Here is a 242612-nt window from a genome sequence, read left to right on the forward strand (position 1 = left end):
CGGGGCTTTGGGCAACCTGGGCTAGTGGAAGGTGACTCTGCCTGTGGATCTCCGTTGCTCACCTGGCCACATCACCATCGATCCTTCCACCAAGTTTCAGCACATCCACAAGGCTACCTCCAGTTGTTTGGTATTTTTCCCCAGATCATTAATGAAGATGACAGTGAATCAGAGAGACCTTGAGGGGGAGCCCCAAGGAAACACTTCTGAAGGATGATGATTCCCAATTAAAATTAGTTCATCTATCAGTTAATGAGTTTTTAATCCATTTACAATGGATTAAACCAGACAATGCAGATTTGGTATGTTGTTCACTTGCTTTTAATCTGCATCATAGGGAGATAAGGCTTACAGAAAGCAACATATCATGGCGATAGTTACCTTTATCAAACAAACTCACAGTCTTTTAAAAATTGATAACGGGATTGTTTGACAAGACTTGCTATCCACAAAACTGTGAGACTTGACAGCAATTACAGCTTTTGGTAAAATCAGGGTCTATTATCCAGTCCTAATGATTTAAGCATATTTAAAAGTTTCCCCTTACAGCCTCCCCCTTACTGATGGAGTAGAAAGTATTTCACTTTCACTGAAATATTTGGCTACATTATCCTGATAGTTTTTAAATAAGGAACAGAAATATTTATTTAATGTCTGGCTTTTCTCAGTACTACGTTACAATTTTCTCCTAGCTCTTGCTACTACAAGTAGTATGTTTCTACTGGCAGCTTTCTAACATCGTTTATCAGTCATCTGCCCATGACAGCATCCGATATATCCTCAAAGCTCCCCAAAATCTCAATTTGTCTGTTTCTTGTATTTTTTAACCTTTTAATTTTATTTCCACTTCCTGACCACAGACACCCTATAAACCCCTTAGGCCTTCCAGGATGGTGGTGAGGACAGCAGTTCTGTTTTTAGGTTGGAAGGCAAAAGTAAAATAGCTGTAACCTGTTCCCCATCACTATTTGCATTTTTACAGCATGTTCTGCTCTCTGCTGTTTTCCACTTTGGGAAGCTCACAAACCCCCACCCAGCTACCACCTAACCTACTGGGGATGCCAGCTGGAAGTTGGATCGAGCCATTGGGAGTGCCAAAGAGCATCTGGTTAAAGGAACAACTTGTACAGGGTAAGGCCAGAGCCCCACAGAAGGTGTTTTCCTTCAATTTACCACCCCGATCACACAAGGAGCCCTGCAGCTCCACTGCGGCCTGGGAACGTCTGGGGACCTCACAGCATGGCTCCCTCTATCCCCTTAGGCCCTCTCCCTGGCTCACACCTGGTCCCACAGACCCTCAAAAGCTTTGAAACCTGTTCAACCACCTTCCCAGCCTCCCAGGATTCAGTGGAGCCATAATCAAAGCCCATCAAAGACTCAATCTGTTAAAGGACTGGAGCTTTAGCGAGCTGCCTCAGCCATGTCACGGGTACCTTCAGCTTTGTCCCTTTTCACTCATATTCCCTCTCCTCCTGGAAGGGGCTGTCACAGCCAAATATCCTCCCACCCCCAGAGCTGCTCACAGCTCTGGTGTCCAGAGCAAGCTGGCGTCTGCCCGACACTCTCCCTTTTTTTTTGAATGCCAGCTTTTCACAGGTTGGAAAGCAGCAGGGTGAACAGATGTCACTTATTTAAAGTTAAAACCCCACTTAAACCAAGCCTTCCCACAGCTCTGCTGTCACTCACAAGGGCTCTGATCTAATCCTCATCCTTTCATTTTGCCAGGAGCAGGGATTCCCAGGGCAAGCGGGTTCAAGCCTCTCAGAGTGAAGGCTGGGCAGAGTCCCCGGGTAGACAAACCCACTGCAAAACCTGCTTTCCAAGCCCGGCAGGACATCTGGCAGGACAGGGCAGAGCTCTGGGGATGGCAGGGGTTCAGAGAGGAAAGAAAGAGGGATGTCAGATGTATTTGGAAGGCTCTTTGGAGGCAAGGGAGCACAAAGCTTTTCCTCCGTGCAGCTGAGCCAGTCCCCAGGCATCCCCATCTCCTCCCGTCCTGCAAACTGCAGTGACACCTCGTGGTGAAGCCACCCGGCTCGGGGCCAAGCCACCTCCGGCCAGCGGGCCACCAGCTGGCCAGGACCCTCGGACTCACCTGGAAAGGTTTCAGGAATGTCTCCTCCATGGCCAGCCGGCCGTATTCGGTGAAAAGCTGGAAAAAGAAGCAGAGAACAACAGGACTGTTAGCTCATCAGGCTGCACGGCTGGACTGTGGGCCACACAGGCACACGCGGCACGGGGCAGTTGTTGACTCGGGGCTAACAGCACCATTTGAGGAGCTGGAGCAGAAACTGGCTGGCTGTGTGCTTTCAGCTCACATCTGAGAGGCACAGAGAGCTGTTACGGAGAACCATACTGAGCCCTCAGGTGAAAGATCTCAGCCTAGACTCTTTGGCTGCTAAATCTGTGAAAAATGGCTCAAGCCAGCTGCTTGCTGTTGCTCTCATACCAATCAGAAACTTCACGGGCTACAGGGGACTGCTGGAGCCCCGCTCTCTTTAAACACTCAGTAAGAAGCAGAATTCAGAAATAAGTCCTTTCCCTGCAAACCCCCACTGTGCAAAGACTGTAAGATCAACATACTACCAAGATTTGAAGGCTCTCCAGCCTCTTTGGACTGTAATTTCTAACTGAAGGCACAATAATGTATTTCACAGATGCCTAGAAACAGGTCAACATGTTAAACAATAATGACTTAAAATCCAAAGTGAAAGTTGCATTGGATAAGTTCAGTGTTAAAAAGGTATGATTGCTAAAAATATTTACTGACTGAAATGATACAGTCTTCAAATGCTGATTTTTCCAGCTGGACTTTTGTTTTTCTTTCCTTTTTCTTAAGCTCCTGGAAAAACCTACCTAACAAATCAATCAATTAATCACCTAAACAGAAGAGAAAGCCAGAGCTAATAACAGGAAATTGTCAGGACACCTGTGCCACAAAAATCCCATTAGTTGCTTGTCTCCAACAGTAATTACCCTTAGGGTGATCTGTATGGAGCCAGCACCAGCTGTCAATATCCAGGCTTATAAACCAGTTCCTAACTTCTTTGGGCTTCTCCTAACAATGCAAAGGTCCCATCCTACAGTGTGAACAGTGCAACTTCTGCCTTCAGCTTCCCTGTCCCTTCAGATGAGCACTTTTACTGCCCCTGCTCAGGGAGCAGCAGATGGATGCTCACAGCAGCAGGAGTACAGCCAAGACATGGGTAACTACCCTGGTTCCCTCCCTATTACCAGGAACTTTATCCCCCTTGCTGCAAGTCACTGCATGTTTCCAGCCCCATGGATCAGTCCTGGCCTCTGATGGGTCTCTGCTCCCCGAGGAACCCCAGTATAATCCCATGGAAGGGCACACAGGCTGCGAGCTGTAACCAAACTGTTCCTGGCAGACCTGTGACGGGTGCTCCACACCGAGATGGGCTGTGATGGGTACTCTACACCTGCCCTACACAAGTCTGTTTGGTATTTCTCTAACCTCACCATTAGAAAGTCAACTTAACTCTCTCTGACTGCAGCAGCACCCGTGACAACTTGTCCTTGCACTGTGGATTTAAGAAAAGTTAATGCTCTCCACATTGCAGCAGCCTCGTACACAGCTGGAGACAGTCACCACCTCCCCTCTCAGTCACTTTTGCCTCCTGACTTACCAGCCTTGGCTCTTTCAGCCTCTCTGTGCCCTCCAGCCACTCGCTGCAGCACAGGCGTGGGCCCTTTCCAGCTCCACAGGCTGTCAGCCTCAAGGAAGACACATGCCCCAGAGACAGGAACAGTCCTTCCTGGCAAGTGTCCCACTGCCTGCCCTGCCAAAGGACCCAGGCCCCCAGGAGCCATGCTACAAGAGCGTAGGTGAGACAGGTTTCAACCTAAATGACCGTTCCTCCCTGTCCGTGAACCAAAATGAGAGCAGGGAAACTGAAAAATATTTTGTGGCTACGAATGTGAAAGTGCCTTTCCAGAGCAATGCAGCTTGCAAGCACAGAGCATAATCCAGGCAGCTCAGTGACGAGGAGCAGCAGGGACAAGGGTCTTACCTGTAAGTGCTGCAGATCATCCTCCTGCACATTCTGGGACAAGTTGTAAACCTGCATTTAAAAACAAAAACTTCTGAGCATCTCAGAATGGCCCGTCCTTTGGGCCAATACATGGGTCAGTGTGGTTAGAGCCTACAACATTATCATGGGGACACAGCCAAAGTCCCAGCTGGTCCATGGTGCTGGTACAAGACAGGCTCCAAGCACAGCTGTACTGCTGGACAGACTCCCACTGACAGACAGACAGGCACTGCTCCTCTCTGCACAGCAAAACACTCCAGCACAGGAGCATCAAGCGCTGCCATCCACCAGCCTGGAAGCCTGTTAGTTCAAATAATGTTCCTTTTTCCCCATTTTTATGATGTGCTGAGCTCTGCACCAAGACACAGCTTCCATCCCTTTCACACTGCCCTCCAAGAGCAAAGGCTGGATGGGAGGAAGGGACGCCCAAGCAGGCTACATGGTTACTGGTTGTGGTGTTGTAATTCTCACCCCTCCTCGTTGGGCTGCTTGGTGCTAGGTGTGATTCCATCCACCTCCCCTGAGCTATACACCAATCTGTGGAGATAAGGACTGCTAATGCCCCCTTAACGAGCCTGGCTCCTGCCCTCCTGATTGCTCCAAAGGGTTATAACAGCCCATCATCTCCCAAGGGCCTGGCACACCTGTGCCTGGGATGTGGTCAAATGGGAAGAATAACAGAGTTGCACATTCATCAAGTTCTTGTGCAACTGCTGGAAGACACCAGAATACTTTGTTGTTCGAGCTGGGCGTGAGCAAAAGGTATCTGACAAAAGTCAATTACCTTGGACCCTATAAATTGTGACCACAAGGGAGACCCTTTGAGCTCGCCTGGATTGCAGCAGGCCTATGACCAGCATCTCCCCTGAGCTGGGACGCCTCTCAGGTATCAAAACCCTTAAGGTGTCATCTACTGCTAGAGCTGACGGAAGGCCAGGGCGAAGTCAAGCCCCTCGAGTCTCAATTATCGCCCGTTGAGGAATGCCAAGGCATTGTGAGTACTCTAAACTCGAGAGGAGGGAAATTTTACTTTGAGCTAGCTTCTTTCACCCACTCTTTCTCTGCTTACTGGTGTGTGTGGGTACATACTTCATTCTACTGGATCCAAATAATTTTGTCTCTGTGTGTGTTTGTACGTTCTGTGTTTGTGTATGCGCATGTACATAGGTATAGATTTAAGATACCATAAAGTAAATTAGTGTGAATCTTGTCATCTTAGAATCTGTAAACAAGTCGCTATTTTTTATAACATTTTCTGAATTATTTGGTAATGATCAAGTGCTGTTAGTTGTTAATAAATCTAGATTTCCTGTTAAATCATTACCATGTTAATACTATCATCTGCAACACTGGTGTGTGAAAACCTCCAGCCCAGAGGTTTCTCCAGCGGCGCCGAGACAAAAGCACACCCAGTTCCCCAGACCAAGGTCCTTTCCTCTTTGGTAGCTGAAAGCAAAGGGGTGCAGCAGCTGCTGCTCCTGCTCTTGGGGTGAGATGAGGCGAAGAGACTGTTCCCTGTGATGATGGAGGCATGTGTGAACCCTGCACTCAGTGCAGCAAACACACTGGCCTTTCTCTCCCACCAAAGGCCCTGCCTAGCTGCTGCGTTAGCCTGGTGCCAAGCTACTGGGTTTTTGTCATTGTCTTTTAGGAAGTGACTCCTGGAGACGTCCCCCTTCTTACCTGTATCGAGCTGATCATTGTGCTAAGGGCAAACACGGTGGCCGAATCCCGCAGGGTGGACTGGCTGTCAAAGGTCCCCTGCGTGTCCATCAGCAACACCGCAACCTGAGAGGCAGAAAGCTCCACGTCACCTTGGCTGCAACCATGCAGCATCTGCATCCAAGCAAAACCACTCTCAAATGCCAAAGGGGTTTGGGGGTGAACGTCAGCTGCATTATTGTGCTGGGAATCTCACTGCTCCTGCCTCTGACTTGGAACTGGTGGAGGACAAAGGAAAAGAGCATCCCCAGTCACTCCTGATGGCACAATGACTCCAGCAGGCAGCAAAATGAGGGGAGGGGACTGCTTTGCTCCTCAAATACTTGCTATCAGTGCAGATGGGTCTCTTCCCAAGTCTGCATTAGCTTCACATCACAGAAACCAAACATGGCAGCATATCACAGCTCCTTAACCCAAAACACATTCAGCCAGAATCAGAAATCACACCATGAATAATTCAGGGCCACTCCGGTGCTGGGCTCTTCATTAAAGAGGAGGTGAATACAAATATTCCTGGCTCTAAGTTGAATTTGCAGGATGCCCCAAAATCCAGTTTGCATTGTATTTTATCACCCTGAATGAAGACACTCCACCTTACCGCTATTGCTCTAGGAAAGAGGAGTAGTTAGCAAGGACCTCAGATTCAAGATTCCTGCAAATAGCAGAGAAATAAACTCTGGGATGCCCAGAGTTAAGAGGGACACCAAGACATCATATCAGGGACACCTAGACATCATATCAACTCATTACATTAAACCCATTCATGCTAAATTAGGAATATGGTATTGAAAACCTTCTCTAAACTTGCACAGGCATTTGGGTCACCTAAGACAAGGCAAGACAGTCTTACAAAAGCTGGGAAAGAAAAAATGAGCTGACCAGCAACAGACAGCTATGCAACAGAGAAGCACACACCTTTTTACCATCAGGCTTGTCCACCAGGAAAACCTCGCTCCATATCTGGATTCCAGTCGTCTCCCGCTCAGACCCTCCCCTCCAGGAGAAACCAGTCAGAGGCTCGTTGTAATCTCCAACCCAGTCCACTGCTTCCTGCGGGTAGGAACAGAAGTTGTTGCTGGAGTTCTCACCTCACTTTGGGTTTACATTTTTCCTCTGTGCGGCCTCCACCCCAGTGCTGGAGGGGGGCGGCCCCTATAAGAGAGGTTTTCTACAGGGCAGAAAATGTGAACATCTCTGCTCCAAAGTCAGGAGTCCACCAGAGACCCACTGGTGCACAGGGCTCTAGAAGGATCTTCTCTATTTTCTTCTCTATTCTCTATTTTATTTTAGGAAGCCCATGCTAATGAGAGGCTTGAGCATTCTTAGAGCACCAAGCCTAGAGCTCATCCCTGGGTGGTACATGGGAGCAAGGAGCAGCAGCAGCCTACCCCTGGGAAGAGCCACCTGAGCTGGAGCCATACCTTATTGTACATGTACCGCAGCATGAAGTCCATCAGGAATGATTTTCCTTTTCTAAAAGCTCCAGCAACGGACACAGCCACAACCTCTTTATCTCTGACAGCCTCTGAGAGGAGGATGCGGTTCAGTGCGGCTTCATCCAGTTCAAAGGAATGGTCATCTTTGACAATGAGGACTTGCACTGGTCCTGCCTTCCTCACGGACTCCTCCTCCTCTGAGCTCCACTCGTAAGTCTTCTCTGCAAAACTACCTGCGTAAACAAGTAAAACAAAAAAAATAGAGCTGTTAAGGTCCTTCTTCTGCAAAGCGCAGAATCACAGACAGCAGGGCTGGACAGGGTGGTAACAGGTCAGCTAGCCCAAATATCCATCCTAGAACAGCATCGTTCAGAGCAGATGTCTGTCAAACCTGTCCTCAGACATCTCCATGCAGACTCTAGGCTACTTTGGGGCCACCTGTCCACGTGCTCCCGGCAGGCAGAGAGTTCCCTGCCAGAATCTCCCTTGACAAAACACACCCATTACTTTTTGTCCTACAAGAGTTGACATGGAGAACATCTAGATCACTCTCTTCTTACCTGCAACAACTTCTTCCATGCACAAAGACTGCCATAACACCTCCATTTAGCCTTAACACAGGCCATAACACCTCCCTTAGCCTTCTCTTGACTAGACAAGAAAGGTCCAAGCCCCACAGTCACCCCTTGCTGCTCACATCATCTAGGCATCTGACTCCTCTCCTCTGGACCACCAGGTCCTTCCCGAAGGCTCTCTCAAAAACAGACGCAGCATTCATGCTGAGGTGTCTAAGTACCTCATGTTTCTATCAAAGGACACCGCCTTTACGCATCCTGTGTGAGGGCTGTTTCTGTAGCAACAGCAGAGTCCTGCTCCATCTGCAGACTGCACGAACGCTCGAAGCGTAATCTGCTGCTTCTGCCATCAACCTCATCAACGGCCTCCCCCGAGACAGCCCCAGCAGGAACCAGGCCACAAAGACACATGCCCATCCTGATAAAAGCCACCTCTTCACTCCCAAGTGGAAAGCAGACGTAAAGCACAGGCACTGCTCACTCTCTCACTTCTAAAGGGCAAGGTTCCCTGCGGAGCTGCTCCCCGGCGCAGAGGCGAGCGCTGCCCAGGCTGTGTAGAGTTCATACAGCTTTACAAGAGGGTCTCACCTCCGCGCCGGGACCGGGGAGAAGGGACAAGCACGACGCTGCCACGGGAGCCTTTGGAGGGGCCGGGCAGGGACCCAGCGTTCGGTCACTGCGGCCACACTTGGCAATGGCAGCGTGCCAGACAGATTCGTATCGCCCGTGTGATCCTCCAGGCCAGCGCAGCCGAGATGATTACAGCTTTTTACAGCTTTTAACGGCCTCACGGTCCGTTTGGGCTGCTCTGTGTACCTGCCACGATACAGGGGAAGGATGCGTTTTAAGGCCTGTCATCCACAGACAGCTCTGGGGTTTGCAAAGAACAGGCCAGCTCCAGTAATTTTCCTTTCGTTGTCTCCAAACTTCCCAGCACAGGGAAGAGATACCGAAAGTGATTAATTATGCCAGTCAGCTCACCTACAGCCACGTGACATCTCCTCGCCAGCAGGGAAGGAAGCGTGTGATGGAAAGTTCCCCCACATTTCTACAAAAACTTCTCGGTTTGTTGGCTCAGGCTGCAACTTTCCAAACACAGTAGCCTCAAGTTAAATCTCCCCAGTCTCTGTTTCAGACCCTGACCTCGGGAAATCAGTTTTCAGCCAGTCCACGTCTTTGAAAGCACAAGGACTATGTGTGCACATGCTAAAAGGCAAGCTATAAATACCAAGAGGAATAGGGTTTGCCCATTGTGGGCCTCTTTATAAAGAAGCTTCCAGAAGCAACTTTGTATTTTAAGTAACAGCAGTGCTTTTGTACGAGTTTCTGATTTCCTATGATCCTGCAACAAAATATCAGGATCATTAAGCCTGGTTGCTAGGGGATTTCTGGTGGCTCTCGGACATATACTACAAGCTTTCTTTGCTCACAGTTGAAAGACAAAGATCTTTTCTTCCCAATGCTTGGAGGTTTTTTAGCAAAACAAAAGTCCCAAACACTCTGAAAAGCTAGATTCTCCACCAGACTACAGCAGCCGGGGACCAGCAGCACCAAACTCCCTTCAAACACCAGCCCCTGCCCCGTGTCACTGCTTAGGGACCTCCAGGAAAAAAAACCTTCCCATTTCAAATACACGGACCCAGGATCCAGCCACACATCACCAAATAACTTGAAAAATGAAGGCCTCTGAGAGCAGTCAGTCCTCTTGCTGCACACACCAAACACCACTTCCAGCATTAAGATCTTCCCAGCACGTAAGTATGGACAAGTAATAAAGGGCCACAGGCCTGTGGGCTCTTTTTAAGCTCTGCCACGCTAAAAGTGCCACATAAAGTCCACGATAGGAAATACCTCCTCTCCCACGGTGTTTCCCAACACCCTGCTCAGCTGAGTCAAAACTTTTTTTCTTTTTACAGCTGCACAGAAAAGACAGTGGAGACATCCTTGTATAGGACGTGACTCGTGGCAGAAGCAGGAAAAAATCTGTAAATCAAATTAAATCTAAACATTTCTGACTCTAGCCAACCTAGGTGAAATAGCTGTGCCACCTCCCCAGCCCAGACGAGTCCCACCTCCGAGGGTGAAGGGCACCAGCATTTTACTCATCCCACATGAGCAGAAATGGGAGCTGAAGCCAGAGCACCCAGCTGGGTACCGAGGTGGGCACAAACCCTGCTGTCTGTGGGCTTCACGCAGAGGGAAAGGCAGCAGGGGTGCCCCAGTTCAGCCAGCTGAATGGACTGCCAGTCCTGGTCAAGGATCCGAGCACTGTGACAGGGGACAGAGGAGACTGTCCCATCCTGCTACAGTTGGTGCCAGATTCCTGCTGCTGTTGGTGCCTGGATGGGATCTCCCAGGTTTTCCTCTCCCTCCAGTTCAGTTGCTGGAAAGAGCGACAACCAGTGCAGAGGAGCAGAGATTGTGTTGTCCCTTCAAAACATCAGAATCTGTAAGGAACATATTTATTTTTTTAGCAGGTATTTATAAATTTTGGGAGAATGTCTCCAGACACGGGTAACAGTCCAAAGCGGCCATGGTTTCCATCACCTGAGCACCAGGAAAGCCAGACTGTTTGTACCACACGGGTAAAATACAAAGTATTACGAGCAGGATGTGTTGATTACCCATCACTGGAGATATCAGGAGAAAAGGCATTATATTAAGCAGGTGTGTGAACTAATTTCAGCCCTGTTATCTCTGCCATCTGCAGGCAAAACTATTTTTCATGTTTATTTCCATGTGATGAAACTTCCACGTTCTGTTTATTAGATTATCTGCCGCATTGGAGAGCCAGATTATTTTATAAAATGGCTGCGCATTACTGGAAATCAATTATCTTAATTGGTCTTTCTGGCATAAATTAGTTATTTGCTTTGAAGGAAGTTGTACGTGGTAATGGCAAAACATCATCTGGCCAGAAAGGAAAGGAAGGAGAGCTAAGCTTTCCTAAACACACTCTTGTTTTTACTCATTTTCTAACCTGACTCCTCCTTCCTGTCGGGTCTCTCCCGGCGCCTTGCAATTACGTCAATCCTCAAGCTGCTCATTCAGAAATTCCTTTTCCCCATTTCATAATAGCTCCTTTCCATGACTCTAAAGCCAGGTGGAATCTATGTCTCTTTTCCATATGGTGATTCAGAGTGGAAAGGTGAAGGAGATCAGAATTTGCATTCATACTGACTGGGCTGTCAGACAGCAGCAAGGAAACGGCCCAACTCACGCAGGCAGCCCCATAATACAGGACATAGAGCTCACTTTATTAGTGTCTAAGGAAAAAAGCATTCTTCGACTGCTCTAGGAGTTATTTTTGGTTAAAATTAAATAAATTAAAACAGTATATTTCACATTGCACCTGTGTACAGACCGACAGACGATGTCTGATGTATTTAAGCTCCTACAGAAGAATAAATTAGAGAAATTGCACGTCACTAATTATGCAACACACCTCTGGCGAGTGCTTTCTTAAGCCTGTTCTTCCTTAGCTATGGAAGAACAGATCACAGAAACGCCAACTGCTTTCCAGAGACCAACTAATAAAGTCAGCTTTTTCCTTAAACGAGTTTGCACAATAAATACATTTCACTCCAGAGAACAAAACGCAGCCGTGACCCATCATCTGTGCAAGCACAGGCTGCCTAACCAGACCCTGAGAAAGCCAATTTGCCAGCCTTTCCTGGACCCCAGGAGCCTTACCTATCCAAGCACTGGCCATGAAAAGTGGAGGCTGCAGCCTGGGTCCCGATCCCCCCTCCCCAAAATACACAGATGTCATGCGGTGCTGCTATTCTGAGGGTATTTGAACCAAGTTACTCTACGGCGTGGAAAAGCAGAAACTACCAAGGGGAGAAAACAGAGGCTTGATGGGAAGCTTTAACTTGTTATTTCTCTGGAAGGGAGCAAGCCTGTATCGAATGGGCTAGGTTGCTTACCAGCAGCCCTCTAGGGATTAATTCGATCAGCAGCGATAGCTGTGCGGATCCTTTTTGAAGCCGTGTTCACCCCAGCTGTTTACATTACAAACATATCACAGTGCCACCAACGACACCATGAGCCAAGCACTGAACAGACCTTACAGTCAGGCTTGATCCCTTCTACACGTTCTCCAGAGAGCTTCAGCTTCCAGGAAGCTTATCTGCCCTCCACAAACGGCACTGCCAAAGAAAGACATCTCTCTCCAAGCTGCAGTCTCCCTTGCACTTATCGCATTCAGCGCGGCTGCTGCTGTGACATGAGTTCTGCTCACTCTATTCATGCTGAACTACCTCTGCCGCACGACAACCAGCCAACAATCACCACCAAGGCTCTGAGGAGGCTGGGAAAGGCAGCATCGCTTTGAGCATGCACCAGACATCCCTCTCCTTCTCTCCCAGACGGGCTTGCGCAGAGCTCTGCATCTTATCCGGCTAACGACAGAGAAACGAGAAATAAAGCATTGAGGCAAAGCGTACATACTGCCCAGCCAGGGCAGAGGGGATGTTGTAGAGCAATAAGCGGCATCGGTCCTGCACAAAGGATCAGACAGAATCCTGCACAAAGGATGCACGGCCAGGCACAGCTGTGTCCCGAAGCGCTGAGACTGCCAGGGGAGCCTGGCCTGGCCAGCTATGAGTTAGCAAATTCCCTCGGCGCAGGGCTGCCATAAGGTGTCTAGACTGAGCTGCTCCTGGGAGACAGTGTCTTCAAGAGGACGAAGCAGGGTAAAGCCCTCTCTCCCACCCATCACGGCCCTGCAACCTTGCCTGCGCTGCGCTCTCAGAGGGTTCCTAGGTCAGAAAACCTCCCGAGCTGGGTTTAACACCACACGCACGTTCACCACCCCTTTCTATATCACAGAATCACAGAATCGTTCAGGTTGGAAAAGACCCTTGGGATCATCGAGTCCAACCATCAGCCCCACTCTACAAAGTTCTCCCCTACACCACATCCCCCAACACCTCATCTAAACGACCCTTAAACACATCCAGGGATGGTGACTCCACCCCCTCCCTGGGCAGCCTATTCCACTGTCTGACCACTCTTTCTGTGAAAAATTTTTCCTAATATCCTTCCTGCGTCTCCTACACCCAGGGCACAGCTGACCACACAGCCACACAACCCTCCCTCCCCCCTGCTCACACCTCTGCTGGGATTTCTGACACCCCTACGGAGTCAGAGGACCCCACACCCGGGGAGGGGAAATGCCAGGCACTAGCCATCAGTAGCACCCACTAACCAGAGCCACCGAGCTCCCCTGAAATCACTTGCACATCCCCAGGCTGGATGTACAGACGTAATCACAGCTCTGCCATGAATCACAGAATCATTCAGGTTGGAAAAGACCCTTGGGATCATCGAGTCCAACCATCAGCCCTACTCTACAAAGTTCTCCCCTACACCATATCCCCCAACATCTCATCCAGATGAAGCAAGGTGCCAGGCAGGCTCTTGATACCTGTGGAAATGATGGGTAAATGACACAGCCTGCGATGAACATCTCCACCCAGGGAGCTGCAGGGCATTGTTTAGACAAAGGTGAAGAGAACTGCCACGTAAAAAATTAGCCCTGTCCTTCGGTAAGCAAGTATGGCAGCTAAAAGGCCACATTCAGTAGTCATTGTTTTGTTTTGAAGTTATTCTCTCCAAAATTGGGGTGAACTCTTCTACCCCAGCCGCACGGCAGCATTAACACCTCTGCCCAACCTGCGCCCCCATGTGCTCCTGGCGAGCACCCCACTTCTCTGCACCCCAGGATGCTCGCAGTGGGGAGCTGAGAAGGGTGGCTACTGCTGCCGGGCTCAGTACTCATCCTTTGACTTTTTTTGGAGCAGTGGTAAGATGTAGAGTGCACCTTCTTCCCGCCAGCCCTGAGTCATCCAGCTGGCAGCACGGCCGCTTCAGCTAGAGCGTGGCCAGCTCAGCCCCTTCTCCCTTTGGCAGACGAAACAAGGAGATGAATGATTATGCCGATAACACGAGTGGTTTGGGACCTTCCTGCACAAAAGACTGCTGACAGAAACAAGAGCTTGGATGATTACTGGCCACCAAACCTGTCTGTTACAACAGGCACATCTCAAATGCCAAAATCCGATGTGAAACTTTTTAATGATGACAGCTACTACCACTTACATGGAGCTACAGTGCCTTGGCTGGCTCTGAAACAAGCAGCAATGCCTATCACTGCAAAATTCCCAGGCTGAGTTCTTTGTTAGCATGCTTCGGAGACACAGGCAGACAACTACCTTGGGAAGAAAACTGATCAGACTGAGGTTTTTCCAGAAGATTTTCAGGAAGTTTGAGGTCATGTTAGACAGTTACATGGCTATGTCCATGCCAGTTCACGTGCCGGGACGCATTGATTCAAAGGCAAGGTGGGCAACTCTCAAAAGGAAGCTGATTCCCTCCTGTGTTTGTCAAAAGACCGTCGTAAGAGAGCGTTACCAAAAGGCCATTATGTATTTCTCAGGTACAAACCCTGGGCCTGCTCACTTACGCGCATTTAAGCCTAGCCAGACTCAGGTGTGACACAATGACTGAAACACATCTTGCATGAATACATCTCCAAAACTCTTGCTTCACCCCCAGCACACATTTTCTGCATGGTCATCCAGTCTGTCAGCAACCAGCCTCCCTCCACCACCGTATTTGATTTAGTCATTTAGTTCATCACATGAAATTATTTTTACCCTTCTGTTGTTACAGTCGCCTGAAAATAAAGTTTGGTAAATGTGCCACCAAATCCTAGGATATAATATCAAAGGCAGTTACACTCTGGAGAAAATGTTTACGTATATAGAGCTCTTTAAATACATTTTACTGGCCTGGCAGAGTTCAGCACCTTCTCTGGAGCTTCTACCCCATTTGGGAAATTTGTGTTCAGTTACTTTATTGCTGTAACACTTAACCTTCCTTCAATTGATAGCAAAAGTGAGTGTTTCTGGCAGGAACAAAGGAGCTGGGGTCTCTCTACACTGAAGCGACTTTCAGAGATGATCCATGGGACATCTTACGCCTCCCAGAGCACGACGATACCCACACCAGATGCACTCCCCTGCTGGAGAAGGTTCCAACTGATGGCGCAGAGGAGTTAACACACAGCCCGCTGCCTATGAACATCACCTAGGCCCTAAACAATATTTATGTATGTTGTTTGTCACCCATGGGCTTAACAGAGAAAATGCAGCAAGATACAACCAACTCCATACGCTGCTTGCCCCTTCCATTAATCAGACAGGCAGCCAACGCCGAAGCCTCTCACAGCGTGGACACGACACGAAGCATGACGAGGGCACCATGTCACTGCTGCGAGGCAGGCTCAGGACATCTCGGTTCTTCCCCCAAAAGGGGAAAGGCAGGCTGATCTTGCTCCTGCTCATCCTGTAACAGATCAGACCGTGTTATTCAAATTCTTTGCACAATGCTGCTGCCTCAAAACCAAAGGCACAAAGACCAAGCATCATGTTTACCGATCTGGGTCTCCAGCTTGCAATGTCTTGTCTCTTCTTTCAAGTCCCAACACTTCATTTTCTTTTCTCGTTTACAAGCTAGTAATTTGGTTGTGAATCTTCTCCTACCTAGTAGCTTTTTGTGTAAAGGCCCACCTGTCTGAAACATCTCAGCTTTCACTTTTCAAGAGGATCCCAGCATGCAGAGTCACAAAGAAATGCCAGTAAGTGGAATCTGAAAATCCACCATAAAAGGTCAGAAACCAAATAACAAACAGAAAGGATGTTAGCGCTATTAGTTAAAAACAAAAAAAAGGTTAACTCACTGATGTGCCATCAAAGTGTGGCATTGATGATCTCAGCCTGGCCTGTGCTGGAGAAGAATCCCTTCTCCCCAAAAGAGTTGCTCAGCCCTCCCTGGCAATCAGGACCCTTTAAGACCTCTCACGAATCTCACGTCCAGTTTGAAAATCCTGACCAAGAAGGATTTATATATAACCTCTGTAATCCCTTTCATGGTTTTGAAACTGAATTCTTGATTAGTGGGTCATTCCGATTACAACATGGGCCAGGATGGGAAACATGAGAGATTTCACACAATTTGTTTCAGTCTGTGCTGTTTAAATAAGTGACCGGGAGCAGAGATGGCTTTACTCTAACAGGGGAGCAGGCTGCTGAGCATCTGCAACTGCCAAGCACAAAGAATTTCAAGAAAACATGGGTGTAACCTACTACAAGCCTTCACCGAGCTGGCTGGACTTCACTGTGCCACTCAGGACTTAGACCAACAATCTGTATATTGGGAAAAGCGGGGTCCCTTACTCTTACCAAAAAATTATACATCTGCAGCTCCCTCAGCCATTCATCCAGCAACTAGCAGCAGTTGTGAGGTCTATGCACCACTTAGCACGTTCAGTGAGAGAGCCTTAAATGATGCACAGCCTTAGGCTGACCTTCTGCCCAGGGCTAAATCCTACGCTTGATGCATTACACACCCCTGCACGAGCTCTCAGGGATGTACACATGTGACAGTAACCCAGCTTTGATAGCTGACCAGAGGCAATTTCTTCTGGGTGCCATACACTCGCTCACCTCAATTTGCTCTGCGAGCTTTAAAAAAGCAAATTATTTTTATGAAACAAAGGAGAAGGTTTGCACTAAGCAGTTGCCTGTTTTCAGGCCTGACTAACCAGGGAGTAACTAGGACAAAGTTTGATCTGTTTCAAAATAGCATAGTATTTTTAATGACCCATAAGCCCATTTTTAGAACACAGCGAGGACTTTCTGCCTTAGTTTAAGTAAAAGCCTGAGACTCCTCCTTTGCCAGCTAGGCTGAAAAACGTAGCAGTGGAATAGTCACCCCATGGACTGATGTCACCAGACAATGCTGCAGTCACTGGATGTAAACACATCTTTCAGGGGAAGGAGGTTCTGTTGTATAAATGCACACTTTTATTAAAGGGGGCTTTTTTTTTTTTCCCCTAGTAATTTATTACCTGAAATGTCAACCAGCCTGGCAAAGTGCCAAGAGATCATTCTCAGACTAGGTAAACCTCTGTGGAAGACAGTGTATGTTTTTGACCTGTGGATGGTTTGCAGCAGAAGGCGGCTGATCCCACAGAGCTCCACTTGGATCCATGGATGGTTCCAGATTCTTGCAAAACTGACAGAGAATCTAAGGAAGAGTTCGTCAAATCAGAGACACAGCACATTTCACTCAAGTATGGCTTAACAGCGTGTTTAGATTGAGGCATGTGCCTAATTGTCTTGCTGGACCAAGGCTATACTTTCCAAGATGATGTTTTCTCCATTTATACCCGTTTCGGCATCATTTGCATTTTCTTCTCATGCTATCAAGATCTGACAGGAAAGCACCAGCGCGTGGACGTGTGTGCCATACTCAACACACACAGCGATGGGACTGACAGCTCTGTGAGACAAAGCTGAGAATGTCAGCATATTCACCAGGAAGTTTTCCCACCAGTTTACCCAAGGGTCTAACGACCTTCATCAAGAGTCACAGTTAAAAACGGCACCAATCAAGCGAGGGTTGCTCATTTTCTCCCCGCTCTCTTGCAGAAAGACCACCATCCGCTCCATTTACTCAAATCACACACTCCGTTATCCAAACGCTTCCGCAAACGTGTCCCTCAAACTGTTAATCATTACCATGGGAAATACTACACTCATCTATACAAATTAGAATGTAATTTGTGTATCTAAACATCACAGCTCAGCTCACCTGCTCTGCCTGACGAGACGGGATACCGCAAGCACTGATGAGTGAGTTCACATGGGATACAACTCAGGGAAAACGACAAATTATGCTCCTCAGCAGCCTCAAGTAACAGCAAATGGCTGTATAAAACCTAATTTTCTACAAAACAGGCAGCGTGTCAGTGGAAGCTGGCAAAGTGACACATGGCTGAGCGCTGGCTGCTGCAGGCTCGGCCACAGCCCTGGTTGTACACCGAGTAAAAGGCAGCGGGAGCCCCTTTGCTCGCTCGGTGCAGCTCACCCGTGGGACCAGCTTTGGCTCCCCTGGGGAAGCAGCTGCCGGCGGCTCCAGGCGGCTCCGGAGAAGGGAAGTCTTGCAGGAAGACGCCACAGAACTTCCTCCTCCCCGTGACCCCGCTCCGCTCCCCGGTGATGCTGCTACCAGCTCCCCCGAGCTCAAGAGGGGTTTGTACAGGGATGGATTTAAAATGGCCCCTCTCTGGAGGGTCTGACCAACAAAGCCCTACAGCCTCCAGAAATGCAGGGGCAACCGGCCTGGGAAGGCCAGTGGCGATGGGGTGAGAGGGACTCCTGCGCCCCAGCTGAGGCAGGGTGGTGGCTGAGGTGACACCCCCAGTCTGCTTCGGGGCTGGGGGCAGGTGCTGTGGGGATGGCAATGATGGGGCGAGGGGCATCAGGGCAAGCCGGAGGAGAACTGGGGTGGCCAAAGGGCTCCCCACGGAGGTGGCCAGCCCTGAGGGGACATCAGGGCAGGCCAGAAGAGAGTTGGGGTGGCCTCTGGGCTCCCCACGGAGGTGGCCAGCCCTGAGGAGATGTCAGGGCAAGCCGGAGGAGAAGCGGGGTGGCCGGAGGGCTCCCCACAGAGGCAGCCGGCCCCGCGGGGGGTGCAGGGCCCCACGCAGACCAGGCCGAGGGCGGTGTCAAGCCAGGGGCGCCTCGCCCGCCCAACACCCCGGGGAGGAAGCCCCGGAGCAACGGGCACCCTCAGCCCAAACCCCCCCTCCCCGGCCACGCTGCCAGCAGGCAGCAACCGCAGGCAGCAGGGGAGGGGCAAGCCGGACACCCCCGGCTCCAAACCCCAGAAAGGATGAAGGGCGGGGGGGGAGTAAAAGATGCCCGTGTGGCCCCGCGGAGGGAGAGGCGAGCGGGCGGCCCTCCGCCCCACAGGCCCCTCAGCCCCCCCCGGGGCGGCCGAGCCCCTCGCCGCGGCCTCCCCCCCCCCTTCCCCTCCGCCGCCCCGCCCCGCCCCGCCGCGGCGGGGCCCAGGCCCAGGCGGGGCCGGGCGCGCCCCCCCCCCCCCCCTCCCCTCCTCCGCCGCGGCGGGGCTCTGGCCGCCGCAGGCCCGGCATTGTTCGCGACCGCCCCGCCCGGGCTCGCTCGGCCATTCCACCCCCCCCACACACTCCGTCCCCCACCGCCTACCCCAGCTGCTTCTCTCCCGGCGGTTCCGGGCCATGGCGGGGCTGCGGGAGGCTCCGTGCGCGCTCCGAGCCGCGCTGCGTCTGCGGCGGCGGCGGCGGCAGCGCGGGGCGGGCGGCGAAAGGGGTGGGGGGGGGAGCCGGCGGCGGCAGCATCCCCGCCCGCCGCTACGGCGTGGCACGGCACGGCACGGCGCGGCACGGCGGCCCCTGGGGCACCCACGCGTGGGGCATCAGGCATCAGATCCAGCGGCACCCACTTCCTTGGGTAGCTGCACCCAGGGGTGCCCCCACAGCAACGGCGCGGGGGGGGGAGGGGTGTGCGAGGGGGGGACCCAGCACGGCCAGGATGCACCGATATCCAGGTGACACCCCCCGCCCAGGGTACTGGGCTCACTGGGGGGATGCTAAGCACGCTTATGGGCACCCACGCCCCGGGGCACCCCCGTGGGTGCGCAGCTCCCCACTCAGCCTGCCCAGCATGGGACAGGCTTGGGGATTATGCACACGCACCCCCCCACACCTTCCCGAGTGGGTACACGCACAAATACCCACTCGGCTGGGATTGCCTGCATGCACAAAGCACCCCCAAACCCCCCCAAAATGGAGCCACACACCACGGCTCGTGCACACAGAGCTCGAACACGCTTCCCGGGGCGCACGGCGAGCACAAAGAAATCACTGGAGGGATCCTGCCCTGGGGTGGGGGTCAGCCAGCTCCCGCTCCCCCAGTTCTGCCCGTGTGGGCAGCAGGAGATACGTGCTGTACATGGGCATATGCAGCTCGAGGGCCAGGGCTTGGGCAACCCCTGGGCAAGATTTAGCTGTGGTGTGATTAATAACATGCACCTTCCCTCCAGATTTTCCTCCAACAGCAAACATTTGTCCCCTCGTATTTGGGATTGATTCAGTGCTCTGCCACATGAGACTGTGACTCAGCCCGAGCGTACTGAAACGCTCAGGCACAAAATTTTGGCAGGGGAGCAGCGGCCCTGGCCGCCCCAAGGTGCCCCTTGCACCCTCAGACAAAACATCCCACCTGGAGGGACACAGGGAGCACGTTCCGATTTTTTTTTCTTTGCCTTCCCACATGCTCCTGCCAGCTGCAGCCTCCCAGGCCTGTGTTTATTGTCCAAACCCAGGAAAAGCGTTGAAGCCCTTGGCGATGCCGGCTGCAGAGAGCTCGCCCACTCCCACCCGCACACCGCAGATTGCCACGCTCATCCTCAGCGTGCCAGGCTCACGCTTGTCCATACTTTTGGTGCCAACAAACTGCTGGTCGATTCGTCTGAAGCCGCAGCCCTGTGCTGCTCTTCGGAAGAAGCATGGCACAGTGCTCAAGGCATAATCTCTAAACTGGAAATGTGGCATTCACCAGAGGATTGTGGGGGCCAAAATCTGGAAGGATGAGAGAGGAACTGAGCCCCAGACTGCATCGGCAAGAGGAGATTTTGGGAGAGTGCTGCTCATTTCTGCATGCTGGCCTCCAGTGGTTGGGGAAAGCCAATGACCCTCCAGCTTTGTTGGATGCACAGGAACTGGCAGGATCCGCTCTTCATTTTTGAAGGCGGGAAAAACATTCAAAAGGGAAACAATTTTCTGTTCTAGGCAGCTCATCCCTGCCAAAGCCATGTGTTGTTGCGCTTCCATTGATATGCTGATACTTAATTTGTAAGTGCCTTCTCCAGTACTCGGTGCCTGCCTCCCGTTGGCTTCCTCCCCGTGTTTACAGCATCAGAGCGAAACATATAATTTCAGCTAGCTGAAGTGCCGGCTCACGTGGCAGGCAGCTGAATCCTCCTGCCCACGGCTGCTGGGCACCGCGGCTGCGAGGAGCTCAGCCGCTCGAGGCCTTGGCAGAAGGTCCCTTATGATTTTTATAAATAATCCCTAAAGTTCCGTGTGCCTGTTGCTTCTTCAAAGCAGCAGAGAAGTGACCAGTGTTGTGAGGGGCGATTTCTTACGCTGGAGACTGTCAGAGGGGTTCAGATAGGTTGAAAGAGGAGATTAAAAGAAAAGCAGCTGGGAAACGCAGAGGAAAATAAAAAGAGAATGGAAAAGGAGATCTGTTAATTTGAAAGTCTTAAGTAAACTGAGATGGGCTCAGGTCCTGTTTTCCTTGCTACCTTTGAGAACTGCTGCTCAGGTCAAGCTTGTACCACCCCGTTTACTGCCATTTTTTCCCTTTCTCTTTCCATTATGGCACGTGGTATCACAGTGAAAGAGGAGTGGAGAGGTTTGGTCCTGTGCTGTGTGAACTCCTAAGGCTTTTTCCTGCATTATTTCCTATGATCCCAAGTGAGGGGGTTTTGCAGATGATTTCATTTCCAGGGGGTGATTCAGCATTTGTTCATTTTCACCCACTGTCCATCGATTCATCCTTCCTTCATTTTTCCAGTTGCAAACAGCCCTTCCTAGGAAGTACCTTTATGTCCTTGCTGCCTGAGTTGCCAGATCACAAAGAGCTAATTTCACCGCAGACGCACTGAACAGGCACGCATTGGAAGAATTCTTGAGGAAAAACGATGCTAAATGGGGAAAAGGCAAAGAGAGAAAATAGCCCGCAGAGAGAGCTTGCAGTCAGGGGCCCCCAAGCTGGTGTGCCAGGAGATACAGTGCTGAAAAGGCCCCAGAATTAGGAGAAAACCTGGATTTAAATCCATCATGTGTACCGCTGACACAGCTTGCAGGGGCAGTTTCATAATTCACCTTGATTCGACTGGCCCACTTACCAGGCAGCATTTACAGTTGCTTTTCATATCCCCAGCCCTTCGCAAACAGAAACCAGCCGCATTGTGCAACATTTATGTAAGAGGTGGGAAAGGGACGCTACAAAATCTCTGCTCTTTCTCAGGTGCCACCAACTGCTCGTCAGGGCTTGTGTTGAGAGAAACCGTGCCATCCAGATGAGTTTTCTTTGCCATGACACAGACAAGGCGCTGTCTTAACCTCAAGTGACAGATCTGTTCTTACAGTGGTTATACAAGCTTCTGGAATATGTTTGCTTCTTCCCCACAGTTATTATTATCATCACTTCTGCCTCCTCAGTCTTCACCCTTTCACTGCTTCTGCTTAATTGCATGGGAAAGCGAAAGGAATGTAGATCTCAACTGTGTTTGAAGAGCATTGCAAGGGGACTGTTCCCAAGCAGTTACACTCTGTGGCAGTGATTTGTCATCACTGTTTTAATTTCTGTACCCTTATTCTTGGGTTAAGAGGTCACAATTCCTAGCAACTATCAAAAAGTGATAAAACAGAATCAGCTTTTTCCCCACTCTTCTTGAAAGCTGAAGCCTTCCTAACATCTTTCAGTTTTTTTCTTACTGAAATATTTTTAAGTGAAGCAGATCTTTGTTGCTTAGGAAATCCTTCTATTTCTGCTGTTCCTATTTCTCACCCCAAATAGTGTTATGACCGCCTACATATACATGGGGTTTGCAGCCAGAAGAATTATCTTTACTTCTTCTGTAAACATGATTGCACACTACACCTGTAACAGAGCCATCATATTTCACTCATAGAAGAGACAGGATTTCAGCAATTAATTAAATGCCTTGTTTAATCAGTCTGTGCAAAGGTCCTTCCTTCTGGAAGATACTCTGTAAACTGAAGGAACTACTTAAGAATATAAAAAGCCATGCAGATAAAGAGCCATCAGCCTAAAACTTCAACCAAACCAACCCCAGCATGTGTTCAGAGACAGGCCTGGTTTTTACCTCGGGGGCTGCCTTGGCACCGTCTGGGGCTTCTCAGTGCTGAGCGCCGAAATGATGAGATACTGCAGAAGTCCAGCAATAAACAAACACAACATCTGAGTTAAGACTATCAGGCCAGTTTCCAGTAGGTTCCTCACCCCAAACAGCATCCTCAGGACTCTTGCAAGGTTTTGCTGGATTTAAATAAAATGTCCCACTCTCAGCTGTGGGTTCAGACAATATTGCAGACGTGTTTGTGTATGCCTCAGTGCCTCATGGCCCCAGGTGACTCCTGGCACACCAACATTGTAGGACTAACTACAACCTTCCGAGATTTCTCTTCCTTCCTCTTATCTCTCTTTAGAGCTCAGTAAGATCTCTTCTAAGCCCAACTTCCCATCTACACTGGAACAGTGGCACAGGTTGCCCAGAGAAGCTGTGGCTGCCCCCTCCCTGGAAGGGTTCAGGGCCAGGTTGGACGGGGCTTTGGGCAACCTGGGCTAGTGGAAGGTGTCCCTGCCCAGGGCAGGGGGGTTGGAACTAGATGATCTTTAAGGTCCCTTCCAACCCAAACCATTCTACAATCCTATGATTCTACTTCAAATACCGTTTTTAACTTGTTCTTTCTCTCCTGCGCTGACAGGCAGATGGACGCTATATTCAAAACATCCTTCCTCACCAGTCTGTTTTTTTTGCAATGTGGCTTTAGTAAGTCCGAGCCAAAATCTGTGCGTGCCAAGTTTGTTTCTAGGATTTCCCCCTGAAGATACACCTCGTCCAGGGAAAGGGTTCCAGCTCCTCTTACATCTTGGCAGAAACAATCAAATCCACCTGTCCGCATGATTCAGCAAGATATTCGCAATATGTTCCAGCCAGGTTTGTGCACCTGGAAACAGGGGGAGCAGCCGGGTTTCCAGGCAGTGCTCTGCAGTCCCCTGGTTAATGCTGCTTTTAATTGAATGGTCACATTTTCCTGCATCCTCGGACCGAGCAGTTACTGTCAGCGGAGCTGCCTGCTTCACCTCTGCCCTCCCGCACATGCACATGGGAGGGAAGGGCATCCAGCTGGTTTCCTTCCTCTGAATGCAAACAGTACAATCAGCTGCAAATTCTCCTGAGATACATCTACGTAAACAGGGTGACACAAAAATAATGTATAGCTGCTAGCGCTCCTGTTCCTTCTGTGAAAAACAAATCCTTGCACAAGGGCCTCAGTTAAAACTGGTGTGAGTCTAAGCTATGTCTTAGTTTATTCTCCTGCTCCTGCAAGGGATACAAGTCTTCTGACAGCCTGAAAAGGCTTTGCTCTCCCTTAGTGTCTTTTCTCTCTTCCCAGAGCATCTCAGCAACAACCCCTGGAGACATCCTTAGCCTATGGGAGACTGGTGCTTTCTTGAGCAAATGAATTCCCACGCTGGACATAAGAAGCATTTAACAGGCCTGGATGCCATCTCCTCCTTCTATTCTTGCCCAAAGCTACTCCCTCAGCTGTGTTCCTTCCATCCGTCTCGCCAAGGCCTCTACCTCTTTCTGCTCTTGCAACAGAATTAGTATGGTCCTTTCAGAGCCCCTTTACCCAAGCTCTTTATTTTTTTCCAGGCATCTTTTGTACATGTCATCATGTGCTCACAGCAACTGCCATCCCAGCTGCCCCAAAGGGCCGTTCCAGCAGCGAGAGACCGTTGTGGACCCTGTGAAATCTGCCCTGTCCCTCTGATTCTGGGTCCAACTAGCAGAATCAGCAGACAGATAAAGCGGCAGTAGCAGCACTGAGACCTGCCGAGGTGATGCCGAGAAGCTTTAGCAGGTTCAGCATCCTGCCTGTCGCAGGCAGAACTGGACTTGGTGGCGGGAAGCTGCCCGCAGAGAACCTGGAAATAGGGAAATAGCTCCTCTGCAGGCCCCTCGCTCGTGGCCGCAGGGAGACAGGGCGTAGCAACAGTGCATGTTTCATCGGGGAAGAAAACCAGCCTGAAAAACCCAAACCACAAACTTAGAAAAAAAAAGCTACATCTCAAATCATAGGGAAGATGCTGCAGCATTTCTTAGGAGCCTACTCGCTCTCCGCAACAATGAAGTTTGACGTAAAATATAGTGTATTGCAGGAATCAATGAGTGGGAAAAGCTGCAGGCCCTCGTGTTGATTCATGAGTCTTCAGCCTCGGCATTGCTGTGCGGCTGATCTATTTTACTATTCAAACACACCACAAACATGAAGCAATCCCACAGAATAGTTTTGAATACCTTCCGCGTGAGACTGTTAGACTGTGTGAAATTAAAGACATTTTAGCAGTCTGATAAAAACTAGGGCTGAGGTATTTTTTATTCGTGCTGCTGTTTCATAGCTCAGAGTTTCTAATTTGACAGCGAACATGCATTCACACGCACGGCACATTCCGCTGCTTTTTAAAACCACCTTTATTACATTGTTCAATTAGAAATTTCTACAGTTTTGCATCTACCGTTACCAGATGAATCTTGATGTCTCACTAAAATAACCTTGGCTCTTCTTCCTCTTAAGACTACAATGCAAACAGATCACATTCTCTAATCCTACGTAATGCCTTATGTAAAACCACTTAACATTCCTTTTAAGGCTGGGACCCATCCAGACGAAAGATGCTGCATAAAAGCACATTCCTTAACACGCTTGACCAGAAAAACAACGTGGTCTAGGGTGGAAAATACAGAGTGGGAATCAGCGTGTGTTCAAGAGTACCTGCCTGGCAGTGTATAGCCACATGTCTTGCACAAAACACTTCGTACAACTCATTTATTTCCACTTTTCTAATCGTGAAACGGCAGTAGTAACACAGTCCTGGTGCTGCTATTATTTATGTACACTTCCCAGTAGTGCTTCCAGCAGGGACCGAGACCCAGCTGGGGAAGGTGGGCTGAAGCTCAGATCATCTTCACCACCAGCAGTATGGGATGGGAAACTACACCTCCAGGTGGGAAGTGAAATTTAACCCAACAAGGACAAAAAAGTGGTCAGTGCAGGAGCCTTTGCATTAAATTGCAGTTGTCAGACAGCCCTTGGATCTGTAAGATGTTCTAGGAGGCCAAGTCTCAACGCACCATCTGCTACTGGAAAATGAAATGGCCTCTTTCCTGTGCTGTCATCTGATGGTTTGTCAAGAGCAACAAATCAGTAGAGTGAAAAGCAGCGTTTGAACCCTCAGCTGAGGAAGAGAAAAGAAAAAGGACGCAAACAGCTTGCTATCAGGAGTGCAGGAAGCTAATTTACGGGGGGAGAGGTAATTGTTTTGTTGAAAATCGCTTGAGGAAATACAGCTCCCTAAATGGTAAATAGTTTCTTCTTTATTTGCTGGGTGTTCAGGAAAACTTACGTATTTATGTTGGAGAGAATATACAGGATGTAGAAGGCTTTCAGAGTACGAGGGGAAATTAAATGCAAATCTCTTTAAGTTAGCAGTCCTGTGCTCCCCTGTCTCTCTGGAAGCAGGACAGTTTACATTTTGGAGCCTGCTTCTGACGAACACGGTTTCAAATGAGCCCATAAATAAAACCCCAATAAAATCAGATGCCACTATGCAATTCCCAAGAGTCTGCATACGTTGTGTTTGAGTTTAACCTAAAGCAACACGCCGATCCTAATGAGTTATGCTACAGAGCCAGTGTTTTGAAGCTTATGCAATCAGCACCGCTGTTTCAGGTACTTGCACGTGGGATTTCTAAATGTGCTGGAGTAAGCTTAAAACCCAGACTCCATTTTAAACTGAGAATCAGTACCCAGCTACTTTGTCGATAGACTATATTGGGTCTGCGTGGGCTGTCTGACTGCCAAAGAGGCAGAATCTGTTCTTAAAGAACCAATCCAGACTCCTGAACACCAAAGAGACTTGTACATCTGGCATCAATTTAATTTTTTTTCTACCTAACTTTTGCCAATGTATTTCCTGCGTTGCGTATGTGGTATTTTTTGTGTCTAGAAAAATCACACCTCCTTTTAGGCCTTAATGATTTTACGTGCAGCAAATATTACTGCTAATTCCAGCATTCCTCGACTCTGTATCCCTGCTTTTGGGTTTCTTACATTGTTTAGCACTCATTTCAGAAACCATAGGTCAGTTTTGCTCAGAATTTCAGCTGCCTCGCTGAAAATAATCGTTCTCCAAAGAGGGAAAGGCAGATGCAGAATGCTTTCCATCTTGCAGTTTCAAAGAAGCTTTTTTGACTTTAGGAGCCTGAGGAGACAAGTCCCAACAAGCCCGAGTTAATTCTTGTGTGACTATCATTACACTGGCTGCCCACAAAGCTAAATACCGTGGTGCTTGATTAGCCCACGAAAAGGATTACGTGATGCAGCTGCGAGGTTGCAATCCAGATTGCAAAGGATGAGACTCACTGACCCAGGGAGTCCTACCCTGTCTGCATCCCCATTCCCCCCAGCTGGTACATTCTCCTCCTCTTCCTCCTTCTCCTCCTCCTCGTACCTCAGAGCCTCTCTGGAAGCAGGTCAGCCTCCGGCGCTCAGCTCAGAGGGGGGTTTTGTCATGGCAGCTGTGATAATCCCTGTCAGGATGTACACAAAGGAACAGCTCTGGTGTCAGAGATGGAAATTGGCATTTGGCAGAAGCATACATACAGATATGAATATATATAACATATATGTGGTGTAGGCAAGCTGGGGGCTTTCCTCCTGCCTCAAACCAAGGCCCAAAGCCATGCCTGCCCCCACACTTGTCTCTCCACAGCGAAGACACAGACCTGCTCGAGCGGGGCCAGAGGAGGCCACGAAGATGCTCGGGGGGCTGGAGCAGCTCCCCTGTGAGGACAGGCTGAGAGAGTTGGGGGGGGGTTCAGCTGGAGAAGGCACCAGAGAGACCTTAGAGCGTCTTTTCAATACTTAAAGGGGGCTTGTAAGAAAGATGGGGACAGACATCAGGGGCCTGTTTCAGCAGGGCCTGTTGCGATAGGACAGGGATAATGGTTTTTCACTAAAAGAGGGTAGATTCGGATTAGATATAAGGAAAAAATTTACAGTGAGGGTGGTGAAACACTGGAGCAGGTTGGCCAGAGGGGTGGTAAATGCCTCATCCCTGGAAGGGCTCAAGGCCAGGTTGGACGGGGCTTTGGGCAACCTGGGCTAGTGGAAGGTGTCCCTGCCTGTGGTGGTGGTGGGTGGAACTGGATGATCTTTAAGGTCCCTTCCAACCCAAACCGTTCCATGATTCTACGAGCTCCGTGAAGTGGCAGCCCCAAGCTCGCCCCTGATAGCCATGGTAGCCACCATGACCCTTCACGGTGATCGGCCCCAGGGCGGGCAGTCGGGCCTTCAGCCCCGCCGGGGCCCCCCGGCTCTGCGTCCCCCGGGGCACAGACACCCCCAGCGCCGCGGGGACGCCGGGGCAGAGCGGGCCCAGCTGAGGGCCGGCGGGAGGGCGGCGGTCCCGGCAGCAGCCATGGTGACAGAGGCTTTCCTGAGGCCGAGGGGCGGCCCGGGGCGGGGAGGGAAAGAGGAGGAGGAGGAGGGAAGGGCCGAGCCGGGCCGCGGCGGTACCGGCGGCCGCGCCGTGGCGCTGCGGCCTCGCGGAGGCCCGTTGCCGTCTCGAACCGACCCGACCCGGCTTGGCTCGGCCGGAGGAGGAGGAGAAGGAGGAGGAGGAGGCGGAGGCGGCAGCGCTCCCTCGCCGGCGGGACAAAGGGTCTGTGGGCGCGCAGGTAGGAGCCGGCCCGGCCTGGCGGCGGGGCCTGGCGGCGGGCGGGCGGGCGGTTGTCCCGGCCGGCCGGGGGCGGGCGGGCCGCGGCGCCTCCTCAGCGCCGACGGGACGGGATCTCCCTCCCCACAGCGGCCGGGGCGGTTGTTCCTCCGGCCGGCTTCCTCGTTCCCTTCCGGGGAGCCACCGCGGGCTCTGCCCCCACGGCCGGGCCGCCAACGGCCGCGGTAACCGCCGGCTGCCTGCCTTTGTCTCGGCAGCCGCGGCCCAGAGCCCGCCCCGGGAGCCCCCCCCTTCCTCCCTCCCTCCCTCCCTCCCTCAGCAAGCGCTTTCCGCCGCAGGAGCCATGGGCCGGCTGCCGCGTTAAGGAGCATCCCCGGCCGGAGGGGCGAGGAGGAAAGCGGCCGCTGCCCTCCCTTCCCCGGGGGCTGGAGATGGAGCCGGCGGCGCGGCCGAGCGGGGATATCCTGAGGCGGAACCCGCAGCAGGACTACGAGCTGATCCAGCGGGTGGGGAGCGGCACCTACGGCGATGTCTATAAGGTGAGAGGACCGGGGGGGGGGGCCGGCGGGGTCCGCTCCGGGGGTCCCGTCGTAGCGGGGCCGGGCTGAGGGGCTGGGACCGAGCGGGTCCGGAAAAACCCGCGGACAAGGGGCATCCCTGACAAAGCGTGAGGTTTCTTTCCCTGTCTAACACTTATTTAAAAGGATTGACTTCTGCTTGGAGCACTGGAGAGGGTCCGGTTTACCCGTCGCCTCACTGATTTCTTGAGAGGTTTGAATTGGTGAATATTTCATCTGATGCTTTCCACGTTACTGCTAAAGAAGGTAGAGGGTATCTATTTGCCGTGCCCATTTCCAGAACGCGTCAGTTAAAGCACCCGATTAAAAGTGTGGAAGTTTATCCCTGGGGTTAATAATAGCAGGCAAAAGGCAGAAGCAGCTTAAAGCTCCTCAGAAGCAGCAGCGGAGTTACGGCTGGCGGAAGAGTTAGCGCCACAAATCCCAGTAGATGCTCTTGAAACAGTGCGTGTTCATCGCCGGAGCCACGGCCTTGGGAAACGAAGGTGTAGGCATGGCGTGTTCCTCTGCCCGCTCCTCTGGGAGCTACGAGCCCCTTCCCCCAAACGCCAGGGATGCTCAGCAGCTTTAAGGCTTGGGTTGCTTATAAAGAAAACCTTAAAATTCCCAGCCTGCGTTTTCACCTACATGGGAAGAGCGGCTGTGATGTTTTACTTTGTAATGCCGTTGAGTGTGTTTAAAATAGACCTGACACAACCAACCGTACAAGAAAAGGTGTGTTACGCTGCCACATGAAAGGCAGAGGTAATTGCTCATGCTGGGGGAGGGCTCTTCCCTAATGTTCAAATTGAACTTTTATAGATGGATCTTGTTCCCACCACCCCTTTGAAATGGTTACTTATGGCCTCGGGGAGTTAATTTTAAAAGTTTTCATGGTGCATATTTACCTTCCTTTTTACTTTTTTTTTTTTTCCTTCTAGAGTGCTGTGCACAGATCAGGCAATGTCTTTGCTAGGGAATCTAGCACTAAATCCTTTAAAAGGATATTTCAGGTTTCATAAATCCGAAACTCAGCATACCTTGAGCAACTTTGTTTGGGTATGCCTGCATAGTACAGGGCAGCACGGTGACAAAAAACTAGTTGCGTTGTAGAGAAGTATTTTTGTGTCATCTCTTTGCGGAAAAAGAAATATTCTGCTTCTCATTATCCTGGTAATTAGTGGAGAGCTGTGCTGACATGTCATACAGCTTCCGGTTCTGGAGCTGGTTTGAATGCATGGCTCTGCTCTGTGCCATGTAGACATATCCCCTTTAAAAAAAAAAAAAAAAAACCAACCAAAAATCAACAAAGCCACAACCCTCCCCCCCTGCCTTCATTCTTTGAGTTATGAAAAATGTGCCTTCTATTCCTGAAGCAGTTTCAGATAGGAATAAACCCAAACCTTCTCATAGTGCAACCTGGCAAATTTAAACCAAATTCTTTGGCAGTCTTTTTAGATGTTGTTATGAGTCTAAAACAAGTATAAAGTTAATGAGTTTAAAGTAGTTTGAGAGCCTACATTTGTTTCTAGGTCATTGGTTTGCTCTTTGTTTTTATAAAGCCCTGCAAACAGGGAGGAACTGTATCAAGGGAATGCCGAGTTGGATGGCACTGGCTGTTATGACAAATATGCAAAGCAAACTTATTTTTAAAAGTCATTGATGTTATGTTAATTTTAAAAGTAACTAAGGTAAACCTCTTTTCCTGAAAGGACTTAACGTATAAACATTGCACTTTTATTTTTCTTAGCCCATGGTAAGTCTCTTAGCACAGATGGCACATCTTGTGCTTGCAGAGGGCTGTCAGTCGTGTTTCTAAAATGCATTTCTTGGTGAATATCGATCGTTGTTATGTTGCAGAGCTCGGTCAAGGTTTGCTAGAGAGCGCTCTTAAATTAAAATGGAATTTTCCTCTCACCTCTTCAAGTGGTTTCTCTGCTCCATCACAACTAATGAGTCACCAGCGTCTCCAGCACAGTTGTTTTTAGGATGTCTAAATGAGGCAGCCTTTCTGATTGTGGGAGATCTGCCTCTTCCTCAGATGTTTTTTGGTGGTGGTGGTTCATGCTTCAAATTCTTCTTGGGGCATTTGGTAGCTTTTAGAGTAATTGGTTCTTTTTTGGATGTTGGAGGCGGAGGTTAAGCAAATATTTGTGTTCACTATTAGGTTACAGAAGAATATTTAAGGCCTTTCTAAAAATCTCCTACCCACTTTGCTTTTCATTACTACTATGGAAGCTTAAAACTAAAATGTGTTTTCTTAGTGTTTGTGGGTTTTTTTCCTCTTGTATGTCACATGGCACACAATAGTTGATTGTAGAGTTGCTCGTAAGTACTGGATTGTTGATCTTGTTTTAATGTTGTTTTTTTTCCCCAAAATGCATGTCAGGGTGAGGTAGAAACCATCCATAAATAAATTATTTTCTTATCTATTCACAGAGTGTGTAAGTAGGTCCAAGTTTGGGTCTACCAGTCTTGGAAGTACAATTTCCATTACAATCCTAATGTGTTAGTTGTCTCATCTGGGTTGGGAAAGCTTTTTTTTCTTTTTAGTAGAGGATATTACTGTTAAGCCCATTCTAATCCATTGGAATAATTTATCTCTCAAAGCATTGTATCAAGCTATCTTGAATTGCTGACTTCTGAAAGAGGCTGTAATAACGAAGATTGGGTACTCACTGGAACTTAATAATATGCTGACAGTATTTTTTTTCTTTGTGCCCACTCTCTGTCAAATGGTTCACATCCTCAGCATCGTATCCCTTAACACTGCAAAGGCGAGGTTTTAATTTGGCTTTCCTGGCCAGATTTCTGTTTGCCCTCCTTGGTCATATACATGAAAGTCTCAAAGCAGTATTTAAAGATGATATAAGTTTGTTCATGCATGTGCATGGTCATGCTGAAACAGACTTTGTGTGTGTGTGGTTAATGCAGAAGCATCCAGTTGACCAGTGTGTTAGAGCAGAAGATTAAAAAAGCTGCTAGAAACCATAAATGGAATTTAATCTCCAGCAGTAGGAAGTGGCCCATCGGATCCCATCCCAGGTAAACTCCCCTAGCGTGGTTAGATGTTTCCCAGGATGGGTTTTCATGCCAGCATGACCTGTCAGTGAACCTGCAGCTTTTCAGCAGGGCCTTGGAGTCTAATTTGTATAAGGCTGGTTTTGATAACAAGTTCACATCAGCAGCTCTATAAGCGTGTGTTTCTGCAGTCTGTGATATTTTCGGGAAGTACTTGGAATAGGGTAAAGCGGCCTGTTTTGGTTAGCTTGCGGGATTTGGTTGCATCAGAACATCAAGTCGTTAGGTAGTCGTATGTACTTGTAGACGTTGGTGTCCTGGAGGGACTTAGAAAACAAGCACTGTATTAGGGTGATAATTTACTTTAGCTGTATTTTACTGGGATTTCCTGCATGGAGTTTTTATTTGACTGTTTTTTTATTTTTATATTTGTTTTTATTTGACAGGGAACTGGAGGGGTTTAGTGTGGAGAAGAGGAGGCTGAGGGGAGACCTCATGGCCCTCTACAACTCCCTGAAAGGAGGGTGCAGAGAGGGGGGATGAGTCTCTTGAGCCAAGGAACAAGTACCAGGACAAGAGGGAATGGCCTCAAGCTGCGCCAGGGCAGGGTCAGACTGGCTCTTAGGAAGTATTTCTTTGCAGAAGGGGTTGTTGGGCGTTGGAATGGGCTGCCCAGGGCAGGGGGGGAGTCCCCATCCCTGGAGGGGTTGAAGAGTCGGGTTGACCCAGCGCTGAGGGATCTGGTGGAGTTGAGAACGGTCAGTGTGAGGTTCATGGTTGGACTGGAGGATCTTCAGGGGCTTTTCCAACCGAGATGATTCTGTGATTCTGTTTATTACTGACTTGGAATAGGTTTGGTGGAGGGTTTAGGGGAAAGAATATCCTGTGTCGTGGTGAGAGGTGCAGGGTCACCTCCCCTTGCGCGTAAAAAGGAATTTAAAGTCTTCTACATGTGTGTGTGCCTTCACCAACAGCCTGTTGACTCTGCTGGGGAACAAAAGACTTCTACTCACTACTACCTCCTCTGTCTCCTTCTTCCCCAACTACACAGGGATTGGCTTTTTGTCCTTTTTAATGCAAGTGCCCCAAACAGAGTTTTAACTAATCTTCGATTTTGGAGAAGGGGAACAAAAGGATGGTTTATGCAGACTGTCTCTTTGAATGCTCTTGTTTGGCAACTGAGCTGAAAGATCATGTATTTGCTCAGCCCAGCACCCCTTGCAGGCTGCTATTGCGGGATGAATAGCTGGATGTCTGTCCTCACGGAGCGGCGATGATCAAATATGATCTTATGGAGCAGTTCTAAAGCTGTCTTGTTTTGATTTTTCCAAGCAGGATTGTGAACAGTGCTACAGTAGCTTTCTTTAAAAGTAAGCACAGGAGATGAGAAATGTACCAAATTAATAGCACAAACTACCTGTAAACAAGAGATGCATTTTTATTGAATATCTTGGAAATTTCATTCCTTCTTGAGTCACCTGCTCAGTCTCCCTTCTTCTCCTGGGATTTTTTTTTTTTTAAATCTCCTCCACCAGATAAAGGCATTAACTTAGAAGAAACTTTGTTGATTCCTCTAAGAAGAATCAGTGGTTTGCCACTGATCACTGCTGCAGGAAAATAGTGAGCAGCGAAATTGGATCAGGGCAGACAGAGACTCTCTTGCTCAAATACAGTTTAAAAAAAAGATTTTTTTTTTTTTAAAGGTTGCTGTAAAAGTGGGACTCTGTCCAGTTTGAGTCAGATTTCCGCCCTGTTTGTGTGGTCAGTGCCTTATTCTTAGAGCTCTGCAGTATGATTCCTGGTCATAGGAAAGTTTCAAGGCTGTTGAGAACCTATATTTGATATTTTGAAAATAATTCTTAATGTCAATCTAGTTTCACAGATTGTGAGAACTTACTAGTTAAAGTGTTCTGCTACTTAGTCAACAGGTTAGGAATGGAGTGTTAAGGCTTTGTTAATACCAGAGTACAGTTGTGGCTGTGAGAGTTTTTAGTCCCATATTCCCAACTTTGCACTTTTTGGCAGCTGCAGACCAATTGGATTGGCCATCCCTGATTCAGCACTTCTGTCCCTGGTGAATATACATTGCTTACACATAGAAATTACCATAAAACATCTGTCACATCGGGGGATTCCACTCTTCTTCTCCAGATCAAAGCCTTCTGGTTAGCAGTGTTTGTGGTAGCCATGCCTGAACTCTGCGTACTCTTGTTTTTCCATATGAAGGGTGTTTAGAATGGCATCGAACCAGCGCTGTTGAGTTTCTTCTTGTTGCTGTGGAGTTTCTCTTCTGGGAAATTGCACACTTTTCTTTCAGGGTGCAGTCAGTATGATATATATATATATATTTCTGAGAACTAAGATGCTCAGTGGCATATTGACACCCTCTGTTAGGATATTCAGGAGTTAGAGGGAAGCCCTTGCTTTTCCATTTAGTATCTTTGTACATTTTTTGTCTTATTCATCTTTGTTGTGGAACATTCAAAGCTGTTTGGCTTTAAATATTACCTCCTGTTGCTCATGTTTTCTGTTGATGGTAGGTTATGTGGTGGGAATAGAGTATTTCTCCCTATGTCTGTTTCTCCCCGTCTCTTACTTTCAAAAGCAGGTGGTCTCTGAAATCTTAAAAATAAGGTTTGATTTTTTTTCCCCAGCTCTTCTGAAGAGAGTTGTCCTCCCGGGTTAGGTCCTCAGGGGAACCAAAGAAGGAAGCAACTTTTTGGTGTGCTTCCATCAGCTAGTACCAAGGCTGTACCCAGCGTCTCTTAAGCCAAGGAGGAACTGAGAGTCTGTTCTGTTGAGTTTAATGCCCTGCTGGTACCAGCCTTGTCTCTGATGTAGTCTGCAGTTGCAGTATTACTCAGTCTAGTACTCATCCTTCAGGAGACATTCTGCTGGGTAGATGATTTTGTTATTCCTCATTTATTCGTGGTACAGTGAGGGAGACTGAGGTGTCCTGCAGACTTGCAGAGGAAGGAGTTAACCAGACCAGGTTCTTTTGTTCCCTGCGTGTTTTACACATTTTTGGAGACCAGTCTCAAGCGCCAGAGGTGTGCCTTTTCTGCCTTCCACCCCAGAGCTCCCTTTCAACGTGAGATATCCATACAGAGGAAGTGAATAGCGCAGTTCATCCGTCCCCTTTGAAACACACACACTACCCGCCCCCCCGCAACAGCAGAGGAAATCTCTGAGAAGGAAGAACAGATCAAAGATCAGAACATTTGCACACCAGTATCTGCTTCATCTTTGTTTCCAGAAGATGCAGTGGTCATTTTCATTACCAGTGCGTTTGGGTACATTTGAATGCGTCCGAGATTTATAGCATGAGGTGTCTGAGTGATTCCCAGTTCCATCAGCAGAGGTGTGTGGTAGAAGTACAGAGATGATCCATGTCAGAGAAAACAGCTCTTCCTGTTAGCAAGGCCAAAATGGAGTTTGCCAACATATTTCGCTGACACCAGCAACTGTCCGTCCGCTCTGCAGCTGGGAAAACAAATATGCTTGCTACCTTTATTCATATTTGGCACCTGGCTTCTTGGTTACGGCTGTGAATGGAAAGAAGAGGCAGCATCAACCCAAGGTGATGCCGTTTGAGAACAATGCAAAATGGGTAGATCTCCATATTCATAAAAGTTGTTCTTCAACTCAAGGCAGCCTCGATGCGTTGCGTTTTAGATTGCCAAGACTTTCTCGCACTTTGCCATTTTGTTAGGATTTCAGATTTTATATTTCTTCAAGAAGTTATAATAGTTCTTTCCCAATTCTGAAGGATTCTTAGCAATAAGAGTGCTCAGCAAGGTTTGGTGGATACAGCAGCCTTTGATTTGTGGTTTATGGCAATTTTGGTGGTCCTGAGTGCGTTCTGGGATTCCAGTAAAAAGTCAATGAGAAGGGCAGGGGTTTTTGTTCAACATTTTGCATTTGTGATCTACATGCTACCTTTCTTTTAATGGGAGTAGGTAAATAAGGCAGACCTGACTCTGACAGTAGTTGAAAAATAGCAAAAGACAATTTACTCCACCAGGCCTTCCCCAAATCTCCTTGCAGAGCGTACGTATGGAAGAGATTTTCAGAGATCATTTATCTGAACTTCCCATTTGGCCTCACCAAGTAGCGTAATCTTTCCGACAGATTAACTCAATCCGTCTAATTATAAAGAAGGGGTCTCAATATTATGTACCACCACGTTCTTCTCCAAGCTGTGTTTTGCTAGACTGGAGAGCATGTTTACACAGGCAGCATCATACAGCGCTACTTGTTGTGCATCTCCCATCCCCTTTCCCTTTTCTTGTTTAGGGAATCTGTTCAAGAGTGGCTTGTTTGAAAAATTGGAGTCCCTTCTGTTTATCAAAATAGCAGAGTGGCTCCACTGAGAGTGAAACACCTTTTAACTCTTTTCCCACCTAACCAGCTCTGCAAAATCTGTATCTTCATCTGTTGGATAATACTTAGCCTGTTGGCATCATTTTGAGACCCAAATCTGCCTGCTCATGTGTTCCCCTGGCCTGCGGGAAATGTCTCCATCATGTGAAGGTCTGAGCTGTCAGGAGCTCCTCGCGTACAGAGGCTGGATAAACTGCTTTTCCTTCCTAGATTGTTTAGGGGAAAATTTCAGCATTTGATACAGAGAGGTTTCCATTCTGCTCTTCAGCTTTCTAGATTCCTTCACCCAAGCATTAGAGCGATTAATTTTCTCCAGCACAGTGGATAGTGTCTGCAAGGACTATCTCAGCTGCTCAAAGAGCCGAAGCTTACCTTCCTCCGTGGCAGATGGAAAATGCTGTGCTGAGAAGCCGCAGCTTGACTGCATCTCTGGAGCTCTCCTGCTCTTTTGGTGAGAAGAGCACATGGGAGGGTGAGCAAAGGAATCGCTTCCTGGCTTCTCCTTCAGTTGGGACTGGACGTCAGGAGCAAATCTGTTTTGTGGGTGCTGCGTCTGTCAAATCCCAAGGAAAGGGATTCAAGAGGGGACTGGCTTACATGGAAACATTAGGAAAGGGGGGGGGGGGGGGGGCATTAGGGAAAGGACTAACATCTTATCTCAGAGTCAGCGACCACTGACAGAGCTGTCGGACGCAGGACAGCAGAGGTATCAAATTATGGGACTAGTGCATCTAGCATCACAGATCTCTCAAAGTTGCTCACTGTTTAGGCTGTGGGATGCTATGATATGGTTTGAGCAGACACTGGTCAGTACACCATGAGCAGGCAGTTAAAAAATCTGAAATTTGTTGCAACAGAGGGAGAATAAGAAGTGCCAGGTCTTTTGTTCCAAAGCCTTAGCCTCTTCTGGTACTTTTCCATAGTCTGTTATCCTTTGTGTTGCTTTATGTGTTTCTACTGACTTCTCTGCTCCTGAAGATACTAAAAAGATCATGCAAAATGTGGTCAGGGATACCCCTCAGAGCTTTGAGCTGATCCACAGGCCTGGTGGCCAGAACTGCTGCATTTACTGAACTGATCCATCAAAACAGCATCTTTAATGCCATATTTGATGTGTTGGAATTACTTTTCTCCCAAGTGTATTTTTGTGTCTTCCACATGAGTATAGTGTATAGAAGGTTCATGTTTTCATAGAGATGAGGAAGATTTGGCTGGACGTTTCCAGAAAGCTGAATGAAACATGTTTTCAGGTTAGTGTGAACAGCTGGATTTGTAGCCTGTTGAAATGTGAATTTTGAGACTATTTCAGAAAGGCAGGTGCTGTTTCTCGTCACAGAGTGAAGAGGTCATTGCAAGGGGACACTGTTGGCTTATTGGTAAGAAATCATTCTTGAGCTTTCTTTGTGTAGCTCATTGCTGTGCAGCATTGCAGGCATCTCACATTTAATGTGATGATCCACCCCAAGAAGCTGTATTTTTGTTCTCTTCTGTGCTCCAAGTATAGCTGTTTGCTGATCATTGCTATTGAAGCAATACAGAATTGTGTTACATTTGTCTTAACTCGCTGTTTAATGTACAGACATGCAAGTTAATAGTTGAATTATAATCATTAGACTCACAAAGATGTTTGGGAGATTTAGTCATTAATCTTAAGGGAAGATAAGTGGTAAAGTGTCTTGCACTGGCACAGAAATGTAAACATGGTAGGTAGAAAGAATAAAGGTGGGGCCATACCTTCTTTTATAGATGTACTTTATCTTGATAAAACTTAAAAGAATTAAGATTTGACAGGAAGCAATGCCTAGTGAGTGTTTGTTGCTCTCCAGTGATTAACAGCCTCAGGTATTTGTGTCGTATTTACGAGGGGTTTGAAAACAGCAGCAGCTGAAATTTTTCTTTCGATGCACTTGGTCTACAGGGGGGTAAGGGAGAGTATTTGATGCATCACTTGCAGGTATTCACAGTTTTATTGTCTGTCGGAACAGGGTTAATTTAAATATAATGATAGATTCTCTTAAACAGCTGAGATCTCTTGTCATTTAAAACTGTTTTTCTGAAAGAAGCGTTGCCATTTTAAATGCCCACTGTCTTGAGAGGAAAATTCTGTTGCTGGGGAGGATAACGGGAAGATACATGGAGGGAGGGATCTGAGCTAGCTCGGCTCTGTGGGCATCGCTTTTGTAGTGTTAGCAGCTCACGAGGGGTGAGGGTTTCTGAGGCTGGACGGCGTGTATCTGCATAGTCAAAATACCTTCACCAGCATGATATTTAGGAGGAGTTTGGGTCAGTAATTGGATGGGATAAGCAGTTTCTGATAATGCTGTTTCGTTTTGTCACAGAATCACAGAATTGTCTAGGTTGGAAAAGACCTTGAAGATCATCCAGTCCAACCATTGTCAGGCATGTCTGCATTTAAATTTAGTTAAAGTAGTGTTTGACTTCTGATCCTCTGCTTCTTGGTTAATTATGAAGAGACATGACTAACTTTTTGATTAACATAGTGCCTTTAAAACTTCACCAAACAGTTCCCATCTAGAGAGTCTGTTTTAAAATTTGGCTGACAATATCAAACTAGTGATGAAAGGACTTACGAGGGTGGGTAGGGAGATCTTGAGAACCTTTTATGATTTGCCATCGCTTCAGCAGTCACAACTGACTGCCTGTTTAGGGTACGCGAACATAAAATTATTCTTTTTTTCTCATTTTGTGGGTGTCGAGGTTTGTCTAAATCCTGCAGCGGGATGTCTTGAGTACGGACTGACTGTGCTGGCTCGAGCAGCAGAATTAGCTCCTGTAGGGGTGGAGGAGGAGGACAGGCAGATTGTGGCTTTTCTCCATAAAAGCATGGTACGATGAAATTCTCAAAGAGGTGAAGCAGTTGTAGCCTCTATTTCTCGGAGCCTCGGTGCTTCAGGCAGTGTGTGGAAAGTGTGTGTGAGACACTGCCTGCCAACCAGGCTGGCTGTGCTTGGTTTGCCCTAGCAGAGGTGTGGTGCCAGGCTGTTTCCTTATCAGCTTTATCTTTCCCGGGGATGCAGTCTCACTGGACGTTGAGTTCCTCTTGACGTTATGGCTTTGACCCTCCTACTCTCTCATGGTTTCTGCTTTCATTGCTTCATCCATGTGTATCACTTTATTTAGTTACAGGAAGCTTTCCGAAGCTTGAAGTGGAATTTGCATGTGATCCCTGTGTGGTTGCCCTTTGATTATGTGAGTTCAGTCTCTGCTGTTTGTGTGCAGGGAGGGGCAGTAACAATAGTTTAAGCTTCCTGCAGGTGGAATATACTTGCAGGATATATCATGTCTTGCAGAGACCTTATAGTACATGTAATATTACATATGACCAGCTTACGGTTTCTACTTAAAGATGTGGCTATAATCTATTTTGATTTACAGGACTGCTTTTTCATTCGTTCTCTGCATTTTGGCTGCTGTCTTACGTAGAAAAAAAAAAACCCACAGGTCGGTGTTTTGTTTCTCAAAGGTCCTGTGGCTTGCTCCGTTCTGCTAAGCGGGTGTCTAGGTCATCAGACCTCCAATATAGCAGTTCTTAGGACAAGGATGCTGAGGACTGAATGCATGGGGCAGCTGAACTAGCCCTTAGGTATTATAGCTTCATGCTAAGAGGAAATCTTCTGTGTTTAAAGAAGTAACCTTCCCCGTGCACTCTGTTGTGCTTTCTAGAGCAGAGGGTGCTTGCGAGCTGAGGGGTAGTTTTGGGAGCGGGGAAGCAGCCAGACTGCACAGTCCCTATCGTGATTTCCTCCGGCTTTCTCAAACACATTCCTTAGTGGTGTCTGGCTCAGGGAGGCTGGTCCATGGAAAATCCACACAGCTGCTGAAGGGAGAGGATTACATTTATGGGGGGAGGGAGCTGCAGGCTTTTGCAGAGTTGGAGAGCGGATTGTCAGGCTGAGCAGCTTCCTGGGATGGAGGGGCATTGCCTAAATAGCCTCTGGGACCCACTGGGGATCAAGCAAAGGCCAGTTTAAAAACATTTAAAAACAAAGAGGGATAAGGCAGGATGGAAGATGTTCTCTAGTATATTAAAATTGAAAAGAAAAAAACTATTTCTTTAAAATTTCAGTTAAATCATCAAGCCTAATTTAATAATACAATTTCTGTAGCATGCATATTATTTGAGCAGCATGCTTCTGGTCTATGTTTTAAAGAAAGTTGAACCAGTAAAGTGAGGAAGTCACTGGCCAAGTGCTTGAAACCAGGCTACTGAAGTGAAACCAGTGTTTGACAACTATAGATTAAGTTGTAGAAAAAAAAATGGCTTCTTATTTTCAAGTTATATCATTTAAATGAGTGGATCAGTCAAAATTGAAAAAACAATTAAAAAAAATCAAAACAGTTTCTTTTCTCTCCTCCATTCTGGCTAAAAATAAGGTGTGAGAGGTTAAGATAGCTGTAAAATCGTGAAAGGTATAATCTGTAATGAAATGGCAGCATATTTCCTCTCTTAATCAGCATAAGTGCAAAACATACTTTATACTTAACCTTTTTCATGTATCTAGCACATTTTAAAGTTCTAATTTTCCTCATTTAAAAAGTTACTTAAAATGTCATTTCTGTTTATTTCAACAGAATCCCAGGCTGTGATTTTGAATTGCCTGCTGAATTAGAAATGTTGCTGATCCCTATTTCATCATCATAAGATACTAAGATTGTTAAGTAAATGTTGGGTTTTATTCTAGTAGAAACAGCTGAGTAGTGGTACCGTCCCAGTAGTCAGAAAGGAGGAGGAGGCACCTGTAGGAAGTATACACATGTACACAAATGAAATTGAGAGGAAATCAGTATGTCTTACCCATCTTCCACCCCAAGAAGGTGGCAATTGATACAGTACAGGTGCAAACCAAAGCTTAATCTTGGGACAGAAAAAGAATCTCCCTACTCCTATTTTTAGCTAATTTTCTTTAAACTTCTTTGATTTACACAGCTGCTTTTTTATTAATTCTTTCTGTTCTGGTCGCTGTTTTATTTAACAATAACAACAACAAAGAACAAAACACCCAGACCCATTTTCTTCATAAAGACAACTTTATGGCTTGTTCCTTTTAGTTTTGTAACTGTGAGTTCATCTCTGAGGAATTGAAATTTTAAGGAGGCAATTACTGAACAGCTTTGTTGGAGTTTGAATTTTTTTCTACTTAAATCTACATTTTTCACCTGCACCTCTCTAGATTCTATCAAATAAATTGCAGTAAGGAAAGGGAGTCGATGTAGATTTGTACCCTGGGTTTGGAAGGCTTGGTATTCCCAAAGAGCCTGTGTGTGACGTGAAAAGCTAGAGGGGTTTGCCCAAACACTCTGTAGTTCCAAATGAACTCAGTTACAGCATGGAGTACTGCAATTCTAGGCAAAATAGCTTCAATAAAACAAACAAAAACCCCAGAAAAATGCATACACTTGGATATTTTGTTCTGACTAATCTGAAAGTATGTCCAGAAGTGTTTCTGGTGGTTTAGGAAGTTGCATGCAGATAGTGATGGTATAAGAGTTGGACTCTCGGAATTGCAGTTTCTTCTCCTCTTTAAAATGCCAGCAGTGGTTCCTCAGTTCTGACTTTCTGAAGAAACACATCTTATTGTGTGTTAGCTCGTGGTTACAAAACAAAGCAGTAAAAAATTTCTCTTTTTTTTGTATCAAAAAAGTAAAATGATGGTCTTAAATTCTTTAATGCAACACAGGTGGCTTCATTTTATTTATTTATTTTTTTTAAAAAAAAGAGGGTAATCCATTGCCTTTTCCTTCAGAAACTTGTTTTCTCCCTGCCTAGAAAGTGAGATTCTTTGTTGTGATGGGAAAGCACAGTCCCGTGCTTTGGACCCAGTCATGGATTTCCTGTAAGACTGTGACATGTTGCTCGATGGTTCTATCCTTGTTATGTACAAATAATCATAAGTTCTTCATAGCTTCCCTGAAATAAAAAATGTTAGTGTCTTCCTTTTGCATGGAGTGGGGTTCGTAGTGCTGTCCTGACTTGGTAAGGATGTTTGGAGACTTATATCTGATTGACTCACTGATTTATATTTTTATTTAGTGAAAAGAAGAGACGTAGATACTTTTCTTCAAATATTTTGGTTGACACATCTCTTAGTTCTTTCCTCTCTAAGGAATAAATAAATTCCCCTACAGCTGGTAAAATATGTAAACCTTTAATGTTACTTGAATTTGTACTCCATGATAGTGTGGGGGTTTTTCCTGTGGCGTGGCCTATGCATTCAACATAGAAATAAAATAAATTTTTTGTACCTTTATTTTTCCTAACTTCTGGGGAATAAAAGCTTTTAAAATCCATCTTGGTTTGTAGTTTGATGGTATCTCTTTTTAATTTTTTTTTCTTTCCCTATTTTATATCCTGGCCGGTAAAGCTGTTAGGCATCTGCTCAGTTTTAAGTATATTAGCAGCTTCATGGGCTTTCTTTGATTTGTATGATCTCATGTTATGTTCAAAAAAATACATATGTTATCAGGAAAGTGAGCTATTTCTAGCAGCATATCAAAACAATCTAATTCACATAGCTGTAACTTGAACAGCTTCTTTTCTGTTTTGGTTTTTGCCAGTGGTCTGCTCCAAGTGAGTCAAAATTGGGCCAAATTTTTTTTTTCTCTTTTTCCTTTTCCCCTCATGTGGTATTTGTTTGTATCTTTTGTGCTGCATTAGTTGCTAAATAGTACTTTTGTGGTCAGGGTCTGTTTCTAGCTTTAGCTTTTCAATTTTGGAAGGGTCATGCCAAATATTTTGCAAAGGCTGATCTGCCAAGAGAATTTCATAGGAGAATAACCAACCTCTACTTGGAAGCATATAGCTGACTACTTTTGTTATTTTCTTTCCCTAAATAAATGTTGTTAAGATGTGTACTGATCTTTGTCTTTGTTGTTGTTAGCCTTATTGCCATAGGTCTTTGTCCTTCAGTAGTTATTGCTAGGAATGAGAATTAAGTGTTTTAGTGGCTGCTGAGATCTGTAAAGCCACTTTGCTTATACAAATCCTTAGTCTGGTTTTCTGTGATGGAATAAAAGCAGTTTGCCTAACATCATTAATGAGCTTTTAATCCCTTATTACTTGAGTTAATTGGCCTTGAGTGAGAAAGTGTCTGAAGTCTGTGAGTGAAAGGCAGATTCCCCTCCTCCCAGTTTTCTCTGCAAGAGATACACTATCTAAATTTCACCAACTGCCAGTAAAAGTAAATATATTTAAGCCTTATTTGCATTATAGCTGTGTTTAGGAGTGCCCGTTGCAGATCTTACTGCATTGGGTTTCAGGTTTTAATGTGGAATTTATTTAAACCCTGGTACTTCTGTGTATTCTGGATTCTGCTCCTTCAATAAGGGAAACTGCAAGTGCTGTAAATGTGGAAATAGGGAGTGACAGCTGTAAAGTTTGCCTCCTGCTTTGTACTGATGCATGTTCCTTGTCTGAAGGACGAGGAGTGGCAGCGTCCACCTGGAGAGCACCCACAAAATCAATATTTGTCTTTGTACGATATTCGGCTCTGATATCCAAAGTGGTGGGTCTTTAGTAGTGCCACTGCAGTATATACGAGCTGACAGAAGAAATTCAGGAATACATATAAAAAGCAAAATTAGCATGTGAATCTTTATTTGTGGTTTATCCTGCATAGTAGTTGGTTGTAAGAGTCGGTTCTCTTTTAGTGTATTGAATCTATAAAGCCTCTGTTAGAGAAATGGCTTCTGAAAGCCTCTGTGCCTTTCGCTATAAAGGAGCCTGGTACTGCTCTCCATCTCAGAAATCCAGCTGGAAGATTACAGGGTGAACAATCGCCTCTGGGTCTTTCTGCCTCCTAAAAGAGAAACAGCCCTGAAAATTAGAAATTGTTGTTAGCTATCTTTTTTCCAGCAGCAAAGACTAGCAAGACATCTGCTTCACATGTGAGCTGCCCTGGCACACCTCAGGTGATGAACTCAGAATGGGAGGGACAGTTGTTTCTGTCTGGCACAAACCTCAGCCCATTCAGTAAGATTTGCATTAATATTTGACAGAGTCATCCAGTCATCCCACCTTTTTTTTTTTTTTTTTTTTTTAGCTACCCTCTTTTATTCTTTCTACATTTTTAATCTGTCCCTAGACATACCCGCATGAAGGAGAATAATGTGTTCAGCATCTGTTATGGAGATGCTCTCAGCACCGAGCAGGAGGGCCTTTATTTAGTCCAGTACTCTTGTTTAGATTTTCTTAGAATGGGGCTGTGGAGAATTTTGGCTCGGTTTTCCTTATTTTGTTTTATATTTAAAAAAAAAAAAAAAGAGGTGGGGGGAAACCCCCACAGAACTGCAGTAACTGCACCCGTATGGGTTTGGCACATGGATCCACCTAGGAGGTAAGATACAGGGGAATGCAGGAAAAAAATTATGAGTCATATACTGCTTCTGTGAGTCTTCTGAGGGTGCTTGTAGGGTGTGCTGCCTGTTACTGGGATGAGAACCAGCATGCTCTCTACTCAGTCTAAAACTGGAAAGCAGTAGTGGGAGCTACTGGTTTTGGCTGGAGCCCAGGCAGAGGAGCTCTGCAGCCGCTCTGCGGCCTGGACAGGCGGTTCTGCCGCTTGTGCACCGTCCTGGCACCAAGGTCTGGATCTGCTCTGAGCAAATGGCAGCCTTTTCCTCTCTTACTCGGAGCAGGGGGCTGATGAGATGAACGTTTCAGGAGATCGTATTCAGAGGTGAGCCATCAGAACCAGCCTCTCTGCTTGGGTTAAGCTGCAAATTTTCAAGGAATTTTTTTCTCAGCTTTCAGAGAGTTTGGTTTCTTTTACAAAAGTGCTTTCCTAATGTACGGGACTGCAAAAGGTTTGCAGTATCCTTCTCTTGTGAAGGATAGCAATTCTAGACTCACACAATAGGGATTAACTCTTGCTGCTTTTAAGCTGGGTTTCCTGAGAAGCTTTCTGGCTACATACTAACGTTTTGTGAATCCCCAGCTCTACAGTGTTCAACTCGGCTTGGTAGAGAGAGTCTACTTTTTAAGCCTGATAGTTTTCCAGCTCTGTTTACAAAACATTTTTTAAAACTGACAGACTGATTTATGTAAATCATAAGAGTAAGCAAAATTATATAGTTAATTATGATAAACACTAGGAACACTTATTTGAACTTTTACATTAGGACGTAATTGAAATTCTGGTACAGACCAGCAGGTCACCATCCACCAAGGTCAAATTCTTCTCTAACACGTCACTTGCTGCTGGGATAAATGGTAAACTGGTCAGATCAGAAACCTAATCCAGTCTGGCAGTTTCTGTCAGAATTCTCAATTGCTTCTTGGGTACTGATTTTTATGGATGTTTGTTTGCGTGTTCACAAAGGATGAAACCCATCAAACGTACTGTTCTGTTAGAGTTACCAAGGCCCCCTGAGGACTTGCTGTCCTTCATGGCAAGTCTCTGTCACGGCTGTAGTGTAGCAGGAGACCTCAGGACCCCAGAGTTTGACTTGAGGGTTTCTCCTTGTGTGCTGGGAACAAGTGAGGAATTGGGGGCCTCATCTTGAGAAATAAGTCCTTCCTTTGCAGAAATGTTTCATCTCTTTTATCTGTGACTAGTTCAAGCACAGGATAAAAAATTGAAGCGGGATTACATGCAAGAATATGTCACATTCATGGGAGCTTTGTATCCTATGGGAGAGGGATACAATACTACGAAGTGAAAAACTTAAATCCTCATGTAGAAAAGTTCATGGCTGAGGTGTTGCTGAAGGGTCTGGTGGTTGTGCCAAGCTGTGGCAGCTGCTTGATGAAGTTTTACTCCACAGGTGGGCTGGTTGTGGTGGCATCTTCAACAGCCATCAGCTGTTTCAAGGTCTCTGTGCCCCTGCCTTCTGGTACATATGTGCAGTAGTGTTGGTTTGTTTGGGTGTCCTGTATCAGGTGTCTTTTTTATTCCTTTGATGCCTGTAATATTTTTGATTCTCTTTTTTAATCTCAACTGAAATACCTACTGTGCTTCCTGTGTGTAAGGAAGGAATCTGTTTTCGTGAATTTAGAGACATTTCTTTGGGTCCCCTTAGTTGGCAGTGGTAGATGTGAATTCAGAGATGTAGGTGAGTTCAAGGGCCTGTTTGATGATACCGTGAGATACGGGAAGAACAACACAGCATAATGGGAATTGCAAAACCGCACAGAGCAGGTTAAGAGCTACAAAGTGTAAGAGGTCAGAAGTTTCTCATCTGGTTTCTAGTTTCTATTTCAGTCGCTGGGCAAGAGGTCAGGGCACCTTTTGAAGGTATACACAGTAACTGAGGAGAAGCAGGCAGCACTTGAGACAGCAAAACATCACGGTCACTGGTGAGTGAAGCTTGGCAAGGAATGAATAAGATGGGGATGCATGGGAGGGTTGCCACAAGAGCTGCAATTATGATTAGATTAAATGAAGACACGGTCGAACAAACGGCTCTTCTGGTGAATTGGGCTGTTGATCCAAGGCTGGAGATCAGATGACGACATTTGGGCAAGGAGGGGATTTCAATGGAATTTGAAAATACTAATTTGGAGTCTGTGAGAGTGATATTGCTGTCTGAATCTTCCCCTTCTCTTCCTCAGTGCTGAAGGAGAAAGTGGCTGGACAAGGAGACTGAGCACAAAAGCTTGCATTCAGATGTCCAAATGAAATGATTCTCCAAATTTTGACCATCTTATATGGCTTAGTACTGTGGACCCCCTAGGGTGGAATTGTTTGGCTCGCACTCTTAAAAATAAATAAAACAAAACTGCGGAGTGCATAACTGGTTCTGAAACTAGTTTTCTGTGTTATTTCTGGTCATTAACTACAGAAAGTGTCCTACCCAAAATGTGTTTTCTCCTGTGCATTGTTTGGGTGTGAAGTGGGAAGCATCATACACTGGGATTGCCACGAGTGACACGCTGGGTTCCGCTGTCCCCCAACAGCTTTTTGATGCAGTTCTGAGAAGAAAATTAAGTCTTGGTGGGAAAACCCAGTGATTTTTTTTTTTTGTGTGTAATATCATAAAACTCTGCCAGCTCCCCAAAACCCTAGTCCTACTGTCAGCACACCTCTCATTTTTGAGTGTGGCATTGGGACACGCCACCGACGTTGTGCCTAGGTTGGAAGAACGCGTGTTGCTCCTGGACTGAGAGCCTAACGCAGGTTCTCTCTGCAGCTACTCCTGGTTGCAGCAGGCACCGTGCAGATCCCAATTCAGTTGCTGGGAGAGTGCCTCAGGAAAGTGCCACCATTTGCTTGTTCAGCTCTTAAGCACTTTCTGAAGTTGTTTGAGACAGGACTATGGGTTTAAAGGAAGTTTTAATCTGTGTGTAGGCTTGAGGGAATCTGAGTTGCGTTGGCTGGTGCTGACATATGCTGGGGAAAAAAGTGTAATGATTATTGTGCTGTCACATTGAACTAGTGACATGTAGTCTCCTAGGTTGCTACAACTATGCAATGGGATGTTCAGAAAAAGAGGAATACTTGTGGGTTTTTTTATTTTGAACGCAGACTGGGTGATGTTCTGTAGTATTAGTACTTAGCTATTAAAATATTCTGGAAGAGCTGTGCTCACTGGGATGCTGTCGCTCACCCTAAATCAGGCTGTAGGACAACTTAAGAAGAGGTGACCAAAAGACTACTACCTAGCTCTTCTTTCTCAGTAAATATACTCTGTATATGACATTGAGCAAAATAAATCTGACTGTGTGGCTCACCTCATTCAAATACACCCTTGTTCTGGTCCCATTCTTGTGTAGGTCAGGTTTTCTGTTGGAGCTTTGCAATCCTTCTGCCAAAGTCCTATAGTTTCAATTTTCATTCCGAGTAACGTGGAACATAATTTTCAGGTTTGAGTCTCATTAAATAAAATTAAGATCAGTACTAACAGATAGGAAAAGCTCTGTCTTCCTCTCGGGGAAAGTCTTGCAGCAAGTCCCCGGATCCGTCCGGGAAGTTGAGCTCCACTTCTGTCACGTGGGGACCGGACCACGTTGCTGGTGGGGTTGTGAGCTCCAGCACAGGAAGGAGCTGTGCAAATGCTGAGCTTTAGTCTTTTAGCCTTTAGTGTCAAGATGAGTTTTTAGGAGACTTCCTTACATATTGAAGGAGTCAAGGCCAGTGGAATTAAAGACAATAAGAAATCTAACAGGTTTCATCTTCCATTAGGCTGAAATATTAGAAATGTCAGAATTCAAAGAGATCATCAAAGTTCATGACATATGTCATCTTTATGTGATAAATGCATATAAATGATAACTTGTTATGTCAATAATAGCTCATGAGATGCTGAACAGCAGCTATACTTGTTAATTGGCAGGTCTGGATTACTTGGCATGCAGGAGAGAACAGCTCCCCTGGCCTCTGGGTGGTTTCAGCTAATTCTGAATTAAGACTTGAAATACTGAGAAAATTTCAGGGGACAGGAAGGACACAGATATTTTTCTGTTGGGCTTTAAAAATGTAAATAAGATGACTAGCAGAACTATAATTTCTTAGCTTTACTTCAATTTCCCCTCTCCACTGAAGAAGTATATGCATAAGACAAATTGATAGATCATTAACTAATCCTTCACATCAGGGAAATTATGGAGAACTTACATTTTTGTCAAATACAATTTGTAGTAAAGTGCATTCCTGCCTGTGACTTCCTTGATGCTACACAATCCTTTTTTAAAAGCTAGAATGGTGCAAACTGTAGTCACCCATAGGAAATTAGTTGAGAATTACTTTAACTAACAGGTCTCAAAATTATTTGAAGAATCCTTATTTGACAGTTTTTTATATCTAGGTGTGTACCATGGAGAACCAGATTTTAGCCCTTGCCTTCTTACATTTTTAATGATGTGCAAGATAACAGTAATTCATTATTGATCAAGTTTTCAGCTGACAGGTGTGGAAGAGAAAAGATTAAAAAACAAGAGTGACAGCAGAGAGAGATGTGTATACCAGTGTAAAGCTGATGCAATCCAAGATGAAGGAACAAAAACCATCAGTCGTGTTTGTGGACAGGTGACGTCTCTTGGGAAGCAGTTTGGGTAATTTGCTACGTGCTTGCAGTACGACTGTCTAGACTGAAGATCTAATACAGTTCCTGTATCTGTGAGCATCCAAACAAGGCTATTGAGGATCAGGGAATACTCAGCATTTTTGCCTTTGATGCTGGCACAGTAGGAGATAAGTAGTGTGTGTGGTCCTGGTGTCATCAACTCAAGAATGTGTCTGGTTGGAAGATTAAACTGTAGGACCAGAAAACTGGTCTTAGGGCGAGTGGCTCAGATAACTCAATGCGTTTAGTTCATAAATACCAACCCGGTGAAGAGCTTTCCATTCCAGCAGACAAAGTTTGATGGTTGAAACCCAAAATAGTCTATGTCCAGGCTATAGATTATATGCAAAAATGTAATGGTAATATTGGATAGCAGCAGGGCACAATTTGGTGAAGCTCTGTGGCCTGTCGTGTGTGAGAGTTGAGAGCCAGTAATTGCAGTGATCTCCTTCGGCCTGAACCTTCGAGTCCCTGCCAAGCAGTCTGCGTACCAAAGACCTTTGGCAGACTACATCCATTCCTTCAGGCTTCAGCACAACAGTAGCAGTGGCAGTTATTGCTTATATGGAAAAGCAATATCTGTAAGGAATACGATCTTTTTGGTACTTCAGAAACGAAGCTGATCTTCTGAAAACGGTGCAATCTCCTTTATTGGAACAGCTTTTGCTGCTTGTGGGTAGAAGCGCAGATAGCGGAGGTTCCCTGGCTTCACCAAGATGGAGTGGGTGCTTGGTCTCTTATGGGAACATCTGTTTCATAACAGTATTGTTAGGTGTAACAGTACCAGGGAGGTCCTAATCCTTTGTCCATGCTTGGATGTGAGCTTCTTCTGGATGTTGAAGGACAGCAATGATTTTGCTGACCTCTTAAAAACACCTCTAGTAGGAAGGTACTTTAAGAAGTGGTAAAGGTTTCCTTTGTGGTTAACAGATAGCTATCTGTTTCTGTGTTCACTGATTTGGTCTGTTGGCTTCAGATGTTTGGTTCTGTTGTACAGTTCGGATTTTCTTTGACTTCACTTGAGTCATATTTTGACACCCATCTCTTGGCTGAGCACTACAGGACTTTGAAAGGCCAGTTACTATTCGTTGTATTAGGTGTTTTCCTGGCTGGAAAGCCTTTCCTGCTTTGGAAGCTTGACTAAGTGTTGACAAAACTGAGGGGTTCATCTTTCAAGTTCTTGCTTTACATGTTGTTAAATTAAGACGACTTCTTGTCCACAGGCAAGAGAAGAGTGTTTTGTTCTGTAGTGGCTTCCTTCAGTTCAGTCCACAGGGGCAAATTTGCTTTGCATCCTCATCTTAAGTAACTGCCCAAATTGATTTCACCTAACCAAATTTTCCTTCAATTTTCTATAATTTACCTCTTAACCAGATTGCCTGTGTTCAGAAGACTCTGCATGTTTGTTAGCATAATGCAACAGTTGGATTTGGACTCCTGTAACTTTTGGATGATCAGCAAAAGGGGAATGCCACAGTGCCTAATTGGATCAGGTTGTTTGTCAAAAATAATATAGTTTAGCTCTGGTGGTGGTGCCTGAGTGATTTAGAGCTCATTTTACTAGAGTTAAAAGTGTTAATGAAATCCCCTCTTAAAACTTTCTATATCTGAGGTTCCTGTACCATTTTTCTCCAGCACTGAATTCTCAAGTGTGAAGTTTACTATGTACCAGAGAGGACAGTCCTGTAAAGGCTTAATTGGAGCTCCCTAGCCCTTCTTCTTCTCCAGCATCATGGGGACCACTCGCCTCTGTCAGGGTCCGCAGGAGGGAGTTTGTTTTCAGTTAAGTTGTTCGCAGGGAGCTGTGACTCATCCGTGCTGCATCTGCAGTGCTTCTCCCTGCCCCTCCACCTCTCAGTTCCACTTTCAGAGCACACCGAGGTTTAGCACCAGGAGCGGGGTGGTTGAGCACTGCACTCTCCGTGCTCTGACAGTCCCCGTTGCAGCACAGTGCTTTTGTACCACCCCAGCGAGCACGGATGGCAGAAACTTCTCAGTTTCAGCAACCCTTAAAAATGGTGTTTGAGAGGCACGAACTCTCATTTGCTGGCAGATAGCTGGGATTTTTGAAAGTCTTCGAGAGGAACTGCCAGTAATGCTTCACAGCTCCAACTAGGTCGATGCTGTGCTGATACCAAAACCAGATAATCCTCACCCAGGTTGCTCTCAGCTAATTGCATTGTGCCATATCTGTAAGACATGACATCATAGCATATCTTTTCACAGTTTGCAAGACTGCATGAGGTGCCTTTGCTGTATAATTAAATATGTCTTAACTCTCTTATTTCAGGCTAGAAATCTTCATACAGGAGAACTGGCTGCTGTAAAAATAATCAAGTTAGAGCCTGGTAAGTTTTACATTCTTTTCTGTATTTTTGAATTGCGTTTTCATTTCTTCCATATGTTTATTTTCACACGGCTCTGAAGCTCGAGACAAAAGAAGTGTTGGGGGTTGTTGTAGTTAGAGTGGTTAGAGTGGTTAGATGACAGGAAGCACTGCAGGATGTACCATTACTTTTGGCTATGTCCTGCTCACTATTTCCTTGTGTGTGCTTATCTGCCTTATTGATTGTTGCATAAAAAGGTGTTGCAGTTACAGTGCATTGTTAGTACAAAGATAAGATTAAGGACAGATAGTAAACTGTGAGCTCTGAGACAGTAAGGAGCTGGTAGGCGGTGTGAGTTGAAAGGGGGAAGGGACCAGGCGATGATGCCCAACAAAGGTGCACTGTGAAAAAACAGATCCCTGTGCTTTTTTAATGTGTCGTCTTCTATCTAACCTGTGCTGAGGGAGGAGGATGGCTCGAACTATCATTTCTCCATGCATTTTCCACCACTCCTCCTTTTAAAAGCAGGAAATGCAGGAGAAGCTCACTTGTTCCCCAAGAGATTTGCTGAGCTGAAGCCTAAACGGCATAGAGAGTTGAAATCAGAAATTGTGTCCTGAGTGGAAATGAGGAGAGGAGCTTTTTATCTCCTCAGGCATAACTCAGTCCCACCTGAGAATCTTGTATTTGTTTGAAGAAGTAATCTCTCATTACTTGGTGTACCTTTCAGATCTCTCCTTAGCATAGTCCTCTTCTGCATCTCTGCCATGTTAGTCTCCCTGGGGTTGCGGTTTGCCTGAACTGCTGTGCTGTGTCTGTTCAGGGCCTGGCTCTCTGGGAGAGGGGCTGAGGGAGGCTCCTCCTCTGAATGTGTGCTTGCCCAGTGCTCGTGGACTGACACCTGTAGCCTATGAAACAATTAAGGGACAATTAAGGAAGCAGTAGGGTTTATGAAGGCATGGTGAGATAGAGTCCATGACTGGAGTGCTGCAGGGAATAAATACAGACTCTTCAGGCAGGAAAAATGGAGGAAAATCTGAAAATCTATACAATGTAGGAGAGGCTGACAGAACTGAGTGGATTTTAGTCTGGGAACAAGAAGGCTGAAGAGAGATCTAACCACTGTCCTCCACGGTGGACTGGCAGTGGAGCTGGAGCCAGGCTCTTGTCAGGAGTGTCCAGCGGAGGGGTGAGAACCAGCCGGCACAGTCTGCACCAAGGGAGGGTCCAGCTGGATGTGGGGAAGAGTCTTTGCAGGACGGTGTTTGTGCTCTGGGGCAGGGCCCAGGGAGGTGGTGGGATCTCCGGCCTTGAAGATTTTCTGAAGTTGGCTGGGCAAGTCCTTGAGCAATGTGACCTGACTGCAGTTAGCCCTGCTTGGAGCAGAAGGCTGGACCAGAGACCTCTGGAGGTCCCTGCCAACCTGTCTTCTGTGATTCAGGGTTTTGGTGACCAGCGTTGAAACGTCTTCAGTCCCTGAACACCAGCACCTATTCATGACCATATGTGTTAAAAGACTGTAATTTTGATGGGGAGCTCACAGTGTCAGTACACTGCTAGCAAGTGAGGGATGTGCTATCTTCTTCTTTCTGGCTTAGGAAAATACATTGTCTCATTTGCTTATCCTTGCTTGGTTCTGTTCAGGCACTCGGGTCGAGAGGCATCATGGATTCTTAAACACAAAGGGTTTGCTAATGTCTGTAGGTCTTTGATAAGCGGAAAGGCTGCTCTCTCTCCTCCTGGTCTCTCCAGATGTACATCTTCGAGGAGCTGAGCCCTGAGAGATGGCTCTGCCCATCCTGCTGTTGTATTTTGTAGATCCTCCAGCTTTCTATTAAATCCAGCCTAGCAGAACTTTTCAAATTCTGTGGTGCTTACACAAGACATCTGACCAGCTCCTCTGCTGCTGAGGACTCTGTGACCACTGGTATATATATAGTGATTGGAGAGCTGGTCTTAGAAACTGAATGTTTTAAAATTTTTATTTTAGCCGTATGAATAAAGATTCAGAGAAGAAAAATAACAGTAAGTATGTTCATTTTTCATCAAAGTTTAGTATTGTCCAGCTGACTTCTAGGACAGCTAAATCTTTCCACTGTGTCTGTTACCCTTGAATAATAATTTTCAACCCTTTGACAGGAGGATCAACGCTTAATGCCATGTGCTTCACCCCATATTTCTTTGTTGTGAAATCCCAGAGGAAAACTGAGGAAAGAGTGGTAGTGTCTTTACAGTTGGGTTTTTTGTCTTCCAAAAAATTCTTAATATTTGTTAAGATAATGATTTTGCATGGAATTTCTCAATTTTATTTTATTTTTTCTTATTTCAGCCATTTTTAAAATGGTCAAGCAACTATGCATGAGTTTGGGTTAACTCACCAAAGTAGTTTTTACCAAAATAAAAATGGGGTGTGGTGGGAAAATGGTTGGGAACGTTTCTAAATTGAGTGCTTTGGTAGCTTCACCCCACCACTTGTTTTCTTCCTCTCGAGCTAGATTATCAGGGAGACTGAAGTGCTGGTTATAAAGTGGGAGAGGAAGTCAGTGGGAGTCCCCACCTATCACATGGTTAGAGAATGTAGGGGAAGAGGAGTTCAGACCCATCTTTGTCTTATTTACAGTGAAGACCCGGAGTTGCGTCTCCCTCCTCATGGGGTGTTGGTTTCCATACTGACTTGTAAGGCATTGCAAAGTAGTTTCAAGGATTTCTGATGAAACTGTTCATATACTTTTTACGTTTAGTATAAATGGAACGTAATTGATTTAGACAGCACACGAGAGTGACTCTGTTGCCTGGTGTTCAGGGTGATGGCTAGTCTCTTTTGTAAAGTGATCACAGAAAAATTGGGGTTTCCCACATGCAAGAAAAGTATGCCACCCTCCGGATTGCTTGATGGATGATTTCCCATGAGCCTAGCTGTTCATTTCCAAGTGGTTTTTTAATTTCTTTTTTTTTTTTAACAGTTAAAGTTCCTGAAATCTAAACATCTTTTTCAGTTGAAAAAATTCCAGTGAATAAATTAAAAGAAAGGCTCAGCTTGATTCTTTAGCTCTTCTTTTCCTTCTTTCCTGAAGTGTTCAGTGAAGTGTACCAGTGCAGATAAACAAGCAAAGAGCTGCCAGGCCATGCTGGTGGTGCCACTGCTTCTGTTGCAGCTCCCATCTTCCAGAGTCAGCAAGGTCTTCTGCAAATCCAGCTTCATGCACACCACACAGTTCAGATGTCATTGGCTGTGGTTCAGTCCCTATTAGATAAATGTCTTGAATTTCTGAACCTGCCTCCTCGCACCAGAATTAATGATCGTATGACCTAGAGAGTGGTGGTTAGTGGGCAGAACCTCAGGCATGGCCTTAACTCCCACCAGCATGACCTCTGCAAGCTGTTTTGACTCCTTCAGTGGTCCTTTCAGTCCTCAGCCGTTTGATCTCGTTAGGTGGTAATCTCTTTGGAGCAGAACTGCCTGTTGGCCTGTGATTATTTGATGTGGTGCACAGCATGGGTTTTCCTCTTGTTTGGGGATTGCTTTTCTGAACTGAAAGGCAGTACACAGCAATGGGCAGGATAGTTCTCTTGGCCCTGGGTGCTTCATCCCATCCCCGTGCTACTGCGTCCCTTGTACCAGGGTGTGTATTTAGGTGAAAGCAGAGGAGGGGACTGAGCTGGCAGCGGGTGCAGCGAGCGGATGGCAGGCTCTGAGCAGCAAGGAAATGTGGTTTTCTCTGCATGATCTGTGAAACTCCTCATTGTATTAAGTTGTGTTTACATAGGTGCAAAAAGCAACTGTACAGATTTATGTGAGAAAAAAATACATGAAAGACTGTTAAATACAAAGATCCTATCTGTGACTGGGAGGTTTTTCTGAGCCATAAATCTCTCTGGAGGTGGGGAGGGTGTTTGGGGGAAGCTTCCCTGTGTGGTCTGAGTTAAATACTTCCTTGACATCCTCTGTTGGAGATGGGATGCAGGACTGAAGGGCCTCAAACCTGACTTGGTGCAGGGTTAATTTTTAATTCAGATTGGTTCTGCGATCCACTTCACTGTGCAGCCAAAGAGATGGTTTTGAAGGCTGAAGGTAGAAGAAGCATGCGGAGGCTCAGGGGAGAAGCTAAAGCCACTGCCCTTGGGTGACTGTGACTGCTAACCTTTCCCTAGCAAACCAGGGCTGCTCTTGTGTACATGAGTTGCAGCGATCAGGCTAATTGGGCAATGTTAAACGCAGTGGAAACCACAGTGGGGATCCCTCAGCCCCTGCTCAGCAGCCTGTGAAACTCTGTGGCCAGTGTTCTGGGCAGTGGTGCTGGGGAGAGCAAACCACGACCGGGTTTATCTCCCAGCAGGTCTACAACAGGGCAGAGCAATGCTTTCATGACAGAAAAAGGAGAATATTAACTTATTGCTAATGTAGTGAGAGACTTCCTCGAGTGTTCATGTTGCTGCACCTAATCCAGATGGAGTAGATCTGTTTTTATTATGAATTTGAAGAACTGCTTTGAAAACTGAACTGAAGCAGAGGCCAAATCCTCTGCCGTTAGAGCTGAGGGAAGAGTGAGAACCATTGGAGGCTGAGCAGCCCCTGCCTTTGCTTCGTGCTGCTTAAGCACTACAGTGAGAAGTGCAAGGCTCTGGCCCAAAGTCACCACTGCTGAGAACCCCATTTTAATTGTCTTATATATTTCATTATGTCATTGGTCTGACTTGCCACAGGGAAGTGATTTCTTCTAGTTTGTTTGGTTGTTTGTTGTTGTTTGTTTTTTTTAATGTATCTTCTTTTAAACGTTACCAACCTGATCTCCATCCATAACATGTACACCCACAGCCTCTTGGCAGAGATCTTGTTGAGGGGTTGTTTTGTTTTAAAGGAGGGTTCACAGCATTTGTTTACTTATTTATTTATTTTTAGTTCTCTGGGATGTCTGCTGCCTCTGCAGGGTGGCTGGAGTGTGCAGCAGCTTACTGTCTTTGCAGGAAGACATGACTGTTCAAAATCTTCCAGATCTAAAAAAAAAACCAAAACAAAACCAAAAAAAAAATCAGCTGCTTCCTGCTTCAATGTTCTGACTAATTTGAAGGATTTTGAATAGCTTTGTAGGACTGTACTTGCAGAGCACCATCAATTCCAAGACTGGGCCAGTGTCAGAAGCTGTTGCAGCTAGCTGTGGTGATCCCCCGAGGAGGACAGCCCCTCCGAGCACCAGCACGAGCTCCTGTCAGACCATAGGGCACACCTAGAAGATTGATGATAAATTTTGTAAGTTAGTCACCAGAGAAATAGGCTTGTGAGTTATATACAACATCTTCTGGAAAGGGGGAGGAGGTGGCTCATAGATGGGAGTTAATTAGCAGATGGAAAAGTAAGAGCTCCAAACTCAACACTTGATTATACATAGGCAGGGGAATTGGAAGTGAAAGACAAAAGATGCTGAAGCGAAGAGTGCCCCAGAGAAGGTGAGGAATGCGTTGAGTTAAAGCTGCAAGAAGCTGCACAGAATAAGATGGCAGTGTTTTGGGAGATCTAGCAAAACTGCTGACATGGCGGGCAGGGAGGAATTGTGGTTTGCTCGTGTTACTCCCTCATCTACTGCAGGTAGCGAGTGAGTTGCTAAGCAAAGAGACTCCAGCTTACAGCCGAGACCCCAGCATGAAAGTGTATTTTATTTCATCCACTATTACCTTCCTTTGTCTCTTCCACAGACAAAGGAAATAAACTCTCTGCTTAGAAGGTTACTGTCATTAATTTATTTGAATTTTCGGGCAGTATGCTAGATCTGCTACCACAGCTACTTAAGCTGTGCTGCTAGAATCAAAATAGACAGTGTTTTTCACTTTTTTTGGCATAGACTTTGGAGAGCATTAGGCAAAAGTATTATGGCACGCTAATGACATTTCCCAGCATTCACCGAGTACAAATGCTTCAAATAATTTGGGAGCCAATTCTATTTCAGAAACTAATCCAACTGTACTCAGCAGCATAGAAGCCAAAACCATCTGAAACACTAAAGCCACTTCCTTCTATGGGTTTAGCAGATGAATCGAGAGGGGACTCAATACAAAGAGGTAACTATTTGCCAGTGTAGTTTTCTGCCACAGAACTTTCTCCCTGGGAAAATGTAATAAACAAAATATTTTCAAATATAGTAATGTCCATTTTAAATACTGCTGTAATGATAAATAGTGCCCTTGGAGACCTTTGATGCTCGGAGGGCTGGCAGTAATCTGTCATGCTCTGTACCTTTTGCAAGGTTACAGAAGAATTTCATTGCTGGTTTTAGTTTGATCCAATGTTTGTGGTTTCCATCTGAGGTACTTTGAAGGCCAGAAGTAGCCAGTTACCTATTTCAGGTTGGATCTTAAACCTGAGGTGGAACTGTTCAAGGGGTTTTGTACGAAGGCAAATAGTCATCCAAAGGTGTGTAGTATTGTGCTCAATACATTCAAAGCTGCGTCTGGTTCGTTACGTTTGGTTTGTGTCTCATGGTTCGGATGCAGAGGTTCATATTCCACGCAGGAACGCAGCTGCAGGACTGAGCCGGGCTGCCATGGGGGTCTGTCCCCTCTGGACTGGAGCTGCGCAGCCTGTCCAGGGCGTTCTGGGGACTGAAGAAGGGTACTGCAGCAATGCAGCCTTATTCTCTTATAATAGATTCCCTAGAGGTGATACGAGCTGTGGAGAAGAACAAGCCTGAGGCTTATTTAAACTAAGCCTGCAGGGGTTGAACCGTTGTTGGCAGCATCTGGGGTTGAAGAAATATGAAAATAACTTCTCGGTATTGCTTGTACCTTCACTGCCTTGTGGTGAGTAAACTGGTCGGGTTTGGGATCCTGTCTCTTGTGCATGACAGTTTAAGTAGACGCAGGCTTTACGCACTGAGCAGTGGCTGGTCAGGCACTACCAGAAGCCCTCACTCCTGATTCCTTGACTCCTTTGCTGGCTGTCACCTCCTGCGGCATTGGACTGGCATCACTGTAACCCCAGGGGACACCGACACCTTTTTCGTGGGAGAGGCGGGTGTGCAGCTCATTACACCGCTGCTGCATCTGTCTCGGTGTTACCTAGGGCTGAACACCTGAGTTTCCAAGTGTGCCAAAGCCGTTGAAGCCTGGACATCGCCTGCTCGTGCCGTGCCATGTCCTGAGTGGTACTGCCACAGACTCACACAGCTGCTCAGCCCGCCTTTGGAGCGTACACAAAGCAAAACAGAGGCAGCGTGGTCTTCTAATGTAGACTGCCCAGCATTTTAATTATATTTAACTTCTTGAAAGCTGGTCTGATTTTACTTTGTGTACTTATAATGCATTTATAATCTGCTGTTCTTTCAGAAATGTGTGTATCCAGAACAGGTGAGCTCATGTTTCCGTGTAGTGTAAGCTTTCACTTACAACACAGAGTTTCTTGGATGAAGAAGGTCAGCAGAAGAGGTTGTGGTGGGGGAAGGAATAGGAAAGAAGCTGAAACATCACACATTTTAGTTGGAAGGTAATGCAGAGTGTGACGCTCAGGGTGAAGGCAGGTTGTGAAGGGGTGAATTAGGAGGATACACCACTGGACAAAATACACGAAGAAAAATAGCAATAGTGAGACGGCAGTGGTGGGAAGGGAGAGTAAAGATGGGATCATGAAAGGCTGAGATGTACAACAAGTAGATAAGTCAAGGAGGGAGGAAAAGAGATAAAAGTGTTAAGGAATAGGAATATAGATTATATGTTGACATGACTTCTCATAAATAGGATCCAAGCAGGACGGAAGAGAACATACACAGGGAAATTGTTTCTGGTGTTGGAGCAGTCACTTGTGTGCTACTTACTGCAGAGCTCGTGCTGCTGTGGCAGCGCGTCGCCATCAGTAATATTTTATATCAGTGGGGAGATAATCAGTACCATCAGTGGTTAGCAGTTTGCAGCTAGATGCCTGGCAGTAGAATGTGCTGGTGGAAACGTCATTGTTTCCAAATAGCTGTTTCCTGCTTGGAATCAAGTTTCTGAGCTTCAAGTTTGGGAAATTTAAATTCTTTCTGTCAGACTGCAGGTTTCCTTGAATCCTAAGAAAAGAGGTATGGATAGAACAGCTCAGATGCTTGACTGCGGTTTAAATTATTCCCCTTCTTAAAGATGTGAAACTTTAAAAGGATTGCTTTCGGTTTTCAAAGTGGTTGGTAGAGAGCGATGCAGGTCTGCAGGGTGGTGAAGAGAGCAGGAGTTTCTGTGTCAGAGCTACAGGATAGGATGCTACGATAACGCTTTGCCTCCTGTCAGTCATATTGTGTGTCAAGCTATCTAAGTGGGGATTGGAAAATATCTTGGGAATTAAACTTAATGAAGGTAATGGAGAAAGACTGGCAGCAAAACTCCCAGTCATAGCAAAAGCCTGCATATTGGGGAAAGCCATCCCTTTCATCAGCAGAGATTGAACCCTCACGAGGTTCAGGAAAGTGGTTTGGAGTGAGCGACTTTTACTCAGCCCTGGTGAGGCCGCACCTCGATTCCTGGGTTCAGTTTTGGGCCCCTCACTCCAAAAAGGCCATTGAATGACTCGAGCGTGTCCAGAGAAGGGCAACGGAGCTGGTGCAGGGTCTGGAGCACAGGTCTGATGGGGAGCGGCTGAGGGAACTGGGGGGGTTTAGTCTGGAGAAGAGGAGGCTGAGGGGAGACCTCATGGCCCTCTCCAACTCCCTGAAAGGAGGGTGCAGAGAGGGGGGATGAGTCTCTTGAGCCAAGGAACAAGGGCCAGGACAAGAGGGAATGGCCTCAAGCTGCGCCAGGGCAGGGTCAGACTGGCTCTTAGGAAGTATTTCTTTGCAGAAGGGGTTGTTGGGCGTTGGAATGGGCTGCCCAGGGCAGGGGGGGAGTCCCCATCCCTGGAGGGGTTGAAGAGTCGGGTTGACCCAGCGCTGAGGGATCTGGTGGAGTTGAGAACAGTCAGTGTGAGGTTCATGGTTGGACTGGAGGATCTTCAAGGTCTTTTCCAACCGAGATGGTTCTGTGATTCTGTTCTGCGTTTCTGTGACTGAGAACTGGTGAGCGTGGGGATGGCTGGAAGTCAATGCAGAGGAGCTGATCACCTGTGGATATTGCTTGGCTGGGGAGTTTGCATGCTGAGGTGAATAGTTTCTGCAAATTTGTCACTCCCATGGGGCTTTCTCTCCGTGTTCAGGTTGTTGAAATAAAAAGCGTTTGAGGAATGGTCCCAGGAGAGGTAATAGTTGCTTCTGCTAACTCAGGAGGCGGGTGTCTTTCAGGCGAGTTGTACGAATACAGTGAGAGCGTTTGGGCTCATCAGCGATGGTGTGACCCTGCTCTTCATCCTTCACTGTCCTGTACAGCAGCGTCCACCCGGTCCTGTTGCTAAACAGCATCTCGCTTCTAAATAACAAGTATTAATTGTAGTGTTAAAAATCCCAGGCCTGCAAAGTATCTCCTGTCAGCGAGGCTTGGAGCATTGGCTTCGGAGCGCATGTCACACCTCCTGCCAGGCAGCCTGACGTGTCCATCTAGCATGTTGAGGCCCGTGAGGACTGCGTGTTGAGGGCGCTAGCTCGGGGCAGGAGTGCTGGCAGGCTGGCTGGCACCTTGAAAATCTGACTTCTTAGTAAGTGCTTCTGTCCCACCCTTTGGTGACACCGTTCATGTCTCTGAATGCCGTCAGTTCCCTCCTCCCAGTTGCGTGCAAGCCCTGGACACTGCCTGCCCATCCCTCCTCTGTTCCCGCACAGCATCAGCCCTGTGATGCAGCACTGAAGTAATGCAGAATAAACCAATTTAAAACAGGAACTATGAATTTCTTCCCTGAGAAGCCTTCTGGATAATAAAGGGACTCACAGCTGACCCAGGAGGAGTTGTGAGAAGTGACCCTGCATCTTTTTGCAGGATGGGACCACTCAAAGCAGTCAGCGGAGCACACGAAAATATGACAAGGGGTAAACTTGCTTAAAAACCATCAAGGTCGGGCATGTTCAGAAGACCTAATAGCACCATGGGGTAGGCACTAGAGCCATCAGGTCCTTCCCACACTGCGAAGCAGGATATGTGAATCCAGCATAGACATCTAGGACAACTTGGCAGGACATCTATACGTGCCAGTTCCATGTAGGTGCGAAGCAGCGTCTGCAAATAGAATAATTTGCTAGTGTTAATGGGCTGTCAGTTTTCTTGACGATCTCCTGTTTAAATATGATTTTATTTTGAATTTACCAGGCCTTACTTTGCTTAGCTTCTGAAATCTGATCCGATCTCATCACACGCTGGTATGGCCGCAAGTTTCAGCAGTCTTCTCCCTGCCAGCTGTGCTGGAGAACAAGCAGCTGGTTGTGCCAAGCAGAGCAGCCTCGACTGCAGGCTGTGATCGGAGGAGAATATTCCATTGTAACGCTCTGTTGTGTCCTGTGTGTCTTGCTGCAGAGGTAAAATTACATAATAGTAGCAAGCTGCAGTGACTCACCACGCTGCTCGTGTGATTTACAGCAGCTCCCTAAACGATGTTTTTGCTCAGCATGCCACATAACCCATAATTGCAAACATGTGAGTAGACAAGAAGTACATTTTTCCAATTCCGTGTTATTTAGTATCAAGCAATCTCTGATGACTAAAACAGATGGAAATCTCTTGGTATGGATATATTGTCACCTTTGATCTAATTCTTTTTATCTTGCTGTCTCCCTCTCGATGAAGTATTTTTCTACAAATTCTTTGTCTTAACAGTCTTCGTTTTTCTTCATGCTATCCAAGGATATTTAATTTTTGCCCTATTCCAGTGTCTCTTGCCAAGATTAATACTCCAGCTGCCTGGAAACTCTGAATTCCTTTGTTTTGAATTCATTCCTGTCATCTTTGAATGACTATACATTCTCCTATCTCTGTGTCTGATCTTTCAGAATCATTTTCTACATATTTTAGCCAAACTTTTCTCATGGATACTTCTCCTCTCCATCTGTTTGCTGCTTTTCTATCAGCTCCCTGTCTGTATTCAGCCTACACCCCCCTTTACAAATCCCTTTTTTTTCCCCCCCTTTTTCTATAGGTGACCCCATTTCATGCATAGATTCTTCATTTATTAATTGCAGATCAAGAGGTCACCTCTTCTGTCTTCCTCTGCTACAGGCAGGATCAGCCTAAGTTACTCCTGAGGGTACTTCAGTGTTTTCTTCATTTTCTTTCACTGGTGGGAAATGTCACAGCTTCCCATCCCTCTGAGTTCAGGGTTGCAATGTTCCCCCAGTGGGAGAAAAAAAAAAAAAGCTTTTCATTTGCACAGGGGATGTAGGTTAAGGTAATTTAAGCCCGTTGCTAATTGTCCTATCATAAAACTGGAGAACAGATTATCCCTTCTCCCTGCTTCCCTGATAGCTTTTATGTGAATGAAGGTAGTTACCTTTTCTACTGTCAGTCTTTTTCTAGCCCAAATCACCGTATTTCCTTCAATTTTCCCCCCATTAGTCACGGTTTCTAGAACTGACATTGCTGTTGCTCCACACTAGGCAGCCCAATCGATGTGCTAGCGACGGGCAAGTCTGGCTGCTGCCTGCAAGTTTGTGCTGTTACTGGGATGCTTCTTGATCATTATTTTCCCACGTGAGAGTATTCAGCTGTTCTGAAATGCTGCTTCTTTGATTTGAAGATGACAGTTTAAGAAGAGGACACGACTATTTGGCATTTGATACTCTGAACTCATCGACAGCTAGTAAGATTAGAGACAGACAGTACCTTCTCTGGTGTGGGCTGGGAGGCTTTTGCCTTTAAACTTGTTTAGATTTGACTTTTTTAAAAAAACTTGTGTAGTTTTAAAATGCTCTAGTTTGTTATTAGTGAGCATTCACCAATTTCCCTTAGGAAGTTTGTCAGAGAAATGGGAGGAATGAATCCATCTGATTCAAACTCAAAAATCCTTTGTTCATAGTAATCATTTATAGGCAGAGTGCATGAATTCAAGCGAAGTTGTAGTTGAAAGGTAACCCATAAAGCAAGCACAGTGTGAAACCTGTGGTAAATTTATGGAAATCGTGTTGCCTTTTCTTTTTTATATTATTAAAAAAAATACTACTTGTGTTTAAAAAAAGACTCTTGACATTTGAAACTCTTCTATTAATGTTTTCCTGCCCCGGTGAAGTGTTTCTCTGTATAATTCAACTTCAGGAAGCCCTTGAGTATTTACTGAAATCAGTCAGGGATGTGTTCATAAAAGTGTGTTCCCTCCTACCTTTGTATTTCCTAGTTATTTTCTTAAGTAAAAGTCGGGTAATCATCGAGATGTAAAGGTTGTGATTGTATGGAAATCGTTATACCAAATTGGCACTTCTTTTGCTTTATCTTTAAACATCTACTACATACAGGTGTGTGTATGGAGAGCTGGGATTTCCAGAGGGGTTGTGAATGCTGTGGGGCCGTACATCAGTGCTGGCGGCTGTGTGTCCCGCGGGCGCCAGTGACACCATCGCTCAGGGAAGTTGCTTCAAAGCACTGCAAATGAAAACATCTATTTTTTAAGAGGTTATTAAAAATATTAGCTACACTGTGACTTTAAATAAACACGTGAAGAATCCAAAAAAAATTTACAGCAGTGCTTGAGACCTCTTGGGCTTGTCAAAATCCTATGAATTAAGGAGAGCAGTACAAAGCAGTATGTGTTTTCTGGGTTGCACATCCATGACTTTGATAGTAGGAGATAACTTTTACTAGCAAAAATTTAAACAAAAATAAACATACACAGCAGTTTTTTCTTTGAGAGAACATGGCAGCTACCATACTGTCCGGAGCAGCATTTTATCTAAAACCTAAAACCTTTATCTAAATTCTAGTCTTTCATGTCTTGGAAGCTGTTACATTTCTGTTCATGCCAAAGGAAGAATAAAGGTAATAACATATAAAATATATCTGTGTGTGATCACAAAGCAGACACGTGTCTAGGATTGTCTAATAGGCTGATTTTTGCAGTGTTGCTCTTCAGAGGGAGGCTGTCCAGCAGTGCTGATGTTATTTGATGTGTCACTGCTGGTGTTCAGGCTGATCCGTGCCTCCGAGGAGCCCCAGCGCTGGGCTGGGTGTAAGGAGCTGCAGGGAGGCAGAGCGGCGGTGTTTGAGCTCTAAATTCTGGGGAGAACATCCTCTGTTTGGAAATTCCCTCAGTGGGATTTAATACAAGTCTACCAGTTCTTTTCCTAGCTTTCAAATATTTTAGTTGCTTCATTGCATCTATACAATTTTGATTTTTTTTTTTTTAACTTATGACAGCTTTTACCCTTTAAAGTGGCAGAAGCATGCTAGGCTATTGCTTTGGTCATAATATATTTGATATAATATATATTTTCCAGCAGAATTTTTTTCTTTTTTGCAAAGGGTATTTAGGATGTGCAAATGTATTTATGTACATTATGTACTTATGTAGCTGTCCTCGTCCAAAAACGTACTTATGACGAGGCAGTCTGTGTTGAGGACTCTCTGCTCCTCTTCTGAGTCAGCGGTGACTGAGTGGGTGTGCAGGCCGTATGCTCTACCAGAGTCATTTTGAAATGAAATACTTTTAATAAAGAGCCTATGGTATGTGATCTCTTCTGGTTTTAGGCAAGGGACTCTGGAATTAGCTTGCAGCAATCTTTCCTTTGTTGCTGGGACCCTCGTGCTGTGAGCACCATGTCCTGGTAAAGCTACCTCAGCTCCAGCTGGGGCTGCCCGATGGCTGTAGGGGGGCTGCCCGATGGCTGTAGGGGGGCTGCCCGATGGCTGTAGGGGGGCTGCTCTGGAGTTTCCTTCTGTGCTCCCATCCCTTCGTGGGATCCCTTCGCCGCTTTTTCAGAGCGCTCTGGGTGCACACTGAGCTGTCTTAACTGATGGATTGTGTTTAGGCCACCAGGTCAGCCCTTTTCTGTTGGCCTTCAAGAAATATTTGTGTCTCATGCAAAGGATGTCATAAAGAATGCAAACTGAAAGGGTGATGTGTGTAGATAACTCCTGCTGAACAGGCTGGCGTGCTGGAAAGCCCTCATGGAGGGCTTAGCAATTACCTGGGCCTGTGTCTTGTTTTTATGAGTTACGTGCACGCTTTCAGATCTCTTTGAATTGTTCAGTTTTGTGTGATGTAACTGTGGCTGCTTCCTGTTTTTCAGGAGATGACTTTTCATTGATACAGCAAGAAATATATATGGTTAAAGAGTGCAAACATTGCAACATAGTCGCCTATTTTGGGAGCTATCTCAGGTAAACCCCACTCTTAGACCTGCATTTCTGCTGGTTCTTTCCTAAGACAATGCTCAGTCTTGTTTAGTACTTATATCTTCTCAGTGTTCTTCTCTAGCTTGAATTCCCTTTGGTTCCCAGTTGGCTTTAAAAAAAAAAAAAGTGACTAATACTTTGTTTTCTCTGCTGGCCAAAAGGCTGGAATATTTTTATCACTAGGAACAGAAAGAAACTCTTCCCCTAGAGACTCTTGCAACATATCCAATCCTACTCACTTGTGGGGCAGATCTTAAAGCTTTACCACTTCTAACATAAAACAAGCTCGTTATTTATCTAAAAGCAATTCTGCTCAAGATATTTTATTTAATGGTAGTCTTGTGTGCTGTGGAAGTATAGCCAGCGAGTTGTAAGAGCAAAACACTAAAAGTGAGCTGCTGTTAATAATATTTTTCATAATTCTGGTGTAACAGATGTGACATACTGAGAGGCAGAAACAAGGTGATGCCAGCTGGCTGCATCTTCAGGTGAACACATTAAATGTTATACAGAAATCTGGGGAATATTTTCCATTTCTGTGGAGCTCTGCCATTTATCAGTTGACTCTGTGGGAATATATATCACCACTTTGCCTGTTTGGCCTTTTTCTATGAGGCATCATCTTTAGATATCTAATCTTGGAGGCCTGCGTTTTTTGAGTAATCTGTCCAGCCCAAATGGACTTCAACTGGGACAAAATGGCTAAATTTTTAAATCCCCAGTACCCCTTTTGGAGGCCATGAAGAGGTTTTTAGATATAATCAGATAATTTCAATTTAAGAATGAACCTGCGAGTTTAGTGTGTTATCTAATCTTGCTGATAGCAGATAAACTGCAGGTGTTTCTTTTGCATGTTCTTTATTGCATTTAGGAGGTCAGAGTTAAAGCAACACCTTTTAGGTCTGATAACATTTAAAGACTTCTCAGTGACTTTGGCATAAAATTTTCTTGTTGATAGGTGAGAATTTATAATGAGATTATTAATAAAATGTAAAATGTGTAACTGCTTGTCATGTATCAGAATGTGTATTTTTAGCAACAAATGATCAAGACCAATAGACACTACTTTAAATAATCATTATTAACTCTGTTCTGTATACAGATCAATCAGCTTCTGATGCCTGTGTTTTAACTTTCTTTTGATAGCCGTGAGAAGCTGTGGATATGCATGGAATACTGTGGTGGGGGATCCCTCCAAGATATTTACCATGGTACTTTGAAACTTATTTTAACATTTGTACCTTTTGGAAGCTTTCTGCAAAGAAGAAAAATAAACAATAAGCTAACGGGGAACGGTTGGTACTGGCCAGGCACTGCCCATGTATTTTCTTAGGGCATGAACAGTGGTTTTTAGCTACAGTCAACCCATTTTGTTGAGAGCACTTTTCATAGAATCACAGAATCATTCAGGTTGGAAAAGACCCTTGGGATCATCGAGTCCAACCCTCAGCCCTGCTCTTCAAATACAGTGACTGTCATTTTGGGCTAATACCCTGTCATTCTAGGGCAGAACATGCCTTATTTTTTAAGCATCACACTTTATTTTTCTCCACAACGCTTAGGGGGCTGACCTGACAAGTTTGAGCTACTCCAGAGCTCTTCAGTAACTACAGTTGCTCTGCATCGGGAGCTCACCTGCCTCTTGGCTTCTCCCAGCCCATGTCTCTGAGTACCATATGCAGAAGCAGGTTATCTGTTTTCTGAAGGGGTGGAAAAAGGACCTCTAAAAAGTTCACAACCAGAAATCACTCTAACTGGATACGGAGACTGTACATGGTGTGGGAAATCTCAAAATTTGATCTTTAAAGGGTAAAAATTACTCATTCCCACTCCTGTGCGAAACCGTACCACTCTTTTATTATTATTTTCCCCTCTGAGGTTTCATCCAGAGTTGCTGATTCTGTAGAAGAATTTATTGGAGTTGCTGGAAAACCAGTCTGGGGACTTGCTCTGCCTTTAAATGATAACATGGAGTTTTTGAATACCAGAGCTCTTTCTGCTTTATTTTTCAGCCAGTTAGTACAAATAGCTTTAAAAGAATTCTAAGCCCCATAGGCCTCTAGTATAGAATATTGCCATTTCTAATATTAAAAAATTAGCAGAAGACACTTCTATTGTTTTTTACCTTTTTCAGAATACAGCATATTACATTACTACGAAGACACTTGTAAAATGATAATTAGATTTCTGTCAAAGCAGGTTTTCTCGCTGCGGGTATTGTCTTCTGTTATAGTGCTGCTTCTTTTACAGAAAGCCTTTCTGTAAAACAAGCAAACAAAACCCTCTTCTCAGCTCACTGTAAAATACAGTTCATGTAAAATCAGTCTGTAAATTTTGCATGGAGATACAACTTTTTGGTGCTTCACAATGTTATTTATGTGTTGTATATTGTAGACTTACACACTTTTTAATCTTTATTTTCAGTAACAGGACCTCTGTCAGAGTTACAAATTGCATATGTATGCAGAGAAACTTTACAGGTACTGTACTTCTGCAGGTATACAATAAGGTGTTTGTTCCATGTAGAGAAAGTAGATACAGAAGATGATTTCAGAAAGCGCTGCGGTACCATCACATTTGTAAGCACTGGGAATCCTGCTGAAACCAATTAACAGGGTTAATCTATTAGTTTCCATATTGTAAATAAAAATTAGCAAGAAACTCCAGTAATGCACTTCAAATATTTGCTTAAAATCATTGTCAGAGCACTGCTGCTTCTGTGCTGTAATTTGCAAAGGGGTTTACACAAGAGCAGGCGTCTCTGTGGCTCTCACTACGGGACCAAAATACTAAAACTCAGTCCTGCTCCTGTTTCTTTGGTGACCCTCTTGGTTTCAGGAAGACAGTGGAGGAAAGGTCTTCGCAGGCTGTGACCACAATGTTGTCTGGGCTATTTTCATCCATGTTCTAACACAGTGATTTAGAGCAGCAGTTGTTTGGGACAAATTTTTGAATCTTGTTGCAGAAAACAGCTAATACCTAGTAAGTGAGGGTAAGTAGCTTAGTAATGGAAAAAAAAAGCACATTTGAAACTGCCTGCTTGATCTGTGTCAGTAAATTCTAATAATTTGTAGAGGAAAAAGACTGCAACCAGATGATGAAAATTCTGTTTTGTTTTGTGATTGCTAATAGCTGTAGAAATGCAAGATGAGGTGATGCCGGCAGCTTGTTTTTTAAAAGAACTTTTCTTTCCCCGGCTTTTTGTATCCATGAATAATTACCTGAGAGAATCACGGGGATGCACACCTTTCCCTGAAGCGGTGGCTGAACTGGTCACTGCCAGAGGCAGGGGTGTAGACCCGTGAACTAATAATCTGCTTGGCACTTCTGCTCCTCATCTCTTCTTACTGCAGGGACTTGTCTTGCTGGAAGGGCAGCTTAAAGGTAGACACCTGCTTGTTAAAACCTTCGGGACTTCAAAAATATAGTTAATTTTAATAAAGGGAAAAGGTGATGTATCTTGAGGTTTGTTTTGAAAATACACGCAGATATATGTAAAATGTTACACCGTGGCTGGTTTAAACAAGTCTTCACAAGTATTGGCTGGAGCTGGGAGAGATGAGGAACAGAATCCAGCATGCCTCTTACCTGCAAATCTCAAATTTCTCCACTTTCAAATAAAATACATTGAGTAATTTAAATTTATTAAATGGGACTGGCTTTGTAGTGTTAACAAACAGCAAAATGATGCGTTGTGTCTCTCTTATTTCCAGGGTCTTGCTTATTTGCATATGAAGGGCAAAATGCATAGAGATATAAAGGTAACTTGGAACTTAGAGAAACTTATCTTAAACTTTCTAGTGCAGAAAAATATTCCTGATAAACTTTTGTAACTTCCTATTTATTATGTTTTAGGGTGCAAATATTCTACTAACAGACCATGGAGATGTCAAATTAGGTAAGTTGCCTGAATTTAATAATAAAACAGAAGACAAATGGGAATATTTTCATTTGATTGGTCAAAAGCTACAGTACCAGCTGGGATACATTGACTTAGCAAGTTGCCTTTTACTTTTATCATTCCATTAAGACAAAAATATAACTAGAATGTAGAAACCATGCCTCCAAAGAAGAATATTCAGCTTCTGCAAGGCTTTGTTTTGTGTTGAACAGCACATGCATGACAAAGATTGAGCTTGCTACAAATGATAAAGCATAATACAGCAGATCTCCTGTATGGTTGCAGTCAGTTTTTTTAGATATAGTTGTCTGTGGCATCAACATTTTGGTGTTCCACTGTAGGATGTTCTTGTTCTTATTTGGGGCAATAGTTGACGATAGAAAGTGCGTATCCATGGGCTGGTGTACGTATGAGACGAGAAGTTTTGCATTCTATCAGGAAGTTGCAGATACTTTCTTTTTTCAACCACCAAGCCTTGAAGCCTCCCAGGTTTGCCTGGAATTTACCAGGAGGGGTTACCTGGGTATCAACGTGTTTGTTCCTGACCAGAATGGCAGTCGTCCCTCAGAGCCTCCAAGCATCTACTGTGTGAGGCAGCATCTCCTGAGCCTGGCAGCCTGTGGGGTCTGATCCTGGCTGTGCCTCTAGCCCAGTGTTTGACGTTGGGCATTTCCACGCAGGTGTGGAAGTGGAAGCTCTCCTCCTTTGCAAGCACTGAGGTCTACAGATGAAAACTCAGACGAGATCTGTATGACTGGCTTCCTCCGGTGACACTTTGCATTGAGTGCAGCACAAACAGGCTGAATCTCTTGTGATCTGAGTGTGCTGCCTTCAAAACCCTTATCTGCTTGTCTGATGCCTTGCTTCACAGGAGTCTACGTGTAGTTAGGGCTCTGCAGGAAGCAGGGAGCCGACATCCCGGGCGAAAAAATGGGATGCTCGTCATCTTACTGTGTCCAGTGTCGGAATCAGGGTGGTTGTGCATTAGCTGCATCACTGCTCTTCAGAAAATCTGTGTAGTTCAACATGTTTACTCCCCTGTGGTGAACCAGGAGTGCTGTGCTAGGAAAGTACAGCTTTTTAAAGAAGGGAAAATTTTGGAAAAAAAAAAAAAGAAAGGTCTTGAAACTGATAGGAGATTCCACTAACTACATTAAACTTGGGTCACGCACTGATACTTTCCTTTAGCCTGCTAAGATAGTTAGATTTGCCCACAGTTATCCTCCAGCTATCATACTATAAATGCAATAAAAATAAAAAGAACTTAAATGATTTTTGGCTCTGCAAGACCACCTGATTATCTGCAGCTCTGAGAGCAAGGGATTATTGTCCCCTAGACAGTCTCCAGAAATGAAAACAGATGGCCCCCCACAGTTCCTCCATAAGTAACACAGGAATAGTACCATTTCCAAAGCATGATGCTTTTTTTCCTCTTGGATATTAAATTGAATATCCACTAAATTTTCTGAGGTTGCTTGGTTGCTGTATTGTGAGATGGAAAAATAGCTAGGAAAGGAACGGGCTCGTGAGTGAGCTGTGTGTAGAAACTAAACTTTCCAATTTGAAGTCATGTCTGAAGACATGAGCTGATCTCATTATTAATCTTTTAACTGTTGAAGCTTAATGAATTTTTAATTTGGATGACAAACATGATTGTTCTTTCATAATGTGTTACTTCCTAGAGTAGAATTGGGGTCTTAAAATGAGATTTCTAAGTCTATGATAACTTTATTTTCCAGCTGACTTCGGTGTAGCAGCAAAAATAACAGCCACCATTGCGAAGAGGAAATCGTTTATTGGTACCCCTTACTGGTAATAAACTGGTTTGATTGCTACGATTGTATGCAAAGCTAAGTCTGTATTTATGCCAGGAATTCTAAAATACACGCACTGAAGTATACACACGCATTTTTAAATATACATAACAGTTGCATAAATTCCCTTTCTTCCAAGTAAAATTCCCAAAGGGTAAAAACCTGGGAAGCACTGATTGTAGCTGATGTCTTGCTGTTACACAAGCTACCCGATACTTGAGGCAGGATTGCTGTTTCTCACACGTTTATTAATGCAGAATATTCTCCCCTTTTTCTGGATGCCTAATGGTCATTTAGTTTCTCAGTAACTCCTTACACTTTTAGTGAATAAACTAAACAATGTCTTTGATTTCTGTGCAGAAAGAGTTGTGAAGGAAAACAGATTTTAAACTATCTTGTGAACATCTCTACTGATTAATGTCTGTACAAGACAGCATTTTATATGCAAATATATCATTGTAAATCTTGAGCTGGATTATATATGCAAATTTAACTGCTGTTGGTTTCTGGCATTACTGTGATGCAGTTGAGGTGCCTAGGGCAGTATTCCTGGTATAGGCTGAACACCTATGTACAGCTTAATCCAGACAATGGCTTTTAATTGTTTGCTGTTCTCTTTATCCTGTTGGAGAAGGAGGACTGAGGGCAGGAAGATTATCTGGTCATTAAAGCATTTCACCAGGAATCCTGAGACTGGTTCTATTCCTAGCGCTGCTGTCCAGCCTGTGCCCTTGGGCAAAACACCTCACCTGTGTGTGCTTCTGCGCTCCCCTAACGTCGGCCGAGGGGAGGGGGGACATCAGGCTTTTCCCTGACTTATGCTCTTTGGGGGGGGTTTCTGCTCTAGGGTTATGTGAAGAGCTTTGTGCCTCCTGCGTGCGGGCGCTGATTCGGAAGCGGCTGGTGCTCTCATTGAATGATGCCTTTGCTTTTAAAGGATGGCCCCAGAAGTTGCAGCGGTGGAAAAGAACGGTGGATATAACCAGCTCTGCGATATCTGGGCGGTTGGCATCACAGCGATTGAACTTGCAGAGCTTCAGCCGCCCATGTTTGATCTTCACCCGATGAGGTCTGCTGGCTGGGGAGCTTGCTTGTCTCCAGGGTCCCCTTCAGTCCCAGTAGATAGGGTTTAACCTTCTCCATAGCTCAGACCTAAGAAAATCACACTTGGATTCCTTCCTCAAACATCGGCTTTGTGCGTGAGCTGTGTCTGCTTTTAAGACATCAGTCTGAAGCTACAGACTTAAATTTAGAATTGACATGATCATTGAAATTTTTAATTTTAAAAAAAACCCCACAACTTCGTAGTGTCAACAACAATGTGATAAAGAACAGGTGTAGTAGATCACTGGAGAAGCTGTAGCCTTATGTTTAACAGGATTATGCATGACGATAAGAAGATTTTATTTAAAGATAAGACAATCAACAGCTTTACTGTGTCTGTCCTCTAACACAGTATAGACTATAGTCCAGTTTCACCAGTATGACTCTTACCGTACAGTATTAATTCAAAGTGTTTAGATATTGGAATGAAATTAATTATTTTTTGTACCATATAAGAACATTATTCTTCCTTTATTTTTAGGGCCTTGTTTTTAATGTCAAAAAGTAATTTTCAACCACCAAAGCTAAAGGAAAAAGCAAAATGGTAGGTTAAACTCTCTCCTTTGTTCAATATTTTGTAGATAATGTGAAAAAACTATTTGTCATTATTGAAGAAGGGAGGCACTGAAAAATAGCGTGTGCTAGTTTTAAACTTGGGAACCTGAGGGGTGATTTCACTTACAGGAGGTTCCACTGAGAAACAACTAGTTGTTTTCTGTAGGTGTCTGAAAGCAAACGAGAGGGTTCAGGTCCAGCAGCAGACATTTTCAGACATGACAGAAAACCAGGAGTATGGGACAGGACAGCCCTGCTTACATAAATCGATCCCTGCCAGTGATCCAGAGGGAAATGAGATCTCCCTTCTTCAGTCCTTGTATGTTCTAGGAAGAAAAATTACTTTATCCTTTTCCCTTAATTCCTATTATAGGGCATTTGCCACTCTCAAGGGGACAGGTAATTGTTTAATCCTTTCATGATTTCTGTAACATGTGGTGCCTTCCTAGTGCCTGCAGGATTTTGTACCACACTTACTAACATTTTATTTATGAGACTCAAACCAATTCTGGTATGCAGGATTTTTTGCTCATCATGCTGCTGTACAGTCTTTTTACCTTGAGGTGTTTGGGTGGCCAGATGGAGAGGAAGGGAGAAAACATTTCTAAGTGCATGTTTCCTGTATTGAAACTGCTCAGTGTAACCCCAGCCAATGCACTTTACTCCTCCAGTGCTGCCTTCTCAGATGTTGAGACTAGAAGAGGAAATGTCTTTTGTAACATGACTTGAAAGCAAGCAGACTTGGGCTAATATTGTCCCCAGAGAGGCATAGTAATACAAATGTAATTGTGAGAAAAATGCTTGAAAAAATTGTAGGTCCGGTCATAACCCAGATCTAAAAAGAGGTGATATGACACAGACACCTAAGTTGTTCTGAAAATAGCAACAAAGCATTTTAAAGAGTAAGTTGAATCTCTGTCTAGAATTTTGTATTTTATTTTCCTACCTGTAGCCAAGAACAGTGAAATTTGTAGGTTTGCCTAGATTTTGAGGGTTTACTGGGTATATCATTCATCATTTTTATTTCTGATCCCTAATTCTGTAACAGTTGAAACTGGAAAAAGTTGAAATAACACCATACAGGTTTGGTTTATTTTCTGTACCAGAATTTTTCCGTGCAAGTTCCATGAATTGAATGGGGTTTTTCCTACTTCGTTAACTTGAAACTGTAATTATTCAGTGAGGTACCTGGATGACATTCTAATTTAGCACATCCTTTTGTAATTTGTGTAGTAACTGTGTTAAAATCAAAAATATCTTCTTGGAAAATTAAACATAAAACCTCATTTTTCTTTAAGGTCATCAACATTCCATAATTTTGTCAAAATAGCACTTACAAAAAATCCAAAGAAGAGACCGACAGCAGACAGACTCCTTTCTGTAAGTAACTTGGAACATTTAATGGCATCAGTAAGAAATCTCTTGCTTCAAAGTGATCAACAGATCAATAGGAAAGCAAACTGGAACAATTTTCTTTCTCTGATTGTACAACACGGGTGGTGAAATCTGAAGGAAAGGCATTGGTCAATTGTAGGAAGTATCAAGATTTTGTTGAGTATCAAGACTTTTATACAATTTTTGGTAGGAAGAATTACAGAAATTTGCTTTGTGTTCTGTCTTCAGCCTTGTCCTTTCTGCAGGTGGGGCGTCAGCCTCTTAAATATAGCTGCATAGATGTTGACCCTTCCTGTCACCCAAATAGAAAAAAAATGTATTTAGCAGTTGTTTATGTATCTATTGCTGCCTTCCTAAACTTGACTGAACTACTGCTGTAAAAAAATGGAAGTTAACGTGTAATTGTTTGACTCAGTGTTTAATTTCCAATTTACAAGTGGCCAAAATTATAGTGTTTCCATGCTTATGGAGGGGTTAGAAAGTCTAGCCATTAGGGAGTCATTAAACAAATACTCAAGCCCCTAGCAAGCAGGCAAAATTCAGTAACATTCTATATTGGATGTTTTTTAATGGAAGTTACACATCATTTGCATATTATAACTTGTTCTTTTCTGTGGTTCTAGCATAGCTTTGTAGGGCAGCCTGGTCTTTCAAGATCTTTAGCAGTTGAGCTGTTGGACAAAGTTAATAATCCTGACAACCATACACACTACAGTGAAGTTGACGATGATGATTTTGAGGTGAGGACATCTTTTATTTTTTGTCTTTAGGTAAAACTACGGTATAAATATCTTGCTTTGCTTTGGGAATATTGCAGCTTGACAGGGGCACTACCCTGACATTTTTAGAGCTCTATTTGTAGGGTTACCATGCAGGAGAAGCCAGGAAATACTGCCACAACACTTGTCACACTTAGCTGTGGGTGTATAGAAGGATCCTGTGACGGGCTGTGCAAGGCTTGGACAAAGGCAGGGCATGTTGCAGTATGTGACTGCAGCAGCTATTCTTTCTTCTTGTTGGTTTGATTGTTGATTGAGATCCAACAGAAAGCCACACAACTTTTCTCAGCTTTTCTGTTTATAACCCTTGCAGCCTCACTCCGTTATCCGCCATACGATTCGTTCTACGAACAGGAACATTAGGGCAGAAAGAACAGCATCAGAGATAAACTGTAAGTTCCTGGTGTGCTTTGCCCATTTTGTGGTGGTGGTTTGTTTCTACCAATGGAGGATGTCAGTGTCATTCTTCTGTTGTGTTCCTTGGAAAGTCTCTTATGCTGTTGGTACATTTGAGAAACAAAACTAGAAGAAAAGAGCACATATGTGTGAATCTTCAATCGTATTTTTCCAAAACCAAAATTAAAACTTGCATATTTTTCTGTAGTTTCATTCCATCTCATTGCTGCATCGTAATGTTTATGTGGAAACCTTGCATGACCAGCATGGCCTTTCAGTTCTGATTTCTGTCAGACCCTACAAACTTACTTAAAACAGCAAAACCACTAATAACACACAAACATCAGAAAACGAGTGTGAGTTGATAATTAGGAGGGCATCTTTTCACACGAGTACGTTGAGTGTCATGGTGTGATGAGAAAATACAGAAAAAACCGTAGCATTTCGTGTTTGTCTGCACATTGTTTCAAGTTCCTAAATGAAACCTTTTCTTGACCCTGATGGAGCATTTGTGATGGCAATTGTCCTGACCAGGGTGCATGTTAACATAATGCATTTTCCTTTAATATAACCTTTTCTTTTAAAAACAATATTAATACACTACTCAGATCTAAGTTGAAATTTTGAGGGTAGAAATGATCCTTCTTCAGGTTTGGATCTTTTGTAGTGTAAACGCTCTCCGCTCCTCTGCATCACGTACATCACACTTTTAGGAAGCTTGCTGTTAAAAAGCCTCTTTCTTCTCTTTCACATGCATTGAAAGTAACATGTGGTTACCTAGTTACGTTTTGGTGTACTTTCATATAATGACTTGGTATTTACTTTTGGTCTGTTTCTTTCTTGTGGGTTTCATATTTGCAAATTTAAGCATTTAGACAATAACACTGATACTTAAGTGATGGTCATATTTTATAGGCAAATAGGGGGTTGTGTACGTAACATTTAGATCTGTTACAACACACATTTCACTGTAGTAAGCATTGAAAGGGCCTAGTATAATGTATGTATTAAATGTGAAAATGTAATTTTTTTGTAGTTGATAAGCTGCAGTTTGAGCCCCCTCTACGGAAAGAAACAGAAGCTCGGGATGAAATAGTAAGGACAAATTTATTTATTTTTTCCTTCATTTATTAAAATCATAGTGTCTTCATTGTTTTGTGGTCCAACTCTAAGTAATATGTCTCTGAAGTATAAAGTAATGAGAAGACAACTCTTTGTCCCCAGACAATTGCCACATTTTTAAGAAAATTAATTGCCCTCTGTGTGTTGTGCAGAGAGTCATGCTCAGATGAAAAAAAAATGACATGTGCCAATTAATTTGATAAAGTGAAGAGGCCCTTCTGCATTTGGGTCCCTGATCTTCCCATCATCAGGGTTTATTTGCTGCTTGTTTCCTGGAAGGCGGCCAGCTTGCCTGCAGCCGGTTTTGCCCCTTGTGAGCTGCTGCTGTTTGTTCCAGCCCTCTGCAGTTTACTGCAGATCAGCTAATTAATGTTCTTTGGGCTTGCTATGTGCCTGTGCACACAAGGGCTTCATTTTTTAATAAGTGTTGTGAATAGCAACAGCTGCCGTTAATTTGGATTTGGAGACGTTAGTGCTCAGCACTCCAGAGAAACCCCATTCCTGTTTTTTACAGCTGTACTCCAGTTCACCAGGTAGGTATGAGTTCATCTTTTTTTGAATGTGACTGATTCGATTTATACCTGTTGTTACCAGTGGGGTCCCCTCAGTGCCATGTCTAGTGACAGGAATGATCCCAGCCTCTGCTGATGGCATCTCAGATGAGTTTGGAGGTGGCTGCAGCATGTTCTCTTGCTGGAAGAGTGTCTTGGAAGTGCCTTCTGTGAAAAATCCTTGCTGAGTTTTCACCATGAAATTTTCATGTTACTTATTGCCACTCGATACTGGCATTATACCATTTCCAGATGCTGCTTTTAAGTCTGAGTCTGAAGTAGATAGCTTTTCAATAGACGCTTTATAATTAGATTGTAAAACATTATTCCACTTTGGAATTTTAATTTGCTGCTTATGGGTCATTCTGCAGGGCTTGGGAATCTCTCAGGCCTCTTCGTGTGCTGTGGATAAGGTACTTCAGTTTGACAGGGGGGAAAAAAAATGAAAATTTCTGTATATTCAGGTTGTGGCAGCTGGCACTGACTTTGCTTCGCATTGGAATCCTTTTGTTGATGGTGGGAGCAGCAAGTAAGTACCGAGTTTAAAAACATCTTTTATTTCTGTGACTTAATATGAAAATACGCTCTGAAAGAAAAATTGAGCTATGGTGGAAAAAAAGTCAAACCATAAGCCCTAATCCACTTTAATATTCATAGAGTTAAAGGAGATTTTGCCCAGTATACAGTTCTCCTTCTGCAGTTGGTTCATCATTCTCTTGGGGAATGGGTTTTAATCTCTTTTAACCGCAAACGGTAGTTTGTTTTAAATCTGTTGTGGGTCCCCAGCTGTAGATGGAAAGTGAAGTGTAAATGTATGGCCAGCACACTGAAATAACACAGCCAAAGTCAATTTTCTGAAGCAAAGCTGGTAACCTTGCAAGGGCTGAGTTCAGGATCCTGCGCTGGCCGTGGCTGTGGTTGTGACATCCTGTGGCAAAGCATGTTTGCAGCCCAGAAGTCTGGTCCTTGCAAGAAAGGGAAGGAGAAACCAGTTCTGAAGATTTAGTTTTACCAAGTTCAGTATGACGGCGCGACTGCTTCTGCTGTGGGTGTGATGAGTGCATTCTGTAATACAGTCAGGTAGTGCTCTGGGGTGAAATGTTTTAGGTAAAGAAATGCTATAACTGATTTCTCCTGGGATAAAGCAGCCCTGAAGTAAGGGAGCACAACTCTGTACTGGTTAGGCCTGAATTTATAAGGTATATGGCTTCCTTTTGCTGAAAATTACTGGATTCTGCCTTAAAAGGCAATCTTTGAATTTGCAGTGAAAAATATGGAAGTTCAGTAACACTGACTGATGCACATATGTAGGGAAAGGTGGTATTTCAGTTAAAATAATTGCTCAGCTAGAAGAGCCTGTTTCCCATCTTTATTTGGAACTGAGTAGCAGACAGTGAATTTCTTTGGCTTTTTTGCAGATAAAGTCTTGCATAAGCTGTCAGCTGACATTACAGCCCCCTGGAAAGCTGGCCGTGTCACGGAGATTGCCAGTGTTTGGGTCTTTTTAAGTTCAACCTGTTTTCTGTTCTCACTCTCACCGTAGTAAAACTTTGGGGTGGCTCTCTAGGCCCTGCCTCTCCTTGTCCAGTAATGACAGCTACTGCTTTCCTTCCTCTCTCGGTTTGTTTGTGTGACCCCGATGAGCTGCAGATTGAAAGTCTTTCTCGTGAGTGCTGGTTTTTCTGCAGACAGCTGGAATCTGCAGGGTTGAGGAGCAGGGAGGGAGGGAAGGTCCTCCCAGCAAAACAACTTATTGATTTGACTCTGGTTCTGGAGCATTATTGTCTATACCAGGCTGTATTAAAAGCCTGAATGTAGCTGTAGCAAACGTTGCTAGGGCTATAAATTGGTAAATAGATAAAGATTTAGTATTGCAAGGAGGACAGGCAGAAAGTTTCTGGATAGTGAATCCGTGCTGCTTACTTGGAAACCACTTCCAGTTTGAAAAGATAAACAGGAAATGCATAGCTCCTCTGTCCCAGCAATTCTGAGTAATACCAGGGATGTACAGAGAGGATGTGTGCTGGGGGGTCCTTGCTTTTCATGCCCTTTGGCTTTGGTCAGAGTGAGTGCTGATTGATATCTTCAGTTCAGGAATTACTTGACTGGAAAGATTAATACCACAAAGTATACCTAGGGATTTGAACTTATTTCTTGTTTTTTCTCATCCTTATTGTAGCATTTTAAAATAATTTTTTTATAAATTTTCTGTATTATGAAGGTGGTTTTTGTTGATGGTTAGACTTTTAAAAATTTTTCATTAGTTCCAAATAGTTCGAGTTGGCAACTGTCTGCTGCTTTCCCTTCAGAAGTAACTTGCAGGGAAATTTTACATTCATCCAAATTTAGTTTTTCTGTAATATGCTTTTGCTTTCCTGTTCGTTACCCCTGTGGTCATCCCTCAGTGAGTGATGTGGAGCGTTGTGGAACGTGGAAGGAGGTGTGAGTTGCTGGGGTGCGGGGGTGTCTGCTCTGCATGCAGAGGCTGGGACTGTGCCGGGCTGCTGCAGCCTGAAGAAGCACAAGGCAGCAGCTTCTCTTCCACCTCACGATTCCTAAATGCAGAAGCCTAGACTTCACAACATCACAACAACATATTAAGGAATGCTTTTTATTGGGTTTAGATTTATGGTTTAGATTTTTTTTGATTTAATGCTGTTCATGGGTTTTTTGAAGACAGAGCTTGACAATTGCCATTTTGCAAAATTTTATCAGTTTTTGTTTTTTTCAGGATTGTATTTTCAGTGCTGCTTTGATCCTCTAGTCACAATTTCTTTTTTGACCCTGGGGTAGCTTTGAAACAAAAAAATCCCACTGTAATGGGAAACACTCTGTGTCTTTGGTGTATAATACTAAAGGAGGAAACCTGCCTTTGTAAAGACTTTTCTCCATTTGTCTCCCAGTAACTTCCTCTGTTCTCATCTTTTTCTTTTTTTTTCTTTTATACTGTTATTAGGCATTTCAGAAGTACTTAAAATACCAGGCAGGGAATGAAAGACGAGTTGATGGTATCTGGTATGGAAGAGAGCTGCAATGATTACTGGCGGGGTGAGGGGAAGGAAAGGACCATACTAAATGAAAAAGGGCTTAATGCAGTGAATAAGAGAGATACTGTTTTGAAAAGGACTGGGAGATGCTTGTTATGAAACTAAATGACGTCACCCATCAGTTTAATTGCATGTGTCGACCTTAGAGCAGAGCTCTTAATTTTATAAACATTTTACCTAGGGGACTGCTTACAAAATTTGGCGATGGGAGTGAAGATGTTGAAGAGTGAGTGGACCTCCTTCACGTACAGTTGTGTTTACCCCTTGTGGCTCTCGCTAAAGCAGGCAGCGTTCTGGCAAAACCTCTTTCCTTTAAAATGCTGCAGGCAGCTTTGCCACTCACAAATAAGTGAGGGCTGGTTGCTCTCAAAGGTCTAACGCACGCTTGACTGTTTATCTGATTGTCAGGAGAATGTCTGCAAAGCAATGCTTTCTTCCCTCGCTCTCCTTCCTCAGGTTATCTTAGAGTGCCTATGGAAGTGCCTAATACTTTAAAGGAGATTTTGTGTTGATGAATCCATCAATCATGAGCCAGGCCTGGTAGTGACAGGACATGCAGATATTCCTGCAGAGCTCTGGTGGGGTATGTGCAGCTCGTCTGGTGCCCACACATTTGTCTGATCCAGAGCAAAAGCTGCAAACTTCACCAAACTAGTCCCCGAACGAATATTTATTTGCTAATTTCAAATACCCTTCAGCGCAGAACGCTCTATAACATTGGCATTTATGAAAGAACGTGAGTTTATCAAAAAACAACACTTCTAACAAGATTAACGTGCTTTTTTCGCTCTCTTGGACTTCTAGTTTAACCCCATTCGTGCAATGCTGTGATCCGTCTTTTCTATGCACCTAGCTGGTCTTATTTACAGTCTGTGTTCTCAAGTAATTCTGTTGTTGGTTTGACTAAGACAACTACTGCGCCTTTTTGTTGTAGATCAACACTAAAGCGAGCAGGGCCACCTCCGCTACCTCCTAAGGTAAGACATGATGGTTTTTAAGAGTTTTCGGTGGCAAGCGCCACTTGTGCAGCCTCTGCAGTGCTTCTGTCCGATGCTCTCAGTAGGTTATAAAGTCTTATCAAATACCATTTGCTAGCAGACTTTGTGCAGCCTCCTATTTTATGCTGACTTGCAGTCTGTACAGTCTCGACCTCTGGCAACTCCTGGCCTTGACTGCTGCCCTAGACAAAGTGACTTGTAGGTACAGCGTGCTGCGTGGGATGTGTTCTTGTTCAGCATTCTGCTTGCTGCTGTGATTCTTCCATCAGAGACAGAATACTTCTAAGATTATTCTGCTGTCAAATGCCTTTGTTTGTTTGATTGTGTAGAAGCAGTCTGACTCGAATTAAACTTGTCTGAAGTTTGTCCTTCCAGGTGCCGTTTCCCAGGTAACCTTCACCTCTTTGGTTCGTTGCAGCCAAGAATAAACAGTTATCCTGAGGAAAACCTCCCAGATGATGAGAAATGTCAGACAATAAAACATTTCCCAGACTCGCAGAACAGAGCCCCACCAGCTCACAGGAGACAAAGTATCCCTGTGTGTGGGTCTCAGAATGATTCTTCCCCCGTTGGTATGACCAGCAGCATCAGCAGCCCTGGATTGCTCACGGCTAGATACAGCGACGTAGGTAAATGCGTTACATTTCCTAAAGGTGACTTGCATCCTGTAAAAAGAAATCGGTTCTAGAATCAGCTATTTAATTTTTTTAATACGAGGTGCAGCTTTTCTTTTATGGCTGTGCCGGTTCTTATTAGACCCACGGAAGGGTTAAACCCTTGGAAGGGTTCGGCTACCTGAGATGTGTATATGGAAGTTTCAGAGCTCACTTCTCCACTAGACACAGGGGAGAGGAGAGAATAGGGCAACAAAATATTTTCTATTTCACTGTCAAGTGAGCTACAAAATGTGTCTGGGCTTCTTTTCAGGAAATGGGGATGGCATGCTGAAACTCATTGAAGAAAACGCAGAAGGGTCTGGACAAATCCCTCAACTGCCACGTAAAAAAGAGAAAAGAGATTTTCCTGTAAGTATGGTGACTCTCAGTCTGATTTCACTGTCATATTAGCTAGCTAGCTTTACATCAGTGCGTGGGAGGTATTTTATGATCTTTCTTTCTTCCCACAGAAGCCAGCAATCAATGGTTTACCACCAACACCGAAGGTGCTGGTAAGAAATCTCATTTGCAGTAGGACTTATTGGAAGCCTGAAGTCCTGGCATCTCTTTAGTGTCAGAATATGCTAGAATAAGCCACCAGCTCCTCTGTGGTGATTTTCTGTATCTCATAGCCAGATACTTTTCATGTACTGAATCCACAATATTTGTTTCCTTTTCTTAAAAACTTCCTTTCACCATTCAATCTGGATGTGAAGGGTTGGAGATTTCACTGACTCTGTGAGTTGTGATCCCTTACTGGCAGTTCCTGCTTAGCGAAGAGAAAAGGGGAGAGGTGGTAGTGGTGTGAGAAGGTGTTATTACTTCAACATTTCTGCTTGTTTTCCCTTCGTTATGGCATTTATATAAACACTCAATCTCGTTCTTACCCAGTAGGTACTTAAAATTGTTCATATCGTTCTGATCCGACTTTGTGTTTCTTAATGTGTACAAAGTCTACAAAAAGGTTTGGAAGGTACCGTTGTAGCTTTGGGGAAGATAAAAATGCTTTGCATCAAGGCATATTAGAGTAAGTTTGTGTCTGAAAAAAGAGAGCAACAGTGTGCACAGGTGTGTACTAAGCGGCCAAGTGCCAGAAGATAAACACTTTATGCTGTAAACTTGTTTCAGGTTTCAGTTTCGGTGTTTTTCAGATGGGAGCGTGTTTTTCCAAAGTCTTTGATGGTTGTCCTTTGAAGATTAATTGTGCGACATCATGGATACATCCAGATACTAAAGGTAAAGTTATTTTAGGTTTGTATTTTAAACCTGCCTGTTGCCAAAGTGGTAATGATCTTGTGAAATAATCAATTTGTCTTCAATTTTTAGATCAGTACATTATCTTTGGCACGGAAGAAGGTATCTATACTTTGAATTTGAATGAACTTCACGAAGCAACAATGGAACAGGTGATTTTGGGGGATATTAAGAAGCAAGGAAGTTTGGTATTAGAGGGGATAGATGGGATACCAGGCTTTGTGGCATAAACTGGTTCACATTAAAGCCAGCAATGGAATTCCAAAAATTAATAGTTCCACTACCTCCCTGAATTTTTTGTTGCTGCTTGTGTAACACTGCTTTCAAAGGAGTGCTCTACTAAAACATTTCTTCTCCTTGGAGACAACTGATTACCTGCCCATTCTCTCTCCATTTCATCGCCACTAGATGGCATATTGCTTCTCCACTACCAAAGCCCTCAGCCATTTAATTTAACTGACGTTGTTACGACCAATAAATACGCATTTGCTTTTGTTTTCTTGGGCTCTCTAACCTTTTCCAAAGCCACTTCATGCAATCATGGTATTGTTGCATTTGCTTTTTTAGAGTCAGGAGTAGCAGAGTATTCTGGAAGGGATGAGTTGATTGATACTGATAGTAAGATTTATACCTGTAGGTTTCTAAAGCTGTTCACAAAGGCACTTCAGGCCTCTAAAGAGTGTGAAATTCAGTCAAAACATGGCACAGGTCAGCAAGCAGAGTTGGCAGAGTGGGTGTATCTATGAGTAATAGCGAGAGAAGGGTGATTTCACAGAAAGGGCGCTGCACAGAGATCTGTGCTTAGGAGGAGAAAGTCTGCTGCTTCTGGGAACATCGTGCTGGAGGACAAAACTTGAGAGGGACAAAAGAAAAGGTTCAGCAAGGTCATGAAGGGGGTAGTTTTGCACAGACAAAAGCGAGAGATTATAAAGGGCTTGATGGTGAGAATTGGGAATTTGAATTCAGTACGATGAGAAAATCCTTTCAAGAGAACAGAGGGTGCACCTGAATGCAGTAGAATAGTGTTGAATATGAAGTTGTTTATCTCTTTGTAGCCTCAGTAGACGTGGGGAACAACTACTTACTTTTATAATAAATGTCTAAAAATTGTGGTGGCAGCTGTTGGAGACCCCCTGGCCTTTTTACCTCAATTTTCTCTTTACTCTGTTAGTCAAAGCAATCTCTTTCCTTGTACATTTTCTTCCACATGGTTTTTTATCCTATTGAAAGGTTAGATATGCCAGTCGTAGGTAGAGAGAACATTCAGTGCACCCCAAAATGAAAGTTTCTTTTTCTGTGAGAGCATTCTCAGTTGGCAGAGGTCGGGTGGGATCCACTTCAAACCTCAGAGCTTTACTGCAGCGCTTCTGCCGTGCCACTTGTTTCCTTATTTGCTTTTATTCATTTTCTGATTTCTCCCCACCAAATGCACATTTTTAACTGTTTCTCCAACTTCTAGTTCTGATCACATCTTCCAAAGTGCTCGCTGTCTCTCCAAGGTTAATATGTCCCAATTTCAGAGTATACTTTTATTCCCTTGTTAGTTTTTCAGTGAAAAGACTGAATAGAACCAGACCAGAGAAGACACTATGTATCTACAGGCTGCTTTTTCCTTCTGTTAAATAGCAAACCTTCTGTTTTATGTCCAACCAGTTGTATATTTTCTTTCTGCAATTTCTTCTACCCCATTTTTTCTTACTTTGCATGTGGAAATGGCATGCAGGACAAGATCCTTCACATATGTTTCACATTGTACTGTTTCACTGCCCCCAGCAGGGCAGTTATTCTGTTAAAGAAGGAAATTCAGATGTTCAGATACAGCCTGTTCTGCACAAGTCTACACTAGCTGCTCTTGTTATCCCTTGGTAATTAAAAAGTATGTGGCTTGTTCCTGTGCTACTCTGGATATCCAGTCAGTCAGACTATTTTGCAATTCCCACCGCCCTTTTTATTTGGCATAGGTAGTGTGTTTGTCCTTCTTGAGGTCCTTGTTCATCCTCCACCAGATCTTGACAATAATCATTACTGAGACCTTGGGGTTTGAGCCAGTTCTTAAGTACTGTAAAGTAAACTTGATTGGGAGCTGCCGACATGAGTGTATCTAGATGAAATAAAATGTAATGTGTTCTTCTTCTGCTTCTAGAACAAGTTTCTACCCTGTTGCTATTAACTGTAAATCATGTAGTCTTTCTTTCCTGTCAAGCAGTGGGCCTAGCCTTCTTTTCCTAGTCACCACGTTTATCGACTTCTCTTATATTGGTAATTTGATTTGCATCTTAACCTTTCTTATGTTTCTTCCTTCAGGCTTATCTTGTGATTGTCTCTTCATCCTTAGCATTGCATCCTTGCTTCCACTTTCTGTATGATATACTTGTGACACTTAAGGCATGGGGGGGATATGAGAAATATGTACCCATCTTGAGGTGGCTTGGAGATAGTTCTTAGGGAACAACTATTTCCCTTCTCTTCCAATGGGGACATTAAGTGAATTGAAAATAAACAGTGAGTAACTGGCTTGGAACTTTTTGCTATGGGGAGCTGCAAACATGAGTTTTCTACTTTTCTACTCTGCAAACTCAGAGTTATCTGAGTTCAGAGGGGAGACTGGACAAATTTATGGAGGATTAATCTGTTGAAGCTCACTAAATACGTAAAGCCCATATCTGATTCAGCAGGTTTCTGAGATGAAGAACTTGGTACCTGGCAGAGTATTAGCTGCAGTATTACATGCATTTTTTTTCCATGTTTTCACCATTTTTAGGAGAATTTACATCACTTTATGGTGTCTGTTGGAAACAAATATTAGGTTAGATGGGCATTTGCATGAAGCAGTACAATCATTCTTTTGTAGAGCCTGGATTCAAGCATCTTCTGTTCTGTTTTGCAACAGCTTCCCTCAGTGGACCAGTCTGCTGTTGTCTTTTTTTAATATTCTCCTTTAGAAATAGCTTAATACTTTGAACTCCTTTTTTTCTTATTGGAAATTTTTCCTTGAGGAGGACCTTACCTATGAATATTGTTCAATAAATTTAGTCTTTTTTGTTTTTTTAAAAAAAAAAAAAAATCCCTGTCCTTATTCTGTTGTCTTTATCCATAACTTCTTTTGTTGAGACTCCCGAATGCTGTCACTTGCCATCGCTTTTACCAAAATACCCTTCAGGTTGTCAAAAGGTTCTTAACTTTAAAATCTTCTCAAATCTAGACTAGCTGCCCCACAAATAACTTCTTCCCTCTGAAACAAAAATAAGTCCCAATGCCTTCCATGAACTGTCTCTTTACAAAGCATCGTGCTAACGCAAATAGCCAGGCAGGTGTGTCCCACAAAATACAGGATTTTGTGGTAATTCAAGTTGGTCAGAAAATAATAATGCCTTATTTCCTCTCTCTTCTGACTTTTGTGAGGTTTAGTAGGTTTCTGTAGTAACGTTATCTTTCTTTCTCTGTCTCATTCCTGAGCAAGCTGTATCTTTATATCTATGGTATTCCAGTCTTGCCAGTTGTCCCACTTTGGTTCTGTGCTGCTAATTAAAAAATAAAGAAAAACTGAATTTTGAAAACTTCAAGGGTAGAAGAGGGAAGGAATGAAAACTTTCAGACAGAGAAAAGGGCTAAGCAAGGGTCCAAAAGAGCAAATTAAAGGGGAAACTGTAGTTGCAGCTGGGACCTTTTCCAGTGTCGATCCCTGCAGGAATAGTGGCAGAGGTGGAGCAGACAGTGGAGACCACGGTTGGAAATTCCTGTATGTTTTTATTAATGGAAATATTTTCTTTCTTCAGTTATTTCCCCGGAAGTGCACCTGGCTGTATGTTATCAATAACACCTTAATGTCCTTGTCAGGTATGTATAAATAGAGGGAAAATTAATAAAATTATAAATAAAGAGAAACATTTAAAGTCATAATTCAGTAAAATGTATTTTGACTGTACTGAAGTAGAAGACTACACATTGTTTCTTGTGTTTGTAGAGGAAGTTTTGCTTCAAGAGTCTTTAAATGTGAAAGACTTCCAGTGATAAAAGTGGATGTATACAAGTAGTGGAGCCAGTTGTCTGCAGTGTCCCACCATATTCTTTTACTTATTTATTTATTTTTAGTTAGCTTGGAAAAGCTCAGCACTTGGTATTTATTTGTCAAACGAGAGTCGCCTCTGCCAAGGCTGCAATTTGGCTGAAAGTGCCTAGAGAATTTAAAGAGTGTCCTCTTCTTTGGTCCCTGAGCTAGGAGAGTCAGAATAAGCATGGCTTTCATGTGTCAGAACAAAATTAGGAGAGGATTAACATAGGCTCATTATCAAAATGTAGCTGAGATCACTCTGTGTATTGTAGGCCTGGCAGCATCTTTGGTATGAACCAGATCCAGAAGAAAAATCCACCCTAAAACAACACCAGTTTCAATCTGAAGGAGATCGAGGTGGCTGTGAAATAATGCTAATCCAGGAGATTGATTCTTGAAAAAATAATTTTTTTTTTTTTTTTAATCGGTTGTCCTGGAATAGGACATTGTGGATAGGAAACAGAGGCAGTGTGCCATGCAGACAAATTGTAGGAATGTGCCTTTAAACATGCAGGGGTTTGTGTAACACCACTTCTAGAAAATGTCCTGGAACAATTAATTGTTGTTGTATAATTACAGCCTTCTAAAAATGTTTACATAAAAGTAACTTTCAGAGCTGCTTTAGTGTTACTGAAAGGAACTTTGAGTTGAATGCCATGTCTTCTCTATATGCATTATTATTGTTGTCTTCTTTTATTTTTCTTCATAACCGGACTTGAAATATCTGACACGCGTGGTCCATTTTTCTAGAAGGTAATTTTCTATACATACATTTTTCTAAAATGTGCAGTTCTCTGCTGGAGGCATGGGTGCGATGTCAATTGTGCTTTTCTCTCTCGCAGGGAAAACGTTCCAGCTCTACTCCCATAATTTAATAGCTTTGTTTGAACAAGCCAAAAAAACAGGATTAGCTGCTCATATTCAAACCCATAGGTTTCCTGACAAAATATTACCAAGGTACAAATCTTTCACTTATAGACAATTCTTAACAAGTGAAAATTCCCATAAATACTGATTGTAAATTGGCACTGATGTTAAATTGGTAGCATGAAGAGCCTTCAACATCTCTTGTTGATGCAATTTTTTCATAATTGTTATTCCAGGAAGTTTGCCTTAACGACAAAGATCCCTGATACAAAAGGATGCCACAAATGCTGTATAGGTGAGTAGCCATTCAGTTCTGCAGGTTTTTTTCCTGGCCTTTGTCGTTGGGCATGGCATGTCTTAAACTCATTTCTTTTTAATAAACTTATAGTTAATTCATTGTTCAGAAAACAGTATGACTGCATTATTTCTTAAGGCTGTGCCTAAGTGGTGCATAGCTTTCCTTTTAACTAACGTGGGGGTCTTTATGCTGTTCAGTGGGAAAATGTTTTTCATATCAGCTCTTCACTTAGAAATGCTGCTGTCTAGGGCAAGGTCCAAAAGGAAACTCGGGGGATTGCCAGCAGCATGCAGCTGAGGGGTGTTGCTGCTGAAGCTCTCGGTGACAAAGTCAATGTTTGGGGTCACTGGCTTCAGGCTGCCACCTGAGCCAACTAGTCACTGTGCCACGCAGCCTGCCTGCGAGTGCAGGGCTTGTTACAGAATCCCAGACTTGTTGCACATACACAAATACCCTTTCTGCTTTGTTGACCTAGATCCAACTTTTAGCAAGGCTAACTTGAAAAGAATATTTTCCACAAAAAAAGGGCTGGGCATGAATAAAAATTATGTCAACCTGGGGAGGAGTGAAGCCATCGTTCAAGTTCTAAGTGTACGCAAAAGACTTAAAGCTTGTGAAGTTACAGATTTCTCTTTGGCTTTACTGACTTTCAAAAAGGCTTGGGCTTTCTACAGAATGCATGTCCTTTTGAGAACTGGCCCTAGTACCGTGTGAACTTGTACCTTTACACTTGTAAAAATGCTTAAGCAGAGCATAAAGTGCCTAGTTGCAAGCTTTGGATATCCTGTTTAGCTCATAGAAAGTGCCTACACCAGGCATATTTACAAATGATTCCTGAAGTCAGGCTGGTCTTGTATCCAACAGAGCTTAAAAAACAATAAACCCCAAACCTGTTAACATATTATTCCATTAGTTGTCAAAGCTCACAAGAAGTTATGGACCATCTTCACTGCTTGGGAATTTTTTTTTTTTTTATTTAAATCACAACTTGACCCAGACCTTTCACTCCCCCTGCTCATACAGCCCCAGGAAAAAGGTGTTACAGCTTTTCTGGCCAGTCAGCATGTGGCCTCTTTACTGGGACTCAAAGAATGCTAGTGGTTATTAATTAGGAGTATAATTTAATTTATCTGGAATGTAGCACAATATTAATCACTGTGGATATTTGACTGGCAAGCCAGAAGGCAATTAGTGTGAAATTGATGCTGTTTCTTAAATTATTTGCAAAGATAGCTGTAGGGTTTTTTTCAAGTATGCATTGAATGCAGAATTTTTAAAAAGGGTTGTTTTCTGGAGTTTTTTGTTTGTTTATTTTATACAGTACGAAATCCCTACACAGGACATAAATACCTGTGTGGTGCATTGCAGTCTGGAATTGTTCTACTACAGTGGTATGAGCCAATGCAGAAATTCATGTTAATAAAGGTAAGTATTTCATTTTAATTTAGAACATTTAATCTTAATCATTATACAGTTGTTGAAATAGCCTTTCCAGAATTTGTAATGGAAAGTACATCCCAGTCTAATCCCGTTTGTGGGTTCTGAGCACTTGAAAATCTGGCTTGACACATTTTGACTAAGAAAATCTTGTGGCTGAAGTCAGTCAAGCGTTGGCTCGAGCTCAGTCCTAGCAATAACAGTCTAGCCTGTACCTCTGCACGGTGTAATATTGCTCGCAGCTCACGCTGTCTTAAAAAAGCACTCTTAGTAGCAGTGAAAAATTCTTCTACATCTTTCATACTTTGTGCATGTTATTTTAGGCTTCTTATTTCCAAAAGGGAACTTTACAAACGCCTTACTCTTCTTTTTTCCAGCACTTTGATTTTCCTTTGCCAAGCCCCTTGAATGTGTTTGAAATGCTAGTGATCCCAGAGCAGGAGTACCCGATGGTCTGCGTAGCTATCAGCAAGGGCACTGAACCCAATCAGGTAGTTCAGTTTGAGACAATCAACTTGAACTCTGCTTCTTCGTGGTTTACAGAAATCGGTGCAGGTAAGACTGTTGGTCCATCTTGCGGCCTTTTTGTTGTCTGGTAACGGTTGGATATTTCTCCCTCAGAAGTCATTTGGAAACCCTTTAGGCTAGACAGAATGATGCAGCTTCTCTCCCTAAAGCATATTGAAGCTGATCCCAGGTTCTTCTCCTGCCAACTGCAGTATAAACAATTTTTCTTAAACGACTTCAGTTTTAGACACATCTTTTATTTTATAAATTTCCTTAAGTACTAATGCAGCCCCTGCTGATTGGGTTCTCATTTGTGGTTGCATACTTCTTCCTGGGATCAGTCTTACTCCTCTTTCCCCTTCTTTCCCGTGTAAAGACTCACATAATTGCATTCTTGTCTGTCCTCCAGCCCTTGGGGGAGGCTTGTCATCTTCAGCTGGCTATTAATAACTAGAAGGTTTTGTTTTATCTTCAAAAGCTAGCTGATACCTTGCAGATGCTTTTCTCTGCTGCCTGCTCTGGATATACGTCTTTGCATTTAAATACTGCTTTTTAGCAGCTTTACCAAGAACTTCATTAATAAAAACTAGGAAAACTATTAAATCTAGTTTTATATTGGCACAATAAGCTTTCCAGATGTGGATTTATGGGAAAAGAGCATTTTTTTAGGAGCGAAGATTCCCTTGATGATTCCTTTTGTTCATTATTATGCCTCTTCATGAAGGAAGCTGACTTGCTGTGCTGAACTGTAACATAAAATGTATTTTATGCCAATAAACAGTAGTGCTTTCATATTAAATACCTGCTTTGAACTGATGGGTTTGTCCCTAGGCCCTGTACTCCCCCAGAACATTTTGGGATCATATAGCCTTAAAAATATTTAAGACTAACAAATACTGTAAGTTGCTAAAGATTTGTAGCATACTGAAAAGGCTGTAGCAAATTGTTAAGAGGTTGAGGGGAGGGGAGGCTGAGATGAGTCTTATGATGTGATATAAAATAATCTATTTTCTTTTTCACAAGGCAATCAGCAGTTAGATGCCATTCATGTAACACAGCTGGAAAGAGACACTGTCCTAGTCTGCCTGGACAGTAAGTAACACATCTCTGTTGGGCAACTTCCTACATCTTGTGCACAACTCGTTTTGCCACACTTGTTGATTTTAACTCTACCACAAGTTAATTTTTCTCCCTTTGTTACTAATTTGGGTTGTAATATTTTGGAAAAGATGCAGTTCAGATAAGTGGGTTTTCATTTTGACTCTTGTGATTCCACTTTTCATGTGTGAATCATTCTTGTTTCTTTTGAAATGAAATGTAATGCAGCCTTACAGGGCAGAATTCAAATCTATGCCAATCAGGAATTTTCAAAATTTACATGGAAAAAGTGACATCTGCCTGTTGCATATCTAGCAGGACAAATAGCTACTGCTCTGTCATACACAGTGATTATAGCCATATCTTTCATGCATTAGAGGTTAATACCTCAATGGGAACTTTGCAATGTCATAGTCTGCCTAAATTTCCTAAATTATGTTGAATTCACATTTCTGCACTGTGTGTTATTTGCAGGAAGGCTGTCAGTAGAGTCTAAACACATACGAAGTGACTAAGAAGGTTTTCTATATTTATTTTGAGAGAAGGATGCTCTTGAATTCATTTTAGGCAAATACTGTAGATGTTAGGTTTGGGCATTTCTTTGTGCCTGAAAGATGAAACTAATATTTCATACTTAAAGCCATCAGTAATCCTTTTCAGCAGTGGGGTTTAATACTTGTTTTTCTGTTTTTCTTGAGAATTTGTGAAAATTGTGAATTTACAAGGGAAATTGAAGTCAAGCAAGAAATTGGCCTCCGAGCTGAGCTTTGATTTCTGCATTGAGTCAGTGGGTAAGTGATTTGCTTCTCTGTTGTCTCTCAAGGACTTAAGAACTTAAGAGGGATGAGTGTTGAAGGGTTTTTAATAATCTAGACTGGTCTAGTGCACCCAGTGGAGCCTGACACTAAAAATTGCCTGTGTCAGGGTACTCTGTGCTGTCTCTTTGTCTGTACTGACGTGCTGAAGAAAGTAAGGCAGTTGCCAGATCGTGTGCTTGTTTCCATCTGGTGTCATTTCTGTTTTATAAGATGTATCATGATTTAGTTAAAAATAAGGCTGAATAATTTCTGGTCATTTCCATAACACTGAGAAAAACCTTTGGGGAGGCAAAAATGGTTCAGTAATACAAAAATTTCTGTTAGTCCTCTAAAAGCTAAGATTTTATTTAAAGTGATAGCACATCCATTTTTTAACAGTCAGGGTAGTAGCAGTTTAGTCTAATTCTTAGAGGACAGGCTGCTGTCTTGAGACTACTAGAGCACAGCAGCCTTGCTTCTAAAATTTGAATTGCAATTGTCAAGCAAGTATTTCCGATGTAATAAGCTCTCAGAAGTATCTAATTACCGTTAGTTTAATAATTTTGTATCTTAGAAACTGAACTTGTTTCTGGAATCAAAAGCGGTAGAGACACAACTTGCTTTTATGAGCAGTTCTGTACAACTTGCATTTCTGGGTTCTTCAGGCATCTTCCCTTTAGAATGAGATTCTTGACATAGCTATTGTGTATTTTAATAGCAGTTGGTAAAGCAGTGCACATTCTTGTATACAGCATCTCTATTTAGATACGCCAGACCTGTCCTGAAGGAAGATATTTTAAATTAAGCCTATGATTCTTCCCTAAATTCTGACACATTCTAATTAACTGCTGTACTTGTATCATACAATATCTCCTGCTGACACATGCGTAACGTGACTCGAGCATTGCCTTTTCTTTGAACTCTGGAGGAATTCATAGACAGAAGCATTTATCCTGAAGTCTTGCACTTACTCGCTGACATTGGATAACGTGAGCAGTTCTTTACACTCCAAGCGGTCTCTTGGGAATTCAGGGTATTAACTCTTCATTCTCTGATTGCAGGGTGGAGTGGGGAGTAGCAGGTGAAGATTAGTCTAAGGCTGTTGTGACAAATATTGCTCTTAGGATTCTGCTGACTGCCTTTGTTCTGTGTATTTAGGACATGGCTAATACTGAGCAGATACAAACTGTAACTTGAAGGAATAGTAAAGGAAAACAAGTAGAATTTAGGAAAATAAAACGCGGTGTAAAATATGTTCCGCCTAAAGAACACCAAGCTCTTCGTCCATTATTTTCAGCAGTCTGGTAATTAAATCATGCAGAGCTGGTAGCTTTCTCTGTTCTCTCTTTGGCCCTGAATGGAAGACTCCTATTTTTCATGCTTGCATCTATTTTGAAGTAAATATAGTAAGTCAAATGATCTGTAATTTCCAGCAACCCACAGCGTTTTGGTTGGCAGCATGTTTATACATTTCCTGGTGTTTTCTCCAGAATCATTAGGAAAACAAAGATCTAGAGAGTAGAAGTGAAAGGGAGAAAAGGAAAAACCAGAGATGCCTATCTTGACTTGGCAAACATGGAATGTCTGAGTGGTATCTTTTGAATTGCACTTTAAAAAGTTACGTGCGTCTCGGATCCAAACAGTCATTTCAATCCAGTTTTTCTCCAGTGATTTTGGAGTTTGGCTCTACCAGGAGTCCAGGTCTCACCACGTACTTTCTCCACATGCTTCCTCTTATCACTGCTGGTGAGAAACCCAGGTTTCTGTAGTTCAGATAAGCCACGCTCAGGTCTTATTTTGTGTTTCACCTTTGCAGTGTGCCTTCAAGACAGTGTGCTGGCCTTCTGGAAACACGGCATGCAGGGCAAAAGCTTTAAGTCGGATGAAGTAAGTCTCTCCAGGTTTAATTTCTTCCTGTTTCTTACTTACCACTTGATCCTTAGGCCCCTTTAGCTGCTTCCCTAGTGATAATGCTTGTGCTCCGTGTTGTCATTGCTTCAGCTTGCTGGTTGCTTTCTCTGACCTGCCTGCATATGTTGCTCTTGGTAAAGCTCATGCACATGCTTTAGCCAATTCTGTTTCCAAGAATATCAGTCAGAGACTCCTGAACTTCTGCACAGAGCCAGTACAGATCTGGCGTAAGCAGCATTTGGTTTTCTTGGATTAAAAGCTCAAGTTGGCAGCATCCTTTTTAAAAAAAAAACACCTTTTTTTTTTTAAAGTGTCTCTTACCAAAAAAGTGTCCTTTTTTCAAAAAGAACACTCTCCTTTTTGATGGCATCCTCTGAATATACAAGCAAAGCTAGTCAGTCTCTGCTGACAAAGATTGGATCAACATACTCCATCTGTGCCACCAAGTCATCTAGACTGATAACAGTCTACAATAAAGTTATTTAAAATAAGTTGTATTTTATGAAATTTAAAACTCTTTTTTGCTTAGCGTCGATTTATCCGATTCAGTCCTGTAATTTGCACTAAATTGTATTTGAATTTTTGAAGAGACTGATCTTTTTCCCCCCAACTCAGCCCCATAAATTTAATTTTGCCACTGAAATGGACTTAAATGTCTCTATTTTTCTACAGGTTACCCAAGAGATATCAGATGAAACCAGGGTCTTCCGCTTACTGGGATCAGACAGGTAATCACCTTGAAGAAACATAAACCTTTTCTTTTATTTAAACCAGCTTTCTAGCTTCAAGCTGGAACTGTCTTCCAGCCCACCAGAGATCTATCTGTAGGCAGTCCTGGGGGAGGCACTTAACACTGTTTCTGCCTGTAATAGCCAAAAATTTAATTAGTGACTGCATCTGTGTCCAAAATTATTACTAAGAGCTCCTGTGACACACCCCCCCTTTCCACTGCGGTGAACACAAACATAAGTGCAAAGATACAGTGTGAGGGAGAGATGAGAAGCTGCTTTTGGCCTGTGGTAAGCAGGGTGCCCAGCGCACTTCTGGCTTGGATTTTCCTGGTGAACTGGTGAATTATTTTGGCAGCTAGTTACTTAAAAATAATCTTCGCTGCTCTGGGCCTTGAGGTCTGGAAATAGCAGAGCAAACTAGATCGCATACAGGTTTTAATGCACAGTGGTCTAAATTCAGCCATTATCCACGACATCCGGATGAGTCCTTTCAGCTACAGAGGTTGGGGAGAAGTGCAGGTTTGAAACCTCAGCAGAAATGGCTCCGGTCTCTGGATTTGGACGTGTGTACTTGTGGTTTCTCAGATAGCCAGAGCGCTAAATGTAGAAGTAGATAGTAAAGAGTCAAGAAACCAGTTCTAATCCCTGATCTTCTGCTCCCTCATTTGGCCTTTGGGAAATTCTGACTCACTCCCTGTAAGTAATCCATAATTTTGGGTACTTATGCTCTCAGATCCCCAGTCCAGAGAGAGAGTGAGAGCATGCTAGCTCATTTGAAAAGGGGCAGCTTATCCAAGAGACAGCTGAAGTCTTTGCTTTGCACCTGACTCATCGAGGACCCACTGTACTTGATCACAGAGTTGGAATTGAGGATCCCTGCCACTGCTGACCCTGAGCTCTCAAAAACACAAACACCGTGTGAGGTCTGACAATGCCTACTCTGCCTGTTCTGTCTGTTATCCCCCTTGTGCGGACAGGCAGTGGTAATTCCCTTCCCTGTTACTCCTAGCAGAGCGAGGGGCACTGCAAGAAGGAGCTTATGGAAATTTTTCTTGCGTGCTGGAATTGGTACCTTTCAGTGGCTCATATTTCCATGTTGGGCTGGCGAACACAGGAGCATCCTAAACACACAGAGGGATGGGGAGCAGCGTCTCATCAGGTTCAGCTTGCACTTTTATAGAAGACATGCATGTCTGAATAACAACTTAGTGCAAAGCTCTTTTGGGGGTTGGAGATAAGGTTGAAGTCCTGCTGTGTCCAGTTTTGCAGAGAAGCCATTTTCTTTCATTCTGATTTCACTGAACTGCCAAATCTTTTGTTTTGTATTTTGCCATCTCTGTACATACGGAGCAGGACTCTTTTCTACCACTCAGGTGAATGAGATGTGGTAGCACCTTTTTGTCTTGGATTGCTTAAGAACTACCAAGTTGCAGAAGTGAAGAGCAGGGACAGAGGCTGTTAAGAGTGAGACTTCATTTGAAAACTTTGTGGAATGTGACATGGGAGGGGAGTGTGTGTGCAATGCCAACCCTGAGACAGGCTCCCTTTGAGAAATCTAACTCGGAGTTCAAGCGACACATTTGGCTTATTTGATACACAGGTAGAAAACAAAAAGCAGAGAAAAAAGTTTAATCTTAAAAATGACAGGAGAGGGACATTAAAAATGGCAGGGAGGGACAGGTTTTCCAGAGGAGCCTACAGGAACATGATCCAGCAGGACAAAGGCTGAGATGGGGCTGAGTGTTCCCAATGAACCCATCGGCTGATAAATATTTAGAAGGGAGGAGAACTGTTTAGGTTAGTGGCTGATGCTTATCGCAAGATGTAGGAGGTATAAACGTAATCGGGGTGCAGATGCCAGGAGGGTTGTGTCTCCTCACAACACTCTGGCTCTGAAATAACTTCCTGATAGAAGCAGAGGACACAGCTTATTTCAAGGTGGAGGATGTCTGTTTGGAAGAGGTTTGTAACACACTGCATGTGCCTTGTGGTTGAGAGGGGGCAGATTCGGGTTCAAGAAGCTGCTTCTAGTCCTCTGTTCCTTCTATATTCCACTTCAAGTGTTTTTATCAGAAGTGACGCTGGAAAATGAGGGAACTGATGTAAAGAATAAAACACCCGAGGTAATTTAAGAGAACCTAAATCCCTCCAATCTGTAGAAACCTGGGAGTTCCTTCTCGGCAGTTACACCGTGCACTTCGTATTTTGCCACTAACCTTTTTGGACTGTGTTTGTGTTTGATTGCAGGGTGGTAGTGTTAGAAAGCAGGCCAACAGAAAATCCGACTGCACACAGCAATCTCTACATCTTGGCTGGACATGAAAATAGTTACTAAGCAACAGTAACCTAACGCAAATAACAGAGTGAATTTGCCACACAAGGAATAAAGAAGCATTAGGAAACTCAGTACAAGCGGGACTGTGACTTACTGTTTCTTTTCTGGATGCCTAAATGATGTTTTAGGGTGGAAATCAATACATTTTTGCAGCTGGGAACAGCTGGTTCTGTCTCTTGCCACTGTGTGGTTGGTTATATCGAGTTTGCTTAATAAAAGCTATGAGAGAAGTAGCCCTTTACTCATTAGTTATAGGGAAACAGAGCCTTTAAAAAATGTTATGCAGTAAAGGTGCCATAAACTGTTAAATATTTTACTTCCCTTGGATTTTCCTTACATTCTGTAGATATAGATATAGTGCTGGCTGTTTCCCTGTTTTATACTGAATCTTATTCTTAATAAAAAAGATTTGTGTAGGAAGTGGAAGTATCTGCAAAGCTTTTTGGTTTTAAATCTGCCATTCAGTATGGCTTTGTATAATAGACTATTTAATCCTTATTTATTAATCTGCTGCTAGAATGGTGTAATGTATCTAACTTTTAGCAAAGGAAGGTTGCAGAGCAGCTTTTTTTTTTTTTTTTACAATTGTATAAAGATTTGATTATTCTTTTTTTCTTGTAGGGATGTAGTGCATTATTGAGGGGTATGTTACAATGTCGGTTGATCTTGTAAAAATGCAGTTTTGTACAACAAAGTATTTTGTATTGATTTTTTTTTTTTGCCTGCAGAATTGCTATAAAAGGGATTTTCTTATTTACTACTAGATGTAGGGTGTGTACACAAAATATAATATTGATATCGGACATGTTGCTCCTGGGTGGGTGTGTACAATATACGTGTGTGTGTGTGTGTGCATGTGCGCATGTGTGTTAAGTTGACCGGCAGTGTGTATTTTTTTTATATATATATATATTTATATATATATAAAAATGTACAAAATATATATGCTTTATTTTCATAAATTAGGGATAAGCCTTGTGACGTGAAATGGAAATTGTACCTGGTCATCATCCTTAATGAATGAAAGTATCATGTATCGAACTGCCCATGACGTATAGTTTATTTATACTATTCCAGAGGGGAGCCGATAGCGATAACCGACCTTAGGAGCTTTTTTATTTGTACAGCCATCCAGCTGCTGTCATCAGACAGTCGTTTGGAAATGGTTATTTCCCCGGCTGTGTAGTATAAATAAATATGATAAGAACCAGTATTCTATGTTAAAGCTTTTGATCACTTTTTCCCTTCCCCTGTTTTGTCACCTGCGTTTTTCTTTCGCTTTTTATTTCTCCATTAAAGAGTCACATCGGTTCCTTTTGTCTTCCTCATTAATTAAAATTCTTGAGGTACCATTAAATATAAATATAGACTGACTACAGGACAGCATCTGGTTTTACTACCTCACATTAACCTGCTAGCTTTGATGTAAGTAAACACGGTCCCTAGGCAGATACAGTAGCAGTTCATAAACATTTAAATTGAGGGTTTTTTTAATTAATTCCTGCAGCACACTGCCGTATTGGGTTTCTGTGATCTGCTACCCCAGGAAAGGCAGGTTAGAAGCTTGACACATCATTTTAATAAAGCAGTAAAGGTAAGTGTGTTACGAGGGCTTGGCCTGGCTGACGGCTCTGCTGACGCCGCGGAGCCGGAGCGGTTTGATCTTTAAGTCACCACCTGAGGAATGGGGCGCTGGGTTGTCTGCTTAGGCATGGGGCTGCGTGATTCATAATTTACCACTCAGCGCACGTGATGACTCAGTAATGGCTGTTTGTTACTAGGTACAGCTGGAGTTTTATGTCGTTCTGAAGGTCTGGGAGGAAAAATAGACCCGCACACAATTTAGCATTTTATCCACTTAGCATTGTCATTCAAAACTAATTCTTGTTGTTGACTTGATAGTTAAGTCAAGCTTTTCAGTTCTGAAACTCTGTCAAAGTTTAATAAATAGTAAGGGTACAGCTAAAACTTAAAAATCAGTCCACGAACAATGTATTGAAAATGTGGTCAGCTGTAACTGGAACAGCAGTATTGAAAGTAGGACATGTAATTCTTGTGTTTTAAAGAAATCGAGTTCTCTAGTACTGAAATTACTTCTCCATAGGTAAAGTGATTGGTGATTAACCCTCAAATGGTATAACTCCTGTCTACAAAGACTTTAAAATGAAAATTAAGACAAAGTGAAGCACCAGCTGTAGATACTGTAGAGCAAATGCTTTCACTTAACTTACCTCATTCACTGCAAACATAATTTTGGCATCATCTTTGAAAACACTTAAAGAAGATCTCTAAAAGACTAGAGAAATCTGTAAATAAAGTATGAATATTTATGGGGAGTAACTGGAGTAAATAACTATTAGGTCATGACACTGTCATGCAAAAGTAATCAACTGAAAGTGTTTTTCTTTGAATGACATGAATGACTGGTGATTTGCTGAATCATAAAAAACGAATCTAGAAAAGTCCTCATTTAATCAAACCTCCTTTTTTTAGCTGTTAAAGCATTTCTAATGGCATATTCTGAAATGCTTGGTCTGGTCTGGTTTTATAGACAGTGGCATTTTTGGCATGATCTGCAAGATACCGTTCCCTAGCGTAAAACCTCACTCGTTACTCTTAGCGGAGTACAGCACAGCGGATTTGCATGTTTTATAGCTGAACCAGCCAGTCTCAGTGACTCCGACTGGTGTAATTTGTATTTGTTAGACTGTTTAAGTTGTCTGTATCTTTGTATGTTTTTGTGACATTTCAACCAGGGTTGAGAAAGCCTAGTGTGTGGTTTTGGAGTTAATAAAGCAAAAGCTTGCTCACCCCCTCGTTACTCTTTTTGACAGCTATCAAAGTATTAGTTATTTGATGCATAAGGTTCATGTATTCAACTTGAAAGCCTTAAAACAGGCTCCCAGTGCTCTTTGAAGTACAAACAGTATTTGAAGAGCAGCCTGTAGATTAGTCTGTTTTGATTTCCTAACCAAATTCATTGTAACTGAAATATGCAACTGTAATGGTGATGACATCTCTCTAAAAGATGAAAGGTACAACACATCAGCAAGCCACTCTCTCTCTGAAGGAAAAGGAGAAGACCGGGAGACTTTGAGATGTACTTTTTACCTTGTTTAGTCATTAGATTGTAACTGAGACTCTAACTGCACTCGTTCCAGTTGGTGTAACTAGGCTTTGTTCCACATAAATTTCTGTTGCAGTCATTTCAGTCTATGCCAAATAAACTATGCTTTATTGGATACCTAAATGTGGTGTGGTAGACTTGCTGGCAACCTTATTGGACGTATCTGGAAAGAAGCTGCTCTCCAGGTTTCATGGCAGTCAGGGGGAAGGGCCTTGTCCAGGCCTGGCCACTCTTCTCAGTCCTACAGACTGTCTGGGAACCCCACGACATCTCCTACCTATAGCGGATCGACTGGAGGAAAGGGAGGGCTGGGGATAGCACAGAAATGAGAAATCAGAACAGCAGTGGCAAACTCTTTCCAGATTCCTACTAGCCAGCCCTCTGCTCCGGCAGAGCCCTGCTGCCAGTCGCCTGGAGTCACCACGTGAGCACACGTGAGTTGTTTGGCTTGAAAACCAGAGGCTGGCTACCTTGTGCCTGGCTCATCGGGAAGAGAGCGAGGTGGCCACTGGGCTCTGGAGGGTTGCTTAGAATAAGAAAACTGGAACATGAGCATTTGACAGTCCACCCTGGACACGGCAGGATCTAGGGCGGTTTATACAAGCCTCGCCCTCGCACGTTGGCCACCGGTGTAATGCGAGTGGTTCAGCCCTCGTCCATCTGTACCCCAGATCCTCAGGGATGTGCTGAGGTAGAGAGAAAAGGGGGTTTGTGAATGTGCCTTTGGACAACACAGCCACCAGTTACTGGTAAATAAATAAATATATACGGATAAATACTCCTCCTCTGCAGAAGATTGTTCCCACTGTGGGTGAATCTCAGCATCAGGCTCTAAGTGTTATCTGGGAAAGCAATTTAGATTGTGGACTGACCTGCCATCTGACTTCTCATCTGAGGAGCTTCCTCAGCAGCGTAGTCCTTGGACCTCTCTGAGGCAGCTCTGCGGGTCTCGGGGATCAGACGCTGCATCGGAAGCCTTCCTTGGAAACGCTGTTGAGAGTTGAGTTGGCTCACGGTGTTGGTCAGGTACTTTCATTAGAAGTCTTGATAGAGCTGGGAAAAATTTCAATGGCAGGATAGTTCTGCCAAAAAACACATTAGTCATATTATGCAGCCTCTCATTTTTAAAGCGTGCAGAGAAAGAACCAAAAAGAGAGGGCATGTGCGGCAGCTAGGGCAGGAGGAAACTGCTCATCCCCAAGGCTTAGGAAGAAAAAGAAAGGGTGGATCTTTTGTGCTGAGTAGAATTAGGAAGCACCCCAGGAAAGGATGGGGGACGGAGGAGGCATGAGGTGGAGTAGGGTGTTCTACACAGATCTCCAAATCTACTACTGGGAGTAACTGCCACCATAAAAAGCCCTCTTTAGGGTATGAGGAAATGGCTGAGGAGCCAAGGACCTAAACGGATGCATGAGGAAAGATCCTGTGAAGATAAGAAATGGAAACACTCACTGAAAGGGTCCAGCTCCTGGTGGAAGCTCATCAGGTGGCAGACAGACACTTGAGGTGCTTCAAGTGTAGAATGAGGAGATGTTTGAGGGAAATGCACCGTTTCTCAGGCCCCACACCAACGCCGGAGCAGGAGGGGCTGGCTGTGTGTCAGCCATCGAAGCTACGCCCGTGCCTGGGCTTCCCAAATCTGCCACCCCTGGGGAACGGCCTCCCTCGTGCTGTGGGCTCTGGTTGAAGCTCGCAGACGCTGGGGGAAATGTTCCCTCTTCCTCCCACCCCTGCAAGGAAATTTGAGTAAAAAACCAGAGTTCCCCCGAGAAAAAGCAGAGCGCTGGGGGTAAAGACAAAATGGTGCTGTGGGACACAAAGCCCTGAGGGAGGCTTGGCGGGGGCTCAGCGCCCTGAGGGGTGCGTGTGGCCCCGTGAGAGGCCATGGGGACTCCCCCTCCCGCCCCGGCTGGTTTTGGGGTCCCCCGGGGTGGAGGAACCGCCTCGGGGAAGGCGCTCCCCTCGGCCTGGCACCAGCCGTTCCCCGCCGGGGAGACCCCCCCCCGCCCCGAGGGCCCGCCCCGGCCCCGCCGGAGCTGCGGAGGGCGGGCGCGGTCGCTCCGCCGCCGCGGGGGTAACTGCGGGCGCGGGGGGGCCGCGGCCGCTGCTGTGGCGCTCTGAGGCGAGGGAGCTGCGCTGGGGCGGCCCCGCTGCCCGCCCCCCGCCATGGAGCGGTACGAGAAGCTGGGAAAGGTCGGGGAGGGCTCCTATGGCGTCGTCTTCAAGTGCCGCAAGAAGGACACGGGGCAGATCGTGGCCATTAAGAAGTTCCTGGAGTCCGAGGAAGACCCGGTGATCAGGAAGATCGCCCTGCGGGAGATCCGCATGCTGAAGGTGGGTGGCGGGCGGGCGCCCGGCCCCGCTGGCTCCTCGTCCGCCGCCTCCGGGGCGCCCGGGCCGAGGGGGCTCCGCCACTCCCGGTACCGCTCCCGGCGCGGCGGCTGTGGCGGCTGCGGACTGTGGGCCGCCATTGCGAGCCCGGCGCCGCGGCCAGAGAGCCCTGAGGGAGCTGCCGGGGGAGGGGGTGTGAGGGAAGGAAGAAGGCGTCGTGAAGAGTCTGGGCGTGAGGGCAGCCATGAGGGGATGGGGTGTCGTGAGGGGGAAGTGAGGAGACGGGACATGAGGGCAGCTATGGGCAGATGGGGCGTCGTGAGGTGGGAGGCGAGGAGATGGGGTGTCGTGAGGGGGAAGCGAGGAGATGGGGTGTCGTGAGGGGGAAGCGAGGAGATGGGGTGTGAGGGCAGCCAGGGCAGCCATGAGGAGATGGGGCGTGGGGGCAGCCATGAGGAGATGGGGCATGGGGGCAGCCATGAGGAGATGCGCTGTCGGAGCAGTGAAGAGAAGGGGCCTGAGGGAGCGGTGCATAAAGTGCCCAGGTCAGTCAGCTTCTGTGAGAGAAAGCTGGTGCCAGTGCCAGTCCGACCCGTTTGGCCAGGGATGGACATGCCTCGGGACGGAGGTGATCCTCCTCAGCCCAGGCTCTCATGCATCAAAGAGCATTGGTGCAGGTGGGAGCTGAGACCCCGCAAAGAGCAAGCTGCCGGGTGCCTGTAGACTTCTGCATGGGTAGTGCAGTAGCATCAACAAAGTCCTCGCTGTGCCCTTTAGAGAGGGATTGACCCAGACTCTGTCCCCCATCAGCGATGTCCTGGCCGGTACAGGCACAGCTCTGCCCTTAACCAGCACCACCTGTAACAAGCCAGCCGGCAGCAGGCCCTGTCTGTGTCCAGGAGATTCCCCCCAGAGACAAGGGCTGTTGGAACTGGTGTAAAGCTCATGAGCAAAAAGTGATCCTAGGTAGCATGAGGTGGGAGACAGCTGTGGGGCGCAGCTCTCGTAGCTCCCTGCTTAATAAATCTGCCCCAGTTCCTCCTTAAAACGCCCTTTCTGAGCCCCTGGTTGTGGGGGGTTGCAGTGTTGGAGGGTGAGGTGCAGGGCTGTGTAGGCTCCGAGGTATTCACACGTGGGAGCGTCTGCAGAGCAGGCACCTGTGAACCATGGCAGCACCTTGTTTTTGCTGGTCCTTTCTGGACTTCTGTGTGAGGGCTTATCCTCACATAGAAATGGGTCACTCATTCAGCCTCTGTGTTTATTTTCCTGGTGAAATAAAAGCACGGGAACATTTGCAGTGAGTCACGCCCCAGGTCCATCAAGCATGCAGAAATGAGGAGAAACCCAGCAGAAAGAGGGAGATGGGGTAAGGTTTTCTTTCACACACCCAACTTCTGGGCAAAGTTTCTGGAGCCAGAGGTTGTACCCTTTGCTCCATGCTTAGCAGACATTCATAGACTGTTGGGAGTTTGTCCCATTTCTTTTTGAAGTGGTATTCATCTGGACTCCACAGTTTCCTGAGGCAGTGAGTGCCACTTTAGGAATGCGTTGTGTGAAAAAGTATTTCCGTTCATGTGTTACGAACTTGCTGCTGGGTGGTGGCATACAGTACCCTCAGGTGTGTGCTCCGAGAAGTGGAGGGTGTTGTTCCCTTTTCGCTTTCTCCGAGGTACTCACGATCTCAGACACCTCCATCATCTCCCCATCTCCAGCTTTCTCTTTTCCATGCAGAAGAGCCATAGCTTTAAAACACTGAACTGATTAAAGAACCATGTGAACAGCATGTTGGTTTATGATAAATTTTAAAATAATGACTTCCAATAGGACTCCTTTTTACAAGAAACATGCCGTTCAGATCCGACACAATGCATTCTTGTAGACAGTCAGTGATTTAGGATTTGGGACAAAACCCTACAGAAATCCACAGAGAAAGATGTTCCATTTTATTTAAAACTTCTTTCCCAAAACTCATAGCCCCTTGGTCTCTGATTTCTTCATGCTGTTCCCAGACTTCACTGCCTGTGGGTATTTGCGTAGCAGCGGTTGATACTCATTGCACTCAATGTTCCCTTCCATCGAGTTAGCTTAATTTGCTTGCTGGGAATCAATTAACTTTCAGATTTGCAATTAAGTGCAAGATTTCAGCAGGTTACAGTATTTCTGGTATTTCTTTTCCCAAAATCTCTTTGTGCTATTGGCTTGTCTTCTATTGAGCATTTATATATAAAGAAGTGGGTGTTTATTGTCAAAGGAATATGAAGGCCTGATTCTCTACCCGCTGCAAAAAGAGGCAAGATAAGCCTGGATGCCATCCTGAAAGAGCCATCATCTAGGAAAAAAGCATATTTATTTTTCAGTTAGATTTTGGGGAGAAGCAACCTAAGTTTTTCTCCTGTCTGAAGCAAATAGATGACATGTAGCTGTATCGTTTTAGTAAACAATGCTGGAGATGCATTAAGATTTAAATGATATTAAAAATCCAAAAGGAAAATTATCATTGCAGAAGTCACTTGTAATGGAGATGGTAACTGCATCGTCTTTAAGGGTCCAAAGCTGACAGCACTGCAGCTAGCCACGGCAGGATCTGTGTCGGGGCGCTGTTGATTTTAACAAGTGCAGACCTGCTTGACTATCTTTTCAACTTTTTCTCTGTAAATAGCAACAGTTTGTTTGTTTGTTTGTTGAGGTATTTCCTGGCTTAGGCAGAACTAAGTGTTTGTCAAAGATGTGGTGAGATTGTTTCATCAGTAAAAAATGTAGGGCCTGATAAATTATTATTCTGTACAGCAAATACCTTGTAGACAAAGGGCTTTTGATGGCCAAGAGCCATGGGAGGTGGGGTGGGAGAGCGGAGCAGTATGCAGAGTCCTCAAACACCTTGTGTGATCCCGATTCCATAGGGAAGGCTGGAAATACGTGAAAACAGAGCGAGTCTGGGTATCAACCCATCAGAGCCTGCTGTTTCCAGAAGGATGTTGTCTCCCCAGCCCTCGCATGGAGGCTGAGACAGTTTTTAGCTCTGACATTGCAAAGAAGATGAGAGAAAATACAATGCAAAACTGGGTTCATATACGAAATAGAAAATAATCCCTATCATTTTAGCACAGGAGCATTTATAACTTTGGGGGAAGGCCCGTGCAGGACATCTGGCCTGTGCGCAGAAGGCGACACATGGCCTTGTCACCCAAGCAGGGCGCAGGGAGGGGAAAGCCCATCCTGGTGCTGCCAGCAACTGGCCAACCGGCAGCATTGGTAGCCTTAGTAACTGCTCTCTGAAACGCTGTGCCGCCAGACGGGGATGTTGTTAGGGACACTGGCAGATTTACGGTGGCTTTGTGCGCACGTCTGCCTGCACAAGAGACGTTTAGAGTCAGCCCGGTGACACCGACTGCCTGGAGAGCCCCAGGCATGGAGCAGGGCACAGGGAGATGCTCCCTGATTAAGCCACTCCTGTGTGTGCGAGAGCTTGTTCTTACAGCTGTGTCCCCTTGCAGTGTCCCCAGCTCAGCCAGACCTCGTGCTCCCAAGCCCAAGCTCGCTCTCTCCAGAAATTCCGGCTCCACACGCACGTGAGGATGGCCAGGACAGAGTGTCCCCAGGCATGGCCTGCCCCTGTGAAAGGCCGACTCCTACAACCAGCCTGTAACTGCCACTGGTTTTCCAAACAATCTATTATCGTCGATTTAACTTTCTTCTTGCTTTACAGTCAGTTGGCCGTTATTTCGTCCTGAGCTGTCTCTAAAAGTGGAATCAAAGCGCTGCAGAGATTGTCTCACCTGCCTCCTCCCCGCTGACAGGCTTGGCCGTGCCCAGCAGTTTGTCCATGTTGGTGGGCAGATCCGAAAGCAACAGAGGAATTGGGCACCCATTACCCAGCGTCGTTGCTGGAGGCCCAGCTTATCTCTGATATCTCAGATACCTCTGTTGTTGCTGATCTCTGGGAAGATAACATGTCGACACATGGAGTGCGTGGAAAGGGAGGGATCCACTTCACACGGTCTATCGGGAGCTGCTTGACTGGTGAAGGAAGGGGCCGTACCAGAGCCACGGCAGCTGCCTGACTTTTGTGGTGGGGTCTAAACTGGATGACTGGGCTTTGTCTAACGTGCACGTGGCAAGTAGGTACTTTGCTCGATGTGGATATGCTTAACAGGCTGGGTGGCACGGTACGCACACAGTTCCCAGGAGAGTCGTGATCGTTGCTGGGATTGTCAGCAGCCTTGCAGGGCGTGCTCTGTATCTGATCATCTTTTACAGAGTGGATAAGGAAATGAGGAGAATGGAGATACCACTAGATAAATACCAAGCTCGAGAGGAGTTACAGGCCTCCTCCCTTGTGGTTTAATGCTTTCACTAGCAGCCCTGCCGGGAGGAACGTGAGGGTGTGCAGAGGAAGCCCATCTGTCGTGCGAGGTCAGGAGGCATGGCCAGGGCAGAGAAGGTTACACTGACAGTCAGGCCCTGCTGACGCTGTCGGGTACCTTGTGCTGGACAGGGAGGGCGCTTGGCGCACAAATACTCACCGTGGAGGACTGAGGAAGTGGTCAGATCTTGGTTTGATCCAGATGGGCGCAAAGATCTTTGATGCTGGCAGATGGTTTACACGGTGTTGGCAGGAGTGAAGGAACAAGCCCTGTGTGCAGTAAGAGATGCTGTTTAGAAACATCAGCTCCTTGCTGCCAGTTTGCAGGACGGGAATAGGCACCTTCTGCACACCGACAGGGACCCTGCGTGTTGGCATATGGGCTCAGTACAGTCTGGGTTCAGTACAATGTCCCCCAGAGGCAGTGAGGTCCCTGGAAGGTCTCTCTTTACAAGGAGCTTTTGCAGTGACACGCCTGAATAAAATTACGTTTTCACAGCATGCCCATCAGAGCACTGAAATGGCCCCTGCCGTGTCCCTCCTGCTCGTGAGGTATGGTGGGGGTCTTCTACTGACCTGCTCTTTTACTGAAGTTCACTGGTTAACCCCAGGATTCAAGTCGTGGATTTTGGTGATTTTTCACCTCGGGGCTAAGTGGACACTTCCCCAAACAGCTGCATTCCTCAGTTGAGGCCCCTCACAGTTTTCTCTATTCTTGACTCTGCTTCCTTCTCCTTTACAGGCTTTCCCAGATAACTCAGAGGCACATTAGAAGCCGAGGTTGGCGTAACTCCTTGGCAATGCCCTTTCCAGCCTCCTTGCTTAGAAATGTGTTTGCTGTAAAGCCTTGGCCAGGCAAAGCCCTCGTGGCTACAGGTCCCTGCGAGCAGAGGGGATGGTGCCATGAGTCATCTGAAAAGAAATAACATTCCTAAGTTGGGGTTGGCTTTTCTTTGTTTCCTTTTCTGAAGGCTGTGTTGTGCCCCTTGGTTCAAGCCCTCTCCAAGCCCTCTCCCAAAATGCGGGCAAAGGAATAGGAAGTGAAGAGCTCCAGTGGAGCCCACCCTCACCTCTTGTGAGGTGCATTTGAATAACCCTGCTGTGCTCAGGCTTCATGTGTGGTAAGAAGCTGAGCTCCCCAGGAGAGGAAGCCCTCGTTTGAGCACATGAAGTGGATTGAGAGGAAGAGGAAGAAGCAGCAATAAAAACGCTACTAATTATCCTCTCCACATTCTGACAAGAAGTTGGTGAAGCTGAGACCACGTGCTTTACTTATGCTTATCTGAGGAGCTCTTGGTTTCTCCTGAACGTGTGTTTGCCTGCTGCAGGCTCGTACCGTGTGGGATTTCCCAAGCTGTTCTCCAGGGCCAGCTGCTTTTCACTGTGGGGCAGTCAAACACTGGATACCTACAATGAAAGGCGCTGCTGGGATAGCTGTGGGCACCATGATGAATTCTTTATCTATGAGCATCTTTTCTAAGAGGCACTCGCTGAAGCCAAGCTGACTTGTCAGTTCCTAAAATAACTACACCCTGGGCTGAGCTGTAGCTGAGCTGCTGCTTCGCGTCGTGCTGCGCTTGTGTAAAAGGTTTCAGCTCGAGGAATTGAGACCCTTGTGGGTAAAAGCACTGTGTGTCCCCCCCTCCTTTACCCTGCTCCCCCATGCAGTAACTAACCAGCCCATCCACTGTGTGTTACAGCAACTGAAACACCCCAACCTGGTGAACCTGCTGGAGGTGTTCAGGAGGAAGCGGAGGCTGCATCTGGTCTTCGAATACTGCGACCACACAGTTCTCCACGAGCTGGACAAGCACCCCCGGGGGTGAGTGGCCTGTCTCTCACGGGGAAGCTTTGAGCAAAGGACTTGGGGGTGTCTATGTCGTTGCTGCTCTGCAGAGTTTTCAGAGGAGTTTAGTTACCAGAGAGGTTTCTCAGTTCTGTGCCCAGGTCTTGCTCCGTTCCTGTGGTTTAGCAATGACGTCCAAAAGAATTGCCTCTCAGCCTGCGTGCACTCCTGCCCAGCACCGCTCACCAAGGAGACGGGGGCGCTGATCCTGCGTGGTTGGGTGATCTTGGGCTGGCTTGGCACCGGCAAACCCCAAGCCAGGTGGCTTGGGGGAGTCTTGTGTCTCGCTGCAAAGAGGTCAGGGCTGCTGGGGGAGACGGGCTGGGGGCACACAACCCTTCTTCCTCCTGCTCCCCAGCTGTGGGTGCACGTCACTGGGGGAGGCTGTGCACACCCATGCTGTAAGCACCCAAACCATACACAGTCTGTCGTGATGTCAGTGATGACCCGTATGATAGAGCAGTGACTTCCAGCCCTCTGGCATGCTGCAGTGCTGAGGAGTAGGTGTTGGCTGGCAGGAGTTACCAGGAGCTCTGCCTGCGCCTCTCTGCACACCCTCAGGTCAGATACCCTCTTCTTTAAACGGGTGCTTGCACAAAGCGTGAGCTATGCGGGCAGAAGGAACGTTCTCCAGGACAGGGTTTGTTCTTTTGACACATTCTAAATGTCACTCTGGCTAAATACATTGTCCCTAATTATTCACAGTGACTTGGTGCTGTGGAAATGCTAAGCAGAAGTGCATAAATCATTTTACAGGCCTGGAGCTAAATGAATTGCCTGCAGGAGACTAATTGGGGATTGAGTAAACAAGCCTGTTATTCTCTTTCTCCCTGATGTGGAACTCTCGAAGGAGAATGGAGCATGCTGATAGCAGATAGCTTGGTGAGCAGCTTTCACCCCAGTTTGAACCTATTCCCCTAGAATCTGTAGAGAGGGTGGATAACCCTCTTTGAAGAAAACCCTTCACATTTGCCTTCTGTTCATCAGAACAGCTCCAGTGTGAACGAATGTGTAATGCCTGGTTGCATACATCGCTTTTGATCTTTGCTACAGCAGATGGTCAAGTCCTTTGTGGTCAGGATGAAGATGGGTGGGCACACGCCTCTTTGCACCATGTTTCCAGGTCATTTGACCAAGTTCATCCCCTTGTCAGGCTGTCAGTGCATCACTCCCATGATCTAGGATGTTTCTGGGTGCCTTAAAGAAAAAGCCAGCCTTTCTGCATATTGTTTTGATTTAGTTTTTTGTTGGTTTTTTTTCTTTATGATGAATCAGAAGCTTTTCAGCATTAAAGACATGAAATAAAATTGGATTTGAGCTTGAAAGTGCCAAGACTGTCACCTCTGCCTTCTCTGGGGTTGTTGAAGACCGTTAGACAGCCAAGGAGGTTTAAGAACTGTCGCACAGGAGAGGAGGCTGGATCTTTAACAGAGTTTTTCTTTCTCTGAAGTGTTAGCCAGCCATTGGAGGGAAGGAGAGGAGATGCAAACCAAGGCAGAGCTTTATGCTCTTGTGGGAACATCCTTCCCCATCCCATTTTGGTTACACCTCTGCTCCGGCCAGTCAGTGACCTGACAGCATTGCAACTCAAAGCGTACATCCACACCGCGGATACCCCACCGCCTCCGACGCCCCGAGCGGTTGCAGGGTGTTTTGCTGATTAAGGATATCAATTAAACTCAGACACCAGAGTGAAAAGAGTAGGCATATTTTACTGGGGATAACTAAATAATGTAACAGAATACAGAATACATGCAGTAAGACAGAATAATGCACTTAAAGCAAACAAATAGGAAAATACAGGGTAATGCATCAAATCATTACTACAGGAGAGAGAGAATAGTGGTTAAGAAAGACCCATCACCACTTGGACCCGTTACCATCACCCAGACCCGCAGGCGCTGGGCAGCCCCGGTTGCAGCGAGGATTTGGAGAGCCTGTCCCGGCATTGGGAAGTCCTACGTGGTGCGTCCACCCGTAGGTGAGGCTTCCAAAGTCACTGTGAGCGGGTCTAGCCTTATATACCAAAAATCAGCAAGCCAGAATAACTGACATCTTTGTTTTGAGTGGAAATATCTGGGTTCATCCTCCTGTTGGATTCCACCCAAAGCCTGGCCAGGGCTCAGCAGGGAGAACCAAGGGAATTTCTAACAAGGCTGAACACTTGGGTTCTCAGCCTTGAACAAGGATGAGAAAGGAAAGTTGGATATATTCTCTCAGCATTTCATCCTCACTACTGATTATATTCTGTCTAAGCTGCATCTTTCACTAGTGAACATACATACTTTGTTAATGACTACATGCTAAGTTAGCAGCTTCAGCTCGGGGCCTGTTGTTCAGGCTTCAGTACTTCCAACACTTTAGCACTTTTTACATCAGCACAGGTGGTTTGTTATAACCTAGCACAATACCTGCTAGCACAATGGTTATCAGTTATAAAATATACAGGATTCATCTATAGGTCAACTCTGGCTTGGGCCTGTTGTCCAAGCCTTAGCACCTCCCAGAGGCAGAAGTGCCTGCTGGAATTTCAGGAGTGTTGCCAGGAAGCCTGGATGCTAAGCACAGCCACGAGACAGGATCCAGCCCGGACTTGCAGGCCCTGAGGTGTAGTCACCAGCCATCAGGCCTCGTGCTGGCTGTGACAGTGGTGCCAGACACTCTGGTGTGCTCTTAGCTGCCATGAATCCTCAGAGCTTGTTGCACCGACTGGATTTGGAAGCGGATTTGACGTTCCTTTTGATGCTTCTGCGATGCTCGGAGGGTAACAAAGCGTTGCTTCATGCAGGGAGGTGCAGGCAGAGCTCAGCCTCGGCTCTGAAACATGGGAGGAGGGACAGGAGCCTCCACCATCAGCAGCCCAGCGTGACTGGTTTCCTGCATTGATCATCTGATCAATGCACTGAAGGTTATTATGTATTTCTTGTAACTTATTTATAGCAAGAAAATGCAGCTAGTGGGTTTTTTTCTGAGTTTTTTGGCTTGTCCCTGACCGGGTTTTGCTCAGAGATCCCTGTACAATGTCAGCATTCAAAGGCCTCCCCTCCCTTTTCCTGTGATAGTGAAGTTATTTTTAATAGCCAATATAAAAATGTGCTTTTTTAAAACAGGGTGCCGGAGCATCTAGTGAAGAGCATAACCTGGCAGACCCTCCAAGCTGTGAACTTCTGCCATAAACACAATGTAAGTCCCCTAAACGGCACTAACGATAGCTGTAACACGGCTTTGGAGGGGAAGGAGATTCTCTTGCCATTTTTCTGATTACAGAACTTTCATGGGACGAAATCAGGTGAAATTTGATGTTTTCAGCAGGAAACATACATCTGAATTATTATTGAATACCCAAAAGAATTGCATTTACTATCACACAGGTCCCTTGGGTTTGCTCTCGAGGAATGCTTTGCACTAATGACCCTAAGGTCATTAGAGAAGCTTTCAGGCTGAACAACATTAGAACTGATGTTTAGAAAACTGGCTTAACATCTCAACAGCTGAGACCTGAGCAAAGTGCTACTGATTCCCCACAAAGTCCTTCTGTTGATAGTTGTAGGCATTGAATCACGTTACCAGTTAAAAGGTTTCAAAAATTAGATACAGTAAACCAGTTTTACAACCCTTCCTCTGCTTTCTGGAGGGAAATGTGCACGGCAAGTATTTTGTAGAAAGCAGGGGGGATGCTTTAAAAAGCCAGGAAGGAAAGAAGCCTTTTGGAGAAGTTTTTTAGGCAAACTTAGCTGTAATTGTCTTTGGTTTTGTTTATCTGCCAATACTTGAGATTTAAGAGTCGGGCAGGAGATCACTGTGGAATGGGTGTTTTGTCTTTGCTGGGAGAATTATGTCCAGTTGAGCCACAGGAACTTGGCCATAGGTCTGTACTGCTTCCAGGATTTGTTGTTTTTCTTCTTTTTTCTGTTCCTGCACTCAGTATGAAAGATTTCATGGAGTTTTAAAGCCAAGGGAACAATGAGATGTGGCAGTCTGACCTGCTGTAGATCACAGGTAATGAGGTTTTATGCAGCTGCCCTTTTTGGAACTCCATGGCACTGATTTAACAAGCAGCATTTCAGTCCTCAGGAGGAGACATGATAATTTACCGCCAGCTTAGCTAGGAAAAGTCCGAGGTGTTTGTGCTGAGGTGATGGTAGGGGAGGGACAATGTGAGCCAGACCCTGGTGATTTCAGTAGAGCACACCTTCCACACATAGGCAGAAGAAATGAAGGTCTCTGTTAGTGTGATCAGCAGAAACTCTTTCCCAAGCCCAAATCCAATCGCTGTGGGCTTTCAGCAGGCAGGGCGACTTCTCAAGAATTGCAGAATTGCTGATGTTGGAAGGGACCTCTGGAGATCATCTAGTCCAGCCCTCCCACTCAGGCTGGGTCAGCTAGAGCGGGCCGCTCAGAAACTTTGCCAGTCAGGGTTTGAATATGTCCAAGGATGGGAGGCTCCACAGGCTCTCTGGACAACCCGTTTGGGTGTTTAGCCACCCTTACAGTAAAAAAAAATAAAATAAATGCTCATGTTTAAATGGAATGTATTCCGTTTGTGCCCACTGCCTCTTGTCCTTTCTCTGGACACCGCCAAGGAGAACCTGGCTCAGTCTTCTTCACCTCTTCCCACCATGTATTTATGCACATTGATAAGATCCCCCTGAGCTGTCTCTTCTCCAGGTTGAATGATGGTCCCAGCTCCCTCATCCTCTCCTTGGATGTCAGATACCCTAATCCCATAATCATTTTAGTGGCCCTTCACTGGGCTCACTCCAGTTCACCCACATCTTCCTTCTGCTGAGGATCCCAGGGCCGGACACAGAACTCCGGATGTGTCTCAGCTGCGCTGCGCAGAGGGAATACCAGGCTCTCTCTGGCATCTACAGGGATAGATAAAGTCCCACAGCTAAACCAGAGCTTTCATCTCATCCGTGAGCTTTGCCAGCAAAATCATTTGCTTGTCTATCAGTAAATACAGCTCAGAGACTTCATCCAAGAACTGAGCCCAGAGGACCTACGCGCCTCTCGTTAGGATCTCCCCACATAATTGTGGAATGGAGTCCCTTATTAGGAGTGTGTTACACAGAGCTGCCTCAGGTGAGCTGCGTTTGCAGAGAGCCAGGTTGACCACAACCCTCGCTCCTCCCGCTAGCAGATTCCCAGCTGGTTCTGGGGAGCTGATGCGCTGTTGTCCAAGCGATATGGAGCTATGCAGCTGACACGGGGAGCCTGCACGGCGTCTTATCCCAGAGGTGGGGTGTAGGCAAGGTAATTGTCCTGCCTAGCAGGACGTGGCTTTAGCTGCTGCGAAGAAATCCTTTCATCTTCTCTTTCAGCAGGAAGCCTGGCACAACGTGCAAGGGGTATGTGGCCGAACTAAGAGGTTCTTTATCCGAGGGCCAAGTTAAATACTTGCTTCTAACCTTGGTCTTTTTCTGTTTCCAGTGCATCCACCGAGATGTAAAGCCAGAAAACATCCTGATAACAAAACACTCGGTCATCAAACTTTGTGACTTTGGATTTGCTCGCATACTGAGTGAGTGCCCACTTGCTACTTACCCGGATTGTTAACACATGAAAGCTCAAATGACGCGTAGGATCAGGCTTTCAAACACCAGCAAAGACTCACTTGTCTTTGTCTGATGCACGTGTAAATCATCCTATATAAAGGCTGGCATGTTTTCACAGAAAAAGGCTGGGTAGAGATCCCCAAAGCAGCTCAAAGGGAGCTAGCTCAGACACCGCAGTGCCAAGTGCCTCCGTAAACAAACTCTTTCTGAGCTCCCCGCTGCTGCCACTGAACCACTGGTGGTGCTGGCGCTGGTGGATAGAAGTCGGCCTTGGGCATCTCAGAGCTGCCCAGCCCTTATGCAATGCTGGAGACACAGCTGGAGTTCCCTGGCAGGAGGAGCCCCTCTGACAGAAGGCGCTGTCTCTGCAGACAATGGCTTCACATTTTCCATTGTAAATAAACCCCCTAATCTGTTTTTTTTAGCTCTTGTTCGGACAAATCACGTGAGCTTTGAGAACTGGCCACTGGCTGGTGCAGGGCCCTGCTGTGGAGCTCTGCATATTTGCGTTTGGAGAAAAACATGGTCTTAATTTTTGCCAAATCTGAAGCATTTCCAAAGTTGGGTTCTGCTAGTGGCCAGTGACTCACCCTGTTTCTGTAGCTATTGCCTGCCCAGGAGGTGCCCCAACAACAGATGGTGGCTCGTCTGCATCGTTCTGATCCCCCACTCCTGTTTGTTTCTCTCCTTCCTAGCTGGTCCCAGTGATTATTACACCGACTACGTGGCTACCAGGTGGTACCGCTCTCCAGAGTTACTTGTGGGGGACACCCAGTACGGCCCTCCCGTGGACGTGTGGGCGATAGGCTGTGTCTTTGCGGAGCTGCTCTCCGGGGTCCCTCTCTGGCCTGGCAAGTCTGATGTTGACCAGCTGTACCTCATCCGGAGAACCCTGGGTAAGTGTCCTCGCTGCTCCGGCCAGAGCCTGCGTCTTCTTGATGCCTCAGGCAAGACTAGAGCTTGCCTGGGAGGATTTGCCTCTGTGGTGGGAATTGGGATTAGCTGGGAGGTGAATTTACCCAGTGGATCTCTCCCTTTAGTAGGTGCTGGCTTATTTGAGGTGCTGTTTGAGGTTTTCCTGGCATGACTAACGCACATCTCGTTAGGAGATTGTTTAGTTGGAGGAACAGATATTGCTGCAGGGCCTGGCAGGATCTGGAGAAGCAAAGTTGGCATCCACATGGGCAGTGACTGTTCTCCAGAACAAGATCTGTGGGGTGGAATTGCTTTTGGCTTGTACGAGCCTGCGGTGCCGGGCCGAGGGCTCGCCATGGACAGGGCTGCATAAGCAGGGTCACTGCCTGCAAACTGCCTGAAACCCTCCTTCTGCTCTCTTCAGCACTCGTCGCCTCTGGGAAGCTGGGTCTGGTGCTGGGCAGTTTCAGAAAGATGTGGGATGTGTTAGGTGGCCACCGGATGCCCCTCCTGGTCCTTTGGGCTGGCTCGGTGACTACTGGGGGGTGTGGGGAGCACAGGGCCAGCCCCACGGCAGGCACAAAAACACCTGCCTCTGCTGCTGGCCTTTCCACATCCTCGGCTGTCTCCACACAGACAGAAAAAGGAGATGCCTGTAGCAGACAAAACCAGGAATGTTCTGCATAAAGGTTTGAAAGATCCAGGTACTTTTTAGGGTTTGGTACCAAGCAAAGGGGTCCCTGCCTCTAGATAATGAGTTCATCGGTTCATCACAGCTTTGGAGGCCCCACAAACATTGCTGGTGCCTGTTGATGGCTTGGGAAAGAGAGTATGAACATTCAAGTTGTTTGTCTGTTCCATTTCTTTGTCTTTATTCACCAAGGAATTTCAGGAGCCGCTTCGCATTTGGAACAGAGGTTAAATCAAAGAGCCATTATCCCTGTAACACTTAAATTAATCCAGTCTCATTAGTTCTATTTGATCTTGGTGTGTGACATCTGATTTCTGGGGTGGAAAGGAACAACCCCTCACTTTTAATTGCAATTTGTTGGAATGAACTGAGAATTGGAATTTTTACTGAGCAGCTTATAAAACTATAAGGGTGACTAATGGCTTTAAACAGATACACTCCTTAGCTAGAGAAATAGTTCAACGTCGACTGCGTCATCCTCCAGAATACATTTATGCCAGTGTTAGGTGAGCTAGAACTTATTTTTAATGATAGGGTTTTGGCCAGAAGAAGTTCCCTTTTGATGCAGGTGCTGGACTGAGGCAGTGTTTGCAGAGAAAAGCTCCTTGGTCGAAGCTGTGTAATTGTGGTGGTTTGGCTGTTGTCCTGGCTCTTTTGTTACGGATTTGATTTTAACCTTTGGCTTGCTCTGAGCTGCTCTAAGCATCAAGAAAGGGCCGTGAAGCTGCACTGGGGAAAAGCTACAGCACGTTCCTGTTGGTGCTGCATCTCAGCTCTTTTCTACACAGCATCCTCAGGCATGTACAAAAAGAATTTCACCCAGTGTGAGTTAAATTTTAATGAAGCTGGAACGCTTGTGGTTTAGCCTGATCCAGTGGTCGGAGAAGACATGACTGTTTATGCAGACAGGCTGTCTCTTGGGAAGCCTTTTCCTTTGAAAATGCTGAAACACTCCGCAGCAGTGCGGAGAGCAGGCCAGGAGAGCCCACAAAGCCAACAAAGCATGCCCACGCTGCCGTGCAGCCCCCTCCGGCTCCGGCCGGTCACTCCTCAGAGCCCAGGGCCGGTCGGTGATGTCTGATGTGAGCAGGAGACTTGGCTGCTGCCCTGATCTCCCTTAACTCCCTGATCTCCCTTTTAGTCTGGAGAAGAGGAGGCTGAGGGGAGACCTCATGGCCCTCTCCAACTCCCTGAAAGGAGGGTGCAGAGAGGGGGGATGAGTCTCTTGACCCAAGGAACAAGCGCCAGCACAAGAGGGAATGGCCTCAAGCTGCGCCAGGGCAGGGTCAGACTGGCTCTTAGGAAGGATTTCTTTGCAGAAGGGGTTGTTGGGCGTTGGAATGGGCTGCCCAGGGCAGGGGGGGAGTCCCCATCCCTGGAGGGGTTGAAGAGTCGGGTTGACCCAGCGCTGAGGGATCTGGTGGAGTTGAGAACGGTCAGTGTGAGGTTCATGGTTGGACTGGAGGATCTTCAAGGGTTTTCCCAACCGAGATGATTCTGTGATTCTAACACTCTGGGCAGGCTTGCAGGGCTGTGGCTCTGGAGTGCCAGACCCCAGGGTGGGTATTGGCCCAGCACCCTCTGGCTCTGATGCTGGAGGTGTTACCCCGCTCCCGACGCACAGACCTTCCCTTGGGCCAGCGCTCCATGGTGCTGGCGCAGAGCGGACGTTTCTGTGAAACTTTCTGCCTTGCCCAGCTCATTCCCTGGTGTTCTACCGAGGGGCCTTTTTTGCTAGTGCAAAGCCAAATTTGCAGTTTCCCAAATAACGCAGCGATAGGATCTAGGCGCTTGGCATGAGGAGATATAGAGAAATACATATTTTTCAAGGCCCTCAGCTGTAGTGGCCGCTCTGCTGCCTCTCTGCTGCACCGCGCAGGAACTCAGAGCCTGGAAGATGCACCAAAACTGGGGACTCCTGCTCCAAAAACTGCTCCCACCAGCTGAATTTCTTTGAGCTATTTACAGCTGGAGGCCCTGGGTGGTTGTGCCTCCTGTGCACTCACCCAGCTGTGTGGTCACTCATGTCCTAGGTGGACATTAGTTTTCAAAAAAGAACATTTTGTCGGCTCACTTGATGGTACGACATCTCTTTAGATGTTCTCTTGGATGGTGTCAGCCTTGTTAGAGGATATAAGCTTGTTCAATGCTGTAAAAACAGCAAATTAACCCAACTTGTTTTTTTTTTTTTTATTTCTTGGCCAAAGGGGATCTCATTCCCAGGCACCAGCAAGTGTTCAGCACCAACCAGTTCTTCAGTGGGGTACGAATTCCAGACCCGGAGAGCATGGTAAGAGCTCCCTCCAGACACGCTTCCCTTGAGCCTAGTGCTACCCAGCAACCTCCCTGCAGTGCTAAAGAGATGTGGTGTTCGCCCAGAGAAATGTTCCTGCTTCTTTTTACCCAGAGTACCCATGCTGTCTGCTCGGGAAGCAGAGATGGAAGAGCCTCACTTGCTCAGCTCAACCAGTCCTTTGCTGCGCAGTGCTTTTTCCCCTTTCCAGAAGTTTTGCCCTCTACTTTGCCAGTAAAATATTATTTGGGGGTGGCTGAACCACTCTCATGACATTTTAACCGATACCCTGTGTAAAAGCAGTCAGACAAATCCTTAATCTCTGCTCCTTCTCGCCCCTTCTGCTGTCACAGCAGCCAACCTACCCATCCTCAGCAACACCAGGCAGCTCCCCCCCAGGCACAGGCAGCAGCAGAGGCATTTTGTGAGGTACAGGTTGTGTTGCTATGGAAAACTGACTCTCTGTACCCTGATGAATGAAGAGCTTGCTAATATGAGTACACTCACTGGGGTTTTTTTCCCTCCAGGAGCCATTAGAAATGAAATTCCCTAACATTTCATACTCTGCTTTAACTCTCATGAAGGTAAGAAAACTACAGCTGGTGGAGCAGCTCTGTGCTGAGCCTTGGTAAATGCAGTTCTGGTTTGCTTATCTGCTGGGGAATGGTTTGAGAGTTGGCCTCTGAATTATCAAGAGATTCATTGTAAAACAGAGCTGGAGGGCATTTGGAGAGGATTTTTAATCCACTCTAATCCACTCATCTTTGCCATGGAGATGGAAAACATGATTCCCTTGTAAAGATGCAGTGAATGGAAACTGTGAGGATGGAGACATTAAAAGGAAGGTGCAGCTGTGGGTAGTATTAGCTACGCTAAACACCGGAACAACACAGCCAGTGCCACAGTGGGTTCCCCTAAGAAAGTTGTTCTAGTTCAAATGAAAGTCATGGGATTAACTGGTTTTTGGAGGCTACACCGTACAACTGTAACTGTCCTGCTGGCTGCGATTTCTCTTTCTGCCTCGTGGTAATTGTTCAGTATTAGCTGCTTTGCAAGCTTCATGCTGACTCTGAAAAGCCACTCTTAGGAAAAAAAAAAATAAAAAAAATTAATGCACATATCTGTGCGAATACTCGCTGGCTGTGGAGAGGAACTGGAATTGGGCAGACCCCTTTAATGAGTGGTTTGTGTTGATCCTTTATTTCATCTTTTCTAAGGGTTGCCTTCGTCTGGACCCTGTGGAGAGGCAGACGTGTGAGCAGCTGCTGCAGCATCCCTATTTTGACAGCATTAGGGAGGTGGCGGATCTGGGGAAAGAACATGAAAAAACGGCTCGGAAACCAGCCAGGCTGGCTCGGAAGCACGTGCCAGGGGTAACATTTCATAGTAGTATTTAATAGTCTGTGCCCGAGGAGGGGCTGGGTCTCTTGGGTTGGCTCATGCTGGCAGTTAATGGTGAGCGAAAGCTCCTGCATTGAACCGATCTTAATTTTAGCCTGAGGAGAAAAATGAACCTCCTGGCTAATGAGGAACTTGGTGCAAAGTGAATTCTGCATCGCAGCTCCACTGCAGCACCGGGGGAGATGGGGTTTACCCAGGACCGGGCGCTCCTGACACAGAACAGGATGGGCTTGCACGACTGGTTTCATTCGGAGTTCTCTGGGATCTTTTCAGTGCTTTTAAATCCCAAATTCCAGAGATGGCAAAAATACCCCGTTCCGTTTGTAAGCGCTGACGGGATGCGATCCCTCACTCGGTTCCAGACGTTGCTGGGTGTTTCTGCTGCTGGAGTTGCCAAGCGAGTGTCTCCCTGCCCTGTCAGTCTTTCCAGACTCCGGCCCAAGTCTCCCAGCCCGGCCTGGGGATGAGAATCATTCAGCAGCTCCTTCCTCCCGTCAGCCATGTTCCCCGCGGCAGCTCTCAGAGCTGGGAACGTGCGGGGAAGTTGGGAGGTGCAGGATGGAGAACTGCTGCGGGATCAAACCGCCTCGCCTCTTCCGTTTCTGCAACATAACAGTATTTTTCTTGTCCTGGATGACTGGAAGAAATACCGTTATGAGCTGTTCTGGTTGCAGTCCAGTTGTAGAACACCAGATCCGTGACTCTTAGTTGGAAAAATACGGGGTTACAGCACGAGTAGTTTTATAGCTTATATTCCATTTGACGAACAAAATGCTTTGTTCTCATTTCAAACAAATAACACACGCTCTGTAACTTCCTTTCGTTACAGCACCTGCCTCAGTTAACCAGCTGTAACGTTCTGCCAGCTCTGGACAGCAAGAAGTACTGCTGCAAAACAAGGAAATTGAGCTACCATTTCCCCAACATCTAACCGGTTGGCAGATTAAAAACTATTTATTGCTCAAAGTTCAAGTCATGCAGAATTTATAAAAGGAGGGTACAGGGTGGGAAACTAAATTAATACCTGTTATGACAGATACAAAAGTGGTCTGTGAAGTAACGTACTTCAGGGATGGAAGGAAAGCGATGCACTGAGAACTCCCCAGTTTGTGTTAGTGTTCTGTGTACAAAGGAAAATACATGTGGTTTGCTTTAATTTGTGATTGTATATTGGTTCAGGATTACTGCAACCCCATGTTGACAGTGTGAATTTAAAAACTCTCGCCCATCTCTCACCTGTATTTCAGACTTGGCAGAAGAACTGCAACCTTGCCAAACAAATCAGGGGCTCGCTGTGTCCAAACAGGAGCAGCACTTTAGGCTGGGGCTAAGTCACTGATCCTGCATAGTGCTGGTGCAAGTAGCAGGCAGACAGATGTGCATGTTTGTGGAGCGGAGCCTGATGAGAGGCCGCCTAATTGCTCCCATTAGTTAAAAACCTGCTGAAACGGCGCTGCGTTAAGGATCCGTCTGCCTTTATAGCTCACCCAGTATTAAAAGTCCCAGTAATGACCTAATGGAAGGCTCAGCAGGCAGTTACCAGGAGAACGTTTTAATAATAAAACCTGGTCTTTAGGCTTTTCAGCTCTCCTGCCTGTTTCTTCCTTGCATTGTGATTTTTATTTGCTGTTTCTGTCTCTAGCGAAGTCACTTGCCTGTAGTGTTACAAAAATTGGTTTTATCAGAAGTAAGTCATTAATAGAATTTATAACATTGGCCAGACACAGGCAGGAGTTCTACCTAAGCATATGTATTAGACTAATTCTTGGGGTTTGTGTAATCTCAGGATGTAATATTGTGTTGATTTGGAATAAAAGAAATGTAGCTCATTTTTCCAATTTACTGGATGTGTTTTAAAGTTTTCCTCCTGGGTAAGGAACATCCTCTTTCTACCTAAAACCTAGAGCACAAACATTTTCTTTCCCAGTGCTGTTCTGTGTTCAACAACAGCAATTTCAGCGGGACAGGTGACATATCCTCACAGCATACCTCTGTCTACCTTTTATTTCCCATTATAATTGAATATATTTCATCCCCAGCACAGAGTCCATAGGTAGTTTTGGTTATGCTCAGACAGCTTTGAAGTTTGCCCAAGGGCCATTTCAGGCCCCTAATGCTGCGTAGGTGCTGCAGCTCCGGATGCAGGAGGGAGCCAGGCAGGGAATTCCAATTCTGGACGCCATCCCTGCCCACTCTCTGTGAGGAAATACCACGAAGAATCAGCCCCACGCTGCAGCTACGTTATCCCTTCAGTGCCCAGCGGCGCTTCCTGCAGAGGACGAGCCAGCCGTCAGGGACAAGAGAGGAGACTCTATTATGCAGCGGTAGCTGCATCTGAGACATGACTCCAAAATCTGCTTTCAGGGAGCCACTGCCTACTGCCTTCCTCTCCCCTGTGCCTCAAGCTAGGAATCTGACTAAAAATGCCATATTCTTCCTGAGGATGAATCACTCTCTTATTTAGGAGTGATGCGGCCGCACCCAAAGAGGTGCACAGAACTAATTCAGCCCGTGCCAGCGTACAGCAAAAACATGCACAAGGGCCCATCTAAGAGACCAGCTTCTCCACAACCCGAGCAATGCTCAGCTCCTCGGCTCAGTGCTTACAGAGCTCAGGCTGCCTGTGGACGGCTCCACTGAAAGAAGAACAGAAAAAAAGCCCACAAGTTATTTTATTAAATCATCACCCACCGACTGGGCGAGATCCTCGGAGCGCGAACAGCTCTCGCTGCCACAGCGTCAACGACGTGCGATACAAGAGTACAGCACCGCTGGGTCACAACACCGACACTCCTCCCGCTGTCGTGTTGCACAAGCATTTCCGTGCAATAAGATATTTGAAAACTTCTAACTGATGTGTTAACAGCTTCCTATAAAAACAGGAAAAAAAAGACTACGCACAGAAGCCTACCCTCTCTGTTGTTGATTCATCATATAGTTGAAGCTTAATAAAACTGAATCGCATACGAGTTTGCATCCAGCTTTTAAGGCTGGATTGGGAAATCCGGGCTTATTTCCATACCTGGAAATACAGTGGCGTCTGCAACTTAACTTGATATGAAATCAAATACATCTCAGTTACGTGCAGTTGTGTTTATTCTAGATCCAGCTCCAGCTCCAGGTTTGGCAGTGCCTGCTGAAGGACACGAACAGTCATTTCCTTCTCTCTTATTCCGGGAAGGTCACTCAGATACAAATATTCAAGGTTCCTATAAATATTTAAAAAAGAAAAGTCAGCAACTCCTATTAAACTGTTGACACAGGAATTAGACAAAGGATTACTCTACCATAGTTATTTTATTTTAAAAGGTTACTGGTCCTAATGGAAGTTTTTTTCTGAAGTGGGCACTTAAAGCTTTTAGCTCACCGTAAGCTCAATCCTACACAGCTCAAAGAGATCCTGGACCCCCCGCATTGTGCAGCTTCCTTTATATTGAATAGTATGTAATAACAGCAATTCAGCAGCAGTTAGCGTAATGTAAATAACAGACTAATATAGAAATTCCTGAGTAGTAACTTTCTGTAGGGTGAAACCTGCATCACCCGTCTGTAGACGTCGGTAACTCCGTGTAACACCCAACAGTTCACCAAAGCGCCTGCGGACGGTGCCCAGACCTGCCCCAAGAGCCTTCAGGCCACGGCGATGGTGCAACAGGACAATAAAAGTTAAGAGGCTCCCATCAAATCCTGTCCTGAGAAGCAGCTGCAGCAGGGCAGGAGCAGAAACCAAAGTGATCGTTGCTTGTTCTCAAGCAAAACCCTATCGTGTGCCAGCGTGAAAGAAAGCTGCCCACGTTCAGCCCTCTTGCAGCGGTTGTGCATGGGCAGGGAGCATGCATCCTCCTCTGATTTGTGCAGCCGTCGACGCTGCAGTGGTGTAATTCCTCCCCCCCACCCTCTCCTTGATGGTGCTGGGTGAGGTTCTAACCCCCTCCAGGGCCACACACCCCTGGACCTGGGGAGAGAAGGACCGTTAATGGCAGCTAACGGAGCACCAAGGCACCCCTTGGAGAGCCTGGCTCTGCCCTCCCTGGCAGCGGAGAACGGGAACAGAATCACACCCCCATCAGTTGTTGTGCAACTGGCGGAAGACACCAGAATGCCCCGTTGTTGGAGCTGGACCGGAGTGAAAATTACCCGAGGAATGTCAGTTATCTTGGACCTTATAAACAGCGGCACCAAGTTGGACCCTCGGAGCTCTCCTGGACCGCAGCGGCCTGGGACCAGCATCTCCCCCGTGCTGGGACCCTCTCAGGTACCAACTCCTTGAGGTACCATCTGCCGACAGGGCCAATGGGAGCCTGGGGCCAAGTCAACCCTCTCGAGTCTCAGTTATTGCCCGTGAGGAATGCCGAGGCGTTGTGAGTATTTAACCTTGGGGAAAGGGAAATTTTAACTTGGAGCTGGCTTCTCTTTCACCCCCCTCTCTGCTTACCGATGTGTTTGGGTGTACACAGTTACTTTCACGAGTGTGGGGACACACGTATTTCACTGGATCCAAATACTTTCGTCTGTCTTTGCGTTTGTACGTCTTGTGTTTATGAATATACACATATATGTATATTGATTTAGGATACTTTATAGTAAGTTAGTGTGAATCTTCACAGAATCACAGAATCATCAAGGTTGGAAAAGTCCTTGAAGATCATCCAGTCCAACCATGAACCTCACACTGACCGCTCTCAATCTTGTCATTTTCAAATCTGTAGTTAAGTTGCTACTTTAACATCTTTTACCGAATTATTTTGTAAATCTTTAAATTGATTAATGATTAAGTGCTGCTAGTCATTAATAGATCGTCACTTAATAGATCTGTCACTAAACCATTACCATGTTACTATTTTCACCCGTAACAAACGCCGCACAAGTTCCTTCAGAGATGCTGTGCTCGGCGCTGAAGGCGGAAGCACAGCTATGGATGCCCATACCACAGCAGATATTCCGGCCTTCTCAGCTCCCAGCTCCCTGACACCAGCCTTAAAAGGTGTTAATCTTCTTTTCAGAGCTACCCACAAGCGTCTTCAACCACACCTGAAGAAACATTTCCTGCAGTGGCAGTGCCACCCCTGCCAGGCTGCCATTCAGGTCAGCCCCCCAAACCCAGCCATCCCACAGCCCCACACGCCTCGGAAACAGCCCAGAAACATTCAGCCTTCAGCCCTTCCACTCAGCGTAACCCCAAAACTGCGGGCGGGAAGCAAGGAGAGCTCAGCAGCTCACGTACGTCAGCCTGTGAAGCGCGATGATGCCTTTATCTGTGACGTTCCCACAGGAAATGATCCGCAGCTGGAGGAGACTCTTTTGCAGATTCTTCGTCTCGCTGAGCCTCTGCAGACACTCGTCCTGTATGTAAATACACTTCTGCAGCTTGATTTCTGTAACATGTTCGAGACCATCTGCAAAGACAAAAATGAGTATTTGCTTCAGAATACCAGAACAACCTGTACTGGTTGTCAAGTTCTCCAAGTAGTAATTGCCTCCAAAACCACGCAGCAACACGCTCCTTTAGACAGTGGGGCCGCAACACACAATGAACCTCCAAAGTCCCTTCGTGGTACTTCAAATATGTGAAAACCCCAGGGTTTGGATCCTTTTGGTAAGATTCTAAGACATGGGCAAGTAACAAAAAAACTCTACAAGTTTGGGTGATAAACAATGACTCTGATTTAGGAACGTACCAATGCATGAAATTCAAGGTCCCCTGCCAATGAAAAAATAACATGGTCTGTTCCCCATTTTGGTTTTGGCTACTTAAAGGAGACCTGAAACACTTTTTTAATCTCTTTTTTTGTCAGAAACTGACAGCTTACTTTCTTTTGGTCTTTGAAGACATCATAAATGCCTGGAGAACAAGTAGTACTATGACTTCACAGACACCAAAAACATCACTTGATTTAGAAGAAAAAGAATATTTAAAGCAGTGCTTTTTGCTACCAACTATGAACTCAACGAGAGAGCAAATTTCTGTTGCACTTCCTTAGTGCTACAGTCACTTCAGGTAAGGGCTGATGAAGTTCTCAATATCCTTCCACTTCACCCCACACCTCCAGCAAAACCTTAGGAACTGCTGAATATTTGTAGAGTGATTTTAAGGGGAAAAAATATTTCATTTCTCTGTATCTTACTAAGGAACGAGAAAACGACCTGATTGTTCATATTTTGATGCAACTGAACTAAGACCATTCCGTATAATCTTTGCACAGCTGTGTCTACATTACCCAAATAGTCAAATCCTCTGTACATGATGCAGGATTCAGTGGCGTTAATCGCTTCAATCTTGTATTTCCCCAAGGGCCCCGTTGGGAGACCGTTGTAGTCCTGCTGCCATTTCTGATAGCCTCGATAGCGCACCAGCGCACCGCAGCGCAACAGCCACTCTGAAGCCGCCCTGTCAGGGCCAACGGCTTCTATACGTTCGTAGTCCACTCTGCCAGGACAGAAAGAGCATTCACACACGTTCTGTAAGGTGGCAGATTTATTGTCTCGATGACAGTAACACTGTGCAACAAATACTTGGTTATGTGCATGGTAAGATGTCAGAAATAAGAATATGATTTACTGGAATTATTTGGATCGTGCTGGTTCTTAATCAGTCTGGCATGAGGGTTTTTTTAACTTGTTCTGTATGGCAGATGCTTTTGCTAAAAAAAGAATACAAATGCAGCTTGACTTAACCCTTATGATTGTTTCATTCCATGTCTGTAGGGAGAGATAAAAAACGCCTTTCTCTACCCAGAAGAAGCCTTTACAACAATTTGTCTCCCAAACATATTTTGCTTATATAAAAACTTCTTATTGCCTGTCACATGTATGTCATTCCTGAAGCCTTTTTTCCTCAGCAATTACAATTTTTCAAAAAGGCACACTTCAGCAATTAGCTAAAATCCTCGGGTCCATTCAGGAAATCGGTATCTTTCTTAGCCTGGTGAGGAATGCTGAAAACAGAAGGAGAGACTTGGAAGAGACTCCTGGAAGAGTCTGGCTGAGCATCCTGCCCTGTTACAGCTACACCATGCAACCCTTTCCCCAGAGCTAGAAGACATAAATAAAACTATTACTGGCAAAAGTTATGGGCAGAGAAAGAGTCTCAGAGAAAGGCTTTATCCTTATAAAAGTAAATGTGAAACCCTCGTGCGGCTGGATCATGTTGTAAACGATGGGTTGGTTAGATGCTTTTCTCAACCAAGGGGGCATGGTTGTGCTAGTGGTTGAAATGCATTTAGGGGTCAAATTTAGGGACCAGCATTTAGGGAAAGAATCCACACTGCTGGCTTCCCCAGCCACCCCGGGGAGGGGAGCAAAGCACACGAAGGCCATGGCTTTGTACCTAGGAACTGGTAAGGAACAACCCCAAGATACAATCTGGGGGAAAAGAAGAGCACTGGTAACAGCAGATGTTCTCTGCAGCCCTGGGACTGAATGCTCCCCGCTTCCCAAACCGCTCAGGGGGTCCATGGGCCCCGTCAGTCGACTTGTGCCCACCCCATCCCTCTTACTTGTTGAACACGGCATTCAGCCATCCCCAGAAGTGCCTGCAGGCGCCCGGCGGCGGCAGCTTGCTTAGGCGGCACGCCGGCCGCACAACTTTTCCCAAAAGCATCGTGTTCTTGAAGAAAAGGAGAGAGGGGGAAGCGGAGACGTTATTTGTTCCCGAGGCAGCAGGACGGGCGGCCCGTCCCAAGGCCTAACCCAGCCCTGTCAGCCCAGCAGGAACGGCGGCTGCAGGGGAAACCGCGGGCATCAGCGCCCTGAGGGGAGGCCCCGCCGCCGCCTGAGGGGAGCCGCCGCCTCAGGGCTCGCCCCTCCGCCCTCCCGGGATCCCCTCCCGCCGGGCTGTCCCCAAGGGCCAAGGGGACGAACCGTGCGCGGAGGCCGGCCTGGCCCAGCCCTCCCTCACCGCCGCCACCGCCGAGGAGGAGCCCGGCGCGGTGGGTATCGCCGCCCCTAAGATGGCGGCGGCGGGGCTGCTGCTGCGGCAGCGGGCGGGCGGCGGGGCCGCGGCGCTGTGGCGGGCCCAGCGCCGCCAGCGCAGGTGAGGCCGCGGAGCGGGAGCGGGGGGAAGGCCCTGCCTGAGCCCCGCTGCCTCTTCCTCCTCCTCCTCGGCGGGGCCGCCTCGGGCCCTGCCCGCGCCCCCCACTCCTCAGCGCTTCCCTCACGGCGGGAGGGCGGCCATGAGCGGCCGGGGCGGGCGGGCGGGCGGGGAAAGGCGCTGCCCGGGGTGAGCTGACGGCCCGTGTCTGTCTCTGTGCAGCACTTTCGACGTGGCGGTGGTGGGCGCGGGAATCGTGGGGCTGGCCTCGGCCCGGGAGCTCGTCCGGCGGCACCCCTCGCTCGCCTTCGCCGTGCTGGAGAAGGAGAAAGAGCTAGGTATGGTGCTGGGGTGTCTTCCTCCCCCGTGTGTCTGGGGTTAAGCGGTGTCTATCAGAAAGCTTTCCTCAAGCACACATTCGCCAAAACTTCAGTATTTCATGAACATACACGTGAAGGGAAGCTCTGCTTTTGGGTGGGCGAGCGGCAGTGGAAGAGAATCTGCCCTTGTCGCTGAAGTGGGTGATGGATTCCACCCCAGAGAGAGCATCTTCATTTCCAGGCACTGCTCACTTAGCCCTGACGGGGAATTTCTTCCTCCCTTCGCCCAAGAAAACATCCTTCAGTGGAGAAGCTGAGTTATCATTAGTCTGTGCTTCTCTGCTGGGACTTCAAGTTAGGACCAAGCTAAGAAAGACTGAACGTTGCCGCTTCATCCTTTGAAAGCGACATGTTACTGACGCAGGGCTCCAGCAGCAGCAGGGATTTTGGGGAACGGGACAAGGAGGGGGCACGGCTCAAGGAAGGAGCAGTGCAGGTTGCAGAGGGGCAAGGACAGGTCCTGTTCGGTGCTGCATGAGCGGGAGGCAGAGAGGGTGAGGGGAGAAATGGCGCCGGGACGGCTTTTTGGTGGGGCACGAGGAGAAGAGTGAAAATCAAACAGTGAGGGTTGGTGGGGAGAGAGAGAGGGTCAGGAAGTAGAGCTGCTTAAAAACGTCTGGGTGCTGCTGGTTTGGGCAAAGTCTACACCTGCCTGTTAACTGCCAGAACTGTAAACCACAGTCATTTGCCCCGTCTTTGGGGATATCCCTGTACATGCTGTGGGAGGTGCTGTCCTTTGCGTGGGAGGTCGAAAGCAAAGAACTAACACAGGGATAACGGGGAAGGTATCGCTAGTTCCTGACCCGTCATTAGCCGGAGAGAAATGGCACAGCTCCCAGCGTGGCCTGCTTACACAGGAAATCTGGAGGCACTCTGCACCTGGGCATCTGCCCTGGCTTTGAAATAAGGAAGAGTGAGCCCTGTTGCTTCACTGAAAGTTTTTCTGGCTCACTCAGGTACGAGTTCATCGTGAGCAGACTTTTCACACCAAGTGCTTACGCAGATATGCAGTCACTCAGTGTAGGTGGGAGCAACCCCAAGGGATCAGGTCAGTGGCTAACTCAGAATGAGACCTGTGAGCCCAAGCTCTTTAAATAACTCCATCTGCCAGGCCATACATTGCTCTTGAGATGTTACATGTATGATACAAAGTGGCTTTTTATCCCCAAGATGGGACACCATGAAGTTCTTAACAGTTGTGTGAGTGTGAAGCAGGAATGACCTTTGGCAGTCAACCTTAAGAGGGAGAACCAGCCCAAATTACTTCAGTAAAAATGTTTGTAATATTTTTCACCTCTATTTTACTTAGTTACACAGGGGAAATAGTCACCTAATCCAGTTCACACATACTTGAAAAGTCTACCAGGCACACCCAAAGAAACTGAGGATTGCACAGACACTGTGTTAGATGTGGCCTTTAAGGATGCATTTCATTTTAAAAACTGAATTTCTTAAAACTAGTTTTGACATGTAGAAAATTTGAATTGATTGGCCTGCCTTTATAGCTCTTGGAGGAAAAACTTGTGATTTTTTTTTTTAATCGTGTTGATTCAGCACATTGCAAGCTGTGATGGTTTATTATTAACTAGGTCTTGCTGTGTCAGTATTTTTCTGGCCTTTTGAGACCAAGGGAGGAATCATGTTTGCTGTGCACTTATCTTGTTTGAGCATCTCTTGTAATGCTGCTTTAGGGCAGGACCTCAAATTGCTCGCTCTTCTGACAGCTGAAGTAATGAAGGTATGAACCAATCACGGGAATGTGTATTTTAATAACGTATTTTTCTTTCTATTTAGCTCATCACCAGAGTGGACATAACAGTGGTGTGATTCACAGCGGAATTTACTACAAACCTGGTTCTCTGAAAGCTAAGCTGTGTGTGCAGGGTGCAGCCCTCTGCTACGAGTACTGTGACCAGAAGGGAATACCGTATAAACGGTGTGGGAAGGTAGAGGAACTGCTCTGTGGTCTTACTTTACCTTTGGAAACAGACTGTATAATGTATGTTGTAATGTATAGCGTAGGTCTGGTTGTGGTGTTTCTCCCAGAATCACAGAACCATCTTGGTTGGAAAAGCCCTTGAAGATCCTCCAGTCCAACCATGAACCTCACACTGACCGTTCCCAACTCCACCAGATCCCTCAGCGCTGGGTCAACCCGACTCTTCAACCCCTCCAGGGATGGGGACTCCCCCCCTGCCCTGGGCAGCCCATTCCAACGCCCAACAACCCCTTCTGCAAAGAAATCCTTCCTAAGAGCCAGTCTGACCCTGCCCTGGCGCAGCTTGAGGCCATTCCCTCTTGTCCTGGCGCTTGTTCCTTGGGTCAAGAGACTCATCCCCCCCTCCCTGCACCCTCCTTTCAGGGAGTTGTAGAGGGCCATGAGGTCTCCCCTCAGCCTCCTCTTCTCCAGACTAAACCCCCCCAGTTCCCTCCAGACCCTGCACCAGCTCCGTTGCCCTTCTCTGGACACGCTCGAGTCATTCAATGGCCTTTTTGGAGTGAGGGGCCCAAAACTGAAACCAGGAATTGAGGTGCAGCCTCACCAGTGCCGAATTTCGGGGTAAGATCCCTTCCCTGTCCCTGCTGGAATCGCCTCATCCCAAGAGATGAGTTTCTGCAACACTGCCTTCAGGATGAACGTGCCTTTTTGTCTTCATCTTTCCGGCAACTCAAATCGGTTTCTTTTCTGGGCCTAAATAATAATCCTCCTTAGCTGTGAGCTGAGCTGAAATATCCCAGGTAGTGGTGGAAGCCAGGCCCAGTGGAGGGGCACCTGTGTAGTTCCAAGGAACGCTCTCGGTACATGCACACCTTGCTTCTTGGCATAGCGGGCTCTGAAGAGACACGGTGACTTGAAAACAGCTCCAGATGTGACCCGGCTACATGGATTTATGCCGTGTTACCTCCACTAACAGAACCTGAAATGCTGGGGACAGGGGAGTGGCTGTACTGATTCAGCCTGGGGTCTACCCAACCCTGTGTCCTGTTTCTGGAAGTGTCTTTAAACAGAGACCCAGGAAGGAATGAGAACAGGACAAGCAAATGATTAATTCTTCCAGCTTCCAATTATTTTCAGCTCAATTATTTTCTGAGCCTGATCGGTTTTGTCTGTGGTGACTCTCAGTGGATTTCTCTTCCAAGCGTTTTTCAATTAAAAGCTTTTGCATCAGAGTATACTCTGATGAGCAGTTCCAGAGATCAACAACTCACTGCATGAAGTTACATCGTTTTCAAACTGCCTCCTACAAGCTTCATCCGATGGCCCCTAGCTCCTGTCTTGGAAGAGGTGGTGACAGTTGATCTGTGCTCACGCTCTCCAAGTTGCACATAATTGTATTGTATCCCCTCCTCCCCCAAAGTGGTCCCTTCCAGCTGGTGAGTCTTAAGTTCTGCTTAGTCATTCCTCTTTGAGAAGCTTTTTCATGACTCTCTCCACCCTGACTTCGTTCTCTGAGAACCATTTCTAGTTTAATTCATCTCTGATACAAGGACCACGACTGCGCCCAGCATTCAAGGTGTGGTCAGACCCTGGATTTCTGCAGTGAAGTAGTAGAGTTCCCTTTGTGTCCTTTTCCGAGTTGTTCCTAACATTCAATTTAGAGCTTTTCAGCTGTCACTAGGCATTGAGCCAATGTTTCCATAGGATCATCTATCCTAACCCCAAAATCTTGGTCCTGAGTGATAAATTTGGACTTGGGTTCCATCATTTTGTACGTGAGGCCGGGAGTGCTTTTTCTATGATCATCATTTCATGTTCATCTGCGCTGAATTTCATCTGTCATTTTGTTAGTTGCTCATTCACCCAAAGGTCCCTCTGCAGTTCTTTACACTCAACTCCTGTCTGAACCACTTTGGGTCACTTTAAACCATCACCCGACTTTCTCACTGCCCCAGTGAGAAACACCTTGGACAGCACAAGCCTTTCTCTTAAAAGTGACCCATTCTGATGTGACAAGCGCCCCTTCCAGGCCCGCTGGCAGCTGGGTGCGGGTCTGCGCCAGCTCGGGGGTGCAGAGCGGAGATCCCTGGCTGGGGCAGCGTTGGTGGGTGCTCCTTGTCCTGGCCCGGCTGGGCTCCCTCCGCTGCAGCACTGGTCACAAGATGGCACTGTGGATTTGTGCAGCAGTACACCTGCCTTGACGAGCCTCCTCTCGACAAAAAGCACCAAGACAGCTCTGTAGGAGTCGGTTTTGAGCTTGACCCAGCAGCATCGTTGGTCCTTTGCTGACACTGAATTTGTCTCGTTCTGTGTCACCTTCCCCAGCCGTGTTTATTCCAAGGGAAGATGATGATGAGGCTTTACAGCTCATTTTACATAAAGAAGCCCCGGGCTTGGAGAACTGAGTGTCTCTGTGTTGCCAGTCCTGAGCTAGGCCTGGAAGTAGCATGGTCTGTGCAAACCTGGCACAGGTAATTCATAGCCTGGATAAATCTCTTGTGATAGTTGTGAGCTGACTACGTGGTCAAATGAAGCGAAGCTGGCACAATTTGGTTTAGATACCACGTCAGAACACGTCCTTACTGAGACTGTTTGAGATTTGTACATCTTGGGTTAAGTTCAGTTTTATTTTTGGAAGCATCCCAGTGGCTCTTTAAAATCATATTCTCTTTTTTTCACATTCAGGTTTGTAGTCTCATGGTACTTTTAGCAAATACTCTCCATTGATAGTAACTTACACTACAGTTTAACATTTGTTTTTCACTCTCCTTAGTAGATTAGTGCTTTCTCAGTAATAACAGGTATTTATAGAACCTTGTGCAACTAATGGCACAAACCACATTTTCCCCCCCTTGAATATAATTCGCTGTTCACTAATTCACTATTGCTTGCTTGTTACCTTGCACTTGACGCCAAACCTGAACTGGCTTTGTCTGCTTTGCTCACTGGTCTGCCTTGTTATCTTTTCTGAAGCTAATTGTAGCCGTTGAACAAGATGAAATTCCAAGACTCAAAGCTCTGTATGAAAGGGGGCTGCAGAACAACGTTCAAGATCTGAAACTGATTGGAGCAAAAGAAATAAAAGCGAAAGAACCCTTCTGCAGGGTAAGGGATTTGCTTACTTTTATTTGGCGTATAAGATCTCAGGTTCTCAGGTGACATTATATTTTAATTTCACATAAATATGTTTCTGGCCTTGAGGTAATTTGCATGGGTGACAAGTTCAAAAGAGCCTGAAAACCCAGAAGTATAATTGTCAACAAAAATAAATGTGTCCATTTATTTCTGGAACTTTTTAGCTCAGCCCAATCCTTCACATGCATTTGCCATTACATATAGCTCAGACCAGGTGTAACACAACATAAGGTGACCCTGCAGAATCTTTCCTGGTGACACTAACTTCACCCCAGGTTTCTGCTGCTGCCCCGTTCTCCTCCTCTTGCTCCTCAGTTCATAGTTCATCCATTCTCCGTGTGCTGAAGCTGGAAAGAGCTGCTGCTGCGCTAATTGTACGTGAGGTGCTGGCTGTTCGTAGGGGCCAGCATTCACTAATTAGAGAGCAGGTAATCCATTTCACTTGCAGCCTACAAAAGGGATCAGTTATGTGAGCTGAAGTAGGAGACTCTATAGTCCCTTAGTCCCCCTGTGCGGGACTGAATTTATAGGCAAATGGACAGAGCCTAGAAATTGTTCAAACTTCAACCTTTTCCCAGCTTTACACAGCCCTGTCCTCCCCGATGTATATGCTCAGAAACAAAAAAAACCCAGTTCTCTCACCAATGACAATGAGTGATTTTATTTTTTTTTTAATCTTTAATTATTTCCTCTTCTCCTTGCAGGTGCTTGCTTGTATGTTTTTGTGGTTGATGGGCAGCTTTTCCTTTGCCCAGGTTAGAGCTGCTATATCTGAGTTTATGCTGAGATGATTCCGCTCCTGCCCACTAAAATTATTTAACTTAACAGTAAAGCTTGATAGTGCAGCAATGAAAATTCCTTCCCATCTGTAAGTGTGGATTTAGATCAAGCCAATTTCAATCCGCTTGCTTCCTACACATGTGATTGTTATGTAGCACTTCTCAACTTGTTTATTTTCACAGCAGGAGAAATGTGAGTAGTTTATGGAATACAGATTTGTTGTTGTTTAGTATATCTTTGATTGAAAGGAAAAACTGGGTATAAATTCCCCAAACGGTTTCATCTGGCAGCTTGCTATTGCTGTGGCTACGTGACTCATTGCCTATGAGTTGTAGGTACAGACAAAAATTTTCTGGAGAGGAATCTTTTTGATCTTTTTTTCCTCATAAACATTTTGTATCCGGTCCTTCAAACATTCTTTGCCTGTTCAAGATCCAGCTGAGTGTTTACTTCTGCAAATTAGTAGATTCAGATGGGTCTTACTTCATTTGCTTTGGCTTCCTGAACTGAGTCCTCTCCTCGTAAGCAAAGGGAACTTGAATGGTGTTATCAACATTGCATGGTGTATCAGGTGGAGAGAAAGGGTTTGTGTAAAAAAACAGTTTTACCAACCATTCTGGCTGTCCTGGTCCTGTAAATGGTCCCTGTTGTGGTATCTGAGTGGCTGACAGTCTTTTAGTGTAGTTACACTTGCAGCATCTCTCTGAGATAAAGCAGTCCTACTATCCTTATTTTATAGCCAGAACTAGGAAAATGTTGTGATGCCATCTAGCATGATAAAAATTATGTGAGAAACTGAGCCTTTTTGGTATAAAGATAGTAAAACATCTCTGAGAAAGATTAAAATTTCTAGCTACGCACTGGACTTGAACCTTGCTTTCTGCTGGGACAAGTTTGGGCTGTTGTCTTATTCAGAAGAGACTTTTCTCTCTGCCGTGCCATGCAGGAGGTGTTGAGACGGCGCCTTTCGGCCTCGCAGGAGGCGTTGGCAGCAGCCGCGCGTCGGGTAGAGCTCCCAAGTGACCGCTGGAAGGTGGAATTGCATAGTGAAAAATAAGGACAACTTAGCTAAAGCCAAGGTTAGGTAACCTCTTTTATCGTTAAGCGCTCTGTCAGGAAGACTCATTTATGCTGTAGTTACACGATTACTTAATCCACCGTAAGTAGTTTTTGCCATATTAGTCATCAGCAAACGTGAAAGCTGGAGCTGGCACGTGGAGAGGCGAGGAGCAAGCAGCCAGGGATGGGGAGACAGTGGTACTCCCTTCTCAACAGCAAGGCACGTTATTCCAGGTGAAATATTCTCTGTATTGAAGAGCAAAGCCCACAGACAGCCTTCACTGTTCCCCTGTATCTTAATACAGGGTCTGATGGCCCTTGATTCTCCACATACCGGCATTGTGAATTATAAACAAGTGGCCCAGTCCTACGCTGAAGACTTCCGGGAAGCAGGTGGGACCATCTTGACTGATTTTGAAGTGACAAACATGGAGATGGCTAAAGAAAGTTCTTCAGAAAGTGAAGATGGTAAGGCAGTTTTTTTACCCTCCATTTTCTACAGTCCTGCCAAAGATTTTGGTCAAAACACGTTTGCTTTAACTGAAATGACATTTCTGAACCTTTCTGTCTCAGAGGGATGAGACAAAACACAAAATTATGTTAGTGAGACTATTAAGCAAGCTCACTGTTTTTTTGTTTTTGCAGGAAGGTCACCCTTCAGCTGCAACATTTAAAGCTGATGGAAGAAAGTGATAGTAAAATTGAGGAAGAAGGTTGTTCTCTCCTGTTAAAATCAGATTTAGCGGAATATTGTATGTGTATTCTTGTGGTAGTGCTTTTTCTTTATCCTGGAAGGCAGGTTGGATCTGTGCTGGTACACATATGGAAGAATAAAAACCCGCTGTTAATTCATAAATACAGTTATGTCTGACAACATCAGTTCTGTCCAACAGTAGTTCCTCCACAGCTTGAAGATACTCATGTGGAAAAATCCTTCATCATGACAAGCTGCTCATTCTGTCAGTTTTCTGTTACGTGTTCTATTAATTCCTTCTCTTGTCTAATTCTATCACAGGACTAAAGTACCCGGTCATTGTTAGGAACTCAAAGGTAAGAACTAAGCTGAAGATTTAATTGCTTAATAGGAAGCTGTTTCTCCTTTTGTTAAGAATTTTTAAGTTCTGGTGGATTAATCAGCTCTCTAAAAAAAAGTTAAAAAGCTGCTGTTTAGTAACATGGTCACTGTCATCTAGGACTGCTTTTATAAAACAACTGCAATCAATTTTAACAATGAGCATGTTCAGATTTTGCTGTGTACTGGGAGTAATAATTAAAAAATAACTTTCTGCTGCCTAACTTAGGTTTGACTATGTATGTCCCTTATCTTCTTTATTTGCACATTCTTATGCTTGTTGGTCCCAAGGACTCCTTTAATGACTTACTTATTTGGTGAGAAACACCTATTTTCATGTTTGCTTTTGGTCTCTGGCATCTATAAAAATGATAAGGAGGCATTTAAAATCATTTTGTCATCAGAAAGCAACAAGATAATTTAGTAAAATGGGTTCATATACTGATGTTGTTCCTGCAAGTCAGTTAATGCTGGACAGGCACTGTAGTTGTAACCTTTTCACCTTCAGGAGAGACTACCTGTACTCATCTTTGGGAGGGGGGAAAAAAAGACAAACAAACAAAAAAACCCAACCTCACTCCCCCCCAGTAGTTTTTAAAGTTAGTGCTGCTGCTTTCTTGTTCTATTTCTGCTCTTTCATTAAAAAGTAGCTTCCAAAATCTGTTAGATTCTCTCACCAAATACTGATTTTTGAAAAAAAAAAAATATTCTTTTTACGAAAACATTTTTAGTTGAAGAAAAACCCCATAGTATTTGAAAACAAATACTGTGAGCTATATAGTTTGCTAGATAATAGTTTGTGATTGTATTTATTTATTTAGATGGTAAAGTTTTTTTTATTGAGATGCTGAGGTTTATTTATTTAGGTGGTGAGGTTTATTTATTTAGATGGTAATGTTTTTTATTTAGATGGTAAGGTATTTAACAAGCTCTCTGTAACCGTGTGCTACGAACTTGCATAGCGTTCTGGATAAGCTACCCTTCAGTAGGATGACCGCTGCCGGTGCGTGGGGCGAAATCTGTGAACAGCTTTATTTAACGGAACGCGTTGCGGTGCTGTTGCTACCCCACGGAGCACGCACCCGCCGCAGCCCTGGCCAGGGAGACGCTTGGTTTCCTTGGAGGGGCAGAGTCTTTGATGTTGATGCGTTAGGCCTCTGCCCTGGACAATAAGCTTAAAGGTAGTCTGAGAATCGATAACACGGGGGTTTTTTAATTCTGGTTTTTTCTTCCCCTCCCTGTCCCTTTTCTAGAAAGATTCTTCCGCTCCTACCTGCCCAATGAATTGCCATTTTAGGACAGTTCTCCTCCAGGGAGTAAAGGAGAATAGTCTAAAGAATTAAATGAAACAATTCTGCCTCCTTTTGAAAATGTGGTTTTCTGGTCTTGACTCTTTTTTTTTCCCAAGGCTTGTAGGTGATGGGTGGTTTTTCAGTAGATCTGTTGACTTTTTGTGTCGTTTTGGTTTGGTTTTTGCTTCCACAGGGTGAGGAAATCTACTGTCAGCACATTGTGACCTGTGCAGGACTTTACTCAGACCGCCTGTCCGAGATCAGTGGCTGCAGCCCTGAACCACGTATTGTACCCTTCCGTGGAGACTATTTGGTGCTAAAACCAGAAAAGTGCTATATGGTTAAAGGAAATATTTATCCGGTATGTACTCTTTTGTTTGTCTTTCATAGTGTACTCTAAGAACTGCTGAAACTACAGAAATAAGGGCAATATTACATGGTTATTTTTGTTAGCCTGCAGATAGTGATGTACAACATGCGGACGTAGATTCAGTTGCTTTCTGACAGGACAGCTTGTTTTTGTTATTTCTTGAGGAACAGGTAGAAGTACCATGTGGGAAGTTATTGCCAGTTGGGTTTTTTTGTTTGTGTTTTGGTTTTGTTGGTTTTTGGGGTTTTTTTTTAATAGGGAAGGAATGAAACATTTAGCATGATAGCCACATGCCCACAAAAGCCTGACTTCTTTCTTTATGTTATAAAATCCTAGGCAGGATTCAGAGGTCAATGAGGAACAACAGTAAATAATTAATTGCTTAGGTGTAGGGTTTAATCTTGTGTGCTAATACCCAAAGCTCAGATTTAGATATTTGCCTCTCAACCTCATCTTTGAATTAGCTTTACTTTGTATGACAAAAAATAGACATGGGAGGAAAAGGACAAGGTTCCTACCATCTAATATAGACAAATGATGAAGAGGAGCAATGCCAGACCGAAAGTGAAGCGAGCAAGCAAGGAGAGAGAATTCCTAGGCCAGCATAGGCCAGTTAATTAATGAAATTACCTGCCCTGAATGACAAATTTATTGAAATACTGCTTTTCTGAATATGAACCTGGATTTGCCTGCTGAGCAGGTCGCCCTCGGGAAACTGTGGAAACCTGGGCATTGGGTGTTTGACCTCTTCCCACCTGGGAATGATTCAGGATCCTGTCTTGGGTTGGGAGGGAGGAACTGGCTGGGATGGGAGGGCACCTTCCAGCCTTGTTTCATAGCTTTGTACACTTTGAAATTTTTTGTTATGGCCAAATGTGGTAATAAGATTAGAAAATTGTGCGACTCTTAGTGGTACGTTACCAGAAATGAAATGTAGTTTGTGAACTGGTTGCACTAATCTTTGAAAATATTAAAAGCATATTTTTCACAGGAAAAACAGTGCACTGAATATAGAAAATGAACATATCTTGAAGCAATTTTTAGTCATAACAATACTTGTTGAGAAATGCCCAATACTTGCTTATTTTCCAACTAGAACAGTCACCTCTGTAGTCACCTTTTGTAAATAGCTAAAGATGTTGAAGTGGCAGCTCGTGAAGAGGTGTGCTTGTTTAATATTTGTATCTGTGTATAGACAGCTTGTTTCTGTTTCAGCCTTTGCACACAATTACACTGTATCCCATTCGCAAACAAAGAAACTGCAGATACTTATTGTTAGCATTAATCAGGTTTGCTAACTAACTGCATGTTGTTTTGAGCAATACAGGAATGATGAGGTTTTCCTAATATTTTATAACCTATTTTATTGCAGTATAATTACTACTGGTGAATAGCATTAGTGTGTCGTTGGTTTTGTTGTGGGTTGATTTATATCCTGAGAAATCACGTGTACTTTTTTTTTTCTGTTGTTTGTTTTGCTTTTACCTAAGATGCAGTCTTACTTGGCCCCGCTCTGTTCCTACGTGTTTTAAATTAGTTAGGTGCTTTAACTGCGCAATTAACAAGCAGAAAAATCAGTGCGGGAGCCAATTGTATGGTTATATGACTCAAATTTTGTAGCAGTGATTGGAAATAAAATGGCAGATTTACTTCCTTTTTCACTTGTTCATTTAAAAATAGTTATTTCCATTCATTGGGAGGACATCTCCTTTACTGTGTTTTAGTTTGTTTTATTCCCTCTCTCACACAATAAACTGTGAATGTCTGTACTTTTCTCCTCACAGATGTTTTCCATGTTTCCTTGATTGACTTGAGTGGTTGCGTGGCTGTTTCTCTGATCTGCTTTGTAACAGTTGTAATAACTGTCATATCCTGCTTTAGGTTCCCAATCCTCGGTTCCCTTTTCTGGGATTTCATTTCACACCCAGAATGGATGGCAGTGTCTGGCTTGGTCCTAATGCAGTACTGGCCTTTAAGCGAGAGGGCTACAGATTGTTTGACTTCAGCACTGGAGACTTTTTAGATGCTGTAACATACAGGTAATATCTTGCCTTTTTGTCTGCTGAACGCAGTTATTTAAATATCAGCTTGTGACTCCACGGAAGCAAGTTCTTGTCAAAAAGCCTGCCTTTGCCAAGTTTTTGGTGTGTTTAAAGACAGTTGTGCTGATAAGGGTGGACTTCTCCAAGACATTTGACTTCATGTGATCTAATATTTGAATTTTCATAAACTACCAAGACATGTCTCAGCTGGTCTGAGAATGTGGCTGCTCATCGGAAGGTTCTGGTGAGCCATGTTGTTGCTAGTGGAGCTCTTCCAGGGTTGGTTCTGGTCCAGCGCAGTGTAATATTTTAATCAACCTAGACAGTGTGATTAAAATACCTGCAGAGGATGCTTAGAAGAGAGAACACAGAGTGGTTTGAATTGCTGCGTTAAACTTTGTCAGACCATCAATACACATTTAAAGAATGTCCAAGTGCTAGGAAATACATTAAGGGCCATGAATGCAGCTGGGAAACTGAGAAAGCATGAGAGGAACTGGGAATCATTGCTAAAATGGCAAACATAAATGAACAAAATATCTGTAGAAGTTGAGAGAAAGCTTGCTTCTCTCTGAGGGGCTGGACAGACCGCTACCAAGTGCTCAATTTTAGAAATTAGACTTGAAAAAGAATGTGACAATATTGGGGAGAATCCCAGGAAAGGCTAAAAGACAGGTCAGCGAACTGGAAAATAGCTTTTTGGCAAGCAGCTCAACTTAATGCAGTTTATTAAAGTAAAGTTTAGAGGTGAAAGCCTCTTGATCATTTATAGATTTTTATACTGGAAGACTTGGGGAAAGCAAAACAAGCAAACAAGATTTGCAAAGACATAGCAAGATTCATTGATTGAAAGCTGAGGGGTTTAGGAGTGTGGTGATCTTTTCAGAATGATTGTGGAAAAAAGTCTGTCTTCCCTCCTGCATGTGGGTTGACATTTGACTGGACCAGAGAAAAGCCCTGGGCATAGGAAGGACTGGAGTTCAGAGTTAATTCTCAGAGAAAGAATTAAGTGCAACGCGACAGCTCTGTAAACAAGGTTTGTTGCAGCAGGGAAGGCCAAACGTATTTCTCAAGTAGGAAGCATTGATCAGGTCACTGATGTTGGGAATGGGAACTTTTGCCATGCAGTTGCATTTGCTGCCTTCTTAGCACTCGTTTGACATGGCTGCATTTATTGTGCAAGATGTGGTCTTACTTTTTTTCTCACCACAGTGGGTTATGGAAGCTCGTGCTGAGAAACTTGTCCTACGGACTGAGTGAAATGTACAGAGCGTGTTTCCTTAGCGCACAGGTGAAGCAGCTTCAGAAGTTCATCCCCGAGGTCACCATCAATGATGTACTCAGGTAAAGAAAACTTTTCTTGTTCGTAACACCCAGGGGCTTGTTAAATCTCTTATTTTTAACAGCAGCAAATGTAGCTACTCCCTTCCTCTACCAAAGCATAGAAGCATTTCAGTACTTTCTGCAGGAAGGTCTTTTATTTTGTGTTTGCTTGTGTATAGGCAAGTTTGATGGAGCGATGGGCTAAGGCCAACTGTAGGAGTTTCAATAAGGCCAAATGCCGGGTGCTGCACTTGGGTCACAACAACCCCCAGCAGCGCTACAGGCTTGGGGAGGAGTGGCTGGAGAGCTGCCAGTCAGGGAGGGACCTGGGGGGGTTGAGTGACAGCCGGCTGAACAGGAGCCAGCAGTGTGCCCAGGTGGCCAAGAAGGCCAATGGCATCCTGGCTTGTATCAGAAATAGCGTGGCCAGCAGGGACAGGGAAGGGATCTTACCCCTGGACTCGGCACTGGTGAGGCCGCACCTCGATTCCTGGGTTCAGTTTTGGGCCCCTCACTACAAAAAGGCCATTGAATGACTCGAGTGTGTCCAGAGAAGGGCAACGGAGCTGGTGCAGGGTCTGGAGCACAGGTCTGATGGGGAGCGGCTGAGGGAACTGGGGGGGTTTAGTCTGGAGAAGAGGAGGCTGAGGGGAGACCTCATCCCCCTCTACAACTCCCTGAAAGGAGGTTGCAGAGAGCTGGGGATGAGCCTCTTTAACCAAGTAATAAGCGATAGGACAAGAGGGAATGGCCTCAAGCTGCGCCAGGGAAGGTTTAGACTAGATGTCAGGAAGTATTTCTTTACAGAACGGGTTATTAGGCAGTGGAATGGATTGCCCAGGGAGGTGGTAGAGTCCCCATCCCTGGAGGTGTTTAAGAGTAGGGTCGACATAGCGCTGAGGGATATGGTGTAGATGGGAACTGGCAGTGCTAGGTTAATGGTTGGACTAGATGATCTTCAAGGTCCTTTCCAACCTAGTTGATTCTGTGATTCTGTATTTGTGTGACTTTCTACGCTCTCCGTAGGCTGAAATTCACAGTTGTGACATATTCACAAAAAAGAAGAAGTCCCGTTATCCTAGTGACACGTACAGTAGCCTGAACATAATCTGAGTTCACAAAGCAAGCGAACCACTAATGAAATTCAGAGGAGAAGCCAGACTGCGAGTTGCTAGTGAGTGAATATTGACTTAGTTTAATCGTCTCAATAAAACTGTATTCAACTTTTTACTGTGTGGAGAGAGAAACTAATTCAAAGGAGTTCAGAAACACTAAGGAACTGAAGAGACTTGTGAGGAAAGATGAGGCATTTAGGTACATGGAGGTGGGTTTAACTGTCCAAACATTTGCAGGGAGGAAATCCAGAATTAAGAAAAGCTTGAGCGTGGTAAAAGGGAGTTTACTGCCAGCTCAGGCAGTATACCATTGGCATGAAATTCATGTTTGACAAGGCTTGCTATTTCAGAACAAAGGGTTTCCTTTTTGAAAAGAGAAGGCATGTTTGTGTGTGTGGGGAGGAGAGTAACTTCACAACCAGGAAAGATGCAGGAGATTCTCTGCTTGGCTACCTGCCCTCGTTTTACCGTAACGACTGCGAGACATCTCCCACTCTGACTCACAAGTGCTAAACTTCCCTGTGCTCCCCCAAAAAAGCCTGTCTGGGCTTTGACTCCACAGCTTGCCTTCCTTACTGTTTCCCTGGGCAACTCCACAAGGTCGGAACAGAATTGGTTTTCTGATTTCAGAAAACATTTTGTTTCTAATGGTGAGTTCCTCCTTTATTTTGCAGGGGTCCATCTGGAGTGAGAGCTCAAGCACTGGACACTGACGGAAATTTGGTAGATGACTTTGTATTTGATGGAGGCAGTGGAGATATTGGAAGCAGAGTTCTTCACGTCAGAAATGCCCCTTCTCCTGCCGCTACCTCCTCCCTTGCCATCGCAAAAATGATTGCAGATGAAGCGAAGCGAAGATTTGAATTGTGAACAATTGACGTGTGGTGCAGGTTTACCCCTCTCGTCTGTGTAGCAGCTTGTCTGCATTGAATGAACTCTGCAGCCTTTAATGACAAAGATAAAACAGGCAACGTGTTGCTTGCGAGATCAGCGCTGGTAGAGCAGCGCAGTGCAAAACCAGCAGTTGAAATGTTTGGCTTTGCCAGCCCACAACTTCCCAGCTTCAGGAATAAAGGAGTTACTGTGCCAGGGAAGACCTGGGGCAGTACAGCTGTTTGCAAGAAAGAAGCAAACAGCCCCGTTGGCAGGAAAGGTTTGTCCACCCGAGCAGGAACAGCCGGCCGAGGGGCTGGCGCCCAGCACAACGGGAGGGTCTCTCCGACCATAGCAGCCTTTAGGTGGAGCAGGAAGAGCCTCTGTGGTGGGGTTGCCCACACAGACTTCCCACGCCTCCGGGTTAAACGCTGTCTCCTCCTCGCACTCTGGAGAGGCTGTCGGTCCTCTGAAAATCTGCAAGCGTGGGGTGGTTCTCTGTGTGCTTTGTCTCAGACTCCCTTGAAATCCGTTTGGAGTCTACAGCCCCCTAGCTTACATTAAAGTAATGGAGATAGAAGGATAAGCCCGGCTTAAGGGTTCTGCTGATATGGAATTAAGGGCTTTGTCAGAGACTGAAAACAATATTCAGAGCCTTCTGCATGAATGTAGAGTATTTCACAGAAAAATAAGCCTAACAAGGGATTACCAACTCCAAGTCAATTTAGATATGCCATTCAGATATGCTGTCTATCTGATTGCTGTCTCTATTTTTTTTATACAGCGGAAATTAAAATGTATACATAACCAGTCATTTTTCATTTAACTTAAATCTTGGAAGTCTGCACTGATCAGAAACGACTTCAGTGGTTTTGTGTTTTGTTTTTTTTCTTTTGAATACTGGTAGTGCAAAAGGAGCTTATCTCTGCACAGCATGTTGAGCAATCCAGTGGAAATGGTCGCTGTAAAAGCAAATGTGAAAGGAGGGAAGCTACAGAAACCTGTCTTAATTGAGTCATGTTGCACACTGCTTCCCTTGGAGCCCAAACAGCAATGAGTCAGGAAGGCTTCCCACTTCCCCCACGGCTGGCAAGAGGGGAGCTTAGAAAGTGCTGGTTACGCTTCTAAACCCTTACTGACATTTGAAGTTTTTGATATTGGAAGAGAGTCTGTGTGGAGAGCGTGTTTTAAACTAGAGAGAGATGTTAAACAAGTTTAGTACTGAGCTAACTGAGAATCTCGGTGTGTTCTGCATAATTGCTACAAAAAAGAATTATGTGGCCCCAGGGAGAAAGTACTTGAGAATACTTTTAAAGCAGATGTTCACAGGATGTTGGGTAATACAGATAATTGTGGGTAGTTTGCTACCAGGCAATTTGCCATACACATCTTGTTTTTAAAGTTACTTTCTCTACTCCTCTCCACATGCATGAAGGGAGTGTGTTAGCATAGGAGGTCAGGCGTGCTAGCTGATGTTTTTACTGTACAGAGCTGAGCTGCTTTTGAGAGAGAAAGGGCTTAACCTTTTTTTTTTTTTTCTTTTTTTTTTTGCCCTGGTGACATCTACTTTACCAGAAGAGTGACTCCCGTATAAGCACAAACTGGAAATTCAAATAATAAGCCCTTCAGAGATAAGCTTTGGTCATTCTTAGCCACAATAGACAGCGACTCAGATATTCCAAATGCTAAAATGCCATACGGCTGTGTACAAGTTGTATCTTCACAATGGAACAATCATATCTTCACTCCCCACCAGAAGTGTTGCCTATCAACAGTAAATACTACAAAAGGATTGCAAAAGCAACTTCCTCCCACACGAGGTGTGGCCCTAACATGTATTAACAGAATAAAGAACATTAAAATGTAAAGCAGTCGTATACTACGGTGAATCTTAAGTCAGAACATTTAACTGTGCAGCCTGCTGTGCTTCTTACTCTCAGGAGATGATTATTTTGGGGTGGAGGTTAACTGAAGATTTTAAATTATAAACCTTTATGTAGCATTCTGTGAAATATTTATATTTTTAGAGATAAAATTATAAACATTTTTTAAAGGAATAACTTCAGAGAACTATGATAATGGGTTTCAAACATACATCTTGTTGCCCATGAAGTGTGAAAATGTATGAATAAATTTTCCAAAAGGGTCTAATTCACTTGGATAGCTTAATAACTGTGTGTTCTCTATTATGTTTAAAATAGCGTGATGGGGTTTTCTAATTGCTGTAAAGCCTGTGTATTTCTCCTGACTTGCAGAAAAGTTTCACTGGTATTTGCTAATTCTCATCTGAATTAGGCAGGATATAGCTCTGTGTAATAGGAATTACTTTATTTTGTGGGGGACACATGTGACCAAATTTGTCTTCCTAAAGTACCTGTATTTTATCAATTCTTACCACACTTCACAGCTTTTTCTCACACCGGTATGTGTGCAGTAGACAGAACCAGTCTTAATTAAGCCTGACCTGGACCTGTAATGGCAGGTGGAATGGTAATTCTTGACATTCTGAATAAATGCATTAGGACAGCTTTGGACAAACACGCTTTTTTTGCCCAAAGTGTCCTGTAAATCCTAAACTGTAAGTGTCAGTCCTAAACTCCGGGGAGAGTATGGCATATTATATCTTTTTTTTTTTAAAATGTTGTGAAGAAATGATATAGTGCAGCATGCCATGGACTTACTGGATGGTCGCTCTTGGGAAAACCAGCTCCTTCAGGGCCCTTCATTGTGTCCGGTCACCGCTGCCACACCTTGGAGCAGTTCAGGCTGTCTGGAGAAGAGAGGGATGTCACATCCTGGAGAACACGGGCGTTCTGGGGCTGTGAGGAGAGGGTGGAGCGCTGGCTGAGGAGCTCACCCAACCTGGAACATCACGCCAGGCATCCTGGCTGTCCAGACTGCAGGTTCGTGGATCTCACTACAGTTACTCTGAAGTTGCACTTGGGGATTACCTTTTTCTTTTTGCTCACATTTTGGGTTTGAGGAACAAGTGTCTTCCCACAGAAATAAATATTTTGTTGGAAACTGCTCTGATGCGGCTGGAGAGTTAAGGCCACAGAGCAAAAGCTGTCGCTGCCTTTGCAAGCGCCTGTCTCCTCTGGGAAACCTGTCATAAGATCACACTTGTGCTGGCAGAAAGGCACTTTTTTTCTGATTTATCCACTCCCTTTGTAGACAAGTCTTGAAAGGGATCGGGGGAATATATAAGGTGTGAGATTTGAATATGTTGCCATTGGAAGGGAAAGGAGGGAAAGTTTGGCTGGAGTGGTTGTTCAGGGGGTGGACAGAACAGTGACAGCCAGCGTTTGCTGGGCGAGGGAGGAAAACTGCCTGTGGGGAGGGAGGAAAACGTCTTGTGGAGGAAAACAGCCTGTGGGGAGGAAAGAAAATAGCCTGTGGGGAGGGAAGAAAACTGCCTGGAGGTAGGAAGGCTGCTGCTGGCAGGTTCCTGAGCACCTCAGCTGATGCCTTCTCCCACGACGGTGGTTGTGGTTGAGGCTGTTTCCAGGAAGGCGGGAAGGCATGAGGGAGCCAGAGGCCCCGCACAGCAGCCGTCAGCAGTAGCAGGGTGAGTCGCTCTACGCCTTGGCAGCCTCACAGGCAGGAGAGGGCGATGCTGTGGCAGGGTAGTGCCCATCACCGAGCGCTGGGGGGTCCCACAGCCCTGCCCGTCCCCGGAGAACCGGGCTGGCCGGGGGCGGTGGGCGGCCCGCGGCCCTGAGGGCTCTTCCCGCGCCGTGCCCGGCAGGGGGCGCCGCGGCAGCGGGCGGGGAGGGGCAGCATGGTGGCGGCCGCGCATGCGCACGGAGGGCGGCGGCGGCGGTAGCGGCCCGCAGCGAGCGGGGCCGAGGGCGCCTCACCCGCCGCCCCGTCAGCGCACGGCGGAGCGGCCCCGCAGCCCGGCCCCTCCCGCGCCGGATGTGATGGCCGCCCGGGCGGGGGGGTGAGGAGCGAGCCAGCGGCGGCCGACAGCCCCAGCGCGGCCCGGCCCTGACGAGCGCCGGCTTCTCCTTCCCCTCAGCGCCCCCTCCTCTTCCCCCCCCCCGCGCCACTCCATGCCCCGGGCGCCGTAGCCGGCGGGGAGCGGCGAAGCGGGTGGCCCCGATGCGGAGGAGCCGCCGGCGGGCGCCATGCAGCCGCCGCCGCAGCCGTACGAGTTTTTCGGCGAGGAGAACGGCCCGAAATGGCGGGGGCTCTTCGTGCCCGCCCTGCGCAAGGTCAGTCCGCCGCCGGCGGTGGGGGGGGTGGGGGGCGCCGGGCGGCACCTGCGCCTCAGGCCGTTCTGCGGCCTCCGGTACCCCCGGCAGCATTCCCGGGTGGTCTGGCCGCTCGCTCGCGCGGTGCCCCTGCCCTGCCTGGTTCCTGAGGGACCTCCTCCGTCCCGTCCCTTCCCCTGCCGTCTGCTCGCCCGTCCCGCCGGGGGATGAGGTTGGAAGGGGCCTCCGGGGATCCTCTTGCCGACCCCCCCCCCCTTGCCCGGGCCCACGTCCAGACGGTGCCCGTGGTCCTGTCCTGCCCTCGGCGCCGCTTTGTGCGGAGATGCTGCCAGGTGACGGTGTGTGCTTAGCAGACTCTCCTCCTCCTGTCAGAGGCTGCTTCTCCTCCTTCACCCCATCACCACTACTCGCCAAAAAAGTCCCGTCTCTGCCGCCTTAATTGGGCCGCTCGCTTCGAGGCCGCTGATAATATTACTAGTTTGGTGCTGAGAGGTGCTCTGGAAGGGCAATTTTCCATCCCTTTCCCACGGCGTTTCTGCAGGCAGCTCCTCCAGGCCCCTTCCCCGAAGCAGACCTTCCCCTTGCCGACCCCCCCGCTGAGGTGTTTCTGACACGCTGGCTGTTGTATGTCGGTTTGATTTCTGCGAGAGTCAACAGCTGTGGCACAGGGAAAGTCAGCCTGTGTTTTCTTAAGAGAAAGAAACAACTGCCCGCTGCATAAACGAGATAAACTCTGTGGGAAACCTCTCAGCCTGTCATGGGAGAGGAATTTATCCTTTTATGATGTGTTTTGCATAGCAGGGTAGTCCCCAGCCCATCAGCACCCCTAATAGCGGAGGGAGTGGGTTAAATTGAGGCTGGTGGGGCATGGAGGGAGCGATGTTGGCCTGCTGTGTGTTACCATTGCGAAGGTTGAGGACCGTTCTATACCATTATATAGTTGTTAACATAATGGCCTGCTGGTCGGGATCTCTGGTGCTGGGCAGTACTGTGATACAAGTAATGCCAGCACTCATGTGAGTGGTGTTCTGTCTTTTTTTTTTTCCAATAATACATATAGTGATGGTGTGGGGTAATAATTTTCTCTCCTTTTTTTTAATTAAAAAAAAAGGATCAAAGATTTGAATTTGGTTTGGGTCCCTGTGTCACTTGTATTAAAAGCCGCCAAAGGCAGCTAAGTAGTCTTGTGGCTGGCATAAAAACCACTAATCGCCGTCTGAAGGATCCTGGATTTTCTATTCTTTACTCTTGAATCTCCTCCTCCTTATAGTAGTTGCTTTCTAGTGTGTCTCGGGAAGCTTAGAGAATGCCAAGAGCTGCTCTTTTCCTGGTCACTGGAGGGTGACATAAAACAGCACCTTGACACCAACCAGCATCCACCCAAACGTGAGGTATAGCTGTATCAGTTTGACCGAAAAGATTTCTTTAAAACTTTAAAGGTGTTTTCATCATTCTAAGATACAAATAGAGTAAGAGTTGACCAACTCTTCATGCCGCTCTTACCAATTCTTACTGTCTGTGCGTTTGGTTTTGGTGAAAAGAAATGGAGCAGGAACTTAGACTTTCTAAGCCAGAGGAAATGAAGTCTTGATGCCAGTGACTGCTTGTAAAAATTTGTGGCTGCTTATAGACAGGTTTTTTTCTTCCTGGGAAAGTTCCTTGTCTGCAGTACCCACCCTTGAGCATGAAGCAATCCTACTGTAATGTGCATTTCTTTTATGAACACGCAGTATCAGTGAGTCAAAACAAAATTGTATCATTGTTCCAGTTATTGCAGTCAGGCTATTAGAGAGACGCTGTCAGTTTTAATATATTCTTTAAAAGATCAAATGCCCTAGTATGAACACTGGGGATTTTTAGACCAGAACATTTTAGAAAATTTATGGGTTGTTTTGTTTACATCTTGCATTTTCACTTTGATAATGAGATGAGAGCATTTCCGTTATTTATAGGAGAGCTGAAAAGCGTGGCACTGAATCCAAAGCGTGCACCAAAGCATCAGATTTTGTGTTAGTTTCAGAATTTATAAAAAGTTGTCACAGTTTTCAAATAGTTCTAATAGTTTTAAACCTCTTTGTTCTGAAGAGGTTTAAAAGTCCACTTGTCGGCCAGCTTTGACACGGTCTTTCCAAGCAGGTTGCTTTTGAGGTGAAAATTTAAAGGTAAGTCTGAGCTTCAGAAACTTTTTAGTTAAATGCCTGGAATAGAGTTTTCTGAACTTCTAAACTGGGTTTTCATACAGTAGCCTACGCTGCAAGTGCAGAGATAGTATTCTGTTTCCCATTCTTGAAAGCTTTTCCTTTTAATGAACGCTTCTTGAAGAAGAGAAGATGGTAGTAGAAAAAGAGGAAAGTTTTTGATTTTCCTTGTGTGTGTTAAGGTGTGAGTAATCTTAATTCTGAAATAGAGAAAGATGTGGAGCTGGATATAACGAGCCGGTACAGGTCACTAATAACAGATGGTATTTCCTCACTTCTTGAACTTTAAGTCCATAAAGTGCTTTGAAGAGCTCCAGTCTCTTTCATTATGCATTCAGCAAGTTTAAGGTCACTTCTTTGTATCAAAGCACTTTTAAACCCTTCCATTTACTTTAATTCTCTGCAGTTGACACTTAAGAAATCATGAGTGGGGGAGAAAATGGTAAAATATATCAGTTCTTAATTTAAAATGTGAAAAAAAGATGAGAATCTGTGTTTTGAACAATATTCTTTATGCATTTAAGTGGTCATACATCTTTAAGATGAATAGAGGGTGCTAGATGGTACCTACCAGTGTGAGTCTTTTTAGGAAATAAACAAAGCTAAACAGCAAGACATCACACACCAGATTTTTTTAAAATAATTTTGTTTATATATTTATATCGCCATACCCACTGGCACCTTGGAATCTAGTAAGTTGAAAATATTTTAAAGCAGTTTCATGTATTGCCTCTCTTCCAGCTGTTAGATTTACAAGTGTGTCCTTACTCTAAAACATTTAACTTTCTTCTGTTGCTGTGCTGGAAACCAAAGTAGGAAGTGAGTATAATGAAACTCGTTATAAAAGTCCTGTCAAAGTAAATCAGAAGAAAACTACTTTTATCTAGTCGCTGAGGTTATAGTTACTTGAACTGCTGTTTGTAGCAAGTAAATCACTTCAAACAGTCTAAGCTTTATAAAGGCTTTAAATCTGGGAGCTGACTTTATTAAAGGATCACAATGTCTCTTTGAATAATTCTCAAAGCACGCAGGCGGCCGTTCCAGCAGAAATCACATGCATTTCAAACGCCCCGCTGGCGCGGCTGGTTGCGTTTGAATCCTTGGGATGTTGATACTGGCAGCGTCATGAAAGCTGGTGCTCGACGGGGCAGTGCTGTCCTGGAGGGCTGTGAGCGAGGGGCTTTTCTGCTCCCCCTCTCCACGTCTGGCCAGATCCTTCTCTGATGAAACCAGGACCCTCCGCGAAGGGGGATTTTCTCCTGCGGCGGGCGGGTGGGTGCTGGAGGGGAAGGTGGTGTTGGGGAGTTTGTTCTCTTCCCCCTTTTTCCATTTCTCCAGGTGTTTGTTTGGGTTTGTTTTGGTTTGGTTGGTTTTGAGCTGTTCCTGGCCCAATTGCCTTTGTGGGGAAAGATGTCAAATTATGAAATCTGTTTCTAAAGCTGGCGTTTGAATTTTGTAACCAGGCTTCCTAGCACAGATCCCGTGCCAAAGCTTGTTCTTGCTGACTGGCAACTTTCTTCCAGATGAAACTGTCCAGAACTGAATTGATTCTGCAGGTTGATAGCAATCCTTTGATGTCATATCTATTAATCTTAGACTGGCATTAGAGGGGAGCCTAAGAAGATCATGCATGAATCTCGGTGGTAGCAGCTGAGTGTGGAACTCCCAGCAACCCCCTGAAGGTCCCAGTTTTAATGTACTGGGTAGGCATTGTATGAAAGCTTTTTTAGAATTGTAACTGAAAGCATCATGAATGCCAAACATCTTTCCTTGCTACCTGGAATGAACCTCTATCCCAATTATTTGGAACAGGTTTTCAAAATGAAATAGGTGACTCCATAGAACTAGTGTATATTTTTGAAAATAATGCATAATGTGTTGTTGGACATAACTATATATGAATTTATTTGCCCTAAAATATTCCTGCGTGTTCTTAGTGTGCATTATCATTTGTGTGTGCTCTTACAAATCCACCGGCAAATTAAAAATATATTTCTGTAAACAGGAGCTGTGTATACAGTTGCTTTGTTCTTTGATTTTTCTAAATTAAATTCACAAGCATCTCATAGGTATTATTTTGATTTTTGCCATTATCTGCAAATAGAGACCATCAAACAGTTAATACTCCCATTTCTGCAGGCGCTACACATGTCGGTGTAATCATAGCACTGTACACTATTTGCATTTTCTAAAACAATTCCCCTATTGCTCCGGACTACTCATCAAATTTCTAGAGCATGACTAAAGGGTTTATTCTTAGCAAATGTTGCATACAGAAATATAAAAGACCGTTTTGAGGACATTTTTGACGTTTACGTTAATTCAGTGCTTCTCTGTATTTTAAAACGGACGGGAGTTAATGTGTAATGACACAGCCCTTGCGTGGTTAGGGTTTGGGTAATTAACAGGGTATGTGGAGGGGCTGCCCCATTTTCTTCATCGCTCTGTCAGGGACAGTTTGCCTGCACGTTTTCCATTGCAGGATCAGGCCCCCTTGGGTTAGAATTTAGTGCATTACAGTGTCATTATAATGGATTATTATTTAATGCATTCTAATTTCATTAGCATGCATTACTACTGAAAGCATTGTAACTTCAACTGTAAAGTTGCTTGTTGTGATGTTTTAAAATAGTTATATTTAATTTTTGAAATCTATTAGGTCATTTAGCTTCGACTAAATACACTTATTTGAGCTCTGAAGACCTTTGCAGATCTGCGGTCGCTGCAAACACGAATGGCTGGGTTGGGAGAATGGGAAATAAGGGAAGTGCTGGTGATACTTAATTACCTGTGAAATAGGTAGATCCAGACAAATTTGAAGCACAGATCCGGTTGTTGCCTCACAACACAGTGCTCAAATTGAGAGGTGGCTTGGAAGTGTGGAAGGGAACAGCAAGTCCCTGGGAAGTGGATGCAACCAAGCCTTCTGTAAACAGTAGACTAATTCCTCCAGACCTTTTTTATTCCCAGGTTGGGTATTGTTACAGGTCGGGTTTAGTCCCTTACTAAAGGGGACTTGCTTTAGACCAGTACGTAGGCTGGCTTTTTTTGTTCTTGCATAAATATTCACTGTCATAAATAAAATTTGGGACCAAAGGGGACTGGTCCTCTTACTTAAATCCTAATTTTTTCATCCCCCCCCCCCCCCTTTTTTTTACACTGTTTAACTTAAGTACTGTCAGTGGAACCTGCAGTTGGCAAGTGGTAATAGAGCTTTCTCAGCCACTGGCGTGAAATGAAGGTAGTTTTTAGATCTGAGGTGTTTAAAAGGAGTAGGAACGGTGTAATTTCATTTGGCAGCAGTAGCAGAAGAAACACTTCCTACCTGTGTGGTGAAAAGGGAACATGGAAATTAGCATTTGCGTTGGCTTAAAGGCTTGCCAGCGTAACTAGTCACAAGGAGAAAAAACAAACTGAGCCGATTCACCTCGCTCTTGGGCCTTTATCCCCCTCGGTGTGGTTGTCGTGCCTCTGTGCGTGCCACCTGAGCTGGGCACTGTGGGCTTCTCTCATTTTCTCATCCCATTTCACACATCATCTTCTCCCACCCGAACCACCTCACCTCTGGCAGGATTTCTTTGTCTCCTCTCCACCACCTCTCCTGCTCTCCCTGCTTTTTCACCTCTCTTTCCCTCTTTGCACAGTACAAGCGTTATCTGATCTCCTCCCGAGAAGCTGTTGAGTCTGTTATTTGCTTTTATAATTACTTCCCCAATTCCCTTTCTGCCAGGCTTTTCAGATGAGTGGTGTGCTACCATTCCTTGAGTCATGAAAAAATGTGCTGAGGACATCTTTCTTTCCCATATTTATGGCCTTTTTACGCTCCCTAATTTTTTAATGTCATTTCAATGACCATCTGGTTCACAAAGAAATGACTCCGACAGTCTTCACTGTCTCCAAATTTAAGGTTTGGCCTTTTTCTTTCTTTCAAGTAGTATGTATCTTTGCTTTTTGTCGTTTATTCTTATTGTATCTCCACGTCTGTTCACTTAAAATATAATCTCAAAACTTGCTCTGCTGGCCTGTGTCACTCATGAATTAATTTTTATTTCTAAATCTTCTGAAGACTTAATTGAAAAATTACTGGCCTGTTTGAATACTTCTGACATCGCACCTTTCCAAGAACCGCTGCTCGCTCAGGTAGGCTGAAGTGGGGCGAGGGAGCCTGTGGGTGCTGGGTTCAGAGCCCAGAGCAGCTCTCAGCTTTGCGAAGTGACGTGTTAAAGAGTTGGGGAAGAATTAGAAGCTGTTAGTGTTAAAATAAGACGTGTGCACAGCGATCTCTCCACCAGCCATGGTGTTTTCCTTCTATATCGCAGGGCAAAGGCTGTGCCTAGCTCATTCAGGGTTTATCTCAATTTAAACAGGGCATTTTATATGGATGGATAAAATCATAATACTTAATTTTCCATCCATTTTTAAGATTAAAATATAGGTGTTTGTGTACCTGTGAACATACACACATTTGAGTTTCTCCTTGACTCTGTATAAAAGGAAGCAATTAACTGGAGAAAGGACATTTTGTTTGTTTGTGTAGAAAAGCAGAGACTGTGAAGATGTTGGAGAAACAAAATATGAAATGTAGGTGAGAGTAGATACTGCAGAAGAGAGGCATGGTGAGGAAATGCCAGCAGGAGAAATCGCCGCCGGGCGGCTCTGAGGAACCCCCTCAGTGCAGTAATTAGCAGAAGCCTGCAATCAGTCCACCAGTCCCTTCCACCATGTGCCATCGAGGTGCGTTACATGCTACAGCTGATTGCAGAAAATGCTGGGAGGGATGGTGGTCTGCGTTTGGTTTGCGATTTATCGACCAACTGTGCATCAGCTCAGCAGCATTTGTGTCCGTTATCGATGTGTTTTTTCTGTCTGCGCCAAGCAGACTTGCCAGTAGATCTTCGGACTGTCTTCGATGCTGTTTCAGAATGCAGATCCCTGTCTGCACCACCCATTGCCAATCTCCTTTAATTCCCCCTCCCCTCAACTAGAATATACTAGAGGAGAATAGTAGTTAAATAGCTAAAGATGGAAAAAAATGATATTTACACTAAAATGGGGGTGTAAAATGACTGTTTGATCACCCCTGTACACGGTCAGCGATCGGTGTTTCTGAGGTCAGACCAGCTGACGGATGATCTGCACCTGAGATGCTTTTCACAGCTCAGTTACTGTGTTATGAGAATACTTTATTTTGCCAACCATGCATCAAAATGTTTAGAATTGCAGTGAAAAGCTAAAGTGCTGTATGTAGGTAAATTGTGAAGTTCCATTTTGCTTAAGAGGTGACTTCATACTGTTCCTCTGTGATCATTTATTCATTTAAAAAGGACAGGCCATCCAGAAGTTGCTGTACTGGAAATAAAGTTAGAAATTAGTGCAGTTATTTTTAAAAATAAGTTGACAGTGCCTTTTTATTTGGGATATCTCTTTAAGTATCTAAATCTTTGTGGTTCTTTCTAAAGAATTATGCTGTAATTATACTTGAAAATTGGGAATATCAATGCTGTCATCTTTCACTGAATAAGAGCATCACAGGCCTTTAAGTTGCTACATCAGGTTTCCCTCTTCCCCTGGAGCATCATCCAGATGAGGGATTAAAAATGCCTTCGGAGCAGATATTTTTTGTTTCTAATGGGTAGTGTTATCTTTAGAAAAGGTAAGAAGGAATAAAAACCCAACGTACAACCAGACATTTGTCAGATTAATTTTTTTCTTCTTCATGGTTTTCAGTATCTTGGTACGGGGCAAGCCTGCTGCTGCTTTCTTTGCCAGTGATGTATTTTCATCACCTTGAACACAGTGTATGGAAATACTGACAAGTGTTGGCAGGACTGTAACCAGCCCGTGATAGTAAATATTTAACTTCTATGTTCTAATTATTTTTCTTGCTCCCAAATTTATATGCTTTGTTCCTCAAGTAAACAAACAGCCTTGCACAGATTTATTTGTCCGCTGATGTCCTATAGCTGTATTTTTACAAGGCAAGTAAAATATAAATCCTTTCCAAGTTGAAATCAGTCTCTGTGGGAAAGGGAGAATGGGTAGTTTCTGTTACAAACAGCTTACAAATTCAACATGCAATTTATTAAGCTATCCTGTTAGCAAAGTAAGCCTAGAAATATTCTATTATCATGCTAGCAGATTTTGTGGTGGCATTTTTTAAACTGGAAACTTCTTGTTCTGAAATCTCAAGTAATATTGCAATTCTGTTTTCTGAAAATGTTGTTTTGAAGGTAAGTAGAGAAATGGGATATTGTCAAGTCTTTCAGGAATATGAGTTTATATGTTTGTGATGGTATATGCTGTCTGGAGACTGTGTGTGTCATGGGTTTGGGGTTTTTCTGTTGGTTGTGGGGTTTGTTTGTTTTTGTTTTGTTTTTTAATGAACAATCTCTTGTTTTGCACATGTGCTTACCATGGAACAACTAGAGCTTTCTGAATGTGTTTTTACTACCAAAATACATGTATTATGTAAAAATATATTTAGGCAGTATAGCCAGATTGCTGGTTTGTCTCATTAGAACAGGCTAGAAAGAAGTTACTTGCAGTTTTGACTCTAGTGATTTTTTTCCTTAGCTTTTTGTTGGCCCTTTGGCCATTCCTTTTATACTCATGACTTCTGAATTTCCCCAAGTCCAGATATTATTAGACTTCATGCCAGATCTCCTGTGGTTCAAAATTAAGCTTGCCCTTATATTAGTTCCAAAAAATAAGATCAGTTTGTTTCTAGTCCTAATACTGTTTATGTTCTTGAAAAGTTTTCATCCTCATCTCGTCTTAACAGACTTCTTCCCAGGGGCCTGTAAGGACTATTAACCGCTTGCTGAGAAGAAATTTTGAGCTTGACTTCATCTCTGCAGCCGCCTGTTTTCTCTAGAAGCTTTTGTGGCTGGTGCAGGACCTGCCTCTCTGAAGGAACTAGGGGGATGGTCTCAATTTACCTTGAAGGGGTTTTTCAGTCTCCTCTTAAGCAGTCGAGCTCTTGGAGAACCCTGCCAAATCTGCTGAAGGCTGCAGCCATAGGAAGGAGAGGCCCCTGTGAAGCTGCCGCTAGATGTTCATCAAATGTTGGAGGGGTGGAAGAACAGGGAGAAGTAAAGAGGAGCAAGGGAAGGAGCAGCTTAGGAACTCCCATGTGAAATAAAAGCACGTCCCTCAGAAGGGCCTTGAGGCTATAATTAAATGCCATGCTTATGGGATTCATACCTGTTAGTTCATTTCTGTTCCTTGGAACGGCTCCTGAAGGGATAATCTTATGTGAATGGCAGTAAAAAAATAGTTAGTCCTGCTAATCTTAAATCTCCCTCAACTCAAGGGACTCCGCTTGGGTGGTTTTGGAGATAAAATAGGTTAAAAAAATCTGGTTTCTCTGATACCTTCTGCTCAGAGTTCTTGCAGTGGAGCTCTTGCTGTTTAGTGCGACATGTTGTGGATTTAAGTGTTTTAACCCTTAAAGGAGTAGTTACAAGTCAGATCAAAATTTAGCCCTGTGTTAGTTACGGTTATTCCACGCCAGCTGATACAACTGTGCTCAAATATTTCAGTCTGAACCTGAAATAGGTGAATGTACCTTCTGTAAGAAACATGTCCTCAGTAATTCCTCCTGCTTTTTTTTCTGTACATCCAGTGTTTTATCAGTCTGTCCTTGCTTTTCCAGTCCTTTCAGTCAGGGTTTAGGTGAGTACTGTAAAGAGTAAGTATTCTGTCCTTGATACGGCAGCATCTGATTTGATCAGCCCGTGCGCAGCTTTTATAACTGTCTTTTTGCTGTGAGAAACAGTGTCTAGCTATGAAATTGTTTTTTCTCGGTAACGGCACTTATGTCAAAATACCTTCTCTTAAAACTAAGCTGTGCATGAGGTACCTCTGGGACCTTTCTGCAGTGCTGCAGGCAGCATCATTTCAAATGGAAGCCGATTTCTAAATCCTCTGGGAAGAGTTGTCTCAACCAAGAAGTGTTGGGCTTTGTTGTCGGTTTTGCTTCTTTCGAAGCAAAATTGACCCCAGTGCTTATGTTTATGTTCATTGTGTGAAGCTGAGATTCTCTGCCAGTGTTTGAAGAGGGCTGCGTGCTCCTCAGCTTGCCCTCAACCTTGTTAGACAGCCACGTGCTCTTGAGAAAGCTGAGGAGGGTATGGCATGAGCTGTTTAGACCTGTGAACTGAAGTTAGTTAACAAGTGAAGTAATTTTCTTTGTGGCAGTGATGTCTGTGTTTAAAGTGAGCGAGTGAACGGCTGTGATCCGATACAGTAAACAGGAGTTCCCCATCTTGTCTCAAAGGGAGCACCGCTTCCCTTTCTGATCTTACAGCTCCTTGTCATTTCTGCAGAGCACCATTAGGGGTTCATTGGGAGGAAAATATAATTTCATCTTATTTCCTAGTTAGCTAGCTAGTGCTTTTGCTGTAGTAGCACTCGTAGAAGAGATACGTAGCGGGACCTTAACTCGACGCTTCCTGGTTTTCCATTGTTTTGTGAATTAAACTCTCACGTTCAGGAAGAACGTGAAATGCACTGACTATTGTTGAAAACCTGCAGTCTTAAGTAAGTGTTTTCAAGGAGTGGTTTTGGTTTTCTTGAGGGTTTTTTGTTGTTGTTTTGTTCAGTAGTACACGATCTTGTATACGTGTCAGCTGTGTTATATGAAGCAGAGATGTGAGGTGCAGAAAACTAAATGACACAGGGCTATACAAAAACTCAAGAACAAAACTGGACAGCTGGATTAGAAGCAGAATGTGTATTCCCTTCTCTCTTAGTGTACAACAGCTTTATTAAGGTGTTTCTTCACCTGTGCTTTTCGAGGAAGGGTGCCAGTGCAGAATTAAGCACTGGAAATGGGTGTTGTTGCCTGAGAGGGTGTCTCTCCCTGGGGATCTCATAGGAGCCCCCGGTCTCTCTTCACCACCACCTTAATTATCAACTCCAAACCAGTCAGCACCAGTGTATATTTTCACATTTTCAGCGTGTGTCCCCCCTCCTGCTCCCCTGAGACATTTGGATTCCCATTTGTTGGTCTGTGTAGTCCCTGTCTGTGACAAAGACGGGGGGGTCTTTGAGCAGTGCGTTGGTAGACTTCTCCATCCAAGTCATCACCTCTGCTTCTAGGATGTTGAACATACACAGCAGCAGCCCCTTCTAGTGGTCCCTTCCATGGATCTTCACTTTTTCTCCCTACCTGTTGGTCGTCATGGCTCTTCCTCTCTCCTCATGTGGAGGTGGGGGGGGCAAAGCGCAGCCTTGTTCCCCCATTTCTGTCACGCTATGGGGCAGCAGGAGGTGGAGCAGCAGTTCCTTGTGGTGGCTCTGGCTCCTGGGCACCTCTGCCCACCTTCCTCTGCGGCTGGTGGGGAAGGAAGCCAGCCAGACACCTTACTTCCTCGTTGGGCTTGTTTTTGCACGACTTATAAAAGCCTGCAGGGCTGCAAATTGAGTGCCCCCAAGGTATTGCTATGAAATTATTAGTTACTTAATTCAGAGGAAGCCCCCCGGTGTTTGCGGACTCACCCGTTGTCTTTGGAGGGAGAACTGCTGGTATTTCAGAGGGTCAGAATTTGACCCAAAGATGTTATTGTCTTCCCTCGAGAAACTACTCATCCATTTGTCTTTTGTTTGAAACCACGTACAGAAGGCCAATGTAAGTATCTAAGATTACCTTTTTGAGGTGATTAACATATAATTTGTATGGGGAGAGTAGGGAATTTCCCTGGCTCGTACTACTTGTGAATCTTTTGGCTATAGTTGAAGATCTAGTTAGTGCTTTCCTGATTGAGAGGTTGCCAGGGAAAAACTGAGTATATAGACTTAACTCTTTTTTTTTTTTTAAGGTGGGGTGGTTGTTTGGTTTGGGGGGATTTTTAGTATGAAAATAGCCACATTGGACCAGGGCAAATTAGTTGTGGCCCTTTAGCTTGTGTGGGCACATGCTGAGGTTGCCTGTTTCAGGTTGTCCGGGCTAGCTTAGCCTTGGAAACAAAAGCTGTGATTAATCTCTGTGAAACAAGATAAAAGGCGTGATCCTGCCTTGCGTTAGAGGGAGGTGGAAGTCAGCTTTTCTCACAGCGCGTTTCCTAGTCTTGACACTCCTGAATTTTGACTCATGCTTTTCCTTAGGTCTCCCTCTCTGTTGTAAGTATTCCACATCTCTCTTTCTCATGCCTCAGACAGCTTTTCATGTTCTAGTTAGTTTTCAGTTCTGAGGCATCTCAAAGAGTTGTTCCTGCCCTTCCCCTGTGTCATGGCCGTGGATTTTTATTGCCACAGGTTTTGACAGCGCATTAATTCAGTTCTCTGCCAGACTGGTTAGTTCTTTTATCCTGATGTCCTTGCTTATTAAGTCTTTTCCTCTGGTGGGTCTGTGCTCCTTCTCTGCTCACAGTCGCTCAGTACTCATTAGTAGCGTTAGTAACATAACTGTGTGTTACTCATTCTGTGGATGAATAACTGCAGAATTACCAACAGTGATTGTTTTCACTGCATCATTGGCAGAAATCTGCTTTGGCTTGAAATTTCTTCCCAGCCATAAAGGCTAAACACTTAGTTTTTAATTGAATAGAGATGCCAACTTTGCAGGAGTAAGAATTGCCATCGTAACTACATAGGAAAATTTGTGGGAAATTACTGGAAGGGTGCAAATTTGCACACAGTACAGAAATACTCTGCCTTTTCCTGATTCTGTACAGCTTTAAATGGGAAAAAAAACCTAATTCTTTTAATTCTTTTGGACAGGTTCAGCAACAGGTTCACCCAAACCTTTCAGCAAAAGAAGATTCCCTCTATTACATTGAAGAGTTGATACTTCAGCTGCTAAACAAACTATGCATTGCTCAGCCACGGACTGTCCAAGATGTAGAGGTAAGGCTAGATACTGGAAAACCAAGTGCTTGCTTGCAGAATCGCTGAGATGAACAAAGAGATTTTGAGCAGTGCAGGTTGAAGTTAAAGCAAGGTGAATCTGAAGAGCAGAGCCTGACAATGCTAAGAGATTATATGGTATTCCGGTTTCTCAGAGCAAGCTTAATTGGAAACTCATTTTCCTATACAGGGCCTCAGAATAGAAATGGTGGGAATTTCTTCTTTCAGCATTATTTTTATAAATGCAGAATACTTTGTTTTCTGCTGCTCAGATACACCTTGGACTTAAGAATGTAAGGATGTTGCAAGTTTTCCTACTCTTTGACATAAATATGCAGGGAAAAAAAGTAAATATTGGAATGAAAGGTTACTGTTGTTAGGCCTGGATTGTGCAGCTGAGGGAATAGAGTTGTATGTTCCTGGAACTTTATTGAACTCACTGAGGCTCTTGTATTATTGCAGCTGTCTGCTTTTGTGTCATCGGTTACAAAATGAGGGCTTTAATGCAGTGCGCTTCACTATAGAGTCTAGAGGGAGAAAGTGCTTTCGTGTAGCTGTGACCCATTATAGCTTTGTAGAATATTAATTTTACATCAATCTCTGTCTAGGATTTTCAGCCTAAACCAAAATGAAGTTCTTATCTAATATTTCATATGTGTGTCATGGAAATTAAAAAAAATAAATAAATTTACAAAATAATTGCCTGTTTTAGATTCTTGTTAGAGACAGCAATCACCCTTTACTCAACATTGATTAATTATTAATTTTGGTTTATGATTAATGTATTTTGTAATACTGATGCATAAAGACTATAGTATGACTAAATAAAAGCAAAACTTAATAGTCCCTTAATAGCTCTCAGGATTGTTACTACCTTGAATCTGGATTTGAACTTTAGCTGTGGAGCCGAGAACTCCATGTTCTTTCTCCAGTTCCCAGCTGATTGAACCCTTCAGCACACAGGACAGTTTTTGAGATAGCACTGATTGTTCTACACGCCAGCTCTGTGCTTTTCTGCCTGAGTCATGAGATGATAAAATCACCCTGTGTACATATGAATTAAAAATTTTCATTGGGTATGTGTATGCTCCACAAATTACTGTGTGCGAAACTGCACACAATACAGACATCCTGCTGAGATAACTGACAACTCCCTGAATCGTGGTTATGAATATCACAGCAAACACTAAATCCTGTATATTGTATTTGAAATGTACCTGGCATTTTAAAGCTGTGAATAATAAAACATTGTTGCACTTGGCAGTATAACAGTTACTTTATTTAAAAACACAGGGCTAGGTCTAAATAGTGGTAATCGGTTCCTCAAACGTTATTGTTCTGTAGGTCAGTAAGTTCAGACTCTTCCAGAGCAGGGACAGTAGAATTCAGATGTGTGTTATGGGTTGTTGGTGAGATTGCGCTGCCAGCAGGCATCCGAGATCCAGGAATGAAGGCTTTTGGCTCTGCTCCTCAGCTGTTTTTAGCTGTTCAGAGAAAACATGAGAGCTGTGATCTCTTGAAGTTTATCGTGCAGATATTTACATAACAGCCTGGAGTTAATGGAGCTATTTGCACATAATGTTATCCTTAAGTATTTGCAAGATCAAGGTCTAAAATCTCAAATTATAAAGGTTTTATAAATAGGAAAAGCCCTTCAAATTCTTCCCAAGAAAACCCTGGGAACCAGTACAGTCCGAGCACAAAAGGCGTGCGTTACTCATGAAGCGCACTGTTGAGTTCAAGGTCTCCATTACGACGTCTGTTTTGCGGGTGATCTCCTGGTAGAATCTCACAGAAAGTTCATTTTGGTTAAGCAGTGCAGAGCTTTCGGCTGCTGTCCAAGAGGAAAGGTCACCGGGTGTTTACCTGGCACAGACAGCTGACGCAGAAAGTTGAGTGTTAAATGGCCACATGCAAATATTTAAAAGCTGCCTCTAAGAAGAGCTCAGGCCTCCTGTTAAATTTCAGAGTATATGCCAAAATCTTTTAATCAAAGGGCTGTATAGATTTCACCTTTTTTTTCAGCTCATCTATAAAATCTCTCCTCTAAGAGCTACCACCCATGCAGGCCTCATTGTGGCCAGGTCATGGGTCCAGCACAGAGGTTGTGTCCGGCACCGCACTGGGCCTGCTGGGCAGCGCCAGCTGGAGTACGGGCATGGTCGTGGGCCTTTTCTCCCCCCTGAGCTGTCCAACCCTAAAAAACCTGTTTTTCCAAAGTCTCTGAAGCTGTCCTCAGCGTTCAGTCTAGACTCCTTCTTTCAGCATTTAATTCCCGAACTCCCAGGGGCTGTGGCAGGAAGCCGGGATCGCTTCATGGGAAGCGGGGCTGGGGTCTTGCCACATATGTAACTGGGGGCTGCTGAAACGTGGGACTGCTCCCCAAAAGCAGTTTGTTCTGGTGTGGGGCTCATCTCGGCTGTTCCTATAGCAGCTGTTGAAATGTGAATTTTTATAAAAGTAACCTGAAATTGCCTACAGTTTACCATGGTAGTGGGGGTTGTAAACCGTAGCTACTGTGACTGGCAGTGCAGCGGGGAAGATGCTCCTGTGCGGGCCTGAGGAGTCCGTAGTGTTATAGCCAGCCTTCTTCATGAATCACAGCCCTTCTCCTGGTTAGATCATGCACTTCTTTCTCATTTCTGACATAAACTTGATCTGATGTAGGGCAGGTTACGCTCTTCTACAAAACAGGAACAATACTGACTTGTTTTTTACATTTAGACTGTAAACTGCTTAGTACTTCCTGATGTTGTTTATATTTTGGGCTCCTGGTCTCAGCTGAGGTTTCTTGCTGCTCTTGTGAGGTAAAGATCACAGAGCAGGAGTTGTTTTAGGAGATTTGAAGGAGTTCTTGGTGCTTCAGGAAGGGAGGTTGTTTGGGATTACTGAAAAGAGTGAAGCTGAGTTGGGTAAGGAGGAGAGAACAGTTAGGAAAATGTGTTGCAAACACTGAGGAGGAGGATAATTGTCTATACTACAGGGGAAGTAATTTGCTGTTTTGTTTTTTTTAAACTTCTCTTTGATTACTGTGGTTAATCTAAGTGCACTCTTTATGTTTGGACAGGAGCGCGTTCAAAAGACATTTCCTCATCCAATAGACAAGTGGGCGATCGCTGATGCGCAGTCTGCTATAGAGAAACGAAAAAGAAGAAACCCTCTCCTGCTACCTGTGGACAAAATACATCCTTTATTAAAGGTACTTTAAACCAACAACCTGATGGCTGCTGCTTCTGCCCACCACACACCCCCAGCTGTATTATTGCCCTCCAGCATAACCTTTTAAGTATTTCTTTAATTTGTGTGAAATCAGGGAAGTTTCTCATACTGGCTGAAAGAGTAAAGAGTCACCATAGAACAGGATGAATATATTGTAGCGTGTAAGAAAAGTAGATCCCTAAATTCATCATGTTGTAGACATCGATGTGTTAATGTATTACTCTACTTTGAAATATGACTAGTTGGTTTTTAACATAAATAAAACTCAAACTCAAATACCTTACCTACTTCAGTAGCACTGTTTTGACACCTTTATTTGTTTCAAAATGCTGCAGAAGCCAAAATAGAAGAAGAGAGAACGAGTAGATCCTGTTCCTTGTATACTGTCAACTAAGATGTGTATCAGTGTCCTTTCAGTTACTGCTGAATGTCACTGATGCCTTGGTTTTAAAATCAATAGATCTGCAAAGGTGTAACAAGAGACCAAATACAGACTTTGTCGGTGGGTTTGAGGAGGAGAGTGGCCCTCTCGGTTCTTAGATGTCACGTTACTTATAACAGGTATAGAGCTCCTTGCTTACCCTCAGGATTTAGCATCGCATGGTAAGCGTGCATGTATACTGTGCCCCTGGAGAGGGTTTTTTTAGTGATAAAAGAGCACTCTGATTTTTAGATCCGTGTTAAATCACTTTTATATCAGTGCTGAATCAGTAGATTTGGGCTGATTCAAACACTGCTCTTTCTTGGCATTTCTTTTTTCTATTGATTTTGCTTTTAGTTCATAGCTTAAAAAATGCTTTTCTCCAGTGGTGGCATTGTTGCACCAGAGTTTCCAGCTGCGTTGAGAAAACATTACTCAAGCACAAGCAGAAATTAAAGCACTTTTTCAGGTGTAATCACTGTGTTGTTACATGCAATGTCCCAGTTTGTGACTTAATGAGAGGGGAAGAGATGTTTGGATAGAAAACAGCATTAAATAAGATCTTCCTAGACAACACTGGCTTTCTTTTTTGAAGTCTGGTTTAGAAATGTGTGGACATAGGCAGAGAATCTGATTTTTAGAAGATGCATCAAAATACGATCAGAACAAGACTGCCTTGTTCAAATGCATGAACTTACCTGTACTTACTCCTGATGGTGCTGTCACAAGTAAGAGCCCATGTGGTGTATGCTCTGGAACACGAAGCATATATCACAAGAAGAACATGCAATGATCATCCTGGGTTTTTTTCTGTTCAGACTTTTAATTATTTAAAATTCTAATTGTTATATGTAATGCAAAGATGCAGATAGCTTAGTTGTTCAGCCACATGTAAAGGATGGACTAAAATGGATCACAGTATGTAACAGGTTGAACATACAGTCTGTAGTTTCATGGAATTCAAAATGAAGCATGCTCTTTTCTGCAGAGTCCAGACTAAGGCCAGAGGCCTGCAGTAAGCACAGACATAGACTAAAATTTAAGTACAAGAGTTGTTCCAGTGAAGTCCCTTCGTTGAAGGAACCCTATTTTTAGTACTGTCATTTTTAGAGGAAGGATTGTTGAAAGTTCTGTAGCTTTTCATCTGTCAGTATATAGCAAAATAGCACAAGACAGTATTTGGAAGCATTTCCTTTGAGGCAGCTGATCAAATTTCCATTTGATGTCCTTTGCCCTGCCTATTACATTACTGTAAATTATTAACACAGACAAGATCACTTTCAGTAGAAAACTCAATGTGTTAGTTGTCATTCCGAAGGAATTTCTGGAATAAATAGTTGGGTTTTTTTTCTCTTGTTTTCGATTTACAGGAGGTCCTAGGTTATAAAGTAGATTACCATGTCTCTCTGTATATTGTGGCTGTCTTAGAATACATCTCAGCTGACATTTTAAAGCTGGCTGGAAACTATGTTTTCAATATACGACACTTTGAGATCTCCCAGCAGGACATTAAAGTATCAATGTGCGCTGATAAGGTAAGGAGTTGAGATTAAAGCGGTCTTTTGGACAGATAGAAAGGTAGATACTAGAGGTGTTTTTTCTTTTTTTTTCTTTTTTTATAAAATATATCCAAAGTAGGATAGGAGGGAGAGACTGGTTTTACACAAATGCAGAGGCTTCTCTCCTTGTTCATGTGACAGTAAAGACTTAAGTTTAAGTTAAGCCTGTTAAGTTTTAGAACAGTAGTAGTACTTACAAAACAATGCAAGGACAGAAAATGTTGTCCTTTATTTCTCAGCTGTGTTACTGTCCTCCTGATGTCGCTTTGTCATGACAGCTCTTTCCTTCTTTATGATACAGAAACGACATTCAGTTTTCATCCTCATAAAAATGAGAAACATTTTTGTTTAATTTTATCTTTATCAGGAGGGTTTTGTCAAAGGCTTATGCAAGATGCCTTGTTTTCAAAGTTGGTTCTGCATGAATTGTAACTTGTTTTCTAGGTCGTACTAACTTATAAAGGGGAAAATGGCTTTGGCAACCGATCCAGCCTTCTGCTGCCAAAGTTTAAATATTACTCCCTTGTGAAAGTGATCACAGAAAGTATTGTATTAAAAACTCAAAGGATTTCTCTGAACACATTGAAATAGCTGAGCTTGAGCCAAGTGTAAAAATCAGGCTTGCATGTAATTTTTAAAATTTCTTTGCTAGGTTTTGATGGATATGTTTGATCAGGATGACATTGGTTTGGTTTCTCTCTGTGAAGACGAGCCCTCTTCTTCTGGGGAACTCAACTACTATGACCTAGTGAGAAACGAAATTGCAGAAGAAAGGCAATATCTGCGGGAGTTGAATCTGATAATAAAAGTATTTCGGGAAGCTTTCCTATCAAACAGAAAGTTGTTCACACCTAATGTAAGTCCTTTAATAGCTTATTGACGTGTAATGCTAGTTGCTCCATTAGCAGCCATAACGTATCAATATTACATTCACTGCGTTGGAGGTAAAATTCAATTTGATTTATTGTATGTCAGTGCATAATGAGTGTTGACTGTATATGAAATAAAATGGAGGAATTGCCATTAATAGTATGAAGAGTGCTGCTCTCAGAGCGAAGCTTAATGGACATGATTCCCTCTCAGATGCCAGCAGTAGCTGGAGTCCTTTGGTCATGGAGGTAATAGTTAGTTTTGCTTAACACAAAAATTAACAGGTATCTACCTGCCCCTATCTGCAGAAACTACAAGTAAAACAGCCCTTGGCTCTGGATTCTCTAGCGTGTGACTGACTGTGAAGGGAATCTCTATTTGATAAGTGATTGAAATATTGGATTGAAATTGTATGTGTGGCAAATTCTGGTTTCAGGATGCTGAGGTCTAAAAAGGAAGTGCAGTTCTTGTAAGAGAAGTAATAATGAGAGATGAGTGAATCCTTCCTGTGGGAGGAAGAAGGGCAGCAGAACCTGAACTGGGATTTTTAGATGATACCAGCAGGTTAAAAAGAGAGGCAGCAGGAGACATTCCCATTACAGCTGGGTGTGGAGGTTCCTCGGTAGCTGATAGGGTATCAGAGAATTGTGCAAATGTGGGGACAGAATTCAAACGAAAATGATGGGAGGAGAAGGGAGTGATATTTTGGAGCTGAGGAATATTCTTTTGTTATACGGGAATGGGTATGAGAAATTTTGAGATTGCTTGTTCCCACGAAGAGCTTGCCATGGTCTTGGCTCTGGCAGGAGGTCAAGCAAGCTCCGCAGTGTTGGGTTGGGGCAGAGAGGGCTTCCGAGAAGTGTGTTTCAGAGGGGTCAGAGGAAGAATGCGGGTCATTGGAAGGGGCTGCCTAGTTGGGTGAGTTTGCAATGTGGGGATTTGAAGACTCTAAAAGTAGAATTTGGAAAAGGAAGCTGCCAGTTCCTCCTCTGTACCCGGGTAGTATTCTGCTAAAGTAGCCAAGTAACTGCTTTAGTTTTACCTGTGGTTTAGAGGATCTGACCTTGGAGCCGCTTTAAATAACTCCTGGTGTGTTCTGAGAGACAAGAGTCGGCAGAGGGGAAAATAACAGCTGTGAATTGTGGCTGAAAGGGCCAGGCGTTTCTGGCCAAAGCCCTGAACAGCCTGTACCAGGACTGCTGCTGCTCCAGCCTGGGAAGGATGGTGTTCTCGCTTTCGCTGGGGTGAGAATTGTGCAAGGCTGGATGTGCCCAGGCAAGCCTGCAGGGCTGGGAAGACCACGTAATTTAACTTTCTTCCTAGCTTTTTGTTGGCTCTTCTCCATTTACCTCTTGGTTCAGGCTTCATGGAAAATGCTCCAATATTTACATAAGCAAAATAAATTATTCTAAACACTACTAAGATATGTTTTATGTTTGCAGGATATCGATGTGATATTTAGCAACATTTCAGATATACATGAGTTGACAGTGAAGCTTTTAGGATTGATTGAGGATACTGTTGAAATGACTGATGAAAGTAGTCCTCATCCTCTGGCTGGCAGCTGCTTTGAGGATCTTGCAGAGGTACAGTGTTTTGTTGGGGGGTTTTTTGTTTGTTTTCTTAAAATTACTGATTGCTTTATTTTCTTAGTAAACTTTTGGTCATGACTGATATCTCTGATAAATTTGTTGTTATAAAATGTCCTTTTAATAAGCTCTGGACAGAGATCTTCTCCCCCCATTCTTTAGTAGGTAAGCTAAAGTGTGTTTTTCTACCTGTCACAGAAGCGATATCAAGCAGGTAAGCACAAAACTAAAATCTTATTTTGGAGTGGGAATTAATTGCTACGATCCTGCAGGGATGTGGATTTGAAAAGTAACTCTCTGGGATTGCTTTCTGAAAGAAAGTGGTGTTTTGATTTTTGTAGGCATTGGTCTCAGGCCCAGGGCAACCCAAAAATCATAGCAGTTGGACGTAGATCTGCGAGATGAGTGACTTGCATGACTCTGGACAGTGAACTAACTCAAACAAAATGTGTTCTTCAGGCAAATGTGTTGTTATACATCTGGAATGGGAAACGTCTCTGCAAAGCAATGACTCTGGGAAGGAATGAAGTATCAAAACAGATGTGCAACTGAACAGAAGCTTACTGTTCAGTATTGTGGCAAAAGTGCTGTTGATACCCCTTGACCTAGAAAGTAGGAATATTGGAGTATAATAGGAATATTAGAGTAGGAATAGGGGAAGACACTGCACATGGATTTGGTGTGGCTTGTACTGGAACATTAATAACAATTATTTTGTCAGGTTGGGGTTTTTTTTAAATGGTCATTGAAATACTGGAAGGACTAAAGAAGAGAGTCACAAAGCTAAAGTTTTCAAGAAAGTGCTTTACAGTGAGATAGAGTTCAGTTTAGATAAAATAGGATGGGGTATACAGGTACTTTCATAACCTGAGAATAGAGTACAAAATTACTCTGGAATTCAGCAGAGAGGTGCACAGCAAAAAAGCAGTATCTGAAAAAGCTTAGAAATCCAGCACACCTTTTTAACTGTCAGGGAAAGTAACTCTTGGAACAAATTACCGAGGTAGGTCTTTGGACATGGAGTCTACTTTTTCTTGAGAGGTGCAGAGCCCAGTTTTTTGAACCAAAATGTAAGGGTGATCATGTAAACCACATCGACTGTATTACAGAAAAAGTCAAATGAGGTGTTCTGCCCCGAGAGGGAAAGTCTCTTGGATGAACCACATGGTGAATGTGAAGTTTGTGGGTTTTATCTTTAAATTATGATGTTTATAAAGAAAATGACAACCAATAAAAGTTCCACTTCACTTCTACGTATGTTCAGTTTTTAAAATCTGAGAACTGCATGAATACACCGGTACCATTTCAAAAATGATCACATTTTTGTGGGGGTGAAGAATGCGGGTCCTTCAGCCCGTGTGCCACTCACTTTTGAATATACCATGAGATGAAGTTTTCCTGACATCAGTAAACCACTCGTGGTGTATCATACAAAAGTCCAGTTGAGTAGGTCTCAGCTCTTCAGTTGTTAGAGCATAATTGCTCATATAATGGTAAGGAGAAGCATTTGAACAATGAAATAAAGTAAGTAGCTATTAAAATTGAAAAAAGATTTAAAATTTGGAATAGTACAGCACTATCCTGGAAAATGTACATATCTCAGTTTATTGCAGTAGTTAATCTTAGGCATCCTGTGCTTTAAGGGAAACAAATCCTTTTCAATTAGTAAAAATCTCGCCTGATTTTTATTAACTGAAAAACTTAATTAGGAAATGAAGAACATTATTCTTCAAACCTTTTTATGAAGGTAGTAAGTTTGAATTTAATAATTCAGTTAATACGAAGCAAGGCCTACTTAACTGGGCTGCTTGTTTGATCATCTCACATGTTGAAATCCTCTTTCTGTGAGTATTTGCAAAAGGGATCATTAAAGAGATACGAAAGTGAAGTGTTTATTTGCTCTGCCTATCTTACTGCCTGGCTTGTTCATGTAGTGTTTCCATTATAAAGGTCCTTCAACTTATTTGGAAAGATAATTAAAAACAAACAACCCTGGCAAGCTGGAATCTTCCTGCTTTGTGTGTTTTTCTGCATCAGTTCTCTGGAAGGTTTAAATATAAATATTGTAGTGTTTTTGAGATAAGGAAGTATGGGGAAAATAAAACATTTTTTTCCTGGTGTGGAGGAAATTCAAAAACTTGACACCTGACACATCTGTGTGGGAGATGGATATTTGTTTATATGCTGGTAAAAAAAAATGTACTTGGTGTGGTAGTTTTTACAATTTTAACTACTACAGTGTGTTTTAATGATTGCCTGAGATAATCTCAGATGTTCAGCTGGTGGTGGGAGAGCCTCAGAACCGAGGGCAGAGGGTCTTTGTGCCTACTCTGAAGCGGGCTCCAGAAGGCAGCTAATAAAGCAAGGTTACCAGTAGGTTGTAAGTTTGTTATGCTGGTATTTGCGTTTCTGTAGGAGAAGTTTTAGGAACCCACAAAGCAAAAAAAAAGATGGAAACCGATGTACTGCAGCAAAAGGGGCAGAAACACCGATCCAGAACTACATGCTGCATTAATTTATATGGGCATCAAGTTAACGTCTCCATATTTCAGAGACTTTTGCAACATCGCAAGTGTAAAACCCCCTCCCCCCCTTTTTTTTTTTTAATTAGTCTCTTGGGGATGATACCTAATGCAGTTTGTTTCAATCTTGTGTTCAAAAAAAAAAAAAAAAAAAAAAACCCAAACCAAAAACCTCGAAATACTGATTAAAGGCTGAGCGGAAGAAACTGAAAACACTTTACAATGCAGTAAAAAATTTAAAAAGACAGCACAGAATAAGTATATATTAGTCTGGCTCCCCCAGTAGATTTGCATGCAAGACTGCTGCAGCCATCTGGCCATTCCTGCTTACTACCTCAGGATGCAGGTGACCCTCTACCCCATGGCTGATTTACTGCTTCTGCAGAGGTTTAAGTTTTTTTTTTGTTTGTGTGGTTTTTTGTGGGGTTTTTTTTTTTTTTTTTGGCTAGTATGGCAAAGAGAAATTGTATATTCAATGTTACTGTCCCCTGTCTTTATTTTGGGTGTTATTTTAAGATAAGATCCCCATGTTGTAAGTAGTGGGCAGGCGTGGAGTAAACAAAAAAAATCCCCACAAAACCGAATCCAGATTCTGTTTAAGAAAACCAGCCTGTTCGGTTAGAGAGTGTCTAACCTTTTCAGGTGCTGCTGAAGTGCCAAACCTTCCCCCCCCACCTTCCTTCCCCCTCCCAGATACAATCTAATGCGAATGGACAGTGATGATTAGAGGAGAATTGAGAGCGATGATTATAATTTACACGTGAAAAGAGAGTGCATTCTGTGCCTCTCCTCCCCACAAAGAGTTTAATTGCAGCTGCCCCATGAGTAAGGTAGGAAATCCCCTGAACCCTCTGTAAATGGAAGACTTGAGACTTTTCAAATGAGCCTTGGAGGTGGTTGGTACTCCCGAATTCTGCAGCCTCTATTCTGCCAAGCGGTGCTGCATTAAGGTGAAAAGAGGTATGTGCTTGTTCTGGGCACGGCGCCATCAGCACCGGATAACCCGGTGATTCATGAGTGATTCAGCCCAGTGAATCTGCAGAGACTCGGCAGCAGCCTGACAGGCTCTGGAGCAGGTGATCTGTGAGCAGGCATAAATCCTTCCTGCAGAGATTCATGTACAGTCAGGTTTTCATCCCATCCTGCTGTAGTTGAGCTTACAGAATCACAGCCAGACCCTCCATCCACAGTCATAATTTTTGCACCTGAAACTCTTGGTTGTCATTAGAGGATTTTCCTCTGAGACTCAGACTAGCTGCTTTGTCTCAGAGTGAGATCTTTTCCCAGCCTTCCAACAGGGCCAGAAAAGCGTGCAGAAGTCCAGTGCTTATGGCTGAGCATTCTTATGTGATGTACCCTGAAGTGGTGGTGGTACAACAATCCCTTCTTGTGACAGTCTCCAAAGTTCATCTTTACCTGCACTTCTTCCCCAGGTGTCATTCTTTATTGACAGAGAGGAGTTAAATTGCCATTCTGTGTAAAATGTGAGTGGGCTGAAAGCCCAAAGTTTGTGTTAAGTGATAAATACGGTGAGATTGAGGAGTGCTGAGAAAATGTGTGCGTTTAAAATTTTGGAAGTGAAAAAGGGTTGCGGTTTACTGAATATTTGTTTTGCAAAATCGACCTTTGCTTGAAAAGTTCCACATGTGTATCAGCAAGGAATTCGTTGTACCAGCTGGGACAGAAATACCTTGCATCCTTCATGTATGTATATAATTCTCTGTTTTTATTTAGGAACAAGCCTTTGATCCATATGAAACCTTGTCCCAGGATATTCTCTCTCCACAATTTCACGAGCATTTTAATAACTTAATGGCAAAACCTGCTGTTGCTCTCCACTTTCAGGTGAGTGCAAATGAGAAATACTGAATTGCCTTAGTTCTCGTATTTCAAAGGTTTGAGTTTTGTCAGTAATTCTTTACTTCCTTCCAAGGAAAAGATCCTCTAGGTTCTGGCCTTTCTTCAGTGTAAGGTATTTGGACTCTGCCTCTTCCTGTAAAAACTGGACATAGCTCTGACCCATCCATGAGTCTTTTGCAGGTTTTTTTTGTCCTCACATCAGACTTGCTTGAGAATAGAGAGCAACTTCTCATACCTGCCACTTCTGTTTCTCTTTTGCCTTTTAATGCCAAACACAGGCACCCAGACACAATATTTTCATTTTCTTCCATACATATCCCAGGCCCCTTTGTTCAGCATTGAGGCTGTGACCGGCAGTTTTTCTTGAACCATTTCTTTAATAGGACTATCCAGCAAGGTGATTTTTATTATTATTTTTTATTACTTCCTTCTGCCAACGTGGCACATCTGTTAAAGACTACTGTTCAGAAGACTGAGCTTGTGTTCAGAAATGCACTTAGAGAAGCTGCTGAGCAAGTGTTTGGTCAGTGATGCTCCCAGCTAAACCCATTATAATACCGCTTAGGTTCACTGGGACCCATGTCTCTGCAAGCTGAGATTCCTCTGAGCCATTCCTTCAGGGTGAGTGTTTTCTCTTCGGCTTTGAGCGCTTGGTAAGCTGGATCATCTCACTCTTAAATACTCCTTCGTGAATGAAGTAAGGTCTTTTACCTGCCTCCTTGGCAAATTTAAAGCCCAAAGCCCTGTTCCAGATTAAATTGGTAATGGAGTCATTTGGCAGTGAACCTCGTCTTCCTTCTGACTCCTCACCATGGAAAGGTTTGGGCTCTCCTAGGGATGTTCCTTCACATTTATTCTCCAAGCTCTGGGCCATGGACATATATGAGCTGTCTCTGGCAATTGCGGAGCAATGCAGCCAAAAGTCTTAAACAGGAGGGAGAGATCAGTTCCAAAAAGGAGATCAGGTAATTCAGTTTCTATTCAATACTTATCTTGATACGGAAGATGGCAGGGATTCCTCTGTCCTTTGGAAAACCTCTCCTCATCTTACAACCTGAATTACTGTGTTAGTTAACTGCTGAGAATGGGAAAAGATTTCTGACTCATTTTCTAAGTCATGATCTTGTGATTCTTAGTTTCTGATGGAGAGGAAATACTAAGTTCTTCAGTACTTGACAGGACCTCCATATTTCTGTGGTGTGTTGGATGTAAATTGAAGACAGCCTACATAATTGGGAGGAGAGGACGTTAGAGGGAAGTTGGTGACAAGTCTAGTAGATTGTATGGGAGTCCTGGCTGGTCTTTAACATTCCAGTGTGTTCTTTAAATTCTGAGCAAACTGTGGCTGGGGATAAAATGTGTTATTTTGGAAATGGGCATAAGATTTTTTCAAAAGATACTCAAGCATGTTCTGTGTTCTGGGATGTGGCTGTTGACTGGGGAATAAGGCTTGCAGCTTAGCCATCAACAGTGCATTATTTTTAGGTGTTGTCATCTTGAACTAATGCTATTAATTGAGTTCTGCAGACTGATGAAATACAAGGGTCCAAGGGATTGTGATATGAGCACCTCTACTTGAATTAGAGGATGCTTATAAAATGACTTGTGGGTAACTTGGTCCTCTAGCTTTTTATACTTGATTTTCTACTTCTGGCAAAAATAGGGGCTATCCAACTGGTTACCATTTTAAGGAGGCAGATTGTGCCAGCATTTGTTGTGGGGTTTAAGGGTGTTTTCAGAGTGATGGGTTCACTAGTGAGTATGCGTTAAAATCCACCTGAAGCTGTTGCTGCAAAAGGGTGCTTGCAGTGCCTGGAAGAGGGGTTTCACAGCTTCTGTTTATTGGTTGTCAGAGCATTTATGTGTCTCTGAATCTTACAAAGAGTCTTATTTGACAAAAATGTTTTTGCAAACTTTGTCTTCCTTACTACTAGATGTAAGCACAGAGTAATGTAGATCAGAAGGGACGCCCTGGATGTGTCTAGCACAACCATCTTGCTCAAAGCAGTGCTAACTTCAGGGCCTTGTCCAGTCATGTCTTGAGTATTTCAGTGTAAATAATCCTGTTAATTTTTCCTTTTCAGTCTATTGCTGACGGGTTTAAAGAAGCTGTACGATACGTCCTCCCACGACTCATGCTTATCCCAGTCTATCATTGTTTGCACTACTTTGAGTTACTACAGGTAAATGAAACCACACTCTTGTTTCCTGCTAAAAGCATTTCTTAATGTGGAGAATCTGAGCTTTTAAATAGGCGATTAGATTTTATTTACTGCCTCTAAAAATTGAAAGATATGAACACATTAATTTGACACCAGTTAGTATATGGAAAGTAAAATCTTGTAAAAACAAAACAGAACAAAAAAAACCTTTCAAAAGCATCTGTTGCTCTGATAGGAACATTTGAAATACCTATATTTTAATAAACCTTAAACCTTGCAGCTCAGCTGATCTTATTTTGGGCATTGGGGAGTCACTTCCTTTCAGTGGAGTCAGAATAATCTGTTCTTAATGTTCAACCATTTGTCCTGAGTCCTAAATGAAAGAGATACATTTTTCATAGCATACCACTTTTCCTCCAGCTTGAGGAGGAACGAAAATAAGCACTACTATTTTCTGCTTTTCTGTCTTCTAAGAAATGACATTGATGAAGTGTCAGGCTTTATGGAATTCTGATCAGATGATTAAAAGTTATTCCTGTAGGACATATTTCAGGGGTCTTACCATACAAGTTGTTTAGGTTGGCATCTAGTCCGTATTTGTGAGCAATTCTGCCTATTGAGGCATTACTTATTTTAGAACAGCCTCTATTGGTTTGACCACAGATCACTTGCACATATTTTATTCTGATGTGCGCTAGCAAGGTGGTTCACATCAGTAGATATTTCCCTGGAGTATAACAGCTAAAAGCCAAAAAGTAACTAAGCATGTATCTTTTTGCTTACAAGCAAATGTTTTTTGCTGTGAGTTACGAGAAGAGAGGGCAGCAGTCAGCAGAAATTTAACATCTGAGATCTATAATAATCATTCTTGAATAAGAAAAAAATCATATTGCTGTAGAAAATGCATTATCTTGAAAAATACTTGGATTGGAGCTTTTTTTAAGTAGTTGAGAGTAATGTTAAAGTCTCTCTTTGCTTGCCTCATCGTGTTGGGAAAGTTTGTAATGCTTCTAAGGGTAAGTGAATTATTAACTAACTGGGATATACTTAAATTAAACAGGTGAAATATCCTGTGGCTATAGCTGACATTTTGAAACAGCAACAGAACTTATACTTTTTAAGTTCTCAATGTAAAAAGTGATACTGATGGGGTTGTACAGATAGATGTGTTATAGGGTCTTCCTTTGTATTTCAAAGGATTTACTTGTTTGAAGGAGGAAAAGGAAACTTTGCAACATAGAACTTGTGTATAATACAATATAAAATTTTCTCAAAAGAATCTCAAGCCAAAAAATAGGAATTGTTTTAAGACTAGGTTTGTAGTTAATGTCTGGCAAGTAGTACTTTTTTTAAGTTCAGTCTTGTTTTCATTATGTCTGCTGAGATTTTTTTTGCGTATCCTGATTTAGATAAGTAAAAATAAGGAGGATTTATTTTGACCCATGAACCACACGTCTCCCAATATATGGATTACTAATATTTTGTAGAAAGGTTTAAATGCAAGTGGTCTCAATAAATTTTAAACCTTTAAGCATTTCTATTGATAGTTTAGAAAACAGTTAGCAATGCTTAAAAAAACCCAAATCAACCCTAGGTCACTGAACTTTTCTCTAGATTACTGCGCTATCTCTACTGAGAACAGAAACTTTACGTTGCCATAGTTTTAATACTTGCCTTCATAAAGTTTACGTTTCTCTAAGGACATCTTCCAAAAGAAAATAAACTGATGAAAGAACTCAAGGATGAGGGCAGAAGCATGGCATGGTTCTGCCAGCCTTGCTGTGAAGTGAGCGCTGATAGCTTCAAAATAGTATAACTTCCCTTTCCATAAGGGTCAGTTGAATACAATAATTCTCTGGAACTTCTTAAAATGTTCTTCTTTCACTTTTAGATTAGATTAGTGACCTGTATTATGCTGAAGGTCAGGCTAATTAGTGACCCATTGTGTCTTAAAGCTGGGAAATGGAGTGCATTAGTATGAAATTAAAGAATGAAATAATAGGCCGCAGCTTTGGGAGAATCTAAACATTTAACTGATTTTTACAAGCTGCGTAGTGTTTGTCTGCTTTTTAGGGAAATGCTAACATATATGCCTTATTGAGCAGAGTTTTGTGTGTTTTCAGAACTTAATCTTAAATGCTTTGCATGCAAATTTGGTAGTTTTGTCTTCAGTGACAGGAAAGGGTGGTTGCTATTTATGTTTTAAACCATGGCACAGAGAAGACAATTTGGTTTTGACAGCGTGTCTTAAATCTGTAATGCTGCAAGAGTTTTCTTGGGGGCTCAGAGTCTGCTCGTAACTCCCGTTAATATTGATAGGATCAGGTTATACATGCACATTCTTAAATTTCCTCATATCTTCGAAGAATCAAGTCTGGCAGATAGTGCAAAAACTTGTTTCTTTTATTTGTTTTTAACTTGGGTAATAACAGCAGGATGCTGCATGGAAGATAATATTAGGCAATGCCTTTTTTAACTAGGGAATTTTATCAGTGAAAAGGATTAAATTTGACCTTTATCCACAGTATACAAGATTTCTGAATAGAATTAGAATTCAGCTGCAGAGGCTGACACTTGGCTGTCTCTAACCTTTCTAACCTGGTGAGCACAGAGCAGAGCAGAAATCTTAAATACCATTCTGTAGTGAATAATGGTAAATACAGAGTCTTTTGTTGTGATCACTTTAGTTGGAGGCTTAAAATTTGAATTTTATATTGTAGTTAAAAAACATCCTAAATTTACAGCAGTGATTTCTAAAAAGCAGAGTGTTTTTCGGGATAAAGTACTTATTCAACAATATATGCATATATTACAAACTGTTGGTATTGCTTCTCTGTTACCATTGTATTTGTCTCAAGGAACCTTGGTTGAAAAAGACATAGCAAAAATGGAAGCAGAAAAGCAACAGAATACTCATACTTTCATGGCTTCAGCAGGGAAAGAAGCTAAGATTGAGACTGTTAGTCCTAAATAAAGTTACCAAAAAAACCCCGACTGAACTGGGAGGTAAATAAAATAATGAATGATATACAAAAGCGCAGGTCTCCATGTTTGCTCTTTTGCAAAACAGCAAAACCAAAATGAATAAAATTAAACTGTGAAAAGCTTGAAAATTCTTGTCAAAATTTTTTCCTTCTGCAAAAACCTGTTTGTGCAGCCTCTGATGCAGGATCTGCATCAGAGACTCCTATTTCTTTGCCTAAGCAAGAGACATAAGGGTCGGATGTCGGTTGGAGAGCCCCATGTTGAATTTGTTTGGTTTGGCAGCTTTTGGTTAGCAGCCGTATAGAGGTCACCAGCAAACAGCCATCGGACACCCTGAGTCAGAGGGCAGGCCCTGATGTCACTTGAATGTTGATTGCTTGTTCAAGTATTGACAGAAGATGAACCTGCCGTAGGTTGTATCGAAATGAACGGTGATAGCGAAGGTTGAAGGAAGTCACACCAAAGAAATAAAACTGTCTTGAAGGAAAAGAGTGGTAGTGATCAAAAGTTGTTAGATCTTGCAAACAGGTAATCCAAATCTATTCTGATTGTCATATTTTTAATTGATTCTCAGAGTACTTGGGTTTAAAATGCTATGCTTGACATATCCAAGCATGGACACCTTAATGCTGGCAGTGTAGAGGAGAGCTTAATGTTTCCTCAGACTTTCAAGCTCCAGGTATGCTTTCATAAACGTGTCTGGTGATACCAGAGTTCCAGGAAACATTATTCATTGAACGCACTGCAAAGAACTCAAGGAGTCGTAAAATCCATCCAAATCCTGAGCAAGATGTCAGTTAGGTGTATCGTTAAAATCCTGAAGGTAAGCAGAGGCCTGTTCAAGTCTCTGTTCAAGTCCAAGAAGGCTTTTCTCTGTTGAATAGAGAGTATATCCTTCTTCTCATGTGACTTGTGGGCAGAAGATCATCCCTAGTTCTTGCATGTGACTCGCTATTTCGTTATCAAGCAACCCAAAACATAGGAAATTCTGCCTTTTGATCTTTTCCGCTGTTACCTAATCGTTGACTGACAGAGAAGCCCTGGTCAGTATTCTACAGGATCACTGTGGTATAATTTAAGTGAACAGTATTCTTCATTACTATTTTTTGACAATTTTATGTACAATAAATTGAATAGTTACTATTCTCAGTTTATTATCACTGGTATTTTAGATACATCTGGCACAGGCAGAACCCCCTTTTCCAAAGATTTACGTATTTTCTCTGTCTAGCGAGCATGTTGTGCTTTTGCATTTGCTGTTTTAATCAGAAAGACACTTGTTAAGAACTGGAGTTTGGAAAAGCAGATGTTAGTCCAGTGATGACAGAATGAGATATGCTTCGGGTGATCTGCCTGATCTTCAGGAATCTATGCATTAAGGTGTAGAAATGGAGTAGATTACTTCCAAATGTGTAATTTTTATACAAAAAAGAAAAACATGCCATTTGATGTCTGTTAACTGCCAAACTGCCATCCCCCTTTGGAAAGGGGATGCAAGAAATTCTGCTCAGCATATGTGAGGAGAAAAAGTATTTTATCAGACTTGGTAGCTTTTCCCACCTTTAGGATTTCACATTTGTCATCTTTTCACACCATTTTAATGTTCTTTGCATTTCTGTGCCTGATAGTAAGGAAAAGAAGGGTTTGCACAGAGGTAGACATCTTATTTTTCCCTTCCCTGTACTGTTCCTCAGCTCATAAACTTCCCAGAAATTTTTGGCCGAGAGACTTACATTTCTCTAATATGCAAGATGGAGGTTGTTTGGGCATGTTAAAAATAAAAATTTACATGAAGAGAGTGGACCAATCTGGTCAAATCCTGTTCTCTCAATTACTTTTAGAGGAAGCTACATATCCTTGCTGAGGGAACATAGTGGGGAAAGGAAAAGAAGGCTTCTGCCATGCTGAGTGATTGTAAGTAAGATTTCTCTTAAAGTACGTAGGTAAACCAGAGTTTATCCCAAACTGCGTGGCGTATTGTCTTGATTTTGCCCAGCAATCTATTTGCTTGAATTTTCTTTAAAAAAAAAAAAAAATTTATCTTGAACATGAAAGAGGTTAAAAAGAAAAATCTTTTTTATTTGTATCAGTGGTATTTTAGGAGTGATCACCTTAAAGAATCAAAAAAGAGGAATTCTGTGAATAGGCTTTGCTCAAAGCATATTACTACCAAGTGTATGGAGATGATATGAAAGCCTGTTGAATTTCCAAATTCAAGACGTTTCTGCCTAGTGATGGAGACAGATCTAGTCTTTATAAAAAAAAATAAGCTGATTCCCACTGTCTCTTACATTTTGCTATTAGTAGCAAATCTTGGATTTCAGACTTTTTTACTATGTTAGTTTGCACCATGTAAAAGTGACATTTCTTCTTGAAATAGATGAGCTTGCTGAAGATGGCAGAATTTAGAATGGTAAGAAGCAGAGAGAAACAGAGTCATTCTGTCTTTCAACATTTCAGAGCAAATTTAAGATTAATTGACTCACTGGAGGAATACTACACATAGTTACATAAAGCAGCATTTAATTCTGACTATTTCAAACCTCCAAACTATTTAATAAAATCAGTGTGAAACAGGACATTGTTGAAAAGATAACAGGAAAAACGGTGTCTGACAATTAGCATTGGCTGGCAGTAAAAGGGTAAAGGCTTATCTTTCTAAACTCCCTCCTGCTCTCTCCTCTTGAGTATTGACTGACTTTTCCTGAATATCTGACAAATGGTTTTAGTTACATGCATAGCTAGTTTTGAGTGTGCTTCTGGTAATAACTATCTCATTGACTTGAAGTCACTGGCTTCAGCGAGTACTGTAGCTAACACTAAGCACGTTTGTCAGTCTTCCTACCCTTCTACAAACGAGACAAATCTGAAAGAAAAATGTTTATTATGTCACAGCAATTGCAGGAATGCAGTGAAGATGAAGAGGATCGGGAGTGCTTAAAACAAGCCATTACTGCTCTTCTGAATCTGCAGTGCAGCATGGAGCGCATCTACAGCAAACACTCCCCGAGACGTCGGCCTGGGTAATAATCCACAAAACTACCTTGGGTTCCCAAAGTTGGCAGAGAAGGAGAACTGTAATATTTTTCTTGTTAGATAATCTGTGTATTTCCTTTTCAAGGCATGTCTTTATGCCAGTTTTCATTGCAAATGGAGTAGCAGCCCAAAACCTTCACGGTCCACTTCTATGAATAATGTCGGTATCTTACTCCTTCCCTGGCCAAAGCAGTGCATGTGGCTTATTTGGAACGGTAAACTTGGCTAGGGCATATTTAGGGCAAAGAAATAATGATATAAACAGTTAATTTAGTTGATTTTTTTGGTCTCTTGGGATGGCAAATGTGGAATGTGCCTGTCATGACTTTTTCTTTTATTCGTTCAAGGGAGCCTGTCTGTCGCTTCTATAACCGACAAATAAGAAGCAAGCACTTGGCCATCAAGAAAATGAATGAAATCCAGAAAAATATTGATGGCTGGGAAGGCAAAGATATTGGGCAGTGCTGTAATGAATTCATAATGGAAGGTGGCTTGACAAAAATAGGCGCCAAACACGAACGCCACATCTTTCTCTTTGATGGTTTAATGATCAGCTGTAAAACTAATCACGGTCAATCACGGCTTCCCGGTTACAGCAATGCGGAGTATAGGCTGAAGGAAAAAATCATCATGAGGAAAATACAGATTATTGATAAAGATGACACATCTGAATATAAACATGCTTTTGAACTGGTGTCTAAAGATGAAAACAGTATACTGTTTGCTGCCAAGTCTGCTGAAGAGAAGAGTAATTGGATGGCTGCTCTCATTTCCCTCCAGTATCGCAGTACTCTGGATAGGATGCTTGATTCAGTGCTACTGCAAGAAGAAAATGAGCAGCCGCTGAGGTTGCCCAGCCCAAACGTGTATCGTTTTGTAGTGGAGGACTCTGAAGATAACATTGTTTTTGAGGACAACTTGCAAAGCAGGAATGGCATTCCTATCATCAAAGGAGGAACGGTTGTGAAATTAATTGAAAGGTTAACGTACCATATGTATGCAGGTATCCTGTACATTTGTTATATTTATGTTTTTTAAGGTCATGTTTGTATGGGTGATGAAATGAATCCTTTTATCTTTTGTTTGTTTGGGGTTTTTTCTGTGTATAGGTAAATGCAAAGCAAGATTTGCAGGAAAAAAAAAACAGTATCTATTATTAAATCAGCTGGCTTTGCTGACAAAGCTGTATGAAAATTTGGATATGCAAGGTTTTCCCCTCCCCACCAAAAAAAAAATTAGTATCAGTGATCTAATGGAAGCCACTAGCATGTTTCCTGAGACCATTGTGGCTAAAGCAGTGGTGCTGTTACAGGCTGTGTGACTGTGGAGGAAGAAAAAGGTTGGGGGTTACATTTGTTACACTTCAACCTGCCGCTTTGTGAAGTCCCCTGGTAGAAAAGGATGCAGGTCACTGGTGGCGTTACGCAGACTTTCCTGTGAAATACTACCTTAAAGCCACGGAAATGAAACCTTGAAGTAGTTACGTGAAGTGCTAATGTTGATGAAAATGTTTAGTTCTTGGGGTTGGGGTGAAAAGCCCGGACTGAAAAGGGACGCAGTGAAGCCGACAGAAGAATGCTGGTGGAAGTGGTCTGCAATTTTTTTAAAACTTCTCAAATAGTAACGATCTTCTTTGCGCTTTTTGCGAAAGTGCCTGGTGTTTAAGTGAGTCTATATGTAAAACTAAGGCTAGATAGTGTGGAGCTGCATATTTAAAAAAAAAAAAAGTATCATTTCCCATATTGATGCAAGTAATTGGTATGGAAGTAATCCGTAGTGGTGTTGTCTGTGAGCCACAAGTCATCCATTTCTAAAATGTGATGGGTTTTGGTGGCTTGTAAACTTAGCTCTTTTCCTGAATGAACTGTATTTGAGTCTTAGTTTGGTAGCGTAACTTCAGTTTTTATAGCGCAAATACTTGCCACTTTGGCCTTGGGAACCTTCAATGAAAGCGTCGCCTCCTGGGTTTCTGTGTGCTTTTTCCAAACAGTGTTTGGAGCCAAGACTAACAAAATCCTCTCCCTCAGCCTCCACAAGGGCATTTCGATGACTAACAGCATGTGGAGGGACTCTTAGCAGATCTTGGTGGTGCTTTTTGTTTGTACTTGTATCAAGATAGGATTTTTTTAAACTGTCAGTTTATTGTAGGTTTGCATTAGTTTCAGATTTGTTTGAAGCAGGCTTTGCTCAGCACACAGGCTCTGCATTCTCAGAATAACCTCTGTCATGGCCCCAGTTGAGACCAGGATACCATAGGAGGTACCAGATGCAGAGTTAATAAACTCTTGAATTTAAATTATGAGCCACTATTAGCAAGTTTCTTGTATCTTCTATTTTATTGAGAATGTCACTTACAAAAATAATTTCAAAACTAATAAAAAGGAACCCGCACAGGTTAGAGAGCAGAGTAGCAGCCCCCATTTTAAGAGAATTGCAGATCTTGTCTGCAGAGCAGAGATACCACCTGCCTGTTCAGTTGTAAGAGGAAGATTTACTTTTAAAACTTTGTAAATAGTACTGAAGAGTGAACGTAGGTGTGACGTGGAAGCAGAAGAGGCCAGCGCAGGACTAGGGTGCAAACTCAGCAGCATTATCACAGAACGAGAGCACTATTACTTTCAGCTTGCAAGCACATTTCTATATATGGATCCCTTAAAAATGTTGAGCAGTGCTCTGCAGGGAATTTAAGCCTTCTTAAAAGCAGTTGTTTGTCTTAATCTTTTGTGGGCTTATTGGAAGAAATTCACTGCCCACATGTTGAAGACTGCTGGTGTGAGCTCCCTGCACCTAATGCTGACAGGTTGGAGACTACTGACAGAACGGCAAGAAAAAAACTCCCAACAACCCCAAATCCAGGCTTCTGAGTGAGCAGATACACATGCGCTTCTGTAGGCCTGGTTTTCCTGTATTTCAGCATTGATTTGCTCCCAGGCAGCTCTGGAAGCTGCTGCATTCCATTCTCACTGCTGTTACCCTTGTGAGGGATCTGCTGCAGGGATGTCACTGTTAGGACCAGATGCTGACCCTCCGTGGCTCACAGTAAAGTGATTTATTTATCAGCTTGCTTATTCACAACCGAAGAAACTCTGTATGAGAGAGTGGAATTAAAAGAGATGCAGGGAACAATATTTTTGCTTTAATACTTCTAGTATAGCAGAGTGGGTCCAATAAAACGCGTGGTAGCTTGCGGATAGGCACGGCTCGTGGTAACACACCTACCGCAGCGGTGAGAAACAGCAGGAGGGAGGTGTGGTGGCTTGTGGAGATGGAACGTCTTGAACTGCTGCAGGTATTTGCTTCGTAAGGCCTCTGCTGCTTGTCATGTTTTCCCTGCTGGCTGCTCTGCAGAGGGTAGTTGTGTGCTGCAGTGCTGGGGCTGGTGTGCAGCCCCCGCTGCCGGAGATTTTTTTAAGAACAGGTAAGACAAATGTTTTGTCGAGGTGGTAATAGGTATTTTTGATGTCAAGAGAGTAGACAGCCTAGTTCTACCGTGTTTTCTTTGTCTTTATGAAACCATGGAATAACTGCAGATTCAGGGAGTGCAAGCCATTCTGCATGCCAAGACTGAGACACAGTTGTTGAATACTTTTACAGGGGAAATGCATCGAAGAACTAAATGAAAATTTCACAAGCAGTATCATTTCTGGTACTTTTCAAATTATAGTGCTTGACTTAAAACCTTAGTGTATTTTCTGCGCTTTAAACTTTTTCTGTGAATATATGGGTATTTTATTTCTGATATTTTGCAACTGGATAAAAAACCACTCCATCATTTTCTTGTTCTCTCTTTACAGATCCTAATTTTGTACGTACCTTCCTTACCACGTACCGCTCCTTTTGCAAGCCCCAGGAACTGCTGAGTTTACTGATAGAAAGGTAGGCGACGGTCACCCTTTCTGAAGACATTGAAAGGCTTTGTGTATTTGCCTGCTCCTTTTCTTCTCGGGTGCTCAGTGCCGTGTGGCACGTGTTTTAGTGAAGTTCATAAAGCAGGAATTTCTAAAACGGGATACAGCGATGCAAGTTTTTAATGCAAGCTTCCTTTTCCCGGTTTGTTCAATTAGTTATGTAAATTAAGTGTTGGCTAGAGCGCTTGGTGTGCCTCAGCTGGGGGGTGGTAATGTTTTGAACTGCTTAACTTGATCATGAGAGTGTATTTGAGCATGCCAAAGTCTCGATGCAAATAAGAACGGAAATGTTCTAAGCAGTTTGTGTGAAAGGCACAGACTTGTCATGTAAACAGCATTTTAATACAGTGTGATAACACCGCTCTTAAGCTTTCTTCTAATCTTCACTTAATCAAGCTAGCAGGTAGTTAAAAACCTTCTATCCTTAGTCTAGACATCTTGTGATGACCAGAGAACTAGCGAATTACTGGGCAAGAGCTGGGTGTGTGAGCAGTACCTAGCCAGGGGAGGAGGGAATTCCAGGCAAACTGGATATTAGATGAGTGCTTGAGTTTCACCGCACTGCATTTTTTTTAAAATGCAGTAGCTCTTCATGTCCTACATAAAGGGTTTGTGTTTTATCTTAATTGTCATCAGGTTTTTGGTTCTTTTATTCATAGGTTTGAAATCCCAGAGCCTGAGCCTACTGAAGCAGACAGACTGGCAATCGAGAAAGGAGAGCAGCCTATCAGCGCAGACCTTAAGCGATTTCGGAAGGAATATGTCCAGCCAGTACAACTCAGGTTTATTTGCTTTTAAATTTGTTCTGTTAAAGCCAGATTTTAGTTCACTGATTACATGGTGATCCTGGAGACAGTAATCTCTTTCAGAGACTGCTGTGCTGTCAAGTAGGGACTTATCACCGTCTGCAACCAGACTAATATCCCAAACTGTGTTCTGATTAGTCATACTGACTTCTGTTGTTGTTGCAACTGTACTTTGGTTCTCTGCCGCTCGCAGCTGTGATCACCACCCACAAGAACACTGTACGGCTGCTATGTAAAGCGGGTGTGGGTGAGATGTATAACTGAAAGTGTCTCTGACTGCATTTTGAATGGGTTCCTTGTTAACAGACCCTATGAAGATAGTTTCTCTGTTTCCATTTTTTTCAGCCCTGCTGGTATTTTACTCCCTTTCCCAGCCCCGTTGATATATTTGCCCACAGACAGGGAGACTCTTGTCTGTACTGCACATTGCAACGGGCTGCAGTGAATCTTCAAGGTCTTGCTGACCAAGCTAACTTGGGGAACAATTAAGCATTTTTAGCATGAATGAGGCTAATTGTTTCCCTGATAGGGGATCAAGTCAGGAGGAGACACAGATCACAACCAATATTTGCTAGAACAACTTTTATTCGTTAAACTGTTTTTATTAGTAGCATCAAGATGTTACTGTTAATGGGAGATAACTATACACACGGTACCCTCGGTTTTTGCCTTACCACACACAGTCATTCACAGTTGCCTATTTGGAGCAACAGCCACTTACTCAAAACAAAAGGTCATACTGACATGCCTGTATCTTCAAGGTAGGTGTTCAGAAAGTCACTTAGCAGTCCCATTTTCATCAGGTTGTTGCGTGCATATATCTAAAAAATATAAGTATGTGTGTGATACCGTAGTGTTTGTCGATGAATAGCTGCTACCACCTTCTTGGATGTAGCCAAAGTTAAACAACCTCAGTGTAACCTTCACGCCTGTGTGTGCTCGTGGCCTTGTACGGATTTATCAGGCCCTTGGTGTTCTCAGTTTATCAGCTGCTGTGGGTTCAGCAGGACCACTGGTCTCCAGAGTTACCAGTCCTTGGGAGAGCTTCACACGCTTCCTCTCAGCACACACTTCTCCTGATTTCAGCTTGCTGTTTTCTGGTAACTGTTTCTGCATCCATCCACATAGGTGCCTGTAGAGCCCTTCGTAGAAACTCACACAGAATGGGCTTTTGTGACATAACTGGCTCAAGAGTTTAAATATCGTTGTATTGCTTTTGTTGCTGTTTTTATAGCCTCCTCTCCTAGCTAGGCTGGAAGTCGCTTGGGGACCTCCTCACAGTGCCCCTTTGCGTGGTACAAATCCTGCAGCACTGCTGACTGACACAGCTGAGCAGGAGAAGGCGTTACCAGTGAACTGGAACCTGTAGAAAAGTTTGAGGCACTAATTAACCATGTTTCTTGCTATTAATTTCCAAAATCAATTTAGCACTTTTTGCCTTCATGTGTAATGTTTGAGCTGTTGGAAACCTGTGCCCTGTTTCAAAGTTTCCAGGGTTTTTGGTTTTGGTTTCTGGTTTCTTTCCTTGTTGGAGAGATGAGGATACCTCTTATCATGACAGCTACTCTTTGCTGTCTAATTTTTTTAATTATAAATATCATATATATATAAAAAATAATATTTTTTACTCTTTGCTGTGGTTGGTGAGCTGAGTCCCCTTACTGCTGCCTGCTTGATGAGACACGTGGTTTAAAGCTGCTGTTTAACACACACCCTTCTGTGGCTTATAGCCACTCTTTGAATTTTGGAGATACTACATGTTTCTAGGAGATACCACATGTTTCTAGGAGCTTGAAACTCTGAACTGTCTTCCAGCTGAAAATAAGTGTCTGAATTTGAGCTGTTTGGTTGATAACGCGCAGAACTTTCTAAATGCCAGTCTTGGTAATAACATTAACCTCTACTACAGGTTGATCTGAGATTTGGGAAGAAGGTGGAGAATGTGAAGATGCTTATCCCTCCCTCCCTTCCTTTCTTCCCTCCCCAATGTTTACTCCCCATCTCAGAAAATGCTGTAGACATGCTGTGCAGCGCACAGGCGTGGAAGCGGTAATGGCTTTGACTAGTCAAAATGCATGTGAGGTGATGAGAAAGAGGAGGTGCTAAGCTGGAATTGCACTCAAGCAGAACCAGGCAATCTTTCTTGCTTTTTCAGTATTACTGCCATGATATCTCAAAGGCAAAGATCGATTAGATAAGATCCTGTATTACTGTTGTTGGGAATTTGTTTCAAAACATCACCCCTTTTGACGGTGTCATTAATTTCCAGCCTAAATGATCTGTTTGAGTAGCCATTCTTTCACGTTATTCTTTAACTTACGTACTGGGAAGAGGAGAACTATTTAATTCTCCATGTATTCACGTAACACACCCTTCATTTGACTAAGCTAAACCAGCCAACTTCTCCAGTGCTGTGACTCACAACAGACTGGCAGATTACAATCAGTTGTCTGCCCTGTCCCTCCCAGATGTTCTTGCCCCCACTCTACAGGGCTGAGCCACCACAAACAGTGGTCTGATACACAATTAGCACTAGTTTAACTTAATATCCTGAGCTGCAAAGAGTGGGGGAGTTCAGCAGCACTCTGCATACAGCTGAGCTGCTTCTGCAAAGGCGATGGGGCAGGAGTAACCACATCTCACTGTCACCATCTCTGAGTCTGTGGGCTCTCCGTTAACCCCATCATCCTGTCCCACTGGCCCAGGGAAAATATGTTGTACTAGTTGATGTAGGAGATTTTTGCTTGTCCTTCAGGTAAGGAGATACAGTGCACCCCAATAAATCAAAGTGTTGAGGTACAAGCTCAACCTGTTTACCTGAAAAAGAGGCAAAACAATTTTTTATTCTGATATACCCAAAGAGCAGAAGGCAGAAGAGCAGTTGTAGTTCACTTTTAGAGGTGAGAAAGTTTAGTGTTATCCTTAAAGGAAGTACTGGATCAGTACAGCCCTTTATGTAATTGAAAAGTTGTGGAAGTAGGGCAGTAGGGCATTTGCAACAACTTTTGAGCTGAAATTTGTGTATATGAAGGAAACAGTTACACATTTGTTTCTTATCAAATGGGAGATCCTAATTAGCTTTTTTAGTTAAAAATAAATAATCAGAAAATTACATTAGAAATACTAGTTTTATCTGATTTCATTGGTAAGTGTTTTCCTCTTCTGAAATCACCTCAATGCTAGCATTCTTTATATAAGATTTAAAAAAAACCACCAAACTATTTGCCAGGACTGGAAAATTAGGTTTTAAATACCTGGGGACTTCTGTGGTCATTGGTGCCATGCTTAGTCTTTGTTCTGCCCCTCTGTCCATATGTATTTTGATAGTCATCACCACATGAATCTGTAACTCCGTTTTTGTAGAATCGTGTTTCATTCAGCATTTACATGGGATGGGCCTCAGAAGTCCTTAAAAACAAAACATAATATTTTATTTCTTCTCTCCTTCCTCAGAATATTAAATGTTTTTCGTCACTGGGTAGAGCACCATTTTTACGATTTTGAAAGAGATCCGGAGTTACTAGAGAGATTGGAGACGTTTATTTCCAGTGTAAGAGGTATGGTAACTGGTGGTCCCATTGTTCTTCCACATTTTGGTACAACCTGCTGGTCTAATCCTGGCAGGTTTTAGGCATGAGAGTATCTTTACACACATGAGTAATTTTAAGGCCTTTAATTGAGCTGTTTGAGACTCTCCTTTACGTGAGCAAGCTTTGTCCTGGAGCCTAAACAGCTACCAAAGATTACTTCAAGCTTTATGGTATTTACCTTAAGTGTATTTACTTCTGGACAGTAATGTTCATCCTTGGCTGACTCTACAATAGAGTTAGGATTCAGACTGTCACCTTCCTCCTCCCCGTGTTGTATTTGTAGAGAATTCCTTCCCTGTTGGTTACTGAGATTAGTTTTTTTTCCCATCTTGTTCTTTTTCCATTTATTGAAAGTTCCAGCTGAAAAGCATTATCCTTTTAGGAGAGCATACTTGACCCGCTGGGTATCAATTCCTCTGGAGCAATCCCTTATGAACTAGCACATTTTTTGGCAGCCTGTGTGGAGGGCAACAGCCATTTTAGTCATTATCCTGGCAATTCTAGACTTTACTTTTCAGATTGTCAGACCATACATTGGGCAATATAATTCTGAGAGAAACTTAGAGAACAGTAGTTTCTTTTGCGGAGGTCTCCATGCTAACTATTGCTGACCAGAGAGGAATAATTCAATTTTGGTTAGTCCCTTGAAAGCCATTTGCTTGAACTGCTGAAGGTACTGCCCATCTTGTCCCCTATTTTGTGTACTGTAAATGTTGGACTGACATTGTAAACATGTATTTCTCTAATCTTTTTGTTCTGCAGTGCACTAGTACAGCATGGTGCAAAGGTCTCACTTGAAGCTTGTTGTTTAATTTTTATTCTCCTTTAAGTAGATGAAGCTAGCAGTCAAAGTGGAGATGGTTGCAACTGAGGGGGAAAAAGTAAAATACAATTTATACAGGGTCACTTGTTTTCTATTCGGAAACTGTCAGTAGATGTGGTTAAGCGCAACTGGGCACCCAAAAATTTGTTCCTATCTGTCTGTATTTGCTAATTGATACAGGTGCAAGAACCCATAAGAAAAAATACAGGTAACTACAAACCTAATTAATTTGCATGGAGAAATGAAGAATTTTGAGTGTATGTACAATTTTGGAGGGGATTGGTTTTATTAAATTATCAGGAGTCACTTAAGATAGTATTAAAAAAAGGAGGGGTTTTTACGGTTTTTGTTTTGCAGGAAAATCCATGAAGAAGTGGGTGGAATCAATTGCTAAAATCATCAAGAGGAAGAAAGCTCAAGCAAATGGAATTAGTCACAACATCACCTTTGAGAGCCCGCCTCCCCCAATCGAGTGGCACATTTGGCGCGTTGGGCACAGCGAAATGCTGGACCTCATGACTCTGCATCCTATAGAAATTGCTCGACAGCTGACACTCCTCGAGTCCGACCTTTATAGGTAGGGATTGATTCTTTTTCAGATTATTTGAGGAAGAAAGAGTCCTAATTCGTAGAATCAGTCAACAGTATGTCCTCTTGACTTTTAGAGTTAATGGAAAAAGGTTTTCTTGCCTTTTGTTTGATATCAAAATATGCAAGGCAAAAAAAATTTTTTTCATCTCCGTATCAGACTTCTGACAACATAAGTACAGGAAGGACACTGAAATATTACCAGTAGATAATAACTGCATTGTCTCCTTGTTAAAAGTAAACCTAATGTTACATTAATAAGAAAGGCTTGTTGCAGCATAAAAAGAGAACATGATTGTCTCTGCTCCTCTCTTTCATAGCTGCATAGCAAAGGCCTGGGTGTTCTATGCAACACCCTGGTACATCGGGGTCCTCTCATCTAATCCTGAAGAGCTTTTCTGGTCTGGTACCATATGTACTCCGCTGTTCCGTAGCTCTGTTCTTACCTCTGATAAATAGAGCTAGCCTTGATGTGAGAGCTAGGTTTTGCTGGGTAAAAATTCTTTAAGGTCCTACAAAACTTGAAGGTGAAGCATCCTTTTGTGCTTCAGTGACAGCAGGTTTTCTGTTGAAATAGGCCACTTTTCCAGCAGGTTGCTGAAAGTACTTCAGCTTCCTATTTTAAAATTCTAACTGTCTTTAAGTTGCTTTCTCATGCTTTCAGGAAATTAAACTTATTCCTTTGTGACTTTCTTATCTGAAAATACTTATTCAAAAATGCCGATTTCAATTAAGATAAAAATATACTTCTTTCTGTACTCAAATACTTGCCAAAAAGTTATTTTAAGTAACTGTTTTGCAGCAGATTAGATTGGATTGTATTTGTGAAATATCAAGTCGTGATTAAGGGAAGAAATAATCTTTTAATGCAAACACAGAACATACAATTATTATTTGTATTGAGAATTCTTCTGCATCTTGTTTTGTCATTATCAGGGCAGTACAGCCTTCTGAACTCGTTGGTAGCGTGTGGACTAAAGAAGATAAGGAAATTAACTCCCCAAATCTATTGAAAATGATTCGTCATACTACAAACCTTACTCTTTGGTTTGAAAAGTAAGTACAGGTGGTGATAGTGTAGTGGCATTAACTCCTGCTGAACTTCAGAAAGAAGCATTTTTCTGCTATTTGAATTCTGTTGCCTTGAATCTGGAGATGGCTGTAGGGTATTACAGTAATTTCAGCTTTTGGTTCAAGGGTGCCTGCCGTGCTAATCGCATATGCTCCCTCTTCCTGGGACTGGAAGATTATTTTTTTTTCCAGTTACATCCACTTGGTCAGCACAAATCCTGCTTGCATTTGTACAGTACATCAAAAGGTGCTGAAGGCAGTGCAGGACTCAGCACCGCTTTTCTGCGTCTCTGATGAAAGCAGTTGGGTCTGTCCCCTTGTCTTAGTCTCTCTCCCTTCTCGTGTGAGATGATCGTGTACTTGTGAGGGCATGGCCAGTGCTGCAGCTCGTGTGTCTGTACCTAGTGAGTTTAAAATGGAGAGACAGAGGCATGAGAGTCACCCTGCTTACCCTGGATCGTGCTTGGGCTTTGCTTTATTGATTTACGGGATATGCCAGAACCTTTCTTGCTTTCCAAGTTGAACATATGTAAGACGTGATTACATAAATTTGTACTTGAGATTCTTGAAAGAGAGCCAAAGTGTGCACACTGGGTGTACTGTACAGCTTTTGCTTGGAAAATTTTGGTTTCGTAGCTAGCAAAATGTCAGATTTTATTTATCAGTGTTTCTCAAATTATGGCTTTTGATTAGGTGCATAGTGGAAACCGAGAACTTTGAAGAGCGAGTGGCTGTGCTGAGTAGGATTATAGAAATCCTGCAGGTTTTTCAAGATCTGAATAATTTCAATGGTGTTTTGGAGATCGTCAGTGCAATGAACTCCGTGTCCGTGTACAGACTAGATCACACGTTTGAGGTACGTTTTGGACATTGCTCTTGAAAAAAAAAATAATCAGAATACAGAAAAGTATCTCGCGCACTTCTGAGGTGAAATCTATAGTATTCATATCACACTTGCTTTCAGTGAAGAAAAAAGTGTGAAACTTTAAAAGTTATTTATGAGAAAACAGTTGAGATGGGCTGGGTGTCCCAAAGGGTTTGTAATGGCAAGTGGAGCTTTTCAGCGGATTTTTTCTCATGTGTATTCAGCCTGAAAAGAGGAAACGCCGTGGCCATTTGGTCGTTGTTCGTTAACCTGCCTGAAATGAACCTGCTGCTTCAGTCCAGAGTTTTATGGGTATGAAGGAGGAGGATCCCAGGGCTGAGAACCCTGGACTAGAACACTTTAACAGCATTTCCTACCAACGCAAGAAATGGGGGTAGAAGGGCACGGGGAGGGGATAGCTAAAACTTGGATTTCGACCGAACACAAGAACTTCTCTTGGCTGAGAGAGTCTCAGAAAATTCAGACTGTCAGAGGCACAAACAGATAGCTGCTGAAATGGTTTAGGTGGACAGTAGGAAGAGAGGCTACTACACAAGTAGCGATGTCGTTTTTCACTTGCCAAGGAAAGAATTGCCTAGGACTTGGCAGCAAAGGCTGCCTTGACTAAAACAGAAAAAGAAGCATGAATAAAATGTTTTGAGTTTTGTATGTCTTTGAAAGGCAGTATGAGGATTTCAAGTTAAATTCCAAATTAAATGTTTACTTTTTATTAAATTTAAAGACCAGGATTATACTTGTAAATTGATAAACAAAATAATAGTCTGTTTACGGTAGCCTCATGATTCACATGACTAAATTGTTGGCCTGGTAGTGCTGTGGTCCAGAGCAAACCATTTACAAAAGAGGTTCTTTCAAATCTGAATTTCAGTTCCTAAGTTTTGCTGAGAGAACTAGGGAATTGCCTTGGTTTTGCTAACCATGGTATTTGAGAAGATTTGCATCCCTATTTTTTTCTTTGATCACTTAGGCACTACAGGAAAGAAAAAAAAGAGTTTTGGATGAAGCAGTGGAATTAAGTCAAGATCATTTTAAAAAGTATCTAGCTAAGCTCAAGTCAATCAATCCACCCTGTGTGCCTTTCTTTGGTAAGTAACACCGGGGCAGGGTAATCCTTTATGCATTCTCAGTCTTGAGTTTGATTGTTACTATTGCTTAAAGTGTTCAAGGTTGTGTTTAGCTCTAAAAAAATCTGTAATATAACATGTGACTTCTGACCTCCTAGGTTTGTAATGTTTTTAGACTTCACAGAATGGTTTGGGTTGGAAGGGACATTAAAGATCATCTAGTTCCAACCCCCCTGCCACGGGCAGGGACACCTTCCACTAAATGAGGTAAAAGATGTAGTGTCTTTTATGTAAAATTTATTTTTCTAGTTTAGTATACAGATTACTAGTATTATACTGGTATGAATATTACCTTACTTTGTTTAGCACTGCCTCCACGTTGGTGATCTGTTTATGGCAATGACCTGAAGATGGTTTTTGCTAAACTGGGAATCTCATGTGAAGGAGCTAAAACCTCTTACTTCAGTGATACATTGTTCCTATGTAAAATGCAAACTTGATTCATTCTTGGCAGCCAATAAACTGTTGGAGTTAAAGGGAACGGTCTACCTATGCTCAGACTTTTTTATCATCCATTAGAAAGGATAAATTCCGCCCTTGGAATGAAAATGAAATTTTTAAAATACTTCTCTTTTTATCAGGAATATACCTAACAAATATTTTGAAGACAGAAGAAGGGAATCCTGACTTCCTTAAAAGACAAGGGAAAGAATTAATTAACTTCAGTAAGAGGAGAAAAGTGGCTGAAATTACAGGAGAAATTCAGCAGTATCAAAACCAGCCTTACTGTTTACGGATAGAGCCAGAAATTCGGGTAATCAAATGTTAAATATCTGTTTTGGGGGTAGGAGAGAGAAAAGAATGTACACAACAAAAAATTGACAAATAATCTAGTACTAGACCTAATCTTGCATGAACAGTGGCCGTCAGAAGAGGGGGAAGCAGCAGCTGGTAGACAACAAAGTACCACCACAAAGGACTAGCCAGAAGTGAGGATTTACTTGCTTGGATTCCATGTTCTGGGTCTTGTTCATCCCCTATTGTTCTGCAGGCTGGTCTCAGAGAGAATTTTTAGCAATAAAACAGAATGAGTAAGACATACTGACTAAACAGCAGAAGTTTTGGGAGAAAAAACAGTTGCCTTGGACCTAAAATGCTCTGTATGTGCCTAGTGTGCTTCGTCCTTCGGACATTCTGTAATGGCACCTCTGACTGCAGCCTCCTGGCCCCGCGGAGGTGTCGTTCAGCACAAACCCCCATGGTTGTTCAGCATGGCAGACGCACCAGTGTCCACCAGCGTTACCTTTAGAAATGAGAGGATGCTCAAGTAGTTACTTACCTAACAAAGGCTAGTGAATCCCAGATAATTTGAAGGTATCTAAATGCTGAAACAACAGCGAGCCAGGTAACGGTAGGTAGGTGTTTTATATGGAGGCAATGATGATGGACAAGCGTAGCTTTAAGTACCCAGCACTTCCCAATTGCACAGCTAATTCCAGAAAACAGCAGTGTGGACAGCTCTCCGTCTCAGCAGCAGGCAGCAAGCAACAGAAAAGTTGGTTACATGAAGAATTAAACAGGCAATAATACTGCTGTTTAAAATGGTTTTTGCGTTGCGTGTTTAATTGCCGTGGCCGTGTCTGGGAAGGCTTTAGGAGATTCACAGTATTGATAAGCCAAGGAAGTACGTTCAGCTCAAGGGATGGCAGGATTGGTGCTGCAGAAAGCAGATGTGGAAATGCTGTGGCTCGCCACGCAGAGACGCCAGCTGCAGCAGGAGCAGCTGACGCAGGACTGCCAGGCGTTCAGGGAGCCCAGTCCTGTGCTGGCCGAGCCCTCCCTGCAGTCCGTGGGCCGTAGTGCCGTGCTCTGTCCCTGCCTCTGACCTCCTGCTTTTGTCCTCCATCCCATCCTCTGCTTGGTAGTCAACTGATCGCGTCCAGAGCACCTCTGAGAAACAGCACTAGCACAGCCTTCGCTTCCGCCGCTGTCTCATGTTTTTCCTGGAAATAAGCTTCACAATAGTGAAAAGTGAGATTTTTAATCAGCAACTTATGAGCATTTCATTAAAATTCTGTGTATATGCTTATTTTTTAAATATTATTGATGCTTGTTTCATTTAGAAATTCTTTGAAAATCTCAATCCTATGGGGAAGATACCAGAAAAAGAGTTTACAGATTATCTGTTCAACAAGTCATTAGAAATTGAACCTCGAAACTGCAAGCAACCACCCAGATTTGTAAGTCTTGTCCTGCAAACTTAAATAGCTGAAGTCCACTGTGGAAAAGAATCCGTAGTTAACTCTATAGGCCATATATATTTCCTTCAGAATTATGTATCATCAGATTATTTTCCAGCAAAACTTGATTTAAAAATACTTTTATTTCAGATATTTGTCACTACTAAAACATACCACCTTTGGTTTATTTTAGAATTAACATTTTTTCCCTAAAGCCTAAAATATTACAGCTTAAATTTGAGTTTCTTACCATAAAGCCATTTGACAGAATACATAATAACATTTCTTATTTCACACTATCAAGAAATCTGATAAAATACTAATTGAAATATGGATTTTATACATAATTATGTGTTACGTTTTCTTTAAGTAGAAGTTAATTTCTGTTTTTATCTAAATATTTTGCATTGTTGCAAAAATCGAAGAATTGACAAGGTGCAGCCTTCTTGCTGAGCAAAATATATTCAAAGGAGCAGCAATTTTGTCTTTTTTAAAAAATAGCTACTGGAGTCCAGGGTTCTTTTTTAAGCCAAAAGATTGCTCTGTACAACACTGGGGTTTTATACATTGTAATTGTACTTCTCAGTAGCTGGAGACATCTAATTTTTGGGAGAGGTCTAAATCATTTTAGCCATCGCATGTTAGAGGAATGAGTAAGATGATACTACAAATACAGCAAGAAAACAACAGAAATTACTGTTGCAAAAACACTGCTTACAATAATTTCTCTAAAATGTTTTCTAAAAATAGATATCCGTGCTGCCAGTCTTGGTCAACTGGGCACGAATTGTTTACGGTTCATGATTTCCAAAGTAGACATTCTTCTTGGAATTTCAGGAAAGTCCCGTTCCGGGTACTGTAATGTGGCGGAGTCGTGCCTACCCCCGTAGGATGGGAACATAATTCATCTTCAAAGAACCAGCTTTGATCTGTGCTGTGTACACCTGAGTCTAATGAGGCTTCTTTCATTCACACCAGTAACGTGTGTGTAAGAATTTTGTCCTGACTAACCCAGAGGACATAGATGTGTGTCTGAGTGTGTCCTTGGTCTTGGGACGCGCGTGGGGGCCTAGTGCCCTTCTGTGGTGTAAGCACAAAGCCTCTCTTACAGTGCTGTTACAAGGCCTTCTGCAGGCCTGGGGGGGCACTTGAAATAACTTGCTCTCTCCCAAGGTTGTGACTTGTTCTTCCTGGCATTTTGTCCTGGTTGGCGTGCATCTGAAACTTGACTCTTTATAGCTGTGGAAAAAAAAAAAAAATTAAAAATTATTAAGCTGGGGAAAAAAAAATGCATTAAGCTGCATCCGTAACTTTTCAGTAAACTCCTGCTGTATGGATAACTACAGACTGTACCTCAAGTCAATTGTAGAAAGGCTGTGCCACTTTTTAAGGTGTATTTGATAAGTGCTTTTTAAAAAAGTCTCATAGAGACTTGGCAATTTTGCTATCTGAAATGTTAGCAGTACTAACCAGCTTTACTTTCTCCAGCCTAGAAAAACAACATACCCCCTGAAATCTCCCGGGATAAGGCCCAATACCGGCAGACACGGCTCCACCTCTGGCACCTTGAGAAGTCATCCACTGCCACTTGAAAAGGAACCAAGTAAGATAAGTTTCAGTAGAATCACTGAGGCAGAGCATGAATCAACAGTATCGGCACCAACTTCTCCAAACACACCATCTACACCGCCGGTGTCTGCTTCTTCAGAATTCAGTGTGTTTTTAGACATCGATCTCAACAGTTCTTATGGTAAAAATGTGCAGTGTGTTTTAATAATGCTGTTGCTGTCCCTCAGGCTTGCAAAATGTATTGGTGTGTATGCCAGTCCTTTTAAAAAAAAAAAAAAAAAAAAAAAAAGCTGCAGAATTTAGTTGTGGCCTGTGAAGTTGTGTCAGTGTTAATTTGTACTGCGGTTTGGAAATCCCTGCTGTAAGTAGTTAAAGAACAAGTGACATTTCCAGTCTTTTTGCCTGCTGGAGCTGAGGCAATCTGTTACAGGAGACGTCCCCATGAGGCACTACTGCCTGCTTTACCACGTATGGCACGTCCGTAGAGAGAAATGGTGCTGAGGGGCCTGGCGTCCGCACCAGCGGGTGTTTCTGGAGTGGGCCTGTGGACTGAACACCCCTCAGTGATTCTGATTTAATTTCCTTTGAAGGGAATCCAGTCTGTATGTTCGGAGATGTGAACCAAAGTGCCAGAAGCAGGGATGGTCAGGACACTCACTCCGAAATGCAGTCTTGATTAAAAAACAAACACTCTTAGTTCAGATGCGCTGATAACGCTCGCGAGCTTTGCTTGTAGCTGTGAGCAGGCTCAAAAGCAGCACCTGGCAGGCCTTGGCTCTGCTCTGAGGGGGCTGCAGACTCAGCAGGTGGGTTAAGCCTGGTGGGGCGCAAAAATGACAAAAAATTTTTATATGGCAAATTCTGAGGGCATTCGGGCTGCAGCGGAAGCAAACAATAACATGGTAGTGTCAGAACAGTGGAATAATGAAGTTTAATTCCCGGCCTAACTTAGAATCTCCGGTTCAGGAATGTTTTACACAGGAAAGTTTTTAATTCACGTTAGTAATAGGTAAACTTGGAGAGTATGGTGATCTTAGGGGCATTCACACACACACGTGTTGTGTGCTGTAGTGCAGTTGTTCTGTCTGGAAAGCCTTTAATTGATTTTTCATTTAACAGGTAACAATAGCATCTTCGCTCCCGTCAGTTTGCCACAGTCAAGTGAGTATCATAATTCCGTTAAGCGTTTCATTTAACTCTGCTTTTTCTGGCTTCAGGAGAGCTTAATTGAAATTAAAATCTGAAATCTGGGATGAAAATGGGGGCTGCGTTCATTAGGGTTCTGTGTACAGGTTTTAGATAAATGTCCACTGAAGCAGTCTGTAAAGTGTAAAAACTGTCTGGTTTGGTTTATTTTCCCCCCAGGCTCTGGCATGATTGTGCCTCTATTTTGAGTGTCCTTGGTGATTATTTTGTTTGACTAATGCTACAAATTAAGCCATCTGATTATTTCACATTACCACTTAGTGAAAATATTCTATTGCTAGGAAAGAAGAGGGGCTTTTTTCTACCACAGCTGTGAGGGATATCCTGTATTCATCTGTTTTCAGCTTCTCTATTTACTCCCTTATTACACAGGCACATACACTTTTTCATAATATGTTTAAAATTTCAAACCGGAGAGCACAGCTACCTAATGTATTGATACAAAGCTCTGTGCACTTCTAAGAGGAAAAAAAGCAAAAGTGTAACAAAAGTCATAAATACAGGTCAGGGGGTTGTGTTGTTTCTTAACTTTGAGGATTTTTTTTTTTTCCTCTCTGTAAAAAGGAAGGATTAGAAATGTCCTAAAACGCCGTAAGAGTTAATGTCATCTGTTCAGTGTGTAATTCTCCTGCTTTAGAAGTGTTGCAGACCTGTTAACGAAGCCTCTAAATTTCTGAATTTGAACGTGTACCCATATGGCAGAGAGAACAAACCTTCCATGTAACTGAGGCATGTGGGCAAACCGCAGGCGCTGTGGTAAACGGAGGGGGGGTAAATTCTGCAATAGAGAGAGGATTGCAGAGAGTTATTTAAGTGCTTACTAGGAGTTCACTTTATTTTTCTGTCCTTTAGCATTGCCTGCTAACTGTTGATGTGTATCTTTGATACTGGGAATAGGAGACCACTTTGTGAGGCCTATATCTGATTAAAGAAATGAATGACAATTTCATATGACTGAGGTTAAGGGTTCATGTTGCTGTTGAGCACAAAGATCTGCTTATTTGAGTTGCTTCTAGTTTGGCTTAGTATTCTAGCATATGTTCCTCAGATATGGCACAAGCAGTAAAATTACCTGCTTTTCTCTCTCCAGAGACTTTCTTCAGCTCGTGGGGTAGCTTTCCTAAACTAAGTGATGAGCCTCAAAACCCTCCTCCACTTCCACCACGAAAAAAGATGGATCAGGATGCTTCTAATGCTAAGGTATTTCTGTCCTATATCGAGTAACTTTGATAATAAATCAGGGAACATCTAGAATAATTTTGGTTGGAAAAGACCTTTAAGATCTTGTGGTTGGAAAAGACCTTTAAGATCATCGAGCCGAACCACCTAGCCACGTAGGTGTAAATGCAGTGCTCCGGTTGCCCTTTTGGAGTTTCAGGTTCCCAGCATCCAAACTTCTGCTAGCTAATTCAGAACCACAGTGGCCACGTTCGGATCAAAGGCACAGCTACGCCGGTATCATGTTTCTGACCGCACCAGCAGCAGACGTCAAGAGAATCTTCTGTCAGAAGATAGTTCTTTTATCTAAACATCTACATTTCTTACAACGTTCTCTTCTCTGTGATGTTGTAGGGAAGTTTAAAGGCGGATGACGATCCTCCAGCGATTCCACCTCGGCAGCCGCCGCCTCCAAAGATACAACCTCGTGCTCCTGCTTACACCACCCCCTTCGACCAGCCACTGCACAGCCCTCCTCCTCCGCCCCCCCGGGACCCTCTTCCCGATACTCCACCACCGGTACCGCTCCGGCCGCCCGAACACTTCATCAACTGCCCCCTAAACCTCCAGCCGCCGCCGGTGGGACGCTCGCACAGAGATCCCGACTGGTTCCGGGAGGCGAGCACGGGCCCCAGCTCTCCCGGCACCCCTCCCAGCACGCCCTCTCCCAGGGTGCTGCGCCGCTGCTGCGTCATCAGCACCAGTCACAACAACCTGGTCCACCCGCCGGCGCCCCCGGTCCCTCCCCGGCACAATTCGAGCCCTCAGTTACCAAAACTGCCACCAAAGACTTACAAAAGGGAGCTCTCCCACCCTCCTTTGCACAGACTGTCTTTGCTAGAAAATGCAGAAACTCCTCAATGACCTTAGCCATAGTAGTCATTGACACTGGAATAGTATTTGTAAAGTTCCTTTTTTTTTTATTTATTCAAAAAAGGCAGTGTATTTTACTACTTTCACAAATTATGCTCTTAAAGTGCTGCTGATCGAAAAAAAAAAAAAGTTTAAATTGGAAAAATAAGACTCCACACACTCTAGCCTGCGTCTGTTCGACAGCATTACCCTCAGGTGATCAGCAGCATTGCCTTGTTTCACCTCCTCAGTGCCGACAGTTATGCCAGTATACAAAAAAAAAAAAATCTATCTTTTGCACTGTAAACTACACTAAATGAATTTAAACTGACATCATTTAATTGCACTGAGCCAAAAAAGGTGCGTCTGTGGAATTTTTTCAAATTTGAGCACTAGTGGCCTTTTTTTTTATTTTTACTAAAAAACCAGAACAACGGGATGATTACCCAACACGAGGATATAGAGTGTTACTGATTTTAAACCTCTGGCCACTTGCCTTTGAACTTCATGTAAGCTTGGAGGTTCGTGAGTGACAGCTACTGTTCTCGAATATTTTCATGCCATGTCTTAATTGCCATTGATTTGCTGCTGAAGACGAAAAAGAAAAACAGGTTTAAATCTAAATACCAAAATATTCAGTTGGTCTTGATTATTTTGAGAAAGGATCGACAAGGACATTGTCTTGGATATTGGAAAGGATCCCTAGTACTTAGCATGCATCTTGTTCAGATGTGCCTTTTTGTTGGTAGGCAAAGGTGTCTTAAGCTAAAGAGTTGTCTACTGTTCTGGAGAACAAAGCTATATGCCGTGTATGTACAATTGTTTATATTGTATATTTACAGATAATGCTAATAACCTGTATAAATTTAAGTGACTTGAGGCCTATAATACAGTCTGCTACTCTTGCGATCTTATACGGTCAGAAGTGTTTCCTCTGGCTTAGGAACAGTCTTGCCTTCCAAACCTAATAACTTTCTTTAGATCTCACTTAACTTAATCGTGAATCCATTTTGGAAATTGGTAGCATTTAAACCAGCAAACACTTAAAGCTTTATTAAACTTTTTAAACTGATAAGTGAATGGAACTTTTATTTGCCAGTTGAACTACTTGTTTGAACTGGTGTGAGAGTGAGTCTGTTTTACTGGTAGTACTGTAGCAGCATTTATAAAGTGGCCAGAAGCCACATTTTATTTACTGGTCTGTGGCCTTTTACTGTGCTTTGTATCAGAGTTCTTAACAAGATTAATAAATCACCCCAGTCTTAATTTTTAAGAGCTTGAGCAGTGCGTGTTCCTTGTAAGGACGAGGTTGGGAGTCGGATTTAGTACAACTTTGGCAATACGAAATGCCACAATTTTCCATGCTGCTGGTCGTCCTTCGGTCTGCCGTTGGGCTGTGAAGCTTCAAGGCAGTTGAGCCTGATACACAACAGCTCCCCAGGAGTTTAACCTTTCACTAACCCATCAGATGCCTTGGCCCCTCTGGATGGAGAAGTGGTTTCCATTTTTTCTGGCTCCTGGCCAGAGGAAGAGCACTGTGCTGGGATCTGCAGCAGCTCAGGCTTCTAAGTCACGCTCTGGCTTTTCATCAGCCTGTCTATACTGCTCCCGCCGACTCTGGCATTCCCTATGGAAAAGGAGAGGGGATAGATAATTTTGTTCTCCTGGGAAGATGTATTTTGCCATGTGTCTCTTGGACATTCTTCCCCTACTGCCTGTCCCCTTCATGCTCCTTCCCGAGGAAGAAGAGAGGGGTAGAATCTATTCGTGCAAGGGGCAGAACACACTTTATGAAGGAGAGCTGCTTCATTTTGCAAAAATAATGTTCAAGAAGTCCCAGATTTGAGGTGCGTGAACTGGGAGTGCAGGAAATGGACGATGCCTTGATAATGGTTTTTCCTCTGCAGCTCATAACTTTTCTGTAAGTTTGGGAAGAACTCTTCTATTTGCATCTGGTGGTGAAATTCAGCTCAGTGAAGTACTCCCCCAATGCTCTCTACATAAAAAAAGGCAGGCTGTCAGATTTCACTGTTCCAGTGATCCGCAGAATAAGCTGAACAAGTGAATTTTTTTATTTAGTTCCTTGTATTAACTCTGAAGTCCTCACCAGCAGTTGTTAAAAGATGAGTAATATTTTGTCAGACTTTTACATTTTTTGTGGTGTTGAAGGGGAAAAAATCCTCTCCCAAATTTTAGAATATAGAGATGTTAGCTTTATACCTTCTTGTACAAGTGCTTAGACCAGAAGCATTTTCAATATCCCATTTTAAAATATATCACAGCTTTATGTTTTGGTCCTGACTCAGCAAAGCCCTTACCGGATCATTTTAAGCTGAGCATCTGCTGATCAGTAACAGCTTCCATACGTATCAAAGTACTTCCCTCCAGCAAGACCTTTGTGAGGTTCTGGCATGTGATGGACTTTGAGGAGAGTTTAAACTTGTGGAAGCAGAAGTGTACATTTATTAGAGTTAACCCTGAAATGATGCTGCACAGGGATGCTGGTCTCAGAACAGCCCTTTTAAGGTGCCAACTTACATTTTATGTTGACAGCCTACAGAAGTACCTGGGGAGCTGTGAAATGCTTCCTTCTTTTAACTCTTAAACCTGATCATGAAAGGGTGAGTTTGGGCAACGGTTCTAAATTCCACACTGGAAGCCAGAGGAAAAGAAATACGTAACTTTCAGCTGGGCCCAGAATGGTTTGATTAGAAAAAATAGTGATGCAGTTAAAATCTCAAGCCTTGGTGGTTGTTCTCTGTTAGATTAACGCAGACACAGGTAGGCATTCCTGCAAGAGCCTCTCGCTGCTATCTGGGGATGACCTGGGCAGCAAAGGTGACTGGTTCCTGGTCCTCTGCCAGGGACCAACGGGACAGACACAAGCCTGTGAGTTCACGTTGCTATTTTGCCAGCGGCAGGTCCTGTGAAGCAAGTCCCCGACCTTGCCGCCTTCCTCAGCCACTCACCTCTTCTCCCCTGGTGCCCCTTCAACTGTGCCTCGTGGTGCTCTGAACTGGATGTGGAAAAAGATATTGTGTTTTTTCTTGCAGGCTGGGCTTAAAGCATAACCACCCACAACTGATCAACAGCAGTGCTGGGACAGTGAAGCTCCAGGAGCATGAGGGGAGAGAAGAGCAGGAACTTCTTGCATTAGTTCTCCCAATGAGGGCAATAATGTGAAAACACGAGATAATTGTGCTAGAAGGCAGCAGCTGAACACCGTCCCTAGCTGCATTTCCCGTGCGTGAAGCGTGACTCTTACCTTTACAGAGCCAGTTCTGGAGTTAATCTAAAGTACATAAATCACAGCATGATCCAGAAAAGGGGCCTTGCTTATGGATAACTTACCACACAATTAAACTGTCCTCCAAGCATAACAGGAGCTGGAAAATACAAAGAACCGTTCCAAGGCAGGGCGGCAGCAGCGATGCCAGCGGCACGAAGTACGGTGGGAACAGCAACACACGTTCCCAAAGTAACTGTTTGGCCGTGGAAGTGGTCGAAGGCAGGCAGATTCCCACCCGTGCGGTTCAAGGGAATGCCAAGACAGTAATAAATAACATTTCAGTTACTTCAAAATTAGAGGGATAGATAAAAAGAGAAGAAAAAAAAAAATGCTAGAGAGGAAAAATATGAAATTGCTGGGTTTGAAGTTGGCTTGTGTGGGAAAAGGCAGTTCCTTCTGAAAAGTGCACATAGATGGAATGTGATGGCAGTTAACAGCAGAAGAAACATCTTTCTAGTTGTTTTCAGTGATCCTATTTTGAGTTACTGAGTTTTAGTGCTTCCCCCTGCTCCGGAGGCAGAATAACTTCTTTGGGTGCTATGATATTGCTCTAGTAGATCAAAAACAAGAAGGGACAAAAGGAACTATCTTTTATTTCTTATTTTTTTCCAGATTTACTCCAATTTTCAGAAATACACCACAAGTCTGAATATACCATTCGGAATCCCTAGCAAATGCAGTAACGTCTCCCTGGGCAAGGGAGTGAGCATCAGTAAGAAATGCTACAAAATAAGTAATGAAAACTTTCTTCCGTGTGTCCAAGGAAAAAATCAAAAGCCTTTGCACTTAAAGTGTTGATGCACAGTCAACTCCTACTCAGCTGCTTTTTTAAAGTCTTTTTGTAAGTTTAAATGTTGAATGAGGGTCTATAACACGTGTGATTTCTAGCAACCCCCTGGCTTTAGCGGGACGGCATCCCTGTGGTGCTTACAGGCAAGTAACTGAGTAACTTGTGAAGTAGATTTTTAATCGCTGTGTGCTGTCAGCCAGTTCACACGGGGAAAGTTTTCTTCACGGCTGATGTTTAATGTAATCTTTAGTTTGATGGGGTAAATCAGGAAGGTTTGACTTTGCTGCCAGGTCACTTCCTGCCTGTGGCCTCCAACTGGAGGTTTCTGAGCTCTGAGGGAAGGTGCACAAGGCCGCAGTACCCGGTTTAGCGATGGCTGCCCGTGTTCTCTCCTGTGCTGCCCGCAAGCACTGAAAACATGTGAAAAGTACATTTTTCTGTCAAGCAAGGGTAGCCTGGAATACGCTGTCGTGTAATGAACTTGCAGGAGAGTCGGTCAGGAGGGGAGAGGGTTGGCAGGGAACTGGTTCCCAGGGGCTTGGCGCTACCTCAGGGGAGCGGCTGGGGCTGAGGGGCAGCGCCGGGCACCTGAGGGCGAGGGGAGCAACCAGCGGCCGCCATTTCCTCTCGCCGCTGGGGCTGAGGGGGGCGGCGCCGGGCAGGGAGGGGCCGCGCCGCCTCAGTGCCGCGGCCATGGCGGGCTTCGTGAGGGAGCTGGAGCGGCGGGGCGGGCCGGCGCTGCGGCTGGAGCAGCGGGCGGCGGGCGGGGTGGGCTGCGTGGTGTGGGACGCGGCGCTGGTGCTCGCCAAGTTCCTGGAGACCGGAGCTTGTCCCCTCGCCCGCCGCCACGTCCTAGAGCTGGGCGCCGGCACCGGCGCCGTCGGCATCATGGCGGCCACGCTGGGGTGAGCGGCGGCGGCCAGGGCGAAGCGGGGAGGGCCGGGGAAGGGGCAGGTCCCTGCTCTCTCTTTCTCCACGTGTTATCTACGTGAAATCTTTTCAAATTCTCGCAAAAGGCGCGTTTTGTGCGTGCGCGCTGTGGCGAGGGGCCGGGCCGTGACACGGTGTGTGTGTGTGTCTTACAGGGCAAACGTGACAGTCACCGACCTTGAGGAGCTGCAGGAGCTGCTGATGGTTAATATAGAGAACAACAAACACTTGGTGACAGGGTCAGTCCGAGCCAAGGTACTGAAATGGTTTGTATGATCCTTTAATGTTTCTGTTCGGCTCTAACGGGGCTTCTCCTCTTGCTTTGTTAAATTGCTAAATATACTTGAAAACACAGCTGTGAAAGGGAAGCTCAGTATAGGACCGTAGTTAACTTCATGCTCGGTCCTTTAGTAGTACCTGTTGTATTATTACTGAAGCTTGTTTTCACCTTTTTTTTGCTTCTTTTTAGGGGTGAAGATGTAACAGAATTTCAGCCTCCCCCCGATTACATACTAATGGCCGATTGCATTTACTATGAGGAGGTAAATGAGGACTTTGCAAAACCCCTATAGAAAACTTCTTTGGGAAGGGTGTGGGTTCAGCATGAGAAGTGTTCAAATAAATATCGTACTTACATCTTGGTCCCCGTGGTTTAGAGGAAGATATAGAACAACACTGCAGAAGGCATTTTTAACAGATTCAAGGCCATTTGAGAGTCAAGCAGAGACTTTTTTATGTTTAAAAAAAACCCGAACAATATTTGTGCCTCCCTCTTTTTTTTTTCTTTACATTGGGAATGAAGTGTGAAGCAAAACATTGCGACTGATAGTTGTGAACTGTTTAATGCATTGGTAAATGAAATTTAATAGTGCCACATCCGCACCGTTTGGGTTCTCCTCACTCTTCCCTTGGGAAGGCAGAAGGAGAAACCACGCTGCACCTGAGTGGTTGTTGTAGTCTGCCCCATCTCCTCAGCTGGAGCTCTGTGGGATGTGCAGAGAGAGCTGACAGAAGTTGCAAGAAAAGGGAAATGACCTGAAGAACCCCATGTCCCAGTGCCCTTTCAGTGGTCTTACCAGCCTCTTGCACTGGCTCCTTGCACATCAGTCCTGTTTCCATGCGTAGTGGCCTGGATCTGAGCCATGTTCCAAGAATGGCTGAGAAAACTCTCACTTTTGAAACGTGTCAAAAAATAGTCATTGTTGTGTGCCTCAAGGAAATGCCCACTCAGCGGGGTGGGATGTTTTTGGCTTTGATGCTGGTTCAGTTTCTTGGTCAGTCTGCAGAACTCTCCTATGCAGTCTCCCTTTCTCCTCTGCTTCCCAGCTTGCCCCCATGTTCTTTCTGTCCCAGTTAAAGTACTAAAAATAACTCTCTGAAAAGCAAAACTGGAAAGTGCTCTCTTGGGTGAAGACTTTCTAGTTAGAGGGTATTGTACTGGTAAAATGAACTTGAAATCTAAGTAGGAAATACTTAACCTCTTTTGGGCAGTCATTAGAACCGTTACTGAAGACACTGAAAGACCTTACTGGCCCTGATACGTGTGTCTTGTGCTGTTACGAACAGAGGACTATGGGAAAGAATCCTGAAATTGAGAGAAAATACTTTGAGGTAAGTGTTTTTAACACGTGCTTTTTGAACACTAGGAAAATAACGGATACAGGAGGGCTTTGTATTGGATCAGCTGAACATCAGCGAGAGTTCCTACACGTATAAATTCAGGTTGACCACACAATGTAGAGTTTGTAGCCGGAGAAGCCCGTTTGTCTTTAGATGGGGCAGAAAATTTGGATGGTGACTCTTGAAGTTACCGTCCAACTTATCAGTAGAGACTTTCTGGATACTCAGTGAGCTTTTCTTCCCTCAAAAAGTCGAACTAACCTTTCTTGCCTTACTAATCTTGTGATACCTTCCAGATTTGTAAAAGGGCCACCATACGTGAGGCAATACCTGTCAAAAGCAAAACATTTTTGTAGGAGCAAGTGAATTAGCAGTTGGTTGCTGCCTTCTTTCTGCAGTGGTTGTCTTGATGTACCAGAGGTTGGGAGGATTAAAAATTAGTCTGGTGAAAATTCATTTTCTTTTAGCGTGTTCCATTGAAAACAGAGGGAAAACACAGGTAAAGTTTACCAGAGTAGCTCAGGAGCTCAAGACTCTCTGCTAAGTGATACAGCTGCTTTTGCAAAAATTTTCCTCCCTCTGCTGAAAGACCATTAATAGGTGATGTAATTAAATAGTCCAGCTGTATCTTCTGTGCGGGTAAAGAAAGGAACACAGGTAACAGCTGAATCCCTCCTAAGGTTGTGAGGATGATGGTCAGTGCAGGATTTAACTCTGCACCCGTAAAGTCTGCTGAAGAGCAGCGCTTGTGCAGGAGCACTGGATTACACGTAATAATACTGCAAAAAAGGGGAAGAGCAAGAATTCCAGGGCGGTTTGTACGTGTTAATAAAAGCACCTCTTTGATTATTAGCCATGCCTTGAACTCTTGCAGGGACCCGATTGTGAGGAGGGTTGCTATAACTGAGATCAGCTCTGACGAGGTGCCGCTCCCACAATAAACAATAGGTGTAGGTGTTTCTGAATGATTTCTGCTTTCTTGTAATTTATTTCCTTCCTTAACTTGCCAGGGTTCAGCCGAGTTAATCTTCTCAGCACACTGCAGAGTCGATGCTGGGTTTTTTTAGCCTTTTTTCTCCCCCCCTCCCTTCCAGCTGAGAAGGTTGGCAGCCAGAGGCAGGTGCTGTGGTTTGGCTTAGCACTTTGGAGACTGGAGGAAGCAAAATGTTTTATCACAAGCTTTTAGATTTTTCGTAAATGTTGCAAGGTGTCTGTAGCTTTGACTTGGTACTGGAGTAGTTAAAACGAGGGTAAATGTGCTGCATGGGGGGAAAAATGTCTTGTGTGTTTGTAGAAGCCTTTAGAGGAATGGTCTGAGCGTGGTGGCTCGAGCCTCCTAAGGCTTCTTGCCCTCGTGCAGTATATTGTGGGGCCTTTTTAACAGAAAATGCTTAGTTCAAAAGGGCACTCGGTGTCATTTCAATTGTTTTGTGTGTTCTCTGATAACCAGCTGCTTCAGACGGACTTTGAGCTGGAAAAAATTCCCCTGGATAAGCACGACGTGGAGTATCGCAGCGAAGACATTCATATCGTGAACATCCACAGGAAACAAGCGGTAGGTTAATTTAACTGACGCAGCGAACGCTGCCAGGAATTCCCAGGGCTGCTGCTGTTGACTTGGCGCAGCATGAGCGTTCCAGGGGTGAAGCTCTAAACTCACTGTGAAATACCATTAGGGACCCTGTGAAACCATGGAGCAGAACTGTGCATGTACAGAGGAGCTTCTTTGTCCTGAAACCCACAACTCTGCTCTTTGCCTTCAGCAGGACCATCTTTGGCTCTTCTGCTTCCTCACTGTAGTGCAGTGGGGTCTCAAAACTGGAGTTTAGAGGCACCAAAGTAATAAAACCCATATGCCCACTGCTGCTTTTAGTGCTGCGTGCTCTGCTGCACAGCCCTCTCCCCAAAACCAGTCTCAGGGTGCTACTTAGCACCTGTCTGGCTTGGTTAGATCATTTTTTGGTGAATTGATGAAGAAGACAGTTATGCATGAAGAAAATATTTTGCGTATAGTGCTGACACAACATGTGGGTCCAGTGCTTAAACGAAACCGGGCCACTTAAAAATCCATACTTTGTATTTTTAAATCGCTTCACAGAATTTTCCATCGTGAGATCCCTGACCGCAGTGTCTGTCCTCTGGCAGAGCTCTGGAGAAGAGGGAGAGGGTGTAGAATAACACCACAAAGGGACTGTCTCCAGCGTGGTTTGTGACTCATCTGCAGAAAACGGCTTCTCGATGGTGGACTTGGCATGAGGCACCAGAAGAAGCGGGCTCGTTAGACGAGATCCACCACTCGCGCCTTGCGAGAGGACAGATGTGAGCTGCCGGTGTCTGCAGTCTGAGGCAGAGGAAGGCAGAAAACAGAACCAGAGCAGTGCTGGCTGCGTGTTCTGGTTACCTCTGCTGGGCAGCTGCTTGGCAGAGCAGCGGGCGGTTTCCCGAGGGCTCGCGCAGCAGATCCGAGGACACCGCACCCCAGTCTCCGTGAGGAGAAAACTGCGAGCGGGCTCGATCGCACAGCCCCAGGTAGCCAGTCAATAAAACTTTGACACTTGAGATGGGTCTTGGATGGTGGGGTGGTTTGGGATTTTTTTTCTTTTTTTTCCCCCCAGCCTGTGGTTTCTGTGTGGTTCCTGTATTGCTGGGTATCTCCTACCAGGAGCAGGAGCTGTCGTGGTGGTAGGTACTGCACAGCTACGACACGCAGATGGTCCCTGCGCCTGTGCGAAATTGTTCTTCCTTTTGATTTCACCTGCGCTTTCGTGGCGCAAGGATCTGTTAAAAGTTTGACACCTTCAAATGATTCTGGCGAGCGGGTTTGTTGTTGCTGTTGGTGTCCCTCACCAGGCTGCCTCTCGATGCAGTGCAGCGATGGCTTTGAGGTTTCATTTCAAAGGAAATCTCACTTCTGCTCTGCAGTGAAAGCGGCCGTGGCTGCCTGCGCCGTCCCCCAGCCCCGAGTGCGCGCTCCGAAAGCGGCTCTGCTGCCACAGCAGGAGCTGTAGCGGCCTCTTGTCTTTCCTCGTTCATGCCGCGCACGGCACGAGTAGGCCCTACTTCCAAAACCTGAGCATTTAAGCTAAATCTGCTGAATTTTCTCAAAACCTCAAGCTGGTGCTTTTGGGGGAGCCTGGTTTGTGGGCACTGGGGTGCTTTCTGGACCTGCCCCGAGCTTGGGCTCCCTTTATCTCCAGTAAGCATGTTCCCTGCGAACTTCACACTTCATCAAACACTGTCCTGGCTTGCAGAGCAGAACAGCGGTGATTAGTGAACGCACAGCAAAGCAAGAGTGTAATTTGTCATAACCGCATGCGTTATTTGTTAACTTGTTATGAAAAGAGCTCCTTAATTAACTGGTGGCCTGCAGGAAGATATTTACTGGCGTGTTTACACCCGCGTGGCTTCCCTGGTGGAAACAAGAGCTGTGGAAGGCGCGCTGGAAGGACAGCGCGAGGGCTGTGCTGTTTTCTGATAGCGTCTTCCTGCGGACGCAGCCTCTTCCCCGTCTGCAGACCCCTGGGAGGGTGGAGCAGCATTTCCCAGGGGTTTGGTGCTGACAGAAGTAACTATTTTATCCATTTTATCTACGGGGCGTGTGATTTCAGCGCTTCCTTTTACATGTGAATTCGGATCTCTCGTTCGGAAGAAAAAAGGGAGGAAGTTGCGCTTTGCTCTTCCCCGCGCGCAGCCGCTGGCTGCTCCTCCGTGCCCTCAACTTCATGCTCGAGTTGTGAACGTCGTTGGGCGAGAGGGACCTTGGGAAGGGGGAGGACTGGGTCCCGTCACCCCTCGCGCCGTCTCCCCAGCTGCACCCGCTGTGAGAGGGGGATGTAAAACCCAACCGCTTCTGCTGCTGCTGCTCAGTCGCGGTGCAGAGGAAACCGCCGTGAACCAGGGCAGCAGGGAGAGGGGGGGGTCACGTGTGCAGCAGCTGCACCCTCTGCGCCGTGGCCCTGAAGCCACCAGATGAAACGGTTGCGCTTTTTTGGGTGGGAAAAAAGGGCTTTTTGGAAAGAGGGTCTGGATCCACCTGCCGGAGCTGAGCTCGGCAGTGGCTAGGGAGGGGCTTACCACTCTTAACCAGGAGCGGGCCCTTGTGGAAACTGGGATGCGAGGGAGACACCGATCCTGCTTCTTGCCGGCCTCTCCGCTCCCTCACCCGTCCCGTTTGTCCCCGCTGGCTTTTTGTCCTGGCCCTGTCCCCTCGGGGAGAGTGTTTGAGGGTGCCACTCCCATAAACACGAGGTCTCTGGCGAGGTTTGGGTCTCTTCAGCGAGGTTTGGCTGTGGTGCCTGGCCATGCCAGCATTCTGCTTTACCGGTGTCAGGCTCTGCCCGGCCCCTTGGGGCCAGCTCAGCACCAGCCGTATAACTCACTGATCGCTTCTTGTTGCAATATTAGTCACGACACAGCTCAGAAACCTGCAGGACCTCCAGAGATTCACCCTTGACGCTCCGTGATTATTTTTTTGTTCCTTTCCTAGGAAGAGCACGGGACGCGGGGCAGCTGCCACGGGGTGCACCAGCATCCGGATCCGGTCATCCGGGAGCGATTCCCTTGTGTGTTCCCCCAGCACTGCTGCAGAGCCCCCTGGGACTGCGTGGGGCCAGGACCTGCGCCCACACATCCCGCGGGGCTGGTGGCTTCGCTTGGGAAAGTCTGTCCTTCGCAGCTGTATAATCATTTTCTGTGGCATGTAATCCTGGACAAATGGATTTTCCTCTTAGAAAATGATACTCCTTGCCTGCGGCATTACAAGATAGTGTTAGAAAAAGCTTTTTATTACAGTGGATCTGCTCCTGCTCCCACTGACTGCAGTGGGTCCTCGGTAAACGGGCAAATTGCTCAGTTAAACTGCGTCTCTGCTTCATTTAGAGGGAGAAGATGCCCCCGAGCCTGCGGCTGATCACTGCCCTTGTGCTGTTTCCCGAGCTGCAGCCGAGGAGCTGCTGCAAACGGCGCGGCACCAGTCAGTGAGTGACCAGGGAGGACACAGATAACAACTGCCGGCCTCGTTAGCGGCATTTCAGACCCCTGACCTGGGGCTGCTCCTCAGTGTGAGGACAGGGATGCTCCTCGGTGGCGCAGGGACAGGGATGGCACTGCTGAGTGGTGCCGATGTGGCTCCCTGACCCGGCAGCCTGCGAGCATGCGGGCAGGATGGGAGGGTTTCGTCGGCGCCACGCGTTTTTGTGGGATGCAGGGAGAGGAATCGCAGCCTTCGCCTCCCCGCCGTCTCCCAAAATGGTGTTGGTTCAACCTGCTGAGGGCTCACTGCCGGGGCGGGGAAGCTGTTGAACTTCCATCTTTTGGTCCAGCAGTTAATGTCCTTTTGCATCCTGAAACAAAAAAAGAAAGTTTTATTTTCCGATGCTGAGTAAACAGAGGGGGTTTTTTTGTAACAAAGAGGGCAGTGAGTGCCTGCTCCTATGCTGGTGGGCAGTTGCAGCCATGATTTGCAGCCATGGGTACGAGTGTTTGGGCACTCCCAGCCCTGGGGAGTGACCCGGCACCTCGGCAGCGCGCTGGTGCGTGTGGTCCATGCTGGCACCCAAGTTCCGTGGCCTCTTTTGAGGATCTCTTTCCAGCCACCGTCCTGTGGGAAGCGGAAGGAAGAGCAGGGGAAGTGGTGGCTGCGATTCTGGCAAATATTTTTTTGGCCCTGGGAGACATTTTTGGAGGATGGTTCCTTGGAATGGATGGCTGAGTCCGCCCCAGGTTTGCCGTGGGAGGTTTCTCCTGTCGCTGAGAGCTGTGAGACCCGTGTGCCTGAGGCTGCGTGGCCCGCGAGCAGTCTTCACCTCCATCTTCGTGCCTGTAATTAGCATGTGCTGATTATTTTTGCCCTCGCAAGCTCCCACGTGGGGTGTGGGGGCAGCCAAGGGCTTGTTGGGGTGACTCAGAACGTGTGGCGATGCCGGCCTCCTGCTTTGGCTTGGTTATTTTTTTTATTCCTCTTGTGCTTCTGGGTTTGCTTTTTTTTTAAAAAAAAAAAAAAAAAAACTGCATAAGGGAGAAGACAGCAGTGGGCGGACGGGAGGTGGGGACGCCTTGGGGAAGCAGCCGGGCTGGCGACTGCTCTTGCCGAGCTGGGCTGTGGTCCCTGGTACCCTGCCAGCGCCGGCTGGGAAGTGCAGGCAGCCCTGTGCCGGAGGCTGGGGAGGACACGTGGCGTGGCCCTCTCCACGTGGGCTGCCGTGAGTTCACCCGTTTCCTTCCTCTTGCCGCGACCAGGCAGCCAAAAGCCACATTTTTTCCCGCTGCTGCCCAGCCCCGGAAAGGTTTTGCTCACGGTGATACAGCGCTCGGCAGCCTTGAGGCCCCATGGTGGCGTGTCCCCATCCCAGCGTGTCCCCGTCCCTGCTGAGCCCGCGCTTCCCATTGTGCCTGAAACCTCTGACTCATGCGTCTCGCGGCCGGGGCCGAGCTGCTCAGCTCCAGTGCAATCCCTGGCGTGTGGCAGGGACAGCCGCTGCCTCCCTGCCTCACCCACCTTTCTGTTCCCCTCCGTGGCGGCAGGAATCCGCCACTTCTCCTCCCGCCTCCGGAGCCTGGCCCTCCTCCGGCTCTGCTTTAGCAGGATCCTGGCCCGAGGGCCTTGGTGTGGGGGTTAATTTGCCTCTGGGTGGGACTTACGCTGTCCCAAAGGGAAATAAAGTGCAGTTGTGTCCCCCGAGGGGGCTGGCTGTGACCCCGGGCTGGCTGGCTGCTCTCCAGCTCGCCTCACGCATCCCTGCCTGCATCCTGGGACCAGTTTTCATGCCCAGGGTGATGCGTGGACCCATTCCCAGTGCAGGCTCTGGGGATGTGGATTGAAACCATGGGTGAAGGCGTTGGTGACAGTTTTCTGCACGTGCTTCAGCAGCAGCTGCACAGTTTGCTCCCGCCGGCAGCGCAGGCTTGACCCTGCCGATGTGTGTGGTGGCCTCTGAGGGCTGGCGAGGCCCCGTGGAGGCACGTTGGCCACATGGTGGATTCGCAAGCTCTGGCCACTCTCAGTGAGCGCAGGATCCTGTGTCATGCCTTAAATAACAATAAAACGGAGAAAAAACCCAGCATGTGCTGCGCTGAGCGTTGCCCCAAAGGAAAATCCCCGCGGCCATGCCCGCTGGGGCATCCTGGAGGAGCTCTGGGCTCTGCCTCCAGTTGATGCCGCCTCATCCACCACTCCTACCCCAGCGCGGGGTATGAGTGTGTGAGCAAGGTGCCATCAGGCAGAGGTAAATCCGACAGCCAGGCATGCAGTAGGGAGGAAGCAGCTCCAAAAAAGCCACATTTGGGGAAGCGGCAGCTGCTGCCACTTCCATCCCCTTTCCTGTGCTCCCATATCCCTCCTCGTGGTGCCATCCATGGTGGAGAGCTCCCAGGGTGGTTTCCTACCCTCCGCCAGCCCGATTTAGGTCCCCAATTTTTCAGTTTGAATGCAAAGAAAGAGTTAAGCAACTCCAGGCTTGTGTGGATTTGGGCCAGATATTTAAAGATCCACGGCTGGGAAGGGAAAGGGGAGGTGTGATACTCTAAACGCTCTCTGCAAACACCTCGGAGGCTCCCACTGCCGGTGCCGTCCCCGTGCTCCCAGCAGCGGCTGGTGGGGGGGAGAGGCAGAAAATGCCTTTCTCCTATTTTTAGCTCTTCGGCAGTGTCATTAGAATAATCTGGGATTGGAAAATGTCGCTGCGCAAAATTGCCCGGCAAGGCAAAAAACTCAAAACGTAAAGTTCTGGGATGCTGCAGGGTGAAAGTGGTGGGGCTGGAGAGGAAATACACAGCCGTGGTCAAACGAGAGCTGCCCGGGGAGCGTGGGTGGCGGTGGGGACGAGCCGCGCCGAAGTAACGCCGAGTAATTTAATAGACACGTCCTTAATAACGTCCCAGGAGAGGTGGGTTTAAATAGAGACGAGGTGCCTGCCAGGGCGGGTTATCCAGGCTAGCGGGACATGCTCAGCCCCACGCCAGCACTGGGGACACTTTATAGCAGCCTTGTCAGCGATGCCACCAGGCTCCTCACCCTTTCCGCGGCGATGTCCCCTTAGTGCAGCCCTTGCAAACACCCCTCTGGCACCCGGCGTGCCGGGAATAAAATAAATCGGGAAGGACTGAATGTTCTCTGAAGAGCTGAGCTAAATGGGGGAGCTCAGCAAGGCCTCATCAGCAAACGTTCCCCACGCTGAACGAGGACTAAAGGGGTAAAAATTACACCCAGAAATCACACCCCTCTGAGCTGGAGCTCGGGCAGGAGCCCTGGTCCTGGGCACTGCACCGGCTCGCAGCCACTCTCCGCCCCGCACAGGTCCCCTGCCCTCGGCCTGCTTTGCCCCTTGGACAACTTGGCAAAGTCCAGAGCTAAACATTAGCTCAGGTCTTGGAGCAGTGGCCAGTGGCTGACGCGCCGCCCTCAGCCGTCCCCTGGCCAGGTCGAACCTTGTCCCTTTGGATTCAGCCTCCACCTATTTCTCTGCTTGATTTAAGGTGCTGCCTGGCACTCCCGCGGCCGCCTCTGGCCAAGCATCATTTATGCACCTTTTCCCCCAGTCTGTGCCTGGAAAGGCAGCATATCCCTGGCGGCACATCCCCGGTGTCTCCCACCAAAGTCCCTATCCTGGCACCGCTCCCCCTTTCTGTCCCACCAGCTTCGGCCATCCCAGGAATATCTGATTTCACATCCTGGTCTTGCAGTTTGAGTTTATTCACATTGTTGCCCCAGCAAAGGCTGAAAATACAAACATTTTGTTTATTTGGCTGCGCCCTGTTCCTGGTGGGGGTTCGTTGGGGTCGTCCTGCCTTTGCGGCACCTCCATCGCGAGCCTTTTCTTTTCAGAGCGTGGGAAAAGCCGTCGGTGGCCCTGGGAGCGCGGCCGGGTCGGAGAGCATCCTTCCCACCCACAGCCATCCCCTGTGTTGGCTTGGAGGAGGACCAGAGCATCTTCCTCTGCAGCCAGACTTGTGAAATGGAGCTCAGAGGCTCATGGCAAACCTTGTGTAAATCACTGTCAGGTCTTGGAGGCTGAGTCAGACCCACGCGGGTCTGTTTGGAGTGGCACCTTGGAAGCCAGTGCCACAGCCAAGCCCACTGGGAAAATGGGGGGAAAAAAAAAATAAAGTCACCCCAAGCAGAGCAGCAGCCACGAGTCCCAGACCACCTCCCCTCCCTCACACTGGGGGTTATGCCTTGCTCAAACGCACCTCCCACCTACCAGAAGGTCCTTTTTTGGGAGGGAATAAACCCCACCAAAGGGCAGGGATGCTCCTCTCCAACAGCGCCTGTCCCTACGGGACCCCGCGGAGGGTCCCCACGTGCCCACCGGCTGCCGGCTCTGTTCGAACACCCGCCGGGCCGGGAGGGTGGAGCGTGATCGCTGCACGGTTAATTGGATTTGGCCGATGCGACAGAAGGGCCGGGGATTAGGGCGCAGGGGAGGAATTACTGGTGGGGGTGGGAGCTGCCCTCAGGGTCTTTTGTCCCCAAGGGGATTACTGGTGGGGGGTTGACAGACTGGGGTTCCGTGTTGGAACTGCCCAAATGGAGCGGCAGCTCCTGAAACCCACCCGATAGCTGCTGGCAAATGATGGCCTCGTCCTTTCCCGGTGATGTCGTGCAGTATTTAACAGCAGCCAGACATATCCTATGTGCAGCCTTTTTTTGGGCCTGTTTAGCTGCTGGTGTTGACTGCAGGGTTGGATCCTGCCCCTCCTGGGATCGGGAGTCTCTAAAGAAAACGGGGACCCTGAGGCGAGGCAGAGTGGTGAGCAGCTCTCAGGAGGGGGCTGTGCTTTTTGCTTATATTTCTTACTGACCCAGAGCAGCTCGGAGCTTCCCAGAGCGAGCAAACACCAAAAACGCCCCATAAATGGGTTGTGGACATGCTGGCTCTGGCCCCAGACAGGGAGAGGGGTATCACAGGGGGCTCCTTCGACACCCCTGCCCCATTACGGGGTTCCCGCTCTGCCAGAGCAGCTGAAATGCCTCGTTTCCATGGAAATGAGGGGCAAATGAGCTCCCTGAATCCTCTGGGCATTGCGCATCATGCTGCTGAGCTTGCAGGGAACCCATCAGGGCAACGAAACCCAGGGCGGGCATGCAGCCCCCCAGACTCAGGATTTGCCCAACGCGCTGCAAATGAACGCTTAATCAGTGTTCAAATAGCCAAAAAACCAAAGTGGCTGCTGCAGTTTTTTGGCTCATGGCATGGATAAGCCCCCAAAAAGCTGTGCCAAAGGGAGGGGGCTGCACATGGCCACAGGTTGGGCACCAGATGAAATAAACTTGCCTGAGCAAACACCTTGAGCTGTGGCATGGGGGGGCCCAAGAGCCCCCCATGGACCCTCTTGGGGTTTGCCGTGGAGTGGGGAGCTGATGCGCAGCCACCTGTCCTGGCACCCAGGGCACATCCCTCAGCGGGAGCGTGGCAGTGCCAGCACTTGGGATTTTGGGCACTTGGGGAGGGTACTGGCTCTGCGCCAAGAACTGATAAACCAGCCGGAGCATGGCCGCTCCTCTGGAAAATCACAATTCAGGAGAAACCGGTGGAACCGATGTAGTGTGGCGGCTGGAAGTCACCAAGTCACCTCCCTGCTCTGAGGCGTCCCCTGAAATGAAACATCAGGCAGGCAAATCCAAAGTGTTGTGGCAGCGACGGGGAATCCCGGGGGCAAATCCCAGGGACTCGACGGTGCCAGCTCAGACAGCGTCACCGGTCACCCCTTATCTCCGCAGGGCACTGCCGTCCGCTCCCACCGGGAAGATCATCCCGTATTTATTTTGGGAAGAGAGAACACGGCTCGTCCCTGCTGCCACCGTCCCGCCGCCTGGGGTGGCAAAGCTGATGCCGGTAGGAGAAGTGGCAGCCACCTTGCTGGCCGTGCAAGACCCAGATTTGTCAGGGGGGGGCCTGGGGGAGCTGCTTGGGACAGCTTGAGCCGTGCAGAGCAAGTTGGAGCAGTCTGGGAACAGGTAATACCTGCTGCACCTCATGGCGGGGATTACGGGCGTTGCCGCCGGGGCGTGAATGCCACAAGAGCAGCGGCCGGACGGGTAAAACCCCACGGCTGAGCCCTCGCCTCGCTCTCAGCTGGCTTCAGCTATAAAAAAATGAGGACAAGCGGCAGAAGGGGTGAGGGGGAAGTGGAGGTGCCCTTTGTAACCCACCGCCGGTTTGCTCCGGGTGCTCGGCAAAGCGAACACCATGGCATGGCATTGCCCTGCCGCTGGCACGGCCCAGGAGCGGCGGGCAGAGGGGACACACAGGTGCCGGCATGCTGAAGGATGGCAGGAAAGCGTCAAGAAATCTCCTTTTACCCCCAGATCCCCAACTTGCAGCCGAACCCTGCCATCAGTAGGGTTTGGCAAAGCTAGGAGCGTGGTTCACCAGGGGCAAAACCGGGCGTTTCCATAGGGACCGGGCTGTGGTGTCACACGCTGACGTGCCCCGGGCATCAGCGTGGGGTCTGCTTTCGGCCTGACAAATGTCTTTTGTCAACAGGTTTTTGACTGTAGCGAAAAGCGGGAGAGCGGCAGGGATTTACGCTGCGGAAAGCAGCGCTCGGCGTCCACCGTGCAGGAGTTAATTGGGTTTCTTTATGCTAATTGCGAGGGGAAGTGAAGAATGCCCTTAATTGGAGGGCAAATCAGCCGTGCAGAACGGGCTCGATTTACCAACCCATGCACAAAAATCCTGGCTCTCACCCTTGCCATAGCAACGGGGAAATGCAGGGTGTTCTGCTCATCCAGCCAAAAAAACACCAGGGATGCCCTCCTCGGGGACATGCATTACCCTCACTGGTGATCGGGCCCTCCCCAGACATCCCTGCGGGGAAAATTAAGACTCAAAACAATATTTGCTGGGGTTTAAAAGACTCCTGGGGAGGCCTCGTTGCAAGGGATGATTGGTTTTGCCTTGTGCTTAGGAGCCCTGGCAGGGTCTGATGGGACCTGTCTTGGCTGGAGGCATCTCGTGTAAGACCCAACACTGAGCCCTGGGAAGGATGCTTGGTCCGGGGGGGGACCCGGTTCACCCCAGTTTCTCCCACCCCTCTTCCCTCCGTGCCCTAAATCCAGTTTGCAATCCATTACAGGCCACTACAACCACCAAAGTGATTTATTTTTCCATCTCTCGCAGCCTGTGGTTGACCAGCTTTGGACCAAGCCCATCGCTGGGCCAACGGTGAAAGTCAGAGTCGTATTTTGGATGGGGATGCACAGTGCAGTGAGAAACCCCCTTTTCTGGCCCTAAGCACCAAAAATAGTGGAGTAAGAAATAATAATAAAGAATCCCTATTGTGAAGCAAACTTCTGCACACAAATCAGTTGGTTTGGGGAAGGAAAGCACTTGCTGCCGGCCCCAGGAGTCCTCACCCACCGAGCCCATCTCTGGATGAGCCTTTTGAGGGATGAGCTTTTGAGGACCCCATGAGCCCATTGGCTTCACAATGGGGAATGAAATTTGGGGGCAGCGAGGGGATTTGGAGACACCCCAGGGTTTGCCTCCACAGCTGCTCTCAGGGGGAATTTAGATGTTTTCTCCTCTTCCACTTCCAAGCCTGAAACATCCCTGCTGGGACGGCTGGTTACACAGGTCAAAAAACCCGACATGAGTATGAAAATCATATTGAAAAGAGCTGAAACTTAATTAGGTCACAACCAACTTGTGATCTGGTGATGCAAATCACAGCCTGCCTTCGTGCACACACCCGGACTGGTGAAACCCTCGGCACCGTCAGCCTGTCCTTGCGCCGGAATCAGGGTTTGCTCCTGGGCTAAACATCTTTCCAGGCCTGATCGCAGCCTGCCCTGGGTTCGGGGTGTTTGCAGAGCTGCATCCTGCGGGCGCTGCCAGCACGGCCCAACCTTCTTGCTTTCGTTTTAGCTTTATGTTGTGTGTAAGACACGTTCAAGAGAGAAAAGAAGGGAAGATGCAGGGAGGGACACGGGTGGCAGTGGGGGAAGGGGCATTCTGGTGCTTCTGCAGGCTTGAGGTGGGAAACAGGGGCTTGCTGACACCCCATTAAATCAAAGCTCCGTAAGCAACCTCAGCTGAGAAAGGAAAATAACTAATTTACAGTGTTGTGCACTGAGGCTCAGTCTGGAAAATATGACAGCAGTTAATGAGGAAAGCACGCTGGTGGGACTTCCCTCCAAAGCTGAACAGCTGGGGAAAAAATCAGGAAAACTTGGTATCCCTCCGGTTTGCTGTGAGGTGAAACCCTCCTGCAGTTGTGTTTTGTGTTTTTGTGTTTTGGGGTGTGAGCCTGAAGCAAAAAATGTGGCCCCCCCGCCCCCGCCAGCCCAGAGCTGCTGGTCGGCACTGGGGTCAAAGTCAATCAGAGGGTCGGTGCCATCATTCCCACCAGAGCTTTCCCAAGGAGGGAAACGGCCGCTGTCAGCCCCCCAAGTGCGGGATTTGGGTCAGTATTGACCCTCTTGTTAATCAACGTCCGCCGGCGTCGCGTGGGCGCCGTTGATTGAGGAACGGTGCGATGGCGGGCGCCGATGTTTGCTCTCTGGCTTTGCAGCGCTGAGATGTGACCCCCCCCGCCCCGCCTCCTTCCAATGGCTCCGTGCCAGCACTGGTCCACGCATCACAGCATCTTTCTTTTGGGGGAAAACCCAATGTTTTTACACAACGCGCTGTCCCACAGACTGTATGCATGGTGGGCGTAAAACCATGGGGAGAGCTCGCAGCTGCCCTCCCTGTGGGACCCCTTAGGGTTTCTCAGGGTGCTCCATATCTCTTGGAGCCTCCAGGATCAAACAACTCTCCACTTCCAACTTTGCAGGCGCTGGAAAACGAAAGAGAAACCTTCTCCCAACTCCTCCAGTGGCTTTTCCACCAGATACCTGTGATCTAGCCTCCTGCGACCCCGCTTCAGATGTGTCAGGTATTTGCAGACATACACGTGCTTTTAGGTCTTGGTTTGGGAGGAGAAAGCAGGGCTACAGTTATATTGCTTGGCAACAGACTTCCTTCCAAAAAAAAAAAACCCAAACCCAAGTGTTATATATAATTCAGTGGAAAGGCCTGCAGGCAACGCCCTGCAAAGGCTGTCGGGGCAGTCTGAGCTGTGAGAGCTTTGTGGAGGGGATATTTTGGGAAGATGGGGGCTGGTGCCAGGAAGACAGGGCTGCTGAGATGGGGAGGGAGGTTGCCTCCAAGGCTTCGCACTCGTGTAAAGGAAGGGCAGAAGAGCCCAGATCCAGTCCTTGAGTCTCCCACAAACCAAGTAAGGATGGTGTGTGCCCAAAAAAATCACCCGACAGCACCAGGAGCCACGTCAGAGCCCTTTTTCCTTGCCGTGACCCCCCCCCCAGCAGCCATCTAGCAGCATAAAAGGGCTTTAGCTTAAGCAAAAAAGGGGGTGCTGTGGCTTGAGTGTGAAGGTTTTGCCCTGGAGTAAAACAGCGGGTCCAAGCAGGCATCATGGCCTCAGGTTTGGGAAGTCTGTGCAGGATCAGGTCGGGCTCTGCGGTCCTGGCTCATGGACGTCCCTGTCTCCGGGGTTTGAGCAAGTACCAGCTTCCCTGCAGAAACCAACAGTGGGTCAACATCCCAAGAAGGTGATGCCTTTAGCTGGGGAGCCATCGAACACCAATTTAGATAAACCTTTGCTATTTATTTATATATATATATATACACCTTTGGAAATTATTTATGTATATATAAACCTTTGCAATTTAAGCTAGCAGCAGTCACTGGGTTTGTTTGCTTTCACTTAGAGCGTGCAAAGGCATTTGCGCAGTTTTCATCTTCACGTGTTGTTGTCAGCGGAACATTAGGTTGGGAGATGTGAATATAAAAACCAGACAGATGCCCATGGGCAGGAGCGGGTACAGAAGGGGTCGTGTACCTCTTTAATGAAGCAACAAGCACCAGGACAAGAGGGAATGGCCTCAAGCTGCTCCAGGGCAGGGTCAGACTGGCTCTTAGGAAGTATTTCTTTGCAGAAGGGGTTGTTGGGCGTTGGAATGGGCTGCCCAGGGCAGGGGGGGAGTCCCCATCCCTGGAGGGGTTGAAGAGTCGGGTTGACCCAGCGCTGAGGGATCTGGTGGAGTTGGGAACGGTCAGTGTGAGGTTCATGGTTGGACTGGAGGATCTTCAAGGGCTTTTCCAACCAAGATGATTCTGGGATTCTGTGTTTCTGTGTGTGTATCGTCCCCGCCTCCACCCTGCCACCGCGTGTCCTGCCGCTGGCTTTCCCAGCCGCTCTCCCCCAATTCCATTTGTCGCCGCAGGGACAGGGTCGGGGATGCAGGGAGACCCTCTGACATTTTTTTTGGCAAAAGCAACGCCAGTGCTGCTGCACCAGGGTCCAGGGGCCGTCTCCAGCAGCGTGACGTTTCGCCGCCAGCAGTGTGGAGCAGGGGGCGGGTGAGCTCACCCCCAGGGTGCAGAATTAGATTTAGATCTAATTTAGATCTATGTTTAAAGGCATTTCGCATCCAGCGCCGTGCCTGACCACGGCCCCACGCGCAGACTGCAGCCAAGTTGAGCGCGTTAGATGTTGGCTCTGCTACAGAAACATCATCCCGCTCTTTTTTTCCAAGAGCTCCAAGCTGACAAAGCAGCTGGCGCAGAAGGATGCTCAGGGAGCTCGCACCACTGCACTGGATCACCCAGCCCTGGCAGCAGGGAAGGGCTGCTGATCCTCCCGCTCCTCCACCCCAGCTGGCATTTTCCAGCCACATTTTGGTGGGAAGGGGGCGGGCGGCACAGATCCCACCAAAACTGACCGAGAGGTTTTGGACCCGCTGGGGGATGCTGAGCCCCTGATTCGGTGCTTCTCCCGGAATATGGACCCGGAGCCTGCAAACAAACGTGCCACGTGCACCCCCCCATTCCAGCACGGGCAAGGTCTTTGCCAGGACAAGCAATGCCAGCACAGCTGTAGTCTGGATTTCCTTGTGTCTTTGGGCGGCAGCTTCATGTCTAGCATTAATTGCTTTCTTAATTACAATCGTCACTCTCCGCACCCTCCCGCGGTGTCTCGTAGGGAGCGCTGAATGACATGCTTGTTTGCGACGCTGGATCACCCGGGGTGGTTTTTTTTTTTTCAACCCCATTTATTTATTAGCCGGCATTACCTTCCAAGCCAACTGGATTTAATATTTTCGTTCCAGTTGGCAAAGATTTTATCGACTGTGGAGAGGCAGAAATCGCTGCTGCACACCCGTGACACAGGCGGAGACGCTGAGGTTGGGACGGAGCAGCCCATCGCCTGCCGGCTCAACGGCCCAAACCCAAAGGGAACCAGGGAAGCAGCAACTTGGGCATCATTTTTTTTCCCTCCGTGCTGCTCGTGAAAGCCTCGCTGTTGGCACTTAACTTACTCCAGACACACACACTGTATATGCACATACATTCCTTGGCCATGCGATCAGACCGGAAAAGATTGCATTCGGCCTAAGAACCGCAGTGGGAAGGAGGCCGGGGAAAAGCTGCGCATTAACCGACGCGAGAGTGCTGCAGCCTCCAGAAAAGCTGCAGTCAACGCTTTTTCTTTTTTTTTTTTTTTAGGAGACGTGGTGCTAAAAGAGGAACTGCTGAGGGACATGCGGTTGGAAAGGCCTAAATGGGTGTGGGGAGGAAGCTCTTTTTATTTTGGCAAAATCCTCCTCCCTCTTGCAAATGTCTCTGCAGACGGACTTTGCGCACCACGAGGGCCTGCCTTTGCATCAGCAGCCCCTCCCGGGATCCCACTCCAAGAGCGCGATGCCACCCAGCCGGCTTCTCCCACAAACCTCGACTTTATTATTCACCCCTCCTGCTGCTGACCATCGCAGCGCAAAGCACCGGCGCAGCTTCGGTGCCACCCAGCCGAAGGGTGGCCAAGAGCACCTCACCCAGCCGGGCCTCGCTGCCTCCCGGGCCGGGTCAGCAGGGCAATGCCCCAACCATATCCCGTAACCGGAGCCAGGCACCATCCCAGCACTCGAACCCCACTGTGTTTTGGGGTAAAGTGGGGATTCTGGAGGGTTCTGGAGCAGCCTCGCGGGGAGAGTTTTGCTCTGCTCCCTCACACATCGTGCTCCAGCTTCCACGCTCTGGTCTTACCAAAGAGCCCCCCACAAGCTCGGCCACCCCGCACCCCCCACATAGCCCCAAACCCCGACCACCGCAGCTTTTGGCAACACCAGAGTGGCCAAGCAACAAGTGTCGCTGCTCCAAGCGTTGGGTAACATAATCTGATATTTGACTTTGAGCAACCTGGACTAGTGGAAGGTGTCCCTGCCCATGGCGGGGGCGGGGGGGGTTGGAACTAGATGATCTTTAAGGTCCCTTCCAACCCAAACCATTGTATGATTCTAGGATTTTTCCTTTTCTAGCACACTCTAGCTGACATGTTAATCAAATAAAGTCTCCTCCTAAACTTTTCCACGAGAAGGTGATGAGGGGAGGAGCAAAGGAACCTGAGAATCTGGAGCTATGAAGTTAATTCTTGCCCCAAAGGCTGCTTCCAGTCAACCCAGCCGTGCATGAACGCGGTGAGCTCTGCACTTTGAGCAGCGTCGGAGCAGGATCAGATGCTCGGCGCAGGCGGGACCAGGAGCTGTGGCAGAAGCAGGGCTGAGCCCCCCACCTTCCCCCCCCGACCGGTGCAGGGCTTTCGGGCTAAAACAGCTTCACGGCAGAGCGGTAAACGCATCAGTCACTCGCTGGTGCTGCACCAGCATTTGCATAATTTCAATTATGTTTCCAAAAGGGGGAACAGGGCTTTGACAACAACTCTGCAGTACCTTGAAAAATCAAAGATGGAAAATGGTTGTCTCAGACCTGATGGCCTTGCCAATGCCTTCCGCTGGCATAAACTCAGCGGTGTCACTGCAGGATGGGGAAAGGTGCAGCCATCCAGATTTTGCCATAGAAACCAATGGAAATAAACACGTTTGAGGAAGAAAGAGCCTCCCCCCAGGCACTGTTCTGCCTCTCTGCCTGGTACCTGTCACCCTCCCGACCCCACCACCCATCCCCTGCCTCCCCCAGAAGCATCCCAGCTACCACAGCTTCTGCCTTTCCCCATTTTCTCCTACACCTGGAGGCAAAAGAAAACCAGGGCCGACCGAGTTGGCTGTGCCCCCCTCCCACCTCCCCGTATCTGCCATCGGGGTGTTGAGACATCACTGCCTACGAGGAGGGTGCAACAGGATATTTATTCTTCATTAGTCACCTCACCCCTCCCTATCTGTCATCTGCAAGCGCCCCGGCTTGAACTGCAGGTTTGTAAGGAGGCTGGTTCGTACCCACGCATCTGCGGCGCGGCTGTCCCGAAGCCTTCCTTGGTGCCGTGGCGCACATTTTTGGCAACCAGGGGATGCTGGGGAGTTGGCAGATGTTAAACACGGCCACAGATCCAAAGCCTTAAATAGCACCTTCTTTTTTAAAGGCTGGGCGCTGGGAGGTGGGTTAGAGCTCAGGAGTAAGCCTGCTTGTGGTAAGCCTCCTCTCCAGACTACAGGACCCAGCAGCAAAATATTCCGGGTCTCGGCGTTAAGTCTGCGGTTCATTAGCGATCCAAGAGAGGAGGAAGCTGTGAGCTTCGGAGGAGACATGTCAATTCATAAACCCCTCAAGCGTTGGGAAGCTCCAGGTTTTTTTTCCGAAGGCCTGAAAGCAGCCCGGCCACTGAATAATGCATCAGGCTGCCAAGGAGTTGGCAAACACCGGGTGGAACGAGTTAATCCACAGATCCCGCCGGGATGCCAGCACTCCTTCAGCGTCAACGTGATTAACCAGTTTCGCTACTTGGAGCGTTTCCGGGAGGACTGGGAGCCACAGGAGCTGGTGAAAGAGGGGAAGGAAAAGCTGTGGAGCCCCCACGGTACAGCAGGGCTGGGGGGACACCGGCATGGCAAGGAGGCAACCATGAGTAAAAGCAAGCAGAGCATTGGAGCAAGGGGTTTTCAGGCTGTGACCTGGAGGCCTTGGTCAAAGGAAACCCATGTGCAGCTTTAAACAAGGTGAAAAGCTGTACCTCGTCCTCGTGGGGAGATGCATCCCCCTTCGTAAATCGTTAATAAAAGTCCACGATGGAAACAAAAGCTGGGAAGCTTTGGCACTGTGTTTAATAGCGTGACTTCATATCACGGGGAAAATGTAGATCATTTCTTTATGAGGTATCAGCCAAACAGGTAAGGCAGGAGCTGAGATCCTGAGATTGCAGCTGCAAGGCTGCAGGCAGCATTACTTAAGGGAGAACGTGTCACCACCCGGGTCTGAAATATTCCCATCCCTCCCTAAAGAGGGCCAGAAAGCTGCAGCCAACGTGGCCAGGAGCAGGCCCGAGGCAGAAAGGCACCTTTGGAGCTGCAGGAGTCTGGCAGGAGCAGCCCAGCAGCATCACCGGGCAGCAGCGGCCCAGCCCGGCCGACCGTGACCCTGGCTCGCACACGCGACATCCTCAAGATGCTCGGAGGCCTCCAACTTCATTAATTAGTCCAATGTTGTAAGATGAGCCAGAGCGAGATCCAGGGACAACTCGTTGGCCGTGATTCAACACCTTCCACAACGCAGCGCCGGACGCCAGCGACTTTCACATCGGCCCTTGCTGAGCTTGGCTCATTTTCCAGCAAGCAGGTGCTGGGGAAGTTTGTCCTGAACCTTTGTATCGGGCAGCAAGAAGAAATCAAGCACAGCAGTGGCGTCTGTCCTGCTGCTGCCCCTTGCCTCCCCCTTGAAATACTTTTATTTTCAGTGTTGGCATGAAAACCAGTCCAGCGCAAGTCATCTCAGCTGGAACAGCCATTTAGATGGAAAACACAACTATCTATGCGATATATAGGATGTCATTTGAACATTTAAACACGACGCAATTTAAACGCTCAGACAGACTTGTTTTGGAGGGAAAAGTCGAGCCAAATCACTGCTTTGCTTGCAAAAGCTTCCCGCGAGAGGCTGGGTTTGGTTACGGTTAGGACAGCAGATTGAAAGCCACAAGTACGTGATAGGAAAAGCTTCCCGGAGAGCTGGGTCAGTTCCAGACTAATCCAGCCCCTGTGGGGAAAGGGCGTTCTGGCAGATGTGAAGCTAATGGGATAACTGCACCAGCGCGCCTCGGTCCGCTGCTGGGCGGCAGCTGGAAGTTAACAGCCACGGGGTTAGTGCCTGCTCCACAACAGCCCCCTCTTTTCAAAAGGAAAATGTAGAAAGCTCCTCAGGGCAAAAATAGCAAAATATTAACAGCACGAGGAGTGCGCAATCCCACGTTCCACACTCGGAAAGTGCAAAGTCTCCTTTTGAGAAAGTATGCCAAGCAAACGTTACTTCCAAGTTAGAAGCTGTCAGCACCAGGCACCGGCATCGGTTCCATCTCGCAGCCTTACCCCATTGCAGCAAACCCACATAACTCCTGCCCTCCTTCTAATGAGTTTATTCTTCGAATACCAGCTTCAAATAAGCGCCAGAGGTATTTCGGGGCTGGTGGCGGCCCTGGATGCTTTTCCTCCACTCCTCTCCATCCCCAGCGGCGATGATGCAGGAGGGAGGCTGGCAGCCTGCCCTGTCCCCACCGTGTACCTTCCTCTGACGGGGACAAGCATGGCTGCAGCTCAGGCACGCGAGGAGCAATATTGTCTCCACAAATAGTCCCAAGTTAAGCCTGGGAAAAGGTTTCCCTTGCTGGCTGAGGTCTGCCAGCCAGCCCACCCCGTCTGTCCTACCCTCCTGGAAGCGCAGAGGCCGAGGGCTGCGTTGAGCTGTCTCAAGGTCTTTCGCTTAGCCCCCCCGCCCCCAAAATGGGAATTAAGAGCGCACCCCCAGTAACGCAGCCAAACTGTCGGCAGGCGACGCAGCGTTTTGCTGCAGCTTTCCACAAGTTTTTATCTCCTGCAGCGATGAGAGAGAAAACCTCCCCTCCTGCTCCATCAGAAACTTCTGGATGAAGCCGGCGCCTGGCCCAGGCAGCATTACCCCCATTATATTTCAAACAAGGAATCCATTCTAAGCACAGACACAGAAACAAGTTCAGGAGTTCAGGCTGTTATCTACACCTCGGCTTCCTCCTCTTCTCTTTCTAAGCACTGAGTGAGTTTTCACCAAGTCTGAAGGGCAGTTGGGGCACAAGGGGTACCTACACCAAGCCAGGAGCTGCTGGTGGTTTACCCTCAAGGTTCCACTCATCTGAGTACTCCTAAGGGAAAATAAAGTGTTTCAAGTGTTCCCAACTTTCAAGCATTATCAACTTCCATCTCTCATAAAACAGACACCCATTAAATCCTGCTTAAGTACATTTTCTAACTAGTGCTGTCCTAAAAGATACAACTAAAGAAACCAGTAACAGAGGAGGGAAGTGCATCCTCTGGAAGGCAAAACATTTCTCTTGAGGCGAAGCAAGGGCCTGAGCCTGTTAAACCGCTGCGAGACTCTGAGGCTGAAGAACTCAGCAGATGAGTCACATCTTTTTTTTTTTTTTTCCTCCCCCCCTCCTCTCTTTTTTAAGGAGGCCAGAGATACCTGTTTTTAAGCAAGAGAAGAGCAACTTCCTGGACAATACGGCGCGTACCCAGTTTATCACCTATAAAAGTCGCCTTTCACACAAGCTCCCGGCGCTTGGCGGGGACGCGCCCCTCGCTGCCGAGCACCACGGGGTTCTGACTCACCCGCTTCACCCCTTCAGAACTTACAGCAGGACTAAAATTACAGCGCTCCAAATTTTGAAAGCGAGAGGGATTGTGGTGCTCAAGTCATCCGCCTCAGCCTCAAGTCCTGAAAGCGTCTGCTCAGACATAATTCTGAAACACAGACTCGAGCAGCGTCGGTGCCGGACTCGCGCTTCGGACGTCAGAAGGGGAACAAAGTTACTAAGTGGAGACGCCACCAACAGCCCCTGAAAGCTGACGCTTCCCCCAAGGTGAGGGGAAAGCTTTTTTTTTTTTTTTTTTAATTTTCCAAAAAGCATCAAAGCCAAGGTGATTTCAGATTCCACACAGCGAACCATTTCAGACTGGACAGATATTAGAAACAAATCCAAGATAAAAAGCGCAACCAGGGGGTTAAGCGAGAAGTCTGAGTCACAGTGCCCACACCGAGGCTGCTTCCACGCTCCAGAGCAAGTTCCACTTCCACGTGCTCCAGAGCGAGTTCTCTGCTCCCAGCGGTCGCTCCTCCCGTTCCCAGCGACCAGGAAAATAACGCTCAGGTCCATCAGCGAAGCCACCAGCTACCACAGATCTTGCAGCCGGCTTTTTTGACGATGCGACTAATTTTTTTAAACAGAGATGCGTTCCTTTGGGAGGACTGTCATATTAGCAGGGTTAATTTCCAATTAGGGATGGGAGGCACATTTTTTCCGAACCCTGTCTGTGAGGACCACAGCCCTGTGACTGGGGGGGAAAAAAAAAACAAGCCCTGCTGAAGTGAGTCACGGGAAGGGTGCTCTTGGGAGTCACACTAACTGCTGCTGTAACAAAGGTCCGATTTAAAACGATAAGTGCTGACATTTTGAAAAATGACTACTACAGTGAAAGAGACATGAGTTTACTCTTCCAGAGCCTTGTCTCCAAACTCCAAGTAGTTTAATTAAGTCAGAGTAAGTTCATTTACGCAGCCACACCCTTAACTGACATTCAGGTAGACAGAGCCTAGCCTAAACACCCTGGAAGGGAACAGCTTTGCGGAGGATCGCCACCACGGTGGGCTCACCGCCCCTGCACCCAGGTACTCCCACCTGTCTGAAAAACATTTCCCAGTGATTCCTGAAAGCTTTGCGACAAGGAGCGGCCGACGCCCGGCCCTCCCACCTGCGGTGGGGCTGGGAGCTCCCTCCAAACCTCCGCCGTCCCCTGGGCCACGCAGCCCCTGCCCCAGCAGCCCAGTTGGGGCCGGGACCCCGGGGGTGGTTGCCGTAAGGTCACTGCCTGTCCTCGGGCCCACCGGCCAGCAGCTGCCGCAGTAACCGTAGCCTGCTGCGCGCGCCCCGGCCTGCTGCTGGGGGCCCGGCCCCCCCATGCATTCCCCGCTGCACCTGCCCAAGGCCTTTCATCGCCTCACTCGTGTCCTATTCAGGCACCAAAGACGTCCCAGCTCCGCATCTGTCACGCCACAAGCACCCCTATTCACTCCTCGGCCCTTTTGTCCATCGCTGCCTTTTCTACACTGGTCTAATATCTTCCCTTTCCGAGCAAGGGATTTCCTCCCCGAATCGTGGCCCCGTCCCGCTCAGCGACGGTCCCTCCGTGCCCTCTCACGGAGCTGGGCGCCTTCCCCAGTTAGGTGGGGCGGGCACTGAGGCTCTATAAATTTGACACTAAAGTTTGCTCAAGATCGTTAACTGCAAGGGGGAGTATTAAAGGAATATCATCCTTTCCACTTATAAAAATAGTCACTAATCTAAGTCTCAAAGGAATTACAGACAGGCTTTCAAAACTGGGAGATACAGAACAGAGGCCTCTTTATGTCGGCAGAATGCTCTACTCCAGCACCATGTTGCCCCTTTCTGTTTCTCTCATAATTAAATATAAGTAACATACCAGGAGAGCTCCGCTGTATAATTGCTTTATTTTCTGCTTATTAGTTCTTTACCAACACTACAGCCATATTGAGAACACAAAATTCCTGTTTACTTTAGTCAGGGAGATCACAGTCTACAAACTCATTCACTTATCAGACACGATTAACGCCATTCAAAACTTACTCCATAAATTCACATGAACACAAATTGATGCACTTAAACTCCAGATTAGTTTTTAAGTCATAGGATTTCTTACAGATTGCCACTTTATCCTACAGGCTCTGTTTACTGCCTGATAGCCACTAGTTCGTGGTGAGGTTCAGCTACAACCTATAAAGGACATGTGGAAAGTGAAACCTTTGTATTTTGTTCAGTAGCAATGGCCATTTATTTTTGACGTCTCTGCCACATGTTTCAGTAACTTTTTCTCCCCCGCCCCGAAAAAAGACATTAAAAAAATTCAGAAGCATAACCAGTTTCCTTTCACCTACAAAAACAGAATAACAAAGTTACTAAGGAAATACAAAACTGTGAATTCAACTTAATGCAAAGTCTAGCAAAGAAGTCTGCCCCAGCACTTGAAAACATAGTAAATCAACTTAGACGAAAAATGAAGTTATTGAAGTTTTCATGTTGACTGAGAATAGATTTAAGAAAGTTCAAGAACCATTAATAGAGCTTCAAGTTTTCCAGTTTAGGCATTTACTTTGTGCTTGGCTATTTTATTTATGCTCCAGAAGAAAACAGTAACCATATTCTTGTATTTTTAGTCTTGATATACCACCACACTATTTGTTAAGTTACATCAACAGGAAAAAAAAAAAAAAAAAAGGCAGCTAGAAAATAGAGCAATGATATTCCAATGGCAAAAAGCCTTGAGTGGAAAAAAAAAATAAATCTCACCTCCTCTTCTTTAGAGCCAAGATTTAAGAGTTATTCTACATTAAGCTTTTGTAGACTCTCTTTAACTTACAAAGGCTTATAGTCCATCAGTGCTCTATCTTCTAGCACCAAGAACCCATTCAGTCCCATTTGCAACCCACATCAGGATAAGTCTTTTGGAACCATATTCTGAAGGAACTTTTAAGTGGTCCAAAGCATTCAATTTCCAAAGTGAATTCAGTATTTTTATCTTCCCATACATCTTTGGTAAGAGCTCCATATACTTAGCATGCAGAGTCAACACTGCAGAAATGTAGTGTAATGCCCCCAATTTCATGTAAAACTCATATCCTTGGAAAAAAAAAAAAAGAGCCAAAAAAAAAAGCCATTTTCTTCTGGTTTTGTAGCATACATTCCTAGAATTCCCCAATCGAGTTCGACTCCTTGAGGAAATCTGAAGTTAATCCTTAAGGCTGAATAAGAACCAGCTGCTTTAAGATTTTTTTGCACCCAGCATTAATACTTGATCCAGTTTTTATACTAATACTTGTTCTGGGTGGGTTTTTTTTTTTTTTTTGCCAGTCGCATCTGCAAACTGTGCTCTGGCAAATGAGCTACTTGCCCTTTAAGAACTAATTATGGAAGTTTACATTCATAGTCGTATACTCTCTCTCTCCTCCCCGCTCTCATTAGTAGTTACTCAATGGGCTTCAGACATCCAACATAGTTCCCTTCCTACAGGACTACAGCAACAACCGGCTACCGAGACAGATGGCGAAGGCTGCAACTACCTGCACGAGTTCAGTCAAGTCTTGGAAAAACTAAACCATTAAGCAATTGCCTCAAAATGGCTATTACTCAGATGTCAGAATCACCGAGCTCAATTAAAGCTTAGCACAGAACTCGCCCCTTCGGAAGTCTACAAAAATGTAAAAGAAAAAAAAAATAGAAATTTCTTTCTCTACTACACGCGTGCCAGAAGGATCCGAAATCCTTTTAAGATTTAGGTGTCTTCAACTGTCTTGAGACGAAAGCAATTTGTCTCGATCGCAAGACAGGCGAGTCAGCGCTAGATTTTTGCTTAAAGATCTGCGATTTAAACTAAAACCTGTCGCGATGCTTACACGTTATTGCTGCATTTTCTGGAAGGAACCTATCTTGCATTGAATCGGAGACTGACACGAGTTGTAAAAACTGCAGCTAAACATCCTTTAAGTTTGCAATGCGAGACGAAAACTGAACAGTATCTACCCTGGAACTATTACATCATTCATCTCTTATTTGCTATATGGTTGCTATGTAGTATGGGGAACTTATTTGCATCCCTTCTCATGCATGATGTATGGTTCAGAACTTCACAGCTGACATTTCAAAGCAGTTCTTACATTACCTAGTTAACATTACGCCTGATATGCACTTTGAACATGTTACAATGGAATTCTCACTATCTGCCACTGTAGGCAAGAATTCGTTTCATTATTAGTCTGAGATATGAAGACAGACTGAGAGTCACTATTTAGTTACAGATTAACAGAACTTTAAAAAAAGTCCTTAATATAAAAAGACAGACTGCAGTTTGATTTTAAGCAATAATTTTCAGTTTACTAGATGAAGTAGACCTATCAACATATTCTGCATGAATGCAAAAAAGTAGCAATCTACAGCAAGTGATAGAAGAAAAAAAAAAAAAGTATAATCAAAAAAGTAGAACCAGAAAGCATACACTGAAAATGGTTCCCCTCCCCCAACCATCCCCCAAAATAATCAAACCATCTTAAGGGCTATCAAGAGGAAAAAAAAAAAAAAGTTACTTAGCAAGTCTACAATGTGTCTTTCCCCTGTTTGCTGGAAGTCTGCCATAGCATCTAGTGCTTGTGTTCGTGTCACATTCGGAGATTAGAGCATCCTAACGCCAAGCAAGAAGAGTTAAAACAGGAATCCAGTCAAGTGTGCAGAAGGAAAGGGTGGTAACTGGAGAAAGGTGATCATAATCCTATGGATGCTTTTGTTTTACTTTTCAGTAGAGAATCATTCTTCCGGAAAGCCATGTGGGTAATTTTTTTTTCGTTAATTCTTTGTAGACTAAATAGTTATTCTCTCATTAGGATTTATAATTGGATGTTAACCATGTCAGCCCTTCATAGAGTCCATCCCCTGTAGTAGCACAGGAGGGCTGCACGTACCAATTCCTATCCCTGATTCGGGTCAGGCCCAGTTTCTCCTGGATTTCATGGGGTTTCATGGCATCAGGCAGGTCCTGCTTGTTGGCGAAGATGAGGATGATGGCGTCCCGCATCTCCCTGTCGTTGATAATGCGGTGGAGCTCCTGGCGGGCCTCGTCGATGCGGTCGCGATCGGCGCAGTCCACCACAAAGATCAACCCTTGCGTGCCCGTGTAGTAGTGCCTCCAGAGGGGACGGATCTTGTCCTGGCCCCCGACATCCCACACGTTGAACTTGACGTTTTTGTAAGTAACCGTCTCCACGTTGAAGCCCACGGTGGGGATGGTGGTGACGGACTGGCCCAGCTTCAGTTTGTACAGGATGGTGGTTTTACCGGCTGCGTCCAGACCCAGCATCAGGATCCGCATCTCCTTGTTGCCGAAGATCTTGGACAGCACCTTGCCCATCTCGGCGGCATCCAAGGGGCCCGGCGCCTCCGGGGTGGGGTAAGGGGGGGAAGCAGAGGGCGAGCGCCGACCCACCCGAGCAGCCCGCGCTGAGCGGGGCCGGCCCGGCCGGGGCTTGGGGCGGGGGGGGGGTAAGGGGAGGGGGGGGGTGTCAGGGCAAGGGCAGGCGGGGCTCAGCGCCGGCCGCGCATGGGGCGGCGGCGGCGGAAGAAGAAGCAGCAGCGGGGCGGGGAGGGGGGGTGTGCGGGGAGGCCGTGCGGCCCGGGCGCCGCGGGAAGAGGGGCCGCGCTCCGCTCCGCTCCTCCACCGGGCCTGAGGCGGCGGCTCCGCCCGGCTCCTGGCTCCCGCCCCGGCGCCTCAGCTCATGGATGCCGGCTCAGGGGCGGCGGCTCCGCGTCCTGCCTGCAAAGGGACGGAGAGAGCGTGAGACGGGGACGGCGCGGCGTGGCGTGGCGGGGAAGGGAGAGGAGCCGCCGGCAAGTTACCTCACGGCCGCCCGCAGGCTCGGGGCCGGCTCCGCTCCGCGCCGCTCCCTCAGCCAGCACCGCCGGAAAAGGCGCCGCGCGAGCCCGCCTCACTTCCCCTCCGCCGCCACCGCGCATGCGCGCAGCGCCCCCGCCCCGCCCGCCCCGCCCGCGCCACGGCGCCCCCCGCCGCCGCCGCCGCCCGCGCATGCGCCGCCGCCGCCACGGCCCGCGGGGAGGGCGGGGCAGGGCGCGCGCAGCACCGCCCCCCCGCCCCCTTCTTCCGCCCCAGGGCGGCGCGCGCCATCCCGCTTCCCGCGCGGCTTCGGGGCGGGGAGTGCGCCTGCGCGGAAGCGGCGGCCGGAGCCCCGCCCCTTCCCGCGCGCGGGAAGGAGCACGCGCAGATGGCGCGGCCCGGAGCGGAAGGGCGGGGGGCGGGAGCCCGCGGGCTGCATTGCGCGTGCGGGCGGCGGGGAGGGGCGGGGCCGCGGTGGGGAGAGGCGCCACGCGATCACACGTCAGCGGGGGCGCGCGCCGGGCGCCAGGGGCGCGTCTTAAAGGGCCAGGCAGCGCCTCGGGGGCGCTTGGGCCGCCGCCCGTGCGACGGCGCCGCCGGCCCTGGCCCCTCAGGTGGGCCACTGGTGTCCGTGGGTCCTTAGGGAGGAGAACGCTGACGGGGCCGGGGGGGCTGTGGGGGCAGCCTGAGCTCTGGGGGTTTACACCGCAGTGCTTTGGGGTGTGGAAGCGCGTGGGTAACTCTGAGCGGTTCTGCCACCGTCCCTGTGACCTGCTGGGGTGGGCCCTCAACAGAGCCCTCCGAAAAGAGCCCTGTGTAAAACTAAAACCCTATTTTAAGATGCTGGGTTGGGTTTTTTTAACACTGAGGGTGGTGAAATGCTGGCACAGGTTGCCCGGAGAGGTGGTTGATGCCCCCTCCCTGGAAACATTCAGGGTCAGGTTGGACGGGGCTTTGAGCAACCTGATTTATTTTAAAATGTCCCTCTTCATTGCAGGGGGGTTGGACTAGATGGCCTTTAAAGGTCCCTTCCAACCCGAAACATTCTGTGATGCGTAGTGTCACCGGGTTTATGGCTTTTTGCCTCACGTCAGAATCACAGAATCAGTTGGAAAAGACCTTGAAGCTCCTCCAGTCCAACCATGAACCTCACACTGACCGTTCTCAACTCCACCAGATCCCTCAGCGCTGGGTCAACCCGACTCTTCAACCCCTCCAGGGATGGGGACTCCCCCCCTGCCCTGGGCAGCCCATTCCAACGCCCAACAACCCCTTCTGCAAAGAAATACTTCCTAAGAGCCAGTCTGACCCTGCCCTGGCGCAGCTTGAGGCCATTCCCTCTTGTCCTGGCGCTTGTTCCTTGGCTCAAGAGACTCATCCCCCCTCTCTGCACCCTCCTTTCAGGGAGTTGTAGAGGGCCATGAGGTCTCCCCTCAGCCTCCTCTTCTCCAGACTAAACCCCCCCAGTTCCCTCAGCCGCTCCCCATCAGACCTGTGCTCCAGACCCTGCACCAGCTCCGTTGCCCTTCTCTGGACACACTCGAGTCATTCAATGGCCTTTTTGGAGTGAGGGGCCCAAAACTGAACCCAGGAATCGAGGTGCGGCCTCACCAGTGCCGAGTCCAGGGGTAAGATCCCTTCCTTGCCCCTGCTGGCCACGCTATTGCTGATACATTTCGCTCCCTAAAATTCAGATTGGTGAAATTCAAGCTGTGACCAACCCCTTGGGAAATGCAGTGCTCATGTATCTGGCCACAGTCCTCGCCTGCCTTCCCCGGGAGCAGTGCCCTGGCACGCCCTGCGTGACACAGAGCAGCACCCTCTGCACATACATGACAGACACGCGTTTGGCTGGTTTCACAGGCACGACATGTCGCAGTCCCGCGCTCCCGGTGACGCGCCAGCGAGGCCGGTACACATAAGCAGGACGAGGCTGGTCCTCCAGGCCTGGCCTGCCCGCCCAATTCCTGTGGGCAGAGCCTGTGGGGAGGAGGGCAAGAGGAAAACAAGCCTGTGTTGGTAGTTGCTTCTGAGCTGATGGAGCGGACGTGGGAAGCGGCATCCGGGACACGAAACCAGCAAAATGTGCTGTGGTCACTTTGGGGTTGGCCTTCGGGGGGGCCCGGTGATGTGGTCACCTTCTGGACTGCACGGCTCTCAGAGACCACAGGCGTGCTTTCACTTGGGATTGGGTGTGTAAGCCTGACTTCACTTCTATCCCTTCAAAAATACCAAATTTTGAGTTAATTTTTATGGCGGCCATTTTTGCGCTTATGTGGCACATGCAAAGCAATCCCCCTTGGAACGGCAAAACGGAAATTATTTGGTGTCTTTAAAGTCTAGAAGAATGGTAGATTTCCTAGACTACAGAAGTATTAAGTGGATGACAAGAAGAGTTTCCAAGGAAGCCTTGCTCTTTCATGCAGCGAGCAAAGAGGGAGGATGCCAAGGAAAACATACCATCCGTGGCCTCTCCTAATGAGCGCGTGCGGGCTGCGCCGGGGTGCAGGCTGCTGACACCAGGGCTCACGAGCGTCCCTGCATGCATCAGGCTCTGCCAGAGTTCATACTCTCATGTTTAAAGCAGCAGATAATACTGCTAAGTACTGTACTGGCGTGGGATTTACAGCAAGCTGTGGTGATCCCACTGGATACAGCCAGTTCAGTCTCCTCTCACTGGCATGGGAAATTTATCTAAATAGAGTTTACTGCAGAGCAGGGCTAAAATTAACATCAGGATGTGGATGTTAGTGGGTTTCGACTTGGCTCTGTTCTGTGTGACCATTTCCACGCTGGTGAACACGAGCGGCAGTTTATTAAATTAGGCAGCAGTAGTACGAGACCATGGGTCTTGACCATAATAGTTGGGAAAGGAGATGTCAGGAGCTTTAAAGTACTCCCTTTGTCCCTGTGCAGGCATCGATTCCTCCACCCGCTGGCCTCAGAGCAGCATTTTCTGGTTAAAGGAAATGACTGTCTTTTTAGCGTTTTTGTTCTGACTGTGTAAAGCATTAAGGCGGGGGGAGTGTGCCTGTATGTGAGGTTTTTTCTGCTTTTCTTTTTAATAGCCAAGAGTTTGGTGCTTTCTCCTGGGATGCACCAGTGGAGGAGCATGGGTCTCAAGCATTAACTGTGTCAGCGCCCAGCAGCCAGCACAGCCAGTGAAGCGCCAGCTGGCATCTGGGACACTGGTCTGTGGGGGCTGTGGGAGGGGATGGCTGTGCTGCGGCGCTGTGCCGCCCGCCGGTGGGTCCCACAAACCAAAACGAGTAACCGCAGAGCGGGGAAGTGCCTTTTCCATCATCTTCTCCCGCTGCTTTGGACCTAGACATACTGTTCCTTGGGTGTCTCCTCTTGAATTATGGCTTTTTTAGGTTTGTCGGTGACCGCATTGTCCCTCATCCTCAGGGACTGTCTGCGGATGGGGCTTGGCCAGCTTTGGCTTTGCCCATTTCACCTGGCAAACAGCTGGAGGCTTTTCTATTTTTCCTGAACTCCTCCTCTCCTTTCCCTGCTGCTAAACTGGAAGCGATAGGACCCGTGAAATACTCGCACGTGTGCCGAGGCGGGGAGTTGCTTTCAGGGCGACGGCAGCTGCTCTTGCACTAGAGCCGTTGAGGAGCACGGGGCCTTCCGTTGACTCCACGCCGTTGCTCCACGCAACGGGGCCTTCCGCTGACTAAGCGGCAGCGCCACTTCCTGAGCTGCTCCTCTCCCCGCAGGGTTCCTGCGTGCCCGTGCTTGGTATCGGCAACCCAGAGTGTGCTCCAAGCTGTATTATCCCTTTTCCAGCGTGGGCCTGCTCCTTCTCTGGTGCGTGTCCTGCCCTGCATGGGCCGAGATGAGCCATGCTGCTCCAGGCTACGGTCGGCAGCTTCTTCTCAACTGCCTTTGCCCCATGGGTCCCTGAGCCTTTAGCAGCTGCATGTCCTGTCCCTTGGCAGCCGGAGCAGGAACAAGCTGAGCACCCCACTAGCTCCCTGAGCTCTCCCGCCACTGCCTCTGCTGCTGATCAGCCTTTTTCACCTTGAACCACGGTGCTGTATTCTTCAGCTGCCGCTGTGTGACCTGCCGAAAGCATCCAAAGCTCATCTTGCCATCATCCAAGTCTAAAAACCTGGCAAAGAGAAGTGATATGCTGCACTACTTCACACAGGAAATCCAAAACTTAATTGAGGATGTGGGGATGTGGCTACATGCTGTAGAAATTAGATCCACTCAGGCAGATGCTTTTTTCACGTGTGCTGGGCTTTATTTGTGAGGATCCTCCCTGCCCTTCAGGAAAACTTTCTGTCCATATGGTCCGTGCACCAGAAGAAGATTTTATATGGATTGGCCTGTGTTTTTAAAGTAATTATTACCGTGCTTTAGGATGATATATAGCAAAAAGACATTTGAGAACTCAGCACTTTCAGTAGTTAAGATCTCAAATTAGTCACTAATAAACTCTGTGCAGGTCAATCCTTGTAGCTCACATATACCAATGCTGCAGGGAATGGTGAGAAGCTGGTGAGAGAGCACCACCTACTTTTGAAACATTTTTATGTAGAGTCATACTAGTTTCCGTAAACGAACAGATTGGGCGATAAACAGGAAGCAGAATGTAAATGGCATAATTTAGTAAAGCAAATAAAGGCTTCCTTGTCTGAGGAACCCCACTGCTGTGTCCCCGCAGTTACTGCATCTTACCTTGGAGAGCCAGGAGATAACATGGCTTGTGTTACGAGCCTTTAAAATGTGAATTTGTCCCAGAGCGAGGTGTTTGGAAAGACAGGTTCTTATTTTTAAGGTAGTGACTTAAGTACTGCGGGATGGAAAGGTGTCATCAAAGATGGAGTGTGATGGTCTGACTCTTAATCTCAGTGCTCAGCCTGCAGAAAGTTGATACAAATCTACACCCTGTAACCACCCCTCGGGGAAAGAAGTATAGGTTAGGCACTAAATATGCTCGATATAGTGTAGGTTCTTATGTTGCTGGTTGATTTTCAAGGTCAAATACCCAACAAAAGCATTTACAATACCTGAACATGTTCTAGATTACGTGAAAAACATGACCTCTTAGAAGGGGTTCAGTTTCACATACCTGCTTAAGAATTAAAAACCTTCTTGGGTCTTTGGCAACACCCAGCGAATTACTGGGTAGCCTGCAGAAGTTAAATATTTTAAAAGTAAGCACTGGCTGACAATGTGTCACTGGATGGAGTGCCTGTTGCATGCCAGTATGGATTTACAGCCCAGAGAGTAAAAAGCAAATATGGTTATAAAGTGATTATGGGTTAAAGCCTGGGAAAAAAGGCAGCAAATATCTGTAGGACCTTTTGATAACTCATCTGGGCCTGGCCGCAGGGCTGTCTCTTCCGTATCTTTTCTTTCTCCATAAGGAATTTACAGGCGGTGCAGGTACCAAGGTTTTCATCTGTTGTTTGTCACGGTTTTGTAAGGCTGTATTTGTATGTTCTGTCCTCCACCAGTGATCCAAGTGCTGTCACAATAAAGCAGTGAATGAAAATTATATACCTTCAACTTTACGTAACAGCAAACCTCAAAGAAACGGATTGATACGCCCCTTTGTTTTTATCTCTTTGAACATAACTACCTTCCCAATCAGTTTGGATTATTGGAGCAAACCTATTTTAATATGATGTAGTGCATCTTGGTTACTTTTCTGTCTTTTGGCAGAGGGAGATGGGAACAGACTCTGTTGCACTGACCCTTCAAAGACCTTTGTGGCTTTCCATGGAAGGAAAGGGGAATATAATAATGCTTTGGGTTTAGTATCTATGTTAGATAAATTCTTGTGTTGTGAAAACAAATTATATCCTTGATATTACAGTTGCATTCCACCAGTAGATTTCTTATCGAGGTATCTGCTACGATGGGCCAAGTGTCCTCTGTTGGGGTGAGTCAGGTTAGAGAAGCACTTTCCAGGAGCGATGGGCTGTGGTCACTCCTGCCTGAAGGCAGGGAGTGGCGGAGATGGTCCCCCATGGGCGTCTCTGCCTTATTTCCTGCGATTCTGCCATGTCTGTGTCTGTGCAACCACAGCTGGGCTGGGCCAGGAAACTAAAACCTGCAGTCTGCGGTGCTGCGCGCTTTCCTGGCAGCGCGGCCTTAAACAGATCCTCGGGCGGTTAACGTGACAGCGTGAGGGAAGGAGTAGAGGTGGGAAGGGGGTGTTGTGTTCTGATTGCAGCAGGTTTCTGTTAGCCCGCGTGTCTGCTGAAATGGTGTAGTGAGGACCCTGAAGAATCGCTAGAAATCCCACATTTCTCCTTGGGACAAAGCCCTCTCCTGATCTCCCTGGTATCCCTCTGGTGTCCCGTGGAAGCGGGGAAGAGCTTTTCCAAAGTGGCCTCCCAGCAGGAAAAACAGTTTGGCCTCTAGGCTGTTTGGGTTTGTTTTATATCTTAAGTACATTGAAATGCCTTTGCAGTTTCTGTCGGCAAACAAGGCGGCTTCTCCTTTCACAGGTTATTTTCAGGAGCAGACAAGAGGAAATGTAGGTGGGGGATACTGCCTGATCAAATTTCTATAGGCCAAAATCCTGAATCACCACGACAATATCAGCCTGAAAAATCATGAAGCCTTAACAAGAGTAAAAATAATTTGTGAGGCTTTTCCTCCCCTCTCTGATTTTTGCATTTTCACAGCCCATATTTACCAGCAGCAGAGCAGGAGATACACCAATGACCTTCAGGACTCAGCTGGATGTAGTGCTTGACCCCCCGGAGACCTGCACCCCGAGATTTTTGGCCCCCAAGCTGTTGCTGATGCCCAGATGTTCTGAGCCACCCTGGTGTCTTGCTGAGCAACCCAGTGATAAAGGGGTGCCTGAGAAGCTCAGGGTGGTGGTACTTTGCAGTCAGCGCTGCGGGCCAGAAATCTGCTGTATTTTGCATCCATGCTCTAATAAAGAGGGGTTTTTGCAGGCAGTTTCCAAGGGCTTTTTCCCCAAAAAAATCCAGTTCTTTGGGAGGCTGGGGCCCAGCTCAGCCTTAACGCTTCACACAAAGCCGTGGCTCCTGGAGTGGCTGCTCCTGCTGAGTGAGACGCAGCAACTGGCTGTCAGATGAGCACCCCGGAGCAGAGCTCCCCCTGAGCTCTGAGCTGAGCAACTGAGGTTTCCTCAGCTCTGAGCAGCCTCATTTTTTATTTCAGGTGTTGCTTTGGTGGTCAGGAGCCACACCGGGGCACACCTTGGTGCTAGTGGGCCAGCACCACTGTCAGGACTCTGTATCTGCGTCCTGGCTGTGCCTTGTCCCTCCTGTCTGCCAAGCTTGTTCCTATCAGATTTTCTCAGGCAAAACAGGTAGTTTCGTGCTCCTATCTTGATTCACTCCTGTTATGTTTTTTCACGTGATGAAAAATCTGTGTATTTGTGGCAGGAGGGAAAAAAAAGTCCCTGTGTCACTGGTAAGAGGAGAGGATAGGAGGGGAATGCCTGGCCCTGTGTTATTTCTGTGTAGACAGCTTGCCTTCCTCCCTTGTTTGTGGATGTCAAGCCTACATCTCATCATGTCCATGACCCCTGAGTCATTATCCTAATGCCTTTAACCAAAACTCCAGCTGTCCTTGACAGCTCTTCCTTAAGTAGGTAATAGGAGCCCAGAACAAGATGTCTCTCTCTCCCATGCAGCCCTGATGCCCTTAAGGACTTCAGGCTTGTGCAGCACTGGGAGAAGATCTTGTTTGTCTTTTTGAGATGGGATTGGCTTGTATGTACTTTAGTCCTGGACTTTGCTCCACTAACTTGGGTCTGGCAGTCTGGAAGAAATGTTTAGATACCTCCTGAGGGGCTGCTGGTGGGTCTGGCCTTGGGCAGGAGGTGTGCCTGTGTCTTGAGGAGGACCTATGTCCATGTCTGGGATGGAGCCACGTCCATGCTTGGGCAGGAGGTACAGCCATGCCTTGACCTCTGCACGCAAAGAAATGCAACACAGAGACCCCATCCTTTGGTGTCTTT

At 45.6% G+C, this 242612-nt stretch overlaps 8 protein-coding genes across 23 annotated transcripts in view; 5 read left to right on the top strand and 3 right to left on the bottom strand.

Annotated features, from left to right (window-relative positions):
• The window catches only part of ATL1 (atlastin GTPase 1), a 33201-nt gene extending 14228 nt beyond the window's left edge, over nucleotides 1-18973 (bottom strand). For 2 of the 8 annotated variants that reach the window (XM_074821161.1, XM_074821160.1), the window contains exons 1-7: nucleotides 9858-9950; nucleotides 9637-9768; nucleotides 7196-7443; nucleotides 6690-6824; nucleotides 5736-5840; nucleotides 4032-4082; nucleotides 2096-2152 (exon numbers count right to left, since the gene is read on the bottom strand). In XM_074821161.1, coding sequence (XP_074677262.1) covers nucleotides 2096-2152; nucleotides 4032-4082; nucleotides 5736-5840; nucleotides 6690-6824; nucleotides 7196-7443; nucleotides 9637-9768; nucleotides 9858-9891 — 762 coding nt within the window. In that variant the 5' untranslated portion in view covers nucleotides 9892-9950. The other 6 variants (XM_074821165.1, XM_074821163.1, XM_074821162.1 and 3 more) reach the window with 6 other exon arrangements.
• A 9131-nt stretch (nucleotides 18974-28104) lies between these two features.
• Nucleotides 28105-100599, top strand: MAP4K5 (mitogen-activated protein kinase kinase kinase kinase 5). Its single transcript, XM_074821169.1, has 33 exons — nucleotides 28105-28242; nucleotides 28580-28780; nucleotides 51513-51570; nucleotides 65640-65730; nucleotides 66892-66956; nucleotides 68170-68225; nucleotides 69459-69506; nucleotides 69601-69643; nucleotides 71386-71458; nucleotides 72398-72529; nucleotides 73046-73108; nucleotides 74418-74499; nucleotides 75138-75254; nucleotides 75607-75685; nucleotides 76726-76784; nucleotides 77827-77891; nucleotides 81344-81386; nucleotides 81826-82036; nucleotides 82335-82432; nucleotides 82534-82575; nucleotides 83215-83299; nucleotides 83390-83469; nucleotides 87094-87154; nucleotides 88119-88121; nucleotides 88211-88325; nucleotides 88472-88530; nucleotides 89855-89958; nucleotides 90348-90525; nucleotides 91501-91569; nucleotides 92274-92366; nucleotides 94189-94259; nucleotides 94956-95011; nucleotides 97262-100599. The coding sequence occupies exons 2-33, from the start codon at nucleotides 28673-28675 to the stop codon at nucleotides 97347-97349; spliced, it is 2595 nt and encodes an 864-aa protein (XP_074677270.1). The 5' UTR covers nucleotides 28105-28242; nucleotides 28580-28672; the 3' UTR covers nucleotides 97350-100599.
• Nucleotides 100600-102503: 1904 nt separating this feature from the next.
• On the top strand, nucleotides 102504-121716 carry CDKL1 (cyclin dependent kinase like 1). 2 transcript variants are annotated; one of them, XM_074821173.1, is made up of 9 exons: nucleotides 102504-102810; nucleotides 108871-108992; nucleotides 112127-112199; nucleotides 114450-114540; nucleotides 115270-115470; nucleotides 118388-118470; nucleotides 119001-119057; nucleotides 119691-119846; nucleotides 120704-121716. In XM_074821173.1, the coding sequence occupies exons 1-9, from the start codon at nucleotides 102643-102645 to the stop codon at nucleotides 120803-120805; spliced, it is 1053 nt and encodes a 350-aa protein (XP_074677274.1). In that variant the 5' UTR covers nucleotides 102504-102642; the 3' UTR covers nucleotides 120806-121716. The 2 variants fall into 2 exon arrangements, with proteins under 2 accessions (XP_074677274.1, XP_074677275.1); XM_074821174.1 differs by lacking the exon at nucleotides 119001-119057.
• An 814-nt stretch (nucleotides 121717-122530) lies between these two features.
• Nucleotides 122531-127902, bottom strand: DMAC2L (distal membrane arm assembly component 2 like). 3 transcript variants are annotated; one of them, XR_012622880.1, is made up of 5 exons: nucleotides 127371-127577; nucleotides 126093-126301; nucleotides 125099-125270; nucleotides 122897-123083; nucleotides 122531-122744 (listed from the first exon to the last, which is right to left on the bottom strand). XR_012622880.1 is itself a non-coding variant. In XM_074821176.1 (5 exons), exons 2-5 carry the CDS (start codon nucleotides 127472-127474, stop codon nucleotides 122969-122971), a joined length of 600 nt encoding a protein of 199 aa, XP_074677277.1. In that variant the 5' UTR covers nucleotides 127475-127480; nucleotides 127772-127902; the 3' UTR covers nucleotides 122531-122968. The 3 variants fall into 3 exon arrangements, 2 of the variants coding, with proteins under 2 accessions (XP_074677277.1, XP_074677276.1); XM_074821176.1 differs by adding an exon at nucleotides 127772-127902 and having other exon boundaries at nucleotides 122531-123083; nucleotides 127371-127480; XM_074821175.1 differs by adding an exon at nucleotides 127735-127877 and having other exon boundaries at nucleotides 122531-123083; nucleotides 127371-127480.
• Nucleotides 127814-145859, top strand: L2HGDH (L-2-hydroxyglutarate dehydrogenase). 2 transcript variants are annotated; one of them, XM_074821171.1, is made up of 10 exons: nucleotides 127814-127906; nucleotides 128126-128241; nucleotides 130078-130229; nucleotides 133196-133327; nucleotides 135502-135664; nucleotides 136212-136246; nucleotides 137754-137921; nucleotides 139812-139969; nucleotides 141185-141316; nucleotides 143085-145859. In XM_074821171.1, exons 1-10 carry the CDS (start codon nucleotides 127824-127826, stop codon nucleotides 143278-143280), a joined length of 1335 nt encoding a protein of 444 aa, XP_074677272.1. In that variant the 5' UTR covers nucleotides 127814-127823; the 3' UTR covers nucleotides 143281-145859. The 2 variants fall into 2 exon arrangements, with proteins under 2 accessions (XP_074677272.1, XP_074677273.1); XM_074821172.1 differs by lacking the exon at nucleotides 143085-145859 and adding an exon at nucleotides 142322-142444.
• Nucleotides 145860-147111: 1252 nt separating this feature from the next.
• On the top strand, nucleotides 147112-201863 carry SOS2 (SOS Ras/Rho guanine nucleotide exchange factor 2). Its single transcript, XM_074821177.1, has 23 exons — nucleotides 147112-147500; nucleotides 160421-160546; nucleotides 163614-163745; nucleotides 165557-165721; nucleotides 166398-166601; nucleotides 168058-168201; nucleotides 172461-172571; nucleotides 174671-174769; nucleotides 180629-180756; nucleotides 181117-181772; nucleotides 184564-184645; nucleotides 185337-185459; nucleotides 188937-189040; nucleotides 190254-190473; nucleotides 191421-191540; nucleotides 192249-192411; nucleotides 193409-193526; nucleotides 194147-194319; nucleotides 195629-195745; nucleotides 197234-197495; nucleotides 198434-198475; nucleotides 199611-199720; nucleotides 200093-201863. The coding sequence occupies exons 1-23, from the start codon at nucleotides 147414-147416 to the stop codon at nucleotides 200600-200602; spliced, it is 3996 nt and encodes a 1331-aa protein (XP_074677278.1). The 5' UTR covers nucleotides 147112-147413; the 3' UTR covers nucleotides 200603-201863.
• A 3490-nt stretch (nucleotides 201864-205353) lies between these two features.
• Nucleotides 205354-225383, top strand: VCPKMT (valosin containing protein lysine methyltransferase). 5 transcript variants are annotated; one of them, XR_012622883.1, is made up of 8 exons: nucleotides 205354-205574; nucleotides 205755-205865; nucleotides 206069-206141; nucleotides 207091-207210; nucleotides 208670-208774; nucleotides 209365-209748; nucleotides 220996-221097; nucleotides 223731-225383. XR_012622883.1 is itself a non-coding variant. In XM_074821179.1 (6 exons), exons 1-6 carry the CDS (start codon nucleotides 205363-205365, stop codon nucleotides 209330-209332), a joined length of 636 nt encoding a protein of 211 aa, XP_074677280.1. In that variant the 5' UTR covers nucleotides 205354-205362; the 3' UTR covers nucleotides 209333-210022. The 5 variants fall into 5 exon arrangements, 2 of the variants coding, with proteins under 2 accessions (XP_074677280.1, XP_074677279.1); XR_012622882.1 differs by lacking the exon at nucleotides 223731-225383 and adding an exon at nucleotides 223334-223360; XR_012622881.1 differs by lacking the exons at nucleotides 220996-221097; nucleotides 223731-225383 and adding an exon at nucleotides 211706-212593.
• A 5303-nt stretch (nucleotides 225384-230686) lies between these two features.
• ARF6 (ARF GTPase 6) lies at nucleotides 230687-234782 on the bottom strand. Its single transcript, XM_074821180.1, has 2 exons — nucleotides 234655-234782; nucleotides 230687-234571 (listed from the first exon to the last, which is right to left on the bottom strand). Exon 2 carries the CDS (start codon nucleotides 234167-234169, stop codon nucleotides 233642-233644), a length of 528 nt encoding a protein of 175 aa, XP_074677281.1. The 5' UTR covers nucleotides 234170-234571; nucleotides 234655-234782; the 3' UTR covers nucleotides 230687-233641.
• Nucleotides 234783-242612: the final 7830 nt, after the last annotated feature.

This window comes from Strix aluco, chromosome 4 (assembly GCF_031877795.1).
Source record: "Strix aluco isolate bStrAlu1 chromosome 4, bStrAlu1.hap1, whole genome shotgun sequence".
NCBI classification, from domain to species: Eukaryota; Metazoa; Chordata; class Aves; order Strigiformes; family Strigidae; genus Strix; species Strix aluco.

Excerpts from the sequence above, each read along its gene's own strand:
- MAP4K5 (XM_074821169.1), top strand. The coding sequence starts at position 28,673 with ATGGAGCCGGCGGCGCGGCCGAGCGGGGATATCCTGAGGCGGAACCCG. Across the intron at positions 83,470-87,093 it reads ACGAAGCAACAATGGAACAG|TTATTTCCCCGGAAGTGCAC; the intron begins GTGATTTTGGGG and ends TTCTTTCTTCAG. Across the intron at positions 92,367-94,188 it reads TTTCTGCATTGAGTCAGTGG|TGTGCCTTCAAGACAGTGTG; the intron begins GTAAGTGATTTG and ends TCACCTTTGCAG.
- CDKL1 (XM_074821173.1), top strand. The coding sequence starts at position 102,643 with ATGGAGCGGTACGAGAAGCTGGGAAAGGTCGGGGAGGGCTCCTATGGC. Across the intron at positions 108,993-112,126 it reads CTGGACAAGCACCCCCGGGG|GGTGCCGGAGCATCTAGTGA; the intron begins GTGAGTGGCCTG and ends TTTTTAAAACAG. Across the intron at positions 118,471-119,000 it reads TTCCAGACCCGGAGAGCATG|GAGCCATTAGAAATGAAATT; the intron begins GTAAGAGCTCCC and ends TTTTCCCTCCAG.
- DMAC2L (XM_074821176.1), bottom strand. The coding sequence starts at position 127,474 with ATGCTTTTGGGAAAAGTTGTGCGGCCGGCGTGCCGCCTAAGCAAGCTG. Across the intron at positions 126,302-127,370 it reads CTGAATGCCGTGTTCAACAA|AGTGGACTACGAACGTATAG; the intron begins GTAAGAGGGATG and ends CTGTCCTGGCAG. Across the intron at positions 123,084-125,098 it reads ATCGCGCTTCACAGGCTGAC|GAACCTTGAATATTTGTATC; the intron begins GTACGTGAGCTG and ends AAATATTTATAG.
- L2HGDH (XM_074821171.1), top strand. The coding sequence starts at position 127,824 with ATGGCGGCGGCGGGGCTGCTGCTGCGGCAGCGGGCGGGCGGCGGGGCC. Across the intron at positions 127,907-128,125 it reads GCCCAGCGCCGCCAGCGCAG|CACTTTCGACGTGGCGGTGG; the intron begins GTGAGGCCGCGG and ends GTCTCTGTGCAG. Across the intron at positions 130,230-133,195 it reads CGTATAAACGGTGTGGGAAG|CTAATTGTAGCCGTTGAACA; the intron begins GTAGAGGAACTG and ends TCTTTTCTGAAG.
- SOS2 (XM_074821177.1), top strand. The coding sequence starts at position 147,414 with ATGCAGCCGCCGCCGCAGCCGTACGAGTTTTTCGGCGAGGAGAACGGC. Across the intron at positions 192,412-193,408 it reads GACTAGATCACACGTTTGAG|GCACTACAGGAAAGAAAAAA; the intron begins GTACGTTTTGGA and ends TTGATCACTTAG. Across the intron at positions 194,320-195,628 it reads GGATAGAGCCAGAAATTCGG|AAATTCTTTGAAAATCTCAA; the intron begins GTAATCAAATGT and ends TGTTTCATTTAG.
- VCPKMT (XM_074821178.1), top strand. The coding sequence starts at position 205,363 with ATGGCGGGCTTCGTGAGGGAGCTGGAGCGGCGGGGCGGGCCGGCGCTG. Across the intron at positions 207,211-208,669 it reads TTGAGAGAAAATACTTTGAG|CTGCTTCAGACGGACTTTGA; the intron begins GTAAGTGTTTTT and ends TCTGATAACCAG. Across the intron at positions 208,775-209,364 it reads ACATCCACAGGAAACAAGCG|AGCTCTGGAGAAGAGGGAGA; the intron begins GTAGGTTAATTT and ends GTCCTCTGGCAG.
- ARF6 (XM_074821180.1), bottom strand. The coding sequence starts at position 234,169 with ATGGGCAAGGTGCTGTCCAAGATCTTCGGCAACAAGGAGATGCGGATC.